Source organism: Perca flavescens, chromosome 11, assembly GCF_004354835.1.
Source record: "Perca flavescens isolate YP-PL-M2 chromosome 11, PFLA_1.0, whole genome shotgun sequence".
In the NCBI taxonomy this organism is placed as follows: domain Eukaryota; kingdom Metazoa; phylum Chordata; class Actinopteri; order Perciformes; family Percidae; genus Perca; species Perca flavescens.
Genome location: NC_041341.1, coordinates 16,034,960 through 16,248,669, shown reverse-complemented (window position 1 = coordinate 16,248,669; position 213,710 = coordinate 16,034,960). Strand labels below are relative to the sequence as shown.

Genomic DNA, 213,710 nt, shown 5'->3' with positions numbered 1-213,710 from the left:
ATTTTGCTGTATTGGATTTATCTGTATTTGTTTGTATAGGTATGATATGGGCAGTAATGCTTTATTTTAATTCTTTTAATCTGACTTTGTGATTGTGTTTTTAGGACAATCATTTAAAGCTGCTATAATCAATATTATTTAAATTATGGATCGAATAACTAAATGTAGCCTATATGAAGGGGTCACATGGCCATCAAACTAGCAAAACTGGATTTGGACACGCCCTAAACGCACCTGCGCCATGTGCTTCCTGCCGTGCGCTTAGATTGTTAAAATAGGGCCCATTACCTTACTCTGCAGTTCCCCTCAGCTCTACATTTCACCATTTTACAGCTTATAATTTAGATTTATGGCCCACAAATGTTATGGTTCAGTAAGAAGAAACCTAAAAAAAAAACACTGTACACTCTACCTGCCCGGCAAGAAATAACAGACACATTTAGCACTAAAGAGCCAGAAAACAGAACTAAATAGGTGTGTTCACACCAAACACAAAGCAAATTTGTCATGCTGCGCGAAGATGCAAACTTATTGTCACCATCTGTGGGCCCCAGAGCTCTATGACTAAACGTCAATACTGTACAGAGACAAGGAGAAAAATGAGCGAAGCCATAGGACTACATGGTAGGTTCTGAAAATATGTATTTACTTGATTCCAGTAATCAGTTGTATTTTACTATGAACAAATTAGCACTAACATCATGACGTAACTAAGATAAGGAATTTGCAAAGTACTCCAAAAATCATTTAAATTCAGTTAATTCTGAAAAAATGATGGGATGAAGCCAAAGAGTTCAAAAGCCTTGGCCTTTCGAGGTCATGCTACTCTGCACAAATAACCAATAACAGAGACAGAGTAACTAGGCCATTAACATTGCAATACTTTAGACCCTCAATATCTTATGTGCCTCTGAAGTGCCTCTAAAACCCATCGAATCTGAGTTTCTGACATCCTTAGGGCTATATTCACAAAACCTCTCAAGACAAATAATAGCTCTTAACTTATTATTTACGGTGTTGTTTAGAAGTAAACCTACTGCAGCTCCTAAAGCTCTGATAAATAAAGAGCAGTTGAGAGGACTTTTAAAATCTAAAGATCCTTACATTACTGGGTCAACGTTAACGTGAGTCCTTTGATAAGAGCAGAGCTGGTGCACAACTAACTACAGCGTAAAACAAGCAATCCGTAGAGTGGATCTCAGATTGTAGACTGGGAAAATTACCCACAGATGAACTGGGTTGATTTCAGTCATCTGTGGAAAGAAACTACACGGATGGTACACAAGCCATACCTTCTCCAGACTCCACACTGTTTGTATGAGCTTTCCCGTATAGATTCTATTCAGCTACATACATGAGTGAATAGAAAATACTGGATAACCTGGTTTAAATGAAGCACAGCGTGAATTCCTTCAGGAAGACTTCTTAATTTATCACTTTTCTCTCTCTTCTAAAACTGAACAGCTGTTAGAGGCGTTCACTTTCTTTTAACCAATCAGAAGCGGCCATGAACTTCACGAGCCAATCACAGCATGACATCCCTGTTTTAAACCTGTCTTCGCTTTGCTGCTCAGTTGTCATTTCAGGCAGAGAGCATAACCCTCCTCCTCCCCTTCCACCTCCAGTCTTCATCACACACGGCTCCTCGGTCCGGTTTGTACAATCTGCTAAAATAATATAAAAAAAGAGTTTGCAAAAAAATTTAAATATTTGATAACGATGGAGTGTAATCTCCAAAGACTCTGTACATTTCATATTTCGCATATCTGCAACAAAGTCTCTCCTGATTGAATTAGTGTTCATGTCAAACATGTCCAAAACACTGAATAAAACAATAAAAAGATGAAGACGTATAACACAATAAATACAGCATCAAAACGCAGGTGGTATGTGTTGACAGCTGGTTGCCAAGCAGTCTGGCTGAACTCAAGACTCCCATGCTTGGAGGGGGGTGGGGGGGAGAGGGGGTGGGGGAGGAATGATAGATTGGCCTGAGGCTGCAGTTTGAGGGGCATCATGCCCCAGATCCATGTCACTGTGGCTCATCACTGCTTGTATCCACCCACAACTGGGATGTCAGTTAAAGACTACCTTAATACAGAGCATAAAATTGTTATTTGAGCTAGTGTTGCTTTTTTATTTACAACACATAAGTTTGCAAAAGGTTGAAACACAAATAATCTTTTTAATGTTTAAGGCTGGGATTTCTAATATGACCAGATTTTAATAACCACACTGTATCACATACTATATGGTGATATAATTAATGTATAACACTGGAATGCATGCACAATACTTAAACCACTACATTTTTTATTACAAATGAATAATAAAGATAACTTTAAAGGAACACGCCGACTTATTGGGAATTTAGCTTATTCACCGTAACCCCCAGAGTTAGACAAGTCAATACAAACCCTTCTCATCTCAGTGCGTGCTGTAAGGCTGTCTGACGGCTCCAGCGGCATCAGCCCAGCACAGAACATGCAGGTGAATGGTTCCAGCAATCCTACTGCTCCGAATAAGTGACAAAATAACGCCAACATGTTCCTATTTACATGTTGTGATTTATAGAGTCACAGCGTGTACAAAAAACAACGTAACATGAGACACAGCCGTCTTCTAACTGTAAACAAACCTGGAACTATATTCTCAGGTGGAAGAATATAGTACTTGGGTGGAGTGATATGCTCGCAGCAAGCCTGTCTGAGAATATAGTTCCCGGTTTGTTTACTGTTAGAAGATGGCTGTGTCTCATGTTACGTGGTTTTTTGTACACGCTGTGACTCTACAAATCACAACATGTAAATAGGAACATGTTGGCGTTATTTTATCACTTTTGTCACAATTCGGAGCAGTAGGCTAGTTGGAACCAGTTACCTGCAGGATCTGTGCTGGGCTAAGCTAATGCTGGAACCGTCAGGCAGCGTTACAGCACGCACGGAGATGAGAAGGGTATGTATCGACTTGTCTTACTCTGGGGGTTACGGTGAATAAGCTAAATTCCCAATAAGTCGGCATGTTCCTTTAAAAGTTATTTTTCTAAAACCTCCATCTGGCGGTCTTAAAAACACAAATTAATAGAATCACCATGCATAATAACACAAAACAATGCCATGCAATATGACACAATGCGACATACGTTATACAACAACCCAGCAGTGGGCTGTAAGAGCTAAATCATTTGTGGCTGGCTTGTTATGTGTATTTGCTGCTTTGTTTGTTGTAAGCAGGGTGACCTTGTGTTTATATACCAACCTTGAACACTGTTACAAGAGGAGAGGCAAATAGACTACGGACCGTCATATCACAAGTGTGTGTTACGTGTGTGTGCCGTTTTACCCACACTCAATGAGAGGTTTGCAGCTGAGGTAAACAATGAGCAAAGCTGTGTTTGTTCAAAGAGGTTCTGTGTATCACTGAGTTGTTCTTATTAATTGATAGGGTTACTATAAAACTGTAAATCGGATGCCAAAGACCATCTCTGATTGCTTGTTGATTTTAAAACAAATGAAAGGAAATAATTTCCAAAATTTTTATTATACAAATTGAACATTGAATTGAACCTAAAAAGGCAGCACTAAAAAAAAGAACGATAGTTCCATTTTAAAGTGCAGTTTTCTACTGATATTTTCTTTCAATTAACATAAAATATCGTAATGACTTTTGCGATATGTCGCAGCCTTTTGTGATATGTGTATTGCGACAGATGATATCGCGATGACGATAAAAAAACAACGATATATTGTGCATGTGAAGACCACCGAACTATCTCTGTGTAACTCTGTCTCCTCAAAATGTAAATACAACTAATTTGCAAAAGCAAATATGAAGGAAATGTGATGCCAACTAAATTACATTTTTCTATTAAAAAAAAACAAGAAAGTCAGAACACATTTTTTAGTTGTGGTCTTTTCCTAGGATTTGTGGTCAATATGAAAAGAGATGATGTGATGTGATTCCACAAAATTAAGAAAATCACGTATGATTTACAAGACTTGAGTGAACACTTTACACTGGTGTTGCAGCGGTTGAAAGCTCATGTGAAGAAAATGATGACCACCATTCCATATACTCTTCTCTTTCCCCTTATCGTCTAATAGCTATGATGACTCAGTATTTCCGGTTAAAATATGAATGGGTGGTGGACTGACTGGGCAGCCTGGGTGTGATTCATAAGTGATAAGTGGTCGGTTTGTTTCTCTTCATCTTTGTTGTGTCTGTAGGCATTTCGTTTTTCACATTTATTTGTGTTTGGGCTGTTTTTTATAAGTGCATATTATCATTTGTATTGTCTGATTTACCAAATAAATCAAGACACTGTACATTTTACCTTGCATTCATCACATCTAAAGCAAACTTGTCTTCTTCGTTTCTCTCTAACACACACACACAGACACACACACACACAGACACACACACACACACACACACACACACACACACACACACACACACACACACACACACACACACACACACTTTCACTCTGCTGTAAGTTGGTGACATGCGTCCTTGGAAAGTGCAGTATTCAATTTGTAACTATTATGGAGACAAGGACGCAGCCCTTTATGTGAGCAGCCACAGAGAGAAAATGGAGGCAGTCACTATAGCAACCGCCAACAAATCAACAAACAATGCAGTACAAGACTTTTCCAGGGGAGCCATTTAATGCAAAGCCTTGAATCATACAAAGTTGTCCTCTTAAGTTTCTGAGACCTGTCTTGGAGTGTCTTTGGGTTTCTAAGCCCCAAGAGTTAAAAACCTTGTGTTTTTCTCCACGTTTGTGTTTCAAGGCCGGTTCAACTGAATGTGCCAAGGAGCTGTCTCCTTGGGTCACGGCAAACTCAGAATTTCATTTGTGTGATCAGCCTTCAGGAAATGCTTACTGCTGCGAAAGCACGTAACATAACAGTGCTCACTTATTGAGAACCTTTTTGTGTATTTTCTTGAGCAATCTGCACATGTTGGGAAAGAGTTTCAAAGTATTTGTTGTAGAGATAGATTACGAAGAGTTGCAAAAGAAGTTCCTGTATTCAGTCAATCCAGCGGAGAGATTTTAAGAAACCCTAGTGGATGTTCAGACTATTATTGTGACAATTGGCTTTTTAAAAAGGGGAATTTGTAATCTAGCAACGTTTTTTACAAAACCAAATAATGAAAACCTTAAGCACTAGAATTTACTTCTAATGGTTCTTTACTGTCTTTCCTTTCCACCGCGATTCCTGTGTGTGCTCTGCTCTCACTTTCCCATGCCCCTTGTCTGAGCAGATAGCTTCTTTGGTCCTGACCTTGCTTTAAATTTCAGCACTAGACACAAAGCTGCAGCATGGCTGATGCCGTCTGACTCCGACTGTCGGGGTGTCACAGCAATTAGTTTGAGAAGTACAGACCACCGATAGACAAATGTGTGTGGCTACTTTATTTGATAATACAGCTTCTAGAAAGCTAAATGTTTTTGAAGATCAGTCCAGTATACAGTACATGTTTTTGATGTTAAAGCCGAAACTCTTTGGCTGCACATTTGAGTTGAGGGGCGGTGTGGTTTCAAATGTTTAGAACATATTTTGCTTGTTCTTTCTGAAGGAAGATGGTGAAGCTGACAGCTACTTAGAGACATCTTGCACAAATTTGATAAAGAAATGAAGGAAGAAAAAGAGGACCTGAGAGCAAGACAAAGAGCGACGGAGCACTGTAGCTGCCTTTTCAAATCTGTGCTTTTGCAACACAACATAATGTAATCTCTCCTTGAGACGGAACGATTTTTATAACCTGCGCTGGCTGGGCCTTGAGCAGAAGAGACTGGCTGGGTGAAGGCTGTTTATCCCACGGTGTCCTTGGTATAAACATGTGAAAAATCTCTGTTTTCTCTCTCAGCTAAATCAATACAAAGACATTTGGCCTCTGAGCAATGTTCTTGCACTACTCTAAAAGTTTTTCATCCTGCCTCCATTCATAAGCATGTCCTTCGACGCAAAAGAACAAAGGACGCTGAGGTTCATGAATGTGGCCATGCACTCAATGTCATCCTTGCTCTCCAGTAGGGCTGGGCGATAAAACGATAACGATATGTATCGCGATAGACACATAATCAATATCAATAGAAAATGCGGTCGATAAAACGTTCGATAACTTGTTTTTCTTCATCAGAAGAAACCAGAGGTTGTGAATCAAGTTTGGTTGCATGAACAAAGGCCCTCACTCTCTGGCAACCTAGCAATGTGGGGAGTGACACTCTAACAGCCAATCATGTAACAGTATCATGTTAGGTTGCGCCACATCGCTGTCTCGTGTTCTTCAATAACAGAACCGGCGTGGAGTGGAAAGTAAGTGCCGCAGCGAGCGAGGAAATCGTTGATAAAACAGGAAAAGTCAGTATGGCAGTTTTGGGGATTTTATAAGTCTGACCGTAGTCAGACCAATGTCGTCAGACCAACACTGGTACGACCACAAACTTGTTTTACCACTTTAGCCGCGCTCACACTTTGGAGCACAGCCGTATTCGCCATCAACGTCCAACAACATCTGCAGCTGCTACACCGCACAAGCAGCAGACCACCATGGAGAGTCAGCGCCTTACTAAACGCTACAAAGAAATAACGGAGGCAGACATGCTGAGCACTGTCCAGAAGCCAGGTTACCAACCTAGCACTAAACCTGCAGAAAATAGTTCCTTCTCAGGTTTCTTATATTTAGCTAACACGTTGCACTATTTTATGACAATTTATTAAGCATTTCTTACTTATTCTTTAATTTTGCACCTTAATGTTAAGAGGTAATTGTTAAGTGTTCATTGTGATTTTAGACCGGTTTACATTTTAATTATTTGAGTGTTTTCCATGGTTGTGTTGACATTTCTGCTTTTATAACTGAGGGGATTATAATCAGAGCAGGGTTAAGTTTAAAATAAAAATGTTTAAATTTAATATATTTTTCTCCTGGTCCTTATTTTAAATAGGTCATAAAAAATATCAATAATTATCAATATCGACCGATATGAAAAACTTATATCGTGATACAGTTTTCAACCATATCGCCCAGCCCTACTCTCCAGTCCACACGCCAAAGACAACCTTCTTGAAGACCCTTGTCCTTTGTGTGCCATTGTGTGGTTCTCAACCTTTTTTGGACCAGCGGCCTCCTATCCATTATCCAGTTCCCATACCGCTCCCCCATCAAATAAGAAGTAGGCTAATTGTCCTGAATATTAACGATTAGGCCCTATTATTGTTATGATAATTATTATTGTTGTTGTTATTAGGCCTATTGTTGTTGTTACTATTGTTATCAAAAATCATCAAAAAAAAAATCATATCATTGAATGAAAAATGTTCAATGGCTATGTTCATAGAATTATTAAAGATAAATGATGTTAATGTTTAATAAAGACTTTAAAGTTCACGACAAGACAGATAACGCTGCAGTACGGAGTTTATATAAGTTGATACTCTGACGTCCCGATCCCATGAAGGCAGCACGGAGCTGCACCACACAAAGCTGAAAGAAACACTAAAGAGAAGAAGAATTGCGATATACACGTCTCGTCCAGTTTAGTGGGTTAAACTGGCAGGTTTTAATGTTGCAGACCACTGTTTGTTGCAAGTAGTCTGAAGTGTAAACTCCTACTGTTGTGAATCTTTGATGTAAACTCACCTTAAAAGAAATGCCCCCTCACAATATTTCTTCCAGTGCCCCCCCCCGCCCCCCTCCCCTCATCCTCTGAATGCCCCCTGCGGAGCTATACCACCCCCGTTGAGAAACACAGGTATTTGTTTGGTACCAGAACTGTATGAACCCCAATCTATACAGTAAGTCAGGAGGACCTCTGCTCAGAACTTTTGCATTATTCCCACAGTTTGTTTTTTTTCTTCATTTGGACAACTTTTGCTTATTTCTGGTCAAATTACTCTGTAATCACCTCTGATTTCAGTGGAGCCCCCCCTCTATCAGGGAGCAGCCAACCCTAACCTGCAAACCCTTAGGAGCAATTAAGATAAACCTCTAATTCATCTGCTTTATCCCAACCTGTCTTTCTCAGTCTCTTATTCACTTGACCTCCACTCCTCCCTTCCTTCAAACAACCTCCACCCCACCCCTCCTCCCCCCATCCTCCTTTGGTGACAAGGCAAGGAGAGCATTGAGTCATGACATCATAATTCACCAGCTCCTGTTTTCACGGTTAAATCAATATCAGTGTGTCCGAGTCAAGGTTGGAGGCTGGCCTTCACAGCTCAGTTCTTCCTACTTCTTTCTCATAGAAAATCATATAAATTGTCCCTAAAATAATTAAGCCTTCAGATCCGTCGCTGGCCTATATTTTTTACCGGCTGCTGCCTGATAAACAGCACTGCCAGAGAGTCAAGGTAATGCTGAGAATAGAAGGGGGCTCTGATTCCTTATCTGTCTCTCTCTGCTTTTTTCCTCCTCTCGCACAGTTAATAACACTATCTGTTTAATTAACCAGGCCTACTGACTACTGCTTTTTATTTTTAACCTTTCATGTGTCACACATTCTGCCATCATTTTGTTATTTTAGTTAAACATTTTCTTAACCTTTATGAGGAAAAAAAAGAGATGTAAAGTGCTTTAGATTATTGTCTGTGGTTTCTTGCAAAAATGTCATTTTTATATTGGTGGGTCTTGGCTATGCATAGCCCTAAAAAGTACGTGTGTGTGAGAGAGAGAGAGAGAGAGAGAGAGAGAGAGAGAGAGAGAGAGAGAGAGAGAGAGAGAGAGAGAGAGAGATGCATGGAGGAGAGGTGTTGAGGAGAGGAGTTGCCTGAGTCTGGGGAGGCGGAGTATGCAGACTGTCTGAACAAGCGCGGGGACAGACAGGAGCTAATATAAACGTGCTGCCCTTCACTCGGGGCTACCAGAGGCTAAGAAAACAGCGCTACCTCTGCCACACTGACCTCCGGCGCTTCCCAGAGACAGCGGGACTCTGGCCCATGTAGAGCGACCATGGCCACGCTGGAGGGCTGCCGCTGTCGAAACAACAACAGCATCCTCTACAGCATTTTGAAGAGTGACAGCCTTGCGACCGCCGAGGAGCAACAACATCAACAACCACAACAACAACATCCCCAACAACAAACATTGCAACACTTGCTCCACAAGACCTCGTCCACGGCCGCCCCAGGCTCGCTGCAGGAGCTCCGGCAGCAGGCTTGTTCTTGCGGCTCGACGCGGCGCAGAGGTATCCTCCGCTCTCCGCAGGTGACGTGCAAAGCCGCCTCGGCGGTTCTGGTGAAGACGCTGCGGTTCGTGAAAAACGTCCCCTGTTTTCGTGAGCTGCCAGAGGACGACCAGCTGACGCTGATCCGGAGCGGCTGGGCGCCACTGCTCGTGCTGGGACTCGCGCAAGACCGGGTGGACTTTGAGACCACGGAGACCGTGGAGCCCAGCATGCTGCAGCGCATCCTCACGGGTCTGCCGGACAGGCAGAGCGAAGTGCTGGCCGACCAGAGCAGGGGGGCAGCCGGGGTCTCTGTCGTGGATATCGAAGCTATCAAAGCCTTCCTGAAGAAGTGCTGGAGTGTAGATATCAGTACGAAGGAGTATGCGTATCTGAAAGGAGCTGTGCTGTTCAACCCAGGTAGGTGAATACCTGCGCACCAAAGTTATTTTACTCCTACTGTCAGAGCTCCTCTCATGCTGGACTTATGAGACGCTTATTGATTCCCTTTTATTTGGTCTATTTTATTATATTATTTCGTTTAATTGGAAATAAAATAGACTATGTATTTATAGAAAAGAAGCCTTTAGCCTAGTGCATAGACACCCAGGTTTTCTAACAGCAATGTGTAGCCTATAATTGAAATAAATTATAGGAGGTGCCATTAATTAAATAATCAAGGCAAGCCATTTTGAGAAATGTGGTTAACACGTGGCTTACTGACAGCTCTCGTATTCACTGCATGTATTGAACCATACTGAACTTTGCTTTCCACTCATCTCACTCCCATCGCCTTTTCCATGTCATACTTTCTCCACTTCTTTCATTCTTTCCCCAGATGTGGAGGGTTTGCGCTGTCTCCACTACATCCAGTCTCTGCGTCGGGAGGCGCACCAGGCTCTGAACGAGCACGTCAGGCTGATCCACCGTGAGGACACGACGCGGTTCGCCAAACTGCTCATAGCTCTGTCCATGCTGAGGGCCATCAGCCCGCCGGTGGTCGCGCAACTCTTCTTCAGACCCGTTATAGGGGCCGTCAGCATTGAGGAGGTACTCATGGAGATGTTCTACGGGAAGTAGGTCACAGTCCACAGTGGACTGGGGTGAATTCAGCACATTCCGCTGCCAGATGGACTGAATGGCTCCAAAGGTCGTACTGGGTAGGAGGTTAGGGCAGATGAAGAGAGGATATTAGGGACTGAATTTACAACTACTGTTTGTGGGAAATATTCAAGGACTGTGAAATGACCAACACAGGCAACACAGTGTGTGTGTGTGTGTGTGTGTGTGTGTGTGTGTGTGTGTGTGTGTGTGTGTGTGTGTGTGCATGAGAGAAAGTGTGTGTTGAAGGCAAGAGATTTTAGGAAAAAGACAAAGCAGCTGATGGAATTAATAACTTATTTGTTTTTATACAAACTATTTTTCTATAATAAAAAAAAATAATACTCTGAACTTCTTTTTTTCTGTCCTTGTGTGATATCAGCTATGTCATTACTGACACACTTTTCACTGGGGCAAGTGTGAAATCATAAATTACTCACAACAGTTGTATACTGTCCAGTACAGCAGGTGAGGTGGAGAGTTTAATAGTGGCACTGTGACTTCAAAATACTGGTGAAATGCCATGTTAGACCACCAGAGTGCAACAGCATACCACATGGAGCAGCTGTGCTGTGCCGATGCATTACCCTCCCCATCCACCAACACACACAGGTAAAAGTGCCTCAGGTAATGTTCTAACTCTCTCTCCAACTCTGGTCATTGCAATGTGGAATTTTGTGGATGCAGACAAATGCCCCTGGCAGAAAGTATCTAGAGGAAGGATGGGAGATTTGCCAGAAAAAAAAGTCTATAATATCCTGCAGAGTAAAAGCATCTGGATACTGCACACAAATGCAAATGCAGATATATTGCTAATGGCATCACATTCTATACAAATCAAAGTAATAAAACACTGTATAACAATGGGGCAAATATTTTATCTATTGGCCCATTCAAAATTACTCAAAAATAATCTGACCAGAAGGTTACTATTTTACATTTAGATGTGGCCTGCTATGCTAAATTTTGGATTGTACCCTAACCCAAATAAAGGAAAGGAATTGAAAATGAGTAAGAAAGAGATGGACAAAGATAGCTACAACTTGTATAAATCAGACCATCGAATGACCTCCTGTTCCTGGGTAGACCTTAAAACAGGGAGAATTGCTGTCAGTAGTTGTGCAACAAACTGACTGGGGGTGTGTGTAGAGGAGGCTGAGAGTGAAGGGCGGTAGGTATAATAATCAAAAGTCACAAAGAAGTTTCAGCAAGCAACAACCTTATTAAACTGCACTTTGATGCAGAGTGAAACGGACTAATGGGATCAAAAAGATCACCAGCCACATTCATATGTCTGATGGAGGTGTTCCACAGGTCTTATTGAGTAAAGCTTGTCAGGGATATTTCCATTAACCTTCACTTCACATTTATTATGAACTCAGAAGTTTGGCAGCCTCATCTGCTAGAGCATCTGCAGTTTGTTAGTTATGAAAAATAAAAAAAATATATAGATACACTGATTTTCCAGTAGCCTATTTTTATTTTTTTTTATGACATTGTGGTCTCAACAAAAACTCAATGAAAAGATGTTTAAGAGCAGGGTTTGCCTCAAAGTAGCAATGGCTTTGCCTCTGTGCTGTTTATTTATATTCAGCACAAAATAAATGACACTGGAAGGAAGGAGTTCAAGACAATAATAACCCGAGAACATGAGATACCAACTGGATGTTTATGTAAGACAATCACTGATAACTCTCACACACCTCCCGGTGGTCTGATGAGGCATTGCAGGAAAAGACAACACTGAGAAGCACAAACAAACGCACGCCAACCTGGCACATACCACTGTGGACTTTGCTCTGAAGATATGCTTATTTACAGGAATGGAAAGACTAGGCTAATAGTAGAGTATTTGATTCAAGTACAAGTACTGTTACTTTAAAGAAGTTTTACTCAAGTGCAAGTAAAAATACTTAGATAGTAGGTCAGTTAAAATGTACTTTTGAGTTTACTGGCAGTAAAAATAAATATATGAGGATATATGATATACCTATTAAAGACCACATTTAGGCTATAAAATAAAGTGCATTAACACGTCAATGTACACATGTCCACACATGCACAAACACACATGTCCAAAACAATGATTATCTATTAATAGAATATCAGCTACATAATTGCCTTCCTTGGTGTAGCCTTATAAATTAATATGCCTTAAATTAAAAGAAAGAGGTAAAAACTCAGACAATTACACAGAAACAGACCAGCAATTAATGAGAAGAGCTAGGACACTGTGGCAAACACACACTAAAGCAAAGATAGCTGCAGGTTTTACACACACACACACACACACACACACACACACACACACACACACACACACACACACACACACACACACACACACACACACACACACACACACACACACACACACACACACACACACACACACACACACACACACACACACACACACACACACACACACACACACACACACACACACACACAACTTATGTGTACTTACCGGTCTTGGGCACCATGAAATCCTCCACAATCTGCTCCAGGTTCGACTTCTCTGCTGTTTATTCTCAATGCAACATATAGGCTAGCGAGTCCACTCAGCTTCTCGGTCCCAACATTTTTTAGCTGAAAGAGGCTCTGCAAACCGCAACTGAAGTTGAGTCCCTCATCCACACTACTACGTTTTGTAAAAGGGTAAAAATATGTCTGCCCTCATGAGCTTACAAGCACCGTTTCAGAGTAGCCTAATCTCCGTCCATACTACACGGCTAAAAAGGTATATCACAGATCATTAATGTACACTAGTGGAAATGTGCATGGTGTAGGGATAATAATGTCGCTTGACACAGCAATTGTCACTTGCTCCAAAATAACTTGCATGTAGGCAGTAGCATAATAAAATGCAGATTTTAACTGCACAACAGCTGCTAGCATCGACAACAAGGTCAGCAACGCTTGTAATTCGTTATCCATTTTGAATCAACCGCGGAAATGCGGATGCCGTTTGTTTTCTTCTGGAAAATGACCACGTGATAGGGGCGTGACGAATCAGGGAAGAAAGTGACTGATAACGTAGAAATAAAAAGGATAGAAACAATATATATGTCTATGGATAGAACGGGCATTGAACTGTTTTCCGTGGTCATTTGATTAGTACAAAACAAAAGGGCGAGTCTCATAGTTGTCATGGTGACAACACACATCAGTGGGGCCGTAAAGTGTGTCACACTCCCCCTAGAGGAGAGCGGCCTGACACAGCTCGGGAGCATGGATGTATAAAGTTCGGGAGGTTTGCAAGTCTGTTTAAATACGTTGCCATTGCAATGGTACACATAAAAATGGCTGCCGCTCTAACCATTCTGCTAAGTTGATTCAAATGAGAATGACCTTTCTATCCATTTTATTTCTATGGATAAGACCCAATCAGCAAGTGAGCATGGGTGTCTGCATCATCATTTCCAAAGGTCTCCCAAGGCGCAACCAGGGGGGTAAGCTTTGCTTCAGAACTCAAACCTCCATTTTGATGCTACAAAGCGATCACCTCCCGTTAGCATTCCACTGACTGCCATTCATTTTGACGTCACTTTGACAGCGAATAACTTTACATCTGTGTGTAAGTGTTTAAAGACTCTATTTGTCCATTGTTTATTTCTAAAGAAACACAACAATGTATAAAAGGCTCCATTACCTTGTATCTCACGTTATGGCTCTGTAGCAGACGTTTTTGTAAAAATAGGCTAACGATTGTGTCATAACCACGAGACTTACTGTCACACAGTAGAGGAATTACCGTAAAATACAAGAGAAGCTCTCAGTTTGGACTTACATTAGCTGTTTAAGTTGAATTACTAATGTTAACTATCATTTTAGTTAGCAATAATTATCCTGTACCTTCTACCCGTGAAAGTGCCCTGGAACGGCAGTCAAACCCGTAACTTACTACTCATAAACTCGTACCCGATCGTTGTACTCCCAGTTACAGTTTTGACGTCACACAGACACATAAACAACAATGTTTAATTAACAGGGAGAAATAGAAATAAATAGACATAGGCAACGTAGAGTAATTCCGCACACTGTAATCAAAACAATACACATACGATTGTGTACTACAGGTTATGTTTATTAAATGAAGCCCAAAATATGTTGCCGACTAGAAATCGATAGTATCAGCTAGCGCTAGCTAACGTCAACGGTAGGTAGCCGCTAGCTAACGCTAACGCTAGCTAGAAGGGTTTGTCGTGACTTTGACTGGAACGCTACCAAGTCATGAGTCGTGACTTGAAGTCGTAATTTACGGGCAAAAAATTGTGTCCGGAACGCTGCATTAGGGACATATGTGAAAAAATGTATTGAGTTCTGAGATTAAAGTCAGAATTCTTTAAAAAAGTAAGTGACTTTAATCTCAGAATTCAGACTTTTTTTTAAAGATTTTTTTTGGGCTTTTCCACCATTAATTTTGACAGGACAGCTAGGTGAGAAAGGGGAAAGACATGCAGGAAATCGTCACAGATCGGATTCAAACCCTGGACCTCTGCGTCGAGGCATAAACCTCTCAGTATGTTTGCGCCTGCTCTACCCACTGAACTAACCCAGCCACGAATTCTGACTTTATTCTCAGAATTCTGAATTTAAAGTCAGCATAATGACTTTTTAAAAATAATTCAAAAAATAAATTTTAGACTTTAAAAAAAGTCTGAATTCTGACACACGTGGCCCTAATCCTCTTCTGTACCTGAGTTTTCAAACTGAAACAGGATTTTAGGGGCTCAGAGCAGTGTGTGGACGGCAGAGACACCAACAGCTTTTTCTCTGCTGCAGCTGCGGATTTGGCTCCTTTCTTTTATTCCAAGTAAAAAAGAGATAAAAAATATTTATGTAAAATTAAAATGACTGATTTCTAAAAATACCTTATAAAAGTACAACTACCCAAAAAAACACTTCCATCTCTGCTTATTTCTCTCTATCTCCTCTAGATGTTCCCTCTTGATGGGGCCGATTTTCTTTCCAATTAAGTCCTTAATGGCTCTTGGTAATAAAAAGTCGATTAATCCTGTGTCTGCTAATAAAAACTCCAGCTGTCTGGCAGGAGGCTGCCAACACGCAACACCAGCTCTACTAGTGGTTGACAACATGTTGTGTGTGCTTGCATGTGCGCATGCCTCCAACTGTTGGCATCTTTATTAGGCCTAAGGAAATTCCAGTGGTTGTGGTTCATTTGTGTTTTTATTGACACAGTTATACCTGCTTTTTTCTTTGTGTTCACAGTCTGTAGTCATCTGAGCTGTACAGCTGCTTTTGTGCACCGTGGCAGCAACAACAATGTCCATAGCCTGTATTTTATGGTGACAAACGTTCACTTTCACTCACTTTCTCCCTTCATCTCATTTTAACTATATCCCTGTCTTTTCTTCTTTGCCCCAGTTTCTCATTTTCTCTGTTCTCTTCTGGGATTGACAGATAATCAGTAAATCTGCTTACTGTTTCTATGTTTACCAGTGTTCAATCACAAACACCCCCTGTAGGAAGTATGAATCCCCAGAAGATGGCACTGTTTGGCAGCACTGCACCACCATTGTGTTTAGGTTGCCAAGCAAAAGGCATGCATCAAATGAGACTCCTTGGCTTTAAGCCAACATGTTTCTTTTATCAGCACTCTTTTAAAAGCTTTATCTTTGGCATTTCTGCCTCTATCTGACAGGAGAGATGGACAGGAAACATGGGGAGAGAGCAAGGTTGGATACCATGCAACAAAAGTTCCAGCCAGTGTCAAACCAGGGAAAAACACACTCTCCCTATATAATTTTAACACACAAAAAAATATAGTATAGTATAGTGAGTGTTATGACTATCAGGCCTCAGAGACCCCCATATCAGCCGACTTTAAACTGTGAGATTCCCATCATGACCCCCGTCATTGCATGCTGTCTAATTGTTGACCTTTTTCCTTTGCAGTCTGCACTGAAATTATTCTGTAAATAATAGTTTGTTAATGTTATATTATGTAATGTGAAAATCACTGGAAGACAGGAACACAAACAGTCCAAACATGCAATTGGACCGTAGCTCCTCCTCTTTTGGTACAGTAAATCTCTCATGATTCAGTGTTTGCAAAGCACATTTCATAATCTCCCTGTAGAGGTTTGTTTATGGTTTTTGATTGAACTTAAAGGGCGGATTCATTTTTTTCCCTCAAATCTGTCTTAAAACAATAGTCAGGTGCTCATATGAACATCAAAATGCTTTTTGCTTGTTGTAATCATTCCTCCTGTTCATATTGGCCATTATAGTATCCTTCCTAATGACTATCAATGTGGATTTTTAGGAGTGTAATAGTACATAAGGCAGTCTTGATTAACTGTCAACAAATGGTCAAAGTTGGACACAAAAGAAAAACATCAAAAGGAAATCAATGTTTTTAATGTGCAGTGAGAAAGTAAGGGCAACTGATAATGATTGTGTTTCTATAAAGATAGACATTTCTTTCCAAGTGAAAATCGTGTTTATATATTTATATAAATATCTATATTATATATAGAATACATATCTATTTGCTATGCATACTCAAAAATCACACCTTCAAATATATTTAAAAAGTCTTTCAAAACACAAATTTTTTCTTTTCTTTCCTTAAACATGAACTATCCAAATGAACCAAAGTAATTATCAGGATGGGAATAATATTATGTTTTATAAACCAAAACATTGAAAATGCTTTACTTTTGAATCTAGAACAGTAGAGGACATATTTTTTCATGTGGGATTCAGAAGCCACCATAACCTCTTAACAAACCAGGAACCACATTGCAAGTGTACAAAACCAGCATAACACTTATACACAAATCCCCTTTCTATGGTAGATGAAATGCAAATAAGTATGACATCTCAAGCAAACTCTTTTCTGTTATAAAAATAGAATTCTTTTTAAAATAATCTACAGATTTCCTTTTAAGGTGAGGCATTTCACTATCACTCTAAAACAGCAAGGCTGTTTGTTTCGATAGAAAATATGAAGCTTAAGAGAGAGACCTGCCAGTCCATCGGTCTATCTGATTGGAGAGGACTAGCACTGCCCCCCAACTGCTCCTCCTTTTCGGTCCCACAGGAAGGTATATTTTTGCCAGTTCCTCCTTCTTTTTGCATATTCTATGATTTTTTAAAAGAGAGTTTCTGTTTAAACTAGATACACCTTTTACAGGTAAACAAAAAGAAGTTTCAGCTCCTTGAAGCTCCTGAAATGTCCAGGCAATTCCAAAAGTGTTAAAAAATGTTCTCTTAAACTACACAAAGATTTAAAAACAAACAAAACAAAACACAAGAGTGCAGGTACATGACATACTGGCTTTCCAAACAAGCGCATTAAAATAAGAATAAAAAAATCAAACTAAAAAGTGAAAAACTAAAATATACAACTCTGTATAACAAGTTAAAGCAAAGTCCTACAGTAGAGAAGGCAACAAACATGATTGAATAAAACAAACAAAAGAACAAAACAGGAAAACACTGATGCTACAAATAAATTGAAATATATGTACAAGACCCTGTTTTCCTTTTGTTTGTGTGTATGCACATTTGCGTGTGTATGTGAGTCTGGACGCAATTGCTGTAGAGTGTTGGTTCTTTAATGTGGAGTTCTTGCAAGTCCGTATCTCGCTAGTAGATGAAACAGTGTTTTCATTATATCTCCTGTAGTTCCACATAGAAAACATCCTCTCTAACAGAGGTGCTGTCCACTTGAAAAAAACAAAGGAAACTGTGTCCAAAATCCTGCTGTATCTCCATCACTTGCTGCCAGTTAACAACGGTTGGAACCAAATAGATCCAAAACATTTTTCGCCGTACTCACGGCCATAAACTGTGTTCCTAAGAGCTACCAGACGGAGCCCAGCCATGTCTGGCTCTGATCTTCCTGCAGCCGATGCTGAGCATGTTCTTCATTACCAGATGACGCTGGAGATGCTGGTTTCTCTTGGCAGCAGAGGGAGCATGGCGTTGTTAGCGTGTGCTTCCTCCAGGCTGTGCTCTCGGCTCTTCCCAGGAGGCCTCTGTCCGTTCAGCAGTGTCAGTGGGATGTTGCAGTAGGTGTGCTGGTTCCCCAGAGAGGAGAGAGGTGGCAGGGTCCCTCCTGGGGGTAAGTCATACTCGTAGCTGCGGTAGTAGTGTTTCTGCCTCATGGTGGTGTGGTAGGTGTTGTGGAAAGAGGAACGCAGCTCGGGGTGGGCGGTCGCCATGGCGGTGGAGGTGGCTGCTGCCATGGAGATGGCAGAGACGGTCTGCAGCTCTCCGAAGGGGCCCTGCTCGCTGACGTCCAGCGCCGGCTCGTGGGTGAGCATGGGCTCTGTGCGCCTGAACGGCATCTCGTACTGCAGCTGCTTCCAGAACTTGGAGTTGAGCTTGTTGCTCTTGGGGCCGCGCCACTTGATGACAGTAAGGGTTTTAATGGTATGCTTGAGGGCCTCCACCTCCTGGTAGTTCATGATGCCGCGCAACTCGGCACACTCGATCAGGATGACTTTGATCTCACCAGTCACCAGCATGTTGCGCAGCCGTGTCTCCAGCTCAAAGATGCTCCAGCCTCGCCGCACCACATAGTTGGGTGTCATAACTATAATGAGGCGCTTGCTCTGGTCCACACAACGTGCCACGTCCTCTATGTAGGCTACAGGAAACAAGAGGTAAAAAAAAAAAAAGAGAAAAGAACACACATGCATGAGAGCAGTAAAATAGTTGAGTAATGCACATTCAGTGTGTTTTGATCCAAAGATATGATTTAATGAGGACAAGAGCACAACACTTAACAATGATGGATGAACATACAGCATCAGACACAAAACACAAGACAATGACAGGTGGCTATTTTGCTGTCCACTTCCAGTATTTGGTCAAATAACACTTAATTTAGTCTGCAGTTTATAGTGTGAAATGAAAGATTAATGGACTGTATGTGTGTAAATAACATATATAAAAGGATGGTCTTTGTTCAGTTGAACATGTACCTTTTGTTCTGGTGCAGTGTAATGTATTATTATATGCATTGTATTCAGTACTCTGAAGGGCAGACCCACAGACAAAGCTAAGCGCTGCACTAAATGGCTCTAGATGGGGGGCAATGATTGATAAAGCTGCACAGTCTATAGGGTTAAGCTGAGTGTCTGCTACTGAACTGGGCCTGATGTTTCAGATCACACAACAGTGCCACTCTAAGCGTCTCTTTGAAACTTCCTAGGAGCAGGTAAATGACAGCAGCTGATACAAGAGGAAAAGACTGAGGGCGAGTACCTCCAAAGAGTCGTGTTTCATCCTGGTAATGCTCATTGGTGAGACCTAAACATAAACATTTTAACATTTAGGTCACAGGCAGAACACAGTACAGACACAGAAACATGCTCAACATAGTCGTAAAAGTGGCCGCAAGTTCCCTCACTCATCTTTCTGTTTCACATATGATTAATCACATATCATGTTTCCCTGATTGGACATTCATCTACAATGAGTTTGCTTGGCACTGATGCTGGCGGCAATTTTCTTTTGATTAAAGGAAAGAGGCGGCAGGGCTCAGAGCCTTCACACATTTCCCACTGATGTTTAATTCTGTCTGGACCAACTAGGACATGTTTGCGTTTTATCTGTTCCACATGAAGCCTACATTACAAACACGCAGCAATACTACTAACTAGAGCACACTGTGTACCACTGGCACAGACGAGCTACTAAGCAGTTAGCACGCATGAGAATTTGTTCAGACAGAATTTTTGGAAATGTATTAATGCACGGATGGGTGAAAACCAGGGAGAATGCTAAATTTGTTAAATATATCAGCTCCTGGTATACACTAAACCATATTTCCATGTCTGTACATAATATTAGAATAGCCAGTGTGAAATAATATGGTCTTCTTTTAGACAGTAAAAAAACAATAGGTTCTTGGCGATAGTATTTGACTAAATGTTGCCTTTTCCTTCTATTATTTGGAAATTTGGAATAATTATCCTCTCATTTGTGAGTGTGAATGTACTCTGCTTGAATCTGCCCAAACAGCACAAAACATTGAAACACGAGACAGTGACAGTGAAAAACAAAACTGAAGACAAATTACACACAACAAACAAATATTTAAAATTATTGAAGTTAACTAGTTACTGTAACTTGGGCTCAGGAGCAGGGCCATGCCTCAACCACACCGCTAATCACCTGTCAAGCCTACTTACTGTATAACTGGTTAACCCATCCTGTCCTGTTTCTCACCGTGCTTCTGCTTAATCAAACGCTTGCATCAATCTAAAAAGTTTGACTAATGCTACCTTTGATTACACCAAAGAATCAACTCAGCATGGATCTCAAACTGCAGAGCAATCTGTTAGATTCAGGAAATGATCTGTTTGAAAGCGATTCTCCTCCAGCCATTTCATTCCTGTCACTTCCAATATCTGCCACAACCTTCAGTCCACTCTCTCCTTCATTGGCTCCATGAGCTGTAGCCCATCATCATAGATGCCATTTTGGGGACACTGATGGTCTAAGGGAGTCCATACTCTTCCATTCCCATAACACAGCAGTTGTAGAATGATCTCATTATCCAGCCATCATGCAGTTCATGTGAAGATTTACATCTGCCAAACGCCAGTTCATTCTTGGTGCAGCTCACCACAACAGCACCTCTAATTTATTGTCCCGCTACTCGTTTCAGAAATGCAGACTCTTGGCCACAGAATTCGACATTCATCCCATACCAGTACCACCATTTTCAGCCTCAATATTCAACTAGCTCCACACTTTCAACTAGCTCCAAAACCTTTTGAATATCTGAAAGAAGCCATCCTTAACAGCCTTGCCCCACACACTCTCTCAGACTTCATGTCTATCTGTAATTTTATCACCCACGCTCTTTCCATTCTCATTCCCACGTTTACATGCTAATCAAAAGCTTGCGAAAACAAGAACCCGCTCTCACCTCCGACGTTTCAGGTGTGCCACCAAAGCCTTCCCTCAAGACCTACTGTTTCTCATCAAAACAGGGACAATGACCACTATATTCTGTTTTCACACGCATTTTCACAGAGTCCTCCACATTTCTGGCATATTTAAAGACTATTCCAGCCATTCTTTTCGCAGCGGCACAGCTTCCACAGCAGCCCGACTGGGCATCTCAGCTCAAACCAATAACGTCCTCAGTTGCTCGTCATCTCAGGCATATCGCTTCTACATTCGCAACAAGTCAGTTGACTCTTCTCCCAGCCTTCAATATATCCGTCTCAGACAGTCCAAAACGGACATGTCCCTCCTCCGCGTTCATCCTCTTCCTCACATCCATCCACAACATCCAATACTTCCTCATTTCATTAAACTGCTAAACTCACATTGTTGTGGTGTGGTCCTTGCTAGTAAATGAGAAAGTGTAAAAAATGTGCCACACACTGCAGCAACTACAGGGTACAAGCAACTATAAATACCCTCACGCTCCAATACAATACGATACATGAACATATATATATGTGTGCAAGCACGTATACACAGACCGTCACTGTGCTTACTTCCTGTTGGAATGAGGTCTCGATCTGGGATGAAGAGTTTGTAGCCGTAATGTTTCTCCAGGACATCAGGAAGGATCTCTAGGGCAAAGCGTTCCTCCTCCTTGGTCTCCTGACTCCACTGGTCAGGGTCCACTTTGGTGTAGGACAGGTATGCATCGTAATCTTTGTTTTCTGAAACACAGTGAGAAACAGCAGGGAGTGGCACATGAATAAGGTGCACTAAATGCATTGATATCCAGCTCAAAAGACACAATATCCTGATGTCCTCATGGCACAATAAAAAACGCACATACACATGACACTAGATGGGCAAATTTATGTGGACACCTAAACATTACACCCATATTTGATTAAAACCAAATCGATGCAGAAGTCAGTATTTATAATGATGACTTTTGAAAATGGTCATTGTTTTCATTGATATGCTGCATTACTGTTAATATAATGTAGTCTAGAGTCTGACTTCATACCATTTTACAGTAAAACTTACTTTCATACTAGACTGATTATAGCGTTTGTTCTGCATCAACCACAAAATTCATTTTTATTCAAAACACCAAACCAATCAATCACTTGTATGTTTTCTGTAAAATTATGTTTTAACAGTTTCTACTCTTCCAGGAGGGCTTTCCACAGAACCTAGATTCAGTGATTTGCTCCCATTCAGCCACAAGAGTGTTAGGAAAGTTGGTCACTGATGTTAGGTGATAAGGTTTGGCTCGTAGTGGACGTTCCAGTTCATCAAGTTCCAGTTCACCATTTATTTCTGAATCTCTCTTTGCTCATGTTGAAACAGGAAAAATACTTCTCCAAACCATGCTTAAGCATCCTTAATTGGAACAAAGTGGCCTGGATAAAAACAAAACAGCCACACATCAAAAGTAAACAAAAGCATTTGGACAGGGGTGTCAATATACCTTTGGCAATATAGTGTATATGAGAAATAAATTGGGGTAGATACAAAAATACCCAAATGAAGACCCAGGCAATACCCTATTCCCCCACCTCGAAATGATTTCCCAGAAGACAGTGGGAAGAACTGAAAAGGCAGAAAATAGACGATGGGAAAAAAAGCACTACTGGTGACATGTTCAGTGAGTCCTAGTCATTATGCTCTGTAGAAACGGAATTGTGGGCCAGCCAAATAGGGAAGAGGGGCTTTTTCACAAACTCTTTGAGAAATGACTTAGCTTTGAATTTCACTGGAAAGGCCAGGGCTGCACTTGATAAGATCCAAATATCAAACACTGCTTTCAAATTAGCAACAAACCTCAAATTAACCACCTAGCAAACTTGGAAAATCAAAAACAGCTTGTGTCTGTGGGTCCCTGACGGTATAACTGGAAGTTTGAGTCAACAAAACATTGTGTAATAGAAAATTCATGCTTCTGTAGAAACAATCCAATGACTCAAAAATGAGTTCAGTCTTTCCGGAATTTTTGAAAAAAAAAAAAAAAGCAGTCAAAATACAAAGCAAAAAGGGAATATATTGGGATACAAACAGAAGAATTGTTAACTGAAGCAAAAGTTAACTGTAGAGAAAAGTTGCGCTTGAATTTCAGGCAGTTTGAGGCCTCCCTATAGGCCTCCCTATATGTCGCTCGGGGAAGGAGCTTTGAGCCCGCCCGGTCCCCATGTCCTGCTATGTGGCCTTCGACAGCAGAGGGTGGGCATCACTCCATGACATATTGAGACTGATCTCTTTTTAAATGGGCAACAAATTGAAAAACTGTCTCCTCTCTTCCCTATGCACTGCAGCCATTGCAGCAATGTACACGCACAATAACGTGCACCTCAACACCAACAGTTGAGAGAGAGAGAGAGAGAGAGAGAGAGAGAGAGAGAGAGAGAGAGAGAGAGAGAGAGAGAGAGAGGAAATGGGCTGCTGTCAATGAGATAGTAGAGGACATTTGTATCTACCAGGGAGTCTGTTATTGATAGAGGGTCAGAACAACCGTATGCACATGGGTATACAAACAGAACATATTCACATCCATAAAAACAAACCAACACAGGCACATACACAGTCATCTATGCTCGCTTGACTTCTTATTTTGGATGAGAAAGGCCTGGTGAAATAAGTGAGAACAAGTTGGAGTTCTTCAGACAGCAACAGAGAGAGGATTTGGTTGTGATGCTTTGTGCTGTCTTTACCTCCATCCACGTCCTCGCTGCCAAATTGCCTCCTATAGAAAAGCATCAGCTCTATCTTGTAGCATTTGTAGAGGGAGATGAGGAAGATGAGTAGCAGCAAGATCGCTCCCAGCCCTCCTGCCAGCTCTACGGTGTACATGAGCTCTGCTGAGGACGACACACAGACCAAAAAATATATTTATAACTGCTATATTTATAATCAAGGTACAGTACGGTGAATACACATACGTCCTATGAATACACAAAAACAGCTATTGACTTATTTCTGCAGCAGGTTGGACTCATAGGTTGTCTTTCTTCATCTTCATTTCCCTGTTAAAGTCAAAACATGAGGCACTTATAGGACACATTTACATTTGCTGGAAGGCTGGACAATCATCAGCATTTGCAGAGCGAAGCAGCATCAATCTTCAGGGGGAAGAGACACGAGGCTCATAATGACTTTGATAAAAATGAGAGGGCACAGTGCAAGGAGACACATGGAAAATAAAGAAGGGGATGATGAGAAATTGGGCTCATTTCCTTGGAGGAGCACAGCAATGACACAGCTCTGCACTGTGGCTCTCGTACATAGTGGGATGGAGGCATTTTCAAAACAAGAGGCTTCAGTCTACTCGTGTCACTCTCTCCCCTCTCCATCATACATCTTTCTCACTCTCGCTTCTCCTACCCTCTCTTTTCTCTCCCTTTGTCTCTCCATTCATTTCTCTTCTCTATTATCTCCTCTCCATCTCCCCAGAGACCTAGCTTAGGAAAGGATGAGTTATGTTGTGTATGAAAGCAGCATTTACCTGGTTGGCTCAGCCAGAACAGATTTAACCTTATATCTCTGTCACTGTGAACTGGAGCACTGCATGGCTGCCATAGCAAACGCAATGCACCACAGATATGTACATTGCAAATACCTTTACATTTCTTTCAGTGGCATGTTCTCACTTTAAATGCAAGCTTTTTTTTTCAGTAATCGTCTTTCCCACAAGCGAGTGATAGTTTATTTAACCCCAAACAGGTTTAATTTAAGGCTTAATATTAGACTAAATAATACCACTCTGTAAAAAAACCAAAGTGTAATAATGACACAATGTGGTTTTATGTGGGGTTATGAGCCGGACTATTTCTTGACGACCGGGTGCAATGACAACTGGAGACTTATCTGGGACCCAAGATGTAAAGTTACTGTTTCAGTCTTTATGCTAAGCAGCTGCTGGTGGTGGCTTCATTTTCACCATACAGACATGAGACTGGTATCGATCTTCTCATTTAACTCTCGGCAAGAAAGCAAATAAGGGTATTTCTCCAAATGTCAAACTAGTCCTTTAACTTATAAAGACAGATTTTCTGTATCAGTAGGCACATTGCCCTTGATATTTTTGAACATAACTAATACAGAAAGACAGCAGTGTTAAAAACTTTAATGTTTTTAACTAATAACCATCCTCCCTCTCTAAGTTGTTAATGTTTCACTGACCACTACGTCCCTTTGGAATTCTCTCTTTTCATTTCTCTCCTTCTTCTAAGGGAATGAAAGGCAGCCTGCAGAGGCATTCACATACCTGCTGCAGGGCTTATGAGTGATGCATTCAGGGAGGGAAAACATTAAATAAACATCAGAATAATGTGTCAGACAGACAGAGAGAGAGACAGAGAGAGAGAGAGAGAGAGAGAGAGAGAGAGAGAGAGAGAGAGAGAGAGAGAGAGAGAGAGAGAGAGAGAGAGAGAGAGAGAGTTAAATGAAGTTGTCTTGAGTCTAAAAAGACCACTCAAAAGGAATTGGGCCATCTACAAAAGACGGTCACAGAGACGGAGATTAAAGCAGGGAGACAGACGGATAAAGACTTAAAATGTAATTGTATGCTGAACTCATTGGCCTGTTGGGAAAAGCTTAGGACCAATTTGCTGTTTAAACAGCCATCAAATTACCTCTTCCTACAGGGTGACAACCAGTGCATGAAAAGAGCTTCAGACAAGTCATGCTAGAGAGCCAAAATAGCTACACAGCTGCTGGAGCACATGTAGAGAAGAACGGCACAACCACATGGAGCTCAAGCACAGATTGTTAACACACGCGTGAATGGAAAAAGAAATAAAAAATGGACCAGAAAGGGCAAACAAAAAGATGTTGTTTAAAAGAGTGCTGTAAAGTCTTTGGGGTATAAAGTGAGCTATATGAAGTCTTCTTTGTCCTGTTAAATTAAAATTAATTTAAAAATTAAATACATTTTTTTTGGTACAATGGGTTTATTTATTGAGCTTTCACCACTGAAACAGCTGCTTGCTGTGTCTGGAAACGACACTAATGACAGCAATGGGAGTCAATCAAAGCAAGCAAGCAAAATTGTTGAGCTGAAACGTTCTCAGGTGATAATTCTCTGTGGGTTTGTCTCTGCAAATGACCCCTTTCATTATTACTATAAAAATATTGATTAGAGCAGCTTTAATCCCTTTAACCTAAAATAAGCAGAATGCTGTGCAGCCAACTTTTGATCACAACACACAGAATTTTGTTTTGATGTCCTAGTTTAGATCCTAGAGTTTCCAAAGATACCAAATATGTCTGACTGACGTTTGGGAAAATATGTATAAAATGACATGCACAAGACATCTAGAATATTTCCATTTGATGAAATGGTGCAGCCAGACTTTAAATATCTCATTCATCATATAGCTTTCATGGTAGTTGGAACAAGCTGATACAGAATATGTATGATAGTGTCAGACAGTGTGGAATAAGATGCATTTTCCAACCTTAAAGCCACTGACAGGGAAATGAAATGCAAAAACTGGATGTTAAGGGGTTAAAGCTCCTCAAGGTTTCAGTTGGAAACTTCAAAAAGCCCTTACCCCGCCTGAAGAGCTGGATGGTAGCATGGCGACGGCCGTTACCATTTTCCACATAACAGGAATAATTTCCCAGGTCCTCCTCCTCCAAGGAGTCAATAGTCAAGGAAATGGCCACTTCCTGCTCCCCAAGATGCTCCTTGACAATCCTGCAAGACAAACAAACGAAAACGTACTCAGCAATGCTTCTCTGCAGCACTAGTAGAGAAGTGGCTTTTCCCGGTTGAATCAAGTACCTCTGATCCTTGCTTATGTACAAGAACATGTAATTAGTGAAAGTGAATGTGATGGCAAGCAGCATTTATGTGATATAGGGCTTTAAGAGTTGTGATCCAGAGTACAGCAAACACAGAACACATTATGTTCTAATTCCCAACGGTTAAGCCATAAAATGCCCGTGAGCAGCTTGTTTCAGTACAACTGTATCTCGATGAAGCCCTTCTCGTGTTACTGTAAGTACTTCAAGGTATGTTCATTTCTTTTCTCTGCACTCGAAACATATGAGAAATGAAAATCAATAAGGGTTCTTCCTCAGAGTGTGCGGGGGGTGAAATCAAATAATGGCGATCAGAAGAAAATCTTTTTATAGCGGCTGCCATGGTAACGGAGAGAAGGAGAGAAAGTAATATTCCATAAAGTAAATGAGTGTCCCCCGCTGGGCTGGTTGAGCCTGATGAAGGAGAGAATGGGGAGATAATGCTCCCTCATACCTCAGACACACTACTTAGCCCACTTTTGCAGCACCCTCAGCAAAAATTACACTTTGGAGGAAACAGTGCAAATGAGAAAGAGATCTGTTTGCATGTGTGTGTGTATGTGTGTGTGTTTGTGAGCATGTATCATCTACTGTATGTGTTAACGGCTGTGTTGAGAAGGAGGAGTGGGATGAGGAAAGTGTGTGTGTGTGTGTGTGTGTGTGTGTGTGTGTGTGTGTGTGTGTGTGTGTGTGAGAGAGAGAGAGAGTGTGTGTGTTTGAGTGTGTAGGGGGATAATGACTCTCAAGCTTCTCTCTTCTCTCTCGCCTACTAGCCAATAAACTGCACATAAGGACAGCTTGTTGGGGAGATTTGGCATCAGTAATTGAAAGTGTATCATGGGCTTTGCATAGAGAGGCTGAGGCAGTGCTGATGATATTTGTAGCTTCAGTTGAGTTTGTTGTGCAATTGGGTTGGGGGGCTGGGGCGCTGGGAGAAGTAGGCACGGGAATAATTGTCTCTCCAGGGAGTGGTGGCTACTTTGAAGCCTCCAGTTTCAGATTATCACACCATATGAGGTGCTGTTCAAGCCAAGTTTAAAATGGAGATGATGAGCAGATTAAGTTACAGTAGGTGGACAAGACGGTCCAGGTCAAGTGCAGAAATACGGATGGCAGCCATATGAGCTGGGCTGAAGATTTTGGACTATACCAGACTGTGTAGAGCTGCATCTACTCCAAGATGCTCTTACATTGGTGTCAGATTTGTAGAATTCCATGTAAATCGTTGTAAAATACTCTACTGTTCTTCTGGGTGTTTATGTTTATCAATATAGAGTTACCCGAATGAGTAAATTGTGAACACATTTCTAAACTATGGCTGCTCCAGGCACTTTTTCTTTCCAATATTCTCTGCCTTCCTCATGTTTGCAACTTATTCATTCCTTTTATACATTCAATTCAACGTACACCTGCAAAAACACCAACTGAATTGGGTCAATAACATATTGATCCCCTTCTTTAACATGCTGAGCCAGATTTGTTAAGCTAATTTATTAATCTCTGCATGCTATGCTAATGTCTAGTCATCCGTGCTATGATAACTACAACTGCCCTGTCCTGGTGGCGCAAATGAGAATTTATGGGCTTGGGTTACCTTAGAAATGAACTAGTCTGAATCAATATGCTCAGAGTTAGGTAAATAAATGCCTGCAGAAGCTCTGAGCCCAAAGGTTTGAGTACTTGTCTCTTAGCTCAAGTTTGGCTGCTGATGCATTAGTAATAAAGTGTGTAGGTGCCAGCCTGAAGAAGAGAGGTAACCCTTAGAAACATGGCCACTGTATAATCTAAAAGGGAGACGGCTGGGCTGCAGGGTAAGCAGAGATTTGCTCATGTCTAGTTTCTCCTATCCTTACTCTCCATTGCTCCCCACCTTTGCCTGGTCCATATGTCTGTCTGACTGCGTGGAAGTAAAACCAAGGCACTGGGTGTGGATGTGAAAAAGCTTAGGGTGGCAGCATCAGCAACAGAGAGTGGATGATCAAATACATTATTGATCCACTGCATGAAATCTCTGTATTAATTATTGAAAAGATAACCCCCTTAGCCAGTGAGTGGGGGCATCCTAGTGTCAGGAAGTAATGGACAAAGAGAGAGACAGAGAAAAAGACTCACAGGAGAGCAGCGTTGGTGGTTAAAATGAGATTTGTTTCTGCGACATGTTCATATCAGTGCACAAGCAAACTCACACGTCTTCTTTACTTTCCTCCTATGTGACTTCTACCATATTTCTTACTCTTTCCACTTCTTCCCCATCTGCTCCCTCTCTTTTTCTCTACCTCTCCTTCTCTTCCCCTCCTAACCCCTCCTCCTCAGCTTCCCGTGGCCCATCTGCATCCCGCCATAGGTGGATGCAGTGAGGGAGATAGCGATAGTGGCGGCGGTGTGAAAAATGGCGGTTGTTAACCATGTGACAGGGCTGTCTCCCCAGAGCTGCAGCCTCTCCAAACAGCCCTAATGGGAAACATGCACACAGACCAGGGAACAGACTTGTTTAAATGTGTAACACCACTAGGAGGGAGAAACATGGAAATGGGCTTGTTTTAAATGTCTCAGAGCCCTGAAATTTTACAATGTTACACTGAAAGGAGACGGAAAGAAAGGGCAAGTTAGAATCTGCTTTTTAAAGATGTGTTCAACATTTAGCACATTCATCACAACATGTCTTACACAACATGTATGTGGAGAGAAAGCAGGACATGGACAGGCAGGACTACATTCACAATGTAGTGCTGGAGTACAAAACAGCATTTGTGCCTCCTGTTCTGCAGCTGATAAACAGAAATTTAAAGGAAAAATGCTTGTTATGGAAAGAAATGGTTAGACAGAGGAAAAACTAATTGTTTTCCATGTAAGGAATTAAATGGTGTGACGGGCCTACTTTCTAATACTGTTGATAAAATTGACATGAATTCTTCCCAGATTTATTGATAAAACTTCAGACTTCCTTTTTCTTTTCATTTTAAGAGAATACACTAACTCTAGTCTTGCAGTACTTGTTTGTAGCTATACCTACAGAGAGTAATGCACTATTTAACTTTATATATAACCCACGTCATCATGAGCCAGGCATGCAGGGCTGCGTCTAAGGAGGAAGCAAAAGTCAACATTTACTTATTTTAACTTACTCTGTTACGCAACTTACACAGTAGTTACGTAACAAATATACTTATTTCAACACAAAGCACAAGTCCAATTAGTTTTGTTGCCTGAACAGGTTCTGCACTGCAGGGGCTTACACAGGCGCACTGATCGCCCGCGTTGCTGGACATTACGTTTCGTAAGATGTCATACTAACCATTGTATGAGAATACGTTGCATAGAGCAAGGGATGTTTTCCTTAATGACAGGTTTCAGTTTTTTAAGCAAATATTTCTGTTTTAGTTCCATGTATAACCTATTTAATACAATATTACCATTTCACAAATTGACTGCACAACATATTTTATCTTCTGAAAATAAAAAAGAGAGCAAGAGAATTAGACCATCAGCCATCACAGATAACGGAGAATAGTTCATGAACTTAAAGGACAGTACTGAACTCTACATAACAACTGTAATAGCTACCAGCTAATTTCAGTATGAAAACATTTTGCAGAGACTTGAAACTTGCTTGCATTAGATAATCCATCAAGACACAATTTATCACCTGTACTTATTTTCATATTTTTGACAGAGCTGGTAATGCAGCTGCACACAAGGACTGGTTTAAAAACTCTCTTTGTTGTAGCACTCAAGACACTCCAACGTCCCTAACTTGAGTCAGCTGCAGATCAACAAAGTTTTTAATGCAAGAAACAAGAAAACCTCACAGTTTGCTTTCCTCAATGTTCAGGTTTGCAGTTTTTTTTTGTCTTGTGGCTTGACTTTTCGACAGCATGGTTGGTAAATGTAATGAGGCATGGGACAAATAATCAATATGAAACTGCGGTACAATACAATACACTGGCACCAATATTGTAGTATGTTGAGATGATACAGTATATAGCCATATTGAAGCAACAATATTCAGAATTCTGAGCTTGTACTGTGTTTAATGTCTCAAATTAAATATGTGAAGATAAAACACTTCATAATGCAGTTAATAAATAGTATTAATCCTGTAGTTGAAATATGATTTCCCCGTTTTTCGGTGTGTGTGTTCCATCTTCACTCACACAGCTATTGTGATATATAATAGATGATTATCTTGCTATGTATGTGATGTATGCAGTTATATTGTTACTGTGCACAATGTAGAATATTATGAGTTATTCTGTTTCCGCCTGCTTGCTATTTCATTTCCACAGGACAGTAACACAGTAAAGAAGAAAAAAAAGTGACAAAATGAATGATTGATTTAAAACAAGCTTCAAGTCTCTGCATGATGTTCATACCATAGCAAACTTAATGGAAACCAACAGCTGCTTGGAAGGCAGCAAGTGAATCTAAGTAAAATGGTTGGTTTAGTGTATGCAATTTGGAGTTAATGGGCTAAAACATGCAAAGCTATTGGTATCATTCTTTCATATTTTACAGTGCGTTTATCTACATCTGCTATTAATTTGTGTTGCTTACTTGATGTCGCTTTCCTGGATTCTCTCTTCATCCAAGTCCTCTATGAACTTCTCCCCCTTCATCCAGTAGATGAGTGGGCTGACGTCACCACTGTAGCCGAAAAACGCCCGGCAAGTCAGGTTCAAAGCACTTCCTGCAAAGACAGGAGATGACATGCGGTCATGCTTAATTGTCCTGCTGGCTTGTTAAAAAGTGTTGGTTTTAATATGCATGGCCCAAAAAATATTGTACCATATCATATCATATCATATCATATCTGTCCCTTCAAAGCCAGTGAAATCAACAGAAAAAGTAATTTTGTTGGTGACGTGTACATTCTCAAGTCTTTGTAATGTGTGCCTCATACACACCTATGCTAGCGCACAATCGTGCTTGCACTCACATACGCACACGCACATATCCTACAAAATTCTATTCTGGTTGCATGAGAGAAGATGTAAGCTAGACACTCAACAAACCTCGGGTGATGTACAGCTGTGATTAAAACAGACAGTCATTCCTTTAACACAGAGAAAAATCTCAAGACATGTTTTGATTTGCTTATGCCAAAAGCACACACATACAGTATACAGATCTGCAAGTAAACAGTAATGAACACATGAGGGCACTCCAGAGCTTCCTAAAATCCCCCCTTGAGACTATGTGTCCGTGAAAAGGAAGTGAAAGGGGGCTGACATAACATTATTTTTTTTAGAAATTATTATTATTATTATCATTATTATTATAGCTGCTGCTGGGTATGAAGGAAGGTCAGGAGTCAACAACTGCAGTTTGCTGAGAGTTGATGTGTGAAAGAAGTTGTGATTGTCACAGAGGAGCTAATGGGGTCTTTCTTCCGTGAATTGATGGATTATTTCTTTGGTTCAACAGAGAGTGCAAGTATCCAGCCGGAATAAAAAGGTGATACTTCATGCACCAATTACAGAAAAGTTTCTCTTTAAGTCTGGTGATATTATTGTGCTATTTGAGAAAGAGATTCAAAATAATTGATGAGCTAGTGGTAAAAAGTGAAAAATGTACATGTTACATGTAACACTGGTGTGAGCTGATTAAAGTTGGCTTAAAGAGGCTTCTTTTTCCCCCACTCAGGAAAGACCTTCAGTGTCCATGAACTATGCATGTATTAGGCTTATGAGCATAAAGATAGAGCGCTTTCGGCATATACTGGCACGTTTATTTTGCATCGCTCTGAAGTGGCATTCTGAAAAAGCCTGGGGTGCAGCAACCCCATACTGCTGCTTCTCAGGAAACCACACAGATGAGGGAGGCTCATCATGCAGCACATACCGTAAACTGTATGGTGGAGAACACTCTCCTTTTGGGAGAGCCAATGCTGTGTCTGGCTCCGAGGCATGTGATTTGAAAAGCAATGGGAGAAAGGCATTGCAGGGAGGGGGTTGAAGGAGACGCTTTTCCCTGTTTCACAGCAGGAGTTATGAGCAGGAAAGCAATGTAAACTGTACTGGTATTAGGTATGTATACATTAATCCTGCTTTGCATGTGACAGCACCATGGACAGCTCCCAACAGTCTAGTGCAGGCAAGCATTAGTGTTACTGTATGTGCATAGCCAGAGCCTAAAAAATAACTATGTTTGAGTCAAATCTTCTTTTATACAGTCAAAACAAAATGCTTGAGTTCTATTACAATGCATTACATTTTACTTTTTGAGGATGATCTTTGACCCAGTTCCACTGCCTGAGCTGTGACCAGTGGAACACGTCTTCAGGGAAGAACTAGCAACGTTCTTTTTGAAACACACTCTTTGTATGTTTGAACTAATGGCATGTATCCTCTGTGCTTCCCCTGTTCACAACCCAGATACAGCTTCAAAAGATTTCAGTAGGTCACTCTCAGCACAAGGAAAGTTTTAAGGGGTGCAGGGAAGGAGGATGGGACGACACCTAGGAATGGTCCGATGGTATTGTCTGTGTGGAGCAGTGGCTGACATTTTCAAAGTTCAACAGCCACTCTCAGCTTGGTATTTGTGCACAGCTGGGCTCTACAAAGGCTACACGCTGTACCTGCAAAACAGGAACCTCCTGCATGTGATTACACACACATGCACACATACACAGGTGGTTTCGGTGCAGCGATACTTAACTATATAGTCACACTTGATAATTTGTGTAGCAAATGTGCAAAGTAATCACACCGTGCAAAGTACATATTGCACAACTGTGTCTCTATGTGTGAGACTGATTCAGCATTTCTATTTTCCTTTGTTTTATAAATCTCTCACATGCTGTTAGTTTATCCCACAGATCAATTGCAAACTAGGAATGTCATGCAGCTGGCAGCCTCTGCCTGGAGAGGAAGTCTCCACTGAGCTCCCTGGGAATCACAGGAAATTGTTGAAGGCCTCATGCTGTCTTATTCTAATCCTAGTGCAGCACTACCCAAAACTCCTTCACAGCAACTTTTGTTACTTCTTCTACCGCTACAAACATCAGTGGGCGGCATTAACATCACCATCATATTCATGGATGCAATACGATGGATGTTGTGTTGCAAAATGGTGAGCATTCATTCATAACAGTTGCTACCACTGCGTATACACCAAAAATGATTTTGTCATTTCAAATTTTGACCCATGCCCCATGAATAAGTGTGTCTTTCTTTAGCCCTGCCTGCTCGCCCCATAGACTTTAAAACTAAGATGATGTCACACATAAAACTAGCTTTTCTAGGCTGTGATCAAGATTTAAAAGTATTTATATTATAATATATATAAAGTACATATATTATATTATTAGCTGTCTTAAAGCTTTCTATCGTATCACACAATCTTCATCAGCAAATGGAGTTTGCCCAGTTGTCATGGATTTGTAGATGTTCAAATATCCATTTCTCTGAGCACTTTTGAGGACTTTCTTTGTTGGCTTCAACGTTGAGATTGAAAGTTTAATCTCAAAATGAATGAATGAATGAATGAATGAATGAAGAGGAATGCATTTGGACCTGGTGTTGAAATTGAAACTGCTGTTCCCAAGGACAAAATGTTTGACTTTTTATAACATATAGTTCCATTGTCCATTTACAAAACAAAGACCATGTAAGCCATTCAAGCAGCAAGGCTGACTGCTACACTATTTACGGCAATATTATCCATATATCCATGGTCACATCATGTCCTCCACCTATGCTAAATGTACCTTCACCTTGCTCTTGAGCAATTTCTTTATTACCAGAACATTCCAGTGTACAGTTGAAATAAAACCATTTGACATAACACACACATATATATATACAGTGGGGGAAATAAGTATTTGACCCCTTGCTGATTTTGCAGGTTTGCCCACTTACAAAGAATGCAGGCTTGACATCATAGTAGTTTGCTAGCGCAGAGGCTAATGACAAAGCCATGCCTAGTCATGGCTAATATTTGTACGTCTTTTTCAACAGCATTGCAAACACAGTGGTTCAAATGTTCTTCAGCCTTAGGATTAAAACAGCATCCATAAGCTGTAATTACATGCTCTATATATACAGTGGGGGAAATAAGTATTTGACCCCTTGCTGATTTTGCAGGTTTGCCCACTTACAAAGAATGCAAAAATCTACAATTTTAATCATATGTACATTCTAACAGTGAAAGACAGAATCCCAAAGAAAATTCCAGAAAATCACATCATATGAATTTATTAAAATTGATAACCATCTGATGAGGAAAAACAAGTATTTGACCCCCCTGGACAAACAGCAAGTATTCTGGCTCCTACAAGCCAGTTAGTCTTTCTTTAAGACACAGCCCCAATCCGAACCAATTATCTACATCAAATACACCTGCCTCACCTCGTTACCTGTATAAAAGACACCTGTCAACACCCAAACAACCAGCATCCAACATCACCACCATGGGCAAGACCAAAGAGCTTTCTACGGACATCAGGGACAAGATTGTTGATCTGCACAAGGCTGGGATGGGCTACAAGAGAATCGGAAAGCAACTTGGAGAGAAAAGATCAACTGTCGGTGCAGTTATCAGGAAATGGAAGAAGCACCACACCACCGCCAACCTCCCTCGGTCTGGGCCTCCACACAAGATCTTGCCTCGTGGGGTGTCCCTGATCATGCGAACGGTGAGGAATCATCCCAAAACCACAAGGGGGAACTGATGAATCAACTGAAGGCAGCTGGGACCACAGTTACAAAAGAAACGGTTGGTAACACACACGCCGTCATGGATTGAAATCCTGCAGCGCACGCAAGGTCCCCCTGCTCAAGAAGAAACATGTACAGGCCCGCATGAAGTTCGCCATTCACCACCTGGACGACTCAGAAGAGGCCTGGAAGAAGGTGATGTGGTCAGATGAGACCAAAATAGAACTTTTTGGCCTCAACTCAACTCGTCGTGTTTGGAGGGCAAAGAACACCGAGTACAACCCAAAGAACACCATCCCCACCGTCAAGCATGGTGGTGGCAACATCATGCTTTGGGGGTGCTTTTCAGCCAAGGGGACGGGACAACTCCATCGTATTGAGGGAGGATGGACGGGGCCATGTATCGTGGAATTCTGGACCGACATCTCCTTCCCTCAGTGAGAGAGCTGAAGATGGGTCGAGGATGGGTGTTTCAGCACGACAACGACCCTAAGCACACCGCCAAAGCAACAAAAGAGTGGCTGAAGAAGAAGCACATCAAGGTTCTGGAGTGGCCTAGCCAGTCTCCAGACCTGAATCCGATTGAAAATCTTTGGAGGGAGCTTAAAATTCGAGTTGCCAGGCGACAACCTCGGAACCTGAATGATTTGGAGGCTGTCTGCAGGGAGGAGTGGGCCAACATCCCTGCCGAAATGTGCACAAACCTTGTCACCAACTATAAAAACCGTTTGACATCTGTGCTGGCCAATAATGGCTTTTCTACAAAATATTAACATGCTGTTTGTCCAGGATTTTCTGGAATTTTCTTTGGGATTCTGTCTTTCACTGTTAGAATGTACATATGATTAAAATTGTAGATTTTTGCATTCTTTGTAAGTGGGCAAACCTGCAAAATCAGCAAGGGGTCAAATACTTATTTCCCCCACTGTATATATAGAGCATGTAATTACAGCTTATGGATGCTGTTTTAATCCTAAGGCTGAAGAACATTTGAACCACTGTGTTTGCAATGCTGTTGAAAAAGACGTACAAATATTAGCCATGACTAGGCATGGCTTTGTCATTAGCCTCTGAGCTAGCAAACTACTATGATGTCAAGCCGGTTGAAGTTTGAGCAGATGGTGGGAAGACTATTAACCAGGACTGAACAATGAGGTGAATAATTCACACACTATCAAGTGAAACAGGAGGAGGAGCAGCTTTTTAAATCTGTTCTCTCCTGCTGTCAAACCCCACAGCAGTGTCATTATTATTATCATGATCTATTATTTTTCCAGAGCAGTTTGTAACCCTTGGTAACTCACAATGGTGCCTGTGTTGACTATAACTGATCTTGAGGGTGAATTATTACCGAGATGTTATTGTTTCTAAATGGGTGAGGTGGTAATGGGCACAGACAGACCCCAGACTAGGCAGACTGTCATAGATCCTTATGATGTGAGAGCGTGTGTATGTGGTCCATCCATTTACCACTTTGGGCGCCCAAGATCAAAGAAGAAACCCGTCTAAAAACCTGGGTAATTAAAGCGCATACCGATGCATTTTAAAAGAAGAGTACAGTAAGTTTTAGATAAAAGCATCATATAGGGCGAGGAAAGCCAAAGAAAGTTAAATTATGACCATGGGCTTAAGCGGGGCTTTTAATAGAACATAAACAAACTGAAAGAACTGTTCCAGCACTAGATTCATATTAGAGCGAGTCCTTTTCAGAGGCTAGCTTCACGTTGTTAGGATTACTTGTACTGACTGCTACAGTTACAGTTACATATTTTGAAAATGTAATATTAATAATGTTTAATTTTATTTTTTTATTTGCTACTGGCCAGCTGGAAACACAACTTACCTCACAAGTCATTTCTGTAGACAAAACCCCACTAGTTCCATTTAGTGAAAAACATAACATCAAAATGTCACCCTGTTGACTAAACAACTAATAAGCTACAGCTGCTGTGACGTTATTCAATGTGCCACCAGTGCAAATGCTCACACACACTGCCTCCAAATCTAAGTTTGAGTTGGATGAATTTAATGGGTATAATTTAAATTCTGTCGTGATATTATCAATATGTTTTATTTTTCACAATAGAAAGCAAAGATATGTGGACACAAGATGCCTTTAATACACTGTTAACAAAACAAGCCCTGGCAAAAAAACATTTTATAGGCTGCCAGCAATATTGGTCTACATTTACATTCAATAGGCACCTCCTTGGCCCTCTCTTTGGTGATTATTGTGCTACAATTACAAAAACTCAAAAAATTCAAGTCTATCATTGCAATTCTTTTGAAATTTCACATACAGTAAATGTGCCATTACAAGACTTGGCAAGATTTGGTGTGAAAAATATCCCCTGCTGACTGACTGCGTGCCTTGTGCAGCACAAGAGCATGATCAATTGTTTTTATGAGTGTGTGTTTCTTTATATGTGCACGTCTTTGTGTGTTGTTTCTGCCTTCACGCATGCGTGGGTGTGGAACATAGCCACGTAATCAGAGTGATTGACATCCTCCCCGCAGCTGATAGTTGGTCACAGCGCCTGATGGAAATGAGATTCAGATCCACTCTTTCTTTTATTTCTGCCCAGCGTCTCTTTGACCGACTTCCACACAGACTGATTACAACTCTGGTCCACCACAAGCTACATGATGAATACTTAGTGAAAGACAATATCATTTAAAAGGATACCTCTTGAACCTAATTATAGCTGGATATGCAGTCAAGGTTAAGTTGTACAGAGTGCCAAGTCCCATCCTTATTGTAATATAGCCTCTGTACCCCTGTCTTTCTTTCATTGGTCTGTCTAAAAAGCTGAAATGGGAGTATCCATATTCCAAGACAAATATTTATGTGATAGTACTGTAATACTGTACTGGCTAGTAAACCTCAGGATTTCCAAAAATAATTATTTTGTAAGCATTTAGTAACATAACTTCATGAGTCACACAAGTGCGGTCAAAGTCTAGGTCTAGGTCACACCGTATATCTCGTTTGTTTGGGGCGCAGTGACTTCCTGGAGTCTTGTCATCACTGTGAGTTAGCCAGGAATTAAATAATCCCATGCATAACCTCCAGTAAAATTTACTTACCACAACTTTGGCTGATCCACACGTTAAACAAACATATAATGTGTTAATATGTGAGCATTGCAGGTGCAGATTTTGTTACCTTTGGACAGAGCCAGGCTATCAAGTTTTTATGCTAAGCTAAACTACCCGGCTTCTGGCTATAGCTTCTTATTTTGCGTATAGGAATGTGAGCAGTATCGATCTTCTCATCTAACTTGGGAGATACGCTTATTCGCTTTTTGCCTTTAAAGAGCAACTAACTGCAGGGGTAAAACATTTTTTGTGGTTAACAGCAAATACTCACCTTGTTGCAGTGATGTCACAGTCTACTGCACAATGTGTCAGTACACTGACTTTGCGGTCAGGTGTGGTCAAAGGTGCTCCAGACTTTCAACCAGATAGGGCAGAGAAACACTGCTTTTCAGACTGAAGATACTCTTTAAAATAATGATCTGTTCAGCTACAAGCACGCACAGCTTTTAATACCATTTATTCACCAATGCATTCATTTGACGCTTACGTGCTTTTCGAATGCTCTTACAATAAGTGCATTCATGTCAAATATGGATATAAACAGAAAACCACATCATGCCTTTCAAAGGAACCATAAAAGTGCCCTCATTTACAAAATACATGAACACAAAATACATACATTGGCTTTCTTTATTATGTTGCCAGATGAATGAATGAGAGTGACTCGTGAGAGATCTAGAATGGTGATCGCATTTAGAGAGACTATAAAATGACTTGTGCTACAGGAGGTCATGAATTTGATTTGCATCAGCCCTTGGTGCGTGTTTAGCTGATTTCACAGTATTTGGGATAATTAGGCTTCACAGAGCAGGCACTCAGATTCAGACAGAGGAATACTTTTCAAGCCAGAGGAGAGGAAAACAAACCTTGCACAGAAAACGCTCTGCAGATGCTGTCCAAATTCAGCACAGATGCACAGTGCACACAGTGAGATTGACAGATATGTAGACAGAAGGACAGATGAATGAACAGACAGGCAGAAAAAAATGAAAATATAAAACAATGCGCATACAAACATGATTATAAATGAGCAGACGCACAGATGCACGTCAATGTCATTTCTGTGTTTTTTGTCTCATCTCATTCTCCTAGAATCCACTGAATAGACCCGTTGTCTTTCACATGTCACTGCTTGGAGCAGAGTTGGATTATGTGTTTCTTTGCGTGTGACAACCACCACCATATTTTATTTGTAGAATAAGCAACAATCCGGAGTGCTTGTTGAATAAGTCATAGTCAGAGTGTGTTTGATGTTTCATAACACACTCTTGTCTTCATCACAACCCAATGTTCTCTTAGTGCTATGTTTTCAAGGCAGTGCGAAGTCTGGCACAAGAAGCGAGACCACATGTTGGTGTTTTCTTGACTCTGAAGTGCACTTTGCACATTTGTTTGATTTTCTTGCCCTGTGCAGGTGGGAGGAAAGGCACAGTGAGTTTGAAGTTCCATGTAAACCAAGCAAGTTGAGGTGTTAGTATTTTGTAAAACAAAACAAAGAAAGGTATCTATTCAGCTTTATTGAAATGTCACTCATTTTGGAAATTTTCATCACACATCATATGTGCTTCCTAATTCCATTTGAGCTGATAAAACTATATCATATAATTTGAAAAGTGTGGCACCAAAACACAGTGCCATTAAAGGTCCAGTGTGTAACGTGATTAGTTGTTCATTATCAAAGTCTGTGTTGCCCGTTCACAAACTTGTTGATTGAGAGTTGATTGCGCTATATGATCTCAACGATAGATGGGAGAAATTCCTACACATTGGACCTTTAAGTAAATGATAAGTTGGAGTTGCTGTGATGAAATCATGCACAAGGGGGTTGCTGCTAAATAACCACATCATCCCAGTTAAACTCAATACTTTTTACCAACCATAAAATGCAGGAGAGCCTGGGGATACGCGGAATATAAAAAGTTTGCACAGTAGACAGTGAAAAAAAATTGTTTTTACTCCGGCATCACGATCACTTTGTGCTGGTTGTTGCAATTGAGCCATTACATCAATAAGAACAGAATAAAGCGCTCTAAAGTTATACATTTCTCTCCTTTTATCGCAGACATTCTTGACACTACAATGGCAGCCAGTTACTTGCCGTCTTTATTGCTTTGGTTGAGGCTTGATTGGGAGACCAAAACGGTACAAGCATGAGCAACCTATGACATTTAGCTGGCAGTAACGTATTGATGTAATTCAGAAGAAAATCCTCATATTCCTTAAATGTCAACATATGAGAAGTTAAAGCAGCCATTTTTTTAGTTTTGAGTTTATCAAATGAGATTTTAAGGAGGGCTATAAACTCAAGAATTAGAGAACAGTCAACATAAATATTATTGCCATCTAACCCTTCATGTGAAGTGGAGTTAATGTACAAGGCTTTCACACAAAACAGCCTAATCCTACAGCCCTGCTTTTGCCAGAGACTGTAATTTGAGAGTTTGGGTATTTTAAGCATTAATTAAAATGGCCAAGCAGAAAGCGTTTGTGTGTGCATATGTACTGTGTCTGAGAGAGAGAGAGAGAGAGAGAGAGAGAGAGAGAGAGAGAGAGAGAGAGAGAGAGAGAGAGTGTGTGAGCAAGAGAGAGAGAGAGAGAGAGAGAGAGAGAGAGAGAGAGAGAGAGAGAGAGAGATAGAGACACGTGTTTGTGAAGATTTCCTGTGGCTATCTCTACAGGAGAATCTGATACAGTCAGTCTGTCAGTCATGATTCTTCCCCCACAAGGTGTGAAACAAGCATGAAAAAGTGCACATAGTACTGTGTAATCCTTTTTTCTGCACACAGGAAGGATAAGTGAGTGAACAAGACAAGCAATAAATAAGACACGTGGCTTTGATAAACGTTGTGGTATATTTGAGATTGTTTTTAGCACAGGGAGGTGCATCCATCTGCGCAGTTAAAAATGGATGGATCACTATGGAAAGTGGCAGTGAAAAAAGTCCCTACTGCATGTTGCATAATATGATAATACATGCATTTTCTGTATGCTCTCTAATGTAAACTACATGCAGCCTCAGATTCACCCCACAATCATACAGTAGCACACTTGATCCACATGATCTGTTCAAGGGCAAGAGAGTGAGAGCAGTTTTTTTGAGAGTGAGAAGCGTGATTAAAAAAAAAAAAGAGCATTGATGAAAACAGTGAACGACGACGCTAGTCAGCATCAACAACATCCCTTTGAGATTAAGTAAATAAGATCAAGACATCTCGTCTATACTCATCTCTCAGTGGGGGCGTGTGTTTTTACTGTTTTATGGTTGTATCAGGAGTGTGGTGTTGAGCTCAGAAAAGTCCAAATCTGTCTGTTAACGCTCCTTCTCTATAGTTGCCTGCAGGTTACCATGACAACACCTACTGTGCTGGGTTGGAGCAGCTCTGCGGGCTTCGTCAGGACCAGAAAATACAGTAAAGACAGGTACTGTGCCACATTAGGACCTCTGTGGCTTTGGGCAAGCAGCAATCAAAGTCGACTCTTATTGGAGGAGAGCCAAAACACACATTCTGGATGCACACAACCAGAAAATACTTGTTCTATCAAACAGCTTTTAAAACATGTTTAGTAGGGGTGTGCAAAAAAATCAATTCATCGATTCATAGAATTCCAAAAATCTATTTTTTTAATATAAAAAATGTAATTGTATGTCTACTGCAATCACATGGGAAAAGTAACTACATTTACATACTGTGAATCGTTTTTTGAATCGAGAATCATTTTTGAATCGAAAATCAATTTTGAATCGAATCTTGAGCCTGAAAATCAATATCGAATCGTGACATTTTCTGAATCGTGCACCCCTAATGTTTAGCCCTACTGCATGTAAAGATGGGGCCCTTTTGTTCATGGCATAGAAGTGAGCTGATGTGGAACAATGACGATAGGCTGAACTGATTACTTCTTACTCTGCATTGCGGAGAAGTGCAGGTCGGTGTGAGGTGTGGGAATTCGAGGGGTGAGAAGTACAGTGGGAGAGCAGATTGGAGGATTTGGACAGAATAAGTGAGGAATGAGTAAGTGCAATGAGAAAATGAAATAGTTGGGGGCCCACCACCTCAGCCTCTCTTCTGTTCTAATATTGTGCCGTCTCCAGAGACAAGTCCTTAATTACCATTACAAGCCAGAGAGCTTTTTACAGAGGAGAATCCTGCTTCTTTTCCTCTCTGTCGCTCCTTCTCCCCGTTTGTTCCGTGGCTCCTGATGATCCATCAGGGAAATGTCAGCCTTTAATTACCGGTAAAAATTAAAGCCTTTGAGAACAGGTACTTGGTGCCCTCGCTTTCATCTCCCCTTTCCTCTGCTAATCGTCCCTTTTTGATGACATAATAGGTGCTCTGTCCGAGGCAGCAGAAGACAGAGGCCCATTATACCATGAGAGGCACTATGGGGAAATTACGTGATGACATGATGATCAACTGAATAAACGTTTCTCTATCTTTCCAGCAATATGGCTGAGGGATCAACATAGCATCAAGTGCCTCTTCCTCATCCCTCAGCCATTGACACTTTGTACCACGGCAGCAGAGATAAAATTCCTCAATACATCGCAGCTGTTGTGAACCCTTGCCTTTCTAACCTGTCTGCACCTTGGCATATACTGTAATCCAGACATTTAAAAACTACTGTTCTCTGACAAAGTATCTTTGTCGCACACATCTCATCATCGCTGCTGACTCCACATCTTTACACCAGAGGGTTTGTGGACCACTTTCCCCACTGCTGTGGGTTCACGTGAAATGTCCTTTTATGGAGAAAATGAGACAAATGTGACACTGGGAGTCAAAAACTGCCTTTCAAGTGACTTACGAAAGCCGGGGGGAAATTTCCACTGACCAAGAAAATATATTGAAAATGAAAATGGATTTTTCTTTCATTCACTGAGCTTTGGCAGAAATATGGAGTTCCTTCAACCCATTTGTTTAGATATTTTCAAATAAGGCATGTAGTTAATTCTGAGCATGGTTCTTTGCAAGAACCTGAGCCATCAAAAATTGATGTCATAATTAACAATAGGGAGAAGAACAAGGATGAACTTATTTCAAAGATTTATATTATATTATATATTGCAAGCTCAATGGTAAATAGACTATTTAAGACATAAGTGGGAACAAGATCGTCATGTGGAAATACATAAATGCTCTTATAATTTAGGCATAAATAAGTACTATTTAAGATAATATGTCTTATGTCTTGTTTGTTTTGTCCTACTGTGAAGGACTTTGAAATATGAGTAATGAGATTTATGTATGAAATATCTTCACAGTTTTTGCAAGATAAAATAAAAATATACAAAAAAATTTGAAAAAAGAAGAAGAAAAAAAATCCACAATTGTTCACAAATAATTCCCAAGGCCAACTTCTGACCTGCATGCATCCTGACGACAGAAGAGTTGATATTGTAGCAGAAGTTCAGGTGTATTTTGGTTCTGAGTCCTTCAGTGATTTACAATATAAATGAGTAGCACTATTTTAAAATCAGTGCAACAACAGAGGATAGTGGCTGCAGTGGAAAGCTCAGGACTGAATGTCATTGTGGAGAGACATATTTCTAAAAGCTCATTCATGCATGTTCAGTCTATAATTAATATAGCTTAAACTGTGAGATTGAAATGATTAACAATCACCCTTATGAAACAATGTCACAGCTAAGGTTTTTTTTTACTGATGGCACTCAGGCAATTCGTAACAATACAGAGACACTTGGAGAGAAATGTGGCGCATTCAAACCGATTTAAACTACAAGATATTCATGTCTAATTTAAAAACATGAAGGTACACTATACTAATTTGAAGTTTAATTGCAACAAGACTTTCTCAAGCCATTCGATGATTTTTTTTTTTGCACACCTTCTGGAGCTTCACAGATACCCCTGGCTTTACGTTCACACCACGTTTGGAAATAACAGAGGAATTAATTTACTATTCCTCCTTCATCTCCTTTCTCCATGTAAGAGATCACATATCTTCACTTCATGAAGATATGTTCTGCTGGTTTGGCAATTTGAGTGTAATCAACAAAAACAGACTTGGAAAAACTGTAAACATATGTCGGAAAATAATTGGCACTGACCTCAACAGCATTGGGTATGTGTATGAGGCCAGAGCCACATAGAGGGCAATGGCCATTTTGGCTAACATCACTCACTCACCCACTACACTCTGAGTTTTGCCTCCTACCATCAGGAAGGAGGTATACCTCCCAAAAATGTGCAAGGTCTAACAGATACCTGAGATAATTTATACCATCAGCTGTTGGGTTTCTCAACAAACTATAGGTCATCTGCCATCCTTGCCCATGTCACAGCACATTTTTTTTCATTTTTTTAAGTATAGTGTACATGTGTATGTATCGCAAGTTTTATGTGTTTTTGTGTGAATGTGTATGTGTTGGCTACCTGTTGTGAACCAAATTGCCCCTTGGGGACATTAATGACAATTCAATTCAATTCAATTCAATTCAATGTCACCCCTCCACTTTACAGCTAACCTTTTTCTGGGTAGCTATCTAGCTATTTCCTCCAACCAAAGCTTTGGCTTATCTTCCAAACATCACTCCAAAACCCCCTTGGCCTATTTTTTCCTTTTCCTTTACAGCACATCCCTCCACACAAACAACACACGCACGCATGCACGCACACACACACACAGCCCTCCTCGTTTCTCTAACACAAAAGTGGTGTCTACCACTATTCACCCCCCACACCCTGCCTCTTATCGCACCTCCAGCACTCTGTCCTTACTCTCACCCTCTGGTTTTGGAGCCTGACCCTTAAATCTCAACACACCACTTCAGCCACCTTTAACTGAGGCCTAGTAGGGGGCCATCCACACGGAGACGCTTTTTGATGCAAACACACGTTTTGCATCGTTTGGGCCGACCGTCCAAACGAATTCTGTAAACATAGTGAATGTTTACAGAAATGAAATTTCAAACCTGGTCTCAGGGTGAAAAAATTCAAAAACGGCTCTCGTTTGGCTTCGTTTGGATGGCGAATATGAATACGTCCGTATCGATGATGTCATCGCCACACCCCTCGACCTCTAGTGCACGGCCACACACAACTTCACTCACTGCGGTGAAGCTAAGCGAGCATATCCCATCTCCATGGTCAAACCAGCTCACTTCATCTAGCTAAATAGTTTGTCTCTGCTCCCTGACACTACCCTCTGCTCTGCCGGTCCTGGACTCTACACAAAATATATTGCTAACGTTATGTAACTTATGTTAAACATCGCTAAAGTAGCTGACTGCTACAGCAGCGATGTAATGTTAACGTTAGTTGTTATGGTTAGCTGTTTATAAAGTGGAAGTAGATAATTTATCAACTAGTTAGCTAGCTAATCTGTCTGCTTATCAACTACTTGAACGGATTATAGTAACTTTTACCACGGTTTATTGTAGAAAGGCTACAGCAAGAAAAATGTGTAGATTATCAAAAAGACATTGGATCATTAATGTTTGTTTAACTGACGATGTTAGCTAGCAGAGCTAATGTTAGTGCGCTAATGTTAGCTCTGCTAGCTAGCGCGCTGCAATCATGTCCGATGGCAGACAGAATTGCAAAATAAAAAGCAATCCAACAGCTAAACAGACACATAAGCCTCGCTACCCCTTCTCCCCATCTTTCATTTTCTTGGTTTGTCTCACACTTCTTTTTTAGCCTCCGTCCTTATCGTCTAGTTCTCTTCCCTGTTAAAATTTTTGGCTCCCCTCCGTCACATCGCTATCGCATCCACTGCTTACCCAATCCACGATCCAAGAGCATGTCCATTAAATTCAGGACTTTTGAGTGGGAGTGCAGACTGAGCTCTAGCCGCAGGAGGCCCATGTGTTGATAAATCTAAATCAAGGCTGACAAATGACTTGTGCCGAGTGGGCTAGAGACACTGGGACAGGGGCACTGGGGAACACAGAACTGTTTACACACTAACACTGGCTGATGATGTCTCTTGGTACTTGCAAAGCAATGGGATAATTTCACTCTGGCAAAAATACCTGCGGGAACTGTGCAGAGCTGCTTCTCAGGATGACTTCCAGCCAATCAGAGTGGCAACGAGGGAGCACGCTAGGACATTAATTATAATGATTTCCTGAGAGAAGCAGGCGGTGTATGATTTGTGTGTGTATTTGCATGTGTGTGTGTGTGCGTGTGTTTGTCTACCTACAGAATATATATGCTCCATCATGCCAGAAGGAGAGCTCAGCATCAATCAGTGCCCCCTTGTCTCCAGAAGAGATTAAATAAGATGCACTGCAGAAATCCTTACCGTGACGACTCATCACAAATTTTTTTCTGTCACTTTGACCATAAACCTTAGGTTCTGCTGCACCGTTACTGTTGTGATATCACGTTCTCTGGCATAAATCTAACAGAGCATCTTCTTGATGATTCAGACATGCCAGGACCCTATTTTGAACACATCAAAGCACATCATATCCTATTTTCACTTTTCTCCTTTTGTCCCTGAGGATCATTCCTTTAAAAGAAAATATCTGGGATCTGGTTTCTATAGTAACAGAAAAGTTCACTTTGCTTTCCTAGCTTATCCACGAGCAGAGACAACAAGGCTTTAAATTATCACCGGAAAATAAAGAGTGTGTGTGCATGTGTGAGTACATACACACATGCAAACAGACAATGTGTTTGACTGAAAGGTTAAATCAACTGGTTATGTCAACTGAGCAGTATATTGTGTCCATGGACATTCTCATCCTTAATTCTGGGAAAAAATAAAACAAAATCTAATGTTTAAGTTTCACTTCTGTTTGTAATTTCATGTTTTTACATTTGATTTCAAAATATGTTTGAAAGACTCCACCCGGGTTCCCATCTAGCTTTGTCTAAAGTTGCCATGGAGTCAGCTGTGAGTTACACCTGAGCTCTGTTTTTATAGCTTGAATATTTCTATATTTTAGTGTATCAGCACAATGGGAAGTCATGCTGTATAGAGTACTAGGATTTTTTAGCTTGTATGGTAACCATGTACTGCACAGACAGCAATTACCTGGATTAGTTTGATGCTGAAAAAAATGTCTACATTTGATGATTTTAATGTGAAGTTTTGGTTTCTAAGTGGATTTATGAACCTTTATCCTCCATGGACATTGGAGGAACTGGAAAGAGTTTGTTCTCTAATTTCAGCATGTGTATGATACGTGTGTATGTGTGCATATTAGACTGAATTATGACTAAAGTATTATGGGTTTAGAAAAAGGGTGCAATCTTTTTTTAGAAATTGTGTCAACAGGTTGCATTCAAGGGTTAAATAAGTATACCAACTGGCTCAAAGTTAATCTACTCCATCTAAATAATACAATGCTGAATATGTGCCCTCTACGTGTATCTTCAGAGAACATAAATGAACAGTGCTGAGAGCACACAAACACCCTTAGTTATCACAATGCTCAATCTTTAAATGATGAATAATCACTGAACTATACAGTAGCCTAGATTTATCCATGGTCTGCTGGGCTCAGAGAAAGTGTGAGTGATTATTCTCTGTGTGACAACAGAAGCTGTGCCTTATGGTGGACTCTTAATTGATTCCATAAAGAGACAGGTATTACCAGTGAGGCAGCGTGGTAATTCATTTCAGAGACAAGTGGCTCTGAGATGCACTCAGATATGTACACAGTCAGCAATCATGGCTGCGTGCGTTTGTGTGCCTAAATGTGTATAATACAATACATGCTCGGATCACATTTGAACAATTATTTCCTTTACAAATTAGTGTGGAAGTGAGGCAGGTTCAATTGGGAAATCGTACACACACATTGGGAGATTGTACACACACACACACACACACACACACACACACACACACACACACACACACACACACACACACAAAAACACACACACACACACACACACACGCACACACACACACACACACACACACACACACACACGTAGATCATGACTCTTATAATATCTTTGGATTTATAAATAATAATATATGAAATGCCATTTGAGTGTGTGTAGGTGCACGCTTGTGTTGCTGTGTGGGTTTAATGTTTGTATGCACGTTTGTAGGTTGAGATGATCAAGATTACAGTTTTTTTACAATCACTTTGGCACTAATTTCAGAACCTTGATGTCATTTTTCAAAACTCTAGACACAAAACTCACAACCAATGATCAAAATGCACATTTTTCAAAACTCTAACACTTTTTTCAATTGCTTGGATACAATACACATAAACCTGAGATAATTTGTTCATTTAACAAAGATCACCTGTTCAATATGAAAGTACTACTATTTCAAAAGGCAATTCACACATTACATTTCAGATGATTGTCTATTAATTTCATTACAAGCATTTAACCATCAACTGATACAACTACTCAAAATGATAAGTAACTGTTGCATTACTCTCAATGCATAGTTGTATGGAAACAGACAAACAATATTCCATGTTTAGATCATGAAAGTTTCAAGATAACGAGATTCATTGTCACCAGTTAGCGTGGAGCATGTACCAATTAGACTATATTATCTATGGATGTAATATTTCATCATCCTTCTTTACTGTAATGTACTACTGTTTCTCAGACACTGTTTCTATGCTCCCATGTACCACCTTTAAGACTATTTACTGTATTGACTGTATTGGCATTGTATGGATGCAGGCCCTTGGAATTGCTGGTCCAATTCTGCCAACTCGTTACTGATGATTGAGATATATAATTTATATATACTTTATATATAAAGTACTGTATATATATATATATATATATATACAGACCAATGTGGTACAAGTATCCAATGTGGTACAAGTATATATATATATATATATATATATATATATACTTGTACCACATTGGTCTGTAGTATTGTCTCTACTACTGCAGTACTTTTACAGGGATGTATTTACATGTAGTAGCATAATGAAACATGTATCACCTATTTTGAACTACAATATTTAATGATTGTAAGAACGATGACACAGTGAAACTATGGGTAGCTTGTGTGTGGGTGATCTAAATTAACGTTTCAATGGTATTTCACCATAAATTAGTTTTTTGAACCAATGATTGTGCAAGTGCAATATTTCTTTAAAGATATGAATGCACAATGCAATGTTTTGAACATTAGACAGCCTGTGTTACAAGTGATGACCGTTTTGAGTTTTGTGCATAGAGTTTTGAAAAATGACGTCAAGTTTCTGAAATTAGTAGCAAAGTGATTCTAAAACTGTAAATAGCTAGGAAATAGAAAAGAAAAGACAGTAATGTAAAACATCACATGCAGTGTTCCTCAACTTGCTTGTACTTTAAAAAGCAAAACAAAGAAGTGATTACTGTATTCTACATCTTCATCAACTCTGTCTTGTGGATTTGGCCACAGGTTGTCATCTACATTGCAATTAGTCAAACATCTTGGAAAAAACCTTCAGGCATGGCAAACAATGTGGTATGAGTATATATATATATATATATATATATATATATATATATATATATATATATATATATATCTCAATCATCAGTAACAAGTTGACAGAATTGGACAAGCAATTCCAAGGGCCTGCATCCATACAGTACAGTACTGTCAATACTGTAAATAGTCTGAAAGGTGGTACATGGGACCATAGAAACAGTGTCTGATAAACAGTAGTATATTACAGTAAAGATTGATGATGAAATATTACATCTATAGATAATATAGTCTAATTGGTTCATGCTCCACACTAATTGGTGACAATGAATCTTGTTATCTTAAAACTTTCATGATCTAAACATGGAATATTGTTTGTCTGTTTCCATACAACTATGCATTAAGAGTAATGAGTATTCTTATCATTTTGACCAGTTGTATCAGTTGATAGTTAGATGATTGTAATGAAATTAATAGACAATCATCTGAAATGTAATGTGTGAATTGTTTTTTGAAATCACTGATGTGCAAGTGCAAGATTTATTTAAAGATGTGAATGCACAATGCAGTATTTTGAACACTGGACAGCCTGTGTTACAAGTGATGACCATTTTGAGTTTTGTGTCTAGAGTTTTGAAAAATTACATCAAGGTTCTGAAATTAGTAGCAAAGTGATTGTAAAAAACTGTAACTTTATTGTCCCACATCGTGGGAAATTTGTCTTGGGCACTTAATCCATGCTGCAGCTATAGTAAAAACAAACAAACACAGACAGCATGTAAAAACAACAATACTGATAAAAAAGTCTCAGATTTGCCTACTTTTAAATGACCCTGAAGAAGGGATAAATTAGCTATTAAAACAAACTCTTAAAATCTAGCCTTCTAACTGCTGAATGTTGTTGAATGAATGCTGTTGAATTCCATTTCAAGCAAACACACTGTTTTTCCAAGATAAACACATGTAACAGCAATAAGCTATATTTTAGATCACACAGTTCAGTTATAGATTCAGAACTCCATGAGCAGATTTACCTTAAACAGGTAAGCACGGGTGAATTCCTTTCTCCATAAAGCCAGCCTTATAGTGACTTTGGATATGATTACAGAAAATAGTGTGAAATGTATTTTATTGTAAGTAAATATATCCACCAATGTCCAACTGTGAGAGCAAAAAGCTGTGATTACAAAGTAGATGTGTGTGTGCAGTTCCACTTGTTCATGGTGGCTTGTATTAATAATCAGCACCAAAGCTCATTGAAAACTTGCTGATCAAAAGAAATAGAGAACAACACATGATTAAAGTTGTTAATTTTTAAGGCTAGGATGTGAGCAATTGACTCTCACAATGACCCGATTGGTTTTAGAGGAGAAAGATAACATTTATCATTCAAATTAAAATCCCTGTAAACTGACAAATATAAAAACAGACTAAGTAACCACTGACCGGATACAGAAAAAGATTGCCATAAAAAGCTGTTTTGGGCTCAATCAGAAACAGAGTAACTGTTACTAACCGCCTGCACTGTGGTATCCATCCTCCTTATTTATGAAAAAAGTTTTAAAATTTGCACATAAATGCTGTAGCCAAACAATTATTACTCTTCTACATTGACAAGGCAGAGAGAGTAATTTTTATGGTTTATCTTGTGTCTCTCCTGAACAGACATGACAATGACATAATTTTAAAGCAAGGACCTCGGCCAGCATTTGCAGACAATCCTGCCAAAACTGCTTCACCAAGACCAAGCAAAAAATATTAAACAGATTCCTAATAAGCTAATTTCAGAAGGCTAGTAAGAGGGAATTTGATGGGAAATAGAGACAAGGCTCTGAGACAGTTATTGGAGTTTAGTTAGTTGTGTTCAAACAGTAAGCAGTTGCTGATTTACAGAGGACATCCCTTTGACTCACACTAAAAGTTTGATACTGCAATGCAGATCTACTTCAACTTGACAGATGGCCTACAGTAACAGTATTCATGAGCACACACAGTTTTGTTTACAGTGGTGTGGAAACAAAATAAAAGATGAATTAAAAAATGAAGGCAGATCATTGCAAAATTAAAAGTACTATACATGGTCTGCTTTATAGTTCCCTAAAACAGGCAGGCTTAAGGCGCATGGTGATTAACCCAATGGGTGCTATTGTGAAGTTGTTTTTGAGCTCCAAGTCCCATTTCTGAAACTTTAGCAAAGCAGCTAGTTAGTTATATTTCCTCATAACTAACATAAATGATGGCTAAAGCTATTAAACCCTGGGTGAAAAAATAGTATTCCCTTAATAGCTTTGAGTGGGCCAGTAGTTTAGTGTTTTCATTATTTCTAACAAACCATCTGCTGCTCGCTCACACCCACCATAAATGTAAATCTGAGTGAAAGATTCAAAGCAGAGGCCCACTAAAAAGCTGTTTGCTAAACTTTGAAATTACTACAAGATGTTGTGCTATCAAATCTTCTATTACACAAATGACAACTGTAGGCGTTCTAGTCTAAGAAACCTGGGACTAAATCAAAGATCAAAGGGTGAAAGTGTGAACAGATAAAAAGTGCCATAAACCAGGATCTTGGTTAGATAAAAATGGCTTGAGGCAGTACGGTTGTGCGATGTTGAGAACATAAACGCTTGTTTGTCTGTATTCTATATTCTGTGATTGACCTCGCTATTGCTAGAAAACCCCCCTGTGGTCCTCAAACTGGCGGCAAGGCCAGTCGCACTTAAATGCAGATGGCTTTAGGCCCCTTCCACTTAAATTCAAATAAAGTTCCTCTGAAGTTTCATATCAGCTATCCAATGTCACTGTGGAGCAGGAAATTTCACAGATACCTCTCTCGTCCAATGCAGGAGTTAAGATGCAAATGAATCCAACGCAGGCTGGCAGGAGGGCTCATCTTAAAAAGGATGCCAGAAAACAAACATACAACAAACATGCTAGTCCTGACACATACTAAAAGCAGACTTTCTTCCCCACAGTATTCAATCTTTCTTTGCTTCTCCCACTCCTATTCTCCTTCCTCTTTCCCATCCTATTAACTGCAGGCATTTAGTCTGTGTGGAATCTTGCCGCAGTACTCTCTCAGAATGCTAATATGTTGGGCTGATGTGGGTCAGGACTTAATCCTGTAGAAATGATTATCGCTGCACGGCTGGAACTTCTCCTGTAGGATATCATTACCATTCTGTACTTTTCCACTGCACTGCACTATCGTTCGCACCAAGACAACCCACATCACTCCGGAGAAACTGAAACAATCAAAATGAAAATTGTATGCTGTAGCACCCAACTGGGACATAGTCAATCTCATTGTGTATTCATTGGCACGTTGTGTGTATGTGTTCATGTGGGCATGTATGTATAACATGTATATGGTATATACAGTATGTAGCAAAATCAGGTACACTTGATTGCCTCGCCTCTGATACAAACTGTCAAGTAGCATGATTAGTAGGCGAAAGTGAAAGAAAAACGATTGCATTTTCTAATCCACAAACATATACAGCAATTTAAACAAATATAAAACAATTTTACAAATAAATACATCACAACTTGAATAAATGCCAGTATTCTACATACATATTTCTATTAATATTTGCTTTTGAAGAGCTTCCAGTGCATATACATGTTTAAAAATATTTTTGAAGTTTCTATCGCATTTATCTACAGGTTGTTGAATGTGTGTGCACAGATCATTACCAGTACTGATGTGCCCTTCAGCAAGGCCCTTAACCCAAGATCCTGCTCAGGGCGTACCGCAAAAGAGAGCTGGACTCACAGTGAAAGTTCTCCGAATAAATAAAGGTTTAAAAAACTTAATGTGTCATATAACATTAACTAGGTCCACTAGTCTAGCTGCCCTGGTTTTTGCCTCTCACTGTGGTAGGCTATATACAGTATATTGGCTGGCGTGGAAGTGTCTCACATTCTGACAGGATGATCTGAAAGATGCGGTTATGGAGAAAGATGTGAGGGCAGAAAATGCGTAAATGGACAATCCATCAAGCAATAATAATTCTTTTATCAGGCATGGCAGTGTGTCTGTTTGCATGCATGTGTGTGTGCATGTGTGTTTGTTTCCTTCTGTTTATGTTCACCAGTGTGTGTGTTAATTTACATAGGTGAAAAACCAAGCTACCTGCAGAGCGTGGGGAATCTGGGTAATGGAAAAGTTATTTGTTTCACAAATAGAGTTAAAGCCAACAGGGATACTGTTGTTCTGTTGGAAATAACTGGAGTGCATGCTTGAACAACCACACATAGAAGAAGAAAGAGCCTGAAAGAGGCAAAGACAGCATTAGACTAAAAAGTGTTGATGCAATGCCCCATATACTGTATATGGTAAAAAGCTGTATTTCTCTCTTCTTGCTCTAACCAGCCACTGAGCATTAACTGCAATCATAAAGCATATTAGAGATATGCTTACTCTTGAATTACTTTTATGGTTATCACTCACTAGTGAGTAAGGTGTATAGAGGGGATAAGACACAATTTATTTTTAATACTCAAAGGAAAAGTAACAAAAAAAAACAAGTCCAAGTTAATTTCACTGCTGTGCTATAAATAAGGTGAACTTTGATACATTTGCTTCTGATGCGGGTTGCAAATGAAGGGTATATTATGGAATTTATGGTAGGAATATGGGATGACTACTTATTCCCCACTTTAGTTTCAGTGGACAACCCCCACAAACGTTACTCTGGTAATGGGAATCACAAAAGAGTGAGAGATAAATTGAATGGATGGAGCTGGAGAGAGAAAATAGAGGCAGGAGTCAAAAACCAATGAGCGGCAAAGAGTTTGATAAGAAGGAACACCACGAAAGAGTGAAAGTGACAGATTACTTGTGAAACAAGGCGTGATCTGGAGGGCCTGTTCTACTCAAGAGAACAAGGGATGAGGTCAGACGAGTCCTTGTAAGCTTGGCTACACTTGCACATATGTAAAGGTGACTAATTTTCTCATTTTCCAGTTGAGGACATGGAGTTGTAATGGCCCTCTTTGGCTGAACTCTGTGATCAAGTCCACTTTAGCCCCACATTATGCTCCACTCGATCCACAGCTGTTCTCAATCTGCCTCTATCTTAAAGGTCACACAGGAAACTGCCAACACACTAAAGGTCATGTTATCTCTAATAGGGGAATGCATGCGATTAAGAAAAGCCAGAGTAGGACGGAAATAAGACAAAGAAGAAAGGAGATTAATATACTAGCAAGTTAGTAGAGTGAAGTTGTATACTTGCTAGGTATTGTCTGCCTGGCCACACCTCCTATGGAAAAGGCCATGCTTATATCATGATACTTGATAATTAAATTCACAGAACAGTACAGAAGAACGAGTTGAGATAGATTACGGAAAATAAACTAGAAATACCCAACGATAATGTTCTTATCTAAACACAGGGGTCATCATTTTTGGTTTTACTGATTTTTTTTGTCTTTTTTGTATGCAAGAAGACGTTGTTTACTGGGGTTACAATTATAGAAAGTAAATGGAAAAATGTGAAAGAATAAAAATGAGTTGCAAACTATGTGCCAGAGTGCCTCTGAGGATGTTAAGGCAAAATCAAGAAATTAAACTAAAGTACCAGCATAGAAAGTAGCATTTTAAAATCCAATTTTAAAATCAGATTTTTCACATTTAAAAAAAACAACAACTTGTCTATAACGCCAATATACCGCCAACTGACAAATGAAGATGTGGAGGATTAAAGTGAAGAGTCAAATTCAAACAAACTCTGTTGGAGGAACAGACCAACGAGTTCTAACAACAGGCTGGCTCTGATGCCAGCAGGCAGCACTGGACAGATGGTGAGAGCTCTACAGGAATTTAAAGAAAACCTCCTCTGAGTGTTAAGATATACAGCGACAGCAACCTGAGGTGAGACTAACACCGAAATTCCACCAACTGCGGAACGGCTGCGGATCTGCTCCGCTGTGTGTCAGCTCCGTGCTCCGCCGTCCTTCAATACCCACCGGGTCCGGATTTGTTGCGTAACGGCTGTGGCCATGACTGACAACTGTAGTCACGAGGACCCACGAGATCTCGCAAATTCACATAGAATAATAACCACAAAACCAACAACAGTTTGTTTCGATCTAGAGGAGTAGAGGGGAAACAACTCTGTGCCGTGTTTTCAAGGTGTAGTGCAGGGAAATATGATCCGCCGTGAGCACAGTGTATTTTATTTTGAAAATTAACTGGATGTTTTATTTTGTTTATGTGCTCGACTTCCTGTCCCGCACTATCTGAATTGTGGTGAATTACTGCGGAGCTCTCCGGCATCCGGCAAAAATAGAAGCTCTCCGTATCTGCTCCGGAGGGCTGCGGATTGCCGGAGCTGGGACGGAGTCGGAACGCAGCCGTTCCGCAGCCGTTCCGCAGCCGTTCTGCAGTCAGTGGAAATACACACATTGACTTTAATGGAAACCTAATGACTCTGCCGCCGTTCCGGAGCGGATCCGCAGATGTTACGCAGTTGGTGGAAATTACCCGTAAGCAAGGGGAGAAGTGTGTGACAATGTCTCATGGTCACCATCAGACCTGGAGGAATGCCCTAAAATTCTGTTTTAATAATTTAATTACAAACCATTAATAATGCCTTCCATGACCCATGTAACTGTTCTAAAGATTTTTCTCATAGGTGCTTGAGCCGATCTGCCACCACCAAGCTTAATATTTGTTTACATTTGGGCAACTAAACTACTTGGTTAAAGTTCTGGAAATATTGGCTTCATGGTTTAAAGCTGACAATTGGTAAGATATGGGACACAAATCTTCTGCCTTTGCTACCAAACATAAACATATATTTTTTAAATAAATGACCAATGCTGTAATTTTTCTATAGAGGATGGCTTTTTTGGGCAGGGTTTGAGGAATGCGTCTGAACAAACAACCAATGCACGTTTGGTGCAGCTGGAAAATGATTGCCTTTTTTAATTTGGTTTGGTTAGTGTTCACACTGCAGTTTGTCAAGCACACCAAATATTGTATACAATTGTATAACATGTTTGAAACGGTATTTAAATTGTCTATTGACAGAATATCCGGGTGAAACTCGCAGACACTTCCTGGTCTCAGAAATAATGGAGCAACACCAAATTTATCCGGTCTTGTTTTTTTGGGGGGGTTTTGCTTTGGTGTTCCTATCAATGAAATATTTTAAAAGAAGGCGAAAAAAATGAGCAGCTGACAAGACAGCGAGTTGTCGAGTATTTCATTCTTCGAATGAGACTAGTGAGACAGTATCGAAGCAGAAGGCGGGCCCTGATGAGATTGATTTAATGTGTTGTCCTTGTTACACAGATAACGAGCATTGTTTTTTGGTTTACTTCCTATATTTGGGTTGGATTGTGTTCTCACCTAAAGTGAAACGAACTCTAGTGCACTTTAAGGCACACCAAGATCCACGTTTTAAGGCAGACCAGTTTGGTTGTTTGGTCCACAACAGAGTTCGAATGATCACCCCAAACCAACCGGACTATCCGACGAAACGCTCCAGGGTTCAGTTAAACGGACCAAACAGCTCAGGTGTGTAGGAACCCTAAAAGACACTGGCATTTCACACTCTCCCTGACAATAAGAGCTTATCACAAGAAAGCTGTTTAGAATTCTCTTATATAACACTGTGGTGATGATGATGATGATGATGATGCAGTTGGGTTAAGGGTCTACTCAGGATTCTAAATAGAGCGCTTTTCCATTTTGGTTTGAATCAGACGGCATAATTGCAAACACCATAATGCACTAATATTTCTCTACTGCGCTCCTGAAGCATACGTGAGAAAGAATTCAGATAAGAGATAAGAAAGAATAGTTCCCGGTAGCATTATTAGCATGTCTGATGCACATTAGGTCTGGCCTCATATTCAGACTAAATTTCACTTTGACAAATTTAAAGGTCCAATATGTAATATTTGTACTGAAATAAATCCAAAAATGACACCAATGCCTCATCAGATATTAAGGAAACATGTTAAACTGAAATACTATCTTTTCTGACAACAATGCTAATTTCAGTATTTTTTCTTTTTGAAATTTACATTCCGTGACGGAATTTATGTTTATGTTTTGATGTGTGTGTTGTTATCAACGGCCCAGTTTGACGGCCAGGCTGGGTTGCCAGATATACCTGTAAAAACGTAAACCCAGCACGCTACAGCTGTAACGGTAGTACAGCCATGAAAGCAGCAAACAAACGAACAGGATCAACGGAGATAGATTTCTACATGACATAAAAAAAGAAAACAGCATGTTTCTAACAGTTGCGTGACCAGAGACGTAACAAACCCCTGGTAAATATTGGAGATGTATTTGAAAGATGGAGACAGCTTAGAGCCCAAAAGGACGCAGAGTTGGCTTATTTTCTCCTGAACAGGTAAGCATTAGCTTCAGGCTAATTTATCACAGCTACTAGGGATGGGCATTTTTTGTCATTTCAACATTTGTGTACTCACATTGAATTATATAGCTAGAGTAACCGAGTTGGTTACTCGCAAAAACAAATGAGACATAGCCAGTAAAGTGATCCAGACTGGTCCTGGCTAACGCCGCCATGCTAACCCTGCTAACTGTTAACGTTACCGGGAGGACCAGGCAAGTAGCCCATGGCTGTTTACAGCGTGCAGCCTCTTCAGCGGCTGGAGCCGACAACGGTGAGTTATTTTAAACCACGAGAGGGGGGCTGTAAATCGGAAAGAGAGGACTGTGAGTTTGCAGTGTGTTTAGCGATTGTTGCCGTAATTCTAAGCCAATGAAGTGTGTTCCGTCGGCAAGGTAGTGGTATTTTTAGCGTTTCGTATTGTAATTCTAAGCCGAGGAAGTGTGCCTGACTGGCGTGTAGAGAGGACAGTGAGGTTGTTGTGTTTTTAGCGGTTCATACTGTAATTTTAAGCCAAAAAAGTGTGTCTGTCAGTTGGTTACAGAGATCTGCGTGAACACAGCCTTTTATGACTGTCAATATAGCCAGCATCTAACGTTAGCTACTCCGCTGTGCTGTGGAGTAACTTCTGGCTATGTGAGACTAGCATCTAACATTAACTACTCTGCTGTGCTGTGGAGTAACGTCTGGCTATGTGAGACTAGCATCTAACATTAGCTACTCTGCTATGCTGTGGAGTAACGTCTGGCTATGTGAGACTAGCATCTAACATTAGCTACTCTGCTGTGCTGTGGAGTAACGTCTGGCTATGTGAGACTAGCATCTAACATTAGCTACTCTGCTGTGCTGTGGAGTAACGTCTGGCTATGTGAGAAAAGCATCTAGCAACATTGTTGTGAATGCTGCGGTCTCAGCCTGGCAACCCCTGTGAACTTCGAGTCTGGGCAGGAGGGGGCGGGGGAAACGACTCTCCAGTATTTTGAATTGGTAGTGCAGTAACTATTTTAACCGGTAGCTGCCAGTATTACACACAATATTACATATTGCACCTTTAATTGTGGCATTGCCATCGTGCTGTCAAATACATAGTACATCAGGTAATGCTATCCCATGACTAGAATTACAAGACATTTTTCTTTTCCTTGATAGTATTAACAAGTAACAATGACAGATTTTAGCTTACCAGCTGCCTAACTAGATGCAAAACGACATCATGAGAACATTTGATAACTATGGTAAATAAAGCCTAGCAACATGATGATGGAAGTTTGCACTGCGATATGAATCTCCCATGCTGGTTTGGTAAGATTTACCTAATGTATGTGAAAAGAGGCAATAACAATTGAAAGGATAGTCAGAGATAGCCAGGGAGCTTTCCCCCTTTGACACAGTCTGTAGCCTGAAACATAAAAACTGAGATAAGAGCAAGTCGATGAAGCAGTGAGGATGCTGGCTTTTATCAAAACCAATCCATACTCTTAATGTTGCATACTCACTGAGTCACTGATAACAGTGTTGGCTCAACACGAGTCAGTTAAGTGGTTATTAATGATGACAGCATGGGTGTGTTAGTGTTATTGTGACATATGGCCAATGTTATGAGCCCACAGGAATGGCAGAGTAAAAGGATAGATTGTGATTTGAATACAGTTAGGGCTGTGAAATATATCAATATTATATCGATATTGTGAAATGAGACTAGATATCATCTTAGATTTTGGATATTGTTATATCGTAAGTGTTGTCTTTTACTAGGTTTAAATGCTACATTACAGTAAAAGGATGTACTTTTCTGAACTTACCAGACTGTTCTAGCTGTTCTATTATTTGCCTTTTCCCCACTTACACATTATATCCACATTACTGATGATTATTTATCTAAAATCTAAGTGTGAAGATTTGTTAAAGCACCAATTGTCAACCCTACAATATAGCCGCACTATTGATATTGAGGTATTTGGTCAAGAATATTGTGATATCTGATTTTCTCCCTATCGCCCAGTCCTAAATACAGTACTTGCATATTGATTGTTCGCGGATATTAACCTTATAAATATCGGCCAGATGCTATACCAATCCACATTATTGACAGTTTATTTGGGGTGTATAACGTCCATAGTTTGATTCCCCCTTTGATGTCCTGTCTTTCTCTACAATGTATCTATCTACAATGTCAGCTACTATAGGCAAAATACAAAAAGAAAAGAAATCTTAAAAGGAATCTTTCTTCGTCAACATCACTACAAAATCTTCAATATAAGTTGCATTCAGTGGGTCATAATCCCTGGCCTCATGCTACCTTACTGTACAGAAAATGAAAACAATTAGTTTAAATCTGGGGAACAAAAGAGTACTTGTATTGGATAAGTATTCAGATATCCTGAGTTGAGGTAATCGTAAATAGCTGTAATTGTTTTCCTCTCCATACTGGCCGTGAACAGAGACCTTCCTAACACTACCCATATATTAGCAAGATCAGAGACAATATTTCTAGACCACAGTTCTTGGTCTGTGCAAAAATGCCTTACAAAGTTCAGATGAAGCTATGGCTAATACACAGCTTCAGTCTGACAAATAAAGTGGATATCTACCAAAGTTAATTTTTTAAGTTCAAGAGACACAGTGTTTTCTTGCTGAACGTCAGCAGAGAGATACGTCCAGGTAGAGGTAAGTCAGGAGGACACCCAATTGTTTTTACTAAGTCAGACTGCAGAAGCTAGGGCTGGGCGATATGGACCAAAAGTCATATCCCGATATATTTTGGCTGAATATCGATATACGATATATATCCCGATATTTTTTCCACAAAGTGAGAGCAACTGTTCAGTCAAAGTCAAAGCCAAATATGATATGTCACATGTAGTTTCATAGAAACTGGCTATTTCAGTGAACAGTTGCAAAATCAAATGAATAAATAATAAACAGGTTTCTTCACCTGGTTCAATGCTCAGCTGTTCAAATAACAATAAAATGTAAACATAAATACTATATAACAACAGGAGTACCTTTTTTTGAAATCAAAGCTCCAAATTGTTAAATTTTTCTTCTACACATTTTCAGCGCTTATTTCTACGTCCCATATTTTCTGATATAGGGCTGGGCGATATAGAAAAAATCAGATATCATGATATTCTTGACCAAATACCTTGATATCGATATTGCGGCGATATATTCTGGAGTTGACAGTTGGTGCTCTCGCAAAATATCTTCACACTTAGATTTTAGATAAATAATCATTAATAATAGTGTCACGGCCCGCCGGCCGTGACCCTGGCCTCCTTCGTGGTATGTGTGTGAATGTAGTTTTGTGTTCTTTTTCTCCTTTTTTGTGTGCCTGCTGTGTGCTTGGTGTATTTTTGTTTTTGTTCCATCTCCGTGTTTTTGCTCTCTCCCACATGCTCTGAAGACAGATGGTGGGCGTGGCCACTCAGCTCAGGCCTACACACCTGTGGCTCATCAGTCCACTCAGCACTCCTGTTCCTCATCTGCCATTTCTTCCTTTCATAAGCCAGGCCAACCTTCCAGTCCCCGCCGGATCGTTTGTCTTACTTGTACGTCAGTCAGTGCGGAAGGTTTGCGCTGCTTCTTAGTGTTTTTTGCCTTTTTGCTAACCTGCCTCCTGTTCATCTGTCTGTAGTTTCTGGACTCCTGGAATATTCGCTGCACCTCCGCCTAGCTGACTACTACACCAGTATACTGGATCTTCACAACCCTCCAGTCGATTCGCTTACACCCACTGCTCCACCAACTGCACTCGCCTGTTCATTTTTCCCTCGTACAATATCCAAATAAAACCTCACCTTGTTTAATCTTCTCACCTTGTCTGGGTCTGCAATTGGGTTCAGTTCATGTGAAACCTGACAAATAGAACAGCTAGAACAGTCTGGTAAGTTAAGAAAAGTACATCACTTTACTGTAATGCAGCCTTTAAAACCAGGAAAAGACACTTATGTCATATCACGATATTACGATATCCAAAATCTAAGACGATATCTAGTCTCATATCATGATATCGATATAATATCGATATATCGCCCGGCCCTAGCGGAAACCTCAATTGACCTTTAGAATACACTTTTGCCCAAAAAGAGGACTGTGGATTTTATCTGTAACAATTAAGTCGTGTTTGGAGGGGACTGTTTCACAGCAAGTATGAGGAGGAGGAATGATTGCAGCAACCAATTACTGCTTAAACAAACAACAATACAATGAAAATTGTGTTATATTTTGGTTTTGCTTTTGGTCATTGATAAAACAAGTGAAGGCTGCAAGTGAAGTGGAAAACATTAAACAAAGCTTCAAATGAAAAGAAAAGGTCTGCAATCTGCAATGACATTTGCTAACTATTTATAAATGCAACAGTAAGTATGCACCCACACACAAACAGAAAAACACACAATTCCAGCTGCACGCTTATTGCCTAGTAACCCAAGAAGGTCATTTTCTTTTGTTTCCAAGGGGGTAATTATTACCATGGAGGGTAGTTTTTAAGGAAAGTAAAGCTGGTACTTAACATGCCTATTCTTCCATTGTTTGATACTAATAACACATTTCATGGGTTGAAGAGAGCAGTTAAGGGAGGAAGGAAAGACGCAAGGAGGAGGAAGGAGCAGAACAGAGGGGGGAAATTGCGAGGAGATGCTAAAATAGCTAAAGGAAATGAGGGTTTCTTTTATCCTTTCACTGGGCAAATTGCAGTTAAAAAAGGATTATCTGCATTTATTTCAAATTCACCACACTTTCTCTTTCATCCTGAGCAGTTTCCTGAACATTAGTAAGAATAACAACATTTTTAAAACTAATTTCAGCTGGCAATGCTCTCCCGTAAGCATCCCCCCCAGGTTAGCACCGGGTCTGTTAACTTCTACTTTTTAAAATAAAGTCAGCAGCAGCCAATCATAGTCAATACAACAATGTTAATGGTAATGACAAAATTGAAGATAACGTTCCACCTAAAACATTCATAAAATGTGTGTTTATTCATAAAATTATGCAAATTATGCACAAACCACTTCTATACTGCTTGTGTTACTGTGCTCTGCAGTACGTTATGAACTCTTTAATGTGTGACTGCACTGCTATGTGGAGGGAGAGAGAGAGAGAGAGAGAGAGAGAGACGGGGACAGAGAAGGACTGGCAGAGGAAGAGAGTGGGGTAGAGAAAGGAAAACAAGAAAGACAAAGATAGAGAAAGTCCATTAACACACTTGTAAATGAGTCTCAGCTATTTACCCCACGCTGAGCTTCTCGAATTACTGACTGTGTTCAGGATGCAGATTGCAATTAAAGATGAACCGTGTGCACAGACACACACAAAAAGACGCACACACATGCAAATGCACCAACGTTAAGCTGGCATACACTCTCCCTAAGGCAGCAGTTCAGTGCAGATCTACTGATCTCCATAGAAACATTCACTGCTGTGAGCGATGGTGACATCATGAAGATTGAATGTCATGAAAAAGGAACAGTACAGCAACAAAAGGGGAACGATAATAGAGGTGTTAGCTAAAGTGATCCTAACAGTGCTCCTCACTGCTGGATGGAGCCGTGGCCTCCAGCTGAGGGTCTTCTTTGGTTAATGAAGGAGAGACATATGTGCAGGGCCTCAGCTGGTCTCCAAATAGGAGAGGATGGAGAGATTGGCTTATGTAACACGGTGAAAGATATAGAGCTACTGTAGATAGCTCTCTGGGGTTCAAATGCTCAGTGTTGTCCCTCTCATCTCCTTTCTGTTTATCCTCCCTCCTCCTCTATTTCTCTCCTCTGTCTCCTTATCTTTTTCTGTCTGTCAGCCTCCTCTCAACCCTCCCTTCTTGTCTCTCTTCCCACCACTGACTGATCTCCCTCTCTTTCTGCTAACTCTTTTACCCCTCACTCAACACCAAAGCTCTGTGTGGCATGGTGACTAACTCCCTCGTCCAAATACAGCTACTCGCTTGCCGGAAAAATCAAGAGATGAAAGTTTGAAGTCTTTTTTTCCTCTCTCTCCAACCTGCCTCTGTTTTTTTTGGCACTTGTTTTTCTTCATTTTTCTGTTACGTAAGACGGACAGAAGTGGAGCAAGCTTCAAAGTGAATGGCAAAGCCGCCTTTTCCCCTGCTCGCTTTGCTGTTCATGCATGTCATTCCAGTGCCAGCTCCCTCCCCCCTTTTCCCTCCATCTCTCTCTATCCTCCTCTTTCTTTCCTCACTTCTCCATCTTTTCTTATTACTGTACTATCTATCTTGTTCTGCCTATTGGGGTCAATTACTCACTGCATGTATGTAGTCTCTACAGTATGTTAAGTTACTCTTTTAGGTGATATCCCCTGACCTTCTAATGGCCACTTTGACCAAACAGAGGTGACAGTGACCGGAGGAAGATACCCTCTGAAAAGGAAGCGGTTCTCATTATGTCTGCCTCTTCCTCCTGTCTGCCCTTGTTGTATCAAATACCGAGTGATGCACGGATGAGTGGGGTGCTCCTTCTCTTTGATTACCATTCAGTGAGCCTGAGCATCAGAGGCAGACAAGGTAAAAGCTACCATTACCTAAATCATATCTCTTTAAAGAGATCCTTTGGCTTAAAAGGTGAAGAAACTCTTACCGGTTTCAAATCTAACACAACTGCTCGGGACGGCCTGGATAATGGTTGTGTTATAAATACTGACACACACACACACACACACACACACACACACACATGACTGACTAAACTGAATATGCAATCTGACAGTAAGCATAAAGTTGAGCTCAGGCCAGAGAGAGACGAAGCAGATATGTTGCCCTTGTTGTGGGTGGCCCTTATGGACCTGATACAAAAAAAAAAAAAAAAAAAAGTGCTGACAAAAAAAACACTTATGCGTCACCTCACATCACCTCAAGTCATGGCACTTACACATACACAGCCAAGACTACAGCAGACAATATTGCAAACATACATGTGCATTCTGCATGTGTGTAAAATAACAAGTCAGTAGTTTGTTTTCTACTTCAAAAATATCACAGAAACACAAAACAATTTATCCTCTTTTACGGCATTGAACCACGTCTTTGTAAGAGCCGTACGTTCTTTATATTATTGTTCACACAATATAAGTTCACACAACAGTATATTCTTAATAGTATAAGTGGACTACAATTAGATAATGTTTATATTTGCTGTTATTCCTTTAAGTGCTAGAATACAGGTACATATATTATCATTATTTATGACATATAATAAAAGCAACTTGTATACAAGGAATAAAACAAAAAGAGTACATGACACACACATTGATGTGGACCACCCTACTTCACCCTAGGGCTCCGTAGAATGGCCACTTTCTTCCTAGTACAGACAGTTTATATTCTATTCAATGACTTCTTCAGCCGCACTCTGGAGGAGGAGTGTACCTATAAGTCATGTAACTCTTACATAACTTCTCACATGACCACACTCATAATAGTTGTTTCACAACCTATGTCTTTCATCCTGTCTCTAGGTATTTTGTACTTTTCCACTGTCCCATACTGATGTAACCTTTTAATACCAGCTCATCATGTGTTAACAGTAAGGGTAATGATCTAATTAAGCTTACACAGTAGACAAGTCAGCTGTAAACTAAACCTTCAAATAAACCCTCATTATGTTTCACTGCCTCCTGGACTTATGAGTGCATTTGTTTAATACACAAGAAAGTTGGATTTTATCAAATAAAACATAAGTCAAATCTGAGACAATGCTTTGCAGACTAAGTGGGATATGAATTGAGAATGTGTCTGATAAAAGGTTGGCACTGTCAGTGTAAAAGTTTTGCTTTGCTTTGCACTGCTGTTGAGTGCTGCCAGTGGAAGAAGTAAAGGCAAAGAAAATAACTAAGGAAAAAAACGCACAATTAAATGAAATCACTGATTCACTGGGCTGAGCAGCCAGTCAGACAGCTCTTTCTCAGCGACTGCCTCTGCCACCGATTCAACATGCTGAATTGGCTTAATGGCTGCTGATAAGGTCTATAAAAACCAACGGTGCTGGACACACCGCTAAAACTGCAGCTGCTCAAAGAGAGCGGCTGACAGTCCGACGTCAGCCTGGTGCCTCACAGGAAAAATAACCAGGAGCCTGGTATGATTCAAGAACGGGTTCACACATTCTCTTGCGTCTTCTTACCGGCCTGGCCACACTGGCTGTGGTGAGTAATGTCAAGGTGGCAATAAACAATCAGCTGTATGTGATGCACAGCTGGGTGTTTTGTTTGTCTTTATTGCCTGCTATGTGGTGCTGTTTCTGTCTCTGCCTTTGTGTATTTTCTCATTCCCCTGCCTTCCTCCCTCTCCCGTCCTGTTAGGCATGTGTAGAGGCGCTGTTAGTTCATTTATCATACAGTACAGCAGGCTCCAGCTCTCAGGCCAAGACTCAGTGATTAATGACGACCGTTCACACACTTAAACATTTAGCTTTGTTTCGCTGACACACTAGTTACCATACCGGTCACCAAGACTTACTTAACGCGGAGTCACTGTGGGACTGAAACCAAATTGAATGATGACATTTCTTTTATCTCTGTATCTGCAGTGTGACCTTTAAGGGCTGGATTTCTTTTTTGGTGTTAGAATGTAAATATGTAATTTATCACAAGAAATTAACACATTATCCACACAAACATAGACATGTGGGGAAGTGCCTTGTGGCCCCTTTGTCCCTCCCTTAAAGATAGATACATATACTTGGTTACACACACACACACGCATGCACGCACGCAGCGCACGCACACACACACACACACACACACGCACGCACGCAAACACTCACACACACACACACACACACACACACACACACACACACACACACACACACACACACACACACACACACACACACACACACACACACACACACACACACACTTTACAGATACTTTCATGCATGTCTGAGCTGAAAAAAGAAACATGACAGGAACTGTAAGAGATATGGCGTAAGTCATGGACTGAAAAAGTTTGTGTGAATGTGTGTGTGTGTGCATGAGTGTAACATAGAGACAGACAGAGAGCAAGAGAGAGACAAAGAGTAATTTAATGAAGTGACTCAGTGTTGACCTTTAGCAACTCTCCAGAGCAATGTCAGTTTCAATTTCACCCTTTTCCATGGAAAGGTTGACATGTGTGGTAAAACAGCTAGGTGTTCAAGATCAAGAGAGAAGAGACGAGAAAAGGAGAGAAGAGAATAGAAGAGATGAGGAGAAAAAGGAGAGAAGAGATGAGACGGGAAGAGAAGAGAAAAGAAAAGGAGAGAAGAGACAAGAAGAGAAGATGGAGTGTGTTAACCACTTCAACAGACTTTCGTAAATCAGTACATTCTTTTAACAAATATTCAAATCTTTAAGCAAGCAGGGGTCAGTATGTTTAGCAACGAGGAGAAAAAAAGACAGAAACAGATTGAAAAAAGGAAGGGAGAGAGCAAGAACATGAGCATGAAGAATCAAGAGGATAAAAACTGAGGTGTTATGTGTCAGGTTCATAAGGTAGAGTGTTCTTGAACTGCATATCTTCAGTTGAAATGACAAAAGTCAAGGCTACAGTAGTCATTCATAAAAATAATTCAACACAGCTGGTTTCAGTAAAGGTAGGTGTGGAGAAGACATACTTTATGGATCCCCAAGGGGTAATTTTTACATTTTTACACTCTGTTATTACATTACACGCAGGAACATATACACAAACAGGACCTATACATGCGCTAATGGAGAGATGTCAGAGTGAAGGGGCAGACCGTGACAGGCGCCACAAGCAGTTGGGGGTTCAGTGCCTTGCTCAAGGGCACCTCAGCAGTGCCCAGGAGGTGAACTGGCACCTCTTCAGCTACCAGTCCACACTCATTACTTAGTCTGTACAGAGACTTGAACAGCGACCCTCCGGTCCGGCCCCCCACCCCACGGGCCCCAGTGCAACCACACCGCGTGCACTGTCTATACAGTATTTGCGCCCCTGTGCTTCGTAACATACAGTAGTAATAGCAACTTGTCACAAAAATAGGAAAAAGAAAAGCCTTTCAAGTAAATGAAAAGCAGCAGCATTTCAATTGCTTTTAAGTGCATCTGGCCAGACCAGAAAGAAGCATAATAATAGTCATTCCCTTTAAAATAGGTGGTGCTGGAAGCTTTGTGACATAGTGGCTGGCAAGTTAACATGTTATGGTTGTTGCTAACCATTTTTAATTAAAGAGACATTCAGTATTTCTACTATGAATATCATGGCAGCAACTTTTTGTGGAGCAGTTTTTACTTACTATATTAAAGTATATGAGTAGATATAAGAGTCATCTCCTTCCTGCCACCCATACTGTGCTATTGGGTCCTGCTCTCTGAAATTATTGATTCTAATTCCTTTCCACTAGAGTGCACCCATCTGCTGGCTTTGGGGGACAGTAAAATCCTCTATCAGTTACAATTATCCCAAAGCTACTGAGGACTGTGCCACAAGTATGTGTACATGACGAAGAGGGAGAGCTATTGAGACGAAAAGATGCTCAAAGTGGACTGCTGCGTAAGCGTGAGCTGTATGTCTCCACCTCTTCCTCTGGGACGGCGAATCCATGACACATCATCCCGAGGGAATACTGTAAACATCAAGTCAGTGAGTCTGTGAGTGAGCGTGTGTGTTTTAAATTTGGAGCTTTGTGTAATATGTCACATTTTGTAAGTGTGTGTGTGTGTTTCTGTGTGTTTGTGTTCTCCCTCTCACAACGCCCAACACACACAAAGAAACACAAATTCAACGCCCCCAGTATGAATCACCCTCCTATTCTGTGGACTGCACCAACTCACCACTGGGGGACAGCACTAAATCTGGCAATAGAAAAACTGGTTGGCTACTGACAAAATTCTACACAACCTTGATTTTGTCTCCTTTGAAAACTAAAAATGTCAAGTTGTCTGAACGTAACATTTGTGATGGAAAACAATCTGCTTTCAATATTCGCGCAGTCACACATCCCAGAGGCCCTGAAGCCTTGCAGAACTGTGATGATAGCAGCACACACACACACACACACACACACACACACACACACACACACACACACACACACACACACACACACCAAGCTATTTGGTGGGGGTTTGTGTGGTCCTCCTGAGTGATAGAATCTGTAGCTGTGGGATTTTGGCCCTTCAACTGAAAGGGACCCAGTGGCAGAGATATGCAAGGAGACCTTTGGAGAGAAGGGGAAGGGACACTCTGACCCCACTCATGTCTCTGTCTCCATTTCCCCATCATCCTTTTCCCTCAACACACCCAGTCCTCATGCTTTTACAACCACTCTTGTTTCTCACATTCCTTTTGTGTTCTCCTCTCTGCATCATCCTCTTTGACTTTCAACTACATCCCTGCTGCGAGTTTATGTAACATATGTGTTTTATTTATGTCTGTGTCTGTGTTTGTGTATGTTGTCGTGTAAAGCTGGCTGTGATGGCGGCTCTCTGAGACCTGCACTGGTTGCAGCAGCAGAGGAGATAAAGTGGGGCTGTGTTTCCCGGCAGGGTTGCAGATTTATCTCTCTGCTTACGGCTCTGATTTTACTGCCCATCCACAAGCATCAACTGGATCTCATCTCTCTCTCTCTCTCTCTTTCTCTCTCTCTCTCTCTCTCTCTCTCTCTCTCTCTCTCTCTCTCTCCGTATCTCCCACTTGCCATAAGAGACCAGCCCCTCTCTGTGCACGCTCCGGCTACCATAAATCTGCCACGTTGCTCCATAAAGCTGCTTAGGGCATGACTCAACAAATATTAAGGAAGAGGAGAATAAATAAATAAAGCAGAATAGAAACTCTGGTCTGGAGGGAGAGACAACTTTTCTGCACACAAAATGGAGCCCGGCTGTAAAATATTTACCTTGGTGTCTCTGTGCTTTAGACACTCTTCTGGGAGTGTGGAGGCTCACTGCACAACATCACACACACGTTTTCTTTCTCTCCTCCTCTGCCTTGCTTATTATCTGTTTGCCATGGTAGTGTCAAGCCCTCCTGTACCATACCATTAGAGGGGAACTGCGCTGGTTTTACACATTGAGGCCAGTTTACTTAGTTGGATTGTACTAAATAGACAGTTTTATAATGTCTTCTATGGTTTTGGAGGGAGTTTTGTTAAGTCTCACCCTTGTGAAACCCTCTTAAAGAAAGAGACACTATTTGATTGCATTGCATTGGGAAATGTAAGATCCAGAGTGTTGACTGGGACTAAAAGTCAGGATATCTCGACCTCTGCTGCACCGATTTAGACCAATTTCTTTTTTAAATTGTCACTTACAAGTCTTGAATGTTACAGAAGTGCAGTACTAATTAGGTATTGAATTAGGTATTACTGTAACTGCCCTAACCCTTTAACACACAAAACACGTACGCACAAAGCATACATAAGAAAGAACTGACAGAGATGCTTTAAAAACCTGCGAGAATGATTCAAAGGATGATAAAAAGCATTCCTCCAAATCCCAGTGATATCAAGACAGACAACACAAATAGCTGAAGGGTGCATTGTGCAACCTGTTCATGCATGGGTGTGAGTGTGCTGACATGTGAGGCCGTGCTTGTCAGTTCATCAACAGCAGCAATTTTTCACCCCTGATCAGCCAAGCACGGAGGCATTTTAAATCATCTACCTGGATTCCAACAGCATCAGATAGAAGACAAAAGGTAACCTCTCAGTGAATCATTAGACCTTCTTTTGTCTCTGTCCCCACCCTCCTCTCTTTCTGTCACACACTCATCCAATCCTTCTTTGGTTTTCCAGACTTCGCAATCTTGTCCGATCAGCTTCACCATGACAGACACATGAGCCATTCATAGAGCGGCAAGCACCATGTGGACAGAAGACTGTGCCCAGAAATCAAGCAATATGCTGTCACAGAAAACAAACAAACTCAACCACACGCATATATTCACTCATGCACGCATGCACACATGGTAGGCCCATCCTGACCCCACGTCAAAGAAGACAAACAACGGCGACTGAAAGCAGCCGCCTTTCCATGTGGTGAGCCAGCGTATGGAACCCTGGCACCATATGGGCTCTTCATTGTTGACAAAACAGCCATAGGGACATTAGCACCCACCATTTGCATATGGAAAACACTTTTACAATAGTTTTTTCTTTTGCTGTTTCACAAGCAAATAAAAGTGCCATCATCAATCTGTGTTCGGCGCCTGGAGGCGCGTTGAAGAGGATTTGTAAAGTCATCCATTTTCTGTCATTTGGAAATAACACAGATAGTACTGACTGCTCACATTCTGCAGCTGGAGGAAATCCCATGATGCTCTTACCTAGCTGCAGCTCCATGTTGCTAATCTTGTTTTCCGAGGGAAACAGGATCTTTGGTGGCTTGTCGGTCAAAGGAGCTGAAAAGGAGGAAAAGACAATTTCAATATAGTATGATACAAGATAAACGAACAACACAGGCAAACTAATTGAGCTATTTTTAATTGGTTCCCAATGTTTTTCTTTGCATCACCCTCTGCCTTAGAGATTTGTTAGCATTTGGACAAAGAGCTCAGACAGAAGTTATATCCTACCTCCTCTTCAAAATAAATAAATGCTCATTCCTTTTCTGTCTGTCCTCATTCCTCTCTCTCTCCCAACTGCCTCTGAGTGTCTTTGCAGACACATTGCTCTCTAGTGTCTGTACACCTTGGGTTCCATTTATCCAACCTCCTTCTAATCATAAATGAATCACTGCTTTGCCAAGAACATACCACCATTTAATCTGCATGAGTGTTAGGTATTTGAAGAGCCATCATGGAGTGTGTGTGTGTGTGTCTGTGTGAGAGGGAGCAGCTGATGCTCTAATGATGCTAATCATCCATACGGCGGATGTCAGACCTGCTGCTGAAGTCCTTCCTCTAGGGGAATGCCAGAACATGCAGCAGCTTTGTAGTTGTTAAAAGCGTTTGTGTGTTCTGTGCTCTTTAGGGTTAAGGGTTAGGAGAACAGAAAGAGGGTATCGTATGTACTGTACATGACTAAACAGGAACACCAGAGGAGAAATGGAGGGGATGTGTCTACATGTTAGATCTTCCACTCAGAAAGACATAAACAACATTAGCATTTGTATTTTTTTTAAATGTTTTTATTTCCTACAATGTCTTTCCTTACACAGTCACACATATTCAAAGTTTGATACAACTGGCCACTAAGCTGCTGCACTGGAGAAGCTGGAAGTTTTAACTAATTGTTCATAAGTAGTTCAACAGTGCTGTGAGGTCTCTCACATTTTGGCAATAACATTATAAGGAGAGTTTTTAGCTATAGTTATGGGGACTATTAGTGTAGAGACAAATTGTATTAAAGTATTGACGGTAAATCAAAAAGGAAAAAAAGAGCTCAAGGCTAGCTTGTTTCATATTTATGATGCCTTTACTTATGAAAGTATTTTCCTTTTTGGATATGACAACATTTTGGATACAGCACACCAAGACTGTATCGCAGCGCTGATAAAAGTCCAGACCATAGAAATAGAATGAGAGAATGGACATTCCCATTCAAATCAAAATAGCAGGATGGTAAGAGCTGCGGAAATCTTTATGTATACCGCTGCCATGTCCGCATGAACTATGTTACTATAAAGAGTAGAACGAAGCATGGAGAGGCGTCTTTTGTGCACAATGCCCGTTGTCTTGCAGCTAGAAAGACATTGAGGATTGCTGGATTTATTTGCTGCATATTTCTTTTGGTAAATCTCAAAGTGTGAGAGTGAGTGTGACACACTTTACGGCCCTAACAACAACATTCGCTATTTTCTCTAGAACAAGTCAAACGTCCACAGGAAACAGTTCAATGTCTGTTCTACTCTCGTTTTATTTCTATTGGGGATGCACCGAATCCACTGATTAAGATTCTGCGGAATCCGAAACCGAATACCAAATCCTACTCCCATCCTCAGTCCATTGACACAGTAAACACATTAATGAAGAAAACAGTGACTGTCCTTCCTTTGCCGTACCTGAAGTTGCTGCATTTTGGATGCTGTCTGTAGATTCCTTCATGCACAACTCATATTATTCATATATATTCTTTCGAGTGTTTCATACGCAAATGTTTTAACAGCGGCAATGTTGTGTATTATTTAGGGTCCTTGCCACCACGAGACAAATTGGCATTGCAAATTGAACATGTAGCTCAACTTGAATCACCTTCTTTTGACTGAAAGTACTGCTCACGAGTTCCATTTTCACTTTCTCACAGCCTGCATTGAACTGTCCACCTACGTAAACACCTTCCCGTAATCAACGGAAGCGTCACTACGTCGACCAGCGCAGCGCACATAGTGCAATTGTCGGGTTTGGTGGAAAGAACTTCTAAGGTTCGGCAGAAACCGAACCCCCGTCAAAAAGCCCAATATTCGGCTGAATCCGAAGCCAAATCCTAGATTCGGTGCATCCCTGATTTCTATGGTTCTATGGATTTCTGGATCTGGATCCAGACCACACTACACAATTATTTGGACCAGATCACTTTTTGCGTAAGGAAACATTTTGCCAGTGTGATTGAATGTGCCCACATTTTTTAGAGCTGACCTGTTGTCAGTTTCTGTTAGTGTATTCCCTCTGGACCAACCAAAAAGCAAAACAATATTGCTAATGCTAGCTAGCAGGAAAAGAGAACAAAATTAAAAATTAAAAATAAATTCATGCAGTCTCCCGCAGTTCAGCACTACATCTGTATGGTCCAACAGCAGCTGATTGGCCAATGAACACTTGGATTAGTGCCTCTAATGTGAAAGTGACACCTTTTGTGCCAGGGTGCAAGGCACTCGTTACAGGGAAACTTTGTCAAGCTACTGTGCTGTTGTGTTTAATGCATGTAGTTTTAGTTCACTTATAAAAAAATTCATGTTGGTGAGTTGTGCTGACATTGCTCCAGACCTCTGACCTTATACTTAATTAATATGTGGAACTTGAATATAAACCCCTGCTTTATGGCAAGTATCAGCACAGCAGGAACTAATGAAACCAGTCAGGCTGGCCTATACTTGTAAAATTATACTTCAACAATTGTAGAATTACATTGCTATTTGTGCTCACCTTTACATAAAAAGGAAGAAAAAGTCAAGTCATGCACACATTCTTTATCCGCTGTTTTTAACACTTTATTTAAGTTTGGTATATTCTGTGATACACTCAAACCTACAACACAGTTTTTTGTTGCTGCGGCATTACATCATGAGGAAAAGTTGGGGCATGTTAAGCTCATTATAACCCACACTTCTCTGCTGGCAAGCATGACATGTTTGACATAACAGCAGACCTTGAAATGTCTTTTTCTGTACTGAAATGAGTGCAGAACTTGACCATTCTAATAATAATACAGTGCTTATGAGGCATAGATGGAATTTACTGGAATAAAACAGGTTTGATATAAAATCGTACGTAGGCTTGTAGGTACGTCTCTGTGTGCATTGACCCATATGTATTTATTTATGGTAATAACTACACATTTTTATAGTAGGTCAGATAAGAAGTGTATGACCTTTGACCACCACACAGAGAGACGCACAGACAAAACAAGCACACATTCTCCATACAATCAGATGCGCTAAGGAGGCAAACACTAATTCTGCACTTACTGAGCCAGCTATGAAGAAAGCAAAAACCTTCATTGAATAAAACAGGGGCTACTCCCAACAGCAGACCTTTGGGGCATGTCTAATTATGTAGTGGTGAACTTGCAAAAGCTGCGTATTCAGGCCAGTATGTAGCCTCGTGCTTTCATTAAGATGTTTCCTTAGAGTGTCCTCACAAGCCCTCTTCTTTAGCCTTATTAAAAGAACACTCTAACAAGTGGTTTGAAAGCCCTGCTGTGTTTTGGTGTCTGTATTTGGGAGGAGCAAGCTATGCAATGTTGCTGAGCTAATTCACTCAGCACAATGATGTGCAGTACAGTGCGTGGTCTTGTCTTAAAGTGCTTATATTATGCTTTTTGGCGTTTTCCCTTTCCTTTATTGTGTTATATATCTTTTTTGTGCATGTAATAGGCTTCCAAAGTGAAAAAGCCCAAAGCCCACCCTAAAGGGACTTAGCATCTCCAACAGAAAACACTGTTCACAAACTGCTCCAAACAGCTCTATGGTAGTCCAACCTTCCGTGACGAACGTCGGGGTTTCCCACAGCACTTTGCAACTAAGGCGGCCACCTAAGCGACACACGCCTGCCGCCTTAACTACGTCGTCAAAAAAAATATCCGCTGTGTTACTCTGTCCTGTTTTCTCCCATTCATTCCAAACTATGACCAACACAAGTCTCCCTTCTCTGCAGAACGCATTAAAAAATAAAAAATCGTGCTATGAATTGGAAAATAATCAGTTTTTACAATCTTTAAATATGTGATAGGCCTCCTGTTAACCTTTTCTGATTGCTTCGTTTCCGACCGTGGTCAGAAAACCAGGGGTGACTCGTTACCTCCAGGGCCGACGTTATAAAATAAATAACATCGGGGTTGAAATCCCGTTTATGGTGAGCAAATGAATGAACTTGGCTTTTAGTCTGGAGTTTATTTCGGACACCGCACACACTGTGTACAAAACTTAAAAACGTATTCCACCAACTCTGCTCCGGTCGCATCTACACATTTGCTTCCTCTTTCTGTATTCCTCTTCTGCTCACTTTCCACACACACACACACACACACACACACACACACACACACACACACACACACACACACACACACACACACACACACACACACACACACACACACACACACACACACACACACACACACACACACACACACACACACACACACACACACACAGAGCTCTCTTAAAGGTGCTGCACCACCATTTTGCAGCACTCCGAATCGTGTGATGTGTCCGAACAGCGGCATCTGGTGGTTAAATGTCATCGCGCTATCATTGTTCGCCAAACATTCTACAACATTCTTCATCTGGGGAAAAAGAAAACAAAATTGTTATAGTGTTGTATAGTTTGTATGGTGTTTGTTAAAATTGCACATTGCAACTGTTATTTTGAAAAGCTGGTTATTTATTAATTATACATTATTATTTAAATTTAATATTTAGTGTTTAATAAATAATTGTTATATGTAGTACAGAGTCTGTAGTCTATTGCACAAAACGTTTGTTGAAAATTAAACCATGTAAACCTATTCTGATATAACCTCTAAATACAATTATGAACCTGAAAATGAGCATAATATGAGCGTATTATTGTGTAAAGTGCTCAGTTTAAGGCTGCAGGATAACATACTTAACAATATTTCAAGCTGTCAGAAGGAATGTTCATGTAAGGAGATGCAGACAAAAGTGTTTAAGTGTTGATCTTAGTTTGTTTTTTGCTTTAGATGTAGAACCTGTCGGTTTGTAAATACTGATGGAGAAGCACAGTGACGTCAATGAGAAGGGCGGTCATGGTCTTTAAGGCACAACTGTTTGCACTGTTAATAGGTAATCACACAGCACAAATTACACTGGATACTGATACAATTTTAATTACATATCAAACTGCTATACATAATTACACAATGGGTGATCCTATAGCCAATTATGCACTGGGCAAACAAATGAGAACCATGCTGTGTATGTGAGAAGAGAGGGGAAGCAGATGTGGTAAGGAGAACACAGATAGTAAGATAAGTAGAGCTGGTGAAATGAAGAGAATAAAACAGGAACATTTATAAAACTAAAGTGAAGCAGTCAAGAAACATGCTCCCCCTCATTTTGTGCATGCTACACTTGCTTCTGAAAATCTCATTATCTTAATTACCACTCCTTTATGGGAAATACATCAATTATCACGGTTCATGGGGGGGACACCATTTAAAACAGGGAGGATTGGGAGCACCTTCTAACAAAAGGAAAGAGTCTCCGATTGCCATTAGCAGGCAACGTCTGGAATTAAGCAACCGTAGACATAAACAGGTAATTAAACATGCAAATATATCTGGTGAGCTGTTAACTTAATAAAGGTTGTGAGATCATCGTGAGAAAAGAAATGGATGTTTTATGTCTCTTTTTGTTAAAAGACCTTCTGCGATTATATGCTATATATTCAAGGTTAGAATCTGGTTTTATTTCCATCTCTGTATGTATAGCTGCTACTTTAAAAGACATGGTAAAGAAAAGACCGATTTTGTTTGAATTTTAATGAAGATGAACTCTTAGCCCAGCCAAGAATATTTCTTTTGTCAAATTTGTGTTGTAACACTATTATGCTGTAATCATGTGATGGTTGCAAATCTGTACCAACCCCATGTTGGGCGCTAAACAATATTCACTTACTGCGTTCTTGGAAAATGTTAAATAGACTGCACTTGTTTAGCTAAACAGACAAAATGCTTTACAATTTATCTCTTATTCACACATTCACGTATGCCCATGCAAGATGCTGTCCCAACCATCCTAAACACCAACCATTTTATGTTCAACCGTAGACATAAACAGGTAATTAAACATGCAAATATATCTGGAGAGCTGTTAATGTAATAAAAGGTTGTAACAGTATTGTCAGAAAATAAATATATGTTTTATTTGTCTTATTTATAAAAGACAGTGTCTTGATAAAGGACACTTTGACATGTGGAAAGGAGGAGGTTAACGATTCAACCACCAACCCTGCAACCCCCTCAACCTCCTGACCCACAGCGCCCCACACAATCCAACTTTGAGGACAATTTAATAGCATAAATATTGCTGAAACTGCTGCTTTGCTAGTTAGAGAATTGGTTAAAGTTGGCAAAACTATAGCAAGTTTTTCCTGATAGATCCTGTCTGGGTATGACATGTGCTGTATGACATGGTTGTCTGTGAGCAGAGTCGATTCATGTCTCCTGTGGGAATAAGTGTCTTTAGGGGACCGGAATGGCCATGCTGGTATGCTTGTGCAAATTGTAATGCTCTGTGATCAATGATTCACTTTAAAACATTGATATGTGAGTATCCTGAAATGCAAGTCTCAAACGTGAAACGCAAGTAGCTTTGTGGGCGGATCTCGGGCGCTGTTGCTATTATACTGGCAGGATAAATGACTCTTGTGCCCGACGCAAATCTAAAATGGGTTGGTCTGAAGTAGCTAGGTGTGGTTTGGGCGTAACGTGAAAATAACCAATCAGAGCGTCATCTCACATTCCCTTTAAGAGCAGGCGCGCTTGTTCCATGGCGGATTGCTATTATGACGGCGGATTTGCCTGGCGCACGCCAGCGGGAGCTGTCCGGGATGCGGCAAAGTAATAAATGCCCGTCTTGGCCGTGTGGCGATGTTGCCGCGGCCTCTCGGGCGCATCTCCTCAAGTCTGGATAGGATTGCTGCAGCCATGGAGCGTGGGCCTCCAAACGCACCACATGCTCCTGTTGTGCCCCTTCCTCCTCCCCCCACTCCATCTCTGTCCACCCGCTCCACCAGGAGCGCATCGCGCATTGCCGTAGTTCAACATTGCGTAACACCTGAAGCGCATTTTCAGTAATATTTTTCCTTGTAATTATGTATGGTTTGCAAAAATGGGAACTGCTGCGTCCGTTTAGATGAGAGAAGCAAAGTGTATGCGCGTTGTGCACTTTATGGCCAACCATGCGCCCCTAAAATAGCATCTGAATAAAGCTTGTTTTACAGTAACCGCAGCCGAGCTGGCGCGTGCATATGTGACGTCATGAAATCCCCGTGAGTATTTATACCTGCGCCGGTGGTCACGACACTAGTTGCAGTCTTCTCCTGAACAGTGGTGGCGCTAATGAGCAAAGGTTATCGACGTTGCTCTTTCTACGGACTAGAAGAAGAAGGAAAAAGTAAACAATGAATTGCCGTCAGTGCTTCGATTTGATTCACTGACCTACTTCGTCGGATCAAGCCTTTCATTCACCATAAAAGAACTCATCTTAACCCGGTAAGTTTACCAGAGAGATCTGTAGTCACTCTGAGAGTCCTGGCATCCGGTTGTCGGCGAACTCATTCAGGACTCCTGTTTCCGCTTTGTTGCGCGCCGCTGAAAAAAAAGAGCCGTGTGCGACCTTGGCTCGCACGCCATAAATTGGACGCGCCGGCCGGATATTACATCATTTTGACATCACGATGTCGCGCGCCACCTTGGATGCGTCTATAACGGCTTTAACGCCTCCTCTTTTCGCTGATCCGCCCCTGGGAGCGCAAATACATTCCTTAATTTACCGACGTGCGTCTGTGGAGGGAAAAGTCCGCTGTGCGTTGGGTGCAAAATAGGAATGATACATGCGTTGATGTACAAAGGCAATTGCGCTGAGTGCAAGATAGGGCCCTAAGTATCTCTGTAAACTCTTACAGTTGGCCTGTATTCTTTTAACTTGGAATGTGTGATACACATGTAAAGTTAAAGAACTTGTACCATATGGAGTAGAAAATGAATGAGCCTCAGCTTATGTCTAATTGTGTGAAAGATGTAGCATGCAGTGGCTTATTTGCAAAGTAATTGCGAGCATCGGTGGGTTTGTGTTCTCAACATTTTCAAAGCCTGAGATGCTATACTTCACAGTGAGTAAGTTTTAAGTGCTATTGAGGAGAGACTAAATCAAACGTATGTATATGTATGTGTGTGTGCGTGTGTGTGTGTGCAGGCCTACATGAGGATATATTAACACACAGTGGGACTCTGTGGGTATAAGCTTTGTGATAAGTCATCCACAATCCCATTTCTGCTTGGTAGCGGAAAAGCTCACTGGACTTTCCAGATGGATTATTCTGGGTGACTGACTGTAGGGAAACAGCAAATTAATGAATTAAGGATGGATCTGAGATACATGGATCACTGGGCTTTTTCTGCTAGTCACTGAAGTTGTGAGGGTGGGTGTGGGGGATTTGCAAAAGAGAAAAATGCTGATGGCAAATTGGTGACAAAAGTGAAAATAAGAACAAATCAAATGTATAAATGACTGGCACATGCAGTATATGGGTGAGCAGGTACCTATACAGGCATACAAATGGACATGGGCAAACGGACACACACACACACACACACACACACACACACACACACACACACACACACACACACACACACACACACACACACACACACACGGCTGGGAAGTTGTGAACAGAGGCCTGCTTTTCCTTTAGTCTCAGGAAATTGGCTCCCAAAGGTTTTTCAGTATTTTTACCAACAAAGGCAGTCAAGCTAGAGAAGAAAGGCAAAAATAGGAGGATGGAGACATGAGCAAACACAAAGTCCTTGTGAGTCTCCCAAGACTTCTAAGCTAAGTCTCGGTTCTCCTCTACGGATGGCAGACTCCTATATTGTACTGCGGGAGATCACCATATAATAACAGTGACCTTCCTCTGTACAGGTGTCACCTTTGAGCCAGTTTCATTACATTCATGATGGTGCAATAACTACCCTGTATGATTCCCTTATAAAGTCACCCCAGAGTATACAGAATTCAATTCCAGGCCTGACCGTTTCCCACATGAGAGAAGCTGAGCAGAAAGCTGGATGGTGTCATCCAGAGGAAGCTAATAAAAGCAGTTATATTCATCCTAAGCCACATCACGCTCCCCTACTGTCCACCACAGTTGTGCTTTCTAAAAGCCCTGCCTCTGGCAAAGCTGAAATACTTCAACATCAAAAGCAACAGGAGTGTGCATTCTTTCCCACGAATATGACTAGAAAGGTTCCTGTGTCACAGTCACCGGCACCGTCAAATGGCTATCATCACGGAAAGTGGGAACAATTGGTCCCGTTTGGCCGAGCGGCTAATCTAGCTTTTCCGACTAAGCAGCTCTCAAAACGACGATCTGATGATGAAACATGGCAGTGATCAAGCTGTTCAAAGTGGGACTCCAGCTGAGAGGCCTCAATAATCCATATCTTTGTGAATTAAAAAGACAGAGGAAATTAAAAGCAAGTGCCTTCGTGTCAGTTCCTTGTTCATTTCAAAGTATGTTAACTAACCAATGGGAACCACATTTAACAATTCATTACCTAATACGTGCTATATGGAGCCTAATTAAAGATGTATTTGACTAAAAGAGGAGGAAACTGTAAGAGACAGTGAAAGTTAAAGCGAGAGAGTGATACAGCAATAGGGACAGAGACACAGAGTGAAGGGAACAGACTGAGAAAATGTTATATTGATTACTGGAGGTTTACCATGATTCTGCACTCTCAGCAGGTGTGTGTGTGTGTGTGTGTGTGTGTGTATGTGTGTGGGTGTACAAGTGTGTGTGCGACATTGGATCTTTGCCCCTTATGAATGCCGTTGCTCCATCCAATAATCTCACAGTTGTCTCCTCCTACAGGAGAGCTGTCTGCAGGCTTCCATTCCTCGCAAACCTTAACAGGCCTTTCATCTATAACTCAACATCAATTAGCCGAAGAATCACACTGAGTCAGACTTCAAGTGGTTGCAAAAACGAACGCTCAGGAAGTATGTGCTTCCTTACAGTATAACAATGTATTATTCTCTACTTAAAAATCAACCTCATTTAGCATCACATAATTTCTTTTTTCAGACTCTCAACAAGGATTAAATTTTATGCAGGTTGATAGACTAACTTGTATTCACAGTAAGAGGTTCAATTAAGCATACACATATAGTGAGCAGAAAGCAGGGATGCTTAGACGAGGGGAGAAGAGAAACAGAGAGGTGTCCTCAAGATTTTATGGTCTCCCCTGTGCATTACTGTATAGTGGAGCAGAAAAATGAGAACACTCTGAAACACGTTCACAGATGCATGCAAACGTAATTAATACTATTATTGCCTTCGAGATTTATACAGAGTAAAAGAGTGAGACTCTGATGACCAATATTAGGGAAATTTTGCTATGAATGTTGAAATGACAACAAGGACTTTGTCTTTAGATTTAATTAATTGAAATAAAAGTAATTACACTGCCTGCCACACACACAACTTGCCCAATCAACTTTCCTTACAGTCTGTAGGGATCTGTGACACATATTTTAATTGTCGACAACAAGTGCAAAGCAGTAGCGCCTGCTATATCGGTTCATGTATATGCAGCAGCGCAAAGTGCAAAAGGGCTGGCTAAAGGTGAATATAGATCAAAAGGTGTGGTGATTAATGAAAACACTCCCAGCACATCACTGGTCACATCATTCTGAGCCAATAAAGGTGATGCATGAAATCGTATTGTTATCTGGATGGTGCAGAGCTGCACAACCTGAACACATAACACCTGAAGTCTGCAGCCAGAGGCAGATGGTGTGGGGTTTTCAACAGTTAATTAGTACAATGTTTATAGTAATGAATAAAAAAAACATTGCTTAGTGAGGCTGTTTATATTATTGCATCAATCAGATGCTATTTCTGTCATAATCCTAATGTATTTCACATTGTAAATGGTTACATTATATATTCAAACAGCATTTGCTTAACAACACAAACCGCTGATTTGACTATTCCTTTTTTTTTAATTGGAAAGAAGGCTGTGATGCCCAGGATTAAAGAGCTCCTAAAATCTGATATCCCTGGCATAAAACAGCATAATGCAGAGTTATAACAGACCTGTCTGACATGTGTGTCATTTGCACGTGATTTAATGAAGATAAAACACAGTGGACGGCCAATGGCACCGCACTCTGGGGAGGCGCTTCTCAAATTGGAGGCTGCGGATTTATTAATGTATCTGTCCTGCTGCCTTCAGATGGCTGCAGGGATTTAATGAAGTGAAGAAGAAAGGTTTCATTCAGTATGAAGAGATAACAGATACTGTAAGAATCATATTAATTTATAGATCAATGCAGACTGATATACTAACCTAAAAAATAAATAGTTAAAGCAGGACTTTAACTATTTATTTTTTTTGATGCTGATTCAAACACAGCTACAGGCTGGTATTATTTTGTTATTTTTGCACATTTGCATACAACTATTTTGTCTTCTGTTATTAATAAAATTACCTAAGTGGAACCAGATTGACGTTGCACCAGAAACAGACGTGGATTCAAAAGGCAGAGTTGAAGTTTTTTAATTATTTTTGAATGTCCGATACAGTCTTACAACAAAGAAACTGTATCTGTGTGAACTCGGCAAGTGAGAACATATTCGCTGCATGTTTTAAACCCCTGCTAGTGCATGTTTGAGTGTGTGCACTCATGCATGTTCATGTACTGGGAGAGAAGACAGGCTACTACAACTGCCAAACAGAGAGCAAAAGAAAAAGAGGAGGAAGGTGTAAGAGAGAAAGCACACAATGCATGTTTCTGAACTTCACAGGGTTATGTGTCTGTGAGGATCCATAAAGAACGGAGCATGTGAGGATGCGTTCACCCGTGATGTAATTCAAAGTTCAAATGAGTATGAATAAATGGGAAGGAATACAACACGTAGTGCGCGTATGTCTGTGTTTGTTTTACGAGCAAGCGCTGAACATTACTGCTTCTGGGACCTTGGATGGATGTCAAGTGGAAAGAAACAAAGATGAAGAGGGAATGCAGGCAAGGCAGAGTGATGAAGGAGGTAAAGAGGATGGAAAGGAGGAGAACTTGATGGGGAGAAGATCCTTGTGTTTACCGTCAAAGTCTGCTAGACTCCAGCCTCAACCATACCACTGATGAAGTATCGACATATCAACAATCCGTGTGGGTGTAGCTTAGCACAGTCGCTTCGTGGCCTCTCTGAGCTCAACAGCTCACTCTATTCATCTGGCTCTGCTTGGTTCTTAACCTCTCTCACTGTAGCACAGAGCAATATTTTCATTCATTCCATCTCATTAAGAAGCGTTGCCCTTTCTCCCGCATTGTCATTCTTTCATCATTTTGTCACTGTCATAGAATTGGCACCACCACGCTCTTTTTTTTTTTTACCTTTCAGTAAACCTTTCCAGTTCTTTTCTTGGCTTCTTTTCCTGCAAATTCATCCCAGTTTATGCCCCTGCCTCTCGCTGGCAGCATGTACAGTATGTGTGGTTCTGTGCAGTGTATCTTGGATAATATCACTGTGAACTTTTATGTTCCCCAATGGGTAGAGTGTACACTACACTTTTCTTCCATTAGGGCTCAGCTACACATTCAATAATGCAGGTCGGTGCTTAACATCTGCTGGTTTTCAACACCAGCATACATTCTACATCACACGCACGCACACACACGCACGCACGCACACACACACACACACACACACACACACACACACACACACACACACACACACACACACACACACACACACACACATTTGCGCATGGTCCTGTGGCATACGCAGGCTCGTGATTCTTGCAAACGCACACAGTCTAACAGGCATGCACAACACACACTCATACAGTACACACACCTTCCTGTCAGCCTCAGATAACAGAACCCAGCGGTGGAGTGGCGATAAAGAAACCATTTCTGTTAAATGAAAGAGTAAAATGTCCAATAAATACACCTGTGTGGAGCTTATGCAGATAAGCACAGGGGGAATCGACAGCGGAGACATGCAACGCTCCACAGAGATGTAAAAAACATTTCCAGTCAAGACAGATCCTGACCATCAAAACATCCTGCAGCAAGTCCGACAGTAGGCAATGAAAGAGGATTAGCGCTCTAATCAGTGCCAATCTCTGTGGGTAATTCAGAGGGAAGCCCTGGTGGCCTGGTGTCCATTCTGTTACTCGGTCGGAGCAAGAGGACAAGGCTAGCCCAGTCAATTGCAGGAAAGAGCCAAAGCAGGTGGACACACACCTGAGGGACAGGATTAAGACAGTCCTGGCATATTACAACCAGCATGCACAGTGTATAATCCCACTGGAAGGGTGTCTGTATGCGTGTGTTTCCTTTTTTTTACCAGGTGTGTAAACACACTGGTAGCACCAGTAGGCTATACCTGAGGTGACACATATAGGGCTAAGATTTACATGAAGAAACAGAGGAACAGATAGGCGGCCTGCAGGGTCACCTCACTGCCATCTGCTCCAACTGCTCCCTTTGACCCGTCTCCACGGCAACCTCAGCAGTACACATAATCCACTGTTACTTTTCATCTGTGTATAATAACCCTGTGACAAATGTACACATAAAAAATTAACTTCAAAGCGTAATGAGTCTTGAAATGTACATGTGTATTAGATTATTTTGTGCATTTTGCCTTTATTGAACAGTTTGACAACATAAAGGGACAGAAGACGTGTGTGTGACCCAGTTTATAATATGCGTGGTGTGTGTTAGACCACTGAAACACTAATAACACTTTTTCTTATGACACGCTGAATTATATTGCTCAAAATGGTATGTCAATGTCAGCCTTCAGTTAAATGCAATAACTGAAGAAATGCAAAGAGCTCTACCTGATGGAGTCACTGCAATGCAGCACCATGCTTATAATCTAAAATGGATACAAATAATATGCTTACATTCTGCATAGATTCTGACAGACTATGTACTGCACCTTGATTTTATATTCCTAAAGTTTGTGTTTCTGGACAGGTATGTATTCGATAGACGGTGTGCGAGACACATTTGAGTAATCTTCATTTCTAGACTCCCACACTTGCAGGGAGTAGGTTTGGTGGCTTATATTATATTTGTTGTTGCAAGATTTTTTTCCATCACATAACACAACATCTTTCCTGCGACCTGTTATTCTATATATAATATTTTTCTATCTTTTTGTGTGTGTGTGTGTGTGTGTGTGTGTGTGTGTGTGTGTGTGCGTGTGTGTATGTGTGCGAGCGCAACTGTTTCAGGTTCATTGGCATATGTCCAGTAATAAAATAAACCTAACAAGACAAAGCAGAAGAGATGGTATTCTCATATCCAGACTGGCCACGCTAAGAGTCACACACTCCCTCTCCTTGATGTCAGAGGCATCAAGGAGTCAAATTCATTCAAATTCTAATTAGAGATTCAGTAGTCTCAGCTGAGATAATGATGCACACTCCAAACACAATACACAAACATACATTAACATAGATACTGTACACACATCTATAAAAAAAGATATATACCAAATCAGGCTCTGGCAGACATACAGTAAACAAAATATTGTTACACAAGCACTCTTACGGAAGAGCAGCAATTAAGAGCATGACACAACTGAAGGTCTAAACGGTCTCTTAGCTACTTTTTACCAGCTGACTCAAATGAAGCCAGTCACATAACACAGTGCCAGGGTGTGATCTGCAAATCCTGTTTGTTTGTTTCTCCTTATTCCAAAATCCAAACGATACTCTTCTCTCCCAGCCTTCTAAGACAGATGGAGATCATTAGCCTCTCTCTCTCTCTGATCTGTCACATCTAAACCACAGGCACTCTTTGTCTTGCCTTCACACTCATCCCCTCCTGTGTTTGTCCCTTACTCACTGTCTCTGTCCATCTCCCCCTACACAAATTTATATCTAAAGGTTTCAAACTCCAGCAGAATCTTACAACTTTAACAAGTACTTCATCACTCTTGTCAGAAATAGTTACAGGAGTCATGACACACACTTCCCTAGACAGGAGGAATTGATGAGAAGCCATTAGACTCTGCTGATCCTGGAGTGAACGGGAAGGCCTCCATCATGGCATTCCTCTACTCCTTGACTTAGAAGCATGGACACCAGTAGTTCTTTGGATGTGTCAGATGCACCATTTCTTTACATTGTAAATGCACATGTGTAAAGAAGGTTTTGTGCATTATTTAATTATTTAGGGGAAGTACAAATGTACTGACCTTTACGGCTGTGATGGCTACAGCATTTGCCAAAAGATTCAGATTGCAATTCCCCAGTAAACCACAAATCTGCCAAAGGCATGAAGAGTCTATTATTTGTTAATGAATCTGTCATACCTTGATGGCATTATTAGGAGACACATGTGGCCAAATACAATAAACACCATATAGTGAAGAGCGATGGGGTTTATTGTTAGTATTGTAACAGTTTTCATAGTGCTGAAAAGTGTTAACAGAGCTCCTGCCGTTCTGCCTGCAATGGTGACCATCTGGACCGAATCCATCACTTCCTCCTGCACTTCCTTTGTGGCCCTGACTCCTAATTTATCATTATGACACCGTGGTTTTGGGACAAGGCAGCTATAGGAGGGGCCATTTAGCAGCAAGCTGACGAGCTGACTGTCAATGTCATGTTCTCTTAGTGTTGTGTTTTTCATACTAAAAAGGACAGTAGTACCCATTGACTATGTAAATGCAGTCTTTAAAAAAGACATTTACAGATTTTCTTTTTACACTTTTAGGCTATAAAGTGATGCAGTGGGCACACTATCTTTGATGAAACTATGTAGTTTTTTCAACCTCAAATGTTTTCCACATCATCATCTTACTGGTTTTAATATGCCTGAGTGGTTTTATGGGAGCTGATGATATCTTTTTAGTGCTGACCTTAGGTTATTACAGGGAAGGAACATCTGTCACATGCAGCCATTTTTGTTTTTTTTGATGGATTGAGACACAAGATCGTTATTCCTGGACTTTGATTAGTTGTTATGTTAGGGCTATCTTCTGTACTCCATGCTCCACCTAATGAATGCTGCTCTAACACTCTGATCTTGGGACAGATTAGGCCTCTTGTCAGGCTGTAAGTACATCTTTGCATCTACAGATTTGTGCGCTTTAATAAAAAATATGTTGCTGCACAGCTGAAAGGTAAGCTGCCATTTTAGCATGAAAGGTGGATGCAACCACTGCAGCTGAAAAGTCAAGGTCAGATTTCAGTATTTGGCTACAACAATACAATACATTTTCTTCCAAGCTAGCTCCTCTTCTCCTTGAAATGTTTGAACATCTACTGGATCAGGAGGCCTTGCCACAAACACTCACAGAGGCTATTATTACACTTTTATTGAAGGACGGTAAAGATGCAACAGTGTGTAGCTCCTACCGGCCAATATCGTTTTTTGAATGCCGATGTAAAAATATTGGCCAAACTTCTCGCCACTAGATTAGACACTGTTATGACGGACATAATTTCTATGGATCAAACTGGCTTTATTAAAGGTTGTCATTCTTTTACCAATATACGCAGGCTCCTTGGCGTCATTCACTCCTCGGCATCCTCTGAGACTCACAAGGTGGTGATTTCCTTGGATGCGGAGAAGGCGTTTTTGCTTGTGATATTGGAAATATTTGGATTTGCACCAAAACTTGTATCATGGATTCACTTGTAATGTGCCTCTCATTAGTAATGACTAATAAACCAAGCCCTTCCCTCTGTCAAGGGCTACGCGGCAGGGTTGTCCTCTTAGCCCACTTCTTTTCGCTTTGGCTATTGAACCACTCTCTCATGTTGAAAACCTCACAAAACTTGAATGGAATCTACTAGGGATGGGCATGATTACTCGACGATTGATAATTGATTATTAAGAATTTCGTCGATCACGTTAATTTGTTATTGATTAAACTAATGCTGGTTGCGTTGTGTGAGTCTTGAAGCAATGAAATTAATTTCAGTGTGGCAGCAATTAAACATTTTACCACCCGGGGGCAATATTTGAGTCCATACTCAGTTACCTGGCTGCGAGTTTCCGTTTTGATTTCAAAAGTAATCATGAAGAGGACACGGTGAAGTGTGGTGTGGGACCATTTTGATTTAAAAAAACAACTTAGTTCACTGCAAACAGATGCCACGACTCAAATGATGTAGCCTACCACTAAACAAAGTGCATCCGACCCTGGTTAATGTCAGTGGCGGCCGCGGTGCATCCTGCTCTCAGTCTCAACGAAGCATAAACTCGGCGTTAGCACGGAGGTGCTGCGATGCACAACAAGCACAGAAAATTACCCAAGGGATCTGCAAGTTCATTGACATGGATATTGGAACCAGCATATCACATTCCGTCACGACATTCCATCATGACGTACCAGACTGGTAGAAACTCACTACGAAGAACGGAATAAGGTTCCCCGGGCTGGCCAAGTTAGCACGGAGGTACCTGTGCATCCCGGCAATGCGGGTGTTTACCTGGTGACCAGCTGGACTGACGGTCACCAGGCAGCATGTTTATTATTATTTTGGAACAAACAAGGGTCTCTGTTTAAGAACGCCGGCTCGCAGCTGCAGGTTCTTCTGCTTCAGAGCACTGCATACATCTATAATCTATATCTATAACCTCCAGTTTAACTGCCACAAGTTGTTCTTCTTGAAATTAAGATCTCATCGAGGAAAAACATGCTGTATTTTTGTATTTTCATTGCATTTTTAATTTATAAAAAGTTAAATAAGTAATGAATTTTAATATAAAAATATTAATGATTAATTGATAGTCGATCGTTAATTCTCCCGATGATCGACTAAGAAAATTTAATCGAATGCCCATCACTAGAATCTACAGATGAAATATGGAACATAGAGTGTCCATGTATGCGGACGACTTATTGCTCCACATTTCGGACCCTGTGCCATGCGCCTCTGACATTGTGAAAATGCTGGATCAATTTGGTAGTTTTTTAGGTTATAAATTTAACTTTTCAAAAAGGGAATGTTTACTGGTCAATAATCCATCCCTTACAATTGCAGAGTCAGCCTTGCCCTTCTCTCTTTTTAGGTCAGGATTTAAATAGTCATGAATCAATGTTACCCGTAATCTATCTGGTCTTTATGACAAAAATGTTATTAACAATCTTAAAACTGAACTCCAGAAGTGGAATGTATTAAATCTGTCTCTGGCAGGCAAAATTGTGTGTATTCAAATTAACCTACTGTACTGTCCACATTTTTATATCTGTTTCAAAGCATCCCTGTCTTCCTCTCAAAATCTTTTTTCAGATCTGTTGACAGTCTGATATCCTCATTTTTATGGGGCAACAAGCACCCCAGGGTTTGTAAGGTGCTCCTTAAAAGGCATAGGGCGAAGGGAGACTGGCCCTGCCTCAAGTATTATTACTGGATGGCAAACCTACAAAAAATGTTTATTGGATACAGGTCCCAAATGCTGACTGGTGCCAATCGGAAGCAGACACCTGTACATCATCGTCACTTCCTGCACTAGTTGCTGCCAAGCTTCCACTGTCTCCTAAATAATACTTATCATACCCTATTGTAACTTCCACTCTTAGGATCTCTTCTCAGTTTAGAAAAACTTTCAATTTGACAGATTTCTCTATTTATGGTCCCATATGTATTAATCACATCTTTTTCCCAGCCAAATTAGATCCTGTCTTTGCCGATTGGCAAATAAAAGTCCTCTATAAATTTAGTGACCTTTACATAGACGTCACTTTCTCTAATTTTAATGCCCTTTCTGCCAAATTTAAGTTACAGCACTCCAGCCTTTTACGCTATTGGCCCATCCTTTCCCAGTCTATCGCCAAGAACGGGACTAGATGTTATTTTGCAAATTCCTGTGCTCGTTAAGGGTCTCTTAGTGACTTATCACTTAATAAGATCTGAGCAGACTGGGTTGAAGAGCTTGGAATGGTTATATCTGATGAAATATGGAATAATGCATTGGGTAGGGTAAATGGGTCAACATCATGTGCTTGCCTTGGTTTAATTCAATTATTATTCATTGTGCACATTATTCGAAGGCCAGGATGTCCATGATCTACCCTATCATAAATTACTTATGTAATCGTTGTCACACAGAAAAGGTAGACCTGTCTCATATGTTTTGGTCCTGTAACAAGCTGAACAACTTTTGGACTATGGTATTCCAGACCTTGTCTGAGGCATTTGACAGTATATCTGACCTAGTGCTGAAATGGCTATTTTTGGTGTTCCAGGGGAGGGTATACAAATGACAAGTAGACTAAAAGACGTGTTTGCCTTTGCAACCTTTCTTGCGTGGGGAAAGATTTTGTTAGAGTAGAAATCGGAACCGAACCATCACCTTATTGTGGTGGAGAGGTTTGTGTGTCCCTATGAACCTGAGGGCTGTGTCGTCTGGAGCTTTATGCTCCTGGTAGGGTCTCCCAAGCAAAGTGGTCTCCGGTGAGGGGCCAGACAAAGAATGCCCTATGAGTGACCAAGGAAGAGATATAGTTATAACGCGCACGTGGGCAATGATGGAGACACATGCAGAGGCGTGACTCTGGACAGACCTGGTAAGCCCAAACGGGTAGTGTGGGTAAATTGGAAACATCTGGAGGAGGCCCTTGTCAGACTTTCAACTCACACCTCCGGCGGAGCTTTTTGTGCATCCCTGTGGAGGCTGGGGGCATTGAACCCGAGTGGACAATGTTCAAAGTTTCCATTGCTGAAGCTGTGGTGAGGAGCTGTGGTCTTAGGGTCTTAGGTGCCTCAAGGGGCGGTAACCCACAAACACCGTGGTGGACACCGGTGGTCAGGGAAGCCGTCCGACTGAAGTAGTCTTTCCTGGAAATGTTATCCCAGAGGACTCCGGGGGCAGTTGCAGGGTACCGAAGGGCTGCAGCCTCTGCCATGAAAGAGGCAAAGCAGCGGGTGTGGGAGAAGTTTGGAGAAGACATGGAGAAGGACTTTCGGTTGACACCAAGGTGCTTCTGGAAAACTGTTCGCCACCTCAGGAGGGGGAAGCGGGGAACCATCCAAGCTGTGTACAATAAGGATGGGACACTGTTGACCTCAACTGAGTAGGTAATAGGGCGGTGTAAGGAGCACTTTGAGGAACTCCTGAATCCGACTAATACGCCCTCTATGTTAAAGGCAGAGCTGGAGGATGATGGGGGATTGTTGTCAATTTCCCAGGCAGAAGTCACTGATGTAGTCAAACAACTCCACAGTGGAAAAGCCCCATGGGATTGATGAGATCTCAAGGCTCAAGGCTCTGGGTGTGGAGGGGCTGTCCTGGTAGACACACCTCTTAAACATTGCGTGGAAGTCTGGGACAGTGCCAAAGGAGTGGCAGACCGGGGTGGTGGTACCCCTTTTCAAAAACGGGGACCAGAGGGTGTGTGCCAATTACAGGGGTATCACACTTCTCAGCCTCCCTGGTAAAGTCTACTCCAAGGTGCTGGAAAGGAGGGTTCGTCTGATAGTCGAACCTCAGATTGAAGAGGAACAATGTGGATTCCGTCCTGGTTGTGGAACAATGGACCGGAGCTTTACTCTCGCAAGGATCCTGGAGGGAGCCTGGAAGTATGCCCATCCGGTCTAAGTGTGTTTCGTGGATTTGGAGAAAGTGTATGACCAAGTCCCCCGGGAGATACTGTGGGAGGTACTGCGGGAGTATGGGGGTCTCTTCTCAAGGCCATCCAATCTCTGTACGACCAAAGTGAGAGCTGTGTCCGGCAGTAAATCGGACTCATTTCAGGTGAGGGTTGGCCTCCGCCAGGGCTGCGCTTTGTCACCAATCCTGTTTGTAATATTTATGGCCAGGATATCAAGGTGTAATCGAGGTGGGGAGGGGTTGCAGTTCGGTGGGCTGGGGATCTCATTGCTGCTCTTTGCAGATGATGTGGTCCTGATGGCATCATCAGCCTGTGACCTTCAGCACTCACTGGATCGGTTCGCAGCCGAGTGTGAAGTGGCTGGGATGAGAAACAGCACCTCTAAATCTGAGGCCATGGTTCTCAGCAGGAAACCGCGGAAGTGCATAATCCAGGTAGGGAATGAGTCCTTACCCCAAGTGAAGGAGTTCAAATACCTTGGGGTCTTGTTCGCGAGTGAGGGGACAATGGAGCGGGAGATTGGTCGGAGAATCGGCACAGCAGGTGCGGTATTACATTCAATTTATCGCACCGTTGTGACGAAAAGAGAGCTGAGCCAGAAGGCAAAGCTCTCGATCTACAGTCAGTCAGTTTTCATTCCTACCCTCACCTATGGTCATGAAGGCTGGATCATGACCGAAAGAACGAGATCCAGGGTACAAGCGGCCAAAATGGATTTCCTCAGGAGAGTTGCTGGCATCTCCCTTAGAGATAGGGTCACATCCGTGAGGAGCTCGGAGTAGAGCTGCTGCTCCTTTGCGTCGAAAGGAGCCAGTTGAGGTGGTTCGGGCCCCCTGGGCCCCTCCCTAGGGAGATGTTCCAGGCACGTCCAGCTGGGAGGAGGCCTCGGGGAAGACCCAGGACTAGGTGGAGGGATTATATCTCCAACCTGGCCTGGGAACGCCTCGGGATCCCCCAGTCGGAGCTGGTTAATGTGGCTTGGGAAAAGAAAGTTTGGGGTCCCCTGTTGGAGCTGCTCCCCCAGCGACCCGACACCGGATAAGTGGACGAAGATGGATGGATGGATGGAAATCGAAACATTCACCCAAAGCCTCAGCTTGGATGAACAACCTGATGCTATTTCTAAAGTTAGAAAAGATTAAATATTCCATTAGAGGGTCGATCCACAAATTACATAAGAGATGGGATGCTTTGGTGTTTTATTTTGAAAGGCTCAAAACTCTTCCCGAAAATTAAGTAGGAACTGCATCTTCCAAAACTAACCCTGCTCCACTGTTTGAGCTCTCAGCATACTGGACTACAATGATAAGAGGTGATGGCAAATTAGCCTATATTTGTACATTCACAGACTTCCTTTAGGTATTAGGTATTCCTGGGAAAATGGAGAAGATTTTGGCAAGAATTCCCATTAAATCCCAGGATCACAATTTGTGGCATTCCACCCTACATCATACATACCCTTATATACCTCTGAGGAAACCTCCCCAGATCTTTTTCTGCTCTTTTTTATGTAACATAATATCTAAAGTATGTACAGCAATAGGTTTATGCAAAAGTCAGCCTCCACATTTATTTGCAGGTACTACAAGCAACACAAGTGCATCCATGCACGAGACTAGACCAACCGCCACTCTTGCCAGTATTTAACATTGAATCCTCAGCTAATAAAAGTATAGGAGCTGATTGAGTGCTTTGACCTCTCTGGAGGTGGTCGAGGTTAAACGAGTACAGGGCTGGGCTCTCTTTCTCTGCTTTTAAAAACCTGACATGTTCCCTGCAGGATGTCTGACCCTCTCTGACCACAAATCAACCAGCAATTACAAGCCTAAAGAAAGCCGCTCTCTCTCTCTCAAACACACCCTCACACACAGCCTCTCTCACACACACACACACACACACACACACACACACACACACACACACACACACACACACACACACACACACACACACACACACACACACACAGCCTCACACACACACACACACACACACACACACACTATCATGGTACTCCCTGACTATCATGGTACTCCCTGACAGAAACAAAAAGGCGAGGCAATATATTTGTGAAACAGGCAAAGTGTAATATCAGGAAAAGTAGCGCAGAGAGGAAAGGCAAGTAGAAAGAAGAAACAGAGAGGGGAAAATAGGAGGGGAAATGAGCATGATATGTGAACAGAGAAGCCAAGTAGTATGTGTCACCTTGGTATGAGCTTTACTTTAATGGTAACATCTTTGGCCCTATCATTGTCATTCTGAAAACCCCAAAATGTAGTGATTACATGTGTCATTCATCTAATATTTCATTCAGCTAACTTAACTATGTCTGGCTCTGTGTTGTAGTTGAATCACTAACTGTCGAGTCCGTGTCAAGTCTTGAATCCCGGTGTTCGAGTCCAAGTCTGAGTCACCAAAGTAAAGTCTGAGACAAGTCCGTGTCACCATTACCTGGGTTTGAGTCCAAGTTGAGGCACGGGTGTGGAGAATAGCAACTTGAGTCCGAGTCCAGGACTCGAGTACTCCATCACTGCCTATTACACTTACAAGTAATAAATCCTCGAGTCCAAGTCCAAGTCCAAGTCATCTGTGTGCGAGTACAAGTCGAGTCACGAGTCCAGGACTCCATCACTGTTTTGGCCTATTTTATGTGGAAAAAACACACAAATGGACTAAAAGTGATATACTGTATGGATATAGCCCTGCCACTGGAAAAAAGCACTAGAGATATGAGGTCGAGTGGCAGTCATGTTTGGCTGTTTTGCTCCATGGCAGTGTGTCTCATAAATAAGTCCCAGAGGGCCAAAAAGTTTTCCTAAGCCACCGCTTTGTTTCAAGACAAAGCCTCTTTTCATTCCACTCAGAATAACTTGTCACAACACAGCCGAACCCAAGGTGCCACCCTATCAATTTCCATGGCATCAGGGTAGGTGGAATTGTTGAATGTGGGCAGTTCTTTAGGGGCAGTCTCTGTGAAGGTGGCTATTCACTCGAGATTCAGATGGAAACAATTTTTTTCTCCATTTTATATGCAAAAGGTTACATCAATGCTACATTATTTTGTGATCAGAATTTTATTAAAGGATCACTTAACAGTCAGGATGGACAAGAGGAGTGCAGTGACCGATATTTGAATTTATGTATTGTATTAAGATAAAGTCTGAACCTGCACTAACAAATAAAACAAACAAAACACAACAAAGTCAACTAATTGCAACATTTAATCCAATAAAGCATCAGCCCTGCAGCAAACATGATGGACTTAGCCATGAATGATGACATATGAAGTCTCAGGACTTTCTCCTAAATTTACACACCCTATACAGTAGACACATAGTAATAGCCATCTTAACATCCTTTTGCATGTATAATTCACACAGAACCCAATGTGAAATTCGTGTCACAGTCAGCTTGGATAAAAGGGAATAAAAAAGCTAATAGTAGGCGGCCACTCCATACAGTTATGTTTCACAAAGAAGCCCCATCAGCGTCGTACTATCACATTGTCTAAGAGCCAAGAGAAATGAAAGGATGTTACGATATCTGCGTTATTTGCATTTTGGATACAACCACCTGTTAGCTTCAAAGCATAGCAGCAGAGGGAAACAGAGAGTTTGACAGTAATGACTAATCATGGACCAGCGATACAAAGCGGGCCTCTTCACAGGGAGCCTTTGATGCAGGTGAATCACATCCTAAACATACTTATCAGCAGGAGTGGGGGAGGAGAGAGAGGGAGGAAGGGTGAAGAGAGGGGGGAGAGAAATTTGTTACGCACGTTAGCTGGCATGCTTGGGTGCGCAAGAACAGAAGGTTGGCATAATGAATTTTGGCGTGCAAGCGGCTGTTAATGAAATAAAGAGCCCCACCCCACCAGAGGTGTGGATGTGTGTATACTGGAGTGTAGGTGCAAAACAGAGAGGGAGGGGACAAGACAGAGGAAGTCAGAGTGAGGAGAGAGAAAGAGATTGCAGAGGGCTGCTTGAGTTTATGACTGAGAGAAGAAGATGCAGAGAAAGGCTGTAAAAGTGTAAGGGAAAAACAAGTTTGTAAAGTAAAAACATTGTTCCCATTAGCTTTCGACACTTTGGTTGCTCATCTCAGACAGGGCTGCATAATACAGGAATAAACTGGGACAACAAGGACTCTCTAGCTATGTTGATTGGATGTTAATTCAGTTTCTTTGTAATATTTTGCTTGAGGGAGTCTGGGGAGAAAATTGACATGAATACATATCTTACATATTTAAAAAGAAAAGGGGTATTGAAAGTTATTTTGCTCATCGGTGAGGTAGCTTCCAGAAAAAAAACACGCCCGACAAAGTCTTAGTTTGGCCTAATAACACAAAACAATCTTGCAGATGGTTCTGCAAAAGAACACTTTCAAGTTGAATTTTATCAAAACTTTCTCATTTTTTCTTTATCACTTTATTCTCAAGAGAAGCGCAAGTATCACAAAATACCCAGCTTTGTAGAGGCTCAATTTATAAATCAAACCTTTTTGCTGAAACAACATAAAGCACATCTTATTGGAACACTTCAACCCCGATCCTTCTTTCCGCGGAGGATTCCTAAACATTGTAGCCAAGCTACAACATTCTTCTTTAATCGTTGTAACAGGATATTGTATGCATGGACCAAAAAGGCATGAGATATAAGTTTATCTGCAACTGACATACAGTGTTTTGTCAGTAGGCCAGGTGGTGTTTGAGGCTCTGATATGATTTCTAAAGCCTCAGAAGACAGCCTGTCCCCACCCTCTCAACACGGGTTGCCTAATTGAGTGTTAATTTGGTGCTAATTATGAAACATGTTATCCCAGTGAGACACCCCAGATGATACGAGACACAGGCGTGTGGAAGAGTGTTCAGAATTGCACAGCAAAGCATTTAGGAAGACGTGAGGTCCTGTCTGTATCTGCTTCCTGAATTCAATGAGTCACGATGCAGAAAAAAAGAAGCATTCAATCAAGTCAAGAAAATCTGTGAAAATTATGCATAAATAAGGCCATCCTCACATGAACCACAGCTGATTGTTTAACAAATCTTTCTCTCTACAAGCAAGATGAATTAATCATTCAACAAACATTCCCAGTGAAAATGTTGGCCCCTGCATTAAAAATTGAACAGGTTGTCTTAACCATCAAAGTAATAAACATTGAGACTGGGTAGTGAGTGGTTGGGTCAGAAACAACGCTGTGGCACTGAAGCTCTCTTCTCCATCCGTTCTGTTTGTTCCTCAACATAAATACAAGATGATTATGAAGAAGACCTCTCTGCTCTTTTATTTATCAAAGTCATAGAGCCTTACACAACATACACTGTAGATGCATGGGCACCAGAGAGGGGTATCAGGATTTAAGAATGCGTGTGTGTAGTGCTTACTTATTACATGACAGAGTGCACCTCCATGAAAAGGATAAGGCTGTCGTTTTCTGTTTTTGTTATTGTCAACAAATCCCTTGAAAAGCCCCAAACCAACAATGTCTTTCAATAATTTCTGACTTTCCAAACTTGTCTATGGCTCTCAGCCCTAAGCCTATTGGTTCCTTGTTAAGACGAAAGAAATCTTTGAAAAACTTTTTAAAAGAGGCTACGTGTCTTAAAACAGCTAGTGACTAAAGGTTTTGGCAAACATTCAATAAATGGAAATTTATATGGGGACTATTTTCTGCCACAGATGACTATGCATTTGGTGTGCTAGTACACTGTATTTGGAATTTACTCAATCGCAATGTTAAATGTTCATTCAATGGAGTGCAACGTTGTGGCAAACTGATGTGTTTTCATAAATTCTTGACATAAATTCACTACTGTTTTGTCAGTGAGATTTTTTTAACACTAAGAAAAATATAGAAAATTGCTATCATTTTAGAGGGTCTCTTTTGTAAACTCTAAGAAAGCATGTCTGTAACTACCCCTGATCCACAACTGTCAAACTACAAATTATAGTTTTGCAGTGCAATCTGAGTTAATCTGCCATTTCAGGCGTTCAATGTTCACACAGTTTGTGAATGTTGAAAACACAAACTCAAAGCAGTGGCCATGTCAAGTTACAAAAACACAACTTTCTCAGGTGAAGCGCAGTGACATTTTCAAGGTCCTATTGTGCATGCTGGGTCACTGTCACCGCTTACTGGGACACTTACATTTAATCGACTCATCATTACCATTATTAGTAAGACCTGTACTTTTCTTGCTATGACAAGTCAAAATGTCTGCTGTGAAATTGATGGCTGAAGTTATATTATGCCAATACCATTGTAGGAGCATTCACTTCTGTAATATACAGTAGGTACTGGCCCCTCTATCAACTTAATTCCATTTAACTCAGTTGTGCTTTTGTTCCAGTAAACTCATTGGTTACCTAGGTTTTTTTCTTTTGATAGGTGAGAGAGACAGAAAGCACATCAGTTGTTTACTTGTGAACACAGTAATGGCAGCGAAGATGACTGTAGTAAGTTCAACACTAACTGAACTCAGCATTCTCTGCCTTCACTAATAGATTTCCTATTCTTGACTAATTAAAAAGGGAATCCTTTTTTCCCTGAAAGGCTATACTGAAGGTTGGAAAGGTCGCTGGGAATCCATCAGATGTGATGCAGTTAATCAGCATAAAGCCTGCTTCAGTGCACTGCTAAACAACAACTGCAGGAATGGACCCAACCCTCACACTGCGCCACACTGGGACTCAAAGCCACACTGGTATAGAAGCAAGATACAATTCTTATACAGTATCGTGTAGACATTTTTGAGAAACTACAATGCATGGTAGTTTCTCTATTTTCTCTAAAATGGGTAATTAAAGGGATTTAAAAATAACTACAGAGACAGCTGGAGAGCCGGCAATATGGTGAGAGAGAGAAAGGTAAGGGGTTTGTGGGAAAGAATATAAAGAAAATGAGAGACCAGAGCCCTCGCCCACGGTAATTACCTGTCTTTCCTTTTTATCTTTTTGAGCGACAACAAAAGAAGTTAGAAGAGAGGAGGGGAGACAGGTGGAGGAGAGCAGAATGAAAAAGACCAGAGAGGAAAGGAGAGCAGAAATAGGTGAGTTTATACAGGAGGAGAAAAATTGGTATGACACTCCTGAAACACATCATTCTGCAGCAAACCGGCAAGTCAGTAATACAGGCTGACTCAAGCTTCTCCAGCAATGCACAATATACCTTTTTCTGTGTTCCACACAGCTATGATTAAGGTAAAGTAGGTATCATATATTGAGCTAGACACAGCAAGGAGCAGAGGTGGTCATGGAGACGACAGAGTCACGAGAGACATTTCTTATTGTTGAGCATCTCAGAAAAGTGAGTGTAATTTCAGTAAGTTGAATGTTGCAGCACTCATCAACATGATCTCGCCCACACCATCAGCCACCCGTCACGTAGTCACTGCTATAGCAAAGAAAACTGCTATATGGGCGCTGTTGGCACCAATTAACATCATCTCATACATTTTTTGGTGCAACTCCTGCTTTAGAAAAACTAGCTTTTCTTTGGCTAAGATAAGCGATGAAAACTGTGAGACAAACCTCTGTGTCCAAAGTGGCAAGGATCAGGTGGAACAGAAACAGTGCCATTCATTTGCAGTTATCACAACTGGCCAGGCATGCATGGATGGATGTGTACATACAGTACACACACACATACACACAGGTTTGCACATACAGCAGATATACTAGACCTTGACTAAAACAAACACATACTCACACACACACTAATATGTGGGCATAGGCACAAGCAGAGGTCCAGACGAAAGACTGTATTCACACACACGACATATAGACAGACAGACAGACAGCAAACTGTAGATGCTGACACTGGCTTCCTGGACAGCCTTTCTAACTGTGCATGGATGCCAGAGGAGGAGAGAAAGAGCGAGCAAGAGAAGCAGCAATGCTGCTGTAAAGACATCATTTCCATTGTGTACCAGGGAAAGTGGTGGCAACACAAAATGGTAATGACAGTTAAGGCGTTTAGTCACGGACTCACTGGAAGGAACTGAAAAAAAAGCCCTCATTTTGACATAACCGACATTCTCTAAGGCATCGCTGTTGAGTACAAAATAACTATGACGTAGAAGGACATAAACACTGTATACTCCAGAGAGTGGGCCGGATAACACAAATACACAAAAATGAATTTACAGCACAGTAGTGCTTATACACACACATAGGGACACGTTAATGTTAGTGGGGAGGGCTCTTCTACACTGTCTTACAGAGATCTCTTTGTGTCTCCACTTCAATGCTGAGAGGCTTTGACTGCACACTATACTGTATGTATGATTTAGAGTATTGAGTGACAAGGAAAGGGCGAGGTTGCATCAACCTTATAAAGCACCATAACTCTAGGGGGGAAAAGAGCTAAAGGTAAGGGCATACAGAGAAACAGACACACACGGAATGAGAGTAAGATGGTGGATGTCCTTTGTCATAATTGAACCTCATGTATAGCTGCATTCTTTATTTAGTTTGTACTATGTTAGCAGAAAAAACATATCACAAGCATATCCCGACAACTCCACAAACTCTGTGTATTCAAAAATGCACGCAGACGCTCACTCAACTCTTATTGTAACCCTTCATTAATTTGGACTCTTCAGGGCTTGCTGTGTCCATTGTTGCTCTGTGGCTGAGATCAAATGTGTGACAATCTCTATTTTCTGTCACTGTCCCCTGTGGTTGTTAATGGTCACCTTCTTATCTTTTAATTGGACGGAGAGAGTTTTCTAGAGCGCTCTTTTCTTAAGGACACTTTATAATGAGAGGGTTATTTAGGGCCCCCTAATTGACCTTCAGCCTTTTCATATCCTGTCATGAGAAACATACTGCAGATGTTCTGATTATAACAGAACAAACTTTTTTCTGTTGAGGCAGCAACTACAGACCCAAAGTTAGTTGGTCACTGCCGCTGTTGGAGGAGAGAAAAAGAGAGGCAAATGTCTGCAAGGAGAAGTGAGTCAGGATGTAAGGGCCAATTACCACTGGACTGCCAGCAAGGAACACAGGGATTGCAGGGAGATCAGAGAAACAAAGGCCATAACATGATCAGTGTCAACATGGCCAACATAGTATTGTAACTTCTTCATTAAGGAACACATGAAAGGAAGGAAGAGAGGCAGAGAATGAGGGGGAAAACCACTAATGTTAAGTACAAGGTGTTATCCTGTAAGCAGCAACCTCACCTTCTAAACATCTCTGCTAGTCATTCAAATTAAACCACATACTGAGGCCATTAGTGGAATAAGAGCTACTGTTGTGTTTCAATGAAACTATAGGAGCAGCGCTAACGTTTCTTTTAGGTAAATACATTGCAAAACATGTTTGCCATGATCCCAGTGTACAGTTCAAAAAGAGCTTGTCTCAAGAAATGGACCCAAAACAGAAGCAAATGTACAGCTTTACAGTAACTGCTTGAACATGCTTGTCTTGTATATAGAGAAGGAGAGAGAGAGAGAAACACACACACACACACACACACACACACACACACACACACACACACACACACACACACACACACACACACACACACACACAAAGCCTAGATGCGTCTTCTCCGGAGACAGAGGATTGAAAGCAAAATGCTGCACTAACACGGGTGATTTACACCAGGAGGAGAATACATGACAACAATGCTTTATTTTTCTATTCACCACTGTGGATGCTGCACCAGTGAGCGGCAGGCTTACACCTGCAGTGTTTCAGCAAGCTTATAAGGGCAGCAATCATGAAAATGTTTGTCAGGGCAACTTTAAAAAACAAAAGAGCCTAGTAATATTCAATACTGTAGATTCCCGGAAAGTTCCATACATTTTAAGCAGCCAAAGGCTTTGATGCTCATGGAAGATGCAGAGAAGGTTTTTTTACCACATAAAAGCCATCTGTGCCCTTGCTCTCACTAAAACTATTTTACAGAAATGCATGCATGCATTTTGAAATGCTTTAATAAAAGTTTTTTTGGTTTATAATTGGACAAAATAAAGAAATATCGGGAAGCAATTACGCTGAAGAAAAATCATCATTTGTAATTCAAAAGGAATTCAAAGTGCTATATCCTTTGAATGAATTCTGCGAATTTGCAGGAGACTGCATCCCTGTGACTTCTGAAATCTGGCAAAACATCATATTTAATTCCTCCAAAGAGGTATGCTTTTGGTTCGGTTTGTTTGTCTGCTGATCCAAATCACAGGTGGATACACAAATAATTTTTCAATACCGTTAACATTGCGAGGTAGAGCATGCCCTTGGTGGATGTCTGCTCTCCAACGGCCCTCTAGTTTTTTTTTTTAATACTTTATTTTTAACTTTTTATAACACAGTGGGGAATGTTGTTCGGACAGAGCTGACCCCACTGCCAAAAAAAGTCCTAAAGGAAACACTGTAACAGTTTCTCCCTTCTAGTTTTTAAATGTTATATAGCTGATGGTAGGCTACTTTTGTGTGCCGATGTGTGAATAGACATTCAGGTCTGCAACAACAGAGCTCCAGACTAACTTTTTTTACTAGCACTGCAGCCCCTAACTAGAAAAACATTCACATTCAGAAATGTAAACAAAGTTTTATTATTGTCAATTATAACAATATTATTGCCTCAGTCCCATACAGGGTCTCCCTTGCTACTCTGCCTCTTTTTTTTAACACTGAAATAACAATCAATCTCCGCTCTCTGCCGTCTCTGAAGTTGGGGAGCGCGGGGCACAAAGTAACACTTTTTGGTTTTGGCTAAATATTTCTCAAACCATTTGAGTTTTACTGCTCATATTTTTATACAAGCAACATACATATCTCTGTTACAAATGTGCACTGAAAGTTTGTTTATAGGACCTACCGTTCTTGAACAATTCCACCGAGAGTGGCGATAGGTGAAATGTTACAACCTGCCCCATATGCGGGGTTAGTTGTAACAGAGGGTTAGTTGTAACACTTGTTAAAAAGTTGGATTCAACACAAATAATTCAATAGCATTGTGCTATACACCTAATAAAACTGTATAAAACATTTCTTTACTAAACTATGCATAATATAATAGTTTAATTTATGGATCTATTGAAAAATAATAAAAAATTAAATGTAAAAAATAATAATAAAAATTTCTCATTCTCATTCTGTGGACAAAAGAAATGCAATACATAGTTGTTCACGCTGTACTTAAATACTTTCAAAATATTGGTTTTGAAAGATTAATGCAAATAAAAGACTTTGTGAGTTAAAAATGCCTCCTTTTGTAGTATAATTATAGGTGTGGCTTAGTTGTAACACCGCGTTACAACTAGCCCGGCTGTGACGCATTTACCTCAGGACTGGCTAGCACTTGCTAAGCGATGGTCACATCTTTTAAAATTGTACGATGTTTTAGCCAAGAGGACTGTGATCAAGGCAATGTAACATTAGATACACTGACTTTCACACACGCTTTAGAAATCGAAAAATACTTCTGACAAAAAAAATAGTTACATGACGCCAAAACACAATTTCTTCTTTCTCTCTCGGAGACAGCAGAAGTGAACAGAATTCCAAATTAGCTGGAACACGTCTAATGGCAATGTCATTACATGCCCTGAAGCACATCCAGTTCTACCCTGTGCAACCATTTAAAAAAACCTGTGTTACATTTAACCCCGCGTTACTTTGTGCCCCTCTCGCCCAAGTGAGGGAGCGGTACTGCAGCTGTGGCAAATGTCAGAGCTGACATTAGTCAGTGAATGCACAGGCAAGTGATATCCTGCAGTTTTGGTGTTGAAATAAAATCCTGTCCATTTTGTCTGAGATAAAGACAAGACTGAGTAAAAATGCAGTCGATTTTGTGACGAGACCGAGTACTACAGCACTGCCGAGGTCTATCTATGACCGGAAGTGCAGGCAAGCGGGGTTAAAACCATAAACAAAGAGAGGAGGGCTAATGTTAGGCTAAGGCTGGTCTTGCTTTGCCAGACCCTCCTCCAAAGTGCGCTGAAAGAGGGTCTGGCTACTCCACATAGCATTCGGGGATGGGAGGAAAATGTGCTGTGGTTTATTGGAATTTCTTTAAACCAATCAGAATCGTCAGTGGTTAAATTGGGCCGGGGCTCTCCGGGGCTCAGCCCCGGCACATAAGCCTGCTCGTTTGTCCGGATGTGCCTTCTTGCAGTCTAAATATGTCACATAAAATTTGATGAAAGAAATGTTTTTGAAAACATGATATTTCTGACAATAAATGAAAGATTTTTGAAATGGCATGTCTATTTTGTTTCGGTGGAGCTGAGATGAGAACAATCGGAACATGGCATCAACCCGCCCAGAACTGCAGACAATTCACCACTGCGGGTCAACAATAGCCTAATGCCGAAGTGTCTACGTCGGTAGGATTAACAGATAAAATTCCTTCTCCTAAAGCTAAAAACCCCGTTCGCAGCGGTAGAAGCCCGGTGCTCGGAAGCTCCAATGGCCGCTACGAGTTCATGTCGCTGACCAAGCCATTGAACCGGTTCTCACTGTCTCATCTCCTCCAGTGGCAGGGCCCAGCTCGCCTCCGAGCTTTGGAGAGCCCCACTCGGTGCCGTGCATGCGCGCGCGCGTGTGTGTGTGTGTGTGTGTGTGTGTGTGTGTAAGTAAAGAGAGAGAATGGGAGAAGGAAGTTTGTCTGAGGTGGACCTGGTCACCACAGACCCAAATCTTCTCAGCTGTTGCTATTGTCATATGCTGCACTGTCTCTTCATGTGGCACATTAGGGCACATTGTATGGGTCACTTCTTATATCATAACAAGGTAATACAATGTGTATCATCAAGTGATGACTGATTAAAAGTAGGCCTATGCTAAATGCCCTAATACCTGATGCTACAACAATGCAAAGTATAGGCTCTTAACCTTGCAGTTTTGCACATATCATGTGTAAGACTCGATTTCTCCATTTCTTTGCACAAAACTCTCCATAAAGTGCCATTTAATGGTTTATTTTTCAAAAAATTTTCCCAGGGGGGGCATACCCCTGGTCCCCCCTATGGAGAGCCCCAGCACATAACAAATACCAATTTAACCCCTGAGAATCGTCATGGGCGGCACTAAGCTCCGCACGAAGCCGCTGCAAAATAGTTGTGCGAGAGATAACTCAATTTACCATGCAGAGATTTGAGGAGCAGTTAACCATAGTCCTCATAAATCCACCGAATTTAAAATTCCAACACAAAGAAAGCGGAAGGAAACGGAAAATACATACACGAATTTCCTGCGCCGGAGCAATCCCGGAAGTGGAACGTCAAGGATATAGATTATGTGATCGTTGTCACGTTACGATTGTGAGACACGTGTGTAGATGGCGTTAGTCACGTTACACGTTACCCATGCAGTTGACTAATCACTCATGGACCCTCCCCCTCTCACACACATTGGCCAACTCTGGTAGACTCCTACTTTTCAACATGAAATAAAAAAGTAATCAAATTTGAATTTGTATTTTTAAAAATATCGGTCTCAAAAAATGGTCACAGTCTGGAGCCCTGAACAATAATAATTTTTAGGTTTTTTAATTGGTCAGTGGTAGTAAGGGACAACCTTTGCAACCAACCAAGTTTAACTACAGGACGTTTACTGTAGATTGAAGTGCCTAAAGCAGCCTAAGCAGTATAAAGTGCTCATGTCATCAGGAGATGTTAAAATGAATGAGGTGAAGTGGTATGTCATCCACATTGATCTGATAAGTAATGTCACATACTTACTTAGCCGCTAAATATCTCATCCCAACGGTATAACAGGTTCTTTAAAGGACACTGAAATTCACTGGCTTTTTTTTTTTCTTCCAGATGTGCATTGCAAGCCACTGGAAAACACTGTTTAATTATTGACCTACACTTCAAAAGGCTTCAAAAGAGAGAATTATAATTTCAATTTAACCACTCCTGCACTGGTACCAGCCCTATACGCTTAGATAATGATAATAACCAGAGACTGAGGGGGTGTATGCATGGTTGGAGTGGGGTAGGTCAGGCAAGATTCATTGTGGGGGATGTAAATTTCATTCGTCACACGCAGATTGATGTCAATTTTAATTGAATTAAAACAATGTGAACCCTGGCCTGCTTAGAATCTAGGACAGCTGGTGAATAGTGATGAAGTGAGTTAGAGAACACTTGAGAGAAGGGGGGAGGGAAGGGGAGAGGTTAGGGGTGAGGAAGACAGACAGAGAGGGAGAGAGAGAGAGATTAGTGACGAGAGTGATAGTTGACCTTAAACTAATGAGCCATTCTGCTCCACTCTGCACTGGTAATACTATCAGTTCATGAGTAACTTAGCTGCTCATTAAAGGCATTAGAAGTGTGTGGACTTAAACATCCAATAGATAACATTCATACCAGACTTTGTGATGTAATAGTATGACAGACAGTAGGTTATACTGCACATTTCACACATAGAAAGTGCTTTTACAGTGTGTGCACCAGCCCCTCATGGGTGTGACTGATGTACGTGTGTGTATACAGGTGCATACATGTGTGTGTAGATGGAGTCAACTGCTGGAGTAACACTTATCTCAGGTGTGATTTTATCATCTTCTCCCCAAGGACATGTAGCCGAGGCTGAGCGTGACCACGACATGCCGGCACACAGGTGCAATGTATTCATTCAAGACTCAAGCGTATAGACTGAGAGATGGAGAAGGTTTCAGTCGAGAGCAAACCCATCTTATTTTGTCACCCCACACCTCTTATCTCGCCCCACTCGTTCCTCTTCTACCCGCTCTCTAGGATAATATCAGCGCTAATCGCTGCCTCTCCATCCATCTATTCACCTTCAGTCTGATAGATGGGGAAGGCGAACAGACGGGGGAAGTGTGGATGCCACACTCATCTTTGCTCGTGTCTCTACTGACTGCCTCTGCATCCATCCTTTCCTGCTGGTTGCACCATCCGCTGCAGTGAGATTACGCCCAGCTGGCCGGGTAAAAAGAAGCTATTGCCATAGTAAATAAAAAAATAATTCATGAAAGAGACACGCACCAAGTCCTGTAGGCACACAGGCAGTAACATTTTATAAGGTTGTGAAGTGTTCATGCTTCTGAAGGTGACCCTATAGCAGTAGAACTGTAAGGAACCTTTTACTGCGATGAGACAACGTCCTGGATCACCTACCCACACCTCAGCTCCTCATTACACACGCACGCACGCACGCACGCACACACGCACACACGCACGCACACACACACACACACACACACACACACACACACACACACACACACACACACACACACACACACACACACACACACACACACACACACAATATGCATGCTTTCTATCTCGGATCTGAGATCTGTCCCAGAGTGGCAAGGGCAATCAGGTTACTGTGAACCCTGCTGATGCCTGCTGAAGACATGAAATCCAGCCACGGTACATTCAGATACAGTGAACAGGGACGCCACATGCAAACAAACCGCAACAGTCACATATTTTATTTCCACACATATATATTTATTCACAGTACATAAAGCGCGTTTGCCAAGCATCTCCCCTCTCACCGTGAATATGCTTTAAGACACGATGTAAGGTAGATGATTCCACTCCTCCCCTCGATTTCCTCTTGCCCTCTGCACCTCCGATTCACTATGCCAAATGGTACATTTACATTGGTCATAACCTCAATCACCATGCTCGCAGGCTATGCTGAATGTGCAGACAGATATTTCTACAGTGAGGGGATGCAGACAGAGGTATAATGGGAGCAATAGATAGAATCCCACGCCCGAGGCATCCATCAAACCAAACGACTCCATTACAGTAAGTCTGACAGAGGAAAACGGTAATGTGCACTGTGATAAACACTAGGATAATAGTCTGTTTATAGTCCTGGACACACTGTTTCTGCTGGGAAACACTAGCAAAGAATACAGATAAGATATAGGAGCAGAAACCTCTATCTTTTTCATTCTTTCTATCTCTTCTCCTCTCTCTGCTTTGCCGTTATCAGTCACTTTCACTCCCTTGTTCTCTTTATCCTTTTCCGCTCTCACTGTATAATATTTTCCTTCCTACAGAACACAGAGGGAGCTGCATACATCAGCTGAACAGGGCTTTTATCTGGTGTTATGCTATTGTAGCATTACCATCACACTGCTGAAATGAGGCCTAGGAGAACCATACAAATTTAATAGAAATTATTCAGATGTACTATGAAAAAACAGACATATCGCACCAGACACTCGTGGGTATGCATATATAACCTTAAGAAGTCTAACACACAAGCAGGCATACATGGAGTGGCCCATACTGTATGCATGTATCAATTAATCATAGCTGGGTCGTTTCAGCAGAGGCGTTGCTTCTTGTGTCTCTGATAACAGAAAGGGGTAAACAGGAGTAGACTAATCTGACCACGCTCTGTATTTCTCAGAGGAACCGGGGAAAAAGCGAACCTGTTGCAGCTATGAATCAATTATAAGAGTACATAAAAATGCACTCTCTTTACAGATGGGAGGTTGATACTGAAGGAGGTCTATGGAGGGGAGAGAGTGAAAACTAAATATTTCCATCTGTTGATAACCATGTTTTTATTCTCAATACACACTCCAACACTGCACAGGCTGTCCTTGTGCCATGTCCACATGCTCAGAATGAGATAAGAACATTTTAATGCACCCTAACATGAAATGGAGAGAACATAAAATGAGGCAAGGGGTCACTGTTTTTTTACATTTCTATTAACCTGAGCAGCATCAGGGCTTGATTAAAGTCTCCTGGATCAGTCTCAACTGGGTAAGCTTATGTTTATGCCCATAGTTAACCTCTATTACAAGACTGACCTCAGTTCAGATAGCAGCTCCCCTACTGCTTCTAATGGAGGCCGTTGCATAGTGCAGCTGGGTCAGAACAGTAGGCACAGGCACACACACAATTTGCAGCGAGGCAGGGTCAAAGCAAAGGCCAGTGTCTATGGTGTTATATTTAAGATCAGTTAAACTTAATGACCTCCTTCATCCTCTTGGCCTATCAAATAAACTACAACATTAGCTCTTGGAGCTCAAACACAGTTTGGCCTTTTATGCTTGCCGTCCAGGCAATTTCGTTTTTAACAGGATGTTATAAAATGTGGATAATCTCATGCCCACTTGAGGGGATGATGGTGTAGGTTTATTAAAGGATATGAGCAAGTTGGTCAGAGTGAGCTAATCCAATTCTACCAGGATACTACAGCTTTAAAGAGGAGGTACCCCACTGGTATGGTAATAAAGCAAAATGCTGCATCTACAGCAGAAGTACTTGTTGTAGTTGATGAAACCAAATTGGTGACTGAGACAATGACTGATGCTTGTAAAAACCTTTCTTTACATAGCCATTGAATGTTTTCTGCTGGTAACATGTTTTTCTAATAAAAATGGAATTCGGGGTCAGTCACACTCACAAGGGAACAATGAGCATTGTCTTAATTTTGGAAATGTGCTTCATGTGAATTATTTAATGTACTGCAAGTCAAACAATTGTGACATTGCCACATCAACCTGCTGTAGAGCATCACACCCTGGGTGTCAAATAAAATAACTTTGTCTATGTTGATGCCTTATTGACATTTCATTGTGGGAAATATACATCAAGGTACCTCAGAAAGTGTGTGGGTGTGTTTCTATGAAGCACTATACGGGTGTGCAAACACATACTGCATATGTGTGGATGCAAACATTGCACAAAGGCATACATGAAACTATGGTTGGTTTAATAAGAACAGCAAGAACATATAACAATCAAAAAAAGTTTGATTGAGAAACAAGTTAGAGTTCGATCAAATAAAATCATATATATTTCTTTCTTTTTTGTTCTCTCTGACTCACTGTTGTTCACAGGGATGATTAAACCCTAAAGCTTGCTGTTGCCAGATATATATTTTTTATTGTCCTGGCTTCTATTGTTCAGTAGTCTTGCAGTGCCACACACCCTCATCTACCGTGCTGTGGAGGAGGGTCTGGCCAATCCACACAGAATTCCGAGATGGGAGATGGTTTTTGGCATTTGCTTAAACCAAAAATAATTGTCAGCGCTAAGCGACGGACAGAGCCACGGTTCCGCTGCGAAATATACTTGAGAAGGAACTTGTTTTGGTGGAACATGTGTACGTTCAAAAGTTGTTTTAGTCGTGCAACAGAAAACTCAGATTGGACAGATAGTCTAGCTAGCTGTTTGGATTTACCCTGCAGAGATCTGAGGAGCAGTTAACCATAGTCCTCATAAATCGACTGGAGTTTAAAATTTCAACACAAAAAAAGCGAAAGGTAATGGACATACGGCCGAAAAGAGGGACATCCGGCGGAAAATCCCGGAAGTGAAACGTAGTGGATATAGACCAATTGTTCAGCCAGGTTTATTGGCTATTCATAGCTTACATTGCATACAGGCAACATGCAGGGCTCATATACGGAAAGAAAATGTTTCACATTACCAGTGTTTCTCTTTCTTTCTGCCTCTCCGCTTTCCACTCTCTCCTTCCTCCTCCTCTCTGTATCATTAATGTAAGCTGTGTATATTTATAACCCAATAAAGTTTTTATAACCACTGTCATTATAGAACTTTGAGGTCATGCTTACAGTCAACAAACACACAAGGATAAAGCCAAAGTACATAGAGCATATAACCAACATTCACCAGACATAAAAACTGTGGAGTACACAAAACTGTGTAGTACACAATTGCACATATCAAATACATTGATATTGTTACTCTAATATGGCAGACGTCCCAGCAGCATACTGTATATCTCAAAACATGGACAAACAAAACAAAACAAACTACATGGATAGGAAGGAAAATGTGTTGTTTGTTTTTGGACAAATCTACCCTTTAAATTGTGTTAAGAACGGAGAATGGAGATGCTGCTGGTGGCCCCTCACACTAAATATAGTATTATGTTGCCCATGCATGTTCTCAGGAATTTCTAATTTAGGTACTTTACAGGGAATCATGGACACACAAGTACTTTACTGTGATGGTAATGGTGATAAAATAAAATCTAGTGTATCTTCCTCCTCATATCTGCCTTATATTTATTGAGCCTCACTGGAGATGAAATGCTGGCCCATCAATCATAAAAGCAGACAATCTGGAAGCCACACCTCCAGGAACACATTTCAGCCTTATAGTGTACAAAGTGCTGATGTTGAGGAGGTATGTATCTTCCTGTTTGCTAGATAACAAAAAACCTGTGTATCTACCACTGCTATCGCCCTCATATCACACAAGAGCAATGACCAGCCACACAAATAAACACTGCACAAGATACTAATCAAATGTTAACAATACTTCTTTGTGGACTAACATTACACACACACACACACACACACACACACACACACACACACACACACACACACACAAAACCACACACACTACACACAAACACCGTAGCAGCTAAGGCAAAATTGTTTCTTAATTGTTTTGGTTTGAAACCACACACATAACCAGACACCCAACATGATGCAATGACCAAGCAACCAGGACTTTTTGAGCCTACCCACTTTACCCTATTAATCTTAATTATATATATCTACAATACACACCATCCTAAGCAGACAAACTGATGCAATAGAGTTTTTCTGAAAATGCTGACTTTTATAACCTTTTTCATATTGTTGATTGCCATATAATTACAACAAATTGGAGGTCAAGCAAAGCTCTTTTTATTTGCTACAGCATCACTGAGCACAATCACGATTTAAGGCATTCATTTGTATGCTGTGATGCTACTGGGCACAGAATAATACATAGCATCAAATGTGTACGAACTAGAATACAATGAGTGGGACTAGTTTGAGAGAAAGAAAAGGAGGAAAAAAAAACAGAATTTGACCTTTTCATCAACCCTAATCAGAGCGGTTGACCTGGCAGTGCTCCGAGCACCCGATCCCCAGGAGTACACTCACAATAAGAGAGAGTGAATGAATGCATTCATTTGTGCACACCTTGTGGAAGGCAACGGGCAACGAGAGAGAGAAAGACAGAGAGAGAGAGAGAGAGAGAGAGAGAGAGGGAGAGAGAGAGATGCAGAAAGAGAGGGAGAGAGGCAGAGAGAGAGGGAGAGAGATGGATATAGACAGAGACAGAAGAGTAAGAGTATTGTAAATCTCCTGACCTTGCTCCTTGCTCTTTAGCTCTCAGTGTGAAGGAGTTTAGCCTATAGCCTTAAATATTTCAACACCGCTTGGTTGGCTGGAAAGTGCTGAGTTAGAGAAGGGATAGAGGCCAGACCACAGCATTCAACCTCCCCCAGCAATTAACACAGCAGCAGGACATCACTGCAGTTCTCAGTCGTGTGTGTGTGTGTGTGTGTGTGTGCATTTGTTTCCATCCGTTCCTTTTCTTCAAGCGCCTGTGACTTTTAGAACTGCTACTCTATTTATTCCCCCAATATTAACAGTGGAGTTTGTAAAATAGACACCCCTAGCTCTCCATTTACACAGATAAAAAACACACTTTCATCTTCATGTTTTTTTGGTTCTCCTAAAGACTTACCAGTGACTGTGAGTTCAGTCGTCCTCCTGACCACAAAGCCACCAAACTGGACTTCACAGGTGTAATTCCCAATGTCATCTTCCTTTACCTCCTGGATAGACAGAATGTCTCTCTTCTGGATGATACTGGCACGCCATTGCTTTGGACGACACTCCTGCATATTAGAGAATGGGAGGTGGGTCAAATTTAAAAATTCTACCCAAAGGTTACTATTGATAAATCACCAGAGAAGGGGAATACAACATGACTGGCAGTAGACAGATGGGAAGATACGGTGTACTGCATATGGTCAGAAATAAAATATTCTGGCTTATGAAATTTAAGACCTACCCTCTGCTTCATAATGAATTAGATCCACAAGATTTCAAGTGGTCTGAGCTGGACACAAAAGCTTTCGACCATTGCTGAGCGTTAGGAAAGTGGATGAATGTGGTGGGGTTGCATAGCTTGGCACTCTGACATAAAAACTCCCTATAGTAAAACGATAAGGCTTAGCCATTATCCTACTTATCTGATCAAGATTTATTGCACTGAACTAAATATTCTCCATTCAATACTCCAGTAGAGCCACAGAGGACAGAGAATGTTATTTACACTCGTCTCTGCTGGCAAAATAAGTGTGATTGTGCTGTGTCTGTGAGCATGTGTGAATATACAGTATATGTGTATGCAGGCACAATAAGTGTCTCGGTGACATGATCCTCTCTGCAGCCCCTCAGTGCTCTGGCAGGGACAGCGATGGCTCGGCGGATTCTATTCCACCATTGCTCCCGGCAACATTTGAATTCAATCACTGTGGCTCTGCAGTGGTCCAAATAACTCTGGGTTCCAGCACTCCCAGTCATTACCCAGACTGTAATTGAATTCTGGAAAAACCTAGAGGTCGAGCACGGCCAGCTAATCTACTTCTGATCTGCCTGTGATTAGTCTGGCCAGTGCCCTTCACCGGGATGCACTTTGTTGTCCGCAGGCTGTGCCTGACCTGGGAAAAGCAAGAACCCAGGTGAGAGACGGGAAGGTGCATGCTGAATAAAGATCATGGGCTAGGAGCATTTGGAGGGCATCCAATCATTCCGACGGGTAGAGAGTGACACCGCACAATTTTCTCCTCATACAAGTTTTAAGTTTATTATGAAAGCCATGTCTGTGGCTGCCCTCTGCTCAGTCCTTGTTCTCTTCAGATGACTCTCTTATGTAATTCATTGCGGCCATTTGCATCCATACGTAATCTGCCTAAGTGATATGGAACCACGTTTCCAACAAGGCTTTTAAACATAAACAGCCACGAAATTTGACAAAAACAAACCAACGAACCATTCAAGAATATTTCTCTGATGCATAATCACATATGCCCTCCTTATTACTTTCCCTAACACATCACAAATAACAGTATTCAAGACACACACAAAAACACATAAATGAAACTTGAGGCAAGTGTACAAATAATACACAAATCACACAGCAGTAGAGATCAATATAACCACAGAATCACACACATGCTCAGTCAGAGAGCTAGCCCACCTTAAACCAGGTGATGTCTGGTTCTTTGCCAGGTTCAAGATAGTCATCTATGTCAGCACAGAGGATGTCTTTGCTCTTGCTGAGCTCAGCCTTCTCAGTTCGTCTCATGTTGGAGTTGTAGCACAGGTTTGTGTCATTCTCCGCCACAGTCAGAGACATGGACACCTTCATGCAGTACGTGGAGTTCCTGTGGGCAGATAACAACACAAGGAGATTCACCTTTACGTGTCTGATACTAGGAGTTCAGTGAGAACATATTTATCATATGTCACACTTAGAGTCACGATTCTCCCAATCCACAATCCTAATTATTTCCGAGCACTGACGGCTACACAATTGTTAGACTATGGAGTCTTGATTCATAAAGATCAACATCAATGGTTTTAATGCGCTGTCAACATTCAAATTCTTCTTTAAAAAGATAGGCTACATGGTATAAATAACATCCATAGCCATATTTGTTAGAAGGACCACACAGGCCATATGGTCACATTTAAAAATGTATTTAAAATGTAATAAAATAACTTATTTCACAAGTCACTTGGGAACAAACTGTTAAACAACAAAAAGAAGAGCCAGTTTAAGTTATTTTTATCCTTCACTATCCCTTCTCTGGCTCTCTTCCCCTCCCCTATTGTGGGGTTAGCAATAACGACATGTTCAGCTTTACCGAGTCAATGACTCACACTCACGAACACTATTGGATTTATGGGGGGAGTCAGCCGGGGCCTGGGAATGCTAATCAGAGAAGAGACAAACGCTGAGAGGGCCTCACAACATGAAGGAAGGAGAAAGCTGCTTGGTCATCACAAGGAGTAAAGCCCCTGCTGAACGTCCCCCCCCTCTCCCAGGGTGAAGGATGTCCCTCTCACATTCTTACTGTGTTGTTATTGTCGTCCTAATCATCATGTCAAAGCCATCCGTCATTTTCAAACCCCATCCCACTGACACAATACCATCCCACTGCACCCGCCTCTCAATAAGTGATTGTGAAAAGATGTTCCCTAGAAAAATTACTCTACATGGCCAAAAGTATGATGACTGCTCATATCTGCTCTTTGTTCCATTTATCCTGCTTCACCAAATAGTTGGGCATTGTTTATACTTAGTTTTATAATTCAGTTGTACAGCATTATTAAATAATAGCAATATTAAAGCTATTTTTATATGTCAGATATAATAACAGGCACAATAACAAATCCCCCACATTTGGAGATAATGGCCCTCATTTATGAAACGTGCGTACGACCTAAAACAGGCGTACGACGGGCGTACGCCGATTCCTACGCAAAGCTCGGCATTTATCAATTTCGACGTGAGCGTAGGCTGCGATCAAATCTCACGTCTGGTCTGAACTCGTGTACGCAAGTTCTCTAGTCAGTGTGGACTTGCGGTGCAGCATATAATCAGTTTAACAGGAGAAGCAGAAGTCATCAGTTGATCACATATCAGCAATGGCAGATCTGGCTCTTTTAGAAGACCTCTATGCGCCGGTCTGCAACATTGTTTTAGCCTGTGGGGTTCTGCACAACATCTCGCAGGAAAACACGGTGCCATAAATGTAGCGATGGAGCCAGATGACCCGATGCCCAGAGAGCAGTGTCCAGAACAGCCACCAACTGAGGGCTATATGAAGGAGACAGGATATTATTCCTCACTTTTAAAAGGTAGCCTATAGTGTTATGTTTGGCAATGATATTCAATACAGGAAACATGACGATGCACAACATTTTTATTTATTCTTCAGGTTTTTGTTTCTCTTTCAAGTGAATGATTTATTTCTGCCATTGACCAAGTTATTTTGGCTTGTTTTTGCAGCCCCTGTGCTGTCAGGAGACAGGGTCCAGCGGGGGGGCGGAGGACACGCTCTCCCTCAGCTGTTGCCTCGTTCCGACAAACACGAGTAAAATAAAAGACACTGCATAAACTCCGCTACCGTGTGTTTATTTAATTATAGGTACACCTACATGTAGGCCTAATAGATTGCAATAGAAGCCTGTATATTACTATTAGGACTATAGAAAATGTGTCAAGGATGTATAAATTAAATAGGCTAAACTTCAGCTGGAGTCCGATTTACCACGGCAACACTGTTGACCGCATCAGTGATCTCTTTTCATCCCGCATTCTTTCTACAGCCTTTAATACCAGTTTTCAGGCTGCCAAATAGTACACACGTTAGTGCAAATGAACCAGAGATATCAGGGTTTCAATCTCCACCTCTGAAAAGTGTTGCTTCTCAGCCGGATTACGTCTCGCCATGTCGTAAATTGTAGGGGCGAGGCCTCAAAACCCAGAATATATTGGGGCGTGATATTTAAATGACGATCGTTTCCAGCCGCCGCATTTATCAATGTACGACCATTCTTACGCTCGGATTGGTGTGATACGAACTTTTCATGAATCCCACGTGAAGCCTGTCGTAAGACGATTTCTGCGCTCATATCTGCGCTGGTTTCTACGTTAGGTTGATAAATGAGGGCCAATGTCTCTGTTTTACTTGCATATTATTGTGTGTCTATGTTGCTTTTTGTATACTTGTGTATGTGTGTATTTTTGTATATTTTGTGTTAGCACCTTGGACCATGGAAAAACAGAATTTTGTTTCCAATCACATTGTATGTGTCAATGACAAATACAACTTGTAACTAAAATTGAAGCTATAAAAAGCCTCACTTTTTTATAGTATATATAGTGAAGTCAGAGTAACGGATGCTGCGAATAGATGTACTGGAGTTTATTAAGGAATTTAGACAATGTGCCATGAGGATTGCTATTGCAGTAGTCAAGTAGGTAATGCAGTAATGAAAGCATGTATCAGAGTTTCAGCAACAAAAAAGGAGGGGGGGGGGCAGAGGCATTCCCTTGGCTCTGATGAGCACTAAGGCATTGTCATGTTGAAATAAGAAAATTGGAAGCACACTGTAATTTAAAATAGCTGTAACCTTAATGTTTTTCCTAATTTGAAGTAGGCAGCCTGTTCTAAACCATAACAGCCTCAGGCTAAAAGTCCACATACTGTACATATTTCTGTCTGTGTTTCTAGCCTCTACCGCCTGGCTGTGATCTGACATGGTCAGTCACTCGGTCGGTCGAACGGGAGTCTGCGTGTACAGCCATATGGGCTTTCATTTCATTACATTACATTTACGGCTCGCCAGATGCTCCCATTCACTGTAAATGACAGGGTTTCATATGATCTACTCAGGTTATGGAAGCAATAAGGGAGTCACCTCTCTCGTATAAACACCTCTGACCTCCTGGGACCATAAAACACAGATGTAGACACACATGGCACACACACTTTAAAGACAAATGTAGTCGTTGAAGACTGGGTAGAGATGGCGATGAGAGGATCAGAAGGAGAACAGGTACTTGGAATGAGAAAAATAAATACTGTATACTTCTACAACATAGAAGATGACTAAAAGGGAATCTGGAAAATGCTGTAGGAAGCAAAAGTAAGATATACAGAGCAATGCCCTCTTGGTGCTGAAATCTAACATTATCGACTCAATGCCTCCTGTCTAGAGGGAGTAGAGTGGGAAGGTGCGTTGCTGTAGGCTTACAGTACAGAGTATACTTGGACAATATATGGTTCTACAGAACAATTTGACCGTGCAAACACACATATGGACACATACATGCAGGTGTAGAAAAATTGACACAGCTACAAAGTCAACCCCCGCTGCTTGTTGATTTAACAGGAAGATGATCAAAAATAACCTCTCACAGTCAGTGCACCTGAGCCATTAAAATCCTCAGGGAGCCAATAGGAGACACCTCTACATGTTAAATATTCACAGCAGGCACCCTTTGGCATTGTGGGAAGGTGTCAGTGGTGGTGCTTGATTGATGGACAGCCGGGGGTCGATGCACAGTCCTGTGGTGTCTTTCACGTCTGTCACATTATATTTGAGTGTAGCTGCTTTGGATATTAGTCTGCGGCTCACGTTAGCTGTAATTCTTCACACATTATTATCTCACATGTTAGATAATGTAATCATGGAAAGAAAATACACATGGTTTCACCGTCTCCAGAACATTACTAGAACTATTATAACATAATTCATCAGGAGAAACACAGAGGGACTGTGACTGTGTGAGCGGAGAGGGGGACAGACTGATGGATCTGAATCGATGTTACCGGCCTTATGTGAGATGACATGCAGAGGAAAGGGAGGCAGAGAAAGAGCAAAGGGGTGAAAGAGAGGGAGAGCAGAAGAAAGCACAAAGAGATTGCTATGTAAATGAAGTCACCTTCACATGAAAACTGGCGATTAGACTTACATTTCCAGACAGAGAAGGACAAATATAACTACTCACACACATACACATTTATGCAGCACCGAGAAAAACACACAGTTCGGTGTGCCTCCATATCTCTGTTTGAGTAAAACATCTGGAGGGCTTTAGTGAAAAGCTGAACTTAACACGGGGGGATTTACCTACATTTATAGACAGTACACGCCCAATGCTACTGGAAACTCTCCTGCCATATATACAGTGCAGTCAGAAGGTATTAGGGCAGTGACACATCTTTTGTTGTGTTGGCATTTGTACTCCAGCACACTGGGTTAGAAATGAAACCATGACTATGGCTTTAAAGTGCTGACTATCAGCTTTAATTTGAGGGTGCTTACATCAGGATCAGATTGAATTGTGAAACAATAAAATCATTGTAGCATAATGTGAGGTCATCATCGCTTCTAAATAGCTCATTGCCATCACTACCACAATTGGTTTGCCTTTTTTATGTATCTCATACTGACCAAAACCATAGATAACCACGTTTTTCTTATTTTAGTAGAAATATTGATAACCTGTGTTAAAGAGGGCCAATTCTTTTCTAAGTTAAAGATTATAGAGTGACAGCAAGCTGCAACCTCTGGTGCTGAAAAATTAAGCTGAAGGACCAAAAACTGTATTTCATCAAGTGGCCACTTGAGGATGGCTCTAAAAGGAAGTCAATCCTCAAAGACCCCCATGTTAAAATGCCCAACTCTACAGCAGAAAAAAACAAGTTTGCAGCCTGGTACAAAAATTATTTTGGTCTCTATATAGCTAAGTTCCCCCTTCATACATGTGTTATAACTCAATTATATTCAGGCTTAAAGTTCTGCATAATTAAGGTTTCTGCTTTGAGTGGCAGGTGGGTGCCGTCATAGGAGGAGAGCATAGACTGTCGGCTTCATTCAGCCCACCTCAGCTCCATCAACGCTCCACCTCTTTGCCCATTTTTGGATTAGCCGATGTCAGGCACTGCCAGATGGCAATGACCACAGCCAACCAGCTACTTCAAGCTTCAATTTGGCTCCCCAGAAAGTTATGGGGGACGTCACGGAGACTATGTCCATATTCTATACAGTCTATGGGTGACAGGAATCCTTAAGTTAGCATGTTTTGATGTTTCAGAAATTATCCTCTCAATGAACAAATTATTTCAGATATCAAAGACATTTTATTATATCCACAAGATGATGATTTTGCATGTGCTTGTTTATTAAAAATGCATGACAATGCAGCAGCAAGCTGTCTTGTGTTAGACTTGTTATTTTATTTAGTTTTGCTGTTGAATCTTGGTGATATTGAATGTAGCATTACATGTGATAACAAATATACTCTACTGGTTTGTTTCATTATATTTTATTTGCAATGAAATGACTGAAATTACATTTTGCTATTATTCAAACATCTATGACAAAATTAAACATACATTGAGAGGCGGAGGTCATTGAAGACACTGAATTAGGTCTCAGGACTCATTTACATTGAAATAACTTATGTGAAATATGACACATACTGTGCATGCTCATTCTGACATACTATACAGTTACCAGTTGCACGTAATGTGATTTTAACTGCATGTGTTAATGATGAGATTTTTACAACCCAGTAACTTATTAAGGTTTTGGATTATTACACACTGAGCTGGTGGATGGTTTATTAGGTCCATATTACTGTAAGCAAATTGAATACCAAATCAATCAGTTCTGCAATAAAGCCTACCTTTACAAAGGTTACTAAAGCAGGCTGCGTCAGTGGCTTCTTTCCAATCTAAGCTCAAAATATACTTTAAAGCGCTAGTATTATGCTCATTTTCAGGTTCATAACTGTATTTTAAGGTTGTACCAGAATAGGTTTACATGGTTTCATTTTCAAAAAACACAATATTTTTGTTGTACTGCACAGCTCTCTCTCACTGTTACAAGGCAGGATTAGCTGGGAGACTTATAAATGAGGGCGCACATGTAAGTAGTTCTTTTGTAGATTATGGTGAACTTGTGTGTGTTGTAGCAGTGCTTTGCTATAGAGAACGAGGTAGCATGCTAGCGTTAGCATTAACGCTAACGCTACGAACTAACGGTTTTGGTTAGCCAGCTCGTTTCCGATTTTGGCCGATTTTGAACAGCTCACTAGGAGACTGAAGGCAGGACACATTCAGAAACCGTATCTCAGTTAAAACAGCATGGATGGATTTTTTTCAAAGTTTGTATACGTGTGGAAGCACCAGAGACAAAAAATAACACCCCAAATCCCAGAAAAAGTGTTTTTTTCATAATATGGGCACTTTAATCACACTGCCTTCCCTGATTTCACCTGATTCTAGTTTTTATTCTGTTTTATGGGTTTTACTATTTTAACTTACATGTTGCTCTTTTCACAAATCTCTTTTGTTATTGTTGTTTTTTATTCAGTTTTTATGTGAAGCATTTTGTAACTTTGTTTTCACAAATGCTACTGTATATAAATAAAGATATTATTATTATTACTGTGTATATTGTTTTTTGATAATAATATGTCAGAAAGGCATTTATTCCACTCTATAGTCACATGGTTGTGTGATATTTGTTCCTTCCTAGTAACGTCAATGAGGGTTGTTATGATATTAGGTGTTGTTCAGATGTCTGAGGTTTGGGTAAACTGCATGTACTGTATGAACATCGAAGAAACGACTAAGGCATAGGCCGATTTTTCCTCTCTTTGCCCGGAGGGAGTTTAAGGGAAGAATGTTTAGGTCATATGTGCTAAAATGTGTGACTCAAGAGCTTACTTCCTAACCAAAAGACAATTGATTTCAGCTCAGAGGCAAATCTCACACAGTGTTCTGATTAGGGTATCTGAGTAGTCTGAAATCCCCCCCAGCTACACAGAGAAACACAGAGAAACACAGAGCTCGGGGCACTTTTTACAAATGTAGTGCTCTACAGAGTTGAAGTACTGTATATGCTCTGAATTTCAAACAGCATTTGAAAGGGAACTAAGCTTTGTTAGAAGACATTGTCAATAATCAAAAATAACATTAATTTACAGTGAGACAACACTGTTTGTGCCAGATTAGTCCTACAGAGTGCAGCAAAGAATTGCAGTATAGGCAGGGGTTTCATTGCACACAGGCACACTCCCCTCAGTCACACTCAATGTATCCTGCAAGCCTCTCTGGGTCTTTAAGAGGCCTTTAACTAGGTTTATTAAAAACTCTCTGAAATGAAGAGCTGCAATGAGCCGTTTATTGAGGGATGTTCTCCACTGTAAAGGTTAATAAGTTACTGCCACATAATTATGCATCTTGTTTTAGGAAGAATCTCTCTGTAATGGCCCACTACAGAGTGTGTATGTGTGGGTGTTTGTGTTTGTATTCAGTTATCTCTCTTTGTCTATATTTCTCCCCCCACCACTTCCCATGGCTTCACTGTAAGATAAATTTGCTAATGGGATCAGACAATTGCATTTGATTTAAGTGAACACATCAGTTACACGTTTCAGGAACAATTAAGAGGAATCACTTAGTTACATTATGATCATTATGTAGATGATGGAACTTACTTTAAGAACATTCTTTGTTGATTTTTAATTCAGAAATAACATTCTCTATTTTACAGATTCTTTTCCCTGATTAAAAGGAATAGTTTGAAGTTTTGGGAAATATGCTTCCCCCTGCTTCCAGTTTCTAAGCTAAGCAATGCTAAATACCTTCAGGTTCCAGCTCAATACTTAATGCACAGACATGTGAGTGGTATTAAAGTGCTCATATTATGCTCATTTTCAGGTTAATAATTGTATTTAGAGATTGTACCAGAATAGGTTTACATGGTTTAATAAAAATAAAAAAAACACCATATTTTTGTCGTACTGCACATTGCTGCAACTCCTCTTTTCACCCTGTGTGTTGAGCTCTCTGTTTTAGCTACCGATTGAGGCATCTCACTTCTGTTCAATCTTTGTTGGCAGTCGCACATACACATTATAACGTGTATTACAAAGTGACGCACGTTTGTCACGGAAGTAAAGGTTGGACTACAATAGAGCTGTTTGGAGCAGTTTGTGAACAGTGTTTTCTGTTGGAGATGGTAGGTCCCTTTGGGGGGGTTTCACTTTGTAAAGCTATAACATGCACAAAAAAGATATATAACACAATAAAGGAAAGGGGAAAAAGCCAAAAAGCACTTTTAATATTTGCATTTAATTCCTAACAAAAAAATGCTAAACTATGACTTTGAGTCTACTTGAAACTACAGCAAAAAAAAATTAAGATAACTTGTTAAACTTGACATTTAAATGCATTATCTCTTTTCCCTCCATCCTACCGTAACACGCAGGAGTAGAGGCCCACGTCCTGGAGGTCTGCAGGTCTGAACCAGATAGCATCCTCCTCCTTGCTCATATGCACGCCGTCGAAAGAGATAGGCTCCTCGAAGTCGCTGTGGCCCAGGCCAGAGCTGCGGTACCACATGAGGCTGAGGCCCACACTCTGTGCCTGGCTATAGTTAGCCCGAATGTAACCATAGAACAGAGCGCACTTCAGCCGCACCGGCTCACCCTGCAGCACCCGGTACTTCAGGTAGTCCACTGACCAATCTGTACAGCCGTCCACTACAGAGACACAGAAAGAGACAGAGAGAGAAAGAGACATTTAACAACACAACTAGGGTGTGCGTAAAATAATGATTAAGAAATAATAAATGTTGTATGAGCACATACAGAATTGGTTGCAGTGTGATTACAGCACATGGAAATATTATATTTACAGCAAAGCAATATAGCGATATTATGCACCTTCACGCTACTTTACAAGAACATATGAGTGAGGATTACCAGGTCATAAACCACCCACAATAATCTTCTTCCTATTTATTAGAAAACACTTTAATAGCTTTATTAGTAATGAGACACTAAGCTGTGTACAGTACAGTATGCAAGTATACACTTTTCATGGTTTATACTGCATAGATATTAATGTCTATTGCTTTTGGAGGATTTCAAATTTTACTGCACAATGCCTCTTCTCCTCACCTCCCCTGCTATTTTGACGCTACTCACACATTCAGGCCACGTGTGCCACCTTGGCCTCTGCAGAGACAGCTCAGACACTATCCTGCAATATCCAAACACGCAATGTGCACTGTGAAATTTGGGAACGACCTGTAAAATATCTCCATAAATGATGTCAGGCTCCTCCAAGTGCTGAGGCTGCACCACAACTCCAATTTCAAAGATTGCAAGGCTACTTCGTTAACTGGGAATACGCCTCGAGCTCTTGAAGCAAGGCATGTTCCTGGTCTAACGGTTCTATGGACGGATATTTTTCCTTAGGCTCTTTGTCTCACAGCTTTTGTCCTGAGCTAACAGTCTAGCTCAGCTGTAATCCATTCTCTAAAGATAATCTACCCTGACTGGACTGAGGGTTTGCCCTACATGTCCACCTAGGTTAGTGTGCATATTACAGTGAAAGTAGAGTAACTAATTTTACAGATAAAATCACGTGCACTACAGATGGAAACTGTAACTCCCAGCCTAATTTATGAAATGTATACTTCAGCTGCTGCATTATAACAAAGTGTGGCTGAGAGCGCAGCAGCTGAAAGGACATTTAACAAAAATCAAGACACTGGCACAGCCCCTCAAGCACACTGGTCTGTTTTAGTCCTAGCCAGCAGATCTCTCTAAATTCCAGAGCTACCAGAGGTTAACCTATGGCCAGCTATCATTCTCTGACTAATTAGTTACCGCTTGTTTAACCAGCAGGTGTATATTAGTGAGTACATGTGTAACCAGAGAGACAGAGATAGTTAGAGAGAGAGAGAGAGAGAGAGAGAGAGAGAGAGAGAGAGAGAGAGAGAGAGAGAGGGGGGGTGATGGTGTGGTGAGATAAAGTAATAAGAACCCTGCTGTGTGCCAGTCTGTGAGTGATACAGAGCCTCACTGGGACAGCTATGCTTGTAATTAATACTCTTAATTACCAGGGAACTAATGTGTGTCTTTGTGTGTGTGTGTGTGTGTGTGTGTGTGTGTGTGTGTGTGTGTGTGTGTGTGCATGTTTGCATGAGCGTGCATTCCCTATAAGAATGTTTGTCTGCCTAATTATGTCTGTTAATTACCAGTAGGCTAAGCCACAAATGTGTGTGTGCTTACATATTAATGTGAGAGAAACAAAGTGTGTGTGTGTGCGTGTGTGTGCAGGACTTAATGTGTGAAACCCTGTCTAATTATCATTCCTAATGATGAGAGCAGGGCCCCTATAGATGCAAACATGCACACGTGCACTCTCATATGTGCTCACATGCACTCCTCACAACTTTAAACATGATTATACAACTGTTAAGCACCTTACTGATGAACACTATTAACAATGTATGCACAGAAGACAAGCTGTGTTTTGGCCATTGAGTTATATGGCTAAATTATTGAAATAAAAACAGGGGAAAAAATCTCCATTTTCCATTATTTTGTCAAATACAAAAAGCACGATTCACTTCCATTTTGTGCATCTATTTTCTTTGAACATTTATACATTAAATAGGAGATAATCATACGAGAAGCACTAAACCACAAACAACTATTCCTCCCCTGACATTAGAGTGAGTTTCCATTGAAGGCAGAAGGTAAGTCCTCTGCCCTCTCTGCATATCAATCTGCTAATCAGCAGGGACAGCGGAGGCTTCATTCAGCCTTTTCTTTATTCAGCCTCTACACCTCTAATGGATATGACCTCTGCCTCTCTCTCACAGTCTCCATTTCTGCACTCCCTGCCACAACAAAACTATTTAGTCTAACGAGCTTGTATCCTGATTCACAATGAAAGAAAACATTTTATTCAGTGGCGGCGCGCCTGTCAGTTTCTTTTCACCATGCAGATTTGCAGACACGTGCTGTCCGAGAAACAAACTCCACATGTATATGGGTATGCACATGGACATGGACATGGACACGGACACACACACACACACACACACACACACACACACACACACACACACACACACACACACACACACACACACACACACACACAGAGCTTTACTACATTACACACAAACACCGTAGCAGCTAGGGCAAAATTGTTTTGGTTTGAAACCACACACATAACCAGACACCAACACAACAACAACAACAAGGAGGCCTTTCATTCCTTACAGACCTCCAAATGGGAGTTGTTTAGTGCGGTGGCCTTTTGTGGGGGGAACCATATTTATGTCTGAAACTCAAAACGGTTTTATCAACTCAATTAGAGGCTGACATTTCCCACATCCCAACACTGGGCAGGAAAATCAATGCTTCCCGCTGGAGGAATACTGCAGTCCTCACCTCTCACTCTCCCTCTGCTGACAGCACATACACATATACAGACACAAATACAGGATCTCTCCCTGTTCCTCCCTACACCTCTGGGACATCACACCTTTAGAAGCTATTCTGTTTAGCCACTCTTCAGACAAGCCCATGGTGTAAAGGATGTTTCCATATGGACACATTCCCACATGGCAGTCAGACTGAGACAAATTGGCCTGCACACCAATGCCTTTCATTGCAGTACTGTAAGCTGCAGCACTCCTTTACCGGCGAGTACTACTTATCTGCTGCTGCTGCTGACCTAACATTGCAACATCGCTTGATGTGTAGGGCATAGGTGTGGCTGGTGCAAGGAAATAGCAAGGGGGGTGGAGATGTCAAGCTACAGGATGTATGTATATATATGTGTGTGTGTGTGTGTGTGTGTGTGTGTGTGTGTGTGTGTGTGTGTGTGTTACAGAAACATTATTACATTCTGCACACCTGTCCGTCTTCCTGTGACATTAAACCAAGGCAATAAATATAGACCCCTGAGCTACAATAAATTGACCCACATTCATGAATAAACACACAAAAGCAAATGCACACTCATAACAACCAAACATCCACAATCACAGAGCTGGCTATGCCAACTCCCGCTTTACTCCCACCCATTGACATATATAAAATGGACCAACAGATCCCGTTGCTCTGGACGGAGACCAGTGAAGGCTATTAGAAGCACTTTTCCGGTGATGGCTGAGCGTTACTGCGCAGCCTCCAACTGAACTTGAAGACGTAGACGTGATGTGAGCAAGCTGTCTGAAAGTAATAAGTCTTCTGGTAGCTGTGCAATCATTCCCAATTTTGCAGAGACAGAGAGCGTAGGTATATGTAAGGAGATAACATAGGCACAGGCTAATTATTGCTAACTAAAATGCTAGTTAACATTAGTAATTAAACTTAAACAGCTAATGTGAGTCGAAACTGCCTGCAAGCTTCTCCTGTACTTTGTACAGTAACTTTTCTATTGTGCGACAGTAAGTTGTGTGATTATGACACAATCGTTAGCCTATTTTTACAAAAACAGAGATACAAGGTAATGGAGCCTTTCATACATTGTGGTGTTTCTTTAGAAATAAACAATGGACAAATAGAGTCTTTAAACGCTTCAGATGTAAAGTTATTCGCTGCGCCATAGGAGCTATGCGTTCCAAGGAGAAGCTTACCCCCTTACTCCCACCCCACCCCAATAATCAAACTCCTATTATCCTTCAGTTTATCCCTCAAGTGTGCTTCACTTTCCTTCTTACATGTTTCTCACTCGCTTTTATGTCGCCCTCAGTACCTGACGTATCTTGTCTCATCACTACCTGCTCTCCTAATGTAGTGTAATTATCAGATGTTGGGTGGGCGGCAGGGTTCTCGCAGGCCAAGAAGACATTCAATGATCTATATGTGGATAAGGACTCCTAATAACTTTCTGTCTCATTCTCTTTCTCACCCACTCTGCTTACATGACTCCATCTCTACCTCCCTATCCAGCTGACTCATTCCCTCTAGCTTGGCATTCATCTTTTTCCTCCTCCATTGGCTATTTAGTGCTTTATAACCGATATTTAGAACAATTATGACTAATTCCCTGTTTGTTTAGTACACTGTGGAATTTACATTCATATCACAAACATCTTGTATGAGAAATAACCCTAGAAACAAAAAAATTACCCATTATGGAAATTCACCAATGTATTGTTGATAAAGGCCAATTAGGGACTATAGATCTCCATGGTTTTCTGGGTCCACAATTGCAGGCACTGTGGCTGACCCCTAAAGGTAATTGTGCAGAAGCTATAGTAAATGGTTCACTGCACTAGTAAGCCCTGGAATAAGAACCACCCATGTCCATCATTCTCTCTCTGCCAATCTCTCTCCTTTAGCCTTGAGATAAGTTAATAAAGGATCAGCACAGTTCAAGCTCTGCATGACTTTAAAGTGTTTTCAACCTGTTGCTAAATGGGTTGGAAACACTTGTTGCTGATTCAGTTGAGAAAGAACAAAAAAAAAATCTAATTTTCTAAGCTTAGTTTCAGAATCAGGCCTTTGAAAGCTGCAAGATCCATCAAACAACGTGATAAGGAAAATAAGCTTCTGTCTCATCCATCTTTTATGTCTGGGATCCACAACACTATAACAAACCCAGTTAATATGGCCCGGCCTTGTTTTGGTCTAATCTGGTCCAGTGGGACCAAGATCTGGTTTAACTGGAACTGAAATGACCTGAATGAAAAATCACAAATAATCTATAGTTTATTCATTTTTCAAGTCAGGACCTACATAAACTGAAAGGTCATCTTTGCAATATTTTATGAATATACATCATGTGTACATGTATTACACTATATGTTTCACTGAAGCATGATTGTGTATTAATGTTCTCTCCTTGTCTTTGTACTCTAAGTAACTAGATATCTGACTTTTTAATCTCTCCCTCTGTGCTGTGCCACTCCATATTTCTCTGTCAATAAATTATTCACTCTCACTGACAGTTAACCATTGTTGATTCATATGCAAATGTGGACCAATACGGATAATTTCTCTCTAAAGATAGTGGAGAACTACCGGTCTATCCAAAAAAACTGGTAAGGTAACAGCACTTATTTGTATAAATCTACGTTTCTCTTTGTCTTTTTCTTATTGTCATAACTGAATAACAAATTTAGTAATAATAAATGTATAGATTCAACTTCAAAACAATATATTGTGTCCATTTCTTTTATTTTAATTTATTTAAAAAACAATCATCTTATTCCTTGTATTCAGTTTCCTGTGTGCTTCATGTTATTTGAGTTTATCGTTAGTTGGGGATGTATGTGGGAATACTTTACGCTTTGATGTATTTTTTTTGTAATTTTTTAATGTGAAATAAAATTAAGATACTTTAAAAGCATCTACACTTGAGCAATACGAGTATTTTTTTGGGGAAGTATAAATATCAATACCTAATTTCATGCCATCTGGCCAGTAGTTGTCGAGATATCTGTTCAAAATGTTGGATGGATCAACCAAACAACTGCTGCAGAAATGTTCCAAACTATTTACATTGCCCCGGCTTCCATTTCATTTAGTTTTAACTCTACCAAGTGTGTTGAAAAGTATACACACATAATACATATTTGTAATTAAGGATTGGAAGAGCAGACAGAGAAACAAACAAACATAGAGAGAGGCAAGTAAAATTGTGATAGGATGTGATGTGAAGGCTGCATATGCAAAGCAAACAAGCGGCATGTCTGCCAGGCCTGCTGCTACACAGCTACCCACTGACACAAACCCCCACCTGAGCAGCCCAGTGCCAGACTTGGAATATGTCTCCACTGCCGTAGCTATTGTAGACCAAATCTGGCTGCTTTAGCTGATTGTTCAAAGAAGTATTCCAGCTCATTTTCCTCTGTAGCTTCATCATAACTCACAGAAAATTCAAAATTATTCCCAGAGCTTCAAATATTTTACACCAGAGGTTTTCAAACGGTGAGGCAGATTCCCTCGGGGAGGGAAAGACATGAGGCAAAGATACTGAGTAAGGTGAAAGGGACAGGTGTGTGCTGGTGTTCTAAAACAAGGGAAAGTTAGTTACTATAGTTTGAACTGCTCATCAAAATGGTCAGCAGCTGGGCACAGCTCATTCAGGCAATCATTGTATTTTAAATAGTTTGGCGATTGCTGCAATTTGAGTCAACATCCAATACTCCTTCTTGGATCATAACACACAGATGATGCACATATTTTTAGATTCAGTGTGACTTACACTTCCCGAGGATTATCTCGTCTGTTGCGAATAAATGAATGAATCTTTTTTACTTAGAAATCATAAACAAAGCACTCCTTATGACTTCAGCACCTTCCTTAGAATTATGTTTTTAAGTTATCTTGAGTATCAATGTAATCCAGTGATAGTTGTAGTAGTAGTAGTAGTACTCTGTACACTGCCTGCCAAAATATGAACAAATGAAGCCAAAAAAAACATTATACTTCCTGTTCACATCACCTCAAAGCCCCAAAATGATCAGAGCTGCAGTTGGGCTATTCTCTAAATAGAAACAAGACAAAGAATAATAATATAAGTTAATAAATCCATTAATTCCTGATTAAATGAAGTATATATATATATATATATATATATATATATATATATATATATATATATATATATATATATATATCTATATATATATAGTAGAAACTTTGCCTAATGAGTAATGGCTGTTATGTTCCAATGGCTGTATTTTTGTCTTCTTCCCATCATCTTATATTTATATACATGTAATGTTGTTCTATATTGCTGTTGTTGTGTTTGGCAATCATGTGGAAAATGCAACAAAAGGTATCACAGAAATAACTCAAAGACAAAGAATAGCTGATCACTCCCTATACATTCCCTTTAAATTTAGTCCATTATCCCCATTAAGTATGCCTCAGAAAACACATCCTGGCCACACCTGTGTGTGTATCATATCCTACTGTATGTAAATTAAATCAGAGACTCCATTTCTCAGCATATTGCTTTAATAATGTTTGTTTCTGACATTATTTGTAGGGCACACACTGTAATTTGTGCTGTAATACACAACAGTGTTACATTAAACTACTGAACCTGCACCTGAGGAGCACAGAAAGGATATAGGAGCAATAGGGAAATGAAGTAAATCTAATTTGTGGCAGTGGATGTTGACATTTGCATACATATTGGCAGAGTAATTTCAAAGGCAACATGAAGCTTTCAGAGATAAACTAAAAACAATACCTAAAAATGAAGCAAATCCTCCACAATGAGATTCTCCCCACAGAATCTAAGCAGGTTTTTCAAGGCTAAAATAACTACAAAAAGTAAAACAGGATGGAATTAGTAAATCTACATATATGGTGCAGTATAAAAGTAGTTTATGGGCAAATCATAGAAACTTTCAAGTTTGCCTGAAGGTGACAGTCCTGTTTCTATTGTTTCATATAGAAACCAGGGTGAGTTTGTTGCCCTTGACCAAGTTCAGCACAGCTCACTCAGATCCTTTTAATAACTCTCCAATTGACTTCAAATTAACCAGAACCCGTTATAGAATAGAAATTTCCCCTGTTGTGTGAGAAAGGGTGTCACTGAGACATTAGCTTTTTGACTTCTCTCTCTCTCTCTCTCTCTCTCTCTCTCTCTCTCTCCCTCCCTTTCTCTTGATGATAAAGGGCTCTTTTTAAAGGAGAACAGAAAGCTTGTCAGGTTTTGGCCAGCTGGAGAAAGTCATTTGAGGCCCAAATTGATGCGCTCGGGACTCTCGATAGTTCCTCTCCAGTAGTGAGCATAGAGGGAGATGTGATGGCCGGGACATTGTTCCTCGTAAATGGCTCTTTATTTCATAGGCGAAGTTGGGAAATGAGCAGCACCGTTCATGGCTGCTGGTGCGCTGGGGAGGACGGCCATGCGTAAAATAGAACACAAAGAAACAGGACCCTCTAATATCTTAACAACTAAAACGTCTACAGCTCTCCTACATCATGTACAGTTTTACTGGCAATCGAAACACATGCAAATAAAGTCCCTATGTGTTATAAAGTCAAGGCTGTGTGCGAACACCATCCATCATGCGGACAGGGGTGTTGGCCCCTTGGACCATGACTGGGAAGAAAGGCCTGAAAGAGGGAAAGCATTTCAAATCACAAGATAGCCAAATGCAAAGTGTGTGTGCACATGTAAGGGGATCTCTGTTTGTCTATGCAGGTGTCAGTCTGCTGTGCAGTATTAAAATGCCAGTAATTTCTTCTCTCTCTCTCTGTGTGTGTGTTTGTGTGTTGGTGCTCTCCCATGTGCAGCTGTGATCCGTGAGATTCAGGCTGAGCTGTCACTCCGCTAATCTCCCCCAGTAGAAATACAGCTTGGAAAATGTCATCTGAACATTCCGAATTGTGTTTACACTCGCTGCAGGTTCCATCGCTTCTAATTTGACAAGTCATTATCACCCATGCTCCTCTCCCTCTCGCGGCCTGATACACAAAAATAAAGAGGAAGAATGAAGGAGACAAAACAAGGGCATTAAATTCCACTCACAGACATGCAATTGTGCTCTCAATAAGCAAGTAATCCAAACACCTAAGCTGGAATAGGGAGGATTATTGTTACTTTCATTAATTTACATTAGGCTATTCTGCTTTAGAGGTCTCTTAAGAAAAAGTCATCCCCTAAGGCCTGTTTTCATTTATATAATATAAAAACAGGCAGACAGAGCGTCCTCATGGTGAAGCTGTTGAATGTTTGGTAAAAAGCAGCAGCTGGTAGCTATATGTGTATTGGGAGAAGCACATGGCTCTCCACACCCTCAGGCCCACAGTGAAGTTAGCAGTGACAAGGACTGCAGTACAGTGGAAAAATCAAGATTGGACAAAAAATGGTGGGCCACCTCATATACAACATATCCATTTTTTACCAGACAAAATATGTGGTTCGTGTTTTCCCTCCAGAACAACAACTATAAGCTTTTTTCTAACCTGACGCCACATAACACTAGTATCGTCAGGACGACTTTACCGTTTCACGTACTGTGACGTTGAATTTATCAGGATGTTGCACAATATCTTGATGTCTGAGCTTGATTAAATCTGCGCTGTTAAAGAACCAAACAGATGCACGCACTCAGCAAACAGACTGCATTGATAAATCCAGACAGAAAGTATTACTGAAACTGAGCTGTCTCTTCAAAAGTTAAGAGGGCCAACGGGTTTTGTATCCTCAGGGTTTGTGCATGAGCATTTCTGGTGACCTGTATTACCAGGCAACTTACAGATTTACAAAATCTAACTGCAGACAGGGACACACAGAGGACATAGGGGTTTTAAGTAGAAGCCACCACCGCTAATGAAGCTCAGCGTAAATTCTTTCAGGAAGACGTCATTAACCCAATCACCACTCTTTCTTCTTAAATCAAATCAGCTGTTTAGAAGCGATACTTTCAGTTAAACCAATCAGACTTGGCCACGAATTTCAAGGGCCAATCACAGCATTACAACTTTAAATCTGTTCTCTCCCTGTGCCGTCAGCTGTCATTTCAGGCAAAGCACTCAACCCTCCACCTCCCCTTCTGCCTCCGGTCATCGTATTTCTCCCGGCTGACCACTCCGTTGCCTCTTCGGCCTGGTCTCGGGTCTTCTTCTCCGCCGCCACCAGTGTCTAGACTCCATCGGGGGGTTATGTTCCTGTTCTCTACCCCTTCAAAAATATCATTAATTCGATGGAGTCTAATCTCCAAAAGACTTTATACATTTTATCATGCAGTTGTACAATCAATATTTTTGCATATCTGCAAACAAAGTTTCTCCTGATTGAAATGATTAAGACTAGAGTTCTGGTATTCTGTGCTGATCCCTTCAGATCAGCCCCCAGTCAGATGTACTCCATTGTGATGCTATCCATGGAGCTATCCATGGTGCTGAATGGTATAACGTGAGCTATTCTCACTGATTGGGTTAGATGTTCATATTTTCTCTTTTGTTTATTTAAACAATCAATTTATTTATTTGTCACATGAAATCATATAAAATACACAATTCTAGTGAAATTGAATCCTGTCAGTTCCTTGAATTTGAATTTGTGCATTTAAAATATAATAATAAATAAGCCTATATGTGTATGATGGAGAGGGGGGGTGCAGTCTTAGGCAGTGTCCTCATTTCGGATCCTAGTGGCCTGAGGGTAGAAGCTCCTCCTTAAGCTCCTCAGTGCTGGTCTGATGTATCTGGTACCTTCCTACCGACCTCAACAGGGAAACAAGGCTGTTTCCCAGGTGGTTTAGATCTTTAATAATTCTCCTAGCCTTGTTCTTGCAGTGCCTGGTGTAATATTTACTATTGCTCTTTAATAAAGCCAAAGTATGTCTAATCCAATTACTCGATCAATCGATGGCATAATTGGTACAATCCTCGACTACTAAAATAATCGATAGCTGCAGCCCTTGTGTGGAGCAATTTTATGTTCGAAAAAATAAAATGGTGGTGTTGTGACTCAGTGATTATTGGAGCCAAAGTAAAATAATCTACTTTTATTGGTTATTTAACATTTTGCCTGTTTGGTTTGGCGTTTTTTTTACTCTAACCTCAAAAATAAATAGAACCCTGTATAAGAGGAAATCTGTGTCTCAAAAACAAAACCAAAATAAATAAATAAAATCATGGCCATGGTTAAATAGGAAAGGTGATGCTAAATCAAGGTGATAGCAGGATAATTTACAATGAGCGAGAGGGTGGGAGAGGGATGGAAGCAATGACCCATCCATCTATGCAGTCAGTAAAGAGACATCTCCAATGAGGGCGACACTCGGGGCCAGAGAAGTTAATGACACTACTGCCCTAGGCTTAGACCCAGGCACCATTATCATGATCACACACGCACATGCGCACACACACACACACACACACACACACACACACACACACACACACACACACACACACACACACACAAGTGTTCTGCCGGAACCTGCCCCTAATTTATTTCTCCTATTTCACCTCATACTCTCTCTGTCTCTTTACTTCTAAGTTTTCTACGATCCTTTCTTTTGTTATTGTTGTTTGAGCTGCTAACAATGTGTTAACAAGGTGAGAGATCCGCAGAGAGTGACCGCTTATGTAACACAATAAAAACACTGAGACGCATCGTTCATAGACAACAACACAGTTTAGCAACACACAAATCCACAAACATGTACATTATAGCACACACAGTATGATGCTGATTTGATAACTTTGTTTTATCTTTTACATCCCTGCTCCAAAACCTGCTTTTTTCTACATCCTTCTCTGTCTCATTACAGGTACCACAGGGGGCGCGATGAAGCTACAATATGATGCCCCCACCGAGTTTTCACTCCCTTGGTTCCTTGACACTTTCCGGCTTATACTCATCATCGATCCTCATTCGATCCTCTGTTTATCCCCTTGTGCACGGCCATCATTTAATCCCACCCTTCAAACTCAACCCCTCTCATCCCAATGTCTCCGACCCTCACCTTCATTCCAGCAAACTAATTTGCATATATAAGTGACATTGTCTTTGTTAGTTAAAGAGCAGGTTCAACAAGAACACCAAAATAAAACGGCAGGGAAAAAGTGTGTTTGTTTAAATGTGTGTTATGTATGTGAGTACTATAAGCATATATGTGATCTACAGTATTACACCACTTGCATTGAGGGAGACAATAAATGAGCAAGTGCTGAAGATGAAAGAACATTCTCAATTAAGATGAGTATGAAGCCTGGTTCATTAATAATGCAAAAATCATTACCCCCATTACGATAGCGCCCCAGTTTAAAGGCACTGTATATGTGCATGCGTGTTTGCTTGCCAGCTTTTGCATGCAAGCGTGTGTCTAGTGTGTAAGTAAAATGGATTCTTCGAGTGATTTGGTGCCAATACTTCATCCCCCTTAATGGCCAATGGAAAAAGCTTTACAGCTTCTCAGAAACCTGCACAGCTTGTGTGTGCCAGTGCATCCTGAAAGTGCATGCTTTGGTGCACCTGCATGCATGCGCAGGGACAGGAGAGTGCAAGTGAAAGGGACAAAAGAGATGGGAGGCGATAGAGGACAGTCAGATAGTTGCAGACTTTTCCAATGCGTTCTTCTCAAATATTTATGTAGCTAGAGATTTCTGTCCCTGATTCTGAGTCCAATTACAGTTTTTTTCGATTGCTAGACGACAGTGGGCCCAACTGGAGTCACATGTGCAAAACTAACTCCAGTCTGCACAGCAGCAGTTCATGTGGACCAAACTCTAGTTTGTTTTTTCATTGCTTGAACACAGTTTTCAAAACTCTACACACTTATCCCATGACTTTAACCCTGTAGATTTACAGCACTTTGTTCAAATGCTAACACACTGCTGTCAAAACTGTTAACCACACATTCAAAACAGAATAGATTTCAGTCTGGTGCCTATCAAACACTGCTGATTGGAATTTTAGCTGAAAGCCTAAGCAGGTGTCTTGTTTTAGACTAGTTAGTAAACATATACGGTATTTATACAGAGAAAGCTCAGAGAGACTTTTTTGTATACAAACCCCAAATAAGAATGAAACAATTATAAACTGTACCGTTTGTGAGAAACAGATAAAAGAGCAGAGAGACCAATATGTCACAGGTAAGATGTCTGAGGTTATGTACACAGCTATAAAAAAAAAGTGAAAAACACTATATCTTTACAACAGTAAGTTCTTACTGTTTTTCAGAAAGTAATGGAGGTGAAAAGCAATGAATTTGTATTTAGAGATGATGCAGACATCCAATGTGATGAAGAAAACTTGCCACATGATGCTGGAGAGAGGCAGGATTGGTCACACTATTCTTTGTTACTGTTATGTACCTTTAGTTTTTTTCCACAGTAATTTCATAAATTACTAGAGACAAAATACTATATTGAAGAAAATTTTCATTCCTTCTTGTTTACCTCACGTAAAAATTGGTGTATTATACAATCTATATCTTTTCCTTAAATAAACTATTGAGTAGTGTGAAGTCACTCAAATTTTTCAAACTGTAAAGATGAGAAAGTTTATGTAATGTAATTTCTGTATTGGTGTTTGATGCTAGTGTTTTTACCCTCAGTGTGTTCTGAGTGACAGTGTGTTATCTCAGTGAGGATTGTGCATAGTGTTTGGCTGCACTGAGCCTGTTTTGCAGGTGATGTGAACTGTTTAGCTCAGGTGACTGTTGGTAGTGCAGATTGTAGTTTGAGTTTTGCACATGTGACTCCAGTTGTGCCCACTGTCGTTTAGCAATCGGAAAAAACTGTAATGCAACAGCAAACTCCCCACATTAACCTGCTAGCCAGAAATTAAAGCAATCCCCTTTACGTCTGAAACTGCTGAATTATTCAGCGGCTCGCCAATAAGGAGCGGTGCTAGAGAGGACGGGGCCTCTGGGTGGGCACTCCTAAGACAAATGACACAGATGCTAACATGCACTGCTCTCCAGTGGTACACACATTAGTCTCATGAAGCTACCTCATAAACATCCAGGAAACAATGGGAGAAGAGTGATTCATGGAGACTTAAGAGATGATAACAGAAATTAACAGAAATTATAATAACATAACCAGGAATCATCCTCACACCATCTCTTAGCTTCTTGCTCTCCCTCGGCCTGGAGAGCAGGGAGGGCAGGGCCTGTGCGCCAGATTTGAATAGGAATTAGCAGCATTTCATTGTGATAGTGATTGTGTATGGGTCCCTGGGGCGGGTTTGCTCATTGTTACCAGGCCTTGTAAATCTACAGTAATCCTTCCAGTGTAGGCCAGAGGAACACACACACACACACACACACACACACACACACACACACACACACACACACACACACACACACACGTGAATGTGATTAGAATAACTGTTATCTGGAATTCGGTTCCTTATAGTAACTACTATTTATACTACTCATTCCATAACATTGGGCTTCCACCCACTGATCCACCCACACAAACACACTAGCTTTCAATCTTTCTCTATAATACCATTTAAATTTCATTCCTTTTTTCTATTCAAATTATATTCAATATTTAAAGCCAAAATTCAACCTATTATTAATTACTACACTAGGGTTATTCATTGCTTTTTTTGTGTTCGGCCATAAGGATGACGTGTTTTGTGGGCGGAGACAAACTGGTGGCAGATGGTGAAAGTAGCGGTGGCGTTTTTCCAACCCACTTCAGATGGAACCACAGCCACTGAAGCCTTGGCGGCTGCATTTGTCAAAATCTAGACAAGAATTAGCGGCTAGTAGTGTTGGGTGATATGTTGAAACATTTTCAACCTCCCACCGTCAGCCCAGCAACCGGCCTTTGATTGCCATTTGCCCAGGTGTGTGTGCGGTGACGACCCCTCCGCCTCTTCTGTCAGCTGGGAGATGTGTTTTGACTCAGTGGATGTCCATTTTTAGTTAATGTTAAAACAGTATTTACCATCATTCTTTTGGTTCACAGCCGCAGCCAACTACTTGGTCTCTACAGTACGGTAGCTCCATGCCCTAGGATCTCACAATGCTTAGTGTTGCTCACTCCGGTAACTTTATTGTTCATCAGAAAAAGAAAAAAAAAGCATTTTGTTTTCACATGCAGGTAGGCCAAGGTGAGAAGGGCAAGATTCGCTAACGTTAGCCAACACATGTATAAAAAAACTACATACACTGACAGCAGCTTGCTGACTCTTTCTCTTGCAAGCTTCCCACAGTCAGGATTCACCTCTCTACACTTTACATATTTCCAAATCTAGCGCCAGTTCGTGGACTTCACTGGGCCCTGCATAATAGAGAAAAAATGATCAGCCAAGGTTGGTATGTACTTCAGCCTACACTGGAGAGGTAAGAAGAGGCAGCCGCATGGTCCTTGTTGAGTACACAGCAGAGAGGACGGCAGCTTCAGAGGAGTAAAAGCCGCAACCCATTAATCCCTGCTCCTTTGGGGGTTGGAACACACAGTGAGCATTTCAGGCCGACACACTAAATTCCTCATGCGGTTTCTGAGCTTAAATGTCTAAGTATCCCAACAACCTCGACCTAAGCTTGTATTAACAATATAAAGGTCAAGCTGTAGTCGATTGATGGCTGTTTTTAATTTTGGAATTTAAATATTTTAGCTTTGAAAATTTCCAAGGGGGTAAACCAGCCTCCACAAAGCATACCTCCCATGGCACCATTTTGATGCTAATAAGCCATCAGGTGCCGTTAGCATTCCATTGACTGCCATTCATTTTGGCTCCTCTCCTAACATATACCTATGCTCTCCGTCTCTGCAAGATTGGGAATGATTGAGATTTCTCTTGGCACAGCTACCAGAAGACTTACAACTTTCAGACAGGTTGCTCACGTCACATCTACGTCGGCAAGCTCAGTTTGCAGCTGTGCATTAACGCTCAGCCATCACCGGAAAAGTGCTTCTAATAGACTTCACTGGTCCGTAGAAAAAACGGCATCACATTGTCCATTTAGTTTACCGTCTATGAAAATTTCCCTTCAGAGCATTTCAGTAGCTAACACTAAGGACAAATAATACCATGAAATGGGCACACTACATGGACACAACATGAAAAATTTTATATATATATATATATATATATATATATATATATATATATATATATCCATAAAGACAAGGGGAGCTGCTGTCTTTCAGATTTGTAAATGGGAGTAGATTGTTAACCCAACATTAGACCTATTATTTTGTTAGAATAGAGCACAAAAATCAATTTCAAAGAAGTGAAATCAATTTCAAATATAGAGAAAAATGTTTTGCAATACGTAGCCCTATGCAATTTGACCCCAGTCGTTTAAAGTATAGCAATATAAAGCATTCAATTCAAATAAATAAGAAAGTAATAAAACCAGTAGTCTTCTATTAGCATGCCCTGCCCTCACAATTACGTGCATGAACTCATCTGTGCCTACAGACACAGAAACAGCGCACAAGCCCACACTGAGAAATTGTATCTGCTGCTTTCTCGGGCATGAACTACAGTATATATGCTATTTTCATATTTAAGCACACAGTGGGTAAAGGATCCTCTCTGGTGCACAGTAGGTGTTGTGGAAATAAATATTTTATACTAGAATCTAATTGCATTTTGTGGCCCTGAGCACCCTACCAGACAATCTGGAATACTGCTCTAATGGCTACGCTCCTCAGTGTATGTTGGATGGTGCGCACAGACACACACAAAAATCGGGTTTATGGACTGTAGTGGACACATGAAGCTGTGTGTGTGTATATGTGTGTATGTATGTGTGTGTGTGTGTGTGTGTGTGTGTGTGTGTGTGTGTGTGTGTGTGTATGTATGTATGTATGTATGTATGTGTATGTGTATGTGCGTATGTATGTACTGTATGTATGTTTACATAATCAAAAGAAGCAGAATCTATGACAGAGTCTGTGAAGCATGCAGTCGTGTCAGAGAGCACAGAGTGTGTGCCCCTTCTGCTTCTACTTATTGACCGGAATGGCCTTGCATATGCCATATGAGAGGGTTTTGAGGTAAAGCATATGCACATATTAACACTTACACATATTCAGACATGCTATAATTAACTTATATAAGATCTTAACATGTTCAAAAAATAGAATTAGTGCCTTAGTCCATCATTAGGGGATATATGTATCCTACACATATCGACCATTCAAGAAATAGCACAAACAGACAAACATAGAGATAACTAAATCTTGTTTGGGCTACAGGCCACAGAGATTATGTATTGTCCTTCAATGCTGGCCTTATTGACAATCAACAGCGCCAGACTTGTATAATCTAAAGGAAAGGCCAAATCAATATCCACTACAGGATCCAGCACCTACCACTCAATTTAAATCCACTCAAACAGGAGCCTTGAAAAGCTCTATCAACCCCAGAGGCCAACTACCAGACAAATCCCAAGCCCCTGGTTTTAATAAGGGAATCAAAATAATCGTCAGGCACAGGCTGGCCTTGGCTTTGGTTTTGTGTCTTTCGATAAGGGCTGATGGATGTTGTAGAGAGATGGATGCTGGACCAGCTTCTCCCTTCATGCACACAGAAAGAACTAACAAACAGATGGTTACGTAGTCAGCCATCATTTTCTAAAGGTCGAGCTGTTAAAACAAAACAACTCACTAAAAAAATGCATTCCCCAGTGAGTCCATAACTACTATAGTCTGCTGCATCCCTGGCTGTGTCCGAGCCTACTGCAGGACTGAAAAGATCCACAGAAATCCCTTTAGGATTACCCAGTATGGCTGGGAGTGTATCAGTGATGCACAGTCACAGGGTGGGCTCAGTGCAGCGCAGAACTCCGAAATGGTTTTCTGCTGGCACACAGCCAGCATTTACATATGAATAAATATGAGGAAAAATCTAATAAATAAAAGGAAAGCAGGGAAATATAATCCTGTTAAAGATCAAACAGCAGGCTCCCTTTCCCCTCCTGCCATTCTCTCCTGCCTCAATTTTTCTCCAATTTTATACATATATTCCTTAGCTCGTCTATGCTCCCACCTTTCTCTCTTTTTCCTCACTTTCCTCACTCGTCTTTTAGGCAACTGTACCTTCACTTTCAATATTCATTTCTGGTTCTGCCTCTTTCCTCCCTCTTCCCCCATCTTCCATCTACTTTTTGATTTCATGGCAGCCATATCTTTAATCTGGCTCTTCCCCTTTTCCCCCTGTCCAACGGTCCCTCGACGCCCTCCCTCCCTTCTCTCTAGTGCAGAACTAAATGGAGATTAATGAAGGGAGGAAGATGTGTCTGTCATCCAGACAGTTGGATACAGCCACCACAGCCAGTGAAGTACTATATCTATTCAAAACACACCAGGGAAAGATAATGCACCAATACTGCTCCAGCTGAGAAGAACTACATAGTAGCCCTCCACTTCTATTTAGATGATTTGTAAATGCTAACCATGCATTACTTATTACAGGGAAATACAGTATTTGTTTTTTTTCTCCCATCTCTCTCACTGTTATCCTATCATTGTAGGATATTCAGAGCACACCCCAGTGTCTCATTTCCTCCCTAAGTTTAAATCCTGACAACTGAGGGCCTCTTGCTGCTCACACGCCAGTCAAACTGCTCTGATAAGCCCCGCAGGAAATTGACTCGTATTTTAGAGCTTCATCACCCACATCACATCCTTCCACCACCCATCATGCCCTTGGTTAGAGGTCAAGCAGCTTTCACTAATCTCATATGCAAATGTGCACATGGTACAATGTGAGCACGAGGGTGATGTATGAACCATGTCCATTATTCATGAGCCATTACCAGTGACAAGTTACATTTATGTTAGAACACAACTTATACTGATGGTGACTTTCTTAGTACAGTCAGCGCTGGGTAAAAGCACAAAATAAGTCTTAAAATAAGCTGTCATTTGTGTATGCAGTGTGTGTGTGTGTGTGTGTGTGTGTGTGTGTGTGTGTGTATGTGTGTGTGTATGTATTCAGAAATAGATTAAGTAGCCTGCTGCATGAAATATTTAGCATGGGTGGCAATAAAATGCTCTGGACTTGGTCATCTTCTTAACACATCCTAACCTTTCTCCCTTTATATTTTTCCATGATAGATTATGCGTGTGTGTTGAGTGTGCTTGCTTGAGAGAAGAGAGGAGTGCGCTTATCACAACGCACCACACAAACAGCTCGATTAAAAACAACCATTCTGATGAAAATGATGCTTTTACTCACAAGGTAATTACAAGTATCAATTTAAACTCATCCACAAAACAGGCCTGTGTATGCCACGTTTAACACTACAATCAGCAGCTTATAGACACACACACACACACACACACACACACACACACACACACACACACACAAACACACACACACACACACACACACACACACACACACACACACGCTTATCAAGGCTTACATAGCCTGTGTGGATTAGCAGCTTTTCATGTGTGCTATATATTCATCTATTTATTGTGCTCCTTCTCTCAGCCTGGCTGGGTGGTACTTTCATGACACAGACATCTCCTCTGGAGGTTCTCTGTAGCAGTGTGTATAGGAGCCAGGGGAACACAGCAGGGGGACCGGGCTCATGTGACTCTACTACTGCTGAGAAAGAGGCAGTAAACTGACAGGCTGGCATACACAATTGGGACTCCAGTTAAGTCGACAGGAAGACTCCTGTGAGGCTACCGGAGAGATGCTTGTAGGAACTGGAGCTGAATTACATGAAAGCATCTGCCCACTTAAAATGGATTCCAATTTTTGCATCTGTTTCCAAAACCAAACCAGAGCTTTATCGAGTGGACTGAAAAGACCTGAAATTAAAGAGATTTAATTACATGTAACCAAACAAGCTTGGATAGATAACATACTGAGCTAAAAAGCTACAGGAGGAATCAGTGCTTCGAGGCAGGACATGGCATAAATTGTCCTTCTAACCTTCCATCTGTAATTAAAAAGCAGTGCTGACATTCTTGTGCTTTTGAACAGCTAGGGCCAGATGTATAACAATGCGTACGCCTTTTCCTAAACAAACTGGTATGTATAAAGGAAGAATGTGCGGCAAGAACGTGAGCACCTCACGCGTACTCCAAACCAGGCATACACAAGGTTTTAGCTGAGATAGCTGCGGGTGAAGTGGACTAGAGTCCGGATCGGGCCAAATTTTTCTGTCCGAGCCAGGCCCGCGTCCGACAGAGCTGTGACCAAACCCAGCCCGAGCCCGACAGGCATTAAGAAATTTGTGTCTGAGCCCGACACAGTTAAAATCAAATTTTTTTCTCTTATACTAATGACACATGTAGGCTACGTTTTTATGTGGAAAGCCCGCTTTTATTGAGTAGGAAGGCATTCAGAAATGTCAACAGATGAGCATCAGCGCACACAGGGCAACAAGCGCACTTTAATAAGCTGTTAAAATGTTCAATGCGTTAACCTTTCCTGCTTGCTTCGTTTCCGACCGTGAGCAGAAAACCAGAGGAGACTGGTTACCTCCAGGGCCGATGTTATAAAATGAATAACGTCGGGGTGAGCAAATGAATGAACTTGGCTTTCAGTCTGGGGTTTATTTCGGACACCGCACACACTGTGCACAAAACGTAAACTTATTCCACCAACTCTGCTCCGATCGCATCTACACATCTGCTTCCTCTTTCTCTATCGCTCTTCTGCCCACTTACCACACACACAACCACACACACTGAGCTCTCTTAAAGGAGCCGCAGCACCATTTTACAACAAATGCCTTATCACGCTGATGTGACCGAGCCCGACCCAAACCTGACCATCATTTCTAAATTTCTGTCCGAACCCGGCCCGTCGGGTACCGTTGGGTATCCATGCCTTAATGTGGACACTGAATGTAATGTTGTTTTGAGGTCCTTTGCCAATTTCACTGATTGTGTTATTATTTTTGCAGGCTAAACAGCATACATAATGACAGCTGCTCTGGCACTGTTTGGAGAACTTCTCCGATGCGACACAGCATTCACAGTTTTAGTCATGAATCTACACAGTTTCATGCATCTGGCCCCTGGTCTTTAATCTCTAAGCATTTTCCACCCCTGCTGTATATCCTTGACCTTCCTCACATCAATAAATGAAGAAACAATGAATATGTAAGCTTTGAAAGCAAAGATGGGACTGACTTTCCAATCCCACCTACACCACACACACACACACACACACACACACACACACACACACACACACACACACACACACACACACACTTCTCATAACCCTCATCCTGATTCCTTTTTCTTCAAAATGTCACAGCAAGAATTGACATCATTAATTGTCATGGAGTGATCCCTTCACGCTACATCCCCCACCTCCTGTTCTTTTTTTCTCTACATGCCTTCATCCCTCATCCTAATCAGCCCGGGGGTAATGTCTGTGCCAGGTTTGCTCATCTGTGTCTTATATGGCATGTCTGCTGGGACCCTGAGTCCAACTCATATACTGTACGCCCACATAAACGCACACACAGCAAGTCTGAAAGTCTACAAGTCATACAGACAACCCATACAACCATATTCGCATCACAGTCTGGTAATGGTTGTTGGTTATGGTAAGGCTTGGCTTGAAGGCTTTACATAGCATAAGCAGATTATTCAATGGCAAACCTTGCTTAACTGACAGTTCTTTTCATAATGCTGCTGACTACTGTTGATCACAATAAGATAATAGGCAATTCAACATCATTGCCGATAGCTGGAGTGGGGTTACATCACCAAGACATATGGGCTGCATCCCGGAATCCATCGGCTATCTGTCTGACAGTCCCTCCAGGATTTCGCGATGTCGCGATCGCGCCAATTCACGCGAATTCAACCAATCACCGCGACTTTGGTGCGACTCGCAATTTTGACCAATCACCGCAACTTTTCTGCAACTTTGACCAATCATCGCGGTCTCCTGCAAAGCATCGTCATACGTCAGCAAACTCACTTCCTTGTTTTGTTCAGAAGATGCAGCAGCATACGCAGCAGATGTGTGCTGCCAACGTCTCACATTTACCTACAAAAATAACAGCAAAGGACCATGAAAAACAGTATCCAAATGTTCTTTACAAAAGTCGCTGAAGTTGATGCCGTTTCAATCCTGGCTGTCGGCTCTCTGCAGCGGGTCGGGCTACTGCTCTGTTCCCTCCGCGACTGACGCTTTCACACACACAAACACACACACAGACACACACAAACAACACGGACACACACACAAACAACACACACGGTGGATGCAGGCGAAAAAGGAGATGAGACGATACAATGACCTAAATTGAGGACAGCTACGCTCGTTATTGTAAGTGCAATGATAAGTCAAAGTCAGTACTTTATCAAACTGTATGTTTACATGTGAGTGCCAGGCCAGGTTAGGAAATTAACTAACAATGTAAAGATCAACAAGCCACTGACAGATATTTTCAAATTTGATTCATTCAATAAATTATTATTTTTTGTCTTAAATCCACCAGCCATTTTCATATTATACCAACATTTTCAGCATCCTGAGCCTTTTTGGAAAGGTTACTAGGAAAACTCAGCCCAGGATAGTTTTATTCTCCCCAAAACATGTTTCCTTTTTATTTTTAAAGAACTATACAAAAAGAAATCGCAACTTTTTTGCAACTTTCACTGTCTCCCGCAACTTCATTGCAACAAACATACAAAATACATTGCAACTTTTATCGCAATTTTTTACAAAAGCTCCCGCGAAATCAGGCATTTTGGACCACATCAATCTCAAAAAAAGGCAGCGAAATCCTGGAGGGACTGGTCTGACTACGATTTAGCCTTTGTGGGCAACTGCCAATATTTCTGGGATTCCAGTGTAGCCAGAAGATATCCGGGCTGAGATTTCTTCTTCCGTGTGCCGGCCATTGTTTACAGTCCGATTAGCAATCAGATCTAGGTCCACACGACCTTTTGGCCTATCCCTATGAATTTATATAAATAAATAAAAAAGCTAATAAAAAGCTAAATCGTCTCAACAATAGACGATGGGTTCTGAGATTGCATGTCAGCAAATGCATTCTGCCACTTTTGCTCTCCACACGGACTGTATACCTGCATGCAACCAAAGCCCGCTCAAACGTGATTGGCCAATAATACTCAGACTAGAAATGGAAACCAAAACATTTACCAAAACCTTGTCCAGTTGCCTACAGATTCTGCACTCATATACAGATATCTGTTTATAGATGTTACATGTACTGTAGCTTTACATAAGTCTAGTTTTGAAAGCATCATGAATCAACAGATTGCCAGACATCTAAAAGTATCTTTACCAAATTATTTGGAAAGTACAAGTTAAAATATTTTCCCATTTTTGCCAGAACCTCTGCGTTGGCACTTCCATGGCATTAGCAGAGTAGTCTTATTAAAATTAATAAGGGGGTTGTGTTTTTGTTTTTTTTACACAGGGCCAAAGATGGTCTTAACCTGGCATTACTGTAGTTGTAGTTGCACACAGATGATTATATGAATATGGGTGCATTCCCTAATACAATTGTTCAGATAAGATAAGGATAAGGCTAGACTATGGATTACTTTTAATAAAACATTTAATTGGTCTTGTTGCATATCGCAACAAGGAAATTGATAAGTACAGTGTTACCATAACTGATAAGGATGGACAAAACTACAGAAGCGACACAAAGTTGAAAAATAAAAATCTCTACACTTAAAAAATCATGCCACTTCTCTCTCAAAAAAAGCAGGTGGCAGGTACATCGACACAGCAGTGAAATCATCACCTCCTGAAACCTCTGCCACACTCTTATCACCACTGTCTGTTCTCTAATTGAAGAATTAACACAAGCAAGGCCTGCTAGCTTCAGTCTTATGCATGGAATTACAGTACTGCTGGCTTTATATGCAGAAAGAAGATGGCAACTGAGAATGCTGATAGGAAATGACGCTTGATATACCTGTACTAAAGGTCTATTGATGCTCTGGCGTAAACAGAGAGTCTGAATGCATTTCTAAACTAAATTATGAGACAGAAACAGCAAGTTCAACACAGTCAAGGGGATGTTTTGTGATTACCAAAGATGAAAATTTGTCCAGACATAAAATACGTGAAACCTAGAAAACTGCTATCTCCTCTTTCATCTTCACTTTACTATTACCTCAGTCGTTTTATCTCTATGCAATCATAGAGCTCCCTCTCTATCATTTTATGTATCGTAATGTTATATTTTTCCTCAATTTTGTCCTTCACTTAGCATCCATTTCCGTCTCATTCATATGCTAATATTCTTATTTTAATTTCTTTTTGCCCTCCCTTTTACTTGCAGTGTTCACTTTCTCATCCACCGTGCTAACATCGGCATTTCGCTTATTTCCCATCCTCTTTTTCTCGTCTTCCCATCCTCTTTTGATCTGTGAGCTGAATAATTCCATCTTACCCGGGCTTTTAATTCTCTTGATTGAGCCAATTACCTTGTGGCTGGATCAATGTAGGAAAGGTAATGATTTAAATGGCTGCCGCATAAAGCCACATAACCACTTCAACTGGTGCAAAAGGGAAAGGGAGGGAGAGGTGGAAGAGGAGGAGGAGGAGGAAAAAAGAGCAAAGGAACGTGGTTTAACAGAGGGAGGGAAATGAATATCCGCTCTTTAACACAACCGTGCATGATTCAGCATGTACGTTTAAGTGCTTCATTTTGTGTCCCTGCCTCTACCTGCTGTATGCTACAATGTAAAACCATGCAGGGGAGGCAGACTGTGCAAACCCAGTTTCCTCAGGGATTATCTAAAATGTATGGGCTCTGTAGAAACTGGGTCAGTCTGATCCTAAATGGTGCCATTGTAGCAGAAACCCACTAAGTCAACATCCTTCAGTATCTCTCGGTCCCTTACTCACTTGTCATCCTACCTCTCTAGTTCATGCAACATGTAAAAGCCTGAGCACACACACTTGCATACTGTACATGTGCACACACACAAGCACACTTTTTTTCGTCATTGCGACTTGTCATCTCCGTTTGAGTGAGCTGTCCCATCCTATTTGGCCTTCCTCCTTCATCCTCCTATCTATTATTGATGTAATGGAGCATTGTATCTAAATGCAGCTCTGCCTGTGACAAGCACTTCAGCCCGAAGGGATCCAGGGAAGCAGGCCAACTGGGTTCGCTCTGAGGGCGAGTTGGTGCAGAGATGGATGAATGATTGGGCAGGTGGTTATCTTGGGCTAAGACTTGGCCTGACACAGATATCTGTGGCAAAGAATTTTCTCCTCATTTGTACCATCTCAAGCCATCTTCAGACATGAAATATGTAACGTTGCTGACTTCATCAAGCTGTTGAAGTTATGGAATTTTATAATTCCACATAGGTGTCCATTATGTAAGTGCTCCATATGGCTTTATTCAGAGAAGAAATAAAATCTACAGAAAGAGCCACAACCTGAGAGGGAGCAGAGCCACTATAGGAAAACAGCAGTGAGTTAATTACATGAAGAAAGAAGAGTCTTCTCAGTTCTCTTAATTGATGACCGTTGAGAGCATGAGAGACACTCAACCTGCTTTCTCAGTGAATCCACTAAAACATTCTATCATCAATTTTATCATAACATTCTGCTGACTATTTTAGAGACGGCAGTGCTCAAGCATCAAATGATAAGATCTTTATGTAATATCATGCTGTATGTAAAGCCTTTTGCTTGATTTCCATAATTTCAACCATGCAGTTGGCATGAATGAAAGTTGAAAATATAAGCGGAAGGAAGCTGGTCGGATTATTACTGTGGCTGTTTTTTTCAAACTCTTTTTTTTCTACACTGTGAGACATCCAAATTTTAAGAATCTCTTCAACTGAACGCAGTGTTTCGAGCACTGAACTGGTTTTATTATCTTTGACGAAAAGATAATTGAGTGATACATTTTATTTAGTGTTTATTTTACCCCCCAAAAAAATGGATATTGTCAACATTAATTTGATTGTGATTCAGGTTTTTAATTGTAATGTATTGCAATCTTATAGTTGTACTGGATGAATGTGCTGGTATTTATTTGTTGAGGTGTGCTTGTAGATTACGGTACTAATGCTGTTGCATGTAAATTAATGTTTTTAATGTCTGGTAGTTGTTCTGTGTGTACATACCCAGTGAATGCAGATGGAAATTAGCTAATAGCTAAATCTGGCATAAATCATCTCCCCTCATTTTGAGATTAATGTTTTTTCATGATCCTTGTTTGATAATAAAGACTAATACTATACTATACTGAGGAGAATGAGATGAGTTTAACCTCTCTCTGAGCATGTTTTACCTCACTCTGTGGTCGCCTTTATACACATTAAACTCTGTCTACAGGTCTTGGGAAGTACAATTGCACAGTGCACATTTGTAAAGAAAAAATAAAAAGTCATATACACATACAAAAAGAGAGCTCTTGCGTTACTCCAGCTAATTATCAACCAGCACAGTGATTTAGGATATCAAAGTTTAAATATATGAAGATTGCCTTGTTCTCTCCGAGAGGTTGTTCACAGGTTCATTGCAGTAGTAGAGTTGCAAGTGTTTGAGACGATTAGCAGTAAAAGACAGAGGACTAATGTCTGGCCCCAAGATACACCAGGGCTAAAATAACCAATCCTTATTTAAGTAGCAATGTTTTTTTGTTTTTTTTAATTACTCAAAGCAAATGCAAAGTGATTGACAGCAGTAATTAGTTTATTGCTCAGTCTCTGCTGTGTCCCTGTTGTTCTTACTCCTTTCATCTCTTGTGTAGTGTGTCTTTCTTGCTGGTAAGTCAAGAGGGCCGGAGTAAATCATTAGTTAAATGCTTCAGAGCAGCCCTTTACTCAATTTAACAAGGTGATAGTCGGCACAAACAAAGAGACCAAGACAATGAAGATGAAAAGGTTTGAGGCTCTAGGTTTGTGATTTCAATTACTATTTTCTTCTTCTTTTGTCATCCAAAAGACATCACATTAAACAGCACTACTGTATACTTAATAAATGGCCCCTTTTCTCTCTATATTAGGAACTCCAACTGGAATTCTATCCCTGTTCTCTGATCACACAGCAGCTAAAGTGCAGCACCTTCGTGGGCTATTTGAAGTCCAAAGTCCATCTGAGCCACTTAACTGAGGACAAGAAGGCCAACGGCAGATTTGGTTGCCACAGCAACTAGAGACCGGTTCTGTCTGGGAGGTCAGTGGTGATCGGTTCTCTTCAGGGGAGATGATGTTGAAGAGGCAGTGGAGGCTCAGGATCAGCCAGAGTATAACGGCCTCCCCAAACCCTTAAATCTCTATCTCTGCTGAACAGGACTCACCTTTTTCCTGCCCAGCTATATAATAGAACTAAGTTCACCTCAATACAATCTCTCTCCTTTCATTTTCTCTCTCATCTTCCAACTATATCGCTCTATGTTAAAACAGTTTTGTTGGAAATCTAAAATCTAAACTTTCCAAAACAGCTAACAGTAATAGTAGTAGATCCAAACAATAATGAGGTGATTGTGTAACATAACAATGTGCACTGTACAGTTCTGCATTTACATTCTACTGTACATCTCATTCTTGTTCCCATTTCTTTCTCCTGCTATGATGGAAATGAATAAATAGTAACCTTTGCTATGATTACCAGATGCTATGTAAACAAAGCCTTGGTAGAGAGACCATCTTGTTTATAAGAATCCATTTGCAAAGCTAAGCTGAATGGATAAAACAAACAACAAAGACTTAAACCAGTCACATTACAGGGATCATGTTAGCACATCTGTACCAAGGATGAGTGAGACCCCACCAGGTCCAGACGTGAGACAGCAAAGGTGGTGTTTGAGAATGATCAAGACAGATAAATAAGTACTTGCAAACCAACGTGTAATAGACAAAGATCAGTATATGGCAGTGGTCATAGATGTAATTGTTCCAACTGAAAGGCCCTCCAAAAAGAATAAATATAATATTCTGGAAAACATATCATAGGGTCAAGGAAGAGGAGCTAATGGCAAAATGAGTCCAAGTAGAGGGAGAATCTTTTGGAGATGTAATTCCCTAGTTGGGAAAATTGCTCCAGATCTTAGGAACAACATCAAAGCTCTCTGTCCACACTCACTTTCCTACGGTCTTTAAATGCAGCATTAATCAGGCTACGATAAGTGAGTAAATGTAGGCTATGGATTTTAAATTTATTGTTGTGAGATAACAGTACAAGGAGAGAGACAGACTTCCCAGAAAGCCCATATATGGCACAATTTTACTTTCCATGTTACAACACACCATGCAAAGGTAAAATCCCCCTGACAGGTTTATGCAAGAAAAGCAATAGAAAGCATTCTGACAGGTCACATCTCAAACTGATATGGCTCACAGGATTCAATCTAAGTGAAGCTGAACCTATAGAGCACAAGAACATCGTTGTTACCAAGGTCTAAACACAACATTAGGTGAACCAAGATATGAGAGGCCAGGATGATATTTGATATGATATTTTCAAACTTTAAACAATGTTTTATACAAAAAAAGGATTCAAGGAAAATAATCTGCAACTTCAGGCTGATTTGCACACTTTTAGCAAAACTCTTTTCTCTACTCAGCATCCAATAATTCTGCAGTACACCTTCTCACCTGCCTGCTTCCCAGTTTTGCATTTTACCACACTTTCCAGCTTGCCCCTCTCTCCTTGTCAGCTCCTGCCACTCGCCCTCAAATGGCATAATCCCTGTCATATTGTCAAATTACAGAGTTCAGATGCTAATGGCTGCACTGCTAATCCAGCTGCCGGCAAACCTGGACCAGTGCCTATACCCGCTCTGCCCGGCTCCGTAACAGCTGCGCTTTGCTCAGTCATGCCAATGATGCACCAGGGATCACGGACACAGGCGCAGTCAGGCTGGTGGTGGGAGGACTAGATGCTAACGTGGACATTACAAGGGAGGAGGGCAGGAGGATTGAAATATGATTAGGACCGCAGGGAAAGATATGTGCTTGACAGGAGTGAGATGGAGGAGAGAGAATCTGTATGTATATGTGCTGAGGGTACAACCTGCAGGTCAGGGAAACTAACTTCAAGTACATAGTGCAAAGGCTTCTTTGGGTGCAAAAAGATGGACGTTGTGGCTGTACACTAAACTAACATTTGGAAGTTTTGACTAATAAAACAGAGAAAGTCCGGATTCACTAGAGGGAAGCATATATAAACAGTAGCTTTTTGAGCTGTGGACGTGAATGAGCCTTGGTCGGCAATAATGGCCATTACTGTCTCTTACAATCATTCTGAAATAGACATTTCCCATTCTATGGGAGGCAGGCAATGTACTTAAGCTCCAGAGCATTCAGTGTTTGTTGTGAAGCTGTTCCAACAGCTCTATTTGAGGAGGGAAATCAGTTTGCCTATAATCTAAGTATAACACCACTTATCAAAAATTTAATGTGAATTAAAACCTCCTCCTTTTCAATAAAACATCTGCCCAAAAGCACCATCCCATTAGCGAAAAGCAGGCATTCAGATACTTCAAAATAATTTAGCTAATTTGGCTGAAACCTCTGGACTCAATTATTATTGGGACACAGAAGAGGACTGAATACATGATCAGGGATATGAGGGCTCTTTTAGGAGGGGTGGTGAAAGCGTCTCCTGCTCTGACACGAACAAATTAGTGTGTGTGTGTGTGTGTGTGTGTGTGTGTGTGTGTGTGTGTGTGTGTGTGTGTGTGTGTGTGTGTTTGTGTATGTGTGTTCTAGGGACGGGGGAGTGCTTCAGTCATATGATGGATGGATCAGACAAACGTCCTGTTAATAGATGATTATAGTACACCAAGATTGACTCCAAATCACAGTGAGCTATGATACAGGCTGAATTGCTCTGTTAATTTGATTTCTGTGTTTTGGGGCAAAATCAAACCTAAAACAGGGATGGGCAAATCAAATTCCAAGTTAGAAACAGAATTATCAGATATCATCGGTTACAAAATCAGGAAACAGAGGCTTGCGATATCTGCATTTAAAAGTCGCAGAGAGAAGAGACACAGACCACAGACCTCGCATGAACACACAAACTCTCATTTCAATCTTGCAGTGTGTAAACAGGGTGCCCTTTGACCCTCATACTCAAACAGAGCAACGTTTGGAGAGTGGATGCAGAGTCTGTTTACTCAGCTCTTGTGCACACAGTAGTTTGCTTCCCGTCTGTGTGTTCATGCTGTTTACCTTTCATTAGACTAGGTGATGTGTCTATTACAGTAGAAGCCCTTAAGTTACCGTAGTATTCGCTTTTCATCATAATTTACTCCCCACTTCCCAGATTTAAACATCTAACAGGATACAAAAAAAGTAAGTTCTTCTGAACATTTTCTTCCCACTGCTGCTCTGGACTGAAGAGAGGGCCCTGAGCTCAAGGGTGACAAGTTCAGCCAACACACAGCACCAACAATTGTGTGTGAGAAAGAGAGAGAGATTCAAAGTTTTTTTTTTAAATTTAAATGAAAAGAATCTGAAGGAAGAAAAAAAAAGAACCTTGAGTCCTTTCCTGTTACTGTTCAGTCTTTATTCCTGGTTTAAAAAGAGGGTCTTGAGGTCAGAGTGGTTGGGAAAGTGCACCGAGAGAGTTGAAAGGAGGAAATGCCGTCCGTGATTGCCTGAGATTCCAAGAGGAAAATTGTTGACGCTTGAGGAAGCCTCTGAGGCTAATCTATCATTAGCATTCTGAAGGAACTACTGGAACTTGGACAGACAGACAGACAGACAGACAGACAGACAGACAGACACACGCACACACGCACACACACACACACGGCCTGATTGCCACATTTATGAATATTTGCACATCACCTTGGACTGTGGGAAATTGGGAAAGACATTTTTCACCCTTTAAGGAAGTTTTTTTTGAAGAAAACGATTAATCAAGAAAAAAAGAATCATCACTTGCAGCCTGAATTCAATCAATATATACTAAACCCAGAGAAAATATACTCAAACTAAAATAAGACTACATTTGTTAAAGAGTCTGTAACACTGTGAATACAGCAAATCTAAGACATGTAACAGCAAATAGTCTGAACGGAGCAAATAATATACGTTATTATGCACAAAAACACACACAAGCGGTCAAATAAACATGAACATGACTTTGATCTCACTAGTTCATAGTATGGTAAAAGTGATGAGGTCTGTCCCAATAATGAAGGAACCCAGGGCTGTATTAATCATCTGCAGTGGATCAGAAGACATCTGTCAGTCCCTCAGAGCCCACTTTATACAGCCAAAGAACTAAACACAACCCCCCCTTCTCATTTACCACTTTACATCTCTCTCTCTCACCCCTCCTGCCTCTGCGTCGCAACTAGTCCTCTTGATCCATTTCAGTTCTCTCCCCCCCCCTTACTTTTGTTGCCTCATCTCCTCTCTTCTTTGCCTTCTCTTTCTCTCTGCTTCCATGTATCAACCTCCTTATTTATGTAAATCCATGTGCTGTGAGAATGAAGCTTGTCTAATGTCCTGAACACTGCTGGATTTCATGCCATTTCTTCCCAGTAACGTTAGAATAATGAAAATGTAAATAGCGTTAAGCTGGGTAGCTTAAGACAACCTCTTAATGAAGGGAGAGAGAGAGAGAGAGAGAGAGAGAGAGAGAAAGCATTTTTCAGCTTCAAAAGAGTCCTGACGTCCCAGGCTACAACATCACATACAGCAAGCCACTGAAGCATGCGTATGGGAGCCAGCTAGAGAACGGACATTATAGGAATTCAAGATTTGTTGTAGGAGCTGCCTTAGAATAAAGCCTGAAAGAATATCCTTTCAAGTGACATTTCAAGTGTTATGCTCCAAACACCATTCAGTTCTTTTCCTCCATCAGGATTTTCCTATGGTTGCCCGTCAATCTTGAGGGAACAATCCCGGGCTGTGATCGGTGGAGAAGATGTTAATCAGGCTTTCATTTTTTCCTCACTCTGAAGTAGCTCTGCATTAGCGGGATAAACCTAATATTTTGTGAGCAGTGATGTTATCAATATTCCCTATGCCTCCAACACTGTGCGAGGGGGAGGCGGTTATGTAAGAAGGAATCCAGGAGGGTTTCCCTTGAGCTTTGCAGAGAAAGTAAGGAAAGAGCCAGGGAGAGAAACACATCAGTATATAAATGAAGATAAACACAGGAAATGGGGCAGAGGTGCACAAAGGTGACCTCTCATATGCTGCTGATGAAAAGATTGAGTCAGGAAAAGGAGAGGGGGAAGAAAACAGAACAACCCAGAATAATTAGTGATTTCAAACAGTGATTAAAAGACAGAGAGAGACAGGCAAAGGGAAACAATAGAGGCATAGGAAATAATTAAAATTCAAGATGAATTAAACTGAAGAAGAGGTTTTGCTTTTGTTTCAGGAATACTTTCTCAACAAAGATAAGTAGTTGCTGTCAACTTTATGAATGTCCTGTGCCTCTATAAAGATTGTGGATCTACATAGACCGCAAAACAGCATGTGTGTCCTTCCTATGCTGCTCAACCTTGGGATAACTCTGCATTAGCACATCAGTCTGTTAAGTCAATCCCAGAGCTACTCAGCCAAACAGTCCATTGGCTTGATCTTTGATCGTAAAAGCCTGCCAGGATGGCAAGTTAATCCTGGAGCGTAGTAGGCCAATCAAGTTGTCAGGCTAGGCTCAATGTCAATAATAGAGTTAGGTCAAACACAAAGGCATGGGGAAGACCTGATCTTCTAAAGACATACCTCCACCAAATCTGATATAAATCTCAAACAGCATAAGTACTGTATCTATCTATATGTATCTGCAAAAAAGAATGGCTTTAAAAGCTCTTTTTATAAAAAAAAGTATAAAATCTATATAGGTTCGGCTAGTTCGCTGCATAACTTGTTATAGCTGCCTTTTTTATTGATCGCCATCTGAGCTCAGGCACTTGACAACGTGAAGCAGGAGAAAGGTTATTGTGCAGTCACCAGAACCACCCACATCTGCAGTGGCACAGAAAAATGAACTCGGAGCAGAACAACTTAACAGGAGTGGAAGGAACGGCGGCAGTGAAGGACGAGGGAGGTGCTGTGGCAACAAGAGGAGTGGAAGGAGGGCGAGAAATGCAGAAAAGATCGAACAAAATAAAGAGTGATGGAGAGAAACAGAGAAAGAAAGAGACAGAGGCAGACAGGGAGACAGCACTATTTACGGTAGATTAGTTGTTATGGTGATAAGCAGAACGGAAAGGAAGGGATGTAGTTGTCAGGGTGATGGGGCTGCACTGGGCGACTAATGATATGTAAAAATAACTGTGCTTAGATTTTGCCCTACCTTTGCAAAAAAAAAAAAAACACACACACAAAGATGCTCAGATGAATACACAGAAAGACAAAGCAGTCTGTTGAAGCAGGCTCCTCTCATTAGCATTTGGAGACGTACTAAGATTCCTCCCCCACATTCTCAGCATGGAGCTCACTTTCTTGTAAGTTTTTGCTTAATGAGGGATGGTAGATAGTTACACACAAACACTGGGGATGCGTGTGTGTGTGTGTGTGTGTGTGTGTTTGTTCCTGTGTGTCATGCCTGTAGCTCTGCGCTTCTAAAGGTCTGACAACAGCAACTGAGTGCATATTACTTTGGAGATGGAGATAGCACAGGTCTGTGGGTAATAGTAGTTTAAATGGCCTGAAGGGATTTCTAGAATGCTGGTCTTTGTAGTTTTACTGCCTGCGGTGTAACCTCTAGGTTTTCCAAAGGTATCACTGTCAAAGAACCATCAAACACACCTCCATGCCAGGTGCCAACAAATAAGATCTCAGTTATGTCAATAAGTACACATACTGTATGTTGTGGTGGAATGCCACTAAATGCAGTTACTCAAGTACTCAAGAGAAACTTGTACTTCTACTAATTACATGTTCAAGTATTTACAATATATGCTAAATTAGACTTCTACTCCACTACATTTTGGAGGGACATTATACTTTTAACTTTATGTTAGAATATCCTTTGTCCCAGACAAAACCTAATATTTATGTGGAGGACGCAAGATCATTTTAGAATTATAATGTGACTGCCTGGTGAACCTAACTCATAATTAGACATCTGACATTAAAGATTTGTGTTGTTGTTGCCCAGATAAAACGACAGAGAAAAGAAAAACAGAAATAATAAGATCCTTTTTCAGTACACCAAAACGCCAAGTAAGTACAATAAGTCCTCATATCAAGACAATTTGGTAACATCTTTATAAGAATGGGTGCTTATGGAAATACTAACATCACTATGTCACAGGCAAAGGAGACAGAAAGAACTGAGGAGCAAGGAGACCACTGACAGTCAGGTGTAGAGTCTCAGGTAAATGTGTTGAGCTTAGTTCATATTTTTGGAAGTTTGTGGCTGTTAGCAGATGAGCTTTACTAGTGGCTCACTAATTTACTAGTGGCTCACTAATTTACATTATTTTCATTATAACAAGTGTAAAAAAGCATTATATTTCTTTTAAATGGGGCACTTTTTCAAAATAAGTTATTATGTTTTAAGGTATTTTTGTGGCTTGAATGTAAACTTAAAAATAAATAAATGGTTTTAAAGAAGAATATTTTGGTCAAATTTCATTGAATCAAGAGAAACACTGAAAAGAAGGATAACGGTACAGTCTCCATGCTACACTAATGATAGAATTAAGGCTTTCCTCTGTGTACACATGTCCTCTACGAGTATAATTGTGGCTGTATTATTTGTGTCCCCTTCAAAAATTGCTCTTCAGAACTGTTAGATGAGATTTACGCCCATGCAAACACCCCTTTGCTACTTGAAACATGGTATCTCCCAGAACCTTTAAAATGGGGCTCGATACGCTGGGGACACTCTGGAGAGGAGACACAACAGAGGTGAGTTACCATAACACAATCTCTATTGTACAAGCAGCAACTGTTAACCTGCATTCAATTAATCAGGCAAAGATTATACCATACTGCATGTGTTTAGGTAACAAAACTAGCAAACTGAGTACATGTGTTTCTCTTGACAGGGCTGGTCTCCAATCAACACCAGCTGCAACCTCCACAAAACAGATTGTTAATATTTTCCAATAAACATTCAAAACTTTTGTGCCTCATTTCATTTACCCGTAACATAATGAGCTACAGTGTACTAATGCTGCAAAATATTAGTAGACCTCTGCCAAGGTCAGGGGTGCATTCACGTGCTCCTTGGATGGTCCCATTTCGCGAATTGGGAAGTCGTTCTTCCGATTTTGGTGTGTTCATGAGCTTAAGTCGTAAAAATGTAATGTGGAAACAACATTGACGCTACAAAGAAGTTGTGTTGTATTATTGCTCAGAGCGTTTAAACAACAAGTTGATAGTTGTTTCCAAATTTGCCGATATCATGAAATTTGGGCCAGAAGTTTTTCTGTAATCCTGCAGAAACAAACCAACAAACAGACAGACAAACAACAGATTTAGCTGATACTACTTTTGTGCTTTTACTGAAATAGCATTTAGAATGCAGGGCTTGTATTTTAGTGTATTTCTACACTGTAATATTCCTTTTTTACTTAAGTAAAGAAATTCAGAATACTTCTTCCACCACTCGTTGTGTCCAATATTAGAGAAAACACAAATGGAGAATTTTAAACCCAACAGGATCAGCACAGGAATTGCATTATCATACTGATCAATGAACCAACATATAACAGACACTCAAGGCTTATGGGAAATTAGATATCACAACACACTTACACACAGAGCAAACACCTTTCCACTAGATCACCACTATTTAATGTGGAGTAAATTGCTTTGATGCCCATAAAAGTATCTATTGGCACTTCTTTCATTTACCAACATTTAATTACCTGGCAGTCTATATTTGAAGTATATATAAACCCACTCACTTAAACACACACACACACACACACACACACACACACAAATGTTACAATACATTTACTTGTGCCACAAACATGAATGATTCTGCAGCATAATTACTTCATTATCAGTGAAAACCAGCACACATATCAAACCAAACGTCTCTCTAATCATCTGTTCACTTTGGAATATACGACCTCCCTCCTCCACACGCCACACCCATCACACACAAACACACATACATGCAATATCCTTGAGCATACATTAACTAGAGGGAGTAATATCCCCAGCTATAAAGGTCTTTAAATGGAACCGTTAGAGGGCATTTAAAGACCTACTGTATAAAAACTACCTACTGCGATGTGAAATACTGAAAAAATGTAAGCATCCTCCATATTTTGAAGTACTCTTGCCTACACACTGGCTTACAACAGAGGCACAAACCGTCCAATACTATAATAATTCCAATCTTTGATATCAATTTCCTCGTTCATTACTTTAGTCAGCAAAATAATGATGCAGTCAAATGCAACCGTCAATCTTCCTATAAAAATCAATGCATTGTTGCTTAATTGCCTGCATATGCTGGTATATCCTAAGGCTGTGCAGCTGTTGTGAACCGAGCAAAGAGAACAGGCTTCCTATCTAGACAATGCACCATCCAGGGGCAGTCTGGCTCTCCACAAGAAAGCCATTTAATCTTCAGTAGTCTGCATGTGATCAATCTCCCGGCACAGTGTTACTGCAGCGCAGGCCATTCCTCATCATTTAGAGAGAGAGGTATTGACCAGGCCAAGACAGCCTCTGTAGTGCATTTGTGTGTGTTGTTAGCCAACGGGAAAGAATGAACAAAATTGGCCAGTGTATACAACACATCCTGCGTTTGTTCCTCTATTGTGTACGTGTATGTGCTTTAGTAAAAAGTGAACGTGCCTATATCAGAGGGGCAAAAACAGCAGGGTAACAAACATATATATGTTTATAGTTTGATTTTTTGCATATTGATGTCTTGTGGGCTGATACAGCTGGCCATATTCTCTATTTATCAATACTAGGGTGACCAAACGTCCTCTTTTGCCCGGACGTGTCCACTTTTTACCTACTGTCCGGGGGGGGGTTTTATAAATTCATGAAAATGTCCGGTTTTCACTGTTTTCATGGGACCATTAAGTGTGTACTTAAATTGACTGGCGCTTTGCACACAATACTATGGTACTTTGTTGTGTGACGTAATTCGCGAGAGGCTGCTTTGTGTGACACGCACATACACAGGGACCAGGGCAGACAGCGGAGCAGCATTGCACACAAAATGCCGAAGCGTTTCCTGCTAAAGATTTCCAACCGTGGTCAGAAAACACAGGGGAGACACTTTGTTTCTCTCACTGTGACTCTAGAGTCGTACTTGCTCGCCGTCACTACTCACTCTGAAGATAATCACCGTCACTCTCTCACTTCTCCCTGCTCTATTATATCACCCACTCCCCACACACACACACATGCTGGCTCGACGCACACACCAGCGCACAAGTATAAACATCAGGCCACTAAGTAGGCTACGGAGATAGCTCTGCGTGGAGCCTCCGCAGAACCATAAAACAAGACTAGTGCAGCTAGTGCAGCTTCACAGTTGAACTGCAAAAAAAATGTCCCACGTACTGTCCCAAGTGGGAGGCGGAGTGCATTGTGTGCAAAGCTGGCACATATGTTTCAGTGTCTTTATTATTTATCTTATTACATTGAAAAGGTATTAAGAGATATTTTGTTGAAGCTGGATTTTCTAACACAGCAGAGGTCATATTTAGAACATTATTTCATATTATTTATTTATTTTAAAAGAGAGATATTATTGTAGGTTGTTACAGATTCTATTTTATTACAGAAGTTATTTTTGCACAATTGAGGCATAATAAAGCAACCTAAATTAACCTCTGAGAAGCCTGTCGGAATTTGTGTCTCAAGGCCGGGCCGAGTGTCCTCTTTTTTGGAAATCAAAATATGGTCACCCTAATCAATACAACCTTAGATAGATATTCGTGCTAAGTGACTCACATAAAAAACAGGCACCAAGGGCGTGCACAGCATTGTTAATGAACATCAAATGCAATTGACTTAGCACGGCAATGCAGAAGGAAAGACAAGACGGAGGCTGAAACTACTCTTGGATGGGGAGCATAATTTTAGACGTGTCAAATGAAAGGTTCAGGGTGATTAATAGTTTAACTTGAGACTGGCTGCAGTCATATATTAGTGTGTACAGATGTCAATGTGGACAGTTGATCTGTCAATAAACTGTTACACTCTTTTCCTGCACAAGCATCTAGGAAGCCTCGAGGGTATGAGACAGGCATGACAAGTAGAGACAAGGTCTCACTACATCTTATTTGTGTGGGTCATTTAGTCCATCTACTTGACAGGGAAAATGTATAGACAGGCACATTTCAGCTTTCAAGCGTCAGGGAAATTGCACCAGTATGATTTGTGAAATGAAGGAGCGCACCTTGACAAATAAATTAACTGACTGGATTTTGTGTTCCTGTCCCCGCACTTATCGTGAGGTTATTCAGGCGTCAGCTCCATGGACTTCATCCCCCACACTGCCTTGGGGCCATGTCAGATTTACAGTTATCCATGACGGGCTCTTATCAGGGATTTGGAGCGAGACTTTGCAGAGTCATCTAGAATATTGGTATCGTTTTTATCCCCGCTCAGAGAAACAGCAAGAGGCCAAGGTTGGGATATCACAAATCACACATGGAGCAACTTTCAGATGAATTCTCTCACACACAAACCTCTGACATATCCTGCTGGGATCATTGGGTAGCAATGCCCTGTCATATCAGAGTATGTAAACAGCAAGCTGACTGCAATGGCTTTTGGGACACCACGCTACATTAGACCAGCAGTCACAGCTGGTACAACTCTCTGCAGCTCTGAGTCTTATCTGTTTTTACAATTACACCCTTTAAAATGCCCAATATATAGTTTATTTTGAGCATATGAATTAGAGACTCATTTGCATACATTGCTGCAGAGTTTGAGTTAAAACAAATCTAAAAAAGTAATTCTGCATTTTGTTTTACAACTGATCATCAAAACAAAATTGCCAGGTTTTATTGTCATTTTCACAAACAGACTGGATGTTAACAAACCTTAAAAACATTAATAAGTAAGATTTAGTTGTGTCCAGGATTAGTCCTTGTATTAAAATACATGACGATGACCAATTTCAGAGTGTAAGCAGGTTACATTTTTGTGTATTTTGTTGGAAAGAGGCTCTGGTCCCTATTTTAACGATCTGAAACACAAGTATCAAACGCAAAATGCAAGTAGCTTTGTGGGCGGATCTCTGGCGCTGTTGCTATTATACCGGCGGGATAAATGACTCTTGCGCCCCATTTTTAAGGTCTGAAGTAGCTAGGTGTGGTTTGGGCGTAACGTGCAATAAACCAATCAGAGCGTCATCTCACATTCCCTTTAAGAGCAGGTGCACTTGTTCCATGGCGGATTGCTATTATGACGGCGGATTTGCCTGGCACACGCCAGCGGGAGCTGTCCGGGATGCGGCAAAGTAATAAATGCCCGTCTTGGCCGGGTGGCGATGTTGCTGCGGCCTTTCGGGTGCATCTCCACAGTATGGAGAGGATTGCTGCAGCCATGCTGCAGCGTGGGCCTCCAAACTCACCACTTCCTCCTGTTGTGGCCCTTCCTCCTCCCCCCACTCCATCTCCGTCCACCTGCTCCACCAGGAGCGCATTGCCACTCCCGGACCAGATCCCGCCGGAGTGTCCAATCCCACCGTAGTTCAACATCACGTATCCTTAAGTCCTCTAATATTTCCTCATTTGTGTCATCAACACATCCATGATTCATGGAAATGTTGTGTAAAACACAAGAAAACAACAAGAATGCTGCGACTGAACCGCCCCCTGGGAGCGCAAATACATTCCCTAATTTACCGACGTGCGTCTGTGGAGGGAAAAGTCCGCTGTATGTCGGGTGCAAAATAGGAATGATACATGCGTCGGTGTACAAAGGCAATTGCGCTGAGTGCAAAATTGGGCCCTAAGTGTTTTACTTACATTGTACCTTTAAAGTGGAGTAAAAAATTACATTAAAGGCAGTTGCATCAAGTCAAGCACTCCACATATTTACTAGATAGTACCTCTATTGGGTTGGGCTACTAAACGTGTCAGACATAGCAAAGCTCCCATTCTTGCATCTAAGCCGAGTGCAGAGTGTTGTTTTCCACTGCAGCATGTTCACTCATCCCTGCAGGCTGTGTTAAAGAGCCATTATTCGAGCTAACAGACCGGTCAGCAGGCTTGGATGTGTTTAGTGATGTGTATTCTCTCATGACATTTGGAGTGCATAAATGGACAAAGTGTTCATGTGGCGCTTTATTTTTTGTCTCTGTATGGGACAGCAGAGGCTGTGATAGCGCAGTCGCAGCTGTGGGCAATTCATAATCAGGGCTATTGTCTGTTTATGTCCTTGGAAGTGAGTCAGGGGCAAAAGGCAACACACACTGGGCGCCTGTTGACCATTCTCATGATGCTACACTACATGCAACCTTTGACCAGGTGACACTGATTGATGGGCAGGTAGTCCCAGCACAGTGCTCACCCTCTGTACATGGTGAGTACATGGAAACGATGTAGGTTACTCACCATATCCCCATGGATTTAACCAATTGTGTGGGAAACACACTACTGTATCATAGCTCACATTTTATACCATCCTGAGGTGAGAAAAGGTGGATGGTTAAAACTGTTCCTACAGTAAGTGTGTTTGTATTTAGTTGGTGATCTTGGTGTGACTGTTGGGCTAATGTAGCTTGCTAGGTTGATAAGCTTTAATGGTACTGCTACTTCTATGATAACAACATCAGACAGGAATCTCATTCTGATGTAACCAGACCTAGTAAGGCTTGACAACGCTCCCTACTTTCTAACTGCTCTTTAATGTTTTATGTAAAGCACTTTGAATTGGCCTGTTGCTGAAATGTGCTATACAAATAAAGCTGCCTTGCCTTGCCTTACTACAAAATTACTAAAAAAGTGGCAGGTTTTTGTAAACAATAAAATTGTGCACATTTCATTTTCAGGTTACACCATACCTAAAACACTACACTTACCCCAAGTGAAGGAGTTCAAATACCTTGGGGTCTTGTTCGCGAGTGAGGGGACAATGGAGCGGGAGTTTGGTCGGAGAATCGGCGCAGCGGGGGTGGTATTACATTTAATTTATCGCACCGTTGTGACAAAAAGAGAGCTGAGCCAGAGGGCAAAGCTCTTGATCTACCAGTCAGTTTTCGTTCCTACCCTCACCTATGGTCATGAAGGCTGGGTCATGACCGAAAGAACGAGATCCAGGGTACAAGCGGCCGAAATGGGTTTCCTCAGGAGGGTGGCTGGCGTCTCCCTTAGAGGTAGGTTGAGAAGCTCAGTCATCCGTGAGGAGCTCGGAGTAGAGCCGCTGCTCCTTCGCGTTGAAAGGAGCCAGTTGAGGTGGTTCGGGCATCTGGTAAGGATGCCTCCTGGGCGCCTCCCTAGGGAGGTGTTCCAGGCACGTCCAGCTGGGAGGTAGCCTGGTCGACACCAGACCCTTCTCAGCTGTAACTGAGAGTGGGTCTGGGAAAGGTTCATTGACAATTCATTTCCAGAGGGGCGTCACCAACAGACGCCACTCAAATGCCTCTGGGCGCATTGGATAGTCCTTTAACCAATCAGAGCAACGATCCGGGTGACGCTTTTCACATCCACTAAAAAAAATGTGATTTCGGTTTTTGGTGTCGTCCCTCCAAACCCTACTTTCTCCTTGCAGGTGTTGCATATTACAAACATGTTATCTTCTGCACACGCGCTGAATTCCCAAACAGCTGACATGTTGCAGGTTAATTCACGACATGTGGGAGAATAGCGCGGACACGCGCTTCACACCGCGAGCGGGTACGCGCCACACACGCCGGAAAAGTTTAGAGAAAGGAAAAAGAGACTGTGCTGTGTGCCTGTGTCTCTGAGAATTGTAACTCGTATAACTTATGGTGTCAGTTAATTGTAGAGTTGACCGGCATGAAATCGGCATATGTCAGACTGACCTGCAGTTCGCTGAGCACGTGAAGCACGGCTTCGGTAGCCATCATGTTGAATGTAAACAAAAAGCTGCTCGCCGTCGCTGCGCTATCGTCGACACGTAAAGCCCGCCTCAGCGGTTGTGATTGGTGTAAAGCCCGCCTCAGCAGTTGTGATTGGTGCCTCAATTTTGTGAACATTGGAAATGGGTTTGAATGGGCTCTTCGCCAGACTGACTTGCAGAGCAAATCTCAAATTTGCCGGAAGTTCGTCAGGGTTTACCCAGGCTAGCTGGGAGGAGGCCTCGGGGAAGACCCAGGACTACGTGGAGGAATTATATCTCCAACCTGGCCTGGGAACGCCTCGGGATCCCCCAGTCGGAGCTGGTTAATGTGGCTCGGGAAAGGGAAGTTTGGGGTCCCCTGCTGGAGCTGCTCCCCCCGCAACCCGACACCGGATAAGTGGACGAAGATGGATGGATCGACCATACCTGCCAACATTTGGTTTTCAAAATCCGGGAGGTTTGTGCAGGGGCATGGTGGTCCGACCGGTGGAGGGGGTACTGTTAAGTGTACTCTAAGTCTGTGCTACCAACATTGCCATCTTGAGTTCAGCTTGCTTCACGTTTTCTGCCTCTGTCTATTCTTTCATGATGAAGGATGAAATCGCCTGTGTGCACTTATGTGCGTCTTCTGCACGATCGTGCCGCTGTGTTTTAATGTGCTGGCTAATGTCATTTTCCCCGCCATGCGCTACATTAAAATCAATGCGACACACCTTACAAAAAGTGTGGAGGTTGTCAATATGACTAGGTAAGATGCATGTAAATTGTTTCGCCCAACGCTATTGAAATTTACAGCTATATTTCGATTTCTTTGCAGGAACACCACCTTCACCTGCCATTTTTATCTGCTCGCTCTCGAGTCTGAACTTTCCATGAAGCTTGCGCAGAGATCAACTGTGCAACTGGGTTATAAGTTGCCAGGTTGAGGTGACAAACAGGTTGAAAATTGTATATGGTGTGTGGCTTGTGTGAATAGGATGCGTTTCATACAAGATCTGGCAACTGGTCAACATTAGACAAACATATTGGTCCGATTATTTATAAAGGAGTTTGGGCCATGCAAATTACGGGAGTTTCCTGGGAGAAATAACAAACCGGGAGGGGTCCGGGTGATAGAGCTAAAAAACGTGAGAAACCCAGGAAGTGTTGGCACTGGAGTGTTGGCAGCTATAGGATACACAATGGGGATTCGAGAGACATTAGCAAAAAAAATCAATATCAAAGAAACAGCTGTAAAACAATGACTATTATTAAGCCTCAAAAAGCTATACCAATGGATTGTTTCATGCCATTCATATGTACAGGGACACCAATCTGCAAGATCGATAGCTGGTGATGAGGTGGTCTTGCTGTAAAAGTTACATTGCTTCACTGGTGAGGACATCTAAATGGCAAAACACAGGCAGCGTCGAATGTGCCAAAACCCATGCATCCTTTGTTTTCTATGTAAGCCCACCCACCGGCGATGTCTTGATATATATCATTGTGGGTTGACGCACATCAACTGGTAAGGATATCCCACTATCTTGTTTCCCAGCGTGTTGTGTAGAATTCAATTTCCCTCATCAACCACCTTCGTCCATGTTTTTTATCCTGTATACCAGCACAAGATTGTAAACTATTACAGTATGGTCCTTAATTAATCTGTTGTTTGTTTTTCAATCAATTGACAATCTTCCTTTTTAAATTAGAGATCCCTATGTGACGTATAAAATAGTGCCTTCAAATCTTTTATTTTGTATTAGAGCAGCCACAAAAATATAAATCATTCAATTGACTCAGAAATCTAATCATGGAAAGAAGTCACTGTCAAATATGCTAACAGTTTTACTTGATGACAGATCTAAATTGATCTAAATTGTAATAGATTAATTTTCTGTTAATCTAATCCATTTATCCTTTCAGAAATACTTTAAATACTTTCAGAAATACCTTTTTTTGTATTTTGTTCTTGATCCCCTCATCTTGCTCTTAACAATGTTTGACATAGCATTGTGCTGTGGTATGCAGACCACCAGGTTTTGTTTTGTTCTTACACATATTTCACATTCTTCAGCCTCCTATTGGGTTTGCGAGCAGACAGAGACCCCAGTTAAAGAGTCCCTGTCTTGTCTGATTAAAGGCTGTGTCTTTATGGGCTCTCCAGCAGAGAGGCTGGAATGGGCCTGCTCAGGTCTGACTGGGCTGGGTCGGACCAAGAAGGAGACAATTGGAGTCGGATGGATGGACCCTGACAGCTTGTCCCTGTCAGAGACCTGCTCAGAGTCCCTGCGAGTGAATCTCACGCAGTGTCAGCATGGCCTTGGTCAGCCCACTGCACAATCACATCAAGGTGAGAAGACATACTGAGCAGAGTGCCTGGAGTAAAAATCCTCATTTTCAGCAGCAGGGCATACACACTCTAAGATGTGGGTCAAAAACGGCCGGTGTACAAAGACCTAATACATCCACAGATGTATGTGCACACACAACAAAAATCACAAACCAAAACCAGCAATTTTTCCAAATGATATCCAATGCTGTGGAGCTTGACTGGTCATTAAAACCATGAGCAGTGTCAAGCGTGGTGCAAATTATAAGGGAACAGAGACACATGCAGCCTCCACACCTCTGGGAAACTCATTAGTCCAGGACACACAGACCCAACCAGACCCCACATTTAATAATTATAGGATTTCAGAGAGCTACAAACTCTGGGAATAACATCCAGACATTGGGAGGGAAAATCAATTGAATAGCTGCTTTATCCAGTGTCTCTTGAGGGCTAATCAAGCCCTCATAGCTGATCCATTACCCATAACTGTTCAAGGTTGTGGAGTGAAATTCCCTACTCTTCCTGCAATCCTACAAAACAAGAGTATTCCCATCTGATACTGAATGCCCAATAAACAATTCATCAGAACAATAATCCAAACACGAAAGTGTCTTTCTTTGTCTCCAACTTCCTTTTCCTCCCTCCAAGAAAGTTGTGTTAAAATGTCTGGTTTGGACTCAATAATTACTACCTATAAATAACTTTGACCTAGGTGCTAGTAAGAAACCAACCAGAGGTGGTCATTTGAAGTTAATTTAATAGCAGTCATGAGAGTCCAGCTGCTCTATCTCTTTCATCCCCAGCATATGAAGACAAATATCCCAAACCTTTGAACCAGAAAACAATCACCCGCCAGGGACTTTATCAGCCAATTAATCTCCTTTACAACCACATTTCATCTTTAACAGACACCAAACCTTCATCCTGTTCAATTTGTCAGTTGTCAGTCAGTAGTTCTGAGAGAAGTATAGAGAAAAGAAAGAAAAATAAAAAGGCAGAAAAATAATTTGACACGTTAAGGCAACACAGTGTTTTTATAAATTTTTCATTGCAATTACAATTTTCAACAAAAAAGGGTCAGGTACAGTATATTACGGTTCTATTTATTCAATATAATATTTATTTGTGTTGTGTATGTCTGCATCAGCCAATTATATTGAAGTAGCTTTAAATTAGATGGCAACACAATTAAATATACAAAATATTTTATTCACACTTGCAATGTGTACATTGACAAAAGGCTGTGATACTTTGTTGTACATCTAAAAGAACAGATGTCAACAGTTTTTTAGTAAGGTAATTAAATACTAAATCAAACTTTGATTTCATGCAGACAGCTTATTGACATTACCATTTTAGGCTGCAACCTATGATGCATTTTTTTCCAAACAAAGAAACAATGAAAAAGAAACAATGCAGAGAGCTAGTATGTATGTGTATGTAAATGTGCATGTGTGTGGCAACAGATATGTTTGTTGGTATGTGCTTTTAAGTGTGTTTGTGTGTGTATGTATATGTGTGTGTGTGTGTGTGTGTGTGTGTGTGTGTGTGTGTGTGTGTGTGTGTGTGTGTGTGTGTGTGTGTGTGTGTGTGTGTAAGACAGAGAGAGAGAAAGCGACAGTCCCAGATTACAAGTTTAATGTGAGCTTGTCTGATCTCCCACATGCCTCCATTAATAATCGTCCATGCAGACAGAGAAGCCTTTCAAAATGCCATTAAAAAGGCAAACTGCCCTGTGACACTCCCTCACCTTTGACCCCTCAGTTGGGGGGGGAGGGGGTGGGGGTTATATTGACTTAACTGCTATCAATATTTGAACATAGGACCCAGAGGACCCACTTCATTGATCTGATGGGGTCTCTGATCTATATGGAAATCCTGCACGGACCAAAGCGTACAACCACACAGGTGTTTATGTGTGTACACTAGCAGTCAATTGCCTATTGAGGACAGCTCAATAGATAAAAAGAAGTTTTAGTTAAATTCCATTAAATTCCTCTCTTATTTTGTTACTGTATTCTACAACTTAAAGGTGCAATATGTAATATTGTGTGTAATACTGGCAGCTAGCGGTTAAAATAGTTACTGCACTACCAATTCAAAATACTGGAGAGTTGTCTCCCCCGCCCCCTCCTGCTCAGACTCGAAGTTCACGGAGGTTGCCAGGCTGAGACCGCAGCATTCACAACAATGTTGCTAGACGCTTTTCTCACATAGCCAGACGTTACTCCACAGCACAGCGGAGTAGCTAACGTTAGATGCTAGTCTCACATAGCCAGACATTACTCCACAGCACAGCAGAGTAGCTAACGTTAGATGCTGGCTATATTGACAGTCATAAAAGCACGTGCTCACGCAGAGCTCTGTAACCAACTGCCAGACACACTTTTTCGGCTTAAAATTACAGTATGAACCGCTAAAAACACAACAACCTCACTGTCCTCTCCACACACCAGTCAGGCACACTTCCTCGGCTTAGAATTACAATACCAAACGCTAAAAATACCACTACCTTGCCGACGGAACACACTTCATTGGCTTAGAATTACGGCAACAATCGCTAAATACACTGCAAACTCATAGTCTCCTCTTTCCGATTTACAGCCCCCCTCTCGTGGTTTAAAATAACTCACCGTTGTCGGCCGCTGAAGAGGCTACACGCTGTAAACAGCCATGGGCTGCTTGCCTGGTCCTCCCGGTAACGTTAACAGTTAGCAGGGTTAGCATAACGGTGTTAGCCAGGACCATCCCTTTACTGGCTATGTTTCAATTGTTTTTGCGAGTAACCAACTCGGGTACTCTAGCTATATAATTCAATGTAGTACACAAATGTTGAAATGACAAAAAATGCCCATCCCTAGTAGCTGTGATAAATTAGCCTGAAGCTAATGCTTACATGTTCAGGAGAAAATAAGCCAACTCTGCGTCCTTTTGGGATCCAAGCTGTCTCCATCTTTCAAATACATCTCCAATATTTACCAGGGGGTTGTTACGTCTCTGGTCAAGCAACTGTTAGAAACATGCTGTTTTCTTTTTTTATATGTCATGTAGAAATCTATCTCCGTTGATCCTGTTCGTTTGTTTGCTGCTTTCATGGCTGTACTACCGTTACAGCTGTAGCATGCTGGGTTTATGTTTTACAGGTATATCTGGCAACCCGGCCTGGCTGTCAAACTGGGCCGTTGATAACAACACACAGATCAAAACATAAACATAAGTTCCGTCACGGAATGTAAATTTCAAAAAGAAAAAATACTGACATTAGCATTGTTGTCAGAAAAGATAGTATTTCAGTTTAACATGTTTCCTTAATATCTGATGAGGCATTGGTGTCATTTTTGGATTTATTACAGTACAAATATTACATATTGGACCTTAAAAGAGAAAAAGCTTGTTATGACAGTTAAATGACCAAAGCTGTCATATACTGTAACTTAGTTAATCATTGTTAAAATTATATTTCATTGATCTTTTTAAGCAGTCTTAAGGGCCTGATCAGGCTAATAGAATGATTTCACTGATATGAGTTTAGCCTTGTCCAGATGCTCAGAGAATTTACATAGATTTACAACATACAAGTACATAGGTCAACTTTTATCCAGTTTTTTATTAGCAGCTGGAAGTTAATAATTAGTTAATAATAAAAAACTTTTATTTTAATTAACTTTGCCACCTTGACCAATAACAAGCCGCCTTGACTGGGCTGATCTTTGAGGGACGGAAAACGAAGAGTCCAAAATGGAGGAAGCTATCCTAGCTTTTTAACTATATTGCGCCATCCAGTTTTATTTAAGATCCTCTGTCAGAGTATATACTGCTCCAAAAAAGAGGAATGGTTTGCAGACAGTTATGAGACAGGAGTCAATAATACATCTTTTAAATAAGCCCTATGAACTTACTGTACTGTTAGTGACTGAGCTAACGAGCTTGCTAACTGACAGACAGAAAGCCTGTTAATTTGGAGAGCTTTTGTCCTCTTTCAGTAAGTCTTTATTGAGTAAAATGACATACATTCCTGACACAGTACTTTAGCACAGCTACAGTACAGTACTTAACCAACTAGCCCCTGCTAACGCATCATAGTATATTTTTAAGTTTGCTTCCTGGGTGTGTGTTATTTCTGTGTAGTACTGTAGGTGTATGGGTAAGTGTGTTTGTATTCTGTGTCACTGACCATCTTCTTTGCGGGTTGAAGCATATTATTCATTGATAAGTTGCCCTTCTACTCTTTGTGTCTGTCTGTCTAGTGGGTGTGCTTCCTTCAATATAAAACATTTATCTAAAGGTCAGTCCTTAAATCTTCAGACATGCCCGCTCATGTCTGCAGTACAAACCCAGCCAGACACACGAAGAGACATAAAACCCAGTATGTCACAAGCACACACGCACACGCACACACACACACACACACACACACACACACACACACACACACGTTCCTGAATGCAACCAATGGTTTTTAGGCACAGAAAAAATAAGTCTTGCATGATTTTCCAAGTGACGTTTTTAACAAACCAAATACTAGTATTAAAGTGAATACATAATGCAAAAAAGTGCATAATAATGCACAAAGCCTACTTTTTCTCTGTAATGGCAGCTTGTCTTCACAGTGTTTTAACTGACTACCTGAATCCCTATATGTATTCCTGTCATGAAAACCTTCTACCTTCAATCTTTTTGCTCTCCATTTTCTCTTTTGACCTTTGCATTTGTTCACAATTGATGCTCAATTTGCTGGCATTTAGAGCCAAAATGAGTTTTGCAGTAACCCTTGGTGACCCAGTCAATGAGCAATTGGATCATTTGGTAGCTGTCAATCTCTATAGTTTGAGGTAGGTCTAGCTAATTTTAAGAAGTACGGTGTGTATATTTTCATGCATTCACATACTCTTTAGACACAGGCAAAAAAGCTGCACTTATATCTAAATTGCTCAACAGCGCTTCCATTTTCTTGTGTGAGTCGTTCTCACACAGAAGTGGGAAGGGCATCATCCCTTGCAATTACTTCCCGATCGTCTTTTTAAAGCGTGTACCACACACGCACACACACCCAAAGACACAAGTATTTCTTAGTAGCATCTAAAGCCTTCAGAACAAGCTGTTTATGACAACAATAAACAATAATTAAAGATTGTTCACCATCTCAGTACAATCCAACAGTGACAATCATTGTGATTTATGGTCTCTAGACTATTTACATTTAGTGTAGCCAGAAGTTCATAAAATAAAAAATAAAGTTTATGTCAGTGAAATTTACCAGAAGCCTCCAAATTACATCAATGACAGTGTCAGCCATTGGTGGTTGGCGGCTACCATAAAATGCAAACCCAAAACTGGAACACACTCACACAAAACACTAATTGAAACATATTAACACACAGTTGGTGCATGCACAGGCTTCAGACATACAAGAAAAGAGATGTGTTAAATACCTGAGCCTCTCTTGGAGACCACCTTTACACTCTTGGACAGCGTGATGTACAGCAGGATCAGCAGAGGGCTGGGAGGTCTCATCTTCCTCCCCGTCCTCACAGCCTGAAGGAGACGAGACATGGGCAGGGAGAAGGAGGGATGACAGGAGAGAGAAAAGGGGAAAGAGAGTGATAAGTCACTGTTTGTACATGAGATCAAGTACCTCCTTGTTGCTACTAGACAGGAGTAAGTGTCAGTTTGGACACACACACACACACACACACACACACCTTACTTGTAATGATTTCTTGTAATGATTTCCTCTCATGACTGCAATTGAGACGGCTTATCATAGCGGGATATATTTCACGAGAAACCATTCCCTAAGATGCTGACGAATCAATAAAGAAATAATTACATGTGTAAGAAAGACCACTTTAAGTCGCCCGCTTCATTAAAAAAAGGGGAAACCTTGAAAGGGATTTCAAATCATCACCTTGTGACTCGCAGAGATGCTGCAAATATCCCACCCATATCCCTTATCGACTCATATATCATAAGAATTGATGGAGTTGAGTCACTCTCCATTCCTCATCTTCTCTGAGTAAATGACGTAATCTAACATGTAGTAATTACCCTCTAATAGCCAGCTCCTGAAATAGAGCCGGCGCTGCTGTATAAATTTGATGTTAAATTTAAAAAAAAAGAACACACTCATCAAAGTAAGTTTATAAGCTTACAGTGCTATAGGAACATGCCCTTTAAATCAACCATCAACTGTAATAGAAGATTTACAGACAAAATAATACACAAATTAAAAACATAAGAATGCGAAACTACTGAAAGTTTAAAATGGTAGACGTGTTAAAGGAAAAGTTCTACATTTTTTGGAAGTACTGTAGGCTTATTTATTTTCTTGTCAAAAGGTAGATGAGAAGATTGATGGCACTCTCATGTTTCATTGTTGAAGCTAGTACCAGCAGCTGTTTAGCTTAGCTTAGCATAGCCTAAAGACTTAACACAGGAAGCCTGGCTTTGTCCGAAGGTAAGAAAATCCACATACCAGCACCTCTGAAGCTCAGTAATTAAACACAACTAATTCTTGATTGGGAACAGTAAAGTGTAGACACTCGTTGCCTGGCAACTGGTCCTGGCCAAGAAATAGTCGTTTTTACACTTCAGTTTTGTAAAGATTAAACAAATGAGATATACCATGTTAATTAGTGAGCTTTAGTAGTGCTGGCAGGCAGTTTTTGTTAACAGAACTAGCTGTTTGCCCGTCTCCAGTCTTTGTGGTAAACTAAGTTAGGTGGCTGCTGCTGTTAGTATGTTCATATTTACAATACTGATATGTGTGTGGTATCTTTCAAAATAACTATCGGCAAGAAAGCAAACAAGCACATCTTTCAAAATGTCGAACTTTTCCTTTGAGCTTTCCTTGTTTAATTTTAAGCATAGACAGCAACAGAGAAGCAAAAAGTGACAGAGGTGGCACAATCAGAGCCCTCACTCTACTAAAGCTGCCAGTCTGGGTAATTGTATGTGTCAGAGGTACCAGACAACCAAACAGAATAAGGTGATTGAATGAGAGGAGCAGATTCACATTCAGCCAGATCCATGTTTGTGTCAGTGCAACTATAGGAGTGGGAGAGCACAGCAACACACAGCAAATTTGCCCAATGAACCAGAAAGGAGAAGATATGGGACCTGGCCTTTGGAAACAGAAACTAACGGCACAGAGAGCCAGGAGGGACCCCGGAGTCTGCGGCAAGTCACGTGCACTCCAGATTAGCATATCTAATGAAAGGAGCCTCTCTCAGTGTGTGTTTACATGATACTCGCAAGGCCCACTCTGAAAAGAAGCCTTTCTCTCCTTCTCGATCACATTCTCCAAGGAAACAACCTTCAGTCGATAAACACTGCTCTGCCAATAACATTCTGGCAAATGCCACAGCTGAAGGATTGGCTCCTCTTTGTTTGGATAAAAGGCCTTTAAAAACACTTGCCGATAAGCTGGTCGGTTCTAATTGTGTGTTTGTAGCTGCAGCGGTAACCCCACGTTCAGTTTATAGTTTAAGAGGTCATTTCAGATTTAAATTCAATTCAGATAAGAAACCTTTATCTGAATGACCATGATATCCCTCTTTAAAACATTCTACGACCATTGCTGCTGTACTGTCCAACAAATGAAGCTATAGTATAAGTTCAGTCAAGAAGACCATACTTTTGCATCGTTAGGCCTTTTTTATTTTCACACATCTGCATTCAATCCTCACACACATGCTCACTCATTATTCCTTGCTGTCTTGTCTGGGGCTGTTAATTATCTTATCAGCTGCTCTCGTCAGCTGGTCAGCTGATTTTATCCATCCAATTGCTCAACAACACACCTAAATTGTATGCCTATCATCTTGTTGCTGCCTCAGTTTAAAAATGATTCTCTCTCTGCCTTTAGTACATTAATGCTGCAATTGTGAGCATGGTACGGTCACATCTGTTACGCTATTTCAATTTGTTCTCTTCTCCGTTGTTTACAGCTTTTCATTTCAAATATTCCCAAATGGCAATGCACCCCTCCACCTCCCCATCACCACCAGTCTTTGCATATTCTTTAGCCCATCAGCTCCATCATCTTCATCAGAATCATCAGCCACCACCACCACTACCAGTGTCTGGACTTCATGGGGGGATTTATCTTGCTGCTGCTCAGGGCAGACGCCCCTTAGTTACAAATCTCGCTGTAGAGTCTAAGTGCCTAAGATTTTCTTTCAAGACTTAAATATCAAATATCATCTGTTGTAATAAACTTTCATCTTTACTTCATTCACTTGTCTCTTCTGATTGAAATGTAACAAGACAAGCATAATGGAGGGACTTGCAGCTATGGCAAGAGTAAAAAATTGAAAGGTCAAGAAACATTGGGGAATTTCTGAGATCACACACACACACACACACACACACACACACACACACACACACACACACAATACAAATTACATCACCATTGTAGCTGCATGATATTAAGTTCTCCATTGCTATGTACTGAAAAACAGTAGTGCACAATGTTAAATCCTACTCTTCAAAATTGTTACAAAATCATAACATGTCACTTTAAAACATTGGAAAAAACGTCCATATCATCACACAATTTAAAGTAGGATAATTTAATCTAGATGCGCACCATACTGTATAACCACAACATCCCCAGTTTGATTCTGGCTGCAGACCTTTGTTGCATGTCTCATATTGTATTTCCTGTCTATCTACTGTACACTATAAGCTGTCCAATAATGGCAAAAAAAACTCACTTCATTCCAAGCTGTTGATACAAGTTGATTTAACATAACCAAATGATTGGCAGGTTGTGTTTCTTTAGCTGCAGGATTGGGAGCTGCCCTCTGTCACAGCCTGAGTTTATAGAACAATGCCAGTGACACTCCTCTGTGTGCCAATCATGTCACGCCTTCACAAGCTCAGGGGGGCTTTGGGTCCTGCCAGCCATGACATCACCAGCCTGCCATCCTCACACAGAGGGGTATTGTGACCTCCTCCCAAAAAAAAAAAACAGCCAACGCACCTCATATCCCCTCACCTCTCCTCCCATTCCACTCTCCCTCCATTCTCACCACAAATAAGCTGAAACTGCTGCACAAAAAAAAACACTCAAAAAGTAACTTCTAAGAACACAGCGGTCTTCCCAAAACCTTTAAAAGCAAAATCAAACACATACAATTTTTTGGTGACAATATATTTTATATATAGATTTTAAAGTACTGCACTACAGTAAGAAGTGGTACAGATACATATTCTTAACTATAATACGACATTCTGCCGTTGCTTGTACGGTTAGATAAAGCCAAGCTGTCTTCTCTGAGGCGTCAGGAGCAGGTGTGTTGAGGAGGCACACACAGAGGCCTGGCGTGATATCCATGCTTCAGCGATGCATGAAGCATGCACACATCATCACACACAGTAGCACAAAAGCCGTTTGCCTGCTGCTTTTTTTTTACCAGAAAACGAGGGGCATGGCCCTGCACCGCCTGCTGCCTCGTCCTAACAAAGCAGCAGAGGAATTTACTGTCTCTTGCCATTGTTATGCACGGAGAAAAATGTGGAGTGAAATTTACTTAGAAAAAGCTAGGCAACAATTTCCACACAGAATTTCTTAGTAAATTTGACACAGTAAATTCTCAAGTAAACAATACTTACAATGTAAGAACGGTTTCTATCAAAGGCACTCAAGTAAACTTAACTAGCAAGTAGTAAAATGTACTAAGCAATCATGAATACAATTTAGTGAAAAACTAGTAAAACTTACTAAGGAATAGTGTGTAACATTTAGTGAAAAACTAGTAAAACTTACTAAGGAATAGTGTGTAACATTTAGTGAAAAACTAGTAAAACTTACTAAGGAATAGTGTGTAAAATTTAGTGAAAAACTAGTAAAACTTACTAAGGAATAGTGTGTAAAATTTAGTGAAAAACTAGTAAAACTTACTAAGGAATAGTGTGTAAAATTTAGTGAAAAACTAGTAAAACTTACTAAGGAATAGTAATTAAAATGTCACATATACAGAAAATTGCAAGTAAATTTTGCTTAAGTGCTTTAGATAGAAACTATTCTTAAATTGTAAATACAATTTACTGACAATATACGTGTGGAAATTGTTGCCTAGCTTTTTCTAAGTAAATATTACTCCACATTTGACCCCCTTTGCATCTAATAGCAAAACTAATGTAACAGTTATTAGCTTTTCAGTTTTTTATACTTTAGGGATATTTATATAAAATCAACTTAAAAGGTCCTAAGATAAGGCTACAAAACATGAAACAGATACTTTTAAATAACAGCACCTTTATTGTGTTTACTACACTGGTGCAAAGATTAAAGCAACAGCTTACAATCACTCCAACACAGTACACTGAGATAAAACATCTAAAATTGGCAGTTAAAAACATTAAACGCTTGATGAAAATGTGTACAGATCAACTGCAGAGCATCTTTTATAACATGTCCAATCAAATTAGCAAAGTATCACTTCAAAGTGCAATAGTTTAGCAAGAGACATAAGTGCACTTATAACTTCCTAATTGTATTGTATGCTTGCACAGGCTAAATACAATTAATTATTTCAACATCAGTATGATAATATGGATATACATTTCCTCTCATGCAGGCGTAGAACGGAAGTGCTAGTTGGGCATTGGCTGTAGTCTTTGTGGTGTCTTAGTTTTAAAATCGCTAAGCGACCCTGCAATGCTTCCTCACCCCAAGTTTGGGAACCATTATAACCACTCCTTCCAGAAAAATGAGTTTTTTTTTGTGATTGTTGTGGGCAAAAATCCTTGATTATGCGGCATGTTTTCTTAAAAATTGCGATGGAATATGCGAGATATTTATGCAATTTTATGCGATGAAATTGCGCGGAACTTGCAAAAATTGCAGGAACTTGCAAAAACTGCGGTTTGATGAAAAGAGAAAAAACCCGTTTTTTGAGGATGTTCACATCGGCGTAATTACGTCACTTCATAACATTCCCATGGCAACAGGGGTAAATGGCTGCTCTTGTGTGAAATAAACGCAACATTTTTCAACTTTTTGGCTAAGATATTTGTGACTTTTTTGCAACGAAATTGCGGGGATTATGAAATCATGCAAGCCCTCCATATTTTGCACGGAAATCTGCAATTAATGCAGCGTATTTGAAAAAATGCATAAATATGCGGACTTTGACTGATTATGCATTGAATTATGCGATCGCATAATTGCGTTTTGCTGGAGGGACTGTATAACAATATACATACACGGCTCTTGGAAAACATGCTTCAACAGTAATAATGCATATCAATGAATTAACAAGTGGTTAACTTGAGATGGATAGCTGCTTCTAAAACCATTTTGCTCTGCTAAACACCATAATTATGAACTGCAGGTTAAACAATACAGTAAGGTCAGAAACATGCAAATTCAGTCATCTTAGAAGTTTGTTGTGTAGAGACTGTACTTTGGGAGAGATCTTCAGGACATCCAGCTCCAGAAAGAGCTTCTGAAACACTTCGAATGTGTATTTCATCTTTGGTGGGTAACTTAAGTTCATTGCATAGACAAAGCCCATGAGCAGAAGGCAAGCCTTTGCCACATATCTGCAATCATCAAGCACCTCAGTTCCCTCGATGATGATGGACACATCTGCAGGGGTGTGGTCCTCACCTGCTGAACTTTCACGGAGGACAAAGATCTTCATGACATGCCCAGCATACTCCTCTTTGATAGCTTCTCTGCTAACATCCTGTCAAAACATGTGAATCTGTGCTTAGATGCAACATACGTATAATATGTTTTTTTTTAAAGTTCCTGAATATGGTGATGCACAGGGTTAGTAAGTAAGTAAGTGCCAATTTAATGCAGTCTACATATGATGCAACAGAAATAAGCTCGAATTAGTTTAATGTTGAATAATATGGATTATAATGATAATTTCTTTCTACACAGATAGACAAGTTATTATGTAGGGAATTTATTATTTATTGGTTGAAGTATGACTAAGTATGAAGGCAGCTTGGTTAATACAATATCTACTTTGTTCCAAGCATGAAATAAAAACAAATAAGTATACTGTATTCAGTGTAGCAGAAATAACATCGGCTTTGGGTTTGACAGGCTTAAATCTTCTATTCTAATGAAAAATTAAATTTTAATGATTTAAAATAATTAAATGCTGAAATAATTGAATGAATGTAATGCCCTAACATTTGTTAGCCTAAACTTTGCTAGTCCTATAAACATATTTGTCCCCCCACATAGTTGCATGAATTAGTTACAAGTAGAGATATTAATTTACAAATGTTAAGATTATATTACTAAACTGAAGAACAAACGCATGTGTGGACACAATCATTTATCAAGTATCAAAAACAAATTGTCAAAATGTACCGGATAGTCTTTGATGAGTTCCTCTCCAGACTCTCCAAGGTACTCCATCAGGCAGCGGATGATGGCATCCCTTCTGCTTTCCACGTGTTGCTGTTTAACACAGAGACATGTGGAATGTTATAAAGAGAACACTACATAACTGTGAACTCACTCATGTATATTAAAGCCAGACTGATTTATCAGTATCCACGCATAAGTTTTCTGATCTATTCCAAAATGAACATTTGATAAGTAAACTTTGACGTCATGTCATTATTAATCCTGTACAACAGAGGGATCTGTGCTGCTGCTCTATGTAAAGTTAACAAAAAAGGACGAATAAAATGCAGCTTGTCAAGAAATGTAACAGCCACCTCACAAATGGTTAAAACTAGAAACCAGCACAAAAATGAAAATTGTTAACATAAGCCACGTATACAGTGCGAATAGTCACCAGAGAAAATTTAGAAGGGCGAGGCGCTGCAACTCAGTCAATTCCGGTATGTGTCACATGTTTGTCCACGGCCCCACCTCTTTAAAAGAGCAGCGGCATAATCTGCCAGACCTAAATTCATTCCGCGAGGTTTAAGCATCAAGGACCTTTGAAAAAAAGTATTTTAGCATGATTTTTAAACTAAGATGCGTTTAACAAATGGCAAACTCCTTTAAGAAATAACTTAAATTTGTGTACGTAATGTAAGAGCATTACAGACAAAAAAAAAAAAAACTATGCTGAGATACATTTCTGGTTTCTGTGGCGGAGTTTCACACACTCAGTCAGTATGTAAAATAAAGCCACACTAGAGCACCGCTTACTGTGCTCCATGGCTGCAACACAACAAGCGCCTGGCCACTTCGGAAAGCAAAACTTGCGCATGTAAAATTTGGAACCCATGATCAGATTTGAAACCAAAACCCAAGTAGGAATTGGTTCTCGATGCCCAGCCCTAGTTGTGAATCTAGCAGCACAGTGTGTGTTACAGTTTGTGTGAGTCCCAAAGCGAACAACAACTTCAAGTTCCCATGGTATGAAAATTTCACTTCATGAGTTTTTTTAACATTAATATGAGTTCCCCCAGCCTGCCTATGGCCCCCCAGTGGCTAGAAATGGTGATAGGTGTAAACCGAGCCCTGGGTATCCTGCTCTGCCTTTGAGAAAATGAAAGCTCAGATTGACCAATCAGGAATCTTCTCCTTATGATATATATTGATCATTAGGAGCAAGGTTACCTCCCCTTTCTCTTTTTATATAGACCACTAAAGGTCTATATAAAAGAGACTTCAGATACAGTATTAGGGGACCTCTAAGGTCTATATAAAAGAGACTTCTGATACAGTATTAGGGGACCACTAAGATCTATATAAAAGAGACTTCAGATACAGTATTAGGGGACCACTAAGGCCTATATAAAAAGAGACTTCAGATACAGTATTAGGGGACCACTAAGGCCTATATAAAAGAGACTTCAGATACAGTATTAGGGGACCACTAAGGTCTATATAAAAGAGACTTCAGATACAGCATTAGGGGACCACTAAGATCTATATAAAAGAGACTTCAGATACAGTATTAGGGGACCACTAAGGCCTATATAAAAGAGACTTCAGATACAGTATTAGGGGACCACTAAGATCTATATAAAAGAGACTTCAGATACAGCATTAGGGGACCACTAAGGCCTATATAAAAGAGACTTCAGATACAGTATTAGGGACCACTAAGGTCTATATAAAAGAGACTTCAGATACAGTATTAGGGGACCACTAAGGTCTATATAAAAGAGACGAAACCCACGTTAGAGGCAACATAAACATCGCTGCATGTCACGCTAGTAAACACTAATAACACGTTACACAGCAGGTAGCGTTAGCCTACCGTTAGCTACAGTAAACACTAATAACACGTTACACAGCAGGTAACGTTAGCCTACTGTTAGCCACAGTAGTAACTGGATTAAACACAGCTAAAAAGCTGACAGCCAAATGGTGTAGTGTGAATGTATTTCCAACAACGGGACGTCCAACAGTCTGCTGCTAAAGCTATGAGCTAACAGACACAAACTGGCACTATAGTCACTACTGTTGTCTGAAAAACAAAACATACGGGACATAATGTTGCGTTTACTGGTAAACTGGTAAACATTGTGACCGGCTTATAATGACCGACTGCTACCTGTTGTGGAGTTTTCCTCCCGTTACTCCTCTGTCCTCTGTGACGTCCACATCTAGACACTAAGCTCCGCGGTGCAGGGAACAACTCTGATTGGCTCACAGAGGCACGTGATCAGAGAGTGGTTTATGGAGCGCTAGAGTGGCTTTGCAAAAACTTTGATAATGAGCGTTGTATGGCGATTTTAAATATCGCACGAACATGCAAATTTGATCGTGGGAAGCCAAAATCGTGATTGTGATTAAAATTGATTAATTGTGCAGCCCTATTATTTTGCACATTTTTTGCATAAATGAAAAAAAAAAAAACAGCACATAAACAGTCAACATACCTTCAATACTGAGATACACATCAAGTCTGGTACTGTTGATGTCTGTTGAGAAATAAAATATGAATCATGGTTTATTTTATTAGCTAGGCACATCAGCAATCTCAGAAATAATCTAATCAGGCTTATAGATAATTAAAGATTGGGTAATTAATTGAGCAAACTAAACATAGTACTGATACTTCATCTAATATACATAGCCAGAATGAATACAGCATTTTTTATAATTAGTAAGGTAAAATTATTGGTTGATTACTTAGTCAGCTTACGTTAACTGTCATTAATGACCAATAACCACATCCAAGTAGACATTCCCATATGCATCTGTACACCAAATACACCTAGCAGACATACCTCACCACCATTATGTGTGTACTTACTACACGAAAAATTTAAATTAATATGAAGCTGGATAAAAACACTATTACACAGAATATTACAAGTTACTATAGAAATATTTACAAATATCATATCACAAATAAAATAATTTATATAATGATCCCATTAAATAAGACTGTAAAGTAAGTTATCCACCACTAATATCTCCTCTCGTTGAACCTCCAGTGAAACTCCACGGACCGCATCACTCACACAAACTATAGCTAAGTTTTATAGATAGAGCAGCCAGACAAGACTGTTACATGTGTTGATTTTTTTTTTTGTCGAGGTGACATAAATAAAGACACTGACTCTGTCGTGTTTCCACAGATACCAACAAGCGCGCATCTCACACTGCATTAAGAACAATATCCAACAAAAAATAAATAATAAATACACCGAACAAGCTTCGTGACGCACTGCTCATGGAAATATAGCAGTACTGTGGCTCAGTTAAGTAGAAGCATTTCAACAGATTTGAAAATGATTATACCACTTAGCTAGCTGTGGTTTACCAATCCCCTGCATAAATGCGGGAGTGTGTGATTTGTCCAGCCGGAGCGCGGACTGCTCCCCCCCCCATCTCCCAAAAGAAAACAACTTAACGGTAGCGTTACATCAGTGCCATATTTTACATTCAAAAAGGCGAATTTGAAGCTCCAATTAAGCAACTTAAAGACATATTGTTTCTGCAACAAAGAGTAGTGATGTGTGCCACGTGCACGAAACCGTGCCAAGTTCGCTAGCATGATAACAAGCTAGCTAACGTTAGCTGGCTAAACTGCTCAACTACGTTTTCGATACCAAAACACTGACTTAAGCTGACAAACAAACGGGGACATGAAATGTTAAACAGTCATATAAACATACTCACGTGGCTCCACATCCACGAATTCCCACTTCAAAATGGCTTATGAATTCCCAAACTGTCCTTTCTGCTCAAAAGTTGCTGTCCTCGTCCTGACCGGTCCTGACCTGTTGGTGTGTTACGTGAAGTAACGTGCGCAAAATCTTCTCTGACGTCACCAACGGAGCTTTCCAAACTTGCTCCCAGTTGCAAGTAAATTTCAATTGATTTTGGCAGGTAATACATTCAACACAATAGTTAAGTAAATATTACTTGGTGTTTTAATTCAAATTTACATATAAAAATGACGATACAAAATTAAATATAAATACCAAGTAACACATTAAATAAAGCTAAACATTTTTAAGTAAAACCACTGAAATGATAATTTCTAGTAGAATTTAATTGTGTAATAAATGTAATATTTACAAGGCCAAACAATCATTTTTTTCAGTGTGGAACTGTATCTCCCAGGATAGCTGTATCTCCTCATATCTTTCCTTAATGTTTCCCAAATTCAATTATTACCTCACACTATTTGTTGCGAGCACACTCCCTCTGCTGTGTGCATGTGGTGTGTGTCTGTGGCTACTCGCATATTCAAATTTTGATCTCTCGAGAACAGAACACACACATTCACAAATTGCAAGCAGAACCTAAAACCACAAACACTTTAATTTCCACCTCTGTTACTGTGCCTATAGCATGCAATTGTGCCATCTTAAGACAGAGAAAGAAACCTCCACCATCTTGGCACAGCAAACTTTGGATAATTGATCATGTGATTTAGGGATTTAATCCAATTTGAAGGCAGCCTGCGCTGTGGTCTTAGGTAAAGTACATTTTCATAGCATTTAATAGACGCAGCTCTGTGCCCTGACAGGACTAGAAATGCCAACAGTAAAAATGTGCATCTAAAAATAAATTATCTGAAACATCTCACCGTTTCCTTGGAGTCATGATGCTTCATCTGGTTTAAAAATATACACTATGCCATTTAGTGTTTTTACTGTAATACATACATCGGATTACTGCATGCAAAGCAGTATATTTCTTAATAACTGATGAATAAAAACCTGACATCCTCATTCACTGTTGAAGATTATAAAATAGTAATTTTTAGTATCTAAATGGACAAATAAAGGTCTGGTCTGTTTAATCAACAAAGTATGAGGCTCATTAGGATAAGTGCTTGAAGAGAATATATGAAGGCCTGTGTTTCAGCCATCTCTGCTAGCAAGGTCACAGAAGTAAGGAGTGTACCCCTGAATCAGCCCAAGATACAAGGAAATAAACTTTCTCATACACATACATTACAAGACCAGTAGTGGTTTTTGATCAATATTGCATGAGTAATAACTGCTGAATATTAAATGATAATTCAGCAGGTGGAAAAATACTCTTCAGTTGCACTCAGATCATTAGCCTGGTGTCATGAGATGAGAATATGTATATACGGTATATGTATACCATCCTCCCTTCTAGGAACACTACATTATTCATATGCTTGAGCAGCTACTGACTGTACAGTGTAACCTTTAAAGCTATGCAGTAAGAGATAGTGAAATGACTGATAATATGGAACCGGTTCAGTACTGGAGTCAAACACAGTAATTGAAAAAGGGTGAAGTCAGAATTATTTAAAATTAAAGTTAGTCTGTGTGTAGATGCAACTCTCTCACATTCACTGCCATTTTCTCTTTGATTGTAGTTTTACAGTAGCTGTGTCAATATCAAATGTGACAACAACATGCAGAGCAGCCAATAACAAAGACAAGAAGAGTAATATAAGCACAAACACACACAAGTGAGTCAGATGCGTTCTGTGTATCACTGTGTCAAAAAGATTCATGCTGGGCACAGCACACTGCAACTACTACCTGTTCCTTCATTTGTGCCATGTGGCATGTGTGTGTGCGCGCGTGTCAGTGTGAGTCAGGTCCCATGAGTATTATTCTGCCTCAGTAACATGAATCATTGCCTCAAAATAAAAAAAATAAGCTCTGGTGGTAGGCTGGGTGAGCATTCGTTAAAACGCATTTGACCGCTTTTGACCACGGGCAGCCCTCGTTAATCTCCAGAGGTTGACCATAGGTGGTTAGAGTTAACGAGGAAGGTGCGGTGAGCTATGCCCCGCCACAGTCCCAACATGCACCTCTTCACTGAGTGAGATTAATTACCACATGATTCTGAGCCAATCCGAACCTCTGCTGTTCTCCGTAAACACACAGATACTGTACATGCACTTAAAGAGCAGATTTGAGCGCATAAAATGCAACACCGTGTGCATAATTAATTAAAAGAGCTTCAAGGCCAACTAAAGCCATTTGCACATGATCAGTCAAGAGCAGAGCTGTGGGTTGCTGCAAGTGAGTTCAGACACATTCCACCAGCAGTGAAGCATTTTCCTCCAGTGGTTGTTGATTGCTTTCAGCTATATCCCCTCCGTGCCCAGGCCCATTGTCAGCTGTCCAAGGATGACTGGCTGCAGAGACACTCTCATGCTTCCAGTTTGCTGCCTTTGATGGAGAGCAGTGGCCAGCACTCTCCTCAGCCATTTAGTGAACACACCCCACTGGGAGCAGCCAAACAACCACCGACACACAGATAGACTAAAAATACTACACTAATTTCAGAACCTTGACGTCATTTTTCAAAACTCTGGACACAAAACTCACAACAAATGATCAAAATACAAATTTTTTCAAAACTCTTACACTTGTTTCATTTGCTTGGATACAATACACATAAACCAAAGATCATTTGTTCATTTAACAAAGATCATCTGTTCAATATGACACAACTTAACATCAAAGTACTACTATTTCAAAAAGCAATTCACACATTACATTTCAGATGATTGTCTATTAATTTCATTACAATGATCTAACTATCAATTGATACAACTGCTCAAAATGATAAGTAACTGTTGCATTACTCTTAATGCATAGTTGTATGGAAACAGACAAATAATATTCCATGTTTAGATCATGAAAGTTTCAAGATAATGAGATTCATAGTCACCAATTAGTGTGGAGCATGAACCAATTAGACTACATTATCTATGGATGTAATATTTCATCATTATTCTTTACTGTAATGTATTACTGTTTATCAGACACTGTTTCTATGCTCCCATGTACCACCTTTAAGACTATTTACAGTATTGACAGTACTGTACTGTATGGGTGCAGGCCCTTAGAATTGCTTGTCCAATTCTGCCAACTCGTTACTGATGAGTGAGATATATACTGTATATATACATATACATATATACTCATACCACATTGTTCGCCATGCCTGAAGGTTTTTTCCAAGAAGTTTGGCTAATTGCAATGTAGATGACAACCTGTGGCCAAATCCACAAGACAGAATTGATGAAGATGTAGAATACAGTAATCACTTCTTTGTTTTGCTTTTTAAAGTACAAGCAAGTTGAGGAACACTGCATTTGATGTTTTACAGTACTGTCTTTTCTTTTCTATTTTGTAGTTAATTATTTTGCTTTGATTCAAATAAACCTATGTTGTGATCGTACTGTATTGTTTTTGATCAATACATTTCAGGCTTTGTTCAATGATTCCACTGTGTCTGTAGTATTCTCTCTACTACTGCAGTACTTTTACAGGGATGTATTTACATGTAGTACCATAATGAAACATGTATCACCTATTTTGAACTACAATATTTAATGATTATACAAACGATGACACAGTGAAACTATGGGTAGCTTGTGTGTGGTTGATCTAAAGTAACGTTTCAATGATATTTCACCATAAATTAGTTTTTTGAACCAATGATTGTGCAAGTGCAATATTTCTTTAAAGATATGAATGCACAATGCAATGTTTTGAACATTGGACAGCCTACAAGTGATGACCGTTTTGAGTTTTGTGTCTAGAGTTTTGAAAAATTACGGCAAGGTTCTGAAATTAGTAGCAAAGTGATTGTAAAAAACTGTATTTTATATATACAGTATTTTACAACTAGTGATAGTGCTGACTGTTTAGTGTGCATGTGTATGAAAGTTAACAGTATAGTAATTATACTATAAAATACAATTACAGTCATACAGTTTTTATTGTAAAACACACTTACAGTAAGGTTTTCTATGAAACAGTTCAAGTAAAAGAGTGATAAATGGGCAATAAAAGGGTTTTGTAAAACATAAAATGTTTAACAATGTTGTGTGTAATACAAAAAAAAGGGCATCAAGTCAGTAATGGACCAGTCCCGGATGTTGCTTTGGTTTGGATATAAATAATAAATAAAATAAGATGCACCTGTTCCTCATCAATCATGTAGCCAAGCAACAGAGCCGGGCATTGTTGTACATTTGCTAAATTGCATTCTTCATTAACTTAAGTAAATAAAAATACCATCAAATGGTTATTGATTGGTTTAAATAGATACCAGGCGTAGAACATAATGCCCTTAATTTGCCAAATTGCAGTCTGATATTGACAGCAGCTATTAGAGGGCATCCAAGTGTTCAGTGTAATGCCAACACAGTTTTCTAAATGTGTAACTGTCGTTTTCTGCAGTGAGAGACAACGTGAGATCAAATACATCCTCCACAGACAATATTAAAGAGGAAACTTCTCAATTTGTGAATGAAATTATGTTGTTTTGGTTTAAACCAAGGGTGTGTGTATCCCTCTTGCACCTCAGTGCTCCTACTGCATGTGCTCTGGTGCATCACATTGTTTTCCCTCTCATGCACCTGCTCGCTACCAGACTCCAAGATTTGTTTTAGGATAAGGTCAGTGAAATGATATTTCCAAATTTAAGTTATTGTTTCTTCATGTATACATATTAAGAAAAAAAACTGTATACTTGAGGGGAACTGTGTGGTTCTGGGGGCCCTGTAACACAACCAAGTGGATCTTTTACCTTTTATTAACTGAGTTTGGTCACCACATATTGCACTGTCTAGGATAAACGATAGCTGAAATTGCAGAAGCAATCCTGAAACCTTTCAATCCCAAAAAGAGAAAGAGGACTGTGATTGACTTTGTACACTTGAGCAGATAGACATACAGCTGCTTTAGAGTAGCACAGTCCCCTGATTAGGAATCAGCAGACACTGTTTACAGTAGAGACACATTGCCATATGTTGCAGACTGCACAAAAAACTGATGAAAAAGTGAAGGTGGCATGAAAAAAACAATACATTTGCAATATTCCCTATTCTATCTAGCCTGCAGCTGTGAAATCTGCTGGATGTGCCTATATTAGTGGTGTGTGGAGAGACACTGCGGTCCATCCTCCAAAGTGACAGGGGTTTCTTAAAACAAAAATCCCTGAAGACAGGAAATGCTGGCCTGAGCGGTTTTCAGCTGGAATGTGCATTTACCATTTATCCATGACAGAGTCTATCCTATTGTCTAAATGAGGCTAATAATGGTTCTCTGCTCGGTCCCCAGAGTCTTGCCTGTTTAAAAATCGATTCTCTGCTTGACTAGGGACAGGCTGGGAATAGAGAGAACTGAAAGAAATGGAGAGAAAAGTGTTAGAAAGCTGAAGCTGGTAACGAAGGTTACAAAAGATGAGGAAGATACCACAAGAGAGAATCCAGCCACATGTCAATTTACAACTTGTTACTATTAGTGAATTATGACACACATGTGACAAACAAAGTACAAATCTAGGTTGATTCCCTAATTTCCTTCATGCCTTCAGGGCTCGATGGTAACGGTTGCCCGGTTGCCCTTGGCTACTGTTTCGTGGCCTCTGGTTGCCCCCCATTGGCAATCTTATTTCAAAAGAAGTCTATATTTTATTTGGTTGTCTCCGTAAAATTTGAAAAAGTTTGTGCGCAACACATTTCAACTCTTGTGCAACCGCTTTCCACACGTGTGTTTGCCGTGAAAAGACACAGGCAACGCAATTTTCTGTTCACATTAACTGGCAATAGGTTTCCATTACAGTCAATGGGCCCTATTTTAACCCCCCCCTATTATGACGGCGGATTTGCCTGGCGCACGCCAGCGGGAGCTGTCCGGGATGCGGCAAAGTAATAAATTCCCGTCTTGGCCGGGTGGCGATGTTGCTGCAAAATAGCACTAGGGAACATTTGCGCCGGAACACGCCTCCTCTTTTCGCTGAACCGCCCCCCGGGAGCGCAAATACATTCCCTAATTTACCGACGTGCGTCTTTGGAGGGAAAAGTCCGCTGTGCGTCGGTTGCAAAATAGGAATGATACATGCGTCGGTGTACAAAGGCAATTGCGCTGAGTGCAAGATAGGGCCCAATGTGTGTATTTCCACCAACTGCGGAATGGCTGCGTTCCGTCTGTGTCCCAGCTCCAGCAGTCCGCAGCCTTCCGGAGCAGATATGCAGAGCTTCTATTTTTATACACTGTGCTCACGGCGGATTATATTTCCTTGCACTACACCTTGAAAACGCAGCACAGAGTTGTTTCCCCTTTACTCCTCTGGATGGAAACAAACTGTTGTTGGTTTTGTGGTTCTATTGTAGAATGTGAATTTGCGAGATCTCGTGGGTCCTTGTGACATCAGCTGTCAGTCATGGCCGCATTCGTTCCGCAACAAATCCGGACCTGGTGGGTATTGACGGACAGCAGAGCACGGAGCCGTTCCGCAGTGGAGCCGTTCCGCAACCAGTGGAAATTAGGAGTTAATGCCGCATGTTAAAATAGGGTGCTCATATGGCACCGGTGCCCGGTATCTACAGAACGGAATAGCAACACGGAATTTGGTGCCTTATTACAGTGCCACTTAAATGTCTGTGCTGCTCTCTGATGCTCCGAAACAGACGTTTGAGGCAACAGAAACATTGCTGCATGTCACGCTAGTAAACACTAATAACACGTTACACTTGGCAGCAGGTAACGTTAGCCTACCATTAGCTAAAGTAGTAACTAGATTAAACACGGTTAAAATGCTGACAGTTAAACGGTGTAGCGTGACTGTATTTCAATGTAACAGATTCAAACAGCGGGACGTACAACAGTCTGCCGCTAAAGCTATGAGCTTAAAGACACAAACTAGCACTATGGTCACTATGGTCACAAGACAGACAGACGTGAATAAAGGTTGCGTTAACTTTAAACTGGTAAACCTTTTGGTGCATTCAAAGTTATTATAAAATACCCTTTTCTCATCTGTTTATCTCTTTTAATAGTGATTTACTGGTAAAAGAAGTAATTATTGTTAAAAGTTATTGTGATTACATTTTTAATAATTATTTAAATTCTCCCCTTTTTTGTGCTGATCTGAAAATTTATTCCATCAATGATTCAAAACCGTGATCCGATCAGCGAGTTTTGTGATCCATTGCACCCCTATTTGAGAGGGATGGGAAATTATATTGCAAGCCCTTATTGTTTCATTATTAAAATGTGTGGTATATGTCATATAAGAAATTATTTGTGCCAAATTTAGGCAGTTTAAAACATGGCAACCATATTGTCAATTTCGGCAACCAAAAGCTGATGTGTGGTTGCCAAGCTGGCAACCACATGTATATGTATATACATGTAGTATATCATGTTACTTTATGTCATGTAGGCTAATATTTGTTCGTCCTGTTTTTCAGGAGGAAATATTTCAATCAAAAAAATATTAAAAGAATCCTCATGAAAACAATTCCCTAGAACCATACAAGTCCTGTAAACTGTATTAATGTTTTTCACATACAGATAAACGGAGTAACTTCTGCATATACTGTACAGTGCAAGATTGTATTAACCGCACAGTAGTTATTTAAAAAAAGCTTTGCACTGACAGATGCTCTCGACCTATTTGTACCTAACTGTCAATCAGACCAGCTATATATCAATAGATATCTATTCTATGCCTACTTGCCTGTACCTATAAGCTATATCTTAATGTTTCTTTAGCTGTTTTTGGCTTTTTGGGTTGAGAGATACTTTAGAAAAAAAATTGTCCATTTTAAGTCATAGCTGTACCTCTTTTAATTCTCAGGATTACAGTTTCTTGCTTTGGATTGTATGTTACCTGTCCTGTCTGGGTTATGACTAACAGCAGGCAGGTCCTAAAGTAACCACAGAGAATATTAACTGTTTGTTGGTTTATTTATTATGTATTTATTTCTTGGCAAAAAACACGGAAATCAAAGAATCAGGAAGCAGAAGATGGGACGCCGGCTTATCTCAGCTCTCACAATACTCCCGAGTGTGCACATTAATACACAACAGTGACTGAAACTTTATGATCAATCTGATGCCGACAATTGACTCCTAGTGATGGATGACAAAGAAATAATAATTTGGGTGAGGCTATTAGCACCCCTGGTACAATTAGCAGTGTATGCTATTCGTACCGTGGTGCAATTAGAAGTGCTATTCGTACCCTGGTGCAATTAGAAATGAATGCTATTCGTACCCCGCCGGTGCACACCGCAATGTGTTCTATTAATACCCTGTCTGGTACAAATATCAATGTATGCTATTTGCACCCCTGTGCATTTACAGTACCTTGGCATATATTTACACACAGTTATCCATACTACTCATGTATTACACCTTTTTGGAATATTATCGCCCTGACATTCTTATCCTAACCATAACCAATCCCACTCCTCTTGCCTAAACCTAACCAACCCAACCAGAGCAGGCATATTCATGAGTCTTCCCCTACCACCCTGCAAACAAAAATTCCGCGTTCGCTGGCCCTGATTTGCGCAATTGCATGCAAATTATCTAATCCAAAATTAAAAAAAAAATGAGCCCAAGGAGTTTCATAGAGCTAATTACAATAATATCTTAAGGCATGCACTTTATACCATGGAGATGTACTTTACAGTTTTGTAACAAGAACTCTCTCCCTTCATACCAGAAACTACACACACCACAAAACAGCATTGCAACTTACCAAAGAGAGGGTAAACCTGTCACAGAATTGCAGTGAGGTGGAAAAGTCTTCTCTCCTACTTTGCTGCCAACGCAGACCCAGAGATGCTGTCAGTTTTGGCAGAGAAAGATATATGGGCTTCATCAGCAACTGGACCAGTGTGAGCAACTTGTGGGTGGTGCAGAACAATAGCTACAGCCAACCGAAAGCCAGCCAGCCACACACACTGCGCGCGCACGCACATACGCACGCACGCAAGCACGCACGCACACACACACGCACACACGCACACACACACACACACACACACACACACACACACACACACACACACACATACACACCCTGGGGGGTCTTACTTGTAATGATTTCCTCTCATGACAAGTAATTGTAATTGCAATTGAGACACACACACACACACACACACACACGTGTGTGTAAAAGCCCTATTAAACAGATGAGATCTTATTGAGCGGATGGTATTACACACTCGCTGGGGACGAGAGGGGAGGATGGGGGAATGGATCGAGGGAGGATGGAGAATCAGAAAATGTTTTATTCAAAATGTGCCCACCTCTTTATCTGTTGCTCATATTTGCAACACCCCTCCACCGCGTCTCACTTCAGCTCTGCGGTATGTGAACTACACTCTTTCAACACGTCTTAGTGACCTTCAACTGTCTCCGACACTCTCACCTGTTTGTCTCAACCCAACCCTTGTGTGCACTTCACTGTTTGACACAACAGGACTCCTAACCTATTCTCCAAATATGGTACCACTGAGGACACAGCTCAACTATAATAGACAATTAACACTTTTAGATTTCTTCTTTCTTTGCACGAATGATGCACAGGCACAAACAGGCAGCCGTACTGTAGGGCACATGATATGAGTATGTTGAACTATCATTAAAACTCCAATTGCCACGTCTTCCATGTATAATGATGTATAGTGTTATTGTCAAACACTGATCTATGCAATCATATCTGTAGCTACAGACTATTAATGTATTGTAAATGTACATAAAAACAACAATGTGATACTATTATAATAATGTCAAAGATATCAGATGGATAGTTCTTTAGTTTTACACTAATATGTTGAAAAGGACACACACACACACACACACACACACACACACACACACACACACACACACACACACACACACACACACACACACACACCATTGATTGTTCTCCAACCACTGCTGTATCTATTCCACAGTGCAGCTGCTGTGGGTCTCAGAGAGGGGAAAAGGCCCTGCAGGGAGCAGTCCAGTTATCTTAGATGGAATCTTATTATAGGATTCATGTGAACAGAAACAGAACTGTAAGACAGGGAATATGTATGTGTGTGTGTGTGTGTGTGTGTGTGTGTGTGTGTGTGTGTGTGTGTGTGTGTGTGTGTGTGTGTGTGTGTGTGTGTGTGTGTGTGTGTGTGTGTGTGTGTGTGTGTGTGTGTGTGTATCCCTGCTGTGAGGTTATCCAAGGTTTTGCCAAAGGAATATGGATAGGGCTTTGATGATTGCTATCCTGGCCCGTGAACAGCCACAGCTCTTTACAGGCCATGTGTTCAGTATCTTTTGTGTGGCATATTATAATTGGGTACATAGTGCTGCCATATAACGGTCATATAATAGCAAAGCGCTGCAAAGAGAGCCAAAAATGAGGAGGCATACCGGGAGAGACTGGGTAAAAGTCAGCTCCCTTTCTCTTTTTTTCTGACACCCTGCAAGGCCTGGACAGGCTGATCTGCACTAGTGTGTGGATGGAGGGAGAAAAGAAGGATGATGGGGGAGGAGGAGAGGCAGCAGGAGAGAGAGAGAGAGGGGGGGGGGGAGGCATGGCAGGGGCTGCAGGACTAGGAGAAGCGCCAGTCCACTGCTGGAGCCAAGAACAGGACTGGGCTTGTGTGTCAGATCAGTGTGCACAGACATACAGACACACAGGCAAACACACACACACACAAGCATATGCAGGATGGGCAGACACATGGATGTCACTGACCCTCAACAAACAATGCAATGTCACAGCTCCAACAAATAGACACCCACACTTAGTGATCATCTTGTAAAGATCCACCAATATATGTACTTAAAGAGTACTTAAAGTTTGCCATGTTCGTGTTTGTTTATTATGTTCAAGAATGTCAGATTTTAGCTATCCTCTAACAAGGAGGGCATCTGCTCCTGCGTGAACTCGATTGGATTGGACGAATGTTGAAAGACTTTAATAGTTGGCTAGGACTCGGTACCCACTCATTACTGACTAATGCCACTAATAGCCAGCATCCTGTACACAATGTGAGCCTACATCAGAGATGGCTGTTCCACACAGTGAAATGTTTATGGCCGTCCCTACTCCCTGGGGACTCATTGCACCATAACACAGACCACTGCAGCTGACAAAATAACAAGGCAGAGTGTTGTAGCTTTAGGAAACAGTAGGAACACCTCTCGTTCTCTCTTTGCTTCTTACTGCTTCTCTCTGTCTGTCTCTCTCTCCTTTGCCAGTTCTCGCATGACCTCGTCTGTGTTTTTGTCTTTCCGTCTTTATAGCTCAGAGCTGGGGCCTTCTGAGTGGATTTCAGCGACAAGTTGACAAGCTAACCAACAGAAAACTGAGATAAAGTCTCTTCTCTCTCTCCGTCTCTTTTTTGTGGTCCAGTCCACCGAGAGATCGCGGCTTACAATTTCACTGTGGTGAGCAAATCTGATCTTGGAAATTCTGACAACTTTCTCACAAGTGACTGCCAGCTCTGAGATTTTGAACATCTTATGTCTCCAAGGAATGCTACAACGGTGATTCACTTTCCGCACCAATTCTGCAAAAAAGAAAACTATTAAATTACACCTCTAAATGCAATTTCATCCTGTAAGACAAGGCAATTTGCCCAGACTAATCATCTGTGTGTAAATGTATGTGTGTAAGACAGAAAGACGGAGGCTGTGTTTCTCTTTTTTACATTGCTGCACTCTTTTCATTTTTCATTTCTGTGTACTCTATGTGTACATGTTGGAGTGGTTCAGATCTCACCTCTTATACGTTTGCCCATGGGACATTGACAAGATTTTCCCACAACGAATGCAAAGTGACAGCTGAGAGAATAACTACATACAGCTGGTTCGGTCTACCCTCCCTGTGTTATGACAAAGCTGATGGCAACATGTGGACAGAAACTTGAAAAGAATTAAGTCAGAAGTAAGATCTATTCAAGCTTGTTCCCATGACTGGCACGATCATGTGTGAAATAATCAACATTGTTCAGTCCAGTTTTTTCTCCTTGGCCTAGCTGTCACACCAGCAGAAGAGAGGGACTGAAACCTGCAACACATTCTCCACACTGAAAAAACAGGTTATTTGTCATTGCCTCCCGTATGAGCGTTTCCTGATCTCCCACCTCTATGACAAAGGCTTGGTTAAGGTTTAAGCAACTACAACTACTTGACTAAGATTAGAAGAAGGTCACTGTCGGGGTTAGGTTAGGAAAAGGGTTAAAAGGAAACAACATTGAGTGTTGTGAGGGGAGATTATGGAGCACTGTTACAAATTCACCCGACTTCAACCTTTGATCTATCAGACAACGGTCATCATTTGCATGGCCACAAGAAGTCCTCATCTGGATAACGTAAACGTAGATCGTTTTAAAGCATCTAAAAACTTGATTTCAAATCTTGAGTATTTCTCTTTAATTCTCGACTAAAAAGCAACCCGCGGTCATTGCAGTTCGATTTAAATATTGCCAAATCCTGACTGGCGTACAGACGTACGTCACATGGCCCTTTGCCCAAAAGAGCTCAAGAACTTCAAACCACTGAGAAGAACAAAAACAAATACAGGAGTCTTTCATGAGAAATAACCAAAGCAAAATGTTGTGTCCATGTAGGACCTGGTTGCTCATAGTAAGAAGCTGAAAACACAGACTATAGAAAAATCTATCAGTAGTTCAAAACAAAAATCTATTTAATATTGCAGTGTTTGGATAAACAAGTCCTCCAAATTAAACAACAAAATCCAGAACAACACATACACGTTTTCTGATCTGGTTATTTTCTGATTTCTGGTTAGGTTTAGGCACAAAAATATCTTGGTTAGGGAAAGCTTTGTTAAGGATAGGTTACCTTTAATTCATTAGCTACAGTAAGGAATGATCATGACATCAACGGCGCTGACTGTCAGTAGAAAAAACAGGAAACCAACACCTGTCATCTGTGTTCAAGTCTGCCATTTTGTTGACCCATCCATCCATCCACCCTGACCTTCTCCCTCTGTGGCCTTTACGCTCCATAGTTACATCACACTACTTCCTCCTTTGCTCCACACGGATATGAACCATAATTACTACGGCCACACAAGGACTTTTTCACTTGAACCTGAGTTTCCGTTGTCCGGTCATTTACGGTCATTTACCAAAAAAAAAGTGAAGATGACCAAAACTTCTAGAGCCCTTTCCCTATTCCCAGTTTGTGCATCCCTGAATCCTCGATTCCTCTCCTCGATTCCTCTCCTCGCGTCTTAGTCCTGCCCACAGGAGATCCGAGCCGAGGAAGAGCCTCGAGGAGAGAGGAGTCGAGGCAACAGGCATTTAACAAACACAAGACATCTCTGCCTCGGAGACGTCATTAAAAGCCACGTCAATTAAATATGACGAGCAGCACCACTGCATCAGCTGTCTATTGTTCTGTCATACGCTGCAAATTATGATCTCCGTGAGAGGAGCAGAACCGTGTTCATGACAACTTCTATATATTAACTTAGAGTTTAATTTGTGGCAAAATGTGATAGGAATGTACGGGTATACATCAGTGTATCCTCAATTATAACTCGTCCGAGAAGTCTCTTTGATGATCAATCCTCACTCCTCCATGTGCATTTTAGGAATTGGGACTTCCTTCAAGATGGCGCGCGGAGAATGATTTCCGGGTCACAAGCTGGAGGATCGAGGAGTCAAGAAGGTACAAACTTGGGAATTGGGTAAAGCACTAATAGTGTCTGGTCAGAATGATAATAATTCCCTCTGCACATTTGAATTGTGTTAAAATAGGCTACAGTGATTTTCATATCTTTCTTTCTATTCAAACAATGAACAGACTGATCTCATAAAGTAGCGCATCTATGACACGCCAATTCGTATGCCATTTTGGCACGTTATCAAGACGCATAATCGCATTTTGATTTATCAACACTGTTTCGGCCACCATTGACCTACATTACGTGTGAATTTTCGCCGTAGCAAGTAGTATGAAAGGAAGTAACTCTACAGAGGGAGGTTGGCTGGGGTGGCAGATGGGTAAAACACAGGACTTTCACCCAGGAGAGCCTGTGTGATGTGTGGTGTTTTTCAACCGTTTATTTTTTTCTTTTTAAGCCTTCCCCAATGTTTCTTTCCTAAACCCAACCGTTTATTATTTTCCTAAGCGTGTCACGTCGGTCAACGTCGTGTTTCTGTTGTTTTTTGTGTTACTAAAGCCTTTCCCAGTGTTCTTTTCCTAAACCCAACCATTATTTTCTTTCATTTTTTTTTACATGTGTGTGATGATGTTCTCGCGATAGTATGGCATGTTCTCGTGATAACACGTGTGTATGTTTACATCCGCTGTATACAGCGTAGACATACACGTGGATAGCTCAAAATGCGTACAGATGACACGCCATTTGGCTTTAGGAAAGTGGTGTGTATGTTAACGCAAAGTCATGATGCCATGTTGTCTCGCTCTGATTGAATGCAGGAGTAGACTACCGTAGGTTTACAAACTACAAACTGTGACATGCAAGCGGGAAAGTCAAAGCCCAAGCCATGGCGAAACAGGGAAATATTGCAAATTACTTTATAAAACCAAGCGGCGGTCGGTCTAACGTAAATCAAGTCAAGAACTTGCCAGCAAAAACGAGTCAGCACTAGCTACAGCCCCTCTCATTTATGCCACAAACACACATCGAGATGCCATCCCTATGATGACAGCTCTCCGCGGTTACGGAGGCTTGACTTTCTCAACAGCCTGCAAGGTCCTTATTGCGATTACGGTGAAATCTATCCACAGCTCAAACTGGCCAAGGTAGCATGCCTGATTCCTGTCTCAGTGTGCCTTGACCAGTAAAAATTAAACCTTACAGGTCACATGACCAGTACCAATTTTTTCTAGCGGAAACACTCACTGACTTGAACGCAAACATATGTGGTCATTTGCTGAAACACCTGATGCCTTGTTTGGATACAATGATTTGTGATTAAAATAGCATGACATTTTTTCTTTGCTTCCAGCATTTTGGAAGTGAAGTTATTACATTCATATTTTCTAGTTTCTTCACTCCTCTATGACAGTAAAGTGAATATGTTGGAGTTGTGGACAAAACGAGACATTTGAGGACGTCATGTTGGGCTTTGGAAAACACTGATCGACATTTGTCACCATGTGACATTTTACAGACCAAACAATCGATTCATCAAGAAAATGATCGACAGGTTAATCAACAATGACAATAATCGTTAGTTGCAGCCCTATAATCAATTCTCAGTTTTGCTGTCAAAACTTGATAAAAGATTCACCTCAAACATATGTGCTCTTGCCTCTTGTGTTTCTGTGTTGTTTGGGAATGAGGGATTCAAAGCCAGTGGAGCAAATAAGAGCTCAGTATGTCCAACTGTACAGAAAATCTAAACAAGCTTGAGCACCTTCTTGTCATTTACTTTTTACTACCTTTTATTACTCTATCTATACTCTACTATCGGCTTTGCTCTCTTTTTCTATTCCTTGTCGATCCTCATCCCTCATTGATTTAGACACACTGGCCATTTTGCATGAAAGCTCTACACAAATGTCTACACATAAAGTTTCACCTGGTAAGTAAAGCAAAAATCAACACCACTTTAGTGACTGCTGACAGGTATGTCTTTCAAAAAAGCTCAAGCTCTTGAAAGTGACTTTGACTGGCCTGACTTGTGTTTACCACATTGACAGCTGTCGAAGTACAGTCAAAGAAAGAAGTGAAGTTTTCTGAGAAAATGCTCCAGGTAGGAACTTCGGCCAGAAGTTAGAGTATGACATAAAAAATAAGAAACATAAGAAGAAAGGGAGCACATCTCTGCTCTGTGCTGAGAGAGCGATGGTGTCAGAGGTTATCAGTGAGCATATATAAGTGGTGTTGAGTTCAAGCATCCATTGTCAAGTATCCAGTGGTCTCTGCTGAGTCAAAAAAATCAACGGAATCTCGCTTAAAATGTCTTCAGAAACATGTTTCAGTGAACTATTTTAATACAATATGAGATCTTATATTCTGAACGAGCCACCATGACAGTATGGTTTTGAATTTTCGGAGAAAACCAAACCATGTGACGCGTTCGTCCAATCAGCTGCCGGTTTTCATTTCTTGGGCAACAATACAGAGTAGCGCCGCCTGTTGCTATGGAGATGTATTACGTTTCTCAAGTCGGTGTAGCCTCAGTGTGTCCCGTTTTTTTTTTTTTTTTTTTTTAAACTGAAGGTATCACATCACTTTGTCAGAAAGGATAGAAACGGTAAAGGATAAAACACTATAAATAAATCTCTAGAAATATAAGATGATTAATGAGTACACACCTGAGTAGATTTAAACCCTAATTTATTTTAAAGATTAAGTTTTACTATAGTACAGCTATTACTATTATAGCTATAGCTGATCTAACAATGCAGTTACATGAATTGAACATCCTTCTTCCGATTAATAATACCCCTACATTATGAATGATTGGGGTAAAACTCAAGTAAAATCACCTATGTTTAAATGTCTTACTCACATTCAACCGGATCTTGCAGATCACCCCAGTGCTTTACAAATAGGGTTCCCAACCTCCAGTCTGTGAACTGGTACTGGGCACACTGCAAGGATATACCATGATTTGCCATCAAAAAGCTGAATAACACAGTGGAACTTTGTCTGTCTGTGCTGCATCTTACCTTACCCCTCCATGTCACTCCCACAACAGGATACAAATGTTAAACTAAAAAAGGTTATTAGTACTTGAGGCCATTATTCCACCACCAACCAATTAGTAGGCAGTGATCTGCGTGTGCAGAGCTAATGGTGTTTTGACTACCTGGATAACATGAGTAAAAAAACATTTTACAAAGGATGTAGGAGAAATAAAAAGCCTAACAACCCCCAACTGGCTGCAAAAAAAGGTTGGGGACCCCTGCCCATACACAACATTGAATTAATAGCTCATGATTTACAGGGATTTGAGAAACTACATCCTGGAAACAGATTTCAGACAGTCTGCACCTGACAGTTGTGTGACCCAAATTGAAATCTCATATTATTTTGTTTTCCTATCCCTTCCTAAAATCATCCTCCCCTTTTCAAACTCAAACACTGTTTATATATATAGTATTGACAGTAGAAGAAAATCAACATAATATTAGTGCTCTAACATCTGTATTTGACCATCCGTCAGAGCTCTAAGCAGCAATGCCTTAAGACTTCAAGCTCAAAGGTCTTCAAACCAGCATCTAAATGCTGTCATCCTTATTTGTGAGATGGAAACCAGATTTATTGCACACGTTTGGTTATTTTGAAGGGCAGTTAAACAAGCAATATTCTCTCTGCGTTGTTTATTGTTCCTTTATTGTCAATCAATGTGACAAGGGGGAGATGGTCTTTTAAAGCATGACCCTCCTCCAAATGTCAATTCCAGTAGTTCAGTGATGAAAACAATGTGCATGACATGTAAGAGTGTGTGTGTGTGTGTGTGTGTGTGTGTGTGTGTGTGTGTGTGTGTGTGTGTGTGTGGGTGTGGGTGTGGGTGTGGGTGTGTGGGTGGGTGTGTCCACAGGAGGTTGAATTAATGAATTAGCTCTCAACCACAACCTATCCTCAACCTTTTCTGAAAAAGGGACACAAATCACTGACCTGTCCTTTCCGCTGTGATCTAAGGGCCTTCATGACAGACAGGCTAAAAGCTTCTATTTCCAGACACTGCTCTGTATTCTACATCAACGTGTCATTATTGTGTGATTGTATGCATCTGTGAATTATTGAACATTTTGAACCCTTTAGCCAAATGAATCCTCAGCACCCACATCAAAATGATTATTTCTAAACAAACCGTGTTTAATCGACTGCATGCCTCCGCGGCACTCTCCATCTGGAGGATGCTGTGTGACAGCTTCCCTTAAATTACAAATATCAATCTGCCACAGTGGGAGCTCAGCTGCCAGTGGCCTCATGGGGGTCCACGTCAAAGCAACCAGCCTTCAAAACAAAGCCATCATAAAGCTGCGCTTGTCATATGCTTTGTTATGAGACAACCCACATTCGCCATCCTGATCACAGTTCAACTGAGAGGACCAAATAACTGGATATCAAGGGCTTGTGGCTTCTGATAATTAAAAGAAGGTAACAGCTAAACTGAGCTGGATTCTGTAAGGAAGCCCAGTCCCAGGCCCAGTGTGTGGCCATGGGACAGCTCTGTGTGGCTCCACCCCTCTCTCCCTCCGCGGCAGGGGCCGACAGACGCCAGCACCAAGGGCTTCCAATCTGCTGTGTGATCAGTGGTACTCTCTCTAAGCGCGTTTCCCCTCCTCATCACCGGCTGTCTACCCGCGGCAACACAACCACTTACACTCCATCCACCCGCTTATTGATACACTTCACCACAGGATAGCCTTTGGGTGCTCCTTGGGAAAGCAATGGGTCTGCAGGGCGGCTTAATTCAATCAATGTTAGGGAAAAACACACAGATCATTCATCACCAACACAGGATCATTCCAGGAAGACTCTCTACCAGCTCTTTTTTTAATACTAAATGACCATTAACACACAAACAGATTGCCTTGCTGTGGTCCCACTGATACCAAATAGGGGTGATCATACAGTTGGCATGTACAGATATTAAAATATGCACTGGATTATGGAAATACATAGATATTGAGCAAAAGTAATCACAGAAAAGCAATGCAGTCAACTATTAGCCGCACATTCCACTTCATGGCTCTCCCAAGGTTAATTTGATTTCCACTTGGGCCCCCAACTGTGTATATAGCAGGCATGATGTGCGCCTTGTAAATTATGACACGTACAATTGGGCGTTTAACCCTTTGGAATCCAAACAGAAACTGCAGCAGGAGAAATGCCTTTTAAGGCGCAATCATCAGTATTTCAAATGTGGAGTCTCAATGGCACATTGCTCAAAGACACATTCATAAACTGTAACAATGAGTATGATTCGTGGCCCTTTTTATGTGCCAGGAATACAACGGCTGAGAGAGAGAAAAAAATCCTGGAATTCAACATTGGCAATACCGACAAAAGTGTAATGTTCTGTATCTCATTTTAGTTTATTGTAGCATCTTTTGTACATTTTACACAAAATAAAATAAAAATGTATTCTGGGTTTGCATTTGCATTTATCACTAGCATGAAAGACTGAGAAGAGGTAGTACTTTCTATAGTGTTGATATGTTTCATTTTCACAAAAACAATTGTCGCATGGCCAAGCCAAGCACCACTTCATGATGATCAGCTAATGGATTTTAATATCACTCAGTGCACATGATGATGCCATTTAAAGCAAACACTGTAATGCAAGGCCGGAACTGAAAAAAGCATAGGCCACAGGACATGTGTGTCATTATACCAAGAGCAGTGCAGAAATGGGACTTAATGCGTCAATTAAAATGGGTAACATGTAATATGTATAAAGCATATAAACATAATGTACACAGTGGTGCAATGAATGCCATTTAAATATTTAGAGCTCATTCAGAGACTCAATGCTTTCTTATGAATGCACTCTTATCCCATATGTTTACTTGTGACATGCTCACATTGGCATACCAGATGTGGCTCTGCGGCTGCTCAAATATTTAAACATAAATTGTAAGTGAAGCCAAAGAGAGTTAGTGCCAGCCACTGAGCATTTTAACTCACAAAATCTGCCCAGAGTTGGACAAAGGAGCTGTCTTTTTCAGCACCACGGACAGTTCCTGTCATCTTCCCTATGAGGAGGCGCTGCTGGCAGCAGCCAGGCCTGCCAGTTTTATCTGCTGCACTTTGTAACATCAGACAGAAGTGACTTTAGGAATTCATTAATGCAAGGCCCCGTGCGTGCATAATAATTACACCGAAGATCGAGAGTGACACACAGACATATTCTTTCATGACTTTCTATTGTTTAACAATGTGAATTGGAGATGTGGCTCACCTCCAACTTGCCTCTGGCACGTCCTCTCTGACAGCACAAATACATGTAGATATAGTTTACCTGACAAACTTAAAAAAAAAAACTGATTTATGGAATAAAAGACCAGGCAGGTGTCTTTTCAAAATGCAGACCAGTCAGACAGCAATGGTTGGATTCAATTGTTTCAAGAAAACTAAATTGTCTCTCTCTTGTGTGTGTGTGTGTGTGTGTGAGTGAGAGAGAGAGAGAAAAAGGAGAGAGAGCCTACCTTGACACAAGCATCCGCTCACTGACAGCACATGTTCAAGATGAGCCCAACAGCCACTAACCGACTATTCAAAACATCTTGTAGCAGGGTTGCTAAAAACATAACAAAAAAACCCATAACGATGACAATTCCTGAGAGTTACCACTAAGGCTCAAAGTGGTCCGGCATTTCTGATCCAGGCGCACTTCCAGAAATCATCAAACATCTCTCAGACTCCTGCGTCATGCGTCGGTATTCGCGCGGTTCCACCCAAGGGAGCGCGCTGTTTGTCCTCACGGGAAACTCGTACAGTAGGTTGAAATGGCAAGAAACCCACGTCTGTTAGAATACACGCTGATAAAGCATAAAGCTGTACAGTTAAATGACCGTAATCATACGGATAAGCTTTCGTCAGGGATATAAAAAAAAAAAATGACAGCATTTGCGCGAGTTTTGGCATATTGTGTTTTATGTCTCGAATATGGACTCTGGAACTACAGTGACGCACTTGCACACACACAATCATTTCAAACTTAATCACTGGCAGTGTGTGCGTGAAACAGACACACAAACAGAGAGAGAGAGAGAGAGAGAGAGAGAGAGAGAGAGAGAGAGAGAGAGAGAGAGAGAGAGAAAATGAATGAATGCTAAGTTATTTTTCTGGCGTAACCATTAAAAAAAACTTGGCTCTATTTTATTGTCAAATTGCTACCTCAGTACAACCAACAACCTATATCCTCCTTATAATGACAGGATTGTGCGTCTAATAAGGCTTACTGGTGGACTGCTTTCAGGTAAAGCTGCCGCTTCTTTTACACCTTTATCTAAATCCTCTCCTTAGTGAGCTCCAGTGAGCCCGGCGGGCCGGTGTGTGAGACTGCACTGCAGAGGGCTCCTCCGGAATCTCCATCATAGAGAGATTCCCTCTCACAGTGCAACACATACCATAAGTTTAATTAGGTATCTATTGCTTTTTTTGATTGGTTTAATTGTTTTTCGACTTTATCTCATTACTGCAACAGTGGCAGATGCTGAACTTCTCCTCCTCCGCTCAGAGCCTTTTTAAACTGGTGAATATCACATCTCCACCACTGGGTTTTTTCTAGTGTAACTGCTGCATCTGTTCAACAGAAGCCCAGAGTCATAGGTGGTCAATTCATTGTGGCAATAATCGAAGAGCCAATTAAATTGAGGTCTGCGAACTTGAAAAACCTTGTTATGTCGGCAAGCCAAGAGAAAAACTGGCCTACCTTCAACTCGATTCCAAAAGGGTACGACGCCGTTTGTCAGTCAGTGGGGAAGGCTTTGGACATCACAACTCCAGGTCAATAGAGAAAACACGTTTCCATAAAATGGGTGCAAGCCAGTGATAGTCTGTGTTTCAGCGAGGTCACCCATTCAGCCAATTGTCCGGTTTAAATCCAAACAGAATAATGAAGATCTTGTCTCTGTCCTTTGGAGAAGAAGTGCGCAAAGCGCTCTTCTACGCAGATGTGATTTGACTTGAAATAAAACGGATGCTAGATAGAAATGAAAAAAGAAATAGGCTACTACTACAACCAACACAAAAATGTATATCAAAACGAGTGGGAGCAAAACTGCCAAATGATCAACCCCCCTTCCAAAACCTGACAGCTGACTTTTACGCAAATCGTGCTTAATTAGCCTACTAATCCTCTCCTGGGTGCTTCGCCATCCCAGACGCACTGGTTGGTGCGATCCCCACTCAGCAGCGCCGCGTTGGAGATGGTAAAAAGAAATGTATGGATATAATGGCCAGATCCGAGGGGGGGTTTCCTCCACAGCTCCGCTCTGTAGTTGCAATGCACACGACGAGAAGGATCTCTCCCCGGTCCTAGTGCACCACACACCGTCCCCTGCTGGCTCTAACACACGCCGAGGCTGCACCTGCACTCTGTCATTTTCATCGATTTAAACAGTGAAATGGATGAGGGGGAAATAAATTACAGCAGACACCTATAACTCAACTCAAAGCTACAACGCTGAACAGAACGGGATGTGCAATAGGGTCCTCACTTGTTGGAAGGGGGAGTGGGTGGGGGGGAGATAAAAGAGAAGGGGGTATAAAAAGAAGAGAGCGAGCAAAAGAACAAGACAGGGAATAGAAGTAAAATTGAACCTCAACACAGTCGATCCCGTATACTGCTCATGTCCCAGGCTTTTATGAGAGGAGAGCATGTAATAAAGTCTGAATTCAAAGTCTCATTTGTGTTAAATGTCCGTGCAAATCCGCCGTGCGTGACAGGATGGGGTCCTATTAAATGGCATCACGCTTTTGGGATGAATACGTTTGTAGTTATAAAGAAAAAGACAGAACATCGTGAGCAATATGGAAATCAAGCAAGTGGAATCTTTGAATCATGCAGTTAGAAAGTGATCAAAGCAGCCTGGCAAAACGTTGTTTGTGGTGTTTATGAAAGTGGCCTGGATCTTTCAAGACTTAATGTGGCCGCTTTTCACCCGAATTATCTTCCACTATGCTCAATAGACTTCTTAAGAACACACAGGAACAGCTTTCACTTGAAGCAATTTTACTGTAGTAGTGGTGCAATTGTTATCCTGCTAGAAGTTAATCACATGATTTTAAGCAATTCACAGATATTGTTTATGAATGATTGTCACAGGACCCTGTTATGTGTTTTTTTATCTCTTCCAATTTGGTCACTGGAGACACTGACAGACCGGCTCACTCGACTGTTCTGGAGAATGTTAGAGAAATGTCTTCAACTCTTTAAATGCTGGGAGTAGCTCTGTTTATACAGTGGAGAAGAATGAGCCAGTAGGAACAAACATGCACCGGGGGAAAGTGCACTGCACAGCATCAGACAGAAGTCTAAATACAGTAACTAATTAGCTAGCAGGTCAGCTGCAGCAAATTAAACATAATTTAAAACTTACCTGCAAATGTCACTTTGGTCCGTTTAGATGCTAATGTGGTCCTCATGCTGAAGTACCACTCTGTCTGCCAATGACTTTAAACTTTAAATACGCTTTACTTTATCTTGTTACCATGCTGCCCCTCTGTCAAAGTATGTTTCCAACAGGCCCTGTGTTTCCCTCCGTTAAAATAATGTTTCCCGTGGAGCCCCCTCGGTTGTGGTTATAGGGATTAGGTTAGGAGTTAGTTGGATGGTGGTTAAGGTGATGGGGAATAATACATGCCAATTCACTTAATTGCATTGTACGTTTACCTCACTTCCGTCTTCTCCTTGCACCTTTAGTCCCGCCCACTGAAGACGCAAGGAGAGATGCAAAGAAAGATGCAAGGAGAGAGGAATCAAGAAAACACGTTTTTAGAGAAATTAGATGTCCTATCCCTCTTTATGTTCTTCCTTAAAATAAACTGACAAACATCTGCTCATTTATTAACCTGCAGCCTATTCTGTATTTTGACTGTGAACAGATCATGGATACTGTTCAGATGCTGAATTCACATGAGCCATTTCTACTGGCAAAATGCTTTTTTCCCCCTTATTTGTTTATTTAATATTTGTGTCTGCGTTTATTAATATTGTTTGTAAATTCATTATTTAATCATATAGGTTATGATTACAATATCTTATTATTTGAAAAAAACGTATTATTAGTATTATAAGGCCAAATGTTTTAGAGAAAGTTCCAGATTATGTAAATATCTTACATTGAACTATAGTTTCTGCATGAAACACTGGGATTTTCAGCCTCACATGTGACTGAATGGAAATGACAACTGAAATGTGTTTATTGCTGAAAGACATCAGACTCTCCTCCTCTCCCTAATTATCATATTTTTTCATGATACAGATTAAAAAGGTAAATTACCAATTTATGAAGAGAAAAATAAATCTAACAAATGAAGACCCACAGACACAACACAGATCCATTGTTTTTAACTGCAAGGTGGATCAATCCGAAACCTACATGTTGAGTTAGTTCTGTTATTCGTGTGTCCACTTCGGTTTAAAACTGCATTATTGTTGCTGTGTTGTAGAGATCAGTCCGATCAGCTGCAGTGTCCAATCACTTACAGATTTCCAATAAAGGTGTGTTGGATCGTTAAAAGACTTCACGCAAAGGCTGGTCTCGTGTACCCTTCCTCCTCACTCCGCAGAGCGGAAATAAGAGCACTGGAGCGGCCTTCATAATGGCGGACCGGAATGATTTCAGGGGTCAAGTGAGGAGCGAGGAATGATCAAACAAGAGAATTGGCATGTACCCATTGACAGGGAAACAGACTAATATACTATGTGACTTGAGAAGGGTCCATCACCAATAAATCAATGAGGAGGGGCAAGTGTGTGCAGGAATTTTTGTTTTTCTTTGGAAAGGGAAACAACACCTGTCCCGGAGCTTAGCCTTCCAGCTACTGTCAATCAAACACAGGCAGAGAAATGTCCCATCGAGGCGGCTGAGCCAAAAAGGACCAACTTCTGATATTTCTCCAAATACCTTTTTTCTTCCTTTTAATAGTATAAAACTATTTCCAATACATTTAAAAACATGTTGACATTATTGTTGACTCTAAAGGCCCTGCACACACTAACAATAATCCCACACAGGTGATTTAAATATTTTGACTAATTAGACCTCTTCTCAGAACTGTGTGGGAGTGTACAGACGTAGTAGAAGTGCAACAAAACTAACAGGGAATGTCATTCAAGCATTGTTAGGGTGGGACATGTGACACCTTTATCATTCTTTTCAGTACATTGAGTCCAATGACGTCACATAATGCCCAGCATAGCGCTGCCACTTTCTGCCTGACTTAACACAACACACTATGATGAATACTTAAATTAATGATTTGATGTTTGCTTGAGTAATACGGAACTGTATTCTGTGTATTTTGTGTACTCTCTGCCCCGGTGTGTGTGTACCTTCTTTCTGAGGCTGGTTGAACATATTGTTGGATAAAAAGTACTCTACAATAATAGAACATTTGGGGCATTGCATCAAAATCAAGACCCAATCCAACACAAATTAAGCTGAGTTCTAGTACAGTTTTCATCATAGAGGGTAATTAGTCAATTTCAAAACCTTTTTTTTTGTCAGGACTTTAAATTCCCCTCTCCAAAGTCGGTCCCAGTTATAAGACTCAAAGGCCATGTTACTGGGGTCATATTTATTGATTGTGTTTCAAACGGTAAATTGGATTTTATTGTTTCACTTCTGTGTGTAAATGAGACGGCTGTCGACAGCTGTTGATGACCAAGTCATTTCCTCCCTTTTCCAATCACAGGAAATGTACAGAGCTACAAGTCTATACAATTCTCAACAACAAACTCTCTTTAAATGCCTATTTCTTATGTAGAAAATATTGTGTACTGCATTATGTACTGTATTATGTACACTGTTTTATAAGCAAAATGTACTTAAAGTATCACAAAGGCAAGTACTCGGAGCAGAGAATTGTGCCATGTTTGTGTTACACAATTACTGGATCATTATTATTGATGAATTAATGTGAGTGTAGCATTTTACCGTTTTAGTAGGTTAAACTGACATACATAGCCTACTGTTTGGTAGTTTAATCTACGTGTGTATAATACATCAAAATGTATTAGCTCATTATATGTTTTATATGTAAAATCCTTATTTGTTTAGTATTATAACTGTTAAAATAATTAAGTGCAGTAAAAAGTAGAAAATGTATATATAAAGTAACATAAAAAAGGAAATACTAGTAATGTTCACGCACCTCAAATTTGTACTTATGTGCAGTACTTGAGTAAACACTGAGTTACTTTGCACCAACGGACATCACCTCCCACTTCAACCATTCACATAAACAGTTTTTGTGTAAAGAACAGATCTATTACAACTGATAAAAGTCATAACTCATTCATGTAAAACAGCTACTCCACCCACACGCCCCAGTGCAGCCTTTTGATTTTAACTTCTGAGGATTTTCTTGCTCTCCTTAACTCTCTGATGGCATTTTGTTAAATATATCGTATTTCTTTGTATTAGTTATGATCTGTTGATGCATTAAAGCTGCTTAAAGCCACTTTTAACATAGTCAAGTCAGTGAACAGTGATCTTTTTTACAACATAAAATGAAAGCTGACAGAAAATATCCATCACTTGAGAACACATCGATCCTTTTCAAATGGCAGTCATCTCCATTATAGGGATTATTAGCAGGTTTACACATTATCCTTCATAAGTAAATTACCCTCAGACAACAGCAATGATGTTACAATAAAAGGCTCCTATAGACCATAGACTATAAAATTAATTAATGTTTTCATGAGCCTAACAGCTCAAGGACATACAGGAGAAGTGTACTCCAAATGCACCTGTGTGTTTGTGTGTCAACATGAGGACATCTCTCTTTATCAAATCCCATCAGGATCTAGATGGGAAGGAAGAGGGCTGGCTTGTATAACCACACTTGCCCAGGGCTCAGGAAACTCGTCACAGACGTATCTGCCTCCACAGTTTTTCATTTCAGAGCATGAGTAGGTACCTGACCATTATCCGTCACGCAGATAATATAGAGCCTGACCGTCATGACATAAATCCTCCTCTTCATTCTCTTTGAAAAAAAAACTCACCCACTCACTTGCTCACCCACTCTTACTCACTTACTCACTCGCTCACTCACTCGCTCACTCACTCGCTCACTCACTCACTCACTCACTCACTCACTGATACCTGCTGAATATTCAGTAGATAAATTGTGCATGAGTGATGCCATAGAAACTGCTGACAGATCGCAGGACCCCATCACATCCTACTCCCACACTTCTTTCTTTTTCCTGCTACTGCTGCATCATCCAGTTTCCTTCCACTAAACAGCTCTCTATAGCAGCTTCTTTGACAATACGGTAACAGCTCTTTATAAAAGTTCAGTAATTTCAAAAAAAGGAACCAACTTCGCTTTAAAGAGCAATATCTTGAATTAGCATCATGTCCCACTTTCACGCTGAGACAGAAATAGGCTTTGCATTAGAATGCAATCTGATGAAGAAACAATTAATTCCTTGGTTCAAATTGAAAATAAGAAAAAAATAATTGTGTGAATTCTCATTGGGACACAGGCTGTAGCAGAACAGATGTAGTTGTAGCTTGTGAATCACAGACAAATTGATCTCAACATAAAAGGCCACAGTCCATTTTGTTCTTCTTGAACATTTTTTGAAGTTTTGATCTAACTGGATAAAGACTTTTCTTCACACCACAGTGGGTGGCATTCAATGCATTCAAATCTACTAGTAAATACTAATGAAGAGTGCATTAATGCATATGAGGGTGTTTAATGCAGATAACAACACTTAACCTTCAGTCGGACATTAAACTTGTGTTAATTGTTGTTTTTTACCCACCTGGTGGCAAACTGTAAACACAACATTAAGATATTAAAGTATATCACCTCATAGAAATGACATATTTTACTAATACAGCAGACACAGAGCAACATCAGCCACTACCCCCTGAGGAAATACCTGGCTTTTAGCTACTAAATGCTCCATGTTCTGCACCAGCTAATGGCTAATTTACTCTCTCTGCTGATTGATGAGTGTACTGTTGGTTTATGGAGCTTTTTTTATCTGAAAACAGCTGCCTGCAGTGTCTGGAAACAGATATGAAGAGGTGAGACCGAACCAAAACGGTACTACCAAAACAATGAGCTGAAAGCTGCTAAAACGCTCAGTACTGTAGAGCTGAGGGCAACTGTAGAGTGGGGTGATAATTGTCTGTGGGTTTGTCACATTACAGATCGTCATTTTACCCTTTTTTTTAATATAAAAATATTGACATAAACAGCTTTAAATGTTCTTAAGTGGGAAGCCAGTACTGGTTATTCGGTGCACATGCACAGACAAAGGTGGGATGTCAAGGTGACATCATGATAACACATTTAAAAAGCCAGTCTCACACTAATTCTTGTCAAAAAAGAACTGTGCTAATACATTTGCATGTCAGCATGACATAATTCTCTGTCTCTTATCACTCTGTTACCTTTCACTTCTGTTTCCACACACACACACACACACACACACACAAACACGCACAAACGCACACACGCACGCATGCACAAAACACACACACACACACACACACACACAAAGACAAGCAGATGTTTCACAGAGTGTGCTGACTGATACATGCCCATTGCCTAATTGCAGGTTTATAAAATCTGCAGGTTGTGGGTGCCAAGCAGTTTCCAAACGGATGCCAAGCGGTTGCCGTGACAGCAGGTCATGACCTTCCTGTAATTGTAGAGATGATGCCATTCCCCCTGCTCATCTGGTATGCACATCTATGCCAGCACAAGACCACTGACAGCCAGAGCTCACAATTGAAACAAAACCACATCAGAATGAGAGTGAGTGTATTGTTATCAGTCTCTCAGGGGTCTACTTTTCAAAATGTTTATTCATTTTTCAAAATTGTACCTTTATGTCTGATTTGCTCCATCAATAATTGATACCGATACTGCCAATGGGAACATCTGTTGCATACAAGAAATGGGATATTTGGAGACATTTTCGTGTTGCCATTTCATCCCCTTGATGTTGTGACCACCTCCCTTTGCAACATACATACATACAGCTTTCCTGATCAGAGTGGCATCTTTGAATATCACAGTACCACAACCATTGAGCTGGACTGTTCAGTACAGCTGTGTGATGCTGAAGTGGAAAATTACATTTATAATATTAATTTAAAAGAAATCAAAAGTGGAAAGAGGAGAGCATTAGAGAGAGGAAGTTTAGGACACACAGAGGTGGTGGATTCAGAAAAACTTGTCTGTCTGGGCTTTTACGAGAATGTACCACCCACTGTGGATGTTCACAATCTCACCATATATATAACACTTATTGTGGCACCGTGGTGAGATAAAGTCATGACACATACAGTCTTGGAAAAGAAAGTCAGCCTACACGTTTGATATTTTAATGTAACATTTTTAATTTTAGCCAAAAATAACTACACAACTATGAATGTTTTCTTCTGCCTAAATATATAGTTACATTTTCCTCCTGGTCAGTCACCCACTCTCTGTTTCTTCTCTAAAATTGTTTGTTTTGTAACAGAACATTGTAGGAATGATCACTATTTTAGTACAGGCTTTTACACTGTCTTGTTATTTTGCTTTGTGCTGAGAGTTTGTGAAAAGCTAACAGAGTAACATTCATTGCATTGTACAGCTTCACTTCTTTCCACATGCTGAGTACTGCTAAATATTTCAACAGGGAACTAGATTTTCTCCCTCTGCAGCTCACCAACAAACCATCTCCAACCCACAGAAATTATCATAACTAAAAAACAGTGAAAGCAGACTCTCCTCACAACTGTGAGGAAGAGAGGAGGAAAGAGTCCAGTGAGTAGTACTCTGAAAACTCTGCTATGAACATTTGTAAGCGCATGCGGTGGAAAAGCTGAGACACTAACAAGGAACGTATGCGTACATCGGCTAATAGGAAATGGCATTGATGAAAAAGTCTGCACAATGACTTCAATGACTCTAATTCACTTTGTGAAAATAAATTGTTTAAAAAAGGTCACCAATAAGCTGACAGACAGCCATATAACCTGCCCCAGTTAATAAAAAAGAAAAAACATACAAATACTACATTAGAATATATCTTCACCTATCTGGCATATTTTGAGTTATCATACATTAAAACTGCAATAACAATTTTTTTTGGGCCGCTTGGGGGCAGCAGAAACAAATTGTGAAGACAACATTGACATACCATCACCTTTACGTTGATATGGCAAACTCGTTAGCAAACAGTTGCTTATGTACACAGGATCAACGTTATCCTTCATTTGGAGTAGTGTTTGTGTCCAATATTCACTCTCTTTTAGCTTTGTTTTTGGTCTCTCCCAACTCCTGAGGGAATTATCTGGCTCTTGAGCTGCTAAGTGCTCTAACATGTTCACCAGCTAGTGTGGTGGCAAATTTTATTTTAACCATTTGTTTAATGATATTAACCATTTGTTTAAAGATTGTTTTAAACCTCCACAAAATCCCGCTCCTTTCTCTTAGACTCTTAAAGACCAGAGAGGTACAGCTACAGCCGTCAACTATAGCCTAGCAGAGTTACTTAGTTTTACTAGCCTGAAGCTCCTCACATTGTTGTCTTTTTGCTTTTTTTTTGCTTTTTAGATAGAAGTGGA

General features: G+C 40.8%; 2 protein-coding genes across 2 annotated transcripts; one reads left to right on the top strand and one right to left on the bottom strand.

Annotated features, from left to right (window-relative positions):
- The first annotated feature begins 8,774 nt into the window (after window positions 1-8,774).
- nr0b1 (nuclear receptor subfamily 0, group B, member 1) lies at window positions 8,775-10,627 on the top strand. Its single transcript, XM_028591919.1, has 2 exons — window positions 8,775-9,595; window positions 10,014-10,627. Exons 1-2 carry the CDS (start codon window positions 8,962-8,964, stop codon window positions 10,253-10,255), a joined length of 876 nt encoding a protein of 291 aa, XP_028447720.1. The 5' UTR covers window positions 8,775-8,961; the 3' UTR covers window positions 10,256-10,627.
- A 7,222-nt stretch (window positions 10,628-17,849) lies between these two features.
- il1rapl1a (interleukin 1 receptor accessory protein-like 1a) lies at window positions 17,850-205,350 on the bottom strand. Its single transcript, XM_028591960.1, has 11 exons — window positions 204,827-205,350; window positions 172,715-172,817; window positions 123,070-123,355; window positions 114,482-114,668; window positions 112,961-113,114; window positions 71,812-71,886; window positions 31,577-31,709; window positions 26,770-26,915; window positions 23,929-24,072; window positions 21,775-21,945; window positions 17,850-18,902 (listed from the first exon to the last, which is right to left on the bottom strand). Exons 2-11 carry the CDS (start codon window positions 172,794-172,796, stop codon window positions 18,181-18,183), a joined length of 2,100 nt encoding a protein of 699 aa, XP_028447761.1. The 5' UTR covers window positions 172,797-172,817; window positions 204,827-205,350; the 3' UTR covers window positions 17,850-18,180.
- Between the last annotated feature and the right edge of the window lie 8,360 nt (window positions 205,351-213,710).

Coding starts and splice junctions, on each gene's coding strand:
- nr0b1 (XM_028591919.1), top strand. CDS start 8,962: ATGGCCACGCTGGAGGGCTGCCGCTGTCGAAACAACAACAGCATCCTC. Junction 9,596..10,013: donor AGCTGTGCTGTTCAACCCAG/GTAGGTGAATAC, acceptor TTCTTTCCCCAG/ATGTGGAGGGTTTGCGCTGT.
- il1rapl1a (XM_028591960.1), bottom strand. CDS start 172,796: ATGAGACCTCCCAGCCCTCTGCTGATCCTGCTGTACATCACGCTGTCC. Junction 71,887..112,960: donor GACTGAACTCACAGTCACTG/GTAAGTCTTTAG, acceptor CCTCCTTTTCAG/CTCCTTTGACCGACAAGCCA. Junction 24,073..26,769: donor CATCCAGCTCTTCAGGCGGG/GTAAGGGCTTTT, acceptor CGTCCTCAGCAG/AGCTCATGTACACCGTAGAG.